General features: G+C 38.2%; 4 protein-coding genes and 1 long non-coding RNA gene across 10 annotated transcripts; 3 read left to right on the top strand and 2 right to left on the bottom strand.

Moving 5' to 3' along the window:
* Positions 1-89,594: 89,594 nt before the first annotated feature.
* Positions 89,595-92,886, top strand: GIMD1 (GIMAP family P-loop NTPase domain containing 1). 2 transcript variants are annotated; one of them, XM_056489149.1, is made up of 3 exons: positions 89,595-89,701; positions 91,021-91,434; positions 92,601-92,886. In XM_056489149.1, exons 2-3 carry the CDS (start codon positions 91,042-91,044, stop codon positions 92,868-92,870), a joined length of 663 nt encoding a protein of 220 aa, XP_056345124.1. In that variant the 5' UTR covers positions 89,595-89,701; positions 91,021-91,041; the 3' UTR covers positions 92,871-92,886. The 2 variants fall into 2 exon arrangements, with proteins under 2 accessions (XP_056345124.1, XP_056345125.1); XM_056489150.1 differs by having other exon boundaries at positions 89,603-89,701; positions 90,915-91,434.
* A 1,875-nt stretch (positions 92,887-94,761) lies between these two features.
* Positions 94,762-127,314, bottom strand: AIMP1 (aminoacyl tRNA synthetase complex interacting multifunctional protein 1). 2 transcript variants are annotated; one of them, XM_056489147.1, is made up of 7 exons: positions 127,245-127,314; positions 110,728-110,861; positions 109,888-110,001; positions 107,535-107,693; positions 104,812-105,023; positions 101,378-101,546; positions 94,762-95,010 (listed from the first exon to the last, which is right to left on the bottom strand). In XM_056489147.1, coding segments are annotated over exons 1-7 (957 nt in total). In that variant the 5' UTR covers positions 127,247-127,314; the 3' UTR covers positions 94,762-94,843. The 2 variants fall into 2 exon arrangements, with proteins under 2 accessions (XP_056345122.1, XP_056345123.1); XM_056489148.1 differs by having other exon boundaries at positions 127,060-127,265.
* Positions 127,315-127,520: 206 nt separating this feature from the next.
* Positions 127,521-215,265, top strand: TBCK (TBC1 domain containing kinase). Its single transcript, XM_056489146.1, has 26 exons — positions 127,521-127,611; positions 131,153-131,387; positions 133,690-133,762; positions 149,338-149,452; positions 150,940-151,013; positions 151,924-152,065; positions 152,538-152,598; positions 153,883-153,944; positions 154,688-154,749; positions 155,112-155,260; positions 156,138-156,276; positions 157,739-157,838; positions 159,718-159,767; positions 160,109-160,238; positions 161,055-161,153; positions 162,238-162,300; positions 163,138-163,264; positions 163,821-163,871; positions 164,584-164,667; positions 166,907-166,992; positions 173,140-173,176; positions 174,563-174,724; positions 188,210-188,376; positions 200,559-200,734; positions 203,635-203,794; positions 214,615-215,265. The coding sequence occupies exons 2-26, from the start codon at positions 131,195-131,197 to the stop codon at positions 214,723-214,725; spliced, it is 2,673 nt and encodes an 890-aa protein (XP_056345121.1). The 5' UTR covers positions 127,521-127,611; positions 131,153-131,194; the 3' UTR covers positions 214,726-215,265.
* Positions 215,266-229,801: 14,536 nt separating this feature from the next.
* Positions 229,802-238,726, top strand: LOC130252731 (uncharacterized). 2 transcript variants are annotated; one of them, XR_008840423.1, is made up of 4 exons: positions 229,802-230,032; positions 231,459-231,574; positions 236,339-236,651; positions 238,063-238,726. It is a non-coding gene; the product is annotated as an uncharacterized LOC130252731 (long non-coding RNA). The 2 variants fall into 2 exon arrangements; XR_008840424.1 differs by lacking the exon at positions 231,459-231,574.
* Positions 238,727-238,981: 255 nt separating this feature from the next.
* On the bottom strand, positions 238,982-288,121 carry NPNT (nephronectin). Of its 3 annotated transcripts, XM_056490599.1 has the most exons (13): positions 287,770-288,121; positions 286,112-286,212; positions 278,833-278,883; positions 270,588-270,680; positions 263,609-263,728; positions 262,706-262,825; positions 258,497-258,631; positions 257,185-257,307; positions 254,905-255,324; positions 246,439-246,534; positions 245,954-246,052; positions 242,206-242,462; positions 238,982-240,724 (listed from the first exon to the last, which is right to left on the bottom strand). In XM_056490599.1, exons 1-13 carry the CDS (start codon positions 287,838-287,840, stop codon positions 240,629-240,631), a joined length of 1,782 nt encoding a protein of 593 aa, XP_056346574.1. In that variant the 5' UTR covers positions 287,841-288,121; the 3' UTR covers positions 238,982-240,628. The 3 variants fall into 3 exon arrangements, with proteins under 3 accessions (XP_056346574.1, XP_056346576.1, XP_056346575.1); XM_056490601.1 differs by lacking the exon at positions 263,609-263,728 and having other exon boundaries at positions 287,770-288,120; XM_056490600.1 differs by lacking the exon at positions 278,833-278,883 and having other exon boundaries at positions 287,770-288,119.
* Between the last annotated feature and the right edge of the window lie 237 nt (positions 288,122-288,358).

Genomic DNA, 288,358 nt, shown 5'->3' with positions numbered 1-288,358 from the left:
AACTAATGTTTTATCAATGGCAGTCACTGACAGCAAAATGCAGGGTCTTAAGCACAAAGCATCCCTTCCATGCTCCCATTGACACCTCCTCTTTTCCCTGTGAGTGCCAGATTGTTGGCATTTGGATCTCACAGTTCCATTAGGTTCACTGAACAGATTTAAAAGTAATCCTTGCTACCTTATGTAAATATCAAGTAAAATCATCTCTTTTCAAAACCTGGGAGAGCAACTGTAGGGTCTTCTAAATTTATTTTTGATTGAAGTCTCTTATGGCAGACAGAGATGAACTGTCTTTCCTTCTTTTTTCTTTTTTCTTTTTTTTTTTTTTTTTTTAATGCAACATGTGTTAAAGGTATTATTTCATAAAATACATGTTTATTATGCAGTTATCTCAGCCTGAAGGCTTATGGCTTTCCAGCATGTATAAAACAGTACATAACTATAATCCATAGAGACTCTGGGTTTATTTAAGTCTCCTGACTCTCAGCAAAAATACCAAAATAGCATAAGTAAATAGAAGGCTGTCTGAATGTAATAATCTTCAAAATAAACAAACACATCTCACAAGTAAGCACAGATCAGCAATATTGTCTAGTTTGAGTTCCAAAGCTTACTGTCTCCATCCAGAAACTGGTAAGAATTATTCACATAGTTGTAAACTTACTAGTTTCAACCATGCTTTCCAAATAAATCATGTAACCATATAAAGATATTTTAATAGCCAGATGTACTTTGGTTCCTCAATCATCTGAGGTAGTAAGAAACATCTGGCAAGGAACCTGTCCAGAGAAGTACAATTTGCCTCCCCATAACAAACATGCATACACATATGCACAAGAAGATACCTTCCAGCCTCAAATATGCAGGTCTTCCTCTAAATATTACATCTGCTCATGTTTAATGGTTCTCTGTGGTTCAATATTTAACTATTTTAGCATTTAGTCATATGGACAAGTGCATGTGCTTTTGTATTCAGCAAACTACCACTAGGAATAAATGATAAAGAATAATATTCTTTACTGATTGTATCTCAACCAAACACTTGGTCAAGCAACCAAAACAGATGTCAGCTTCTGAATCTCAGGAGGTGGATATAGGGGAAACCTTCTGCAAAAGCCAAATAGGTTTTCACACTTAACATGTTTACAATGAGTTTCAATGTTCCCTTTGCTAAAGCTGATGCACACACAGAGTTAAGGGCTGTTTTTGAAAGAATAAATCTATTGCGTCCAGTTTGAGTTTTCTGGGCAAACCATTACTGTTTTCCCATGAAACTGAGAATGTAACTCAAAAAAATGGAAAGTTTTTGGAAAATCTGACAGTCTTTTGAATAGGGATTTGTCAGCTTGAAAAACACTATATCACTTCATCATGGATGGGGAAAAAAAAAGAAAAAAAAAAGAAAGAGATAATCACTGATATCTAATTTATCCAGACTAATTTTCAACAATTTAGAAAACGATTCCATTCTTCTTCAGAAAATCATCACTGGCTCTTGCACATTGGCAGTGTCACAATGGCATCAGCAAGCAAAGGCATTATTATATTTGTGACTGAAAACTGTTTCTAGTCACACAGCTGACTTCAGTTTGTGGGTTTATTGCTGTAAGAGGTAATTTACCTGATAGTCATTTAATTACAGGAATTTTTATTTTGTTCATTTGAAGTATGATAGAATATTTTCTGGGTTTTATTTTTTGTTTTTTTAATTTGGTTTTTTGTTTTTTTTGGTTTTTTTTTTGGTTTTTTTTTTTTTTTTTTTTTTTTTTTTTTTTTTTTTTTTCTTGTTTGTTTTGTTGTTGTTGGGGTTTTTTGTTTTATGTTTGTTTGTTTTGTTTTTTCAGAAAGGATCAATATACTTGCAGTATTTCCTATATTTTCATTACATTACACAGATGTAACTCTGTTCAGACCCATATTTAAAAAGCCCTTGTTTTTCAAGGAGTAGGCAGTATGATATTTGGTTTATTGCTAAGCTGATAATTGCAGGCAGCTATTGAGAATCCCAGATACACAGTGGAAATAAGTTCTTTTAATTTTTCAATGTAAGTTTTCTCTGTTCCTGAGACTTAACAGACTGATATTCCCTGTTAAAATGCTCTGTTAAAAGGCTGAAAGCAAAGACTGTGCCTCTTAATAAACACTTAAGTAATAAATTGTGTGGTATGATGGCTGGACCAGATGAATGAAAAGCTACACTGCAAATCTAATTTTTAGAGAGAGTACCAGAGAAGCTAAACCATGAGACTGGAGCCAAGTGGTATTTACTAGTTATTTTATAGTTCAAGTAATAATAATAAAGACCTTGTCTTACTGCACAGAAAACTAAAAAGCTCTTCTAAACATTTTGCATATTTTTCCTCCATTCAACTAATAGTTACTATCATATTGCCAGTGGATATCCAAATTTAAAAACTCCATGAAAATCAACTCAAGGAGATAACCAATATTAGTAAGGGTAAAATTTCAATAATGTAATAAAAGCAGATTACATGTAATGTTTAGGCAATAGCAACAATGAAAATGCAAAATATTCTACTTGAGCACAGTTCTTTCCCAAAAATCAGAAAGAACTTTCCCAAATCAGTAAGTCGTAATCTCACAGATGGTAGTATAGTCTCTTTAGCTCCTCAGCCAAGCTTATAAACATGTTTCAGACAGCTAGCATACTTCATCTTATCTGATAAGATGATTCCTTTCCTGCACAAAAAAAAAAAGCACAGAAAATGTAATCCTTATGGGAAGTTATTAATTCAGCTGCTAAAAGTGGAGATTAGCAGCAGAACCATAAAAGAGACAGTGGAGTTGGCTGCTAATTGTTGGGAAGTACTGAAATTATTAGGTTAAAAAGAGGTTACCAGTGCAATTCCTCAACAGTTCAGTCTTGGAGATTACTCTCTTCATTTAGTGACATTTTCACAAACAGAAATAATTTGCTAGTGAGACTGCCAATTACATAAGTGTGGTGGAGGGCTGGAATATCCCATGGGAAAAAAACAGTGGTCTTAGGGATATCAAAATAATTAAAATCATGATATCATCATCATCAAAATAATGATATAAAAATAATTAAAAGTTTTTAAAAAAATCAGAAAACCAGGAACAGGATTACTAGATTTCTCTTGGACAGCTCTACCAATGGAAATGGCAGAGGGCAGAATGATTTGAATACATTTTCCAAAGGCAAGGGGACTCTCACATGTTTATGCCATCTAACCCTGGATGTACCTTGACAATTTTCCAGCAGGGACAAATATTTGTGTTTCTGTAGAAGACACCGGCAAGGCCTCTTTTGGAAGACTATGTACACTTATGGTCAGCCAAGCTCATAAAAAATTTATTTAAACCAGAACAGAGCTACCAGAACAAATAAGAGAGCTAGAATGTTAAAAAACAAGGCAGCTTATTTGGCCTCTTAAAAAAAAAAAAAAAAAAAAAAAAAAAAGAAAAGTTTAGCGTTTCCTCTGCAAGCAGACAGAGTGATTAACACTAGCAGGGGAGAAAAGCTTTCCAGGATCTTCTTGCCACAGGCAAATATAAGTGAAAACATTCTTCTCCCAGTGCATATTCCTCTCACTCCATGTGAGCTCCTCTCCTCCAGTTGCAGCAGTGCTGGGACTGGGGCTGTGCTGGCACACTCAGCCCAAGCAGCTGGGTGGGTGCAATGAGGGCCCCATCTACCCACATCACTGAAAAAACTGCTGAGAGCAGCTCTTCAGAGAGAATCAGAGGAAAGACACACATCCAGAGATGCTCTGCCGAGCAGGCTCCTGAAGAGCTGGTTCTTGTACCTCGTGATTACCTGTGCAGTTATCTTGGTGTTCATGGAGCAGCAGTGTCCCATGGACTGGGACACCTTTTACCAGGTCAGCTGGCTCAGAGCCCCATCCAGCCTGATCTTCAACACTTCCAAGGACATGGCACTCAGCTTCTCTGGACCTGTTCCAGTGTTTCACCATCCTCACCAAAAGAGAAAAATGACTGTGCATCACAGCCCAGGCAAAAATTGGTAATTTTTTACCATTTTTTACTATTTTTACCACTACCAGGTAATGTCCTGCTGGGAAGAAAATTGCGCATCTTCAGGAAGCCTGCTGGGATCTCCTCATGTTCTCTTAGTCCTTTTCATATCCAGCTAGCATGGCTAGGGACAAACCCACAACTCAGCCCTCCTCTCATCACTTTTCTGTCATTCCACATCTTCAGCTCAGGGTGGGGGTTTCCTGTCAAGTCATAAGAAAATGTAAGATTTTTTTCCTTTTTTTTGACCATCACATTCTATCCTCATCCATTTTAGTCATACTCTATCTATCTAGCCCAAATACACAGATTTTGGTTTTTCAGTCCTGTGTCATACAATATTCTGCTTAGATGGTAGCTAGTTTAGACGCCCAAAGAGATGAAGAAACTGCTCAAAAACATATCTTGTTTTTCTATATCACATCTGACCAAACTGCTGGATTTTTTTTTTTCTTTATTTTAAAAACAGAACCACAACTATAAAAAAATTATTTCTTGAGATTTTTCCCAAATGCACAAATACATGGTTTCAATATAAACACTGACAATTTAAGCAGTCTCAAGAAAAAAGATTTAGTGAGTCAATGGGCACTAATTTTGAAATGAAGTTATTGGGGGATTTGAGGGATGCCAGTGCAGAATGATGGAAATAAATAGCTAAATAATGCATACTTGAAATCACAAATATGTTCATATATTTTCTTGGTAATCTCAAATAAAGTATGTTTTAACCCAGATCATATATAAATTAGCTTTAAAACAAAATTCCTCCAGATTGCAGTGCCTCTGAGATTAAGAGATTTTGAAATAGTAGAAGTAGATTTGAATCACATTTATTATTAATGAGGTATTCTAGATGAGGTACTTAAAAATCTAAACACCACCTAGAGGGAAGCAAATACTAATTGGTAGTACTTCCAAAAGCCCTGCAATTAAAATCTTTTGTTCCATGTGCTCAGAACTAAATTCACGTTTTAGATTTAACTGCTGAAGAATACCAAGCTTACTTTACTATAACACATTATGGCCTGAAAGATGAGAACAGACACCAACATGGTCATTTCACCAACTAAAACCAACCCCAGATCCCACAATACGATGGCTTTTAAAATGTGGGTGAGATTTACTACTATTATAATTCACCACACCTAATTTAGGGCACTTTGGGAGGAAAAGACAGCCATACACCTCTCAGCTGACCTGGCCATAGCAATGCAAAGAGCTGGTTTCACAACACTGAGCAGCTGCAAGTCAACCATACCATGGTGAAGAATCCAGCCTGACAGCCACACCTGCAGTGATTTATACCTTGACCAAGGGAAAAAGTTTTGCTACTCCAGGAATTTTTATGTAACCATGCAATAAGGAAGATCACCAAAGAAAATATTTAGTCATTGGCTAATTAAGACAGAAGAAATGATTGTATAATCATATTCAGCTCACCCAATGATTTTGTGGAGCATCTGGGTGTCATTAGGTTGGCTTCTTTTATTCTGATTACATTTCCAGCGAAGTGGTTTCCCCATAACTTGAATTAATATAGCTCTTTTGCCAGTTAATTGTTAAAATCCAGAATCAGAGTATCAAAACATGGTAATTGGTCTACTTTTTTGCTCATTACACAAGCCTATTATTGACAAAAACATAAAAGTAAATGATGACGAAGTGCCATGCCTTTATTACTTTCATTACTACTGAGCCCTGTAGCCCCACCACTAGAGAGGACCCCACTGTGCAAGGCATTCTACAAACAGAGCAAAAACGGCTCTGGACAGAAAGCAGAGCTCTGCAGAAAACCAGAGAGGGCTGTGAAACAATAATAATTTACACTGGGATGAAGCAGACCCAAAGAGCAAGGCAAGCTAAAGAAGAACAGTGAAGAGTCTCTAGAAGAAGAGTTCCTCTAGTGAGAGGAGAGCAGGAGAGGTGGTGTAGAAGGAGACCAAGGGAAGTGCAGAAGTAGCACCTAGTCAGGCTTGGAAACATGTCTAGTTTTGTCTATTAGTTCTGATTTACTCTGCAGTTACTAGTTCAGTTCTAGTGCTGTTTCACTTAGACGAGGCAGAGAGTGTTCCCTGTATTTTTGGGTGAGCAGCCCTGCTCTGTAAGGTGGCCTGTAAGGGCCTCTTCAGATCCATGAACCTTCCAGTAGGACACAGTAACCAGTGTGACTAATGCCAATCATATGCAATCCATTCCCTCTCTCATCCTGCTGCCAGGGGAACAAGTGAGTGTGCAGGGAATGTTTTGTGTTAGCAGCATTTGGGTTTTCCCACCCTTGCACACAATGCAGGAGACAAAGGCAGCTGAAGAAATGCATTTTTCCTTTGCAGCAGAAATGCATAGGCTTAAGAAAGTTGTTTGTTCCTGTGAAAGTAAATTTAAAGTTCATGCCTTGACATAAATACAAATGGCTAAAAATTCTGGCTTTGAACATGGCTTTTTTGTTTAATTGGGAGTCACAAGATTATCTCACCCTCTACATTTCTGAGACACAGACCTATAGGGACATCACCATGGCAGACACAATTCAAGAGAAACAGTGAGAAAACAATATTTTCTGTGTGTGCATGTGTGCAAATGATCTATCAAGACAAAAAAGGTCTGAATGCTGTTTCTCATGGAGCCAGTAAAGGAGAGGTGTCACAGAAATGAAACCAGGGCTACAGGCAGACCCTCGAAGCTGGCAGAAACACTGCTGATTGCTTTTAACAGATGAATAAACCTGGTGCATCAACAGGCAAAGCCTGCACTCTCAACAACCCCTGCAGCAGTACAGAGCACACTGTGATGCCTTGCAAGTCTTTCACTTTGCCTGTAGTAAGGCAATTCCATGATGAGCAGAAGCAAAAATGGCATCTGGGCATAAAGGCACAGCAGGCAGCCACGGGCTGTGTTGTATCTCAGTGGTTCAGCAGGTGGGGATACGTGCTCAGGTAACATTTCTTTCATTGTGCAACTCTCTCTCCTAAATCCATTTTTAAATGAGTTTGTAGCTGCCACGTTGCTGCAGCCCTGATGGGCAAGGCAAGACACATATGAAGAGAGGTACCAGCGACACTTTTATTAAACCAGCTGATGCAGCTGAATACCTTATCTTAGCCATTCTTTCATTTCCTGTTGTTTCCCTCTCACAGCCTGTTTTGATTTAAAGCTGTTAGTTCAGGCAGAAGTACTTCACATAGGTAACACAAAGTTTACAAGACACAAAATGCGAGTGTGCGTGCACACACATACACACTTGCCCGTTATTCCCACACCATCCATATCTGTAGTCTAGACAAAGCTACAAGAGCCAGAAGTGGGGAACAGGAAAGGGAAATAAAAGGTGAGGATTGCATCAGTGTCACCAGAGCCTAAGCTGGGAAAAAAGCAGAGTGAAAATGTGCATGTTTCTCAGTGAGCTGGGATATGACCTTCCATCAACCCTGGTCCACGTAGACCCAAAAGATATTAAATCAGCTCTGTGGCAGGAGCAGTAATCAAGCCCCTCAATCCCACAAGAATTAAGTTGATGCACTAATTTGCCTTTGAGCTGCAGAAGGACATACTTTCAACTGCAGGGTCTGAGTAGCAGCTGATGCTGTGCCACAAACAGCTGTGACGAATCTACACAAGAAAGACGGGGTGCTAGCACGAGGAAAAAGGCTTCCAGAGAATGTTTTAAAGTCCACAGAATCCACTGGCCCCAAATTTCTCTGCTCCTTAAAAGTGGGACAGAACAACAAACCACACAGGATGGGATGGAGGGCATAGTATTAGGTCATACTCATTAAATACTTAGACTACAACCTCTGTTATGAAGAATGAAGTTAAAAAAAAAAAAATCACTTATTTTCTATTTATTTCTTTGATTGACCCTGCTGGAAAAATAAAATAGGCAGTACAGTTTCCTAAACCACAAGACTTCACCACAGACCATATCATTTTTCTGCTGGTATCCAAACACAACAGGCATGGGATATACCCCTTCATCTCCTTGGGTGGTAAATTGTTACTCAGTCCACGGAAAATAAAAGGAGCAGATGCACAAAACAAAACCGTGGTCCTCAGTTTTGCAGGTTGCAAGAGGCAGTCCCATCCCCTCGGCAGCGCTGCTCACCCTATGGAGCAAACCCTTGCCAGGAGGGTGTTGGTGTGAATGACTGACAACTGCACTGCGGTAAATTCACATTAACACTTCTGGTCGAAAGCAGCCAGGTTGACAGGGGCTCCATGGTAACAGATGAGTCAGCCTTGAATGGTCCTAATTGAAGCCAGCAGCGTGGCTGGACATTTTGCACCAATGTGCTGGCCACCTGCTCCCAGGGCAGCAGCAATGCTCAGCAAGGCACGGGCTGTGCGTCCTGAAAGGGGAATATTTTTCAGATGCTAAGTAGGGCTGAACAACTTCAACTAAGCACATCTCAGGCACCTTTCAGCAGAATACAAACCGGCATATATACCAGAGTATAAAGGCTGCTGCTGGTATAGAACACTTAATATGTTATGTATGTATTAAGCGAGGGGGATAAGGTTTTCTTGAAGCCAATCTAAAATCAAGCCAATGCATAGCCAAAATCTAGCTATTATTCTGAATTTGTTGGTTGCTTGGTTTTTAGACAGAACTTTAGGAACTGCATAACTTCAGCATTTTGGCCATGGTTCATTTAATGGCAGATGGATTTGGACTAAATTTGACTCAGTGCCTTACTGTCTTGTTCAGCCATTTGTAGTGAGAACGTTATTGGTGATAATTTAGACATGTTCCAGATGTGAGAGAAATGTTCACTCATTTCTAAGATTCTTGTGTTGTGCCAGATACACACAAATAGAATTCATACCAGAGGGTGCATAATTCATTGTTTTCCAGACCAAGAGGCAAGAAAAAAATGAAAGGCATCCAGCACAGATACCACCATATATATTGCTAAGATAAAACACAGTCATTTATGAGACCCCCCACCCCCAGTCCCATAAGAAGACAAATGTAATCTTGATATGTGCACCTAACGTAAGATTCTTTTTTTCCCTATGATTTCAATTATTATTTGTACTGTAAGAGTTCAATTAAGGCATTGTTTTTTAAATTGCATTATCTCTTTGATTTTATTACTTATTTGAGATTTGAGGTGTCTAGTTCATCAGCACTTGTGTGCTCAAAAAACTAGTTTCATGTACAGAAAGAGTAATATTATGAGCAGATAAAAATACAACAGCATATGTTTATCCTCAATTAGACAATCCCATTTAAACAAGGATCCAATAAGCATACTGTACAAAAAAGGGTACCTATTTTCATTAACTGAAATGTTTACAAAAATGTTACAACTGCTAATTTCTTTGTTCACCTCACTCCCCATGCTGAATGAAATGCAGAGCTTAAAAGTCACAGAAGTTTCATAAAGCTTTGCAAATTTCTTCATATGCAAATGACATTTAATATATATTTAAATGATGCAGTTTCTACATAAAAAATTGACCTGCAGATTGCTCTCCCTAGTTCTTTCCTTTACATCTCACCAGAATGTTTTTACATTCATCAGTCATCCACAGAAAAAAAGGCTTCAGATTTGGAATATGTTCAAGATAATGATAACTTGAAATAACTATGGAAGATAAACCCAAAGAAAACTAATTGCAGAACTTTTCACTTACTGTACATAGATTTTTCCAAAATATTGTATTAAAAACTTAAATGAAAAATCAGTGATAGAGAAGGTAGGAGAAGAAACAGAAGGAGAAGGCCATGGGTTTTCACTTAAAGGCTGGGAGTGGAATTTTTAGCTTTTATTTCTTTTACTTGAGGCTAGCAAGTTGAATTAATCAGGTATGGTTTGAATACAGAGGTAATTCACTGGACTAAAGCCACAGTTGCATGCAGATGGTCATTTTGCATGTTAATACTGAAAGACTTGCTCCTGTGCTGAGCTTAAGACCACATGAAATCCCATGTCAAGTCTGGTTTGCCCATGATGGTAACTGGTGAGTCACCTCTCCCTGTCCTTAACTCATAAACTTCTTGCTATATTTTCTCTCCCCTGACCAGTTGAGGAGGGAAGAGAGAGGGAGTAGCTTTGGGGAGCACCTGGCATCCAGCCAGAGTTAACTCATCACAGGGGTTCTACAGAAAAGCTGGAAAGGAACTATTTACAAGGGCGTGGAGTGGTAGGGCACAAAGGGTGAATGGCTTTAAACTGAAAGAAAGTGAATTTAGATTAGCACCCACTTTGAGGGTGGTAAGACATTGGAACAGTGTCCAGAGAAGCTGTGGATGCCTGGCTGGAAGTTTCCAAGGCCAGACTGGACTGAGCTTTGAGCAGCCCAATCTGGTGAAAGGTGTCCATAGCCAGGGCAGGGGTGTTAGAACTTGATGGTCTTTAAAATCCCTCCCAACACAAATCATGATTGTCTAATACTAATGACATTGTCAAGGGATTTATCACAAAGTTGCTTATTGTAATAAGGAGTAGACATTCTCATTACATGAAGCTGATTAAATGCATTAGTTCAGCATCTGACTTCTTTTCCAGTAAGGGGAGGAGAAGTGGAAGGTGCAGAAGGCAAGGCTACAACAACATGCAAACATGCTTTTTTGGATATCCCAGGTATTACAGGAAGGGTGCCCATAAAATCCCTGAAAGAGCTGACAGCAGAGCCTCCAGCCCACCCCCTCTACAGACATCCAGCACAGCATAAGGAAAATGTGTCATGGGCAAAGGTCTCCATGAAAACCAATTCAATCCATTGGCATCCAGTGGGTTCACAGGTCCTACTTACTGCTCCTGAATGAAAAATAATTTTGAGGGGGCTCCAGATCTTCATCTGCTGGCCCCCAATGAGCTGAAGTTGCCCTTCACAAGAAAATGATGTTTGCCCACTTGGACTTTTTAGTGGGTGTTTTTACATCCCAGATATTCTGATACTGTTCTAAGGCAGCTCACCCAGGGAGACATACCTTATCTCTTCCCTGCCTTCACAGACCTTCTCCAGAAGAAAATCTGAGGCAATTCTCCCTGTTCCTTTCTGCCTGATACCAGCAGATCTATAGCTACGTGTGTTTCCATCACTATTTTTCCCAGTTTCTAAAATATTTTTTGTCTCTTTCTATAGCTTACTAGGCCTTGTCCATACTTCCAAATTTATATTCCATTTGAAGCCTTATTAAATGTGACTCTGACAGAGAAATCTCAAATAATGAGTGCCTTTATATTCAAGACCTTATTTTAGAATTGCTGTTCCACTAAACCATAAAAAATCTGACGGAAATTATATATAATTTAAAAAAAAAAAATCTTAATGCCCTGATTGGCAATTGCACAGATATAATCTGAGTAGCAGTACTTACACCAGAACAAAACCATCCTATCAGAATCCACTTGCACAGACTGTATTCTTTAAACTGCTCATTTTCCTCCACTCCAGACACACTGAACTCATTGTTTTAATAATTAGCATTAAAAAGCCTGAACTTAAAAAAAACACAATAAGCATACAAGTAACACAATCCACATAAAAGACAAAAAGCATTTGTTCTTTCATTAGATTGACTTTTGCTTAGATGCACTTAAAATACCACATCATAAAATGTATGTGAGGGAGACCATTTATTGCATGAACAATTAAAAAGTTTTCTCTTTCTTTATTTGTACAGGACTAGCTACCCCACAAACCACTTGGCCAAACAACCTGTTGGAGTACTTCCAGGATGCACTGAGACATCCCCAAAATATCAAAGGCTGTAATTACACTTTCATCATATGTTCCAACTCATCCAAGAATAGTCAAGAAACATTAAAGACAACAATCTCATCTGAAGCTAATTACTGACAACTAGCTCAATACTGCCTATAGAATTCATCATCTTTGATTTTACTCTTTAAAGAGCAGTCTCATCAGTTCCCATGTATTTCAAAGTATTTCTTGAAAGGGTTATAATTTACAGGCGATGAATTCCAGGTCCTGGGTTTCTGAAATTTTTATAACTTTACTGTTGTAATAGGTTCTTCGTAGTTGGTCCAAGTTTGATCATAACTGTAATGATAAAATGATTGGTTGAGGGAGAAAAAAAAAAAAAAAAAAAAAAAAAAAGACTGTTGAGTTAATAAAAAATTGGGTGGGATTTTGTCCCAGAAAAAAAAAAAAATTCCAATCAAATATATTTTATGAATTCTCCTCCCATTGAAATTTTCAGCATATTTATTACTTTTATTTTCACTCACAAAACTTTGGTTATTAAAAAGTACTGTTGCTCACATTGTAGAGACAGGGAAATGAGGCACTTTGGAAAACTGGAAAACTGCAGCAGAACAGGGACTTTTAGCATGGTCTCCTAACTATGAAATTGGTCTTCTAAATACCAAAAAGCCTTTCCTATTGCTGTTCTCAAACAGCAGCTGCAATAACTGCAGATTAACCACATTCTGGCTGAAGCTGTGCTGGAAACCAGATTGATTAAACCAGTGGAAACGCTGCTGAAGAGATTTCTCTAACCAGCATGGTCTGATAATTTTCAGATTTTTCTCCTCAAGAGAGATGGTGGACAAGCTACCTCAAGGAGAAGTTTCTCTATAAATATTAATCAAATTTTCCATGAAATCAGTATTGTGTTCAAAATATAATGAAATTAAAAATAAAATACAGTAATACTGCAGTGCTTTTGAAAGCCTCACTTTTCCCTTGGTGTCCCTTTGGCTAAAGTATTTTACTGAAGTAAAGCACACTTTTTGGTCTAACTAGCAGAACAGGATTTGTGGGAACCACTTTTCTTCCCCAGATGGGAGGAAATCTCTGCAGATCACAGACCTGCTTTTGTCTTCTACAGAAAACACAAAGAGAAGGCACTCTAAGAAGCACTGGGTGGCAGCAAGGCACGCTGAAAACTGTCTTGAAAAACTTCTGAAACTGGCTGTTCTTCAGTATTTGGTCTATCCCCTGCTAAACCACAGTCCTGTAACTGAGACATACCAAACACTGTGTTTTCTAAAACTTCTTGTACCAAAAAACTTTCTGCACTGAGCCTCACAAGCTTTGCTAAACTGCATGGCATGAAGCTCCCTTTGAGGTAGTAAATGGCAGTACCAAGTCCTGCTTGGGATCCTAAACCAAAAGTGTAATGGGGTGGGGGGATAGGACAGAAGCTTAGCCTCGTTGGTGTGGATTGAGGACAGCCCTGCAGGTCCCAGGGGCTATAAGCTGCTGGGCAACCAGTGGTCAGTGACTAGCCAGGAGAGGGGTGAGTCCCTGGGGGCTGGGTGGAACCAGCCAGGGGTAGCCAAGAGAGGAAAGAACAAGTGTCAAACATATGTCAAAACCACCACATAGAATAAATTCATATGCTAAGTGGAACTACAAACCAGTCAAGAATGAGATAGGTGCAGACCGTGTGAAAATGCCTGCAAACAGATCCTAAAGTGAAGGGGAAAGATTTCTCCCGAGGATGTATTTGGAATACTCAGAATGCAGACAACTCACCAGAAGAAATCACTTCTGCCAAGATTGAAAATACTGACCTCCAGACCCAGAGTGCCAGTGGAAAGTATAAGTTAAAAGAAAGAGGTACATAAAATTGATATAATTCTATACATACTAGAAAATGTGTGTATGCCTCATTTTATCTGCATTTACTTTGATGTATAAGTGTCACTATTATTGTAACTGGACAAATAATAACCCTTTGACTGGACAATTAAGATTCTACTTGTACTAATGATAAATTCTTTTCTTTGAATATAAAGTGAGTTCTTTTTGCCTATTGTTAGATCTTGAATGCAACGAATTTGTGGGAATTCGAGGAATCTCTTCTGTAACTGGTATGCAATGATTTCCTAAGAGTAACATGCTCACTGGTTCATCAAATTCAGGTTGATTCTCCCCTGGGGAGGGAGCAGAAGTGTTTCAGAAGAGTCAGAGCATTTAATAGGCATCATTTCAAAGAACACGATACTTACAGGAGTAAAACCATTGACATCAACGTTTTTTCACCCTTGCAGACTCAGAAACGTTTCAAAAGTGATGGATTTCAAATCGATACAGAGCAGCAACTCACACAGCACTCAGACCCCAGGCAGATGACACATATCACAGAGCAGCATTAGCATATGGTGCTCATAAACTGTACTGCTGCCCGCTCATACTTGGAGAGTTCATGGTTATGTTCTACACGGAGTTATCTTGTCTAAAGGTATCACACAGATGGATCACAGCTAGTAGATCTGCACCTAAGGAAAACCACCAGCCTCCTGGCCAGCTTCAGCTGTGATCAATGCCAAAGAAATTATGCTGTTCCCAGCACCCTGAGCTGAAAGGGCTCCATGGGTTCCTCAAGGCTACACATCCATATGAATGTCACAGTCTGAAAGGAGAGGTCAGCCCTACCCCTAGCCATGGCTTTGTGCATTGCCTTTGCTCTGATCATCCATAGTGGGCTTCCTGCCCTCCGAGGCCCCTTCAAGCAGGGTGGGCAGTCATCCCACACAGCACCTGTGAAGTTGCTTCAGCAAGAGAACCTGGCCAGACCTAGCACCTCAAAACTGAGACCCTGCTTGGTAGGTCAAAGGAGGTTTGCCAGGAATTTACACCACACATCAGGTGCTGCCAATTAAAAAGTCTCAAAACAGTGGAATTCATGCAATTATATGGATAATAATACTATAATGTACAAGAATAAAACCTGAATTCATATGTAGTTGTGTTGAATAAATGGAAAAGAGGGATCAACAGTGAAAACTGATATCTAGCATGACCTTCATTAATGATTTTGAAGTAGGAGTTCTAAACTTTGGAGGGGGTTTTTAAAATAAGACTTTATTAACTGAGAATAAAATTCTCTAGAAATTGCTCATTTTTTCTTTTACCCTTTGTTTTATTGTTGGACTAAGGCATAGCAAATTTTGCCAAGAAAGGGTAAGATCCTGTATAATATAGCTGCTCTAGGAAGAGTAAGAGGTTATATAAATCCTCCCAATGGAAAGGATTTGTATTTTTTTGTGGAACTATAAACATAAAGCAAATGGGATCGCTTAAGAGTTGCTATTTGCCCTGTTGGTTCTTGTTCGTCTTGTAAACTAAATGCAATAAAAGTACAAAGACTATTTTCCATTTTTAAGGATTGTTTCTCCATCAGAGCTATTCAGAAACAGTTTGTTTTCCAGTTGGGGAATTCAGATTGAGGAGGTTTCTGTCTCTCCTTCCTGTACTTGGCACAACTACTCAATTTTTGAAAAACAAGGTATCGTGTCAATGCCTTTCACTTTAGTGCAAGATAAAGAACTGAACTTGGACTGCTGAAGAAAATAAACAGTGTTTTAGAAAATTGCTAAAGGAAAATTTGAAATTATTCATATAATCCTTTATGGAAGCTCTTAAGGAAGTATTTTAAGATAGAAAATACGGTGAAGAAATTACAAAACTTATTCCTAATTTACTTGAGCCAGCAAATATTCTTTAAACATAGCAACAACCTACATGACAAATAATTTAGTAGGAGCTGCTGAGGTCTTACTGCCAGGAAAAAAAGAAAGTTATTTATTTATGTACTGATTTGTGGAACAGGATGGGTACTTTAGACAGTGACTAGGGTCCTTTGCAATCAGACTGGGATCATTTCAGATGATCAGATGGAAAAGTTTATTAAGCCTTCATCTACACTTCCTTCTTCTGTATGTGGACAAAGCAAAAGTGAAACTGAGTTAATGAGAATAAATTTATAGTACTTCATTAGTTACTCATGTCAACTGCAAAAAAAAGGGCAGATGTTAATCATGCAGTTCACTCTCCTGGGTTCTCCTGGTTTGTTTTTACTGAGCAAATGTATTGATGGAAATGGAGAGTCTTTAGAGACATGAAAAAAAATGTGCAAGAGTTATCCATCATGCAGAATGGGATGAAAACAAACATTTTTGCTACTTACTTTCTACAGAAAACACGTTTTCCTCCCCACAGGCTGGAACACACAGAACACTCCCTGCTCTTGAGACACAAGTATCAGAGTGAATTTAAAGGAAAATACCCCAAAATTCATCCTCATTGGCATACACTATTAGGCTATTTAAAAAAAATACTGGTGATGATACTTAGCAAAATTATGCCTGTTAAATATAGCTCTGTACTCAACCACTCAGGAAGACTTCTGGCCCTTGCAAGTTCTGCTTTAGCCCTTTGTATCCCTTTATTGGGCTCACACATCAATTCACATCAAGTGCACAGATAAGCCAAGTGAGAAATAGGGAGATTTTCACAAGGCACACTACTGGACACAGCATATTCATCTATTTTTTAAAGCTGAAATGCCACACACCTTTCCCAGATATAGCTTGAGGAAGGAAAATAATTTTTGATTCAATTAGCTGCAGAAACATCTTGCAGCCTTTTTGCAGCAATTTGTTACGACCTTTCATAAATCAGAACAGCGTTGTTTAGCAGCCAATGAAAACATCTGTCAGAAGACAAAGAAATTAGTCCACACTCACATGCAAAGACGATTAAAATCAAATTCAGACATTAATAATTGATCCCAGGTGTCCCTCTATTCTTTGACCCATAGTTGTCAGTTGTCACTGTTGTAGTTAGATGGTTAGAAAGCTTTTTCTTTTTTTCCATGGTGATTTGGCAAGGTTCTAAAAGCTTTTAAGAGTCGAATCTAGGAATTCATGCAATAAATATCATTATTGTAGAAGCCACAACAATTAAAACCTTTTTCCAAGAATTTTAAATCATCTTAATCTGGAGCATTATAGACCATAAAAATAGCAAGTGTTTGAGGATAAGATTGTCTGCACTTTTTCTTTGGAAATTTTGAAGCAGACATTGGAGGTGGGTTGCAAAGTCAGCAGAATATTTTGATCATTCAGATGTGCAGATGTGCAAATACTCAAGATGACATGTTTCGTTTCTTTTCACTAAACACAGGCACTTTAACAGCTGAAAAACATTAATGCCCAAGTTCACCAGCTAAGAAGCACTATGGCTCCATAAAAGACTTAATTCTTGGGCATATTGCCTTTTTTTAACCATTTCTCTTTATCTTTTAGAAAAGAGATCAACCTGGTATACACAGAGGCTACTCATACCTACAGTTTAAATTTCAAAAGGCAGCTCCCATCACCATACATGGAAAGGAGAAGAGTGAAAAAATCTATAAGAAGGCTCTGCTTTTGAGTCAGCAATGAGTAACCACTGCTCTCAGTTCAACGTTTTGTGTGGATAAAGAGTTATAAACCGGTTTCTAAAACAGCAACCAAAATTTACTGGACATTAAATGAAAAATGCATAAATTAGCACTCAGTTAAGAATTGTCTGAATCTTTCTTTTACTATCCACACTGAGATGAAGATTGTTGATATTTAGACACACAAGCCATGGTGCATCAGCACCAGGATACCACCACACTCAGATATAAAGACTCCTGGTACAACAGAGACAGCTAACCCAGCAAGGAGACTGGGCCCACATAGTGACCCTTGTGATGATTCAACTCAGTTTCTTTTTGTAGTGCATCATCTATTCAGGGCATCCTCTCAGTTCATAACTTAATAATATGAGTTTATAGAAATGAGCCTTAAAATGCTCATTTCCCTTTATAAGGAAGTCTCTCCTGAAACACATACACACCAAAAATAAAAATAAAAATAAAAATAAAAATAAAAATAAAAATAAAAATAAAAATAAAAATAAAAATAAAAATAAAAATAAAAAGCCTGGATGTAGAATAAGTCATCCAGGCAGAGAAGAATTTCAGCCCTCAGCACACAGTGGCCCTGTAGTAATCCTTACCATCACATTATGTTTTCTCTTGTTACGTTGCCAGCTGAGGCAATATGTAGTCTTTCCCTACTTTTCCTAGAATTCTTCACAGGAAACCTGCAACTCACTATGTCTGGCAACAGCAGGCTGGACCCAGCCAAAAGAGAAGAGCAATAATACTCCAAATTAACAGCCAAAGGCCACAGAACCCATGCTTCTAAGCCACAGAAAATAACACATCACAGTTGCATCAAGGGTACTTTACATGTCCAGTTAATGCAGAGAGAAAAAGAAAAGTTTTGTGGACAGGTGAACTTCTGACATTTCCTTTTGCCCCAAAGGCCACACACTCACAAAAGCACTCCAGAAAATAGCAGCAGAAAAGGACTTCATGTAGGAAGCATTCTGTTTCATCAGAGGCCACTGTGGCTAATTTGGAAGAAGATATACAGAAATACTTGGTTGCTCTTGCAGTAAAGGAATAAACACAAGGTTACATGAGAATTTAAACTCACTGCCTCCTAACATCACAGTCAGGACTATGCTGGCAGCTTCCAGGCTCTTCTGCTTTTCCATATCCAGCTGGAACTTCATACAAAGAGGCAGATTTCCATGATGTAATTAAAATACTGCTGGAAATGAGATTTTTCACATACTTCATCGAGCTTAAAAGCAGAGGCATTCAAAGAGACTGCATCTTTTTAACTCTTGGATGACATGCAGTCTGTTCTTCTACCAGCTCTCACCATTATCCGTGCAGGAATTCTCTACAATTACCATTACATTAAATTAAATTAAGTCCACAATCTTTCTGCTATGATCAAAGTAGGTGCAGATGTTGAGATTGCATAAGGGATGGTCTGCAAAAAATGGGATGGGGGCTGAAGCAAAATCACACCACCACTATCCAACAAAGCAGATAAATAGCAACAAAGAGGTTACCTGCTCTCAAAATGCTATAAATTCCATCTAACTTAACTTTTTATTATCTTAGAAAAGAAAATATCCTATTGAAAAACATTCCTCACAATTTTTTGCTTTGGGAAAAAGCCCCACAAGCAAATACTTATTTTCAAAAATCATTTTCTTCTGAGTAATATCATCTAAATGAGATCCCTCCACAGCATTTATAGCCCTCTGTGTTGTTATCTATGAGACTCTCATCATGCTTTTCAGTAACCAAGGACAGTATTTTTCCAGAAGCACCACAAGAGCTCATGTTAACCATTTTAAAATTATTTTTATTTTTTTACTTCAGAAAAGGCCTGCAACACAGCATGGAAGTATTTAGCATGCACACAAGAATTAGGTAAGACTATTTCACCCTTTTTTCTTTTTGGTGCCTAATTGTTTTCAAATTCCTGACAGAGTAAATTAGTCAGAAAGAAAATCGAGAAAAAAAAATTGTACTGGCATTTGGTATTCTGAAGGCCCTGTTCCTAATTTCCTCCATTCTTTCATGTAATAATAGCTTTGGTTAAGCCTCCGGATACATGGTAAATTGGACTGAGTTTGAGTTCTTCCTCTTAATAGCTCTTCTTGTAAAAGGGTCCAGTGCAACTAAACACAATTGGTCACATTAATCCATAAGTTTTTTGGAGAGGGGAAATCACAGAGCAAGAACTGATTAAAAGTTTGCAAAAGATTCATAACTTTAGAGAAAAGGTTCATTCAGTTCTCTGCTGATCTCCCCTGTGATGGTGATTGAAACCCACCAAGTGTGCACATGGAGCAAAGCAGAGCTGGCTCTCCTTCCCTGTGACTCCCTGTGTTTGGAAGATAATTAGGACTTGAACAGCTATGACTGGGTAGGGGACAGATGACCTTGCATGCTCTTCTAGAACCTGGGGTGGCTTTGCAGGCCAGGCTAAGATGAGAAACAGCTTCCCACAACCAGCAAGGGGAGCAGGTAGAGAGTGATGAAACTCCTAACCACAGTCAGATGCTGAGAATTCAGTCTGAAAATTGAGTTTTCAGTTGGTGACAGGAGCTAAATCTTATTGCACTTCCAATTAAGTCCTGAAGTGTTTCCAATTTTTATGCTAATATAGACAACATTAGCATATCAACTTTAGAAAAATATGCGTATATATTATGTACACATCTCCAGTGAGTCACAAGACCACCACAATTCTCACAGGCTCAGGAGCTGTCCCTGCAGGGGACACATCAAAATCTTTCACTGTCATAATACGTGTTATTTTCCCTAATTTTAATCATTATTTTCCTCCTGTAATGATTATTTTCTCAGCCACCCCTCTCCTGACCACCTTAGTAACTTCTTACCTATCTCCTTTACTCTGTCTACAAACATGGATGCATTTTTGGTCCAACAAATTGCTTGAATTTTCTTAGTAGCACTGCGCCTGCAGGGTTTACAGTCTCCTGCAGTCTGCTGCTGCTATAAGTTATCCTCCCACTGGTCAGCCTGTAGGAGAATTCTCCAGCTACTTCCAATCAACATGAGACAGATTACCAAAGACATACAATTTGAACTAATTAACCTAGCCTAGATCCTTTTTGCTTAACCAGGTGTGGGGTCATCCCCACGACCAGCTTAGCTGTCAGCTGTGAAAAAGTGAAAGCCTCTGGGAGGAAGGATGTGATGAGCAGCCAGCAACCATCATATTTCCTCTTCCAGCTGCATCCACAGCTCTCCCTCTAAAAAACAGTCCTGATCCCCCTTGCAAAGGGTCACACTTTCCTCAGCAGACCAAGGCAGCACGCAGTCAACACTAGCAGGCTGAAACCTGAGAAGAGCAACTCCAGTACAGCTCTTCCTTATGCTGTCCCAATTACTCTCACCAGTCTCTGAGGACCTCCTCTGGCTCCAACTTGGCATTTATGGGCCATCTGCTTTCTCCTCTGTTTGTGTACCATCAGCACCATCAGATTGCTCCTCTTCTTAATGCTGTGTCCAACCCAAATTTCCATAACTCTGCTCTGATACTCTTACCCCTGCTCCAGCTAAGCAGTGTTGAGTAATAGAGATGTTTTGGGTGTCTTCACCAACAATGTATGGTCACTCCCTGGGACAACCTCGTTCACCTGTTCAATTAGACTGAGAATAACTTAAAACAAAACTTGTGCTGAAGGATCTTGTTTAATACCAGCTGCTCCAAGGTCCATAATTCAGGCATCCCTGAAGGATTACCATGCCTATGTTGGCTGAAATACCTCTGAAAATAAGCTCCCAGCAGGTTTTTTCTGTATTTTGCAATGGGTCACATTATATAATTAAGTGCCTTAGTACTGAAATACAGTACACTTGAAAACAGTAACGCCAAATTTTTAATTAAAAGCCCCTTTTTGTTAATTCTAATTAGGTAGGAGAGCAAAAATCCTTTTCCCTTTTATTGAAACTCTTATTTTTGCCTCTATTTTTACAAGAAATACAGAAACATTGCAAAGTGTGCCCCAAATGTGTCATCATCCAATAAAATCCCACATGTGCAAAAACCATCCCAAAAATAAAGATACTATACTGACCAAGGTATAGCCAGCAGGAGGAAACAAAAGGTAGTGAGGTACAAGTTAAGAATACTGTTACTAGCTATTGAAGGAGAGTCCAGGGTATATTTCAGAAGTTCAAGGATTAAATCTCCTGGCCAATATTATAATAGAATTCCTGAACGTATCCAAATGAGTTTTTTACTTCATCTTGAGGAAGCTCTGTGACTGTGCCTCTCCAGGTCCACTACACCACTTTCAACAACACAAACCTTTTGTTCTGAAAACGAGAGGAGGAAAGAGCTGGAACACATCTAAGCAACATGAGAGCTGGGAGAGACCCAAGCAGGGTGAGCTGCACAGGAAAAGAACACAGTCTTTGATGGGCTTTGAATAAGCACAGGTGTGGTGGCATGAATTCCTAGTAGGATTTATGCATTTGTAGCAAGAAATACCTTGAAGAACCAAATTTAATTGTCTAATAGTCTAGAGGAAGACTCTATTCCTCAAAACACATAATTTCATAACCATATATGATTTACAGATGGTGAAAAAGTACAGCACCTGTCACAGACTTTGCTAAGCCAAAGCCTAAATATGTTTATCCTTCATAACATGTTTCTGACAAATCTTTTTTTAATTCTAGGTCCACTGCCAAATGTGAGGATTAATCCTTTCTCCAGAAAAACAGACTAAAGTGTCTACAACATTGTAATCAAACCAATGTTTACCATCTGAGGAGAAATACAGTGCCCTACAGGGAATTAGTCCAGCTGACAGAAAAAACAGGTAAGGTGTGCTAGAAAAATGTGCTCTGAAGTCAAGTGAACATTGGAGTGCTCTGAAGGTAAACACTGGTATAACAACATGAATTATTTCAGCTAGAAGAACAAGATAAGGGTTAAATGTTTTCCTCCAAGTTTTCTTCAATGTTCAAAGCAACTCTTGAAGGTTTCATAAGGCACCAGCTAGTAGGAATAAAAGTGTAGGTCTAAGCAAGTGGTGTAGCATGGTAGATACATATCCATAAAGAGAAGCAGCTGCTGGTGAAGATGAGATATCCTCACTGTTGGACATTCAGGGACTTCTGGTGCCCAGCAGCCTGGTCCTGAGAGCTGAATGCCCACTAACAGGTTGGAATGTGTTGTTTTGTTTAGTTGCAGACAAAGCAAATCCTCCTGATATGTTGCCAGGCTGCCCCACAGAGCACAGCAATGCACCTTCAGTGTGGATGAGTGGATGATGTGTTTCAAAGCTCACACATGCTATTAAATGTTAAACACAGAGGAGCATAAACCTGAGCCTTGTTTAGGACTTGTGACTCCAGGTCACAAGATGTGCAGCTTTCTTCTTCACTGATTGCTGGCCATAATGGCAGGTTTATGGATTTCAGTGATAACTTCAGGAGTTCCCTTCACTCTGAAATCTAAGCCATGTTTATAGGGTATCTAATGTTAGGACTTTATGCCTCATACTATTTATTTACATGTTTTAAGAAATGGGAAAGTGTAGCTGAGGTGAAGACATGTGGCAAGAGTATTCCAGATGGTCAGAGCTGTAGGGGAAAGAAACTGGATTACACTGGTGTGTTACAGACCCGCTGGGAAGAAATTAAACTGAGCAAGTTAATGATAAATTATGAATGAAGTATGTGCCATGAATATTAACCACACACACTGTGTACTTTCTGAAGCTGTCTGTCTCCAGAAGAATAGTTTTGTAGCCACAAGACAGCACCAGTTTATTTAGGGGACATGGGAACTCTGTAGGGAGTAGGAATCCTACAGAACTAAAGAAATTGTCTGGTGTTGTGAAAAACAGAAAATTATTCCTAACTTATACAGCACATTAAATAACAAAGACATTAAACTTTGATGGCACTTTTATTTAGGGATGGATGGAAGCCCATTTCAATAGCAGATTTAATTCTCCCCAGTTACAAAACATCAAGATTTACATGAACCTGGGGAGGAGGAAAGCCAGGGAGATACAGAAGAAGTACAACATTAATTAATAAATAACAGAAGTGTCTTGAGACTGCAAAAATGTGGGTAGAAGTATTAATGTCAGTAAGAGATATTTTTGGAAAGGATACCTGTGTGACTTCAGAACAATGGGTTTTTTAAGTGTTGGAATGAAACTTCCACATGTCAACCATAAAAATGAAAAATAAGTTGTCACTTTAAATTTTCTTTTCTAGGCAAGCACCTTATTTCAGACTCTATTGAGTGAAGAATCCTTTTTTTGAACTTTTTGAGGATATACAAGTGCACAGGCACTTCTTTAGCCTATAGTTCCCATGCCTTTAAAAGTTTACTCAATAGTATCAGATGTGAAGACTGTGCTGGCACAAAAAACCTGAAAACACAATGCTCCTGACAGCCTTTCTAAAGGCTCAAGTGTTTGTGGTCAGACACCTCCTGGCATAAACATGTAACTTCCCAGATTTTCATTGCTCTGGCATGGGTACATGGTAAACAGGGGAACACAGCCATGGAGTCCTCACTGGCCAAGGAAGAGCAAAGAAGTCACCAGCAACCTCTGCCAGTGCCTGCTCAGGAATAGGCATTAGCTGCTTTTCCTCTGTGTTTTACCATCCCCAAAGGAGCCAGACCAGCACTGGCCAGAGCACAAAGGTGTCCAGATTGTCTGTTGTGAGCAAGCTGATGAGTCAGGTGAGCAAGAGCACCACCAAACCCACGTGCTTTCTGAGAGGGCTAGGCTGAGCCCTGATGGTGACCACACACAGCAGGTAAGAAGTGCCTGAGATGCAACACAGGGCACAGAGCTGGGACTAGTGGCAGACAGACTCCAGCAGGAGAAATCAATCACTTGCTACAGTGCTTAGACCTCACTCAGACAAGAATAAAGAATAAAATTTAGTATGTACTTTGACTTTTTACTTTGGTAACTTGCCTTTCTCTGTATTACATCCTTATTTAAGACATCCAGAAAGTTATGCTCCAGCCCTTTTCCTCTGAAGTCACACATAAAACCTACCATAAACTTCTACTCTGCTCTGTACATGCCAGCAATGACACTTTCAAGACAGAAACTGGAGGACAGGTTTCCAGATACATGGAATACTGTATTACTTATATCATTGGCATAAAGGGATAAAAATACAAAGCATTAGCACTTGCTTTAAGAATTAAAAGCCTGAAAAAGTCAGGCTGTGTGGTTTACAAGGTTGTCAATCATGCAAGAAAAGTCCATATAAACATGGAATATATTGGCAGTAAAAGTCACATGAAGTGTTAATGAAGTGACTTGCCCCTTATTTCTCCTTGAAAAGAAAATCTTTTTTAGGTATACAGGCTAAGTGGACACAAGCCATGTATTTTACTCCACTTTGCAAACACCAAAAATTTTTTACTGGGTTATTTGGGTTTTTCTTTTTCCCTTGCAATTTAGCTTTGGAAACAGCTAGGAGTTCTGGCATCAGTTTATTCAAAATGTCTGCTTCAGCATGGGAAGATAATGGCTGCTTTCTCTTATTGTCTATGCTATGAAAACTACTACAGATATTTCATATCTGCAAAATTCTTTGAAGTTTGTTGAAAACGTTGCAGCTCTTTGAAGAAGGATCTCAAATTTAGAAACAAAATGGCACTAATAACAAGGAAGTAATGTCAAAATCACAAGGTAGCACGCCAGGGTGCAGCAGAGGGGGAGGCTTGGCCTCACTGTGCTGAGTGTCTGGCTGGGGAACCTGCATCTGTGGCCTCTGGGGATGTAAGTAGCTCACAAGGCCACACACAGCTTTTGCTGGATAAAGCTTATGGTGAGCTGTGCTCACTGTCCTGTTTTCAGGGACATCAGTGCTCAATAACTACTTAACTTTTCACCTGCTCACGTCCTGTCACCCTTCAAAAGAAGTCCTAATGCATACTGGGTAGCAGATACAGAGTGTGGGTATCCTGGCAGGGATAAGCTAAGTGAGATGAAACAAATGAGGTGTTACAGTCCATGACACAGGAAAGCAGGCAAATGATTAATAGTCCAATGAAACATTATCCTCATCTGATATTTCCACACTTGAGTGAAATCCATCCCAGCTGCAGTTTAATGTAACTGTTGTCTATTTGGACTTCCCAACAACTCTGCCTCAAGTACTTTTATAATTGTTTGCATTGGTTTTCCAGTCATCTTTAAGAATTAGTATAAAAATACCTTAGAATCCTAAAGATTTTAAGTCAAAGTGTTCAAAATAATTTGTTTTCCAAGTCTAGATACCACAGAATGGTAGCAAAACCCTCTAGCCTGAAAGACAATGAAGTAATCTGCCAAGCCATAGCAAAGAGAAAGGCTGATGCTCAAGTGGCAATCAAGACTTACTTCAAGGCTAAACTCCCTGTAGCTTAAGAAAGCTGCCAATGGCAACAGTGTCAACATCAATCAGACAAGGGAGAGGAGAAAAAAGCCTTTCTTAAGTCTAAACACCAAACACCAGAACTTTTGTAAAGATGGGCCATGTCTCATGTGCAACTTGCTGTTTAGTAGATTAATTATTAAGCATTTTTTTATCTTCCGTGACCAAAGGTTACAGGAAATTTTCTGTCCTTTCTCCATTCCTTTCTCAGTTTCAGCAAGCCTCTGAAAAATATCAGTATCTCTTACTAAACAAAAAAAAAAAAAAAAAAAATATTTTCTGTAGTTCTCTATTCTTATTACAGGGGGAAAGGGAAGAAAATTCACTGTAAGAACCCTTTACCAAAAGGGCTACTGTTGTGATATACATGAAATAATCAGGGGAGAAACTTGTCATTCACAAGTCATCGTTGTTGTAAGATCTATTACCTTTCACCAGTTCTTCCATGCCCATGTCCTTTGATAGAGCAGGAAGAGTTCATTATTTTATGATATGCAAGGAAAAAAAAAGGATAGAAAAGAAGAGATCCACAGGAGAGTGTCAAGATCTGGTGATGTTCAGCTAATACAGGAAGTTTAGAAGGTCAGAGTTTATAGGGACAAATGGTCCCTCTCCTGTAGAAAACCCTGTTTCTACAGAGGGAAATCAGCTGACTGCACCATCAGTTATTCAGGATGGCAGCTCAAATCTTCCTTCATTTCCTTCCTCTTTCCATTCCATTTCGTGTACCTTCTGATATATTGCTATTGCACATAACAGCAGGTGTCCTACCTTACAGTAAACTTCCTAAGGAAAAGCCCCAGGAAAACATCTGACAAACCTGAAGACATAATATTTTTGGTACCTCTGGGGGGGAATCTTAGGGGAACACACTTTCAAGCTGTGCCTCCCACCTCTCACTTGAGTGGAAAGACTCAAGGAGAAAAGACTTAAAGACAAGCTTCTCCAGGGAGCTGGAACACTGCACCTGCAGTGAGTGCAGAGAGAATGCTTTATGTCAGTGAAGTTATTAAGACCTTTGCAAACATTCTCATAACCACAGTCCTGGTGGGTTTTTGTTTCTTTTTGTGGTTTTTTTTTTTTTTGTTGGTTGGTTTGTGGAGGTTTTCTCCTCATTTCCCTTTGTCCTTTATCTTTCAGATTGAGTGGGCAGTAAAATAATGATCTTGGTATTTACTGGATTTAAAGATAAACTATTAATAGATAATGGAGATGAGGCTTAGATTTAAAGATAAGGTATTAATAGAAAATGGGGAGGAGGTTTGGACTAAATACCATACAGGAAGGGAGGCTCCTTTGAAAAGCATTCCATACTAATAATTTCTCTTACAGTTAAGGAAATGGTATGATCCTTCCAGTTAACCTCTGAATATAACCAGCCATCATTCCTATCTCTAATTTCTTTATCCAACCTTTCAGAAACCAAACAATTTTAAGAACAATGATGATGCACTCTGTCAGAGCTGGGAGCAAGAACAATCCCCATGGTCACTACTATTGTATCCACATGCTATTTAGTAAACTTGCCTCTCTGGAAAAAAAAAAACCTTACAATGTCACAAAATTTCCATGGAAATTTTGCAGCATTTTCTTTTCTGAGGTTTTACATTAACTCTCAACAAAGTCAGATGAAAAAAAACAAGTAGAAAACAAAACAGAAGATTTATTCATTATTCCTAGGTTCTGTCTTATGACTGGGTGAGTCTTCAGTTGTTACTTTCACACTGTTTTTTTAAAACAACTTTCTGCAACTGCTTCTGACTTCTTTTAAAAAAATCCAAATTTGCCCTTCATTGTGGAAAACTACTTTTTCGTAGTCAAAAGGATACTCCATTTACCTCAGGTCTTTAAACCTTTCCATCCTCCAAGTCAAGCAGAACTACCAGGTTTCCAGATCTAAATTCAGTGAATCATGGGTTGGGTATTTTCTGAGCAGGGACTTCAACAGGTTGAACACAGCTGAGGAAAGGAAGTTCTGTAGACCAATATTTCAGCTAATGCCTTCTTCATAAGGCATCCAGCCAAAACATTCATCTGCAGAATTTCCTTCCTAGTTGTAGTGAGATTTACCCCTGAGTGTTTGTAGTGATAGATAGAGCTTTCAAGAGACCAACTCACACTCTCAGTCTCAAAGGCAAGGAATGAGAAGTACAAACAATACATAATCCACACCACGAACATCTGCACCCCTGTCCTTGCAAGCTCTCTTCATTTTGTCTGGCTGCTCATCTTTCTCAAGCATTTTTCAGGAACCAGCCACTTTTGCTGGGGAATTCCTCCTCTCCTGTTCTTTGTGAAGATACAGGTGGCAATGACAACATTGCTGCTCACTTAGGATTTGGATAGTGAGTGTTCACTGTTTTATCAAGGAAAATTTATTTCAAAATTTTTACATGTTTGTTATGGGAATAATTATCAATCAAAAAAGTGTGTTTCTGACATTTATGACACAAAACTGACATTTATGATACAATTTTCACTTTTCAATAAAAAGGCAGCACTTGAGCCTTATCTCACCACACATAACTTAGATATATTGCTCCTAAAAAGTATTCTCTGGGTTTGGATGAAATATTTGAATCTTAACAGTTAAGGTTCAGCCTGAGTTTTGTATCAAGTTTACACTGAGTCTGTTCTACTGATTCTGGTGGAATTATTCCATCTTTCAGTAGATATGATATCAGTATCAGAACAGGAAAAATGCTTTTCTTGAGGAATATGGACAAACATCTAGGTATTTTTCCTTTCATATTATTAAACTCTATGTTAATAAACTAATTCCTTTTATTAAAAGTTACTCCACCTAGATTAGACCACAGATGGTGTCTCTGTCTTAAACAGAGTATGCATTTTGTAAGCAAAACTTCTAATACTGTGGATAAGGCAGGATTATGTTGGAGACACTGTTAATTTAAGTGTCAAATGCTTTTAAGAGTTGAAAGCTTTCACTCATAACTGTTATGAATTCAGCATATGTTATAAATTATGTGCATATAATCTAAAAAACAGATGAATTCTGTGTAATGTCTTCTTTCAATTAGGACATTAATTGGCCAACATGTTAAAAAATATAGGGATTAGGATAGGTGAGGCTGCTCTCTGGTTTAAAAAGAAAAAGAATTTTTAGAGGAATCAACCAAATGGTTCCCTGGTAAAATTTGTAACTTTAGTGGGAGAGGCAAGGGTGTCTGTTGTTTGATGCTGCCATGTCATTCATAAATTTACACTTGCATCACCTCCTTGATAGCCTGTAGTAGCTGAAAATTCAGATGGAAAGTCACATTATTTGCTTCATGGAGAGGCTGGACTGCAACTAGATATTTTGTCTTAATACCTCTTACTAACTTGATACTCTACCACATTTTACTGTCCCACATGGACTGTAAAGCAGTCAAAGCCCCTAGAAAAGAGCATTGAATTTATAAGGCCTTCATTCTGCACCCATTTCTTACCAAAAAAAAAATAAAATTAAAAAGCCAAGTAGCTAAGAATTCCAGCTATACCATTTCAAATACTTTTAGTTCCCAAGGAAAACAAGGAAAACTACAACCAAAACTATCCCATGTACACAAAAAATCCCCACCAAGGCTATACCAGAGAGCCCTTCAAGCAGCCCAAGCAGCTCCTCTGCAGCTACCAGGGTTTGGCAAAAGCTGTTCAACAATGACATTTCCTGGCAAAAGAAAAACTGGGCAAGAAAAACTGAACAGTGGCAAGTAGTACTTTATGATTGAGATGCATATAAATTGAATTACAAGTCTGGAACACCAAATAACAAGGAGCTGTAAATAAAGGTCATAAAAGTTTCACGTCAAGATATGCACAAAGAAGCTGTAAAGCAATGTCATGCCTGCTCTCTATCCAAGCATACATTAAACAAACTCTAAGTTTTGTCACAGTGCTTTCCAAGGTATTAAACATAGCAAGTAAATAAAAAAAATTATAGACCCTTCAGCCAATACAAGCATGTAGGATAAAGACTTCTCATCCAGTGACTGAACAAAATCACTCTCTTTCTGCTCCAAAGTAGTTTGTTCATCTTTTCTTCTGTTTCTCTCTCCTCTTTTTCTTTCTTTTCATCTTTTTCATCATTTTCAAGTGTTTGCAAATTACTGGTTTGCCCCAGAAGCTGAAGTATGAAAAGTCACAAAAAAGACTGATGCTTGTGTTATTGTTTGCTTTATGGAAACCAGGAAATGCTGATTTACTCACATTATGGTTTTGTCTCTTATGACTTGGAGCTCCACTAAGCACCTAAAACTATTCCTTTTTGTGGTCTGTCTCCCCTGAATGCAAATTTCAACAACCTTTAACAATGAAACATCTCAGAGCTGAGATTATGCTTTCTAGTCCTAATAAATGCTTTACTAGAATTCAAACCTGAAAAGAGCCAAGTGCCCTTTCCTACGGAGGAGATCACAATAAAAATAAATTATTAGGGAGAAAGAAAAACCCACCAAAACAACGCTTGCTATGATAAGGTTGCCACTTGCAGTGTTTACAGGAGGGAAAACAAAGTTAACTTCTCCCTAAGTCTAAAGGAGGCAGTAAAACCTAAAAGCAAAGCCAAGGTCTTCCAATTCTCACTCCACTAGCCAAGCAACTCAGTCTCAGTTGCCTTAATTTGATGCCTCAAAGAGAGGTCAAGGTACAGACTGCCTTTCAATCTAAAATGAGCTGGAAAAGAGATGAAGCAAATGTCAGCCTGAGCACAAACAATGCAGCCAATTGATGAATGAACTGCAGGGTTTGGACCCACATTTATTGGAGCAGACCAAAAATCCCTTTCAATGGTCTTTGAATGAAATCTTTAGGGAGAAATCCTGGTTCTGCTGGAGAGAGTAGGAGCTTTGAGTTCCTCAAGCGATGAAGTCAACAGTTAAGCAATGAAGCAAGCAGTCCAGAGCTTACCGCAGAAAATATTCAGGGCTTCTCACCTCCAAGTTCAGCTTTCACATTTAAATTCTACTGAGGATAACTACAGTAGTCTGCCAATTCCAATTCACAGAAAGGCAAGCAGAGCCAGCCAGACTCCTTCTGTGCAATCTACTGGAGACAGCATCACAAACTTTCTGTGTCTCACTTCACATCCTCCGAAGTAGCAGACCACCACATCTGACTCACAGGCACAGGAATGGCTCCAGTCACATTAGTGTAGGTGCTCAAACTGCTATGGCAAGGACCACAAATAAACCTTATAAACAGAGAGGAGAAAAAACCTCCACATTTCTCTTGTTTACACAGGAGACACCATCCTGCTCCCCAGGAAGCCAATGATAAAACACTCACTGACGTCAATGGGAGCGCATTCAAGATTCAATTTAGGTTGAAATTGAGTAGTGTTCAAGTAGTAGTTTTTGTCTTCCCCTTTACCCTCTGTGTAAAATTGAACAACTCCATCCTCACTAAATCATTCATGTTTGTCAGCTTCCTGCCTGTCCCTGCATGGTGGGATCCAAGCAGCCAAGCTGTTTATAGATACACATAGACTTACTTGTGTATGATTTTAATTTTCTTTGGCTCTAGAGAAGAGCAAGACTTGCCAGGGGTGGTTTCTGTCACTACGGGATTCACTCATTTTCTTCATTCCCATCATATTTGCAACAGCGGTGGAAACACATTCAAACTAAAACTCCCGTGGGTGTGGCAGGACATAGAGTCCATAAATATTTGTGAGAGTATAAGCCTTCCATAGTTTTAAAACTTAATCCAAAGATTTTCAAAAAACACTAAGATACCAACAGATACAAGAAAAGATCTTGTCAGATCCTCAAAAAGCATAAAGCACCAAGGATATGTAATGCCCCATTTATCTCAAAAGTAATTAGGTGCATAACCTTCTTGGTTAGAATAAATCTAAATCCTGTTTTCATGTATTTGCATCAATAGCTATTAATCATACAGAAAATGCAGATTGCAGATCTCTGCCCTCACTGGCTTTTGCTGAAGCATAGCTGGGCTCTTCAAAAGTTTATGTTGTTGCTCCCAAATGGCCCAAAAGGGGTGATTTGGGAAGAATTGATGCTACTAATACTGAACACTGACATCAGAGTTAAGCATGATTGCTCACCTTCAACATTCCACTTCAGTTTAACAGTCACAACTTCAAAAATTTGTTTCCCAAATGCTTCAGTCCCATGTGCATTCACCTAGAGATTTCCAATCACTCAGCAAGGTTCCTCTGAGCATCTTATTTCCTTTGCTTCGTGAATCTCTTCAATAGGCAAGGATTGAGGAAAAGCCTGAACATCTTGGAGAAAGTCAGAGAAATATTATAAATATATTTACATTTGTTTCAGTATGTGGCAGTTGCTGCTTATTGAGTGAGCAAAAGTTTCAAGGACTATAGTAACTGGAAAAATTAATAAAGGAACCATACAGGGAGGAAAGCAATTAGAAGAATATTGACCAAATATCCCTTCTTCTTTCTCACACATATGCATGTTTGATAATAATCAAAGAAAAAAATAGGTTTTATGCATGAAAGAAAAATTAGCCTCTCTACTCTGTTGCATATTCATCTTTCTGCATGGTGTGACATGACTCTTTCAGAAGTCATTTATTGAAAATTTCAATATTGTTTCAGCTTAATATTGAGACCAAGTTGCCTAAAATATATGACTTCCTGAATAGCTGCACAGAGTTCTTTGACAGCCTTTTTGCCTCACAGAGATATTACAGGGGTGGGCTCTTCCCCCTCGCCTTCCCAAATATTTTCTTTATTGTGATCTGAACTTCAGAGGAAGATCCAGGAGGGTAGCTGTGCATCAGTCAGGCCCCACGCTGGCTCTCCTCAGGGGTGGGGAGCAGGCACTCCAAAGCTATCCTGCATGGCAAGTGGGGTCTGTCCTAATTACTAACAGACTGACATAACAGGCACCAATCTGAAGATGATTAAGTCTCCCCTGACATCTCTCCAAAAGACACTTACTCACCCTCCTCCAGCTTTTCCCTTCCTTTATAGGTGAAGAAAGGCCACAGCTAACATCACTGCTTCTGCAGTAAGGCCAAAAATTAGAGGGGAAAGTGATGGCTAACCACACTGCTCCATGGTATAAACTCTGTTAATGAATATAAACCATTCCTAATGTACAGTTAATAGTTTCTGCTCCTGAAAATGCCAACATCTGCTGATTTATCATTTAGCTTACTTACCACCATTTTAAAGCCTTATCTTCAAGAAAATGGGGCAGATGAGCACGTTGTCCACTGTCTCAGATTAGTACCTAGCTTTGGATGCTTTTAGCTTATTCTCTATTGCAATGAGGTGTGCCATGCTTGCCAAGGTTTCCTGGACACACACACTGCAGAAAGAGAGTGAGCTGGAAGCCTCCAAGCACTGCAGTAGTCTCAGAGAGCCCAGCTGTGTTCACAGTTCAGTGAAATGGATCTGTCTGATATGGGCAGACCATCAGTGAGATGTCTAGGAGAAGACACCTGTACAGCAGAGAAAACTAGCTAAAGCTGAAGACAAAAAATGCTTTGGCACACTGAATAAATTCTGCCCAGTCATCTCAAAGAATATTCTCAGGCAACCCAAAGGAAGTCAGCAGAATATCCAGTAACTTAAAGAGTGGCAGACCACAACATAAGCTGTTGGCATTTACAGAAGTTACAAACATGTATCAAATAAGAAAATAACACTTTTTAAAATAATTTTATTTATTAATAAACCATATTTCCATAATCTAGACCATACACTGTCACAAGCAGAAGCCCATCAATTTTCACTTTCTCATTCAGGACAATTTATGGTGTCAAATAAAAAACCCATGAAATTAAGGTAAGCATCTCCTGAATACAGCATTTTCTTTAGAGAAATATATACCAGCAGACAAGTCTTAATGAAAACAGTTAAGCAGAAGACAATGAAGAGAGGTTTGTCACATGCCCATAATATTGTCAGAGAGTTGCTGGTTCTCAAACTTCACTGAGTATTTTCCAGCAATGTACTTAGCATGTGACCTCTCTGTGGCTCCACAGTTTCCCCAACTGTTTTCATAGCTCATAAAACCTTTAGGAAGTGTTTATAAAAACTGCTTGAGGAAACCATGCCACAAAGAACTTGAGCTCCACGTCTCAGCAGTGCAGCTTTGATTTAGTTCTCTTCGACGGGATTTCATTTTGCAAGTGCCCCACTAACATCTGCATGCAGGCCCTCTTGGGATAGCACCGAGACAGAGTGCAGTTTTATGGATATTACTTGGCCAAGTTCCTCCAGCGTGTGATGGTTGACTTGCCTCCCCCATGAAATCACACATGCAAATGCTCCCCATGCATGCACTTACTGATGGCCACTTTCAGTGATCTGTGCTGGGAAGAAATATTGTGCCATAAACACCACTGCAACATCTGGGACGGGTCCTTGAGGAGCCAGGGAGCGCTCGCATCACGGGTCCACGGCCGGCGGCGCTTGACCCGCTGCCCTGCAGGCTCACCCCGGCTTTTCCATGCCTGCTCCAGCAGCCTGTTTGGAAACACACAGCCAGGGAAGTGTCACAGACAAGCTCTCAGTATACAGCTCTCCAGAGAATGTTTGCACAGTGCAACAGTGAAACACGATCATGCAAGAACAATGAGGTTTAAAACCAACATTTTACTACGCTTAATTAACTAAAACCAACATTCAGAGCGTTCTAGTGGAACTCCAGTCTTCAGCCACAGACTCATGGCTTTCTCTGTCTTGGATATTAATCAGCAATTATCAGTAGCCTTTGAATACATTTAGGATAAGGAGATTCACCCCCGCAGAAAGACTATTCACCAAATTCCTATACTGTAGCTTTCATATCAAATGTCTCCAAGAATTCTACTAAATAAAGAAATCCTTCAGTCACAACATATTTTTTCTTATAAGTTAAGAAGAACATTCTACTGGTAAACAATTAGTAGACAAAGCTCTAGCAGATATATTTCAAATATAGCCATCATTAACCTCTTTTAAGTACAAAGAGAACATCACATGGCAAACTGATGGCCGTGACTACTTGCCTAAATAGTCATATACTCCACCAAGATCATCTTTTAAAAGTTAAGCAAAAAGCTCTTCAATCTTATCCATGTACCTATCTCCACACACCTAAACTGGTTCCTAAGATACCTTGTGAAAAATATACCAATACTATATGCAATAAAGTACCACCAATAACTATGGTAAAGATTTTATTCTCTTACTGGTAGAGAATAAATATCCTTGAGCAAGATCAGCCCTATTGTTAATAAAAATAAATTACAGCAGAGACATAAAACTTTTAGCACATATTTTTGACAATAGAACTTTTCCAGTTCAAGGCTGCTTTATGATACTAAAATATGGTTATGTAAACCCAGGAATTAGTTCTATGATTTTTGAGTGTCTAGTCAAGCATGCACATTCTTACCCCCGTTAATTAATTGTCCACTCCTAAGCAGTAAATAAGCAGCAGTCACTACCCTTGAGGAAAAAGCAGGACACATGTATCAGGTGTTAGACATAAAAACCAGCTTCAACTGTTTATTTGGTTCCCAGGCTTAGCTCAGGCATTCAAATTAATCAGTCAGTGAAAAACAGCTACCCTGTTCCTAGCTCCAAGGATCACAGGACTCTTCAGGAGTTAGCAATGCATCTTTCCTTAGACTTCAAGTTACAATTAAGGTCAAGTCATTCCGATTTTTACTCCATCTAGACAGTCATGAGAGGGATAGGGGAAAAACGAGTGCCCCTTCTATACAGTGTTGACATAATTTCAGAGTAATGAGTAAACTGTGCTTGTGACATTGAGAAGAAACTGTAGCATGGTCTGTGAATCTTGTTTTTTAAAGTCAGTTCCTCTAAAGTTTCCAGAAATGTGTTGTTGGCTCCCTTTAATCAAAAAAGAGCTCTTGTAATGCACATACACTCACTACACCAGCTCCTTTACTTCATAGGTTCTAAAAATTAGGTTTTATGTGGGCTTTGCTGCTGATAAGGTTAACCATGATTGAGGAGGCTCATTTTGCAAACATAGAGGAAAACAAAAAAATATCATACAACAATTATGAAGGAAGGCTTCAGGATATTATCAAGTCCGTGCTTATGAAAACCACTGAAAGAATATAAGAGCTGACACATTAGTATGTATGTAGCTCATGGTCTCCATGTCTAAAATCCCTACTTCACAGTGACCCTGTGACACAAGACTTATTTCTCAATGGACAAAAAACAGGACAAGAATCACATCTGTCTTGTTCAATGGAAGAGATTGGAAAGTCCCCTTTTTTTCCAGTAATTGAAATTCTATTACACAATCCCTTTGGAGCAAAAATGAGTCTAGAAATTTTGGGGGGAAAAACAAAGACCATCAATCAACCAAAGCTGAATTCCCAGAAAAATGACCATCCTTGAAATATCCCATGTCCTGAAAGTCTGTGCTCACCATCTGTCTTGGGAATGAATGCATTTTTTGCTACTTAAAAGTAATGTAATCTGATCATAAGTGAACACAATCTAATACTAGCACTAAAGAGGATACATCAAAGTGTCATTGCCCAATTCCTCATTTCTTAATTAAGAAAATATCTACTGACATTGTTATTTTTCTTCCCATACTATCCACCTCTGTGCTTGTCTGTCAAAGAGGCAGAGTGAACATTAACAATTCTGCATCACCATCCCAATGCTGTATGTTTGTTTGTTTTACTAAGGTCTAAAAAGCCATGATTATATAGAAACAAATATCAACTTCAAGGACCTTCCATTCAAACATGTGTTTGCTTGCAGTAGTTTCTCTAGATAATTGAAATTTACCTTTGTGCTTCCTCAAAATACATGTGGCTTTATCAAAGTGTAAGCCAACATACAACTGCTGGAAAGGATAAGATACATGAAGTACACAATTTAAACTTACTGAGCTCAAGAGGGGTAGTTCCCTCTTTGCTGAGTTAATCTGCAGCCCTTCAATCATCACTGACAAGCAGGGATGAAAGAGGCAATCAGCAAGAAACATTGCTAGATCTGGAGAGAAATTCACAAGAGGAACTGCTCTGGGAAGGCTCTTTGATGTAAGACACTGTGCTTTATAGTCATAGTGAGATTTTTCTTCACCCTGCTTGAAGTTCCTCACCACACTACACATTGCTGATATTTAATTATTTTTTTAATATGAGACAACTCAAGTCTATTTAAGAAATCCCTCTTCAGCTACCTTCCCAACACATTTGCTTTATCACTGAGCAGTTAATGCTGCACACACACTCACACACCTACAAAATTAATTCACTGTCCTTCTGTAGCTACACTAATGGGCTGTAGCTGAATAGTTTTCTTTTAGATGGAAAACAGATGAAATAATATTTCCTTAAAGGAGATGAAGTATTTCTATTATAAGTAAAAACTTCTAAATGGATCTTGTTCTTCAGGGGGTTAAAATAGCAAAGTTAAATGAAGATGGGGGAATGACTATTTGCACAGAACCAAGATTGGAGGATACAACTGACATGTCTGCAAAGCCAGCAGGAAGAACAAGAGCTCTGCTCACAGGACCACATTCTCATTCCATCCTCAGCAATGGGGAACCTGTATCACCCATTAACAACTCCTCCAGAGCACCTATTTCCTCCACAAAACTGAACAAAATTAGTTGCTTGTAATGTGCCAAATTCATGGGCTGTGATTGCAGTAAAAGTGTGTGGTGCCTTAACAAAACCAAAATCATGACACTGTCCTTCCACCCTAGATAACAGGAGTGATGCACACTTGAGCAGAAATCAAAGGGTTTTTTAAAATGTCATTTCTGTCATTAATGATCCATTCTCTCATTTATACTGAGTTACAATCAATTTACACTGAGTTACAGTTTTCTATCCCATGAAAGTGCTACACTTCAACTGATGTAGAATGTCTCTAACTGATGGCTGCCCACTACTTAAAAGGCACCTTTCTTGCTGCCATGGGTATCTTTCTGCCAGCCTTGGAACACAGACAGCCTGGTCTCATGTGGTTTCACTTGTGCATTTGTTTATCCCCTTATTGCAGATTCCACACCTGAATATGTAATCTTCAATAGTGGTGTGTTCTGCTTGGCCAGGACTAAAACATTTTACGCTCCTGCCTTGCATCTTCCAATGCATAGATGAATAGAAGGGATTTGCACAGAGTACTTCTGACCTCTGGCCACCAGCAGTATTTCAACAAGGCAGCTTCTTTTGGAAGAAGTGGGGGAGAAGAGAAAGAGGGAATTCCTACCTTGTTGCAATGGGTCTAGGACCCCAACAATTAAAAGTAGGGTAATCAAATGACAAACAGAAGTGTCCCACACCTAATACTCTTGAAATATCAGATCATTTTATATCAAATGTTCTTTCTATGACTTCCCCACTTCTCATTGCTAATTACCAGCATGGAAGGATATTTAAAAAATGATCATACTTATTTCCTAGGCTCAAAGGTACATATCTAGTGTTAAAGAACAAAACCCCATAACATCAGGGCCACTAGAAGTACTCCATATACTATCAAATCTAATACAGTATATAGTTTCTCATTGTCTGCTTTTTAGAACACATTTTTCACTAAATAATTATTTGCCTTTCTGTTTTATACTGATTTAAAAATTAATGATAAGACAATTCTGGTTCCTGTTCATGTTTACAATAGTACAAAGATCAAACCCACCTTCAGTAATTACTTAGTAATTACAATAACAAAAGCAAAATGCCACTCTTATATCCTCTTTCTACATTCCTCTCAGCTACTTAGTAGGTTACATCATTGTACAATCAAAGAAACATGAAACCAATTTCAGTATTTTAAACCCTAACAATGTATATTTATTTTCTGAGGGTCTATAGGACAAGACAACACTCTGCTCACATTTATTTGCATCCCCATCACTCTATGTGGCAACTCTTAAAGTAGAGCTTCACAGAATTTTATGACCTGACTCTACACAGAGTTCAAGTCACCTTTTATTAGTGCTCAGTCTGTAGAGGGGAAATGCTGAGCAGTACTGGCTTACCTTTGCTGGAGTAAAAGTCATTAACTCAAACCAAATGCCAAACAAACAAAAAGAACTTTGAGAGAAGCTTCCCCCCAGTACAAAGAAGAGTATTCTGATAAGATTAGGTCTTTCTCCAAATAACAGAGCAGTGTTACCCATAGTGATTTACAGCATGAGTTTCAGTGTGAATATGAACAAGAAGTCCCAGTCCTCCAGTTACTAGTAAGTTTTCAAACACATGAGTCAAGAGAATAAACTTGTCCAGGTACAACCAGAAATTTGAGTGGTACACAAAAGCCAGTGCTTTTTACACCTGAGCTTGGCATCCTTGTGCATTCCAAACATAGCAAGTTATTGCTTCCTCCATAATTGATTGCTAATACATCTGTAGGTTTGCAATATGCCTAAGGGCAGTTGCAGGCTTCTAGCAGCATTTTAATAAGGTATTATATGTGTATTTTCTGAATTCTAATAAGAAATTTACCCTACAAGACATTCCCCAGGAAATAACAGAAGCTGGGAGGGGAAGCCTCAAAATCCAAATAAAACAAAAACAACCCCACAAGTGCACCTGAGCCTCCTGTCAGTATAATATTAAGGGTATATCAGACTAGATCCCACTCAGGAAGATGAAACCTGCACCCAGGATAAAGCTGCACCCTGATGACAATTTGGCCACCTTAGAGAGCTTTCTGCTAGAACAAAAGCCCCTTCAAGAGTCAGGAGGTAAGGAAAGCTGACACAATGAAGTAGCTGCATTTCTTTCCCACTAGTTTGGCTGTTCCAAACGGCCCAGTTCACTGTTTTCTAGGGTCAGACATATGATATGGCACCAATATGCTCACTAGGGCTCCATTACTCCTGAATATGAGAGTCCTACTAACCCAAAGGTGTCTGTAGATTACAGTCATGAGACCCTCATTTGCTAGGGAGAATGGTTCTTCTTCAAGAAGATCTGCTCACAGTGCCTCCACTTCAGTGACTTAAGCACCTAATGTGCTTCATGAAAGAAGAAGAGTAAAGAAATACCAGGGATTTATGTATTAAAGGCTGATTATATAACTCTGAAAAATAGACCCTACTACAAGACGTAAGAAATCATTTACTTTCAAAGAAATGTCAGTCCACCAAAGGGTTAAAGACAAAAAGCTATGCAAAAGAAGTGTTGTAGCATTGGTCAGTGCTGTTATGCAATTCCTGCTTATCACCTTATGACAACTGCCTTTGGAGTCAAAAACTGCCCATATTTTGTGTGAGCCAGAAGGAGGAAAATGCAAACCAGACATTTCCAAACTATTCCAGAATTCCATGGATATATCCTCACTTCTACCTCCACCCTGAGCTCACTTGCAGCATGCCAAACACACAGCCACATTTGACATCTTACACATATCAAGCCTGCCAGCCTCACCTGTGAGGCAGTAGGTGAGCACCAGCTGGATGCCCAAAAACTGGCCACAGATTTCTCACCTAAACCTGCTAATTTCCATGTGGATGCAAGTCTTATTAGAGAAGCAGGCAGCTGGTACAGGACTGATATTTTGAGTTTTTTTCTTCTGGTTTCCTTCTCTTCCCAACAATATTTGGTGGTTGGAGTACTAAATTCATTTGGGGCTTTACATAAAGACATTCAACTTGCTAATTAACCAAAGTGCAGGATGCTTTCTTCCTGTATTCAGAACCACTTTCTTGCAGTGACATGTACAGGAGCACAGGGTAGTTAAGAATATGTGTTGATTAAATGGGATCTGATGAGGAAAAGTGCTCTCATTGAGAAGAGACAGCAGTGTTTCTAGATATACAAGTTATTTACGTCTCTTAAATAAAACTTACAGTCTGTAAGTCACATATTCATGCAGAAAATGGCATGTTTATTATTGAGCTCAATTCAGAGTTTCTCCCACTAAAAAGAAAATTTTACTGAGTGAGGGAAAACTGAGCAAAACAGTTTCAAGTTCAAGAGCAATCTATTAATGTTAACAAAAATACCAAAATTCATTCTAGGAATCTAACAATTTGTCTGAGAAGACTGAAATATTTTAAATTTGTTGAGATTTATCGATTCCACAAATTATTTTTTGTTTTTAAACTCTAAATGGTAATGAAGTTATTTCATTTTCCCTAAGGAATTGAAACCATGTTGTTTTTTCCAGGGTCATGTTGAGAGCACACTTCTGAATAGCTCTCCCTTATTGGGCACCAGCCTTGAAGGTAACTAATTTTTTAACCCTTGTTTTCAACACAGACTACAAGACACAAAATGCTTGCTTTTGTACCCTCTTCACCTTCCTGAGGAATTTTGCTGTATTATCTTATTCATGAAAGAATCAAAGTAAAAACTAAGTGTGTAACTGGGCAGTGTACTAGGTAAATCTTTTAATTTTCACAGGTTTCAGGCCCACCCAAGGGTCTGAAGAGAAGGAAACCAGGTGGTCTAACCTAAGTCCCATGGCAGAAATATGCTATATTGCCAAAGCAAAATAAGTGATCCCACAGAATCTGAAACATATCTGTTGACTCTTTGCAAAGAAATGAAAACTGAAATGAATGGAAATTAAATTATCTTCTCCCCCCAGAGACACTCATCTTCCCAGGTCAGAGGTATGCAAAGGAAATATGAGAGTTCCCATTTCATGGCTTGCACCATAGCTAGGACTAGACAGACAATATCTTCTTCTTTTTTTTTTCCTCTCCCTCCCCACCATCCAAATATTCCTCATAACAAAACTATTACAATACAAAGGAGGAAAAAATAATATATGCAGATTTAAACAAAACATTATTTGTGGAAATGTGCCAAAACTGAAAATTGTGTGGTTTCATATGAAGGAAGAACATATTGTCACTGAAATATAAGGTTTGCATTCATTCTCAAAAATTATAAATGAAAGATAGGAAAATAATTATGAAATTTTTTCAGAAATTATTGGTGGGAGTTGGAAAACAAGAGACAGGGCATAAGAAAACAAACTATCAGATCTGCAACTGTAAGCTAGCTGAGAAGAGGTACTTTCAAAAACAAGCTCATGTCTTACAAATACTTAGAGTAGATTAAAAGCCTAAAGGCATTACTTAAAAAAAAAAACCAAAAACAAACAAACAAATAAAAAAAACAAAACAAAACAAAACAAAACAAAAAAAACCAAAACAAAACAAAAAAAACAAACAAATAAAAAAGCCAACAAAAAAAAGTCCCAAAAACATGAAGAAGCACAGTTTCATCATTAAGACCAGCATGAAAATTTCTAAGCTTTAATGAATTCACAAGTCCTGCCTCGACCCCTCACAGTGGTTTAATCAGAATTCAGGTTTGGCATTAACAAAGATGAGTTCCACCACATGTGTAATCTGTAAACATACACATAAACCAACAAATGTAACACACAACCATTTTAATGCTTGCAATATTTTAAAAAGTTGATTATTTTTTTCCAACACTGTGACCAAATTACCTATTGGATGATCAACAATTTGTCTTGAAAATTTATCCTGCTTCATAAGCAATCAGAAATGTGCATGACATATAGTTACTGCTTTAAGGTGTAGAGTTTTAGATCACTAAAACTGCAGAATTAAATATTTGCTCTATGATAGAGCAGCCATGAATCACCAATTAATATTGGGGTTTTTTCCACACTAGCCACAAAATAGATACACAGCCACTGAAAAATACCTGCTGAAAAGTAGTAACTAATGCATGATCAGTAATACAATCACTTCTGATTGTCTACACATGCCCTTCAACCAGCTTGCTCTGTAAAGAAATGTTTTTATCTTAAAGATGCTAGTGATTGTCATGTTTGTTTTGCTGACTTGACCCAGGCAGTTATCCATATAAAACTGACACCAATAATAAGGCAATGTAAATGGACTGAATTCCTCATCTTTTACAATATTTAAGAAACAACCCTATATTTAAGCCATTCAGCTCTATTACAAAGAGATGCAGCAGTGAATCCATTTCCTTGCCTTTTTTGTTGCTTAAATTTTGCCACCCATCTCAAAAATGCAGGGGTCTCAGATGTCCAAGCTCTTCCTGCTTGGACTGCCACAGAGCCGGACCAGCACTCTCTAGCTCTGTCCCATGTATCTGTGCCTTAATTCAGGAGACAAGTTTAGTTTATTCTTATCCAAGATAATTTCCACTGTGCATGCTGAAACTCTGTTTCTAGTTAGTCCAACACTTGACCATATTGTCAAAAATATGTAAGCACATTTTTTGAAGGAACTGAATATTAAATTCTTCTAAGCCAACAGGGAAACAAAAATACTGATATGGTAAAATTTCCAGGGAAAAGGCACACATTTTTCAAAGCTTGTTTCCCTGAATCCTTTATGACATGATTTTGATAGAAGCAGTCAAGTGGAATTGGATTTTACTTTTCCTTCCCCTAAGGAGTGTTGGGGTGAGAAGATGGACGTGCTGCCCATAACAGTGAGCTCATCTGCATGACAAGGTTTGTGATCATGTATACAAACAGAGCTTGAAAAACCACATCTGTCCTGTCTTTGGGGTCTTCTACACAGAGGAGCTGATGACAGCTCAAGCAAATACATGCTATTTGACAATGGACAAATCCCTTTGTGCCACACACTTCAGCTATTATAAAAGTAACAATAACAAAAGTGCTCTATTCAACTACAGCGTGACAAGATAAAAAAAGTAAGTAAACTGGCTCCTCCCACCCAAAACAGCCCCAAAACATGTCCAACAAGTACCTAGATCCTCCACTGTTGCAGCTGTATGGTCATCATGATAGTTGAGCTTATCCATCTTAGCCTGAATTTACTCTCTGGCATGGAACTGTTCATCCCGTGAGACTGGTTTTATGTTCAAAGCATTCTCAAAGCTTTGTTGCCTTTGTGGCACATTTTGTATCCATCAACATCAAGCCACAAGCTCCATTTTTTCCTTGTTAATTATGCTTATGCTGCTCTGCTCTGGCTTTGTTCATTGCAGAGCTTTGATAAATGAGCTTTCTGCCCCCATCATTCTGAGGACACAGAGAGAATTCCCATCCAGTCCAAAATTAAATGATGAAAATAAGGAAATGATTTGGTTTTTATATTAGAAATTGATGAAGTGTGCAAGAGAGGGAGGGAAGAGGAAAAAAAAAAAAAAAAGGGAAAATACTCCAGAATTAACCAGACTTGACCAGCAGCTCTGACTTCCTGGAGCCACTCAGGTCATCCAGCCCTGGATATACTTCCAGCTATAAAACAACCTTTCACTTCATTTTTCCACCTATGGGCTGGGAGCCTCAGCCTCAGCAAAAGCCTGGTTTTATTGCTCTGCCTAGGCTTGGGGTTATGCTTAGGAGTAGGGTTGAAAAACCACAAAGCCCAGAGGTCCAGGGACACTGCAGCTACAAGGGGCAGCACAGCACTGCCCCAGCATTGCTCCCTCCACACTGTGCTCTGTGGCACCTCAGCCTAGGAAAATGCTGATTTTACTGCTCAGCTTAGGGTTAGGCTTGAATAAACCACAGAGCCTAGAGCTCCACTGACACTGCAACTACCAAACTGCAACTTTGCAGTTTGAGAAAATGTAAAGCTCATCTTTCTAAACAACTCTTCTTTTGAGTGCACCCTGTTTCTTCTGTTTAATAACTGCACAAGTGCTGCATGAAACTTCTCAAGTGCCAGAAGACCACTAGGACCTGTCCTGGGTTTGTGACTAAGTGACCCATTCATATTTTAAATTAATTCTGTGCTCAGAACTGTACTTCAAATAATCTAAAATTGCAGCTACTGTATATCAGCTCACTTCTACCTCTGTGGAGCTTAACTCAAAAAAGCACCCAAAGCTAAATTTGGCACAGAGTACAGTGCACTCTCTGTCCAACACCCATTGAGGAGAAAAACAGAAGGGGCTGGTGGGCTAGGGATGAGGAACACAGAGAAAGGGAAAAAACCCAGTCCTAAAAGCACAAGCCCATGACTACTTAGTTATTAACTCATGAAAAGGTCTTTATAAGGATGGCAGCACCTGCTTCTTATGGAGGAAGAAAACTGCATATGGGTTCTAACTAGTAAAATTACTGTGCCTGCACAGATTGATTAGATGACAGGAAAGCAAGAACACCATAAAGAAAAGTGATTTCAAATTGCTTTGCATAACCAGCTAAGATTTCTGGCTTGAGCAGGTATAACACAATGACAGAACATGTTGCAACAGCAGGAGCCACTCAGGCCACTCCAGGCTCCAGGGTCAGGTGTAGGGCAGCTCCCTTCAAGCCAGGACAGAACAGGCTGTTCCAGGTCTCTGCTCACCAGAGGCAGCATTTGTGAAGCTGTTTCCCTGTGCTCTTTGCCTGGGCCAGGCTCAGAACAAGGAGCATCATGAGCAGCAAAACACATCAGAGAGCAGTAGCACAATACCATGGCTAAGAGGGAGAGTGTTTCTTTCACTTATTATGTTAATTCCCTCTTTTTGTCTGTTTTCTGTCAAACAAAACATCCTTCAATTTTTACTTACGCATTACAATGAAATATACCTAGAGGGACATCCAGCTGTGTTTAAATTCACATAATTTCCTTGTTCTCAAAAAACTTTGTGAGTTTCAGGTGTGGTATAAATAAGGAAACATAAGAGACTTGATTCAGAACAAGAATCTTGGTGTTCCCATGAGCTGTCTCCTTTGTTCTTCTCCTGTTACCCTTTGTATATCTGATTTTTCCTAAGCCTCCTAAGCAGGATGGCACAGCTTTTTTATTTTGCTAACTGCAAGTCACCATTGATCTAGATGAAACAAATGAAATTTTCCTCTGTAGCTGATGTTGCCAAGCACTTTTACCTGCTGATTCAGACCTAGATGTCCTTTGCAAACAAGGCAGCAATATCTTGTATGAAACAGATATTTCAGAAATAAACATCACTGGACAAATTCTGCATTGAAATAAATACTGTGCAATGTCCCAAGATTAAATGGGCTAGCATGTAGATGCACAGCACTTAAAATATGATGCAATTTGCTTTGAAATAACTGAGAGGAAGATGCAGATTTCTGGAGCAATCAGAACTGCAACAAATATCATTCCTGCCTGACCAGATGATACCAGCCCTTCTGTGAGTGCCCTCCTTGGGCAGTGGGGCCACACACAGACCTTTTCCAGCCCTTCCTTCGAATCAGCCACCAGAGAAGCAATTCAGATTAAAGGTGGGACAGCCATTGGGTGCCCCTTAAGCACACACATCAATGTCCTCTGCATACATGGATTCCTCTGACCTTATCCCTCCCATCTCTGATGTGTGTTTCTCCCATTCTCATCAAAAGCCCCTCTCACTCTCCATTTTCATGAGCCATCCTTCTGGGATACTCCCATTTCACACCCACTAGTGAGCTTTATTAGTCCAACAATTTCTGTTTCCATGTTGATGACACTTGATCGTTCAGCCACCATGAATGGGATTCCTAAATATCTAACATTACAAAAAATTAATTTAGTTAAACATGCATATGAAAAAAGCAAAACAGATGAAGCTGCTAAGTATGCTGTCAGCTCAGCAATTGCTCAATTGCACAGCATATCACAGTTTTCTTCATTAGCTTAGTAGATGTGCCTTCTGGATGCCTGCATCAGCTTTGTATGCATTTGCATGCACATGAAAAGGATCTTATTTTCTCAGGCCTAAGTTCTCTCACTGGCCTGAAGGAAGCAGGGAAGTAATGCTGAGTAACTCTACCAAGTAGTTACCAGTCCTTATGTGAAGGTCTTTGAATTCTTTATTTTGAGAGGCAGCAGATAACTTTGATTAAGTCATATTTTTTAAAGGTAAACAAACAATACTTATTTGGAGCTGTGGTGTTCCATTTGATTTTTGACTTCCTGATAAGGAGAAAACAGTCAACAGAACACTCAACAGTCCCCGACTGAAATCACTTTCATAGCACTGCAAGGTATAAAACCAGCTAACCAAGCAGTACACTAACCCCAGAAAAATAGGAAGCCACATCAAAGTCTGGGTATTTTGGTGTCTTTCCTGATGCTTATGTCTTCTTTCCATATGCTTACCTCAGGAAAAGCCCTGAATTCACCCTATGCCCAAGAAAAGAGAGTGGAAAAAGCTGAAGGGAGGGTTGCTCCAAAATAAAAATAGAGTTTACAAAGTGTGGTGACTTGTGTAACATGCTTTCTGTTTTACTGACATGCAAGCCAGGCACATCTGATATTCAGCTGGCTTTTTTTCACACAAGATAGTGGGATTATATCAAACACACTGTGGCTCACCACAGCAGAAAGGGAGGTGTGCCACATGACTTTCATTTGACCAACATGAATAAACATGTCACTAAAAGCTTTCTTAGGAAACATTGTCTTCTTGAAATAAAAAACATATTTTGAAAGAGAGCCCACAACAGAAGTCATGGAATCTTTGGTCTTTGCGTAACACGGAATGTTTTCTGGGATAACCATTACGGTGCAAGTCCTCAGGACTGCCTGCTTGCTGGCCTTCAAGTACCAGTGCTCAAGGGTTTCTGTGTCTGGCAGCTGGAAAAGGTACCTTGGAATATCAGGGAAACCTAAGTCCAGCTACAGTGACTAGCTATCAGTTTTGGCAGTGGCCCAAATTGTGTTCCTTGTACTCACAGGAGCCATCCAGCTGAGGTCAGTGTGGTGACTCAGGGGGACCAGAGTGCACAGGACTTGGCACAGAGTATCCCAGGAGTGCAGATGTGGAAACTGCTCTGCAGCCAGAGACAAGCAGGATTCACAAGGCAAGGAAGGTTTTGTTTCTGCTGACCTGCTCTGAGACCCAACCAGACAACTGCAGCTCCCTCATGGTGGAGTTTATTGCTGGTGTGTTATGGCTTTGATAACCTCCATCCCAAGAACTCACCAGCTCAACAGGACCCACTGACATTTTCTGAGCACCTACTGCAAGCTAGGTCCAACTATTAGGCCTTGAAGAGAGAATATAATTCAAGATTCACAGTTCCCACAAGAGCACCTGAACATGTTAGCATTTCCCTACACCCACAGTACAGGAAAGCATTTCTCCCAAGACATTATGTGGAATCTCAGAGAGTCTTGTTACACAGGATTAACCTTCCAATGCTATTCCTGATATATCACCCTCATACCAGAAATGAGATCTCAGAGGTTAAGTTTTAATTATTTGCTTATTTTAAAAAGGCAAGTTGTGGAAACATTGAGCAGCTGCATTATTTTCCAATACACATTTTTTCAAATTCATCAATCTATTCACTTTAAGTAGATACTCTCAGATGTCTCAGCTTCTTCTGTAGTATGAAGGACCTGGATAATTGTGTGGAAAACATCTGAAAAACTGCAATTTTATGAATTTTCATTCCATTTGGAATACATCACAGTCAACAAGTTGGAAACTCCACCAATTTTGACTTGTGGTGTGTTTCTGTGATTTTTCTCTCTCTGAGGGCATTCTTGACTCTCCCCAAAGAAAGCAGAAGTTCCAAGCTACAGCTCCAGATGGATCACTAGAGGCAAAGATCACCTGCAGTGCAGCTTACTACATGTGCTACTCCCATGAGCATGCACTCTGCTTAAGCACTCTATCCAGGTTCTTCCTTGACTGTGTTTTTTTTCAGAACATCCCTTCAAGGGGAACTTCCAAACCACAGAAAGAGGAAACATTATAATCCACTGCTGACTGCGAATTGCACTATCAGCTGGGAGAGAGAATAAAAGACAGACAAAGAGGAAAAAAACAGAATGGGAGGTGAGAATTGGTTAGAGGTCTGTTAGTGATTTCTCCACCACCCAAACTATGGATATAAAATATGGAAGAACAACCTGGGAGCAGACTCGGGGAGATTGAATATGGCATATTTTGTACGAGGGGAAAGTCTATTAACTAAAGAATAATGGGCTGGAAATTAGATCAACCACATCTGTGACATATTCTGACAGCATAAAAGCCAATTAAGAGTTGTTTTATGTTAAGCTTTATGCATATAGACATAATATTGTCCTTCCTTTAGCAAGAGTGTGATTATCAGCTTCAGGATTAACAAAATAAAAATATTTTGGTATGCGATTTAGAATTTCCTTACAACTAGATCAATTCAGTGACATTTCTGAGCTTTTATCTCTCAGTATATAAGTTCTAAACCATTTTGGGAAAGAGACTGGTTGTATTGCTGACTTTTTACATACATCCTTGAGTTTATTATTTTGGCCATTAGTTCTTTGCAGTCATAGTGGAAACATTAGCTGACTTTTATCATTAAGTCACTGACACATCAATGTTCCACTTTAAACCAGTAAACACTGGTTCATCTAAGTGGAAACAAATATTTTTTCAGCAATCCAAGATATATATGCTGTTTCAGCAGGAACAAAGCCAGGTTCCTGGTTTTCCTGCCTGGCTCTTCAAACAGGCTGGTTCTTAGTCTGTTCCTATGCATGCAGCATCCACAGTCAGCTCATGCACAACTCTCTCATACATGCACACATAACATCATCTCACCCTCCTGCTCTTTTGCCTTAGAAATGAGAGGTGACACAGGCAAAGACAGTCCTCACTGGAGACTGCCACTGGTATGTCAAGTCCACCCATCCTGCCCATGCTCTCAGTGGACAGCCTTTATGTAGAAAAAAGCTGTTTGTCAGCTCAGGTGAAATGTCCCCAAGTTTTCTCATTAGCAACTGGCAGTACTAGTAATTTCTTCATGTTCCATCCCACAATGGTGCTGCCCTGCTGTCCTGTCCCTCTCCCACTGGGACTCTAGTCATATATGGCACAGCCCACCTGACTCATTCCATGTACAGGAAGGGGCTACTTTGTGTGCTAACTGAAGTTTAAAGGAGACCAGAGTCCATGCATTAAACACAACTGGAAGTGTTTCTAATTCACCACTTTAAATGTGGATCACAGGTTTCCCACCTCATCTCACTTAACAACAGATACAGGTAGACAAAATCAGAGGGGGAAAGTGCTTACGAGCATTTTCCTGAAAAGAAGAGAGTTAATAAAATATTTCCTGACCACTAAAGAAATATCTATACTTGTACTCAAATTTTAAATAGATGTTAGCCTAAATTAATTTTAAATAGCAGAGTAAGGAAATAATTTTTTTAAAAATAGCAATATACTGCCCCTGTCCACTCAGAGAAATTAGGCATCTCCATCAAGAAACAGCTAACAGAAATTGCTTCAATCTGGCTCTTTAAAAACTGAAAAAATGTTTTATGTCTATGCAATGTTATCAAGACTGAGCTATTAACATTTTCCCATTCATTTACGTTACATTTACAGAAGTTGACCTAGGAAACTATTTGCAGAGTGCATTTGCTTTACCTAGGTAACTCTGGGCAAACCTCAACAGCCCACTTGCTCTGGAATTTCAGAGGATTTCTCAGACAAGTTGAATGAGATCCATACATGCCGAGTTGTTTGGAGCTTTGCATCAGTGGGTGTATCCTCATTACAGGGTAACAGAATGAAACACTAACGCTAGCATCAGGCATCTTGCTTGCTTGATGGTTCAGCTCTTTTCTGCAGATGTAAAACAACTAAAGCGCATCCTACTAGATTTGTTACAGGCCTCCCACTTGCCTGGTGAAGTCTGAGGAAAAGCCTTGAGCTAATCCCAAAGAACACTCCCATAACCTAGCCCTAGGCAAAATTTACACTGATCCTTCACACTGCAATCACCCCTTGTTTAGTTCTGTAGTCCAAGCCTGACAGCATCTGCCTTCTGTCAGCTACAGAAAGCCATATGTGACGCTGGGCACTAGAAAGAAGACAAGTTTTGGATTTTCATATTCAGGACATCACAAATGAAGAGGCAGGTTTGCCTAATGTTAATCAGGGGCAGGATTGTGTTGCAGAACACCAGAAGTTTAGACTTGATTTAAGCCAGCCACTACAAAACTGTCTCTTCACAACAGACACAACTCCTACAGGAACAGTGCTTCTATTCAAGTGCTAATGACAGCAAAGCATATCTTGAACATACACCAGAGTCCACCAAAGTGACTCATGCTTTCACTCTTCTGTCTTAGGCTTTTCTGTGAACCTTGGCTTTCCTCTGTCTTTCCCAATGACAGAAGAAGAGAGCAAACATTTCTGTCACAACAGCAAAATTATTGGTCACTCAGTCATACCTGCCAAGCTGGGAAAGAGCTCATGAAGAAAATAAAGGATTTTGGAAGGCCTGCAGGACCAATGTCCTCACAGTGATCATGTTAAATGTTAACAGCATGAGTGGTTCTGTGTCAGCTCTTGGGTGATCCTGCTTAGCATTTGCTCTTGCCTCTATTTCTCTAGGAAACTGGGATTTTGATAAGACATCTTGTCAGCTTTGCAAGCTAGCTCAAAAATAGTGTAGGGAGAGCATTTCCAGTCTAGTGCAGTGTGCTCAGATCAGCTCTGCATCTTGACATCACTCCCTCACACAGACAGTTCTCCCACCACCATGCAGCTTTAGCTCCAATACCACAATATGTGGGCACACCACCTCCTTATGTGAATGTTGCCCTTTCTTGTGCAGCCATACTTGTAGCACTGTTTTTTCTGATCCAAAATGTGACTGTGTTTGCATTTTTTTATTTGCATGTAAAAAGGCATTTTGGCTTCTTCCGCTAGCAGCTTGGAAAGGATTTTTTTAGCTTGTTTTGTAATATTTTTTTTATTTTTTTTTCCCAGGCATCTCCATTCTCTAAGTAAATTTACAAGAACAAACTCTCGTAAATGTTGCCTCTCATATTTATTGTGATGTCCTAATTGTCCCATTCTTTGCAGTATTTCAAGCACCCTGTATACCTTGCCTAGCAGCTACATGCTGTTGCTGACATCAGCATAATGTCCTTGGTGGGAAATGGTGCTAGTTAGAAGTATAAAACAACAATAATAAATTCAAGGGAAAAAAATGCAAAAATGCTCCATGACCTCCCTGACAAACTGCTGTAATGGTCTGAAAACTGCAGATGTTTTTCCACTAAGTTTTTACAATGTTTGTTTTGAAATGATTCTTTTTTAAATCATGTTGTTTTCCTGTTTTAATTTCTGCAAAGCAGATGTGACATCTTGGGCTTAAGGGCTTTAGGCTGATTTTGATGGCTCGGTCTTGCTGCTATTCAGGCAGCACAGAAAGTTCTCCTGCAGTGGAATGGGATTCACTGTGTAAAAAACAAAGAATCACCTGGGAGGAAAGGGGTTGTCCTCACTGTCAGTGATGGGACTTGGCTGTTGGATTTAGGGAAAAGGTCCATCTACTGCCTAGTCCCATATGGCTAGCTCTCAGAAACTGGAAGAACACAATGGGCTGTATCAACTGCCCTCACACATCTCTATTTCGAGAGCCTAAGGTCACTCATATGCACACAGACTAGTGTTACAGCTAAATTGGGTCTGAGAATGGCAGGAGCATGGACTGCATCCTTGGAAACATTTACAAGACAAATCTTTCTCCTAAAATTAAAAAAATCTGCGGGACAGTTAGGAACTGAATCAAATCGATTACCCTCTTATATAGCCAAGTTACAGTCAGAGCAGAATGAAAGCTTTCTGCCATCATATGTCCTCAGAAGAACTACGAGAAAAGCTGTCAATGTCCAGCTGGTGAGAGTGATCAGCAATCCTAAATGCCTTGTCTCCCTGCCAGTTAAGCTGCAAATGGTTTCAGAGAAGTGCAGAACAAACTTGTGTAGTTTCTTCAATTTACAGTCTTAGGTTTCACCAAAATCTAGAAAACAGGCAGGTTTATACCCATAAAACCAAGTGGTTCTTATGTAGCACTACAGGAATAATAAAGAAGATTATTTTTCTCCCTTCTGCATGGCCCTGCTGCCTTCCTCATCCTCAAGTCCCTCTTACAGACCCCCACCTTTCAGAACAGTCCTCCCTGGGCAGGGAGTTCTACTTGAGGTTGCCATTCAAAGTCTTTTGTGACGAGGTGTTATTCTAGAGTTAGCCAGAGAGGCTGTGGCTTGTATAGTGCAGTGAACTTTAACACACATTAAACACAGCTCCAAGACAGAACAACATACCTTATGGAGGCAAAACAAAAGACAAATAGTGATGGATATCTGTCTTAGGCCCTCAAGTACTCATCATCAGAGCATCTTACCACATCTGAGATAGTCAATAGCACAGAAACATTAAAAATTGGGATTTCAGAGCTGCCTGGATGATTTAGATATTCATTAATTTTCAGATATGCTTGACAGGTCAAATGCTGCCCATAAAATTCCAGTGATGGTTTAAGGGCTATAAAGCTAAGATAGAAAGAAAATTATAGTCATAAGTTGACACTAGGAACTGAAATAAGAAGTTAACCTAGGGTGGCAGACAATAAACCTAGAATGAATGCTTATTTGATTTTTCAGTATAAAAACAGCTAGGCTTTTTCTCTTTATAAACATGCTGAAAAGGAAGCTGCACTGAAGTGAGGTCCAGCCTGCCCCGACCCCAGGATGGTGTTGGCAAAGTGGCTAAATAAGTAATAAAGGGATGGGAATGCCTAAAGGGCTAGAAACTGAAAGATTTAATATAAGGAGAAATAAAAAGGGGCACACAAGGGCGCAACATAAAACATAACCCAAAACTCCTGCTCACAGCTATCTCTAAGGAATGAAGTCCTTGCTCCCTAGAAATCCAGTGTTTGCAGGTCTGTGTGGCTCCTTTAGAGCACCCCAAAATGGGGTTGAGCACACACTTATATAGACTATAAAGGAATGTTGTAGAAAGCTTCCAGCCAATCAGACCATTGTGTAATCTCTATTGGCATGGTCACTCCCAGTTGTTCCCATAATCCTTGTATTCTCCTTCTCACCATAGCTTGACTGGATGCTATCTGTCTTGGCTCCTCAGTGTCCAGGGCACAGCATTGTTATTTACTGTGTGCTCAGCTCACAGCTTGCTCCTTCCAGGACAGATTGCTACACTGCACAATGTGGAACAGTGAGACCATGTTTTCATCAACAAAATACTGTTATTGGTGTTACTCTAATTCAAGTCCTTGTGTTAGTATTTTGTAATTTTTGCACTTTGAATCAGAGACAAGACAGCAAGCAGTGTAGTCCCACAGGGCATAGATAAGGCAGCTCTATAATCAAGCTTAGCCCCCCCATCTCCCTAAAGATTGTGCTTTCCAAGCTGTTCAAATATTGAGTAACTCCGGAATATAATTACCCCTTGTATTTGATTATGTGCCAAAGTTAAACTAACCAAGCATTGTAATACAATACAGTTCCTTGAACCAGCTAAGCTTTCACATTGTTTATCTCTCTGCCATATGTAAAAGGACCACCCAAACAGAACATCAGGTGAGGTTATATCAGTGGAAAGGAAGGTGCTGGAGAAGAGGCTATGGATGACACAGTAGTAAGGTGATTTAGTGACACACAAAAGAGTTGGAAGACTTCTGCTTTTTTCCTGGTTATAGCCACTGACAGCTGTAAGAAAAGCAGTCACATAACTTCTTTGGCCTTACTCAGTACTTTTGTTGTAAATTGGAGGCAACCCCATTGAAATGAATCTGTTGCCTAAAGGCTTTTTGAGCCAGACAAAAAATGCAACTCTTTATTAAAATAAAACTAGATTTTGATTTCAGAAAATTGTGAGGGTTTTTTTCTCAATGTTAAAGATAACAAAAGTAGAAGACACAACTTTCAAGTAATCACAGAAAATTAATTTGTGTAAAATGCAATATTATAATTTGGTTTAAGGTCAAAAAGAATAATATTCTATTCACTAAATATGATGCTAGTAAATATCCTTCTATTTTACATCAATGAATAGAATTTCTAATGAAGAGATGCTATCTGAACCTGGACTATAACCAGCTACTAAAGATATTTTCCTTTCCAGATAAACATCGAACTCTGAGACATGTCAAAGTAAGAAAACACTAAATAATCTGTTGAGAGCAAAAAAGTTACATTCATAGATACTTTTTTGGAGAGTGTTTTAAAGACCATGTGGGGAAAAGCTGATGAATTTAACAGGATATTTTCTTAATGTGGGTCATATTAAAGACTAGGATTCTTTAAAAAAAAATTGTCAGTGCCCACTAAGCTTAGAAAATGTTATTTCCTGTCTGTTTCAGTTCAGATCAGTATCAGAACCCAATTTTCCTGCATTTTCTGCTCTGAAGTCCTTCCACAGCCATTGTCTAGAATACAAGGTAAGACAAAGCATGAAATGGGTTTTCCATCTGCAGTGGAAAATTCACCTTCACTGTTCAGTTTAAACAAGGACTGAGACATTATTATTTATTGTTGATAGACAAGGGTGAACCAGACTCTCCAGCTTCTGATTCTAGTGCTGTATAGCACCATCCTCAGACAGATCACTCACATAGTGAGCCTCAACAAATGTCTGAATGCCAAACTTATAGTGGATTTAAGGGCTCACAGCCCAAAACTGAGAAGCACTGTGTAATATCATGTGGCTTTCTAGAGCAGGATAGCAGGATTTCAACTCATGTTCTTTCCTTTCAGTCTGTAAAAATGGACAGAAAGCTGTAAGAAAAGATCAAAAGAAGTTCCTACGTGATTTGGAATAAGATTTCCCAAAATCTCATGTTGTTAAGTGAAGTACCTGAATACCTTCTTCAGCCTTAGTTTCTCTCAGCCACTTCAGACTTGGTTTCTTTTTCAGCTAATAGAGACAGGACTTCAAATGTGGCTCTGATATACTGTTAGCTTGTTTCATGGCCATTCATACCATACCACTGAAAAACACAATTATGAGGCTTTCTAGAGATATGTGATCTTCCAGGAAGACAACAGAGATCCAAATAGTAAAATAAAATTATGTCAACCAGAAGCAAAAATCACCCTCTAGAAGAAGGGGGTGATGGAGTCTCAACTCAGTTCAAGAACCATAGAATAGTTGAGACTGGCACATGTCAGCAGATCATTCATTTGAAAAGTTATTAAGTGATGTGACAAAACTGAGGGAGAAATGAGGAGAATTTTTGTATCACTGTGTATTATAAAATGGCTTCAACATACTGGTACTACCAGGTAAACCTCAGAAAGACCCTACAAATTCTTATGATTTCAACCTTCTAGAGACAAGAATAAGATGGAAAATAAGAAACATTTGTCAGAACAAGCCTCAGCCCATCTGCAAGCCTGAGCACATCCATGGTGGAGAATGCATTTTGCCTCAGTAAAAAGCCACATCACTAGGACAGCTGATGAAGGTGTACTGGACTGTGTTAAATAAGAGGAAGGATTATCCTACACTTTGCAGGCTTTTAAGCTGCTAAAAGCACTTTATAAATTCCTCTGGCACTGGGAGCTACATAAGGAAAGCATAAGTTGTTCTATATGAACCTAAGAGTTATTAAAGCTTTCAAGGAAAGCTCAAACTCAGTGCTTATAATATCCAATAAAAGAAGAGATAAAAAGAGGAAGAGAGATTTTTGTATTCAGCAATCCTCATTTCAAGCCATCTGTACCCTCTAAAAGGACTTGCTGTACTTACACAGGTTGTTTTCCAAATGCCATGCAACCCAGTTCCAGGTGATGGGATTGTCACTACAATTTTCCATCAGTGCACTAAAGAAAATGCCAAAAACCAGAATTAAGAACTAAAACTAAAAAGGCTCACACCTATCTTTGCCCACTTACTTTGTGGCAACTCAAGCATATGAAAGAATCTCAATTTTTAAACTTACTTTCTATACAGCCCCCACTCAGTTCATTGCACAGTCTTGAATATGCCATCAGAGCTGACATATGCATTTCTGAAGAGAATAAGTTTGTGGGGGAAACCCCCCCCCCCCCCCAAAAATTAACTAGTTTTTTGGGGTTTCTGCAGAACAGTTCTAATCTGACATTTACTTTGCCTGCATTGTGTCATACAAAAAGCCTCAGCTGCAGTCACTGGCTGCATGGAATAAAGAGAGACTGAATTTTGCTCTGTTTGGACACAGTTGCACCAAGCTGCTTTAAGCCACTGTAGAATCTAATGTCAATGTGCCTCTTGGAAACACAATAACACCATAATTAGGGCTGGCAAATCACTTGCTACTCATTAGCTTAAAAAAACAGAAGCAAACTTAAGTTGTATTTAAATTGACTGTTTGTTGTGTATTGAGAGTAAGCCAGGTCTTCTCACCAGTGGAAGAAAAAGTCTACAGATATAAATAAATATGCATTAAAATGTTTATTTATGAACAAATGCATGGACTTTGAAACAAAGATACCTCACAGAACATTGCTGACAGGCACTACATATCCTTCTGACCTTGAAATAATCAAATGCTGTGGCCACATTCGTTTTTTAATTCTTAAAATATAACATTGACCACAATTCATGCATGTGTGTACAGATGTAACTAAAGTTTAAAATTTAAGAAGAAAAAAAAAAAAAAATTAAGGATAAAGATGGGTTTCCATAAGAGTGAGGGCCTAAAATATTCTTAAGCAGGAATTGTAGGTGACCTGAGACATCATGGCTTTTCAAAACAATGGGAAGTGTGTATAAACAGCAGTAACTTAGTAGCAGTGTTACTAACACATCAGTCTCAATTGTTTTGATATAAACATATTCTTCTTAAATAACCGTTTGATTTCTACTTGGAAAATATCTATTTGTGGTACAGAAAGAGCCTTTAGACAATGTGTGATTAAATTAAAATCAACTTCTAAACTGGAAAATCTTCATTAAGCACACAGAAAAAAATAAGATGCAAGTAGGTCACCCTTCACTCTTACAAATTTCTCAAGCTGTCATCCAAGCAGCAGATAATCAGGAGTGCTGTGTTTCAGAACACCAGACTCCAAGAGGGAGGACATCCAAACTTTCAGGAAACTGGCCAAGGCTCACAAATATGGGATTGATTTCTTGCTCTCACAAGGATTTCCAGTGTATCTTGGCTTATGTCACCAAAGGGATTCCAAAAATCTAAAAATCAAACTTGGTAACAAATTTAGCATCAAATATTCATCAAAGAGTATTTGCTTAACTTGGAAGCACCCAAGACCATCAGCAAGCTTCCTAGCTTGCAATTAATAAAACTCCCTGGGTTGGAGTAAGACAATAACAGATGAATACCACAGATGAACAACTATCTGCTGGTGGCACCCACACCCTCAGGGAGCCCTGCAGCAGGTTTCCATCCCCCTGCCCACATGGTGCTCCCATTCCTGCTCCTCTGTGTGCTGGGGGAGGACACACACGGACAGGCTTCCTGCACACGAGCACAGAAGTGAGCTGTACCCAGGCTGGAATTGCAGCTGGCACAGCAGCTCTGCGGGGTCTGTCTCACACTCACACCACTGTCTTTGGGAAAGCAGAAAGGTCCAGGTGAGATGCTCAGGTGCTGCAGGAATAGGGCCACACTATGCACTATCCCCACTTCGGATGGAGCCACAGGGGGAAAGGAGTGGTGAGCCTTGTGCAGCAAGTGCTAAGAAACCTTTCTAGGTCGTGGTCCAAGGGGAGAACAAACCATGGGGATTGCAGCATTTTCTAGCAGAGGAAAATCCATCAGTTATAAGAATGTCCTGGGAGTTGGGCACACCTGTGGTTAAGGACTTTAGTGACTAACACCACTACACAGTAAAATGTGTTTTCTATTGTGTTGCACAAAGCCAATATCTAGATTAATTTCACTTGACATTTTCCACTTCATATCATTACTTTTTTCATCAAAATGGAAAAAAAAAGCAATAAGATGGATTCCCCTGAGTAACATTTTTTCCAGTGTGAAGAATTCATATGAGGGATCCTGGCCAAGGTACGAAGTTTGTATAAAACAATCAAATGCAATTTTACCTGCAGCTTTCTACCCTCTCCACCCTCAGCAAGTTGAAGGTTATCCTGATTTTCTATTTCTTTCTCCTCTGTCCTATTTGAGGTACAAGCATGACCCACTGTGTTATGAAAACAAATGAGTTCTTGGTTTGTTTGGTTTTCTTTTATCTGCCCTTCAGCTCTTGTGAGGTTTTAACTGCAGCTGACATTAACAGAGAACATAAATCCCTATCTCTACCATATTCTATGTTCACAACTAAAGCACAGAATTAATAAACAAGAAGATAAAACACTATAACAAAAAATATATTCTTATCTTCAACTTTCATTTTAGGACTCCCTAGTTTCATTGCAGTCTCTCACCACTTTATTGCCAGATGGACTGTTGGAGCCCCTGTAAGATGGTCAGTAGTCAAAAGTTTTTCCAAAAGAAAATGGCCCTTTCTAATCTTCCTCTGCCTCCTGATAACCATGAAAGATGAAGCAATTTTGCTAGGCCATTTTGAAAATCCTAACATGGACGTGCAAGAATAGTCAGGGATCCTTGCAAGCTGACAGAAATGCTTGTTAGTAACTCACATTTATTTTAACTTTATTATAAAAGTTCAAAACAACTGGCTTTTTAAAATTATTGTTTAGTTATCAATCACACAAATACCACATACTGAAAAAGGAATATTCTTTTTTTTTTCCTGACTAGGCCAAATCTGGATATATTTTGTATATCTGTCCCATATGCCTGGAATTCTTTTGATGCAAAGGAGGGAGAAAGAATTCTACCATGCCCCATTCTAGCCCAAACAGGCTTGAAATCAGCCAGCTAGTGTGACATGGTAGTTTGAAGGCCTTCTAAAGACATGTAGTTTTGACATGCCTTTAGCAATATAGAATTATAATTTCACTGAGGGAGAAACTCCTCAGCCTTAGCCAGATATTCAGGAAAGGCTATGGATGCTACAGGTACACTCCTTCCTCAGCTGTTTGTCCAGGGAGGTGAAAAGACATAGGTAAAAGCTGATAAAATTGTCAACTCAGTGCTTTGACCTTTCAGCTGAAGTGCTGCTGGGAATTCTTCACTTACACAATAAATTCCTGCTGGAAGTTCTGTTCTCTAAGACAAGCTGGTTGAATTTTTCCTTATAAAATGGTGATGCCACTTCATGCAAAATACCAGTATCATATCTTGAAATGATACAATATACTTAGAATAGGTTTCAACAAAAGGACATGCAGTTACTACAGAAATTTGAAACTGCCCTACTTCAACATACACTAAAATGTTGTGCATTTCCTTCTCAGTCCAGTATTAGTCACAAGACAGAATAAAGAGATCCAAGGTCAATTTCTAACCCAGGTGGCCATTTCTAAGTGCTCCTGTGTGACAGCTTTCAACAGAAAAAGGCTGTTGGTCATTGTTTTGTACATACAGAAATAATTTTTACTTGCACTTTATATGTATTAATCAGTCACAAACATCCCCAACTAAAGCCATGATCAGGAACAGAATTCTCACTCTTGAAAAAGAAGTTTCTCCTTTGAGCTATCAGCAACTCAAGGACATACCAGGAAGTGGTTATTTAAAGGGTTTCCTGATCTTTACCAAGAACTTTGCTGCTAAATGAAAAAGAATGTACAAGCACAAAAGCAGCAGTGCTTTGTGTTACAGTTTCTGAGGAAGAACAGACTTTCCTATTCCTCCCTTTTCAGTGAAGCATCTTCTACACTATGTGCAGTCCAGGAACATCTCTGGCACTGACATTTTAATGATCCTATACCACAAATTATTCCCTTAACCGATTAACCTTATTGTTGTAACACTATACTAGTCTAATTTCACCTCTAATTTGGTGGAATTTTTCTGTCTGCCAAGACCACTCGTTACTTTGAAGCACTGTTTGAAGCTCAGCTCCAACTATACAAAGAGAGTTCTTAAAATAGCCCATGAACTGTGTGAGTTAATGCCAGAATGAAATCAGATATTTGCCTGTGCTCTTCCAGCTACTTTATTTGATGTCTCCCGAGAAGAACCCAAAATCTGCATTTATTTACTGTACTTCATATAATGCCTAGCTATGGAGAGATGGGCTTGGGGGGTGTATATATCTGTGTTAATCTCACCTCTGAATTCGTGGAGGACAAGATTATGAGCACTCATTCATGTGAATGTTCCTTTTATGAATTGCTAACCAAGGATTATCCCTCAGGACAGAGCCCTGCACAGTGGGAGAAAGCAAATACACAGCACTGAGTATGAATGAAATAAAATCAGTGATTTAAGGCACTGTGGGAAGAGACACAGGATGAGTCTCTGCTGTTGTAAGTGTAGGTGTGCCAGCTGATGTGCCAGCAGGGAGCTGGAACAGGATTCCTTCTGCTGTGTTCACCCAGAGGAAACAGAAAAAATTAATCCTTTTCACCTGAATGATGTCAGAAACTTTTTTTTGTTTGCCTGGTTGTTTTTTTTTTTAAACTGTGAAGAAGTTCTGAAGCAAAGGATTTGTTAAGAAACTGGAATTTGCTATATATTAATCCACATTTTACTTGAGTAGTCTCAAGCCTATGTTTCAAAGAAGTTTACATGAAAAAAGCTTTAGTAGGGTACATTTTCAGTGTATTACTAGCATTTGGTAACACTGCAGGATGAATAAATAAAATGTAAGCAGAGATATGTCTGATGGGGAAAGTATGATATATGAGCAGTAGGCAGACACTAATCACAAAGAGGTTTTAAAGAGGTCATGCAACCATAAAAAATATTCAGAAAGTGTGAATTTTTGAAAGATGCAACATCTGATAGAATTTTCTGAAGCTGCAAGGCCCTCCTAACCTCTAGAATAATCTGTAAAACAAATAACGCCAAAAAAAGTCTATTAAAAATATTTGTTTAAAAGAAAAAAAGTAACTCTATGTAAAGACATGAGTTCATCTAGTCAAAATCTACATTATTAGATGTTAAGTTGGAACAACTTTTATTTCTGGAAATCTCCTAAAGATACATCTTGGGTAGATAGCAATACTCTATCTCCCCATCATTACACCACTAAATTAAAATAAGATGTGTAATGTCAAGTTGCAGTTAACTATTTTCCCAAAAGTTTGCAAAGCTGCCTTTTGAACTAATGGGGAATTACTTTTAGGGTCTTTACTTGAACCCTTGTTGACTTTTTGATTCTCAAAAGATTTGGGAAAGGGGGCTTTGGGGTAGAAATTGGAGGTAAAACTAATACTGATGCATTTTTTTTCCTGGCTAGGAATGCTGCCTGGTGAATCTTTCAGCAATATAGGAATATAGACAAAAGTTTTTACCATTCCCTGAGAATGTCATCTGGATTACATCCCCTCTAGCACTGGGATTAAACCCTTGTAAAAAAATGAGATCCCCTTTCATTAGTTTTTATAAGAATTATTTATTTATTTATTTAAAGAAAACCACTATGAAACTAAACCCATTAAAAAAAAAAAAAAGGACTTTTGTGTGGATTTCTCAAGACCCAGTCTGAACTTCACAAGCTCTTCAGAAGGAGCAACTCTTTGGTTTGTACTTTCAATGAGTTGCAAGAGTCTCACTTATGCATGGGTCAGATCATGACATTCCTGTGGGGCAAAATTACTAAATGGTGACAACACAACATGGATAATTCTGCGAGTATGAGGATGGGAATAGGGTGTCCAGCATCTACAGACAGAAATCTATAATTTCCTCCTCCCCCCAAAAATTTATTTTGTTGAACTTACTAAGAAAGGGTCTTAGCTGTAAGCAATAATTGCCCACTACAAGAATTTTGAAGACAGATGTTAATATAGTAAGTAAATCACTACTCTTTATTTCTTCAACTCTGACCCTTTAATGGTATCAAGAGAAAGGTTTGGGGTTTTTCCACCTCTGCAGCTCAAACTGAAAAGTGATGATTTTGGCTGCAGCTTAAGCACACCTTTGAGTAGGATTTGGGATGTCTATAACCATGGAAGACAGAAGTTTACAGCTCCAGCTCTGATCTTAATGTTGGCTTTCACAAGGGCCTGGGGGAGATCCTCTGACAGCAAGCAGGTTTGAGAGCAGCTGTGATTGCAGTCACTCTGAGGCTGCCAAACACTGCATGTGGGGTGAGACAATGCTCCATTCAAATTTTCAGCGTGTTTTCTTCCAGCAGAGATTTTACATTCTGATAACAAAAGAGCACAGGGTTAAGACACCACACAGAAGGAGCATGAGGGGAGGAGGAAATCAAGAGAAAAAGCAACCCTTGGTTGTTTTAGCAGCAGCATGGTATGAACCAAAGGCACATTCACTGAACAGCCATATGAAATGATACAAGACACTTTAGGTACAAAAAACAGACCAGTTATGGTGATGTCTGGGAATCTAATAGTAATATGAGTATGCAGATTTGCTGAGTGTTTTAACCTGAGTTTTACAGCAACCTTTTCAGAGGGTTCAAATGCTCCCTCTTTCCAAACTGAGTTTTCACATCACTGGCTTCTCTAGTAGCCAGGTCACAGCACACCCTCTCTGCCACGTGCCATCCACTCTATCTGCCCAGCAATCTGTCCAGATCTCACACACATCACTTAAAACAGAGCCACAGGGGCACTCTGAAATAAACTGAGCTCTTTGCTGTCCACAGAGACAGCTGCAAACTACATTTGGTGCAGCTCTCTGAATACATGCAAACCATCTTCTTCACTCCTCTAGACTGGATCCTGACATTTGATTAATTCATAGCACAAATGCTCTTTATCAATCTGTTATTTAACTATTTTGCAGTCATCACATCCATATGTGATATAGGTGATGCAACACTTTATTGAAAGTTCCTCATTGACTTAATCCAAAATAATAATAATAATAATAATAATTAAATAATAAAAGATTATTTCCTCTCATTTGAGCACATGCTGTTTACTCTTACTAAGGAAAAAATTTTACATCAGTGTCAATGAGTTAACACAGAATGTTCAGCTAGAAGGATAGTTGTTTTGATTTGCTCCTTGTTTATCAAGATTGCTTTTTTTTTGGTCAAATGATGTTGATTTAGTTTGGAAATCCTAAAGTAGTATAGCACATGCACAGTGTTACAAGAACTACAAATTGGCCCCTTTCCTTTAGAATTATTTTAATTTATCTTAAGATGTACAGCTGGCAACATTTTTACCTTAATACTTTTTACTCTTTCTTTGCGATAAATTTAGGGCTACAAATAAAATGGATAAGGTGACAACTCAGAGAGAAAGCTCATTGCTCAACATTGCACCTACCCCACTGTCAGTATAATACTGTAATTCTTGATGATGCCATGTAAGGGAACTGAAGGATACAATCAGGTTATCAAACATAGTTGTTTAAAATTATCATGTGCTGTTTCTCAAACAATGACAAAATACAGTGTGACCTACAAATTAAAAAAGCTGTATTTTAAATGCAACACACTTCAAGTAAAAATAAAATACCCAAGCCATGTTGAACCATGTCACCTAGGCATGTCTTTAATCTAATATTCCTCTGGAACAACAATGAACGTGGATAGCCTTTCATTTTCTACTGTTTGTTTGGCAAAATCCCTCATTCTTTTACCTTAGTCATGAATGCTTTTGACAACAGATACTTGGCTGAGAAGCTGAAAATCAAACTGTAAGTGCTACTGTAAGAGGTAAGAGATAGCATCACAATCTTTCAGCAAAAAAGGATTCCAGCTTTACAGTGCAATAGCAGACCTGTCTCTGAGGTCACTTCTCATCCTTTGTGCTGGTCACTGTATTGTACTGTTTCAGGACTGCTCATTCTTTCCTGAAGTAAAATTAGAATCATGAAATCATTTAGGTTGGAAAAATCTTCAAGATCATCTAGTACAACCATTAACCAAGCACTGCTAAGACCCAAGTGCTGCCTCTGCACATCTTTTAAATAAGTCCAGGGATGGTGACTCCACCACTTCCCTGGGCAGCCATTCCAATGTCTTTTCCCATTTTGGGAAAGAAATTGTTCCTAGTATCCAGGCTAAGCATTCCCTAGTGAAACTTGAGGCAATTTCCTCTCATTCTGTCACTTATTTGCAGAAAGAGGCTGATACCCACCTGGCTACACCCTCCTGCTGGGCAGCTGTACAGAGCAACAAGGTCTCCCCTGAGCCTCCTTTTCTGCAGCCTAAACACCCCCAGCTCCCTCAGCTGCTCCCCACAGGACTTGTGCTCCAGACCCTTCCCAGCCCAGTGCCCTTCTCTGGACACACTGCAGCCCCTCAGTGTCCTTCCTGCAGTGAGGGGCCCAGACCTGGGCACAGCTCTCAGGGTGTGCCCTCACCTGTGCCCAGCACAGGGGACAGTCACTGCCCTGCTCCTGCTGGCCACACTGTCACTGATCCAGGCCAGGAACCCATTGGCCTTGCCTACTGCTACAGTTCTCTACAGATTAAACAAAATTATTGCCTGTAAAGTAAGAACCAGCAGAGGTCTTGGTCCTTTGTCTTTTAGTATAATGAAAGTATCCATTTAAGTCACCTGGACAGACCTTACTTTTCTTCTGCCACTAGAAGACTGCACTCTACTTGGTGGTTAGCTTGCCAACACCCATCTTAGTACACACACATACAAAAGGGAAAAAGAAACTAGAGAAATCATTGATGAGATTTCTACAATTGCCAAATGAAGTTGTATTTTCTACTTGATGTGAAAGCAAGAAGAACAAAACAGTCATCCACCTGATATTCCAAATAATAATTCTGCTAGTCAAATGGCTGCCTTTCTTGCCATTTCACTTCTAAAGTTGGCCCCAGAATACATCCTGTTGTATATAAACAAGTAAATAGATTTTGTAACAATTGCCACTGATTGTCAAGAAGCTGCTTACTGCCATTTTAAGAATGTCAGTTCTCAGGATTTGCAAGAGTTTTTAAAAATGTGGTTAAAAAACCAACATTTTTGTCACTGAAGCAATCAGATCTAAGTACAAAAAAACCCCAAAATCTCTATGATGTGAAAGGAGTGAATTTCAGAAGCCCTGAACTCTGAAAAGATCTGTTGAATTCTGGGACACAGTGACGCCTTTGTCTGTGCTTCCACCTTCAGGCAAGTTGTGAATAAATCTTTCTAAGCACTTCTCAAGACCAGCCCAGGTTTGCAATGGCAGAAAACAGTCTCTGATGGTCAAGTGTCCAAAGCCATCCCAGGATTAGGTGGCTACATAATAAATTCAAGTCGTTCCTACCACCCACTGATGAGTAACTTTGTTAGCAAAACCCTGGTGGAGGCATCCATCACAGCAACATACACCTGAAAGAATCCCTTGAAGTGGTACCAAAACACTTTTGACATTCATTTCATGGCAATCCTCACTTTTTCACTTTGAAAGATGCATTACAGCTCACTGCTGTTCTCCCTTTAATATTTAGGCTGTCTTACAATCTGTATTCACAGAAATTTTGTCGGGTGTCTTATCCAGTTGCTCTTAGATCTAATTACAAGGTTTGCCCACCATGCATAAAACCTGACTTTTATTTATTCTTTGCTATAATCTGAGCACAAAAATGCTAAATGCTTTCTAGACATCACAGGGATGTAACACCTTCTTCAGAAATAAAAAACCCCAAACAGGTCAATTCAAAGTAAACAAACAACACTTTCACAACAATTTTGTTTGAACTTTACAGTTATTCCTGACATATTTAGCTCACTTTTCACTTCATATATATAATACATATTGCTGTTTCAGGCTGTCATGCTGTGTTGGCTCTCTGAGTATTGTATATATTGTATACTGCCAGCTATGAAGTCATGCTAAGATTGTGAAATACATCAAAGCAAGGGCATTCAAAGTTTCTTCAGGCATTCTCATCTAATTTCCTCCTTCTCTGCTTTAGCCACAGTTTATGTTGCACTACACCGAGGCATGAGCCTGAGATTCTGGTAATCCATCAAAAGAACAAGATGCAGACTTTGAGACATTTTTCAGAACTACTGTTAGTGGGTGAACCTCAAAGGCATGACTGGAAACACCCAGTGTACTCACTAAACCTCAAGGCTTTGTGACAGTCTTTTTGGAATCAGCTGGCATCTCACTTTGGCTTCTCCTAAGTAATATGAAAAATTCCATGCCTTTGGAAATCAAAATGTAGTTTTAGTGGTCATTTTGTTTGGTTGGTTTTTGGGTTTGTTTTTTCAAACTCAGATGAAACTCCTAGTGGCTACATCTCCCTTGTTTAACATTTCCTGCAACAAACATTTCTTGAAAAACTTGAATATGAGTAGCTGCAGTAATTTTAAGAATTCACAACAGTGTTTAAGTTGCTACTTCAACTTTTTCACTTACAGGTAATACACTGCTAAAGCAGGTCTTTTGGTCATACCACCAAACAGCTTAAATGAGCTGTGGTTGGCACTGTCCAACCACCACAGTTAAGTTCTATATTAATTTTTAAACCTTTCTCATTATGTTTGTAGGTTTTTTTATAGCAAACATTTAAGCTGGGACCAAGTTGCTTTAATTGCATTATAAATCTCATTGATTTTTCTAATTAACAACTTGTGTTAGCATCAGAGGAAGATGAGAGGTCACAGAGGCATGGATGTCCCTCACAGGCTGTTATCCTATTCTTCTAGGAACTACTCTTCTGTCAAGAAATCCCACCTGTGGCTGGAATGCAGCTGGTGCAAATGAATGGGGTCAATCAGCCTTGAAGCTTTTGAATATTCTAATTTTTATCTCACTATTTTCACAATCAAGGCTTTGTGAAAGCACATGAAGTGACATGAAGAGTTTGCTAGTGGCAATGACCAAGAATTTGGTCATATAGCAACACAACTCTCTTCTGGCTTTTAGATGGATCAAACAGTAACTCTCTATTCCACTGCAGCTCATAACACTGCCATAAAAGACAAATAGTGGAAGAGCTCATGCATTTTCTCTTTTGAGGTTTCCACATGAAAGAGACATTAAAACATTAAAATACTAAGCTATATCTGCACTTATGCTCTGACAAACTGATTCCAATGCCAACCTAGCTAAATGAGCAGTAGCTTTTTGGGATGCTGCTTTCTACTGCCTGCAACTTCCCTGCACAGTTTACTTCCCTAAATGTTGGCTCATTGGCTGCCAGTGCTTTGCTGAGCCAACAAACATCAGTCAACTCCACCTCTTACTTAATAGAAGAAATAAAACTAAACAAAAAAGCATTTTTTACTCTGATAAAATAATCTAGTTAATCTATTCATTATGAAACTATCATTGTACACCAGTTTACAGGAAAAGTTTAAAAGCATCTTTTCCTCAGAAGACACTTGGCAGCCTATTGTATCCGTGCTAAGAACACACTCTTAAAAGGCTCTTCCATTGCTTTTATATATATGTATATAAAGTTATTTAAGATATTTCAGGTTAGCAGCTATACATGTAAGACAACTTTATACTGCAGCTGTCATAGTTTAGAAGCTCTTTTTAGTTTGAAATTCAGCAACTTAAAAGACACAGTGGTGGCCAGACTTTGATTCACCAATCACTCATAAAATTTAAGAATGATCAGCCTCTTTTCCTTTCAATTATATAAAATTCTTCGGGAACTCAACTTTCAGGAGCTGGATGCATGTACATTTCTGGGTGAGATTTGGCTGCTTCAGTAACTCCATAAATAAAATAAAAAGAAAGAAGAGTATATGAGATTGGTGATTTCTCCCCCCCTCTAAATTACTACTAAACAAATGTAATTTGTGGTCTGAGATGGAGGGGATGGACCTGTTACCCACACTCCCATTAGGACAGGCCAACCCTTCTGCTAATGCTAATCTTTGTCTGCCAGGACTTTCAATCTACCACATATTAAACCCCAAAGTGTTCTGGAGCCAGTCTAGCCAGTGAGCAAATCAGAGTCCTTCTCCCACGTGTCTTGTTTGTGGCAGCACCAGCTCTGTAATTCTCAGTCTCACATTGGATTCATGAGGTTGTCACAGTCCTGTTCTACTTCCCAGCTACACAGACCCCTGCTCTTTAGTGAATCCTAAATTTACAGAAATCCCCACTCTCCTGTGCTCAGCAAGTGACTGCATCCATCCTCTGTATTAAGAGCAGACAGATCTTTTGTTTGCTTTCCAAGAGTAACATTGTGTTTCAGGCATTCTTAAGGAATTTCTTAACATGCCCAAAGGCAAATTATCATATTATTCATTGATTGCTTTCCTAATTTCCTATAAAAAGCCAGCATTCTGTTTTTGTTATGCAATACAAACAAAGGCATGGACAGTTCAGAAGAGCATGAGGGTGGTGATGGTTTTGTGTTTTTTACTTACTTCTTACTCCCACCAATTCTTTTTTAATAACTAGACAAATATCTTAAAAATTCTCCTGTGTATATTTAGAAATTAAAAAAGGCTAAAATCTAATAGAATTTGTTACTCTAAAAGAGCATAAGGAAAATGTTATTGTACAGTCTGCTGGAATGCAGAATTATTACAGAGCTGGAACAAAGTTTAAACTCCAGTTTTTTTGAATACTAGAGTCATGTTAAACTTTCCAATTACTTTTTCCCTCTCTAAACACCAAACTATCTATTTGGATCACTGTAAAACAATGTCAAATGGAGACAAAGACAATCCAGTGAACATCAGATTTTGACATAAGGTATTTTTTTCCCAGCATTCTTTAAGCCAATTTAGAGAGCCATTGAAGTTATTTAACTGTTCATAGGGCAGGAAACTGCATAAACTGATGAAGTATTAATTAGCATTTGCACAGACCAGACATTAACAGATAGCTCACAGGAAACTCTTATTTGAACTACTCTACTGTGGTACACCTAAAGTCATAATGGTAGCTATTTCCAAAATTAAGTTGCCATACAAAGCACTTGGTCCCAAACATGTGCAAGAAGAAATATATTCTCTGCCATTTTAAAAAGGCTGTAAGTCACTCTAAATACCAACACATAATAAAAAGTAAAAAAAAACAAAAAAAAAAACAAAAAACAAACAAAAAAAACCAAACAAAAAAAAAAAACCCAAACAACAACAAAAAAAACCTGACACAATTCAGTGTGTTGTAACCTGCAAAAATTTACCTTTAAAGGGTCAAAGACAGCCAAAGCTATAAATTAGCAGCACATTCTTTCAGAAGGAATATATTCTCTGTTGATAAAAACATCCTTCAGCTTGTGTAACAGCTGATATATACATGAAGTATACATGAAGTATCTATATAGATGTGTTTTTGTAAAGACTCAGGATACATTTTGGGATTTACTATGAAAAAGTCTTCAATGCAAGCAAAATAAAACCTTCTGTTGAAAGGGTAACCACTGAGCTAAACTGTCCCCTCCACCACAAGTGACAGCAGTAGGACCATTTGATGTGTCTCACCTAGAGCAAAACATGGGGTTAGAGAGGAAAAGAGGAAGAACAGATCTGGGAAATTAGTTCCAGATCCATTTGCAGAGAGGACCAGAAGTTGATAAATGCACTTTAATAATTACTTTAGAACCACAAAATTGCAGATTTTATCATATCTGGGCCTTCTGTGAAACCTTGAAAGAAGACTACATTGTAATGCTTTTCACTTTTTAATTGAGAAAACTCCTTGAAGGTGTCAGTTTTCCATATGCATTATGTCTTTGGCTAGAGATTTTTTCAGTGGCACGAACTGAGGACTGAAGCTCATAAGCTGCCCTCAATACTACAAGAAAGTAACCAAACAAAAATACCACTTTTTAAAATCCTTTTTCTTGTTTCAAAGAAATTGAGTATGATCAAGAACTGTTTCTCAGGCAAAAGGTTCCTGTAAACAGCTGTGAGCCCTTACCACCTCAGTATTTCTCTGCAGTCATACAAAAAGTAAAAGTTGGAAATCTCCCTGTTTTTTCCTTGAGAATTAGCTTACACCTGTCCCTCAGTATGAAGAGCTAATAAAGAAATACATATTAGAATTTGCATTAAAAATACTCCTAAAAGAGACAGGAAGATAAAATAGCATAGTTTTTGTACTACTTAAAATAAAGTGGAAGAAAGGAAAACCCAAAACTCTTTTCACAATTAGAGCATCACTGCATACATGTGGCAAACAGAAAAATGGAAGTCCACATTTTGATGGCATTTCAACTTCACTTGGTGGGCATCTCATGCAGTACCCTGTAGCAACACAAAGTGTGTAGCTCATCATATATAGTTTAGTAATCTTTATGCATAGAACAGGTCATAGGATATAGTATAACTTTATGTACATATGAGTATATAGAATAACTAGTATATCACTGCTAACCTACATTCTGATCCTAGGATTAATTAATTAAGCTCTTATTTATTTTTTATTCAATGGAAGCACATCTCCTTTCAGGATGAATTTTGATGAGCAATACTGTATTCAAATGAAAATTTTAATTATATTAGTTAAGATGCAGAGAATCCCATAATCATGAGCCTTAGAAAAATTAGGGTAAAATAGAAACATAGAAACAAAAGGTAGGATGAAAAAGTTTCTAAATAAGTTCAAACACTTCAGTGTGATATTACTTTAGCAGGGTTACTCCTGATCAAGAGCTGTTCATTCAAAACTGAGAAGAGTATTTACTACTAAAAGTAGCCCTGGAGACACCAGTCAAATAGACCTTGAATCTAAACTCTTCTTGTTCTTCATTCAGAAAGTTTCAGAGCATTCCACAAGATTATTTGGACTTTATTCATGTTTTGTCAGGTCTAGACTATGCAGACATTGCATCTGACCTAAAACAAATCCTTTAGGTGGTGGACATGGCAACTCTTTAACCAACATGCAGCAGCAATCCTTTACAGCCAATTACACTCACAAGAAGGCAGCAGACTAATAATGCAGATCACAGTTCAACTGGAGGGTCTTCAGTCTCTCAAGCAACCTGGTTCTCTTCTCACAAGGAATCAGCTGTACAGGCCCTGTCAGTGAGCAGCTCCACTGCAAAGTCTCTGGGGTCTTGGTGGATAGGAGCCTAAATTTTAGTGACTTGTGACCAGGCAACAGGCAAAGACTAACAGCATATGTGGCTGCACCAACTGGAGCATCACAAATTTTATAATGAAATTGTAAACTTTCCTTAATTAAGGAACTTCATACTGTATCTGTATTCCTTGTTGGGCAACCTCCTAAGGCCCATTCCAACCTGCATGGTTGTCACCAGATTGTCACCTGATGAATTTGAGTGTCACCAGACTGTCAGGATCAGGATGGTGATCACAGAGATCTCTTCTACCAGCGCAGCATCACACAAAATAAAAAGCGTCTGCTTCTGCAGATTTTTATTGTGTCCAGAAAGTTTCATGTCCAAGATTTAGCCTTGCTTGGCCCTACCTTGCTTTGAGATCAGACAATATCTCTTTATTATCATTAGGTATGTTTCTGAAGAATAGCACCTATCACACTTGCCAAGTCAATCGGTCTTAACAAAATCCATGCCAGCATATTTGAAAGATTGCATGTATGAATCATTCCCTTAAAGCAATTACTGTGATGTTTTTATTGGAAAACTCTTGCATTCCTCACATTCTCGGTGTTGTTCCTTGCAACAAGACCTACGAGCATGGAACATTGTTTCTTTTGTTTCACATCCCCAGAATGAATACAATCAACTGAGTGAGATTTCAAGACTGTTACCGAGAGTCAAGCCAGATTGTCTTGTGAAAGGAAACCATAGCCATGTCTATCATCATAGTTCTGATGGAAGGGGGGAAAAAAGAAAAAGAAGGGAAAAAAAAAAAAAAAAAAAAGAAAAAGAAAAGAAGAGACAAAAATAAAGGAAAAATAATGAAAGAAAAAAGAAAAGGAAGTTATCACCCCTGTAGCTTTTCTTAAAACCAACAGCTGAACTGGGGAGAAAGTTACTCACTCTGTTACTATCCTAGACCATTGATTTATATTGTCTAAACACACACATTCAGTTCAAACATTGTACTCAACCACCATTCACCACCACCATTCACTCAACCACACGTGATGCAGCTGTATCTATGCCAGGGTTGCTGCAGGAAGAGTAACATCCCTGCCCCTGGTGGGATGGGCAGGGAGCAGAACAAGGAGGAAAAGTAAAATATTCAATAGCAGTCAAAAACTTTATTAAGTGAGATTAGTACATCCCAGCTAATAGATTAAAATTACTTCATGCTTCAGGCATCTCAGAATGTTTAAAGGCTTACAATAGGTAAGTATTACTTTAAGGAAGCACCAGATGGGATCACTTATTATGAAATCAGACTTCAAATTAAACACATGGAAAAGAGAAACGCTTTGGTAATTTACTCTGCGCCTACCTCTAGAACTCCCCGTTTCATCTGCTGCGCTGCTGCTCAGTTCTGTGTCAAAGTGTCTCCTAAGTCCTGCCTGCCTCTTGCTACTGCACAGGCGTGTGCCAGGCAGCCAGCCAGCCAGAGGCATGTGTCCTGATGGCTGACTGATCCCAGCTGATCCCCTGCCTCCTGGAGTTAGTGCGATCCACCAAGGCAGCTGAACCACGCTTCGCCTCCGCACCTTCATCCCCAGCACACCTGCATCATGCCAGTTGCAGACACTGGCCTTCAAGCTGGTGCAACTTCATCCAGAATAAAGACTGTTGCAATAGTTAGACAAATTGACTCCAGCCTCAGATTTTCCATACAAACTTCCTTTTTTTCCTTTAAAGTTGGTGGAACTCTTTCTTCTTTGTGAAAAGGAGCAAAAAAATGAAACTATTTATGGGGTTGGTCTATTTGCATAAATTCAAAATGAAGTTAATACAGGAGTTTAAAAATATAGTACTTGAATCATTTCACATTTATATGTGGCATTCTAAGATCAGCATGAACAGACAAGGAGTAATTCTTTGAAAAGCATCAATTTTCCCACACACCAGTAGAGGTTCCTTTTTCGTTTTGAGCTGCATCACCTCAATCACTTGAGATGTCCATGGTGAATAGTGAGGACTATAGAGGCAGACATTAACTACTTTCCTCTTTCCTCAACCACAACATCACTGGCTTTCTCTTCCCTCCACATCAGCAGATATGAAACACACTGCAGAGTTCCACACATCTGTAAACACAAAGCCCTTTCACCTCAGCACCTCCAGGACTGGATTCATCTCAGGCTCAAGGGGAGACATTTAGCTATATTGGGAAGATATTCTGACATATCTTCATATTCTGAAAGGCCAGATACCAAAACACACATGAGCCTTAAAGCCATGCAGCACAAACAACTTTCCTCAGAGTGGAGCTTGAAAAGCAAACCACTGTTCCTCATGCAGGTCTAAACCAATCTCTCTGCCAGGTTTCAGCTCAATATTATGGCAGCCAGGCCCTCACACAACTGGCCTTTCAGGAAAGGCTCAAGAAGCAGTGAGGCTGATGCTTTCCTCTCCTCCAGCTTTCCCCCAGAACATAGAGCACATATACACTGGATCCATACCCAAATGACATCCATCTCTCCATAACAGCCCAACTGAAAACTGAGTCATCAACTGCTTCCCCAGGAAGCTCACAAGTTAGAACAAATCTCTAGAGTCTAAAGCTATTTGGTAGCAATCAGACAGTGGAGGAATTTCTTAGACATGCACAGAAGCAACTTCATTGAAACTCTACCAAGCCTGGACTGAAAAAGCTTTTCTATTGAGATTTAGAGCCTCAGACACTACTGAAAAAGGGAGTGAGCTCTTAAATTTCAATTCATCCAACAGAGAAGCAAAAAGGCACTGACATATTAAAATAAACAAGGACAAGTGCCTCTTCCATAGGCAACAAGCACCATAAAATACCAAGATATTTATGGGGATCCAGACCCTTTTGTGCACATGTAAGCAGCAAACAGGATTTCATTCACATATCCTCCACTTAACCTAAGAAACTCCACCACTTCTCCACAATCTTCTCTTCTTCTCCAGCTTACTTTAGAACACTCCTTCATTCTGTACCTTAATAAATAATTTCCACACCCCGGCAGCAACTTTGCTTCAGCACCCAGCCACTCACCTCCATTATTCAATGCAGAAGACCAGAGGCTGCTCATCAGAAGCCAGCTTGTCTTTTAGTTTTGCAGTGTAAAAGAATTAAAATAACTAACTGTATATCAAGCACTACTGCAGCTCCTTAGAGAAAAACCAACCTGCACAGAGCAGATCCACAGGTCCAACTTCACCCATCCTCAAAAAAGGGAGGAAAAACCTCCTCATGGCATGCCAACAAAAGTGAAGAGAGGGTAACTTCCCTCACAGATTTCTAAACTCTAACATGTTTCCTTGAAACCACTTGGTGTGTAATCTAAAGGAAAACATTGCAAGAAGGCTATAGATTGCCTTTTGGACTTTGGGTTCCTTTCCCTAGCAAATCTTCTCTTCTATTGTCTCTCCACTGTTCAGTCTTACAGATTTGTGCAAGAGAGCAAAGCTATTTAGCCCTCTTCTTCTTGCACTCCAATTTCTACTCAGCTTAGTCTGAGCCACTTTTCTTTTACTCTTCCCTACTTTCTGATGTGGAAAATTATGGTCAGGTAAGAATCTGACATTTCCTTAAAATGCACATTTTGTTGTCAGTAATGCTTTTAACAACAGGGTGAAGATTCCATGTTTTAATATTCTTTGCTGCTGTGTGAAGAACTTGAAAACACTCACAAAGCAGCAGCATTAGAGAAGGGTGTGAGTGCCATGGAGCAAGCAGCATGTGCCCATTTCTCTGCTGTTCCTGTTAGAAAGGCTGGACACTTCTCCTTGCTTACATGTGTTAAGCTTGATGGATATTTTGCTGGATATTGTCTCCTGGAGTGACTGAGAAGGGGCACCTTTAAATGATTTGGAGCAGTCAGTGTTTTACAGTTCCAAAAGAAATGAATCCAGTCCATCAAGAGTCAGCAAAGATATTTCCATTGGCAATCAGGAATGCCATTAATAACATTTCTAAAAGTATAAGTAGAATCCCATCTTCATTACCTCAGTAATCCTGGAAGGAAGTGAAGCCAAAAAACTTGTATGTTTGAAATTTTAGTTACGTGTTTTCCTTCATGTTTCACAAGAGACAAATCTGCCTGCCTTTTTCTGTGTAGTATGAGAGCCAAAGTTTTCCCATGCACTTCATTCCAACTTTGTTCTCTCTCCTATACCTTCATTAGTATATATATAACCTTTGTGGTTATATGTGGTTGTACACTACAGTTCATTGCACTGAACTATGCATTCTCACTTTCAAGAATGTCATATGAAAAAAGGTCTTGGATCAGTCTTAAAATAAATGTTAGAGTAAGCTGTTCATAGAGACACATGCTATGCAGCTTGAATAGCGTGCATACTATGCTTTGTCAGCAAAATTTATCTTTGGTAGCAGCTCTGCTCCTTTAAAACTGAGTTTCTACAGTTACCTCTTAGCATCTGCTTCTCTTTTCTTGCTATCTATATGCTGATGTCATTAATATATAGGTTATGTGGTTGTACATTAATTCTGCTGTTCCTAATTTATTTTTTTTAAGTAAGTTTCTGATATATGATATGGTAGGAAACATGGTGGAAAGTACCTGTGGTTAGACTGAAAAGGAGAGATATTTGGACTGGCTTCACTTTTGTGCACAGTGCCGTGGAAAAGGCACTCAGGAGAATGCCTCTGGAGCTGAAACCTCTGAAGGCCACTTGCAGTGCTGCTCCTTGGAAGATGGGAACAGGCCTGTGTCTGAAGTACAGCCACCTATAGAGGGAACAAGGCCAGCAGCTGGAATGCAGCAATTCCCAGTAGTTAGAAGTTGTTGGAACAAACCCTGCCATATTAGCAGTTTGTACATGTTGAGGTTCAATGAAGGAATAGATTTCATGCAGACAAGTTTCAGTTTTAATTGGTAAGTTATATACTACCTTGACTTTCCACTGACATTACACTCACAATTATTTTGTCCTTCAGCTTCTATGATACTGACTCATACCTTTCTGTTTTACCTTGTTTCCTCTGCTCTTTTCTACCTTCACTGTGCCTTGCTTAACCAATGCCTAATTTGCCAGCAGAGGTCAGGGTCATTTTGCATCTCCTGTGTGTCCATTTGGTTCATATGGCAAGGATTCCTATAACTACATCAGTGTTCTTTAACAAGTAACCTGTTTCTCACTATCTCATGGCTTGTAGTTCTGAAATTTCACATTTTATTTCAGCTAATTGAAATGAGAGAAATTATTCTTCCAATGCCTGTGCCACTTCTTTTTAGAATTCATCTCTCTCTTGAGGAATCTCTTCATTCTCTGAGCAGAAACAGGAACTGGTTCAATTACAAGACATTTCTCTACAATAAAATTAAATGAGAGTTTTCTAGTACCACCAAGTAAAGTATTTACATTCCTTTAAAAACCACTTCATAATGAGCTATGTCCATCCCATTAGTGGCTTCCAGTTGCCCCTGAATTATGGTTCAAGATAATGTATTTACTTTTTGTTTAAAGCACTGCACAAAAACAGGATGTCTGACAAGAACTGGCAGTGAAACCTGTGATCATTAAAAATCCAGCACTACATTTTGCAACATTTTTGATGAATCAGTGGATAAATATTTGGCAAGAGCATGAATTCTGCAAGCTTGAATTGACTTTTCTCACCCTATTTTCTTGTCCCTTGATGCTTTGATCTTGTGTAAAAGGAAGAATGGACAATAAAAACACTTACACAGATATTCTGGTTTCACAGAACATGCTTTTTTAATTTTGACAGTTTTTAATAAGGTTTCTGATTTCTTGAAGAACTGTAAAAGGAGAAACTGTAATTTTCCAGAGAAGAAACTAGAGAATAAAATCCAAAGAAAGATATCCATAAGAGTAATAAAAGAGATTTTAGAATATTCTAGTTAAAGTTCACAAAAAGAAGTATCTCAAGATGTATGTTATGAAATGGATAAAGGTTTTATAAAGAATAGCTATAATTGTACACTGAAAACAAAGGCTTTTTATCCTGCCATAAAACTACATTTAGATAAAAATATCTACAATGAATGCAGAAAGCTTTGCTGAGGGTGGGGAGCAAAAATATGGAACATATTAAACAGATGTTATGTAAGATAAACCCAGAAGTTAATTTTGAAGTTAGAAAAATGAAAAGACAGCTGAACCTGCCAGGTAAGGCACTTCACTACCTACAAAGTGCAGAACTGTTTTTTATTTTTCAAGTTATGTAAGTTTTTTTCTTATTTCTCTCTATAGAATACCAGAATTGTCCTCAGATTTTATTGCTGACTAAGCTATCAAATACAACTTGTTGCTGTACCAACAACTAAATTATCTATTGCACTCTAGGAAGAAAAAAACCAAGAGGAGAAAAATAAACATTGATACATGTAAGAAATGTACATATGCCTTTTTAAAACCCCAAAACTTCTCTACAGATATTCCAAGCTCTCTGATTTCCAAGGTAACAGCTTTGATGGGAACGAGCGAGGCAGTGAAGAAAATGCAGTTCAAGGTTTCCTCAGTTAATTCTTTTCTTCCTGAGATATATGAACACCAACATCATATAAGCCACTCACACATCTGTACACTTTTCCCCAATGTGATTTGATACAGTCATATGGTCATTAGAGTCTTGAAGAAAGTTAATACTCAACTCTTGCAGGCAGTTTTAGTTTTCAGTTTCACAAGCTATGTTTGTCAAAAAGTTTCTAATTCTCCTAATGAAATAGTTTAACCTCCAAGTTGTCTATGGGTCCTGATTTTTAATACCTATCTTTTCAAAAGAATCTTTAGAGAGAAGAATTACACACACATAGTGATTCGTGGTTTTTAAAATGGCAGCTTTTATTTTTTTGGCACCTACATATAACTAAAAACACTGTAAAAGCAGTATAGATACTATCACAAAATGAACAGCATGAGGATAACTCCTCTTATCTAACAACTAATGATCCTGTGTCCTGGCAGGTAAGAATCCATGGATTTCACAGCTGGAACTATGTCAAGCAACCCAGCAGGGCCAGGGATTTTCCCAAGTGCATATCCAAGGTGAAGCCTCTGTGATGTGAACTGTTTTCTTTTGGTCTCAATGTACACCCCCTAAAGTTATTCCGAAAAAAGAGCAAATGGTCATTTGTAGCAGTGAGCAACTCAGCCTCACAAATTGCCTTAGTCTTAATGAGATATGAGGTAGGGATTGGAGGGGTCAGCAGTAGACAGAAGCAACTTCCATTTGCATTGAGAGAAAAAACAGTATTCATCAACACAGAGGTCTCGTGGCATGAACAGCAACACTTGCTTTTGGTCAATATGGAATGCAAATTTCAGACAGGCAAAGTAGGAACATGGCAGAAATCCTTTCCTTGGGACCATCAACCAAAATTAAACCCTTGAGTGGAGGAGACATGTGAAATGAGAACTTAATAAATAAAAGACAAAATGTCATTTCTTTGGTTTAGAAAGGTGTAACATTTATCTTTCTTGTGTGCTATTCTCAGTTACAGGATACCAACACTCCCTTGCTCTTTTGCAGGCAGAATATATGACCTAAGAGAAATGAGAACCAAGGAGGGTGGGAAAGGCACTTAGGGTCTTTTTATGACAAAAGAAGTTAGTTTGTGCAAAATATTTGTCTCCCCTTTCTTGAGAAGTTTAGAAGAGTGCTGCTTTTTATCCTTTCAATAAATATTTTTTTCTCTCTCTTCAGACTATTAAAAATAATAAGAGGAATATAATGCAACTTTAAATGAGAGTTTATATATCACATGCTTTATGACAGCTGCTTTTATTTCGCTTTAGATTAACAAAGCCTTTATGTTGAGGCTTTGGAGCTGACCTTACAAAGAAGCAATACCATTAGCCCTGAAGCACATGTTTCCCATTTAATGTTTCTGAGGTAACATTCTTTGTGAAAGTGGGAGAAATGAGAACACAAACTTGCAGGAAAAATAAAAGTCTGACTGTCCTCCTTTTGAACAGAATTAAAGTCAGTTTGGACACTTGAAAATATGAAGTGAGAGGCCATGGCCTTACAAAGAGCTTCTCAATGTGATCCCAAGAGTTACAATGCTCAGGTTTCCTTCAGTATGCCATAGCTCTTTGTCACTTCCTCTCAAGAGGCTGAACATATTTTGCCATCTCAATTTGAAGTGAAAGGTGTCGCTTACATCAATGTTATTTCAGTTTTAACCATCACTACTCAGATGATTTATAAGCACACACAACCAAGAGAGCATGATAATTGTTAAAGCAAATCAACCCAACAAAGTTATTTGGGGATACAGCAGAAAGGAATTGGATCTGCCACATCTGAAAGAGCCCTAAGTTACTGTTGTGCATGGAAATCAAACGAATCTTAATGGTGTTTTACCATTGTTATGTTCTACTGGTTCAGTGCAAGAGCAATGCACTTTGTTTTTCCTTCAGTAAACTTCACAGACCCTACCCACAAGTCCTCCATCCTTGTGTTCAATGCTTTCATGAATTAAAACCTGTTCTTCAACTACTGTCACAGTCAGAATTTTATGCTTGTAACCCTTCTACAACTCTGTCAGTCAGTGAATGTGAAAACCTGCAGATTAGAATCTACAAGGTTCAAAACAAACTCAAGAGAATCTGAAAAACACAGGAAAGAGGTGAGCAAGGGCACAGTTTTGAAGCCAGTATATGCTCTTTGTATTTGGGCCCTTCCAAAGAAAAGAAAACCCTGTATGGACAAGAAAAGGAAAAAAACTGTGTGTTTTGGAGGAGAAACTGACAATTTCAGCAGTAAAATTGTCACCTATGCCAGTGGAAGCTGGAGCAGAGTTTCTCTAAGCTTATGGCCTTACACTCAAAGAAATACACTTCTGCAAAGCCTTCCAGCAGGAATGCTGCAGGATTTGCTGGAGGTGCATTGAGGTTCCAAGACACCACCCCTGCACAGGTATCAGGGACCAGTTTAAAATGGAGACATTTCCTTTTTGTATTTTTCTTTTTTTTAAAGAAAGAGATAAAATATTTGTTTCTTAAATCCATGTCTAAGCACTTAAATTCAAAATTGAAAACTGCTACTTTTCTCTCTTCCTACAGACACAAGTGAGAATTCTTGGAGGCCGAGCACTACTGAAAACTAGAGACGTTATTTAGCACAAAAGACAATGAAGAAGACTGCTTGGAGCATCCCTGTAATACTCTTGTCCTAAGGGATTTCAGCTGCTTTTCTCCACAGGACCAATATTATTTTCAGAGAGTCCACCATAATCTGCACAATACCTTTTCCTAATCGTGCAGGGAATATGAATTCCTGATGTCAGATACAAACAGACACACAGGTTCTCTGAGGCTTCCAAGAAAGGGATTTTTAACTTGCACTAGGCAAAGCTGTACAAACTCTCTATTTGCTTCACCAAGTCCATTTCCTCACATGTACCTATTCCCTAGATTAAGGTTAGACTCCTCCAACCAGTAAATCAACCAGTGTTCATGAAGCTCCTTCTGCCCTATTTTTGGTGCCTTTTCCTCACCAGTGGAACACTTCACCCTGCACTTGGTGTACTGTATGTCTGAACTCTTCCCCTTCAGTTTGGGCTACCATCCCTTTTTGTTTGTTTGTTTATTTTGGTTTTTGTTTTATGCTGTGTAAACCCAGTATTGGGGAAGAAGAAATAAGAGAAGAGTGCTCACATGACATTTTTGCCATCAAATATCTGGTATACCTTGGCAATATTCCTTGTAAGAAACTACCCTCTGCCTGTACAGTCCTCCAGTTTCCTCTGATATATTTAACTTCTGACTCTAAACTGTAGGTTTCCTGTGTTACACTGATGACATAGCTGCTGTTAAGGGACTCCTATGTCTAAATTTGTTTTTCAGTAAGGTTATATATGTTCAGATACAAGAAATATGAAAGGTGAAACACTAGAAATAAAAATCACTCATGTGCAAGTGCAGACTTAAGTACCCAATATGTCTTACCAAAATGACAGACTGAATTACCACATTATCCTTGTTCTAAGGTCCAAATAGGCTATTTTCACCACATTACAGTCCAAATTACAATTTACTTTTGTCCATGATTAAATATGAACTCTGGGGAAATCTTCCCTTTCTTTTTCCCTTTTTGCTTTCTCTCATAGCTGGTCTTGATATCATTAAATGGCATAGAACAAGCCAATATTTAGATTTCTGCTCAATTTTCTGTGCTTGGTCATTTTGACTTCATTCTCTTTGATGTCTAGAAAATAACTTTTCTTCATGCTCTTTGTATTCAAGGGCAAAAAAAAAAAAAATCTGCAACTCTTTTGGTGTGCTAAGAATAGGCATGGGTATGTTGTGACAGGAAATACATACATGCCACTACAATTAAAATAGACTAATTTGTTAGCAATTCCATAATATCCCCCAAATGCAGAAATTCTAAACAATGTGGAGTCATCTGGGTAACTCCTCTTCTCTTTTCCACTGCCAGGCTCCACAAGCCGAGTCTTCCATAACAGTGAATATCACGGGGAGAGATATCACGCCAAATTTTCTGGAATAATATTGAGCATTGCAGCACCATCCAGCATGATAGAGTGCATATTTCAAGCACTGAACCTCCCACCTACTAAAGCCAACTCCTTTTTTGCAAACTCCTTCCATTTGATGATTTCTCCAGCTTTCTCTGCATGCTCTCACACATGACCGCCTTTCCTGACACAATCCCTGGATAATTTAGCCACTCAATTCCAATAGTATATATGGTAAATAGAGAACTTTCTTACATCGGGCTAGATTTGCCCTCTTGCTAGAATAAGAATTCTCAAAACCAGTCTGAAGTCTCCAGCTCTCCAGAAAATAACAGCCAAAAGATGCTCATGGAAAGCAATTTAAGATGCAGCACTCGGACAGATGTTGAAACCAACACATCTTCTATGCAAATGCAGCAAATTTATATATATAATCATTCTATTATTCAAGTCTAAAACAAGAAAAACAAAACCATGTTTTCTCTTTACACCAAGATTATAAATTAAGACATGAAAATTGGGTCTTGTGAGGTTGCAGAAATGCTAACAGCTGAAAGTTTTTGTTCCCGCATTACAGTTTCCTTTTTTTTTTTAAATGAAGCCTTTCTCTCATTTGAAGCAAATGCCATTTCTGAAGAAAGAAATGTGGGCGTAAAAGATTACTGCTTGTTTTTTTTCTTCATGGCCCTCTGATGATTTTTCGACAATGAACAACCACTATTTGAGCTACAGGGGAAATAATGTAAGAATATAAACTCACTACATAATTTTATTTTTCCAATTGAAAACTGAACTTCACTTGCAGTCCTGAATTATTCTTGCTGGCTCACTTAACTGGGAGACACACTTTGGTCTCTGCTGTACAGCTGTCCCCTGTACACCTCTGTTCTGAGAAAAGGCCTCTGGAACATTGCATGACAGTAATTTACAGCTGGATTTCCACCAGCAGTGCTGCTTTTGCATTGCACTGCAGATGGAATACTCTCATCTCTGCCACAGAAGTTATTCACAGCGTGATGCCACGTTTTAAACTCCTCTCATGGTTTTGTACAGTTTTATTGTAAAATACATCAGAGGCTTAATTATTCAGATAAAAAACAGAGCTGAGAACAGGAAGGGGACACAATACTTTCACTTACTTCATCAGTCCATGAACCTGAGAGCTGGTTAGTGAGGCCATGTAGTCTTCCCTTCTGACCCTTTATCCCACTCTGTACAGGGAGCCCAGGTTTGCATCAGGACTGGAAGCATCAGCAAGAAAACTTTTCCCAGGATGCCAGATTTCTGATAGTGGGGGGGGGGGGGGGGGGGGAGGGGAGGGTGTATGTGCAAAAAAAAGAAAAAAACAAAAAACAAAAGCAAAAAACAACCAACCAACCAAAAAGTTTCTTTTGAGGTGGAGAGTCTGCTGTCAGTTAAAGAATCAAATGCACAAAATTGAACCCATCTCTTTCTGACAGGAAAGACTGTCACATCAAGAAGAAAACAACTAAATCTAGATGTGAAGGGAAGAAGGTGAAAGGAGGAGGTGGCCACAGCAAGACTTTGAGGACCTGAATCCATGTAATTTGTAGTGGCAAACTGGTTTGTAAACCTCAATTAAAACAAACAAACAAAACCCCCGAAATAAAATAAACTATGTAAATTGACTTCAGAAAACTTTCTTCTAGTCCATATTTGCTTCTTTGTGTATCATTATTACCTTTCAAATTTCCAGTATAAGCTTTGGTCACTTTGCCAAAGGTGTATGTCAGAAGGATCTGGGCTCACATTTTCTGTGTGCCATGTGCAGTGCTAGACCTGGGCTACTTTATCTGAGGATACTCAGCAGAAGGCTTCCACTGTGTGCAGATGATGAAGGCTGTCAAGCACTGACATAAAACCATGGAGGATACTCAGGGAGAAGCCCAATAATCCTGCAGCTTCTCAGCCCACTGCTGTATCTGAAGCTCAAGTGTGACTTGCACAGCTCCTAGCTGTGTCAGTGCTGTCTAAGTATTTCAGGTCTGCAGCATTTGCACAGACTCATTTTATTTCTCTCTTCCTACAAAACTTTAATTTCAGGAGAGCAAGCAGCGATGCAGCTCTGTGTTTTCCATCAACAGCAAATTCCAGCCACTGAATAAGGTAATAGTCTGTCACACTTCAAGGACTGAAAGATCCTAGACACATTCCACAATTTATAGAGGTAACACATTCCTGAATGCAGCACATCACAGATGCTACAACACACACAGCATTAAATAGAGGAAGCATTCTGATTTTTATATTCTTTCCACTGTGAAAGGCAGGTAGGAATTTTTGTTCCTTTTGTCCCCTCATGCAGAAAAGGCGTGAAATTTTAAAAATTTGAAGAGCTCCAACTTCATAGTATTTTGTGACAGTTAATATTAGAAAGTTACAAGCATTAATTACCAAGTGTGGTGCTGTCAGTCCCAAACCACATACCAGTTTGGTAACCATATACTTTGTGACCCTTCATGACTAGAATTTTAATAAGCTCTCTACATCAATTTCACTTTCCCAAACAAGTCTGTTGCCAAAGCAAGCCACATTGTCTTTTAAGACAATTTTTACATGGTAATTCTGACATTACAGTTCAGTGGCTTGACAGCATGAAATATATTGAAAGTTGGCCTCAGATTCAGCTTGTTTGAAATGTTTTTAAATAGTAAAAGCATCTGTGCAGGTTTGATGCTCACAAGAATGATGATTATGAAAACCAAGAAGTGTACTATTTTTAATTAATAGTCCACTTACTTAAACTTGTATTTCTAAGAAATGCTCTTTGCCATTCATCATGTGACCACTAAAGGATAGGTATACAAACAGAAGGCAGGAGAGATTTGGATTCAGAATAAAATATTAAAAATATCAAGTTTCTAGCTATTCTGTATTTTAAGAGAAGTCCTCAACATATGTTTTATCTATAGAAATACAACCACCTTACAAAACCTGGAAAATAAGAAAACTAAGGAACTGAGCAATAAATCTGTCCTGAATACACATAGATACCCAGGGTATTGGGTACAAATATGTCATTTTCACACATCCTTGAGATGAAATGGTATAAAATTTGTATTACAAGCACTCTATGAAATATCTCTTATGGATTAGAGTACATCAGATTAACAGTGTGATCAGTTCAACTCTGTACATCAGTGCAACTTCTGTGCATACTAGTGTTACAATGATTATAGCCTTTCCAGGCATCATGGGAGTATTTTTGGAAAGTATGTCTTCAGTCATTTGGGTCCTTTTAGAGCATAGTACAATATGATAAAAACACTTTTTATTTTTAATTCGTGCAATGCTGTTATTGCTGTACAGAAATCTGTTCCCTTCAGCTAAATCACTCCCCCTACACATCTTCAAAAGAGGTGGACACTCCCTGTATTATTTAGATGAGGAAACTGAGAAACTCTGCAGGTTCTCAGAATTAGGAAATGAGTGTTAGAGAAATAACAGCCAGATCTGGGTTTCGTGAGCTTCCAAACACGTTCACCATTCACAGGGGCAAAATGTTTTTACACATGGACACATTTCAAGGCTAAGCACAAGAAAGTGAATGAGTATGGAATCCTGACTCATGTGGTCACAACAGGAGATGTATGATGCAAGTCACAGAATTCCAACTAAGTATGTATAAGGGAAGAAGGAGAAAAAGGATTCTTAATTGGTATTTTCATTCTTTCTGATTATTGCTTCTTTCCCAAATATGTGTCTTTGAAATTAGCCGTTTATTAATTTAGTTTATTGGTGGTGATTTTGTTGTTGTTGCTTTTAAATGTTATTTATATGTGTATAGTCTTCCTCACAATATCACCTTAATTTCTCGGCCTATTTTCCATTTTCACATGAAGCCATGAACAGACACAACAGACACAAGACAAACAGTGTCTTGTGGCCTTGTGGAACAGTCTTATAGCCAGATCTGTGCATTAGTGACTTATGTCCAAACTTTATATTGTGGAAGGCATTTCATGGCAACACAGGTGAAAAAAAAAGTAGTTGAATATCTCTAAGAAATCTGATTGAGAGACAGCATAGCACAATATGGTATATTAAAACATTCCTTGGATACTAAAAAACAAATTTATATGGTCCCAGGGGAAAATCATCACTTAAATGATGGGTAAGGTGGGGGTTAGTAAGAGAATTAAGAAACAGCCTGCAGCAAGTGACATGCCCTACTTTACATTGCATTCCCCCACATTTTGAAAAGCCATGTCACACCACACCATACTAACAAGAAGAGGCTCTGCTCCTGTGACTTGTTACAGTGCTGTTCTAAGCACATGGAGAAGGAGAGTGCTTAAAGGATTATCATTCCTGCACCACTTCCACAGCAGAGTCTTACCAGATGAGCATGGCAAATATTCTGCTTTCTAATGTGAAGTTGCCTATTATCTGCAAAAAAAAGATCAAGATATCTTGTGGATCTTGTGATTCCTTTGGAGAATAGAGAGGGGGAAAAAGTCCAGCTGATGTTTTGCCTGCTCTGACGGTTCTGTTTGATTTTCTTTCAAAACAAAGCAAGTTCTTGATCTGCCTTTCTGCCAGCAGCATTTGTCCTGAACCCTCAGTCCACTGTAAGAAGTACAGTGGGAATGTGAGGAGCTGCTTCCACAGTTGTACAAAATGATAGTGCCCAAAAGCTGTTGCAATCTCAACTTCAGTCTGTAGCTACATCCCACCTATTTCCCCTCAGTGATGCCAATACAGTGGCACACAATCTACATAGCAACCTATACTGCAAAAAGAAACATGGTCTTGCAGACTGCTGATAATTGATTACTTATGTTTAAAAATACTAAAGATACTAAGGACTGCATTTAGCAAGGAGAAAATAAAATCTGTTTTAAGGAAACTTTACTGTACTTAGTATGTGTGTTCCTTTGGAATCAGATTTTTGTGTGAATGAAATCTAACAGGAGAAGGTCACTGCTAAATCTGTCCTATTTCTCTCTCAGCAGTGACGTGCCTGCTGTTTCTTAGAAATTACACATCTAACAGAACCTTAGCCACACTGACTACATGGACTGCATACCTTCCTGGCTTTCTCATGCTGTTTGGGCAGGCAAAGAGCCTGTCTTTGTGTGTGGCAATCCATAAAATGGCCTCACTGGGTTCCCTCTAAGTAAGAGAAATTCATCAAAGCACATCTTAAATTACTTATTATGGCATCATCTTGGGCTAAAATGAGAGCCCACATCAGGAAAGAAGCTGTAAGGGATGGGAAGGCGTGGGAACTGAAAGATGACACATGGTAAGAGATACCATGTGCCTGAAGAGAAACTGCTATTTCAGTTTTACAAGATCTAGCCTGCTTGGTATACCCTAACAAGCATCACTGAGAGCTTGTTTAGGGTGTGTGCAAACCAACTGGGTGATCACAGGGACTACTATAGAACAGCAGCTGACACACTAATGGAACTAAAATGCAACACTAGTTAGCTCCATAGATAGATACAAAACTAATGGCTGCTTGCAAAGTATTTTAGCCTTGTTTTATTCAAAGACAAATAAAAATGCTAGATACAAAAATTATCTTTATATTCAATTAGATTAAGGATTTTACTTACTTAGATTCCTGAAAATTCCTTACTAGACTTGCTTGGTATTTCCGTGGGAGCAGTACAAGGCTTCCTTTATCAGTTACAAGAACCCTTTCTGCCTCAGTGATGGACTCAGTTTGATTTTCTCTTTGCCATTTCAAAAATAAAGAAATACAAAACCAAAGCAAATAAAAAAGACAGGTCACCCACTGGAAGCAAGAGATGCTTAAAAGCATCCTAGGCAACTTTACTCCACTCTGTACAAGATGATATTCAGACAGTAGATTTAAAGACCTTGTATCTAAAGCCTCATAATAATTGTCACTGACTCAATTTAATGAAAACTCAATTTAGTGAAAACAAAAGACCTTAATTTTCAAGAGTCATGGAAGGAACAGTGAATAACACTTCAGTTTCTTAACTGCTACCTTTCCATTACTGATGCTCAAATTCATTAATTAAGGGGATACTGTTTGTATTTTAAATGTAAAGTAAAAATGTTTCTTGTGACAGAAGACAGACAAATTGTTTTTTCATTTCTTATCTCAGGAGATGCTTGAAGAGTCCTGTAATTATCCTGTGTTTTCTAGTGCTGTATTTCATTTCTGATCTGGTATTTTATTTCAGCATAGGACTGCAGAGCAAGGGGACCCCAGCTGAGTTTTACAACACCTGTGGAGTAGGCTGATACTGCCACCTTGGGGAGACTTTTTCCACGTTTGAGGAGCCCATGCAAGTGTCATATAAATCAGTTTGAATTTTCCCCCTGTCATATCCTCCCAGGAAGACAACTTTTTAAAATCCTCTGCCCGTGCAGCTGTAAGATCTTCCAGATGTGTTCCAACTTAGATTGTATTCCATTCACAATAGTACTGGAAAGAAATGCTTTTTTAAAATTTGTTTGTTTAGCCAAATTTTAGAGCTCATTTAGGTAGTGCCTTAATTTTACAGCCATCTTGCTATTATAAAAGCCCTGCTCTGCATCCAGCTGGGCAAGCTGTATTTTGCATACAACATTCTCCTACTTCTAGCATTCTAGTTTTTTTGGTAGTCTAAATCCTTGTCCATGCCACATTAAATTATCTAGTTGGATGTGACTGCTAGGACACATATGACCTCAGATGTCATAAGGGGCATTACTATGCAAAGAAACAGCCTAATGAAAAACACAGATCTAGACTGGCAATTTAACCAAAGTCAAGAGACTGACTTACCCTTCTGCTGTGCAATTGAGTGACTCCTCATCCAGTCTCCTTTGAGTTTGTATTCACCAGCACATGAGGGACCTTGCCATACACTTTATATATAAATGTGCCTTGAGACTCAAAGGCTGTGCACTGCAAAGAGTTCTAAGGCAGTGGGAACTATGAGAAGTTGCCTCAGGTACACACACAATGCAGGGAAAGATTTCATGTCTGACTTCTCACTGGAAGAGGCAGGCACAAGAGCACTTGTCTGTGTGCTCTTAAAAACATTCATTATCAAAATTTTTTACACAGCCACCTTCAGCCAAGTAACACAAGCAATCAACTCATTCATGAATGATGTGAATTTACACACGGAGCTCCAGCCTTCTGCCAGAGCACTGGCTGTGCTTGTGGCTTCACAGGAGACAACGAGCTTCTAGAGAACTGCAATCCCCCTTCACTGCTGTGGATGGCACGAGCAGCCCTGGTTCTATGGTAAGCCAACACTTTCAGGCTCCCACATAGAGCTACACCTCTGATGGCAATGTCCCCAGCAGGACTAGGCACTGGAACCTGCCACCACATACAGCTTATATACCAAATTCATTCTCTGACAAGTATCTTAATACCCTTGGAGTAAACTTGTGGCTGCACCCCCTGGCATTTACAGAGAGATAGCTGATGCTTGTGAACAGACAGGACAAGCTCATCCACTCTTCCATTCTATAAATACAACCTGGTCATTACAGCACAAATTTGCATTTATTTTCTACCTGGTTACTTTCCCACTTGTGGAAAATTGTCAAAAAAGCAAGTGATAAGTTCTTTCTGGACAATCTTCTATCTCTGGTTTTAATGCTACTACAGCATGGCAAATAATAATGCTTGCATGAGAAATGTATTAGGCTAACAACCACCACATCGGCAGTTCTGCAAGCAGCCTTCAGTTTTCTTCCTGGTCACAAATAATTTCTGTAATTTAATATATTTGTTATTATTTTAATCCACCTTTGTTAAACAAACATCTTTATATCTGCAAATGATTTACACTGTGCTATGAAAATGCTGCAATTAATAATTCACTGCAATAATAGGAGTGCATTTCCTATTCACATGCACATGTGAAGAAATGACTTCAAAACCAGTATATGCAGCTAAGTTACAAAAATTCAACAGTTTCAATTACTGACCAAATGTGCAATTGAATGAGGATCTATCAGTAATTGATTAACCAGATTAATGTGTACGTAACAGTCTCAGCGTGGTACGGTGCTGCTGTTAGTTTCAAAGTTCACATATTAACTTCTTTCTACACTGCATATGTCGTTTATGAATGAAGCCTGAATGAAAGAAGAAATTAAGGGAAAATAAGGTAAGTCACCCAAAATGAAACTAATCTAAGCATTTAAGCGTTGATTGCTTACAGGGAAAAACCCCCAAATCTTTGATTATGGTTTTAAAAAGAAATGGTCTAATCCATGTCCACTACTTCCTATTATTGTGCTACAAAGTGCACAACGCATATCTAGACTGATGAATAACTGAAGACAAACATTTCAAAAGATGTCTTTCTTAAAAGGAAATTGACTATTGAAAAATCCACAAAAACTTCCCTGTGAATTTAGTAAGGAAGATTATCATGTACATATTCAATGCTGCCTATAAATTATATAAAAGTATATTACTAGCTCTTGCATCTTTGGTGTTGTATTGAAGTTATTTCAAAAGACTGATTTAAGCGTGGAAATAATATGAGAGAGAAAGCTTAAACTGCTCAGCAGGAATCTAAATAAATTAATCACAGGAAATGCCAGTCTAAAATTATCTGTGATCTCTCTATGAGTACCTAAACATAGACTCTTAAAATAAAATAAAATCTTTTTGAAGTTCACATACCACACACAGAAACTTAAAATCCTCTATTTGCCACTATGGTTTTACCTTCTGAAACAGATCTCAATTTATTTAAATCAAAAGTTTTCCTATTAGATGATCAGCACACACCAAAACTCCTTCAGATACCGGGTTACAGAAAAGTACAAAGAGAATGAGAGGTCTTGTTTATGAACAAGTAAGAGCAAGTGGAAATGATACCAAGCCAACTCCCTCACTCTATTCATCTATGCTTTTCTTTTCCACTTACTGCGCTAATAATTTGGTTTTAATTTCTAAAGTCTCATTTTCCTAATTGTCTATTTCAGCTCCTTTTTGTAAATTGAGATATTTATCTGCATCAGAAAGCCTCTTCAGACTACTGCCTATTTCAAGGTCAGTGGTAGCTGATGAAAGATGTATTTTAAGCTGCTCTCTGCTGTAAAAAAGTGCTCCCTTAAAATCCACTTCTGCTTGATTATTCTTTTTCTTAAAACAAGGAAGTATTTACATCTTGAAACATTATCACTTAAAACAGCAGCACCTATTTGCCACCATTCTCTTCTTCTGTCCCTAGTTTGCCTCCTTTTCCTAATCTACTACTCTCCCAGAATGGCAGCAGCATTTCCCACGACTGTTCCCAACTCCTGCCTTCTCTGTTGACTCTCCACAATGCTATTTTGCCTCTTCCTAAAACCCTTTTCACATTTCAGGTAGGGAAAACCACTTAAAAGACATTGAATAGTGGAAATTCTTGCCTCTCTCTCCCCCGCCATGAAGTCATCTGAAGCATCATATGTTATTTGTACTTATTGACAGATTTGTGGATAAAAGCAGACAATGGCAGACAGCCATGAGATGACCATCAACCTAGTAGTCCTTGGAAAAGCTCAGACTGGCAAAAGTGCAGCTGGGAACAGCCTGCTGGGCAGCTCAGACTTTGAGAGCCGTCTCTCGCCCAGCTGCGTGACCACGCGCTGCAGCCTCGGACGCAGCGGCCACATGTTGGGGCTCATACGGAGAAACGGCTGCGAGTCAGCTCTCCGTGTCCGAGTTCTGGACACTCCAAGCTATCCTCACAGTGCTCTGAGCAAAGAGCAAGTGAGAGACACGGTGAGAGCAGCCCTGGCTCAGCACTTCGGGGAGGAAGGCCTGCACTTGGCTCTCTTGGTCCTGAGGGCTGACCTGCCTCTGTGTCCTGATGAAAGCAATGACACACTTCAGCTCATCCAGGTAACCAAAAATTAATAGAAGTCTCTGCCCTAATGGCAACTTTTTCATCTTCAGGCGACAATAGCTACAGAAGAGTTGACTGGAAAAGTGAAATATTTTTTTTTCCAACAACAGCCTAATGAATTGCGAGTGGCAGATATTAATTTCTGAAAAAAAATTATAAGTGATTTTGAGTCCTTAGCAAATCAAAGCTCTATTCTCTCTCTCTGAAACTGGTAACTCAAGACTTCCTTGAGCAGCCTAGGGGAGAATTTTGTATGCATTCGTTATTTTTCATCCCTACTGTCTAGAACAGAATAATCACTATCAATACACTAGGTCTTTTTAGCAGCCCACTTACCTTGGAAGTACACAGACATCTGTTAAATTAGTTTTACATACCTTAGCATTTAGGTTACAGAGTCAAAGATCCCTGCAGTGTCCTTTATCACCAAGGTACGCTTCTTGTCATATATGGGAGTTAGCAGGATTGCACCAAAGTTGTAATTTCATTTACACCTGTAAATTAAAGCCCAACCTCTCTTATTCCTACTAAATTTTTCTGTACTTAATGAAAGAAAAGCAGCTTGTTCTCTCTGTTCTCCTCCATCAGATAAATCACTGAAGTTGAAGACAAATTCGCTAGCCCATTATTTAAGGTGTTGCATTTGATTTGTGTTTTTCCAGAACTGCTGAGAATAGTTCAGTTTTATGGATCTCAGCTGGAACTGTGCTGGTGTTACATAGAAATTCATCATTTATTTTTTCAGCAAAAGGTGACTTGGTGTTTTTAAAAAAAAATTTTTTTGAAGAGCTGTAAACAGCATAGCAATATGGATTTGTGGTAACTACTGATTTCAAACTAATGTGTGAATGGATAAGTAACCATTTTTCCTTATTTTTATGAACATTTGTTAACTGGAGACATTTTGTTAACATCTGTAGCCAGGGAACAGAGAACTGCTAGTTCTGCATGACCACATATTTCCAGTGGAAGTGGATGTCAATGTCTCGGAAAGGTGAAAAAAGACCCAGAACTTTCAGCAACTCGGACAGCATGAAATGGATTACTGCCAGGAAAAAAAAAACCTATACATGTAACTGTTCTGTTAATGTACTAAGTGTATGAAATAGGAGTGAGGAAAAGAAATAAGAGACAACTAGTTAAGATTTGCTTTTCATTACAGGAACTTCTGGGGCCCACATGGAAGGATTTCACTGCAGTTCTACTTACTCATGCGGACAAGGCAGAAGAGGCTGGGTACAACGAGGAAACATACTTGCACAGTGCCTCAAGTACCCTGTTGTCACTTTTGAGCTCACTCCAGCATAAATACATTTTCCTAGACAACCACAACAGCTTCATTAAAGAGGAAAGAAATATTGTCTTAAGAAAGCTCTTAAATTTTATACAAAAAAATAATTATCAAGTACTACTTAAACACAGCAAGGAATAAAATTAGCATTAAGGTGCTTACTTGTCTATTTTTTACAGTTGGTAACATCTAATAGAAATAAAAAAGCCATCAACTAGAGAACTCCACAACCATACCAAACACCTTCAAACACACAATTAGAAATATCTCTTTAGCTTATCAAACAAGTTGCCTTACACAGAGTAACTCCCACTACTGCATTCCAAATCCTAAGTTCAGCCACAAAATCAGAGTAAGCTAGCGCTCCAAAATCATGCTCCTAATATGTGTGTAGTTACAAATGAGATTTTGCACTACACCAGACTGTATATTCCAGTTTACACAGAATACAGATTTGGAAGAATAAAATAAACTTTTAAAGGAGAGAAAAAAAAAAAATTTAGAAAGGGAAGAAAAGGTAAAAAATGCATGAGTTCAGACCCAGGGGGCCTCTTTGCTTAATTCTTTGAGCTTTCAGAACTTTCCCTGAACTTCCGTTTCTAAAAAGAGCTCTCAGGTACTAAAAGCGAAGACTTATTTATTGCAAAAGTATTCCCCTACCGTGATTCAAGATTAGTTATAACTGAGTTGTTTAACTACAAGGATTTTATTTAGTAAGACATTATTGGATATAAAGTTTACAAGGCAGATAAAATGGCTTCCATGTGCTTAATGCTATTCAGCACATTTAAAAGAACTAATTACTCTTGCTTATAGCCAGATGAATGAAAAACTAGCAGTTTACAGGCACAAACTAAACTCATTCAAAAAGAAAATTTGTTCATCTCCTTTTTACGCATATGCCTTTTAATTTTGTACTATTGTCATTTTGTTTTCTTTCCACTTACTGGATGAAGTTCAAAGCCTGCGAAATTTAGAAAGGCCCAAGTTTGTTTTTAATTTCAGTAGTTTAAATAGTATTTACTGTTTCAATGGTTATACAGCAACAATTTAATATTATGCACAAAAATATATGAAGTATTTCAAAATAGCTACTTAAAAGGGTTATCGTAAATTGATCCAAAATATTTATTTTCTTATTACCGAAAGTAAGGAATTAAAAGAACTAATTTAAGGCTAATAGCCTAGCAACAGGACTATTTGTAGAACATTACTATGAAACATTTCTAACTGCAAAAATTGAAGAAGCTATCTCTGTTAAAACCAAAGCACTTTTTGTACAAAACATCATTGCATAAAAGCACATTAAAACAAAACCCAAAAAAAATTTAATTTTATACCTGTTTGAGCACTGGAAACACATTTTTTTTTGTTTGGTTGCTTTTTGGTTTTTTGGGGGGTTTGAGGTTTTTTTCAGTTTTTGATTAGTTCCAGGAATCTGATATTAATTATTTCTTAGTTCTACCTATCAGTTTGGAAGGATATACCTAGGTAGAGTAAATAAAGAACTATTCTAGCATAATGGCTGCTTTGATCTTAATGAAATTATAATGGCTTAGTTGTGGGGACACGAAAGTGTGTCCACTTGTACATCCTAGGGCATAAACCACCATAGTTTAATCTTCCACTTACAACTCACTGCAGACTATAGAGAGAACACAGGCAAGAACAAAGGTGCAGAGGCTTATAATACATCTGAAAACTGATTGGAAGAAGAGGAGAAAAACTATTACAAAGTTACTAGAACTGCTAGTCCTGCAATCAGCACACAAGGAACACAGCACATTATTTTCCTTTATTTCCTTCAGCTATTGCTAAATAGAAGCTCTACACCTTCAAGCTGTCTGGAAAATTTACTTGCCTGCATGTGGTTCCACCACAAACAAGCCTTTGCAATTAAGTTATGAGCACTGAGTGATTAATAACTGCTGACAACACACAACCTCAGGGATGACAGGTCTAGTGAATGAGTGAATTGCCAAACTGTTGGAGATGTAACATATTCTGGAAAAGAAGTCAAACAAAACAGGTCTTAGCCATGCATTTCATGTTTTTTATTGTGCTTGCATCATTTTCCATTTCAACATCTGTAAAAGTTTCTAATAACCATTTATTTATTTAATTCCGCTGTTTGCCATGGTCTCTGCCCTGCACACTCCTTTCCCTTTCACTTCAAATGGAACTCCTTTGTATGTAGCAACACACTGGTCATTGGTATGAAGATCAGGTTGGATTTGCTCCCAAATCTTCTTCTTTGGATTAAGTTCCTTCTCAGGATCTCCTGTTTTAAAACAAAGAATAACCTCATAGCACACAGAGCAAGAGTTCTATGTACTTACACATCTATGTCAGCCCACACAGCACCATTGCACACACTTCCAACAGAAAAAGACCCCAACATTCCTTTTGATTCTCAAAATGAAAACTCTGATTGGACTTAGGAATTGTCCAGGAAATGTCTCGAGAAATGAGGATCTTTCAAGGGGAAAAGGTTGTATCAGACATCGAGCACTGTCAAAAGGAAGAAATTAAACCATTGCTGTTAGTTTACACTACAGATGAAAAGAGTTCCCAAGAATTAAGTACATACGGACCACAGAAGTACACTGCTCATCCAGACAGGTTTGTCAGCATCTTAAGTTTAGAAATCAAAGATGTTTTTATAAGCAATTACGTGCATTTAGCAGATGCTGTTACAGTTGAGGAATACTGAACTTAGACAAGAATAGTTCAGAGGTAGAATACTGACATAATTTTAACCCCGAGTTCCAACACTGTTCTGCTATGCTTCATATTGTTTGATGACATGCTCTGGTGCCCAAAACAACAGAAGCAGTAGAGATTAGCTAGAATTTCAGCAATTATGGCTTCAGTCTCAATAAGCCTCAGTTTCCTGTTTCCAGGGATACATTGTGATAAGATACTGACACCCTAGAGGTATTGACAGTAACTACACTAGCAAATCTGATTATTTAGGGATCTCTACTGACCACAAAATGAAGGCTTTTTCTATTAATGTTTTGAAATATTGTCAACAAATCAGCTAGCACAGTGAAGGATATTTTTCCTATTTTTAAATAAACATAAAATGCAAAGTACAGACACAAAGCAAGCTAATAAGCTTGCTGCAAAGATTAACTGCTGCTTACTGACATAATCTAGATAAAACAAGACAGCCAATTCACTGTACTGTTATTTTCTGTTCTGTCCAAAGGTAAAGTAAGTTTAATATCTTAATTCTAATACAATACAGATTCTATTAAAAATTCATTAAAATAATTTAATCGTAAGATTTCTGGGTGCTTTTGACTTCTTGTGTGCCACACAGCCAAGACAAATGAAAAATCCCACAAGGACTGCACATTTAAATGCTCAAGGAATCTCATGCTATTTCATTGTTGTTACACTATATATTTTTATTTGCTTGTAGTGCCATATTGACACCATTCTGCCCAAACTGTCATCATCAAAAGTTTCAGAACAAGCAAGAATCAAAAACCAAATCCTAGGAGAATCATATCCTCTCTGAGATCCCCTCAGAGGAGGAGCTTTCCAAGCAAGCAAAACATCAAGTACTGTTGTGTTGCACTAACAAAGTGTTCCCAAAGGTTCAGGAAGAAAAACTGTAAGACTACAAGTGTTTAAACATACCTTTTTCTAGTAGTTGGTTGAAATTCAACACTGCTTGGTAAGTCCTGGCTGACTGACCAACCAGTGGTTAAATCAACTACTCTCACTCTAGCCTGCTTTATGCCTTATTGGTACTCTCCTTTAAATGTTTTCCATAGTCCAGATTACTCACATTCTTAAAGCCTGCAAACCTGGGCCATTTCTGTCTGTAGATGGGTCTAATTCTGTAGTTTCTACATATGCAAGAGAAGCAGACTAGGTAGATTTCTCTGTGAAGTAAGATAGCCTTACCAGAGCAGTATTTGATAATACAGTCAAGTTATTTCACAACCAGAGTGCATTTAGTAGTTCAAAGAAAAATCAGTTGTAACTGATTAATTAATAATTATCTTTATATAATATTTATAATTAATATTAAACAGAAGAAAAAATTTAAATACTTTAGTTATTTAAACAATTACACTATTAAATAAAAATTATTAAATGTTTAGATCTAATTGTACATTTTCACAAAAATAAATTAGCTTAATGCTCAGGTTCATGAACAAAGGCAAACCTGGATTTAGACCACAGTGAATGCATACAAACTAATAAAATCATTAAAAAGAATGTTAAGTGATCCATTGTACATTTTCCTTCCCCTCCTCAAATATAAAAAGCACATGATTTTTTTTTTTTCAGCAAGAAAACCTCCTGACTTTTATTATAAAAAACACACTTTGGATGTTAATAACTTTCTTTGGAATCCTGCATCAAAATCCCTTGGGATGTGTGGTGAGCTCATATTAGATTAGTATAGGCACCAGTTTTAAATACTACCAGAGTTTTAGACTGTGCATTTTCCTATGCCTTTCTCCTTACTGCATTCCTTCTTCCCAGAAAATATTCTTTAGAAGAGTTTCTATAAATAAAATAAATTGAAGCTTTTAATGGTTTAATCAGCTTTCCATTTTCTTTAACAAAAATGGGCCAAATAAGAGGCCCAAATAATTCTGTTAAATATGTCATTCCATCTTACAGCTTAAATATTACAAAACCATTTTTGTTATGAGCAAGAAACTTCTCCTCTTTGTAACAGCTCAACAAGTACTGAAGGAATGTATCTCAACCCAGCAAGTGGCAAAAGGACACAGTGATGTGTGACTACTTAATGCCACTTACCCCACAGTGGATTGTAACTATGCAGCAGAAGGAAAGCATCCATACACTCAAGCTTTGATTAAAGATATCTGCTAACTGCAGACCAACCACTGCACTCCAGCTTTAGCACTTTTTATTCTTTTAAAGCGATAGTAATTTAAATTGCTAGTGATTCTTAGACCCAAATGGTAATTTAATTATATAATGTAAGTAACAGAGTTTTAGTTCCTGTGGCATCAAAGCATCTGATACTGCTATCAGAAAAGAGATCTCATAGCTAGCTATAAATCTTCAAGTATTAGTGCCGTCTTAAGGCAATTACTGTGTAGGAGGTTATAGAATTTACATGCTCAAGATAGAACAATTCTTCTACAGTTTAAAAATCAGACCTTTTCCAGTGAAAATGGATAAAAATTTGATAAAGTTCTTAATGCAAAAAAGGCACAAGAGACCTTGAAGATTCATACACTGGAGTATAAAACAGTTTTAAAAATTCCACTGAGGGCAAAGACATCAAATAAATAAACAAAACAGAACAGTACTCCAGGCAACAGCATTCCTTATCAAATCATGCCTCTGTAATACTCAAGATGGTTATAGGTAAACATTCCAGTTGCAACAGAATAAAATTTAATTGGTTTGAGACAAGATACCATTTGTTTACTTTGTCTAAAATGGCCAAAGAAAATTAGTCTGTATCTCATGAATACTTTGCATAATGGAGAGAGAAGATTTAAAAACAGCTCGATTCCAAGCTGCTTGATAGGCAGCTGTGTGCATTTTAGAATTGCTTTATTGTTGCTGGTGGTGCTTCTGTTGCTTCACAGACTTTCGTACTTCAAACTTAAACAAGACCCAGCTGTCCTTTCTATTTTAACTTCAGGACTCCAAATGAATCTTTATGCTTTACAATTACATTTTAAAACAAAAAACTGATCAGAATATAAACGGTTACAATTAAGCAGTGAAATTAAATGACATGTGACACAACAAGGAGTCTATCCTCCTGGTAACAGAATCAGGCAAGTAGCAGACGGTCCTTGAGGAGACAGCAGCTGCTAAGAAGTGGAAGGTTTCAACACAAAAAAGGTGAGTAGAAGATAGATGTTCAACCCCATGAGTTTCTCCCTTAGTTGACAACAGCAACACTGAAAAGACGAGTACCCAAGAAATAAATTTACAGAAGCAGATGTCACCATGATTTCGTAGGTCTCCATCTACAAATGCTTTTTTTTTTTCATCTTCCTACTCAAGATAATAAAATCACAAGTCTGAGGATCTTTGAAATAAGCTTTATGAAAGAAGATAGATGACTCCATACTATTAAGCATTAGTTAAATTTTCAAAGGTGAAGATTAAATCTCATACCTACAAAATTTTCCAAGCAGCTTTTTATGAAGCATTAGAAAACAGTGCCACATTTCAGATTACAATCTATAGCCCTGGATATATACACCTTGCAAATGGGTTGTAAAAACCTTCATTTGGCACTTATCAGAGCCCCATGTCTTTGGCTCTCCACCAGAAGGAAACTGGTATAATCCACACAAAACCTTGTCTCTCTGGTTGCAAGTCATAACTTCAGAATGAAAACGCTTACACACCACCTTTAGCTTATTCTGTATCTTTTAAGGATCAAAATGTAAACACGGTGTCTGCATACCGTAACACACGGGAATAATTTTAGAACAAATATTTCTATAACTGATTTTCTCTAGGAAAACCTTTTTGCCACTGTAAAAAAGCCAAACAACTGGAGTCAAATAGTTCAATTATTTTGACAGAAGTCACTTCATTAGTCATGTGCAAGAACAGATATGCTGGTGAATAGAAAACAGCGCTACTACCAGTTCTCACATTTTCAAATGCCAGGTATATGAAGCTACTCGAGATAATAATTTGGAGGAAGGCTGTATCTCAGACAAAAGGAAACCAAAAAAACCCCTAAACTCGGGCACAGGCCATTTTTGAGGAGTGAACACCTACACCATTTTCCAGGGCTTATGCACTAGAAGTATTTCTTCTACAACTTGATGCTCTCTTGCATATCCATTTCCACAGCAACAGAAAGCAATATGAGTGTATTTGTTAAAAAAGGTCCAACATTTAATCCACCTTTACTCACTATATAATAATGACTAGAAGCCATGAATGAGTATTCCCACAAATTAGACAATGCAATTGTTGAAGCACTTAAGATTTCAGTATAGCTAATGAATTCTGCATCTCAACTAGCAAGCTTGGTATATTTTCAATACAGGAAACTAAAACTGAAAAAAACAAAATGTTGTCAGACTGATTTCCTTCTAAAACACAATGTTATTTTAAAGTATTTTCAATTGGAGCATTAAATCACAGCAAGCTGAACTATTTTTCTGTTTCATAAAGCACCTAGGTAGAGCATTACTTCCTTTATCATATTCTAACCAAAATATATCTTTCTTTTAAAGCATCACAATTTCACTCTTAAGAAGTATATAAATATATATATATACACATATGTATCTCTGAAAGATATTGTCAGAAATGCAATAGTTTAAAAAGGTTCATATGGCTCTATGCAGAAAATAGAAGTTAACACCATTTTCTCGTATGTGAAAGCCAACTTCTGAACCGTAAATTCATCCTGAAGATGGATACTACTGATTAATACACACAACACATACACTTTCACCCAGTGTGGGAAATACTGGGAGTTGGACCATGTTTTTTCAAGCAATGGAGTTATCCTGACCAGAACAGCACTCTGTGGTCCATTTAAGAGCTGACCTGAGTAGATGTGGCTTGGGCTGTGCTGCACAAATTCCTAAATTTCTAGGGTGCAGGGTAAACCTAGGCAGCTGATTGTAAGAGAGGAGACTACATGTGGCAGCAGCAATTGAGCCTGTGTGTGGCTCAGGGCACCACCAAGTTCTCACAACAAACTTCCTTTATGATTGACAGCCACAATGAGTAAAAAAACATAAAGCAATAACTCAAACAATAGACAGGGAAGAAACTCTCCTTATGGACAAGGAGTGCACAGCATGCTGCAGGTGCACTCCCATCATCTGTGCCATGTAAGATTACTCATACTAGTCTCTCTTTTCAGACTCAGCTCCAATAAACAGCACTTTAGAGTATGAGTGCCTTTTTTACTGGGATCATAATGAACCAGCACTTCCTCATGAAAACACTCATAACCACTATAAAAATAACAAAATAACAGTGCCAACAAATACAGCAACAGAAGAAGGTGATCTGACTGTATCCCTTTCAGACTGAGAATAATGAACTGGCATTTGACTGACTGACTGACTCTGGAAACCTAAAAAGACATTTTGTCCCAGACAAACAAACAAAAAAACCCTGGTGTTTTGAATCATATGGGATCCTCTCATGAATAGGGGACTTCCAACCCCTTCTACCCGGTCTATTTCTTCTCCCTCAAAAAATTCCAACTACCTAAAGTTCTGACACATTAATTAAAGGGAAGAGCTTGAATTAGGAATTTAATTCTTCACCACTTACACTGATACACTGTGAAAGATGCTTTACATTTGCTTGCTGTAATTTGCCAAGTACAAATATGTTTATCCATATATTTCAAAACTGAAATACTTACTGAGACTTAATGGGGTATTTCACATGAAATTTCTATACTTGTATATACTTCTATATTTGTAACTTTATCAAGTTACAAATTTTTGACAGATGATAAAGTATTGTCAATCCTTTATTTACACAATACTATCATGGTAATACAAAATATAATAGAATTAATTCAGAAAAAATCAGCAAAAAACGCAGTCAACCTTAAAAAAAGCTGTTTTATGTGCTTCAACACTGAAGTAACCTTGGCATACCTGTTCCTACCATTTTCCCAAATACCTACTTACCAGGGAAACCTTCAAAAGTGATTCTGTCCCCAGGTACTGCTCCAGGTGGAGGAGCCAGAATTTCCACTTTTTCTGGGGAGCTGGCACACATCACCATTGCTTGAGATACTACTCCTCTCATCTTTGCAGGTTTCAAGTTACAGAGTAGTATTGCCATCCGATTCTGCATCTTGTGGGAGAAAAACAGAAGGATGTGAGTACTTAAAATGCCATCTGGTTTGGGGGACTCCCATTATTTCATTCTAATGAAAGAATTACAGTGATGAGATCTTACCACGACAAGTGAAGCGTAAGAGAAGCACATAGCAAAAGATTCTTAATTTTAATGCCTGGACACCAGTAAAATAACATTTAAACCAGGTAAGAGCTGGCCAGTGAATAAGGGATTAAATGCTGAAATGTGACATATTTATCATGGAAATATAAAATACGCAATTTAGAAAATTAAAAACCAGGTGAGGCATTTCACTTGCATTCCATCTTTATTCATTACAGACCATCACTGTAGCCCACTTTTAATATAGCACTATTTATTGGTGATAATAATTTAATGTGATAATACTAAAAGCAACAACATAAAACAGCCTACAAATTAAGCCCACAGGTAAAAAACTTCAAACTGTATCGTGAAAGCTTAGAGGTTGTTTACACGAGCTGACTTGAATCTTAAATTCAATCTTAGTTAACCTAAATGCCATGAGTTTTTTTTTAAACAAGTGAAAATGACTGTATATACTGTATACTTAATCTGTTAGCATAAACCTGTAAAACTGTTTCTCCATTTATTGCTTTATTTTAATAATTACAATAGTAAACCAGAGAAAATATTCTTTGTTCAGAAAAACTGCCACACTATAGACTCTAAAATAAACTACATTTTCAAACTGAATGAAAATTAAACCCTGAACATTCTTAAGAGACAAAGTAAAGACACCTTAATTCCCATGCTACTAAGTACATATTATATATATAAGTGTTTCATATTTCTACATTTTGGTCTTTGTACATGACAATACAAACTTGGAACAAAACCTGTAGGTTTAATAATTAATAAAACTCATATGATCAACTATATCAAACACTACATATTTTCCAAGGAGAACATCTTAAAAAGCAAAAATATAAATAGCCAAAATGAAGCAGTTGATAAGAAAAAGTTATGTTGCGTAAGTTTCAAACCATCCCACAGACTGAAAATTTCTCAAGTTATTGCTACAGAAATAAGTAGAGCAAAACACAAAATATGGTTGTAACATGTCAGTGACTAAAATGCAAGTCGTACCATTATCTATAGCACTGAAAAACAATTAATGAATGGAATGCTAATTATTGGGTAGACATCACAACAATCTAAAAAGAAAAGATTTCAACGCATCTAAGAGGACGAGAAAGTTTCTGCTACAAAAGTCAGAGTATATAATTTATAACAGATGTAATTGTAATGTATTCTCTTCCAATGAACGGTTGTAGAATAGCATTTCTGGAGGATGATGGTGGCCTTTTCTTGTAAAGTTTAAGATACATTCCTTGCATTCCTGTTCTTCACTTCTGATCACTGACATAAGGTTTTCTTACGTTAAAGAGGAGGAGGTGACAAAAAGTGACACTGGAGAATTGCTTGAATTTCAAGAACAGGTACTGAACTGCGTGATACAGGTATTCATGCTAGGAACACAGAGATCCACTTCAAAAAGTCAAATGCAGTGACAGAAAAGCTGTCAATTCCTTCTAAGATTTCAGAAATTTCCCCAATTGTCCCCAGCTGCCAAAAGAGCTCAGCAATGGCATGGTCTACCACATGCCAAGATCCTTCCATATCCCTGTTACTTGTGACACAACTGCTCACGACAAAAAAGGGTGCAACTTCTGACGTGGCCCCACCACCAAGTGAAAAAAACCACAGCATTTCACGTGTAAAGTGGGCATGCCAGAAGTTTTCACACCCATAAATAACTTGCACTACATACTGAAATGTTAGTGAAGATACATACTGTGCTTCCTAACCAAAAGTAAAATCAGATGATACAAATGCTACAGCCTCAAACACTGCTAAATTACCACATCAAACACCAAAATCATGAACAGCTGAAATTTTTTGTGAATAAATTTATGGCTATGGTCCTTGATCTGATGTATATATTTTTATTTCAATATATGGCAGTAGACACATGCCAGGCCTTCACATTTTTGAACACTTCAAAAAACACAAAGATGGAAGCTTGCCCCTAAGAATTTACTGTCTTAATAGAGACTTGCCAAAATCGAAAACAGACACGCAAACAAAACTGTTCTTAAAGAACGTGCAAGGATGATCCCTAATTCTCTGTTAATGAATACTTCAGATTATTTTTCCACTCAGAAAGAAGGATAAAGAGAAAAGACTCTGCTGCCATTTCATTCTATACACTTCATGTTTGCAAGCCTATTTAGAACGGCTTTTAAGATGTTTTGTTCTACATGCTTCTTGAAAGCAGACGATTAAAAGCAAGCAACTTGAGATTTTGCCCAGTGCAAATCCAATAAATGGACACCATCAGGTGATGTGACCAGTGCAGAATAGTTACTGTATTCAGTTTGCTTTTTTTGGTTCAGTAACAGTCTGTAGCACAAAAACAACAATTACAATTTAAATTGTTTCCTATGCTTGCAGTCATACCATGGGGACAGTGTGCAAATAAAGATTGAAAAGACATTTAAGAAAGTGGAACTTTTTCTGGACTAAGATCAATTCCTTCATGATCTATTTTGCAGTTGCTCTACACAGCACTGTTTTAAATGCCAAGCTTGCACTTGAATTTAGGAGCAGCCTTCAGTCAGTTCCTCTCACCCTCTAGAAGAGGTGTGAAAGGAAAACGAAATCTTTAAGTCTTAGGTTGTTCAAAGGCACCCATAAGCCGTCTGTGTCAAATACCAAAGTGTATCAAATAAAAAAGCATTCTATTCTGCACAAGGAAGTAAAAATATGCATTTTGTATTCCACTGTTGTTTAAGCTATTCATTGCCAACTAAGTTTAATTTACATGCTCTCTGCTTTACTCCATGCCAAATATTTCAACAAGCTATAAAAGAGAATTGGAAGGCAAAGGTTTCAAAAGCTTGGATCATACCAAAAAAGTTACTATGATTTCTCTACTACATATTAGGAAACCTAAAGAAGATTAACATCTGTTTAGTTTAGGAGCCCAGTGTACTGATGGCAGAGGAATTGGAATAAAATCTCAGGATAGAAGCACTGCAATCAGAAACTGATTTGGGGTAAGGGTACTTCTCTGGTTTCTGGCAAATGGTGTTAAGCATTACTTCCATCTGTGTTTTACTTTTGTTTTCATGCCTGTACAAATCTTTTAGTTGAATAAAAATACATCTATAAACAGATTAATGCCTTAAGATACTTTAGGAAAGGAAAAGCTATCAGTAAATAATTTTGTCAATACCTTATCCAGTGGAACATGTTTCACTAAACCACTGACAACAGTCCTTGGGCTTGCTTCACCAACATCCACTTGTTCCACATACAGAGTGTCTGCATCTGGATGCTTTTCAGCAGTAATAATGCAGCCAACACGAAGATCCAGACGAGAAACATCTACAGGTTTTGCATCACTACTTCCAGCAGCTGGCTGCTGTTTCTTCTCCTTCTTTTCACCTATTAAGAGAACATTTTGTTCATGAAATAAACATCCAAAAAAAAGCACAACTAATGCATATGACTACTGCAAGGGAAAAGTGAGCTACAGTCTCAGAAATAAGCATAAATTCTGTGCAAAACACAAAAGACGAGTAAAGAGTTAGCATCTCTGTTACCAGTGATGAATCATCACACACACTTCAATTTACAACATTACCTCAACTAATTACCACCTCCTGTTTGTAAAGTCACCCTGAATTTAAGTGCAGCTAACGTGTGTGACACACATACTCTGACAAAGGCCACAACAATAAGCCTGATCATCCCATTTGAATAATTAGCAATTACCAGTAAGCCTTGCCATGGTGTTCACCAGCAAGAGGAAACTAGGGAATCACAGTCCACCAGGTTACAAGTGTTTATCAGCACTGTACACAGTCAGGAGCTGTGAAGTCACTGCAGCTGCACTGTCACAGCTGCAATGCTGCACTGCAACCCTTCAAGATGACCTTAGCCAACATTCTGCACTTCTCAAACACAACAGTGCATGAAAATGCTCATGGTTTACAAAATTTCCCCTGGTGTGGTGTCTTTATCCCATGATCATCACTTATACAGACTGTATAGTACAAAACAACAGTGAAGCAACACTCCTCACACTCAACTGCTTATTTAAATCATAGAATCATAAAATATGCAATGTTCCTTTCAAGATGAACAAGTTACATCCAGTTTGTAGATAAGACTGTGCTTTTTAGAAGACATTCAAGACTTGTTTAGCAGCTATAATCTCTGAGAGATTAACAAAGTCTAAGATATGCTTACTTTAAATAAGCACATTCTGCTATTCTTTCATCCAAGATAACTTACATATTAATGTAAACTTAATGTAAACTCCCTTCTTAAGGGAGCCAAAAACAAAAACATGCAATTTTATTTCATTTACCATTGTTCTAGTACAGGCCTGAAATTAAATGGTACATTCAATAATAAATAAGCAGCACGTTTTTAACATAAGCAAAAGCTCTTCAAAAATATTTGTTCATTTATGACGAATGAAAAGCTCTAGTGATTATGACTGGGGTTTTTTAATGTAATTGAAAATTTGATTAATAAAATCAGTCATATATACAATAATATAAGAGAAACTGGAAAAAACTCCCAATCAAAATAGCTAACATATAATATCTAAGATCATTTGAAAGACCTGCTAAATTTATCCTTGGTGTAATTCCATACTGTTCTCCATGACATTCCTGTACAAGAGAAATAAAGTCTTTCTTCAAAAGAAAACATAGCAAATGTACACATGATGTGTATATATACAGATACATAGAAAATACCCATTTAAATGCCACAAGCTAAGGAGAAAAATGCACTCCTCTGGCCAGTGTCAGAGTCAGTCCAGAATCAATATCCAGAGAAATCCCACAGATGAGGTTTGCAAGAAGTAAAACAAAGAATATGAGAATAAACAGAGAGGAAAGAGATTACATAGGTGACAGAAAGCAAAGGGATTTGAGATAGTCCATAATCAATTACTTCATCAATTTCTAGAGTTAAAACCAAATTTTACATATTGGTTACTTCAACTGCTAAATGCAATACTTTCAACAGATGCTGAACTCCACAGAAATCGCCTGTGCAGAGCTACTATTTAATGCTGGTGCACTATTTCAGCAGAAGGCAAAAGTCTAACACTGTTCTCCATGTGAGATGAGCTGAGCTGTTCAGAGCATGGTGCTAATAATACCAAACTTGTGGGTTTAACTCCTGTATGGGCCTCTCCCTTAAGAAGTGGAATTGATGATCCTGGTGGGTCCCTTTCAACTCAGAATATTCTGTGATCTGTGTTTGTTTGACTGTATTTAAGCTACTTGTATGGTACTTCCCCTCATCATATATAGAAAGCTTTTATTTTTTCTTACCAACTGAATACTTGTTCTGTAGTCACTGAATACTTGAGGGAAAAAAATAATTGCCTGATATGACACATGGCCTCTACTTTTGTATTTACATGTGGAATATTAATGAGTCAAAGGCTGAAATACATAAAAAAATTTAAAACAGCTTATAAGTCTCTGTACAGCTCACCAGAAAAATAAGAGAGACAGTGCACCATCATAATATCCAAATTCTGAAAACCTGTACAAACCAAATCACAGCAAATTAATAATAATCTACATAAGAAAATGATTGCAAAACACATGTTTAAGTTACAAAATACACTTGCACAAAAGTAGAGGTGTCTAACAGACATGCCTTGTTTTTGGTTGGTGGTGGTTTTTTAAATGAGGAAGTGCAGTCACATTTTAATAGAATTTGGCATGTATTACACACAAGGAAGAATCTGGAGCTTACCTGACAGCCTTCATTAGCTTCAAGTACTTTCAAGATTTAAGAGCTAGCACATGACTCCTCCGACTGTAGCTGTGCAAAAACTTTTTTTTTGGTGCTCAAAATCATGCAAAAGCACTTGCATAAATTAAATTCCTCAATTGTCTCTCAGAGATAAGAAAAGTGAACTACCTTTTTTTTCTACTTTTTCCTTCTTTTTCTTTTCTTCACCTTCACCTTTAATTTGATCTTTGGAACCAGAAGATGCTGTAACTGCCGTAGGTTGTGGAACATCTTCTGAAAATGAAGCTGTTGAAAGGGCTGCACCAGGAGGAACTGCAACCTGCTTTACTAAAATCAAAACCACAAAAGTTAGGGGTAGTACCAGAACTTTGACACTGACATTTTTAAGTCTACAACATAAATGAAAAAGCAGAGAGAAATGAAAATTTTGCTTAATACTCTAATTCCCAACTGCTGAGGAGTGAACCACCTTACAAAACATGTTTCAGAACTCAATCTATATATGATCATCATGATCAATTAAAAAAAAAGTGTTTGACTACACATTTTTTAAATGTGAGAAAGTGCTAAATACAAGAAAATATATAAGTCAACAATAGCTTTTTTTATATTTCAATATCTACTTATTTCTTCTACCAATTCCCTATTTCCCACTTGTTTAGTTTCAGTTTATAGCTACTATCTCCTGTCATACTGGAGACTATTCTATAAATTAGTTATAATTTAAAATCACTTTTATAGTGTATTCAGGTCATGCCTTAACTCTTATGATTAACTTAAGAAACTGAGCCTGAATAAAACAAAATTACCTGCAGTCCTAACATGATCTGCTGATTTCTCATTTCCCTTCCCTTCCCTAAATTTTCCACATCACCTTCAACAGCTCTTTTTAAACTGCTGATACAGAATTCTGGACATTGCACTATCAATCTTACCAAATGAAAGTGTAAGAATCACCTCTCTTCTACATTCTGCTCTTCAAGAATCTCCTCAAGGCTTTTAACCCAATAACTGCACTGGGCAAGCATCATCAGTGCACTATACAGTATCATCAAGGCTCCCTTTCCCAAGAAAGGATAGATGAGATGATCTGAAGTTCCTTTCAATCCAGGCAGTTTTACCATTAATGAGTGATAAATCCTTCTGGTGTCACCATTATAGAATTCTCCATTCTGCACTTCAGATATTTACTAACTTTCCTGAAGAAAGTTATTTGATGCCTTTGTTAGTTGATGCCTGTCCTCTTCAACACAGAACTGATTTGCACAAATTATATTCTTATAAACAACTTTCTGAAATAATTTGAATATAAGATTTGTTGTACCAACAATCGCTTGCTAGCTGGGGAAAGTCTGTTTCTCAGGTTTTTGAAAAAATATCTTGTGATATTTTTGATCTTCTGTGTCCATCTAATTTCTGTGCTCAACTACTTAGTCCTTTCAAAGCTAAAAAACATCTATTTCCTGTGAAAGAAAAGATCTGAATTTAGTCCTAATACCATATAGATGAACTAGCTAACTAAAGGAAGATGCACATCAAGCATTTCCTTTGCCATCTTGGACCAATATATCCTGAGACCTCTCTCAAGCACAACTGATTCTGTGAAATATCCTACACTTGTCAAGAACTGCTGCAGACTAACAGACAACAGAAAAATATAGCTAATGGTTTGGTTAAGTACATGAAAAGGCTTCGTTGGTGTCCAAAGGAGAAAAAGAATTCTCAGTATTCACAACATGTTTATCTTTTTGAAGACTGAATTTGCTTTTATATCAGTAGAACATTCAGTACAGTTAAATGCTATCATCGAGATACACTGGATACTATCTTAAACAATCTACAATACTGATAGCATGAATTAATAGCAATAACTGTTGAGGCAATAATTTTAAAAGACAACATAGTGTATCTGAAACACTTGAGATCTGGGGTTTATTTTCTCTTTTTTTTTTTAATATAAGTATATAATGATGGTACAAGCAGAATAGAACTACACAGAGAAGAGCAAAGAAAGAAGAAGTCTGGGGAAAGGCGGGTCTAAAGCATGGAATCATAAATTCAGAACACATTGTTTCTAAACTTACATTACCACAGCTTTCCTAGTAAGTCCCTGTTTGCACCATGGCTTGATTTTTCCATAGTGATTTTACAGTCATGCTAGTTAAAATACTCAAAGCAGCAAGAAGAGTTACTCTTCTTGAACAACATTCATCAATTCTACAGCATTACAAGGAGTCATTGTCATCAGTGAGCTTATGGCTTATTACAAAAGACACTGAACAAAAAAATACAAAGAACTAGTCCCATGTCTGATTAAGTTTAGTATATGGATCTGTCAGGCCTGCAGCTTATTAAAATGTTGGAATCAAGTAACTTGTCACAGGCATGGAACCAGGGAAAATCCAGAATTTGTACGAAATACCACAGCATCACATACAGAATGATTAAAATCAAGAAGAATTAAGATAATTTTGTACTAACTACATCTATGTTGTATGAGAATAGCACTTTTTTTCCCCACCTCCATTTCGAATTTCAGCCTGAATCAGCTCCTGTTTCAGCCCTTCAATTTCTTTCTTCAGTTTAGCATTTTCTACACGGAGCTTCTTCTCTTCTCGGAGAGATGCTTGCAAGACTAGAGCAGACACATTTAAAAAGCCAGGTTTGAGGAACTAGCATTCATCACTTTGGACAAAGAGGTTTGTTTTTAATGGAAAGTGAAACATGGTGAGCCAAACAGCACAGAAATGAAAACTTTCAAGGAGTATATAATCAGAAATACTTAGGAATTATTTTCTTTATTATTGAAATAGCCATTCTTACAATACTTATATAATCAAATTGTTTTTCAATATACTATCTTCTCAGTCCCCTAAACAGAATCACAAGAAAAAAAAAGAAACCTACAGAAAAATTTTGACAATGTCTGAAATACCAAGCATCTTTATTCACTGATACAGTTAAGTACAAAATATCAAAGTTAAGTACAAAATACCAAAGTTGAAGGTATGACACTCTTGAGAGAATGCCATAGCTGTGAAAAAACAGTAATAAATTCAGGATAAGACATAGTCTCGCATTCTTTCCAACTTCCTTACTCCCTTCAAATGGAATAATGTCCTATCATATTTCCATAATTTGTGTATTAATTCTTCCTCATCCATACCTCTCCTATTTCAGAATAAGCAGCTTAAAAAAAACCCAAAAACATACCAAACCAAAGCCCCCAGAAACCACAGGACAGTGAAGTGGTGCTACTATTACAAGGTCTGGCACCACGAAATATTCTCAATTTCTCCTATGTGCTTTTACTGTTAGCCATCTGGTTAATAGGTTTAGCATAAGATAGGTAAATCCTTACTGGCTTTTTCCTTGAGCAGGGCAACTTGTTGCTTGAGGTACTCAATAACTTGGTCGGCCTCTGCACCCTTCTGCTCCAGTCTGTTCAGCACTGCATTGTTGGCTGCCATCTTTACCAGAAAACGGGATAAAAACCTAGACAAAACCAGCCTAAAATTAATGACTTCTTAATCCAATAACACTATTATCTCTTACCATGTCAAGCAGTTCTCAAACCAGTTCCTGAATAAGAAAATTTGCTAAGTGAAAAGCTGGGCTCCCACCTCCTAACACAAAGCCCAAACAAAAAGCAATGTTAAACAGAATCTGATGTTTGACAGCTGCTTTCAAGCATTTTGGAAGAAAAGCTATTTTTCTTCCCAGCAGCAGAAAACATATTCCTCCTTCATGAAAGAGAAAAAAAAAAAATCCACCTTCTCAGAAAGAAAGGTGTGAATACATAGTGGGGAGCAGGAGGTACATGGAAGGAAATAAAAGGGAAAAGATTGGACCGGAAAACACTGTATCCTGGGCTTAACTAAAAAAAAAAAAAAAAAAAATATATATATATATATATATATATATATATATATATATATATATATATATATATATAATGTATATCAAATGCTATTGAGACTAAGAAAATGGTTCACCCCACAAAAATTTCCAAACTTTAAAAATAAATTTATTCAGAATATACTGAATACTTCATACATTGTGCTTGTGCATATAATAAGAATTTACTGTTGTTTTACTTTTAGTACTCATAATTCACAAGTATTTTTACTTATCTCATATAAAAACAACTTTTACTATAGGTTTACATCTTCAGAGTTATTTTAGGACCAATTTTGATTGTTTGATTTTGCACCCACTGAAACGGAAGGGCCAGCACACAGATAACAAAGAAGCAGGGAACACAAAAGACCAGCAAAGAGCATAAATAAATGCTGTCTAACATTCTTTTACGAAATTCACCATTTACTAATGTTTCACTAATGTTCCAAAAAGTAGCATTGCCTTGTGTACAGCCTTTATTTTTTGAAACCTACCAAATCTGGCCTGCCTATCTTCCTTCTCAGCAACTTTTGTGTCTAAACACAAGAGCACAAATAGTAGCAACAGAATGATGAAAAGCATTTACAATCATTCATATCTGCAGCAGACTGTATCTAAATGAGGAAAGAATCTGTACTAACAGCTGCCTCATCTGTAAATCAAGAAAACTGGAAACAGGTGGGAAGAAAAGATCTTTACATGTAATGTGATTTAATTCCTGTGAGGTGATTTAATTCCTGTGAATCTGTCCATAAATTGCAACAAATGAAAGAATTGGTAAGAAAATGGCAATCCAGGTACATGTATTGGCTCCTAAACTTTATCAAAATCTAAAAATGCCTTTTCTCATATCAAACTGGCAGTAAACTTCTTATTTTATTCTAAGACTATTGTAACAGTATGATCTGGTTTTAACATACAAATATTCCCCGTTGAAATTTGCAACTGAAGTCATGCTGAAGACAAGAGAGATTAGAAATAACTGAAACGTGAACAGCTACAATCACACTTATGCCAGGATTAACATACTGCCTCTGGTGCACTGTAAAAATCAACACACATTTTATTTCTGATCTCATGTTATAAATAACTCAAATCTCCACAGGAATATATTTAGTAATACTTTTAATATAGTAAAAAAACCCAGAAAACTAACTACAATTATTCAGGAATAGTGTATTTAAAATGAATAGTACTTAAAAGTATTTAAAAGTTCCTAAAGTAAAATTCACAAAGCCAGAGAGAGGCATAATAATCTGATGATGCATGGGGTATCTTGCAAATGGGATGCCTGAACCAACATCCTGCCTTCTTTGCAATGCAATACAATCACAGTCTGTTTTACACACACTGTTTCACTTAAAGATGTGAGAGTATTATGGCAATCACACCTTCCACTCATCCACAATAGATTTTTCTTTCAAAAGAAAAAAACTCTCTTGGAGGAAAGAGCAGAAAAATCTTTCCAGGACAACTAAATTAATTTTTATATTTAAATTAATGTCTGCTAACAAGAAAATGATTTTGTTTTCATGGGCAGACTGAAAATAGAGTTTCAAAAAGGAAAACAGTGATTCCAATAAGCTACTAATTGAGATGTCAAATGGAAACAGACATAAAACTATTATGGCACAACACAGCATAAAACAAAGCCTGGGATATTACTGTCTGCATACCAGTAAGATTTCTTGCAAGCTACAAATTCTCTTAGGGGAACACAATACTAACAGTGGAAACTTCGCCAACAAAAACAGAAATGCTACTAAAACTTCAAAGTGAATAGAATTGGTACATTTTATAGATTTTAGCCAAGTTGGCTAATGAACTGAAGATCTGGAAATGAAGTTACATGATTACAATTTTCCCACTTGTCAAATAAATTTGTGTAAAGCTAGTATTGTAACAATAACACAAAGGAATAGGTATTTCCGATGCGAATGTAAAAGGCAACAGGCTGAAGGGGAACTGCTGTAGGAACAAGCACAGGAACCCATACAGCAGAGTGATAAAACTGTATCCAAAAAGGGCACATTAAGAAAAAAAAGATCCACCCTTTATTAAAAAATACAAAATACATTAAAAATATGAGAACTGCAATCAAAGGTTACAGTCAATTTTCTTTTTAAAAATTTTTTAACCTTTATGCTCTTTTCTTTGCCCTCCACTATCCTGTCAGCCTAACACAAAAAAAAATCTAAAACAAACAACTCTTATTGGATACACAAATGAAAAACTGGAAAGAAAACCAGAAATAATATAGCTTAAAAACCAGATCATAGCTCATTGCAGATACATTCTGACCTGCTTAAGAGAAAATGTACCAAAGAGCAACTGAAAACAAAGTCACTTCATCCAGCTGCCTAATGAGCTCTTTCCCTTGTTTTGAAAAACAGGTATGCTGTAGTTACATTCAGACATCGTGGAAAAGTCCTCCTGAAGTTACCTGCTTGCTTAGCTAAAGGGAAACTGTTTTATCTCAGACCTCCAGGGACTGCCATGTTACTTGCAAGATACTCAGAACCACTCCAAAACCCACTTCCTCTACTCAGTGGAACTGAATCTTGAAATAAAAGGCTCAAGCTATACAGTTATTCATTACATTACATATCAACACATGAGAGCTGTTTATTTACCTGCTGGTTAAGATAGTTGCCCATCTTTTTTTAAATGAAAGCAATGCCTGCTGATGTCTTTGAAGTAGCTACAGTAACCTCACAGGAGAAAACAGATATTATCCCACTTTGTTGCTCAAAAACAAGTAGTGTAGAAGTGTCCCCAAAGTGGCAAACTATAATAAATCAAGACTTCTCATACAGTACAAATTACCTCCAAATTTTACCATGTTTTACAAGTACTTTATCAACATCGGCCCCAACCTTAGAACATACCCAAATCAAACACTGAACACACAAAAGAAGCTAAAAACATAAACCTGGTTATGGCTTTCTCTTCAATATTGTCTATTGCTAAAATCAAGAAAAAGCCAAAATCCCCATAAAATTTATGACAAAATTAAAACCATCGAAAATTAGTTTTGGAATCTATCCATAGTACAAACATGGAACCAATTACTTTCTGCTATTGGAAAAGCATCCATTAAACAGAAAAAACCAAAACAACAAGCAAAATAAAAAGCAACACCTGAAATTGAAAAAAAAAAAAATGGCTCCTAAAGCCTAAAACAATTAGCTCTGAGCACTCCTTTTTCCACCTGGAAGTTTTAAAAAGCTCAGCTGTTTGAAGCTCCCAGCTTTTTCTTGCAATGCTTTGCTAATATCAACACACAAACTAAGATTACAACTGCAGGAGATTCAACCACAAGGGCCTCCTCCTCTTCTCTTCCTCTCCCATGTACACGTTAATTCCTTCACAGTAAGAGGGTAAACTTTAACAGCCCACCACACCTGGACATCATCCTCCTCTGCATGGAGCTTTGCTCTCACCCACTGTTGCTCTTTGCTTGCCATGGAGAGACCAGGTATTCCTACATCAAAACTAATTCTATTAATCTTTAACAAAGAGCAGGTAACAACCACACAATGGCCCCGGTGGCATTCTCTGTGAGGCATATGTTTATGGTATGTTAATGAGTGGCTGCCAATCAAGACCTAAGATTTCATTTTCTCAGAAGAGGAAAAAAAATAAAGACCTGAAAAAAGACATGTTGGTTTTTCAATTTTGATGTTATGTTCAAATTAAACAGAACCAGTGGCTTATTCTAAATGTTATCAAAACCACAAAGGTAATTTCTCTCAAAAGTACTTAATGTTAATTACTCTTCCTAAGCTTTTGGTCTTAAATCCTAAGCAGATCTCAAATTAAACTCTTTTCTTCCTTTGCTGGATTGTGGCCAACTTGTATAGCAAAGTATTCTACTTTCTAAAAGACCAAGTACCAACAATCACTTTGTTTCTGCAAGAAGTGTGTTCAAAGCCTTCTATCTGAGCACCTTTTCTTGAGTATAGACCTTTCTGGCAGACAATCTTACAAAAACCCATAAACATAATAGAATGTGCCAGCTGTTTGCCAGATTCTGCTATCCTGTGCTTTGTACTTCTATGAACTGTGAGGATACAGTGAACCAGATTTGAGAATCTCACATCACACCTTTTTATTCTGCAAGGTAAGGAACAACAGCAGATCAAAACAGAAGAAAGCAGACCGGAAGCATGTTTTCTTTGGCTGAACTAAAGTATCACTGCAACCAGGCAACTGTTTGTAACTCATTCCACCTTTTCTCATCCTGGAGAATAGAGATCCAGGCTTTATAAATCAATTTCTTCTTAAAGGTTTCAAACTTCTAATAAAATATTCTAGGCCTGATGCTATCAGCATCTTTGGCTTAGAATACCTGATTTGATGATTTCATGCTTTTGGTAAAAAAACTTAAGGTCTAGTTTTCAAACCTCTGAAAATCTAAACTATATAAAAAAACCAAACCAAAACACAGGAGAGCTACTAATTAGTTTTGAGATCAAATCTTAGTTTTGTCTTGATCATCTCCATGCTTCACTTTGAGTAATACAAAGAAAATCAGCAGCAGTTCCCCATTAGTCTTAGAGCAGCAATGGCCTGAAACACTTTGTAACAAATTTTCAATTAAACAGTTCTGTTACTAAGACATTTTGGAAACCCATATATCCCTTCTCAGGAAATGAATTTCCAAAAGATTATATGATTCCAAAATTCAACAGACAGAAAATAATCAGATTTATTTACTGGAAATGCAGGTTTTCCACAGTTTTATGTGTGGAAAAATATAACTCCTTAATAAAAAATTCCTCAATTAAAAAATATAATTCCTCAATCAAAAAAAGGTAAAATATGGAACTGTTCACAAATAGTTTCAAAAATGTACCTTTTAAACCCATATACAAATAGGCAAAGGTATCAATAATGAACAATATAATGCTGAGAAAGAAAACAGAAGAATTTTAAGTATCAGGGACTTCTGCATTGCAGTACTATCAAACCCATAATTTCTTTCCTATAATGGAGCAAAAAAAGACATAGTGCACTGCCATTGGTTTGGCATTGGCCAAATTGCCAGTGCACTCACTAGAATTATTTACTCATTTCCTGCTGTGAGATAGGATTAGGAGGAAGGCAAAACAGGCTCAAACTTTAAAGGGTAAAAAGAAAAATTACTAGAAATTATAAGAAAAAATAATAAGAATAAAACTTTAACCGCACTTCTCCTCCCCCCATAACTTTTTTCTTTCACACTGACAACATACAGAAACAAATCAGTCAGTTCACCATTTCTAAAAATAGTCTTTCACCAGTTTACGTAGGAGAGGAGACTTCTCTTCAGTCTATGAAGGTTTCTCCACAAGGAACAGTTTTCTCCTGGCCTCGATGTCACAGTGATCAGTCGCCCAGGAGAATGGAAATGGGATCTGTATAAAAATCCCTTCCACGACTAACAGTTTTCCCAAATCATTACTGAGGACCATGTCAACTTATGGGCACACTTTAAGGGTTATAACAGTTCAAACAAAATCTCTCTTCATCTTTGAAAACAGAGGTCTTTCTTCTCCTTCCCTGTGGGGCAGCAGGGATCTTCATCTCTCCTCTTTATTCAAACTTCTCATAAGATCACAGCCACTTCAACATCTGCTTACTTTAGCCCAAATGCCTCTGCTCATGTCTACAGCTGGAACATCTCATCCACTCCATAATGCATTCCATAAAGAGTCTGATATAGCAATCATATCTTCTTCATAGTCCTTACATAGGACTTCAGCCCAAGAGTGAGGCATCTCCATCAATCCCTTCAATCTGGGACCTGACTTCACTGACCTTGGTGAATTCATGTTGTTTTTCTGCATGTCTATCACTTTCCTTTTCTTTTACTCAGGAGATAGAACAAAGTGTCTGCCAGTGTCATTCTGGGCAGTGAAAAAGTTAGTATCTTGCCCGGGCCTGTGATCTCTCAGTGGTTTAGTAAGTTGTCAGTTCTCAAAACCAATCACTGATCGTCAGACATACAGGAAACTCCAGCTGCTCCTCTCACAAAAAAAAACCAAACACTAAAGTGGGCTGTCTTTAGTGTACCAGCACATGCACTAACAAGCACACTTGAGGAATGCACATATCAGTGAAGTTTTAACTATCAGCTCATCTCTCTTTCAGAATTAAGTCTATTGCTAGCTCTGTACAGGAAGATTCACACAACTAAAAATACAATCTAAAGCCTTAAGCAAGTATGTGTAAGTATTCAAAGTGTAAATGCTCACCCAGGTCTTTCTCCACATACAGCAAAGGAGACCTATCAACACATTTTTGGCAGAACAATGACAAACACTTGAAAAACAACAGCAAAATTAAGAAAAAAAATACCCTGCCAAACAAAAAACTCACAAAATTAAACGACCCCCACAAAACATACAAACAAAAATCACCCCCAAAGGAAACAAAACCCACAAAAAATTAAAAAGGTTAAAAAAAAAAAATTAACAAAATAAACAAAACAAAACAACCCCTAAATCCTCAACTCCAAACCACAATTGGTTTGTTTTTTGGTTTTTTTTTTCAAAATTTGACCAGTATTGGTAGAGTGCAGTATAAAAAGTCAAAACCTAAAAATTATCAAATGAATCATCATGGAACCTGATTTCTGACTCTCAGTACCAGACCAGTGATTCCCTGCCAGGTACTAGAGATTTGGGCACTACTACACTGGTATTTAAAACAAACAAACAAAAAAGTAATGGTCTTTGTAATATGAACAAAATGAAATTACAAATGTTAATGTTAAAAAATGTTAAATGTTAAAATGTTAATACCATGTTACAAAGTATGGCAGCACAGCTTTAGAGATTCATAATTGCAGAAAGACATCAGATCTCGTGTCTTCCTTTCTCCCCAAACTGTGATTGCTCCAACTGAGGCTTTAAACAGTCAAACAACCCATTTCTGCTTTTTTTTTCCTTTAGCTCTTAAATACAATTTATTATGTATTCCCTGTCCATAAGCCTCCATGTTGTCAGTATTGAAAGGAATTTGCCAAACAACAAATTAATAGGCAAAGTTGCACATTTTTGCTGTATGCTTTTTCAACTCACATCTTTGGCACTGACAAAGTCAGAATAACTGCTTTGCAGATTTTCAAACACCTAAAATGTCTAACACAGTCCATCCAAGTAGGAATGTCAGCTCTGTGGAATGATATGCTGGCTCTGGAGACTACAGTCTAACCCTTCTGGCTGCCAGATAAATCAGGCTCAAACCCAGCTGCAGACAGGTCCTTTTAGTAGTCCTAAGAGCCTACCCCTCCCCATTTTAAAGTGCTGTAAATAGTAAAAACACAGAAAACTGAACTTTTTCATATTGAAAAACACTGCAGCATGGAAGAGATTTTTTAAACATACGATGGAACATCACACAACAAAAGGCCCATCCACTGTTACCAATTTTGAGGCAACAGAAATTACTTAGTAATGACTATTTTTAAATGTGAAGACAAGTCTGCCTTGAAAGAGAATGATGCACCAAAGTTACAAGCAAATTGTAGCATTATGAGACAGGCAAAAACCAAATCTATGAGAAACAATAAATGAGGGAGTAAGGCATACATTAAAACATATAGGGTAGAAGCTTGAAATTGACTGTCCTAATTTTCACTAAAACAGATGTCTTGGATTGATACGGTAGAGATCATTAGAACAGTCAGAAGTAAAAATCATTTTAGTATTTAGTTCAATTTGCATTTCAAGACTGTAGTTGATGCCACATTGTATTAATTAACTGCATCATACCTTAACATGCTACAGCTGCACCACTCAACAGGTTAAGAATACTTGCATCCCTAATGTAAAATTGTGCTAAAAGTCTATTCAGGGAGAAGTTTCTACTAATGCTTGCCTCAGTCCAATTCCGAATCAACTTTGTGTTCTTTCCCACCTCTGAGAAGACACTCCAAGGACTAAACAAAGCAGAGACATGATCACCCTTAAGGAGTTCTGTCCAGGTTAAGACAGCAGTCAAGCATTTGGATGTGGTCTGCAACAAAATTTACACTTTAATTTATTAACCTGAGCACTCTGCCCAGTAATTCAACAGCCAAGGATGGCTCACAACACAGCTCAAGGAAAGCAATTTCTTTGCGCCGCTTGACTGAAGTCTCACCAGGTTCCACACCCACTGCATCTGCCAGGTCCCTGCAAGTGCCCTAGAGATTCATCTGGCTGTGCTTTGTAGTGCAGGCTGCAGTTTAAGTAGCAGCTCATATGCCAAAACAGTTGGACAGCCTTATGTATTTTTCAACAATGTTTATCTTTGAATCCCACAGCATTAATATTTTATTAATGCTATCAAAATCTTTCAGTAAATGATCACCACATGCACAAGAAATTCCCACAATAAATCCCATCGTGGAAAGGATGCAACACCCACAACACACTGCCTTCACTTCTATGACTGTAATCACCAATTTTCAAACCCAAAATACATCCAGGTCTTTGGAACAGAAAGTTCACATCAAAAACTGAAAAGGGCTTTTGTTCATTTTGTTTTTCTTTTGTTGGGTTTTTTGTGGTTACATATAGATGTGTGTGCACAAACAAATAAATAAATATATGTTAAAAAGTATTTGCTATTCATGTCTCAAAGTATCCTCATAAAACTTCCCTGACAGGTGATGAACTTTATAATTACAGACACACATATATGCCTATAAATTCAGAAACTTAAGAGGACTCAGCTACATCTGGACAAGCCTGCAAGGTCAGCATATACCACAGGAACTCAAAGAATCTGTACTGTGGTTCACCCTCTAGGGTTTTACTGGGAAAGTAAAGTGAAAGCTTTAGATTACCGTTGTAACTACAGAGTAAACGACTCGTAAATCAGAGAGAAAAATCAGAACTGCACTGAAATCTACCTGTTAATGCCAAGTAGAACAGTTTCTTAGTCATTTTATTGATTTTTGCAACTTTATCCTAAAAACAGTGAATATTAACACTACCTCCTTAGAACAAGTACAGCAGTTACAGAAAGGAAAAGAAAGGAAGAACTGTTTACACTCTCTTCCTCAGAGAAGTCTCAGTTGAGAACGAAGATACATTTTTAAAATATCTCTCAAAATCTGGTATTTTTCTGTAGAGTCTGTCACAGCAATAAGGATAAAAATCCTTGTCAAAAACTCTAGCTGCTAAGAAGACACTCCAAAAATATTTTTCCCTTAGAAACTTGATGTTTGGAAATATAATTAAACAATGTATTTCATGTCTGCACATTAGTCAGCAAAGTAATGGTATTGGTTAGGTAGTTCACAGGAACATTGATCCCCCTGCTCCAATTTAGCTCCTAATGCCCTTAGTATCTGAAACCTGCCTGCTAGTTATCTTACATACTCCAAGTGTGTTAAAAAAGAATATTGAAATGTACTACTTTTACATTAATATCAGCTTTTCTACACATAAAAGTAGTATCTTGTAGCACAGCTAAAGAAAAACAAATTTAACCATTCAATTAAAACAAGTGTTCAGGTTAAAAATAACCATTATTTACTCACAAAAGCACAGAGCAGACCTCATGCAGATGTATTTCGAAAGAATCAGTGTCCTCTAACTTTAGACACATTAGTAGCTGCTGGTATTTACTGAAGCAGAAAGTTTAGGCATTTTATACAGGCGAAATAAAACCTGAAGAAAAAACTGAAAACATGCATGTTTGGGTGCATGTCTGTATTTAATCAATGCAAGAATAATGGCAAACATCTTTTAATAGGGAGCAACAAAGCTGTCAAACAAAATTTTCAGGGTAAGAGCTGTCCTTGATGAACTTTGAGCCTGGAGCTGCAGCACCTTATTTACACAGAAAAAAACCCATCCCCCACACATCACAAAGAATTGTACTTTCCAATGCTGAATTTACTCACATACATGAATAGGATGATATTTTAATGTAAACCGATAAAGATACTAACTAACCCTGTGCAGAGAAAATTATTTATTCAGCTATGGAATGAAAAGTCTAAATTAACGTTTGTATCTAAAGTGGGCTGACAACTAATCCTCAGAAGCCAGAAGCCATGTGCCATCAGTACCTAATATTCTTTGAAGTTGTATTCAGTGAGAAGCACTTGGCGTTCACAACTTTTAAAACTTCTAGGATGGAAATTATCTCCCCTCTTTTAATGCTGAACTATGCAGCAGGAAAAAAAAAAATCACAAAAGCAAACAAACCCCCTGCACACTCATCTTGGATTTTGAGAGGGCTGATGTCAGCTAGTCTCTGACAGAAGACTACTCCAAGCAGCTTTTGGGGAATAGCCATTTTTCATTTATGGATTAAAACTATACAAGCAAAAGAAGTTTTAAGACAAGTTAGCTAAATTCTAAATTTGCTGTGTTCCAAATTCTTCTTTTAAAAATCCAGGAATTTTTAAAGTTATTTTCAATTGACATATGTTGGTTCAACATCTTCAAAAGTGGTAATTTGCAGTTAAGTTTGCAAAGTAAAATGCAAAGGAAAAGACGTGTGTGCTGAGTTCTTATCACGAGAATTATTTTATAGAGGGTCACTTGGATGTGAAATTACTTACACACTGTGATGCAGCAAGGGTAACTGAACCCCTAAGAAAAGATTAATTTCCCTGGAGTACAATTTAGTGTCATATCCTAGTTGGCAACAGTGACTTCCTTAGTGTGTGACTGTTACCAATTACTAGAGCCCTTGACACAGAATGTTTCAAACCTTACAGAGTAGGACTAACAGATGTGTTCACAGTTGTGAACTTAGGGCCTTGCCTCCGGAGCAGCTGCCAGTAAGCCAAATGCAATGCCTCTCACATGCCATGCACCAGCCCCTGCACTCATGGGGGAACAGCAGCCCCCAGGTGCCCCAGACAAATGAGCTGCTGAAATGATCTGCCCACTTATCTTGAGAGTCTGAAATAAGATGCCACTACAAAGCTGTATATTAAACTGTAACTGAGAAACACTCTGGGATAGAAATCAGATCCAATAGCCATGGATAGTTTCTGAGAGAGGGTCCTGAAGTCACAGATCAAGCTTTACACTATTAATTTGTACTCAGCTATGTTGGGAAAGCTCCTGATGAGAAGGAAATGGATATATAAGTCTTCTATAATAGGTAGTTTTATGCCAAAAGATTGAAGCAAATGACCTTAAGAAGACATGTGCTAACTTGAGGCAATTTTTGATGATGTTTAATACATTATCAGCTGCCAGGAATTCAATTTTCCCCTAATCCAGAATAGAATCACTGTCAGCATTTCAGAATTCTGAGGAAAGAATGAGTTCTACATGAATTTTTTCTAACAGATGATGATTAAATACAGTACATGATGCTTTCTAATATTAATGCTAGTTTAATCTTGCCTCTCTACAGTTCTGGAAGTCAAAGAACAGTTTCTAGACTGTTAATTTATATTAAGTGTCATAAGAACTCAAGAACTGACAACGGTGAGGCACTGGTTGAGGTTGCCTAGAGATTGCATCATCAGCAACTGTACCCTAGAAAGAACAGGAATCTGGCATACTGAACTTTGTAATCAAGACTGACAGCGATTGTCAAGCCTAAAACCAGTTATAATTGCCCAGAAATTCTAACAATACTGAACTTAAAAGCATTTGCTAGAAGCACAGACCATGCTCAGGCAAGGAAGTTTTCCTATTTAAATGTAAACATGAATGTTTGGAAAGTTTCAGAATACTCAAATGGACATGGTGACAATCTCAAAACACCTGGAGCCACCACACTGCACAAAGCAAACTAGCACAATTTACTATGCACAAAAAACCACTTTCTCTTGTTCCATCCATCAAGTCTATTCTTCTGACTGGAACCACAGGGACTGTATTTTCAGGAGAAAAATGTGTCCTTGCAATATCTTTCACGCTTGTTGCGGACTTCACCATTAGAAAACTTTATGGCTCAGAAAGCATAAAGGCAAGTAACGACTCAATCAACTAACACACTACACCACAAAAACTGCAGAGAACAACTTCTCACCTGGGAGTCTATTGTCCTGCCACACCTGTCCGCTCCAGTTCAAAGAACAAAAAAAGTTCAAACTTTTAATTGCTCTAGAAAGCAAGTGTGAGGGACACAGGGTGGAATAAGGGAGAAGCAAATTAGGAAAGGCCTGACCAGTCACATTTTATTACAGGCAAATTGCCTCAGCTGCTCAAGAGGCTGCCCAAGCAATACTCATGTTGAACTCATATATACTCAAGACCCCCTACAACTGGCACAGAGATTTGCCTTTGTTCAGATTCCCCTTTCCTGTCTCTCAACTTTTTCAAGACACTTCAAAGAAGATCAAAAAGCTTGAAAGAAGTGCAGTTGTTTAGTCTACAGAAGAGAAGATAAATTGGAGACCTGGTCCTGTTCTTCAAAGACAAAGCAAGTTGGTACGAGAATGGGACTAAACTGTTCACCAGGTCTGATGCAGACATGAAAAAGAAAGCAAGATTTAAGTTTTGGAAAACTTTCAAGTAAGAGTAATAGACTGAACAGGCTGCCTTTGGAGGCTGTGGAATATCCATCACTGGAAGGTTTTAAAAACAGGCTAGGCAAACATCTGTCAGAAGTGATTAAGTTACAGTAGACGAGAAGATCTTTTGCTCCTCTTCTGCTAAGGTCTTTTTGTTACACCCAGTGTTACAAACCCAATCACGTTTCTGTCTTTTACATGTCTGTGTTTTATTTAGCTTTAAAAACCATGCAGCAAAACCTGCCCTTCTGTGATATTTCCACATATTCAAGTGTGTTTATTTGGGACAAAATAATAGACATCAAAGATTTATTAAGTGTGAAAGCAGGATAAAAAAAAATCACCAGTGAAGTAAAATACCAATGTATTAAATTTACACTCACTCTGAATAAACTGACCTCTAACATTATAATGCAGACAGCACTGCATTTTTTTGTCCTCCAAGAGAAAAATTGTTCAACTGATGACTTACTGATCTGCAGTCATTTTAAGATTTTCCTTAAACGATATTTTTTTTTTAAAGAAAGCATTTTCCCCAAGCACAAAAAAAAAAAAAATTAAATATCAAAAAATATTAATAAAAAAAGCAGAAGGCTGCTTTAAGAGTATCCAAATCTTTTTAAAACTATATTAAATATTAAATAATACGGCTTCTATCACATTGGAGGAAAAAAAAGCCATCAGAGACCTTTTTCCTGTCCCTGCTGTTTAATGTAACCATGGAAATGAAAAATAAACATTGATTTCCCCTCACCCCCAGCATGACAGGAAATCTTAACAATGGAAACATTTCTCGGTAAAGGTAAGAACCATTCAGGTAACTGTTCAGAAGAACACATGGAATTTCTGGGGGTCTCTGCTGGACTGACATCATATAACTCATGCCACTCATTCCAAAGCTGTTTTGCTTTGCTGACATCTAATGTTCATATCAGCTACCCTCTGGGCTGACTCCTCATTTTTTTCTATGTTGGCTAGCATTTGACCTTCTTTTGGTTTTAGGTAACACTCCCTTTAGAAGAGACAAACATGAATTAATAGCTGTGACATAAAGCAATCAGATCATAATCAGAAAAGTTAAAAAATATTATGGTCAATACCAGATTTGTCTTTCTGCACATCTGACCAATCCTTCTAATGACAACTGTTTTATGTTATTTTTATTATATAGGTATTTCCCATGTATGTTCATGGGGACTTGCAAAGTATGTGAAATTTATAGGCACACAAGAACCCAATTCTTCTTTTCATTCTTGGTGTAGACAGGTCTTGGATAACATTTCTCTCTTATTTTGCATCTCAGTATGTGTTTTTTCTTGTCAATTCAAAATCTGCCCTTCAGTCTGATGTCAAGCTTTTTCAGAGTAACAAGACACCCGTAAAATTATTTATTCTACTTTAATAGGAAAATGTCAGGGAAGCTGAGAAACTGATAGGATTAAGAAAAATCCATAGACTGTTTAGCTCCCCATTGAGAAAGAGGTCTTAGGTTAACTTGCCACTATTAAGTTCATACTAAATTAGAGTTACAACAATATCAAAGCTATATCATCATATCTTTGTGTGTTAAACTTATTTTTCAAATTGTTTTTCTACTCATTATAAGAAACATCAAGTCTTCAAGGCTGTAGGCAACTGCAGCCCTATTATTCCAACCTGATGGACTCTTTTAAGACTTGCACAAATTCTTTTAGCAAATATCCTTTTTCTTTTGGTACTATTTTCTCCATGCAATCCACTGCTTTCAGTCTGGAGAATGAGAATGCATTTCCTGCTCTATTCACATTTAAAGGTGTAAAAGAAACAAAGACATCTACAGAGGTGTATGGCAAATATTCATATAGCTACAAGAGGAAAGAGATGTTCCAGAGCACAAATTTGCTGAACACAATTTTAAGCATAATTTCTGCCTTCAACATCTTGCACCTTCAGGATTCAGTGCTGCTAAAACATCAAAGCAACTAAGGTTTTTTTTGCTTAAAGTTCTCACAAGTCAAAATTACTGCAACAAGAATATATTGTTAACAAGTGACAGGGTGGAGAGAATATATGATGATGAAGTTGTATAGATAAGCAAAGATGCTTGAGGCTGCCTAAAAACATACGACACTCCCTCTCTGCTAAAATAAAGTAAAAAACCCCCAAAACTAAAACACCCACTTTACTGACCATTTGCCAAAATTCTTTTTGTTACTCATTTCTAAGGCCTTATACCTTTTAGCAACAACCAGTATTTAAAACTCAGGTTTAAGACTTTGGTTTTGCTTAATTTTATAGAATTCGGGCTTCCTTTCCAACAGGTCTGCCAAAGGATGCAATAAAATTTAAACATAACTGGAGGATAATATAAGTGAATGGTAAGGGGATTCCAAACCAGGAGGCTGTATTTAATCCCTGCTGCCTCACCTTACTGCTGATTTCATGTAAGTATCCTGAATTCCAGAACTATTTGTGAAAACCAATGACTACACTTAAATGAAATAAAAAAAACCTCTGAGTTAAAGAAACAGAAAGAGCAAGAAATGCAAGTACTTCTCAGTTTGCAACAGTGTTCCCTTTATTTTGCCAGCTGCTAAACCCAGCTCAAAACCACTTATTGATGAGCCTCAGGTATATACAGTCCTGATATATATTGATTTAATACCGATAAATACTTAATATATACAGTGCTTCAGGAATGTTGCCACATGCTGGGGGGGCTGTGGATTGGCAACATAACCATAAGCTCATTCCTGTCGATCCAATGCACACATTCCTGCACAGAACAAGTGCTATAGGTTAAACATTGTATCTCTGCTGAGATGGACCAAATACTGGGTTATACTCTATTCTTCACTCAAGGCTATGCAAAAGTATAACGAACGTTATACAATTAACCAAAACTGAGGCAACATCAATGTTTCCTTTAGTAAAAGCAATTGTCAGTGGAAACTCCGCGCGTGTATTTTCCAGGCTAATGCAACATCTTCCTGAACAGCCCACCACCCTACGCCGCTTCCAAACCCCTCATTCCAGGGCCAGGACCACAACCGCTTTGAAAAGAACCACTTCACGTGCGGCCGCGCCCTGCGCGCAAAGCGCGGGATCTGAATTTGCACCGCCGCCCTACAGCTGGAGCGCACGCCGAGCTCTGCCATAAAACCCCTGGTATGAACTGAACCACGGCCGTAACGCCGCTTCCTGCGGCTCGCGGCTCTGATCCTGCTCCTCACAAGGGCACGACCACCGCCACGGGGCGCCCCCGCCCCACCCGACCCAAGCTGCGCTGGCGGCTCGCAGGGAGTCAGCGGGAGCAAATGAGCGGGGCCCCGCCCGGCTGCCACCCACCCCAGGGAGCTCGGCCCGGCAGGCCCGCGGGGCAGCCCCAGGGCACCCACGGCGCCGCTCCCCAGCGGCTGGAGGCAGCACCGAGGCGAGGCCCGGCGGGGCACTGGAGCGCGGAGAGGGGCACCGAGAGCGCGGTGAGGGCAGAGCCCGGCGGGCCGAGCCCGCGGCCCCGCCGCGACACTCACATGAACCGAGAGGAGCCGCCGCCGCTGCCCGCCCAGGGAAGAAGGACCCGCTCCCGAGGCTGCCCAGCGAGCGCCTGACGTTTGCAAGCAGGCGCCCGGGAAAGCCTCGCTTCCCCCCAGCAAGCACAGGGCTTGGGAGCAGCGGAAGAACACGCACACACACGAGAACAAGGGTGTTAAACTCTCTTTTTGGTTTATGTTGTTTTTTTTTTTTGTTTTTTAAATAACCCTAAAAAAAAAAAAAAAAAGGAAGCTCAGGCACTGTGCTGGTCGCCCCTAAGGCCCTATAGCGAGCTGCTGGCGGAGAGGAGTGACGTCACTGTGGCGGGGCGGGGCCGTGCGCGGCGGGGCGGCGGCGCTCGCGCAGGTACCACCGGAGCTTTGCCTTTGCTCTTTCCCGTTCCTTTGCCTGTCCCTCCATCCTTATCCTCACCCGCAAACCCTTCCGCCATCCTGCTCCTCGTTCCCATCCCTGTTGCCCCTTTCCCATCTCCTTACTCCTTCCCCATGCCCTTTCCCATTCCCACCCTCTTCCACCATCCCCTCTCCTTCCCCAGGGAGTCTCTGGCCAGCGAGTCTGTAGCAGCTCAGGGATGATCAGGGTGCCCTGTGAGTCATTTAGAGACCCGGGTAAAAGGGGTTTCTCTTGTGCCAGGTTTAGTTCCTGAACAGACGTGTGTTGGATAAATCAAATGTTGACAAACCCCATTTTAGGTCTTTATGAGGACGCTAATGCAGCAGAATTCAACTTTTCTTCAAAACGTATTCTGCATTTAAATAAACTTTGTGAAATCACTCAGTTTCAGGGTTTTTTGTAAGTAGTGACACTAGTTAGAACTGTATGTTCCATTTCAGTTATTTTATCAAATTTATAATTCTTATAGTTGTAGCAGGAATATTTTAAGACTTAAGAACCAAGTTATTTTGTGAAAGAATTTCTTCCTATGAAATAGCCCACTTTGTTTAACATACTGTGATTTAATGAAAAAATATAAGTATGGGATGTTTAGGCTGCCTCCTCTCCTGGAATTGCTCTCAATTGCTTTAAAAGTAATTTAATAGCAGTACAGTTATGTTTTAATTCAGAAAAGCTGCTTTCACTAGGTAAAGGATATTTACTCCTGAGTACTCAGGAGTCATTTAACTAAGTAGCCATTCCAAGTTACTAGTGGGGCTATTTGCCATTATTTCTGCAGGTGGATGCTTTAGGAACTTATAGATATGTTTCACTGGATGGACTCATTCAGGTTTGTCTCTTTGAATGTGCAATATTTGCTTCTGAGAATCAGATTTATTACATTTTGGCTTTTTTTTCCCTAAGTGCCCCTTAATCACCTTAGCACTGCTGAAGTGAAGAAGTTGTAAATGATGGTTCTAGAAAAGCCTGACTTCTGAAGAAAAAAACCATTTGTTCTCTGAGAGCAGTAGATATTCTGAGGACCAAATAAATTGTTCAGTTGATGGAATTATACTTTGTATTTTGTTTCTCATTTTTGGACATCAAAAAGCTGCCTAGTGGAAGATTTTCAGAATAATCCTCATCTGAATATTGAACAGGAATTTCTGAAGGTAGTTGTTGGGTAATTTTTCTGATTTTTCTGAGAATGTTGGTGATTGTGTTTGTGTACTGTAAAGGTTTCTAAGAGGGTTTGGATAAGGTAGGGAGCTAGGGAAGGTTTTTCAGAGGTGGGATGCAACAAATCCATTTCTGGACATGTTTCACAGATGTGATAGACTGTCTCTTGTATATGGAATAATTGTTGCTTTGGAAACACTGACTTGGTAATTTTAGATAACTCTAGTAAGATGAGTCTTTGCTTCCTCTTCTATCCTTGCTGCTTTGGATTGTCAGAATTGAATTTCCAGAATTCAGTCCCAAAATTGAATTTACGTTAAATGGTTCTGGAGACAGTTTAAAATAACAAACCTTTCTTCTTCTCTTCCTGTTTTTATTTCAAAGTGACAGGGAAGTTGTATAGAATATAATTAATTCCTTCAAACCATAAAATTAATGCATTATGTGTCTTTTCTGTGTAGTAAAAGTGAGTTTGAGTTGTAAAATTGTGTGCATTGAAATAAAGTCAATGTGTAGCACTCTTCTGTGTTTATAGTTCTGCCAGACTTTGATGTGGAGTTAAAACAGAAACCGAAAACAAACAAACCTCCTCAGTGTAAAAGATAGTAAGAGAAGTGCTTTCTTCAGATGAACTTTTAAAATATCTATAACTGTTTTTTTGAATTTAGAGATGTCAGTAAGTTACTAGAGAAATGTTGAGATTGAAAAACATTTGTTAAAAAAACCCCTTTCATTTATGCTGTAACATGTGTCCCTTTCTGAAGGTGGCAGGAGGCTTAAGTTTGGGGTTACTTATTTGATTTTTCAATTCAATCTCTGGAGTTTATGTAAATTGAGGATTAAGGAGAGATCAGGATTTGACTGTGAAGGTAGCAATTGACAGAACTGGGTGCTTTCTGTCATCAGAGAAAACTTCTTTCATTGCTTTCATGGATTCTCTGTAATTAACTCTGTAGTAAGAGAGCATGTTTTATTGCAAACCTTTTAAAATTCTTTATTGATTCCACTAGGTAGGTGACAGGAAAGGTTGTTTGCTTATTTCATGTCTTGCTTTTTGCCCATTTGGTTTCCAGCCAAAGGAGGTGAGTGATAAGTGTGCAGTTGCCTACCTGAACACATTGCAGGTGCTGTAATTTCTCATTGTAAGCCAAGTGATCTAGAGTGCAAGGAAAGTTTAATCACTTGTTTATTGAATTGATGGTATTTAACAATTCTTTTTATTAAACTTCCTTTCTAAGTGTCAGCTGAATGCAGCTACAATGTATTAGAGAAGTAGTATCTAATAATATATTTCTACAGTAAAAATGAGAACATTTAGCCTCTGTAAATATATTGTACACTACATATTTACCTTCTTAGAGACATAATGCATCTTGCTGCTAGGCATAATCTTACTCCCCTCCACTGTGATCAAAATAACTTGGTTTTCTTTTATTTTAGAACAAGCATTAGAGGACCATTGTGCCAAGCAAGATGATTATTGCTTCTGTAAACTAAGGTTTTTTTCCTAAATGTTTAATATATATTTTCTTTCTGATGTTGAGTATTTTATTTGGCAGACTCGATGTTTTTACAGGAATGATCTTATTAAAAATACTCAGTTAAAGGTTTCCAATTGGAACCTGCTGCATGCCAGTAAATCTTTGTGCTTGCTCTCTGTCCAATTGATGGCTTTCCAGTGGAAAATTCTAACTGTAATGTGCATTGTTCTCATCCTAAAATAAATCATCTGCAAAAAAGTATGAAATATTCATGAGATATGAAAGCATTGTATCTTTACAAAGAAGACTTTTATATTCTAATGCTCAAAGCTGTTTTGGATTTTTCTTCCTTTTTTAGGTTTGACTCTTTAAAACTATACTATTCATATTCAATATGACTATATTTATTAGAATGTAGAAGTACATATCCCATGTCTGTGTTTCTTCAGGGAAAAAAAATATAAATGAGATCAGTGTTTTATGTTTGCTTTGTATCCTAAGTTGGACTGTATTAGTTGAAGCAGGTGTCTTTCATAATATCCATTTGTATAGTAAAAACATATTTAGTAAATATGTTTAGTATATAAAGATCTTTGTGCAACCTGTATGGAGCTGCTCTCAGTTGGGTTCCCAAATAAATTTAGTAGTAGTTTTACTGAGAATTTTGTGCTCTGAACAAGATTATTCCCTTAAAGAAAACAATTTGATGTCTCAAAATTATTCTGTCTTCTGTTTCTCCTGTGTGAATTCCTGAGGAAAACAAAATCTTAATTGCATTATTTAGTAAACAACTAGTTACCTGAGTCTGTGTCTTTTGCTGATGAATTTTTACTCTGTGTTCTCTGTTTAAGGAACACGAATTGCTCTGAAGGGCTTAAGATTGTGTGAAAAAGATGTTTCCTCTAAAAGACACTGTGATGGGTGCCTCCACCTTCTTTGCCTCAGCTCTGCCACATGATGTCTGTGGAAGTAATGGGCTTCCTTTAACACCTAACTCCATAAAAATTCTGGGGAGATTTCAAATCCTTAAAACAATCACCCATCCCAGACTTTGCCAGTACGTTGACATTACCAGAGGTAAACATGGTGAGTATCTATTTAATAAGCAAATTTTTCGTATGATTACAGTTTTGGGTTGGGATTTTCTTGGTGACAATAGATTTTAAGGTGACTGAGCACAGTACTGCCTCCATAGCACCAGAAAGTGGCCAGTTTTCAGTCTAAGAATTACTGAATGCCTTGGCTATGACCAGCGGTATTGGCTCTTTTCTTTCTTCTCTGTAGACTCAAAGCAGAGATTAGCTGTCTGTTCTGTCTTGTGTTACACTAACAAATAAAAGCTAAGAACTTTCTTCTTTTTGTACCTTGCTTAAATTCCTGGAGTAAATTGTTCTGCCATATCTTTGTGTGGGATATGCAAACACATGCATTTTTGATTGTGAGCTCCTAAGCCTGTGTTCCAATCTTGTTTTCATTCAGCGGTTAGGTTTCTTGTACTTAATTTGCAGCTGATGTCATCTTGTGTCCTGGCTGCAAGCTTCCTGTATTATTATCTTTTGATTTCTTTAAGATTTCTCCCATGAGTGGTTACTTTGTTCTAGTACAGATTTGGAAGTTTTTCTCAGTACCTGTTATCATACTTATTGTTAGTTCAAATAAAACTTCAGTTGTTTCTTTCTGCACTAGATATTCTGTTGCAAGCTCAGCAGGACTACAACGTTTAATTTCCACAAAAATGCTGCAACACCTGTGACAATTTAAGTCTTTGACACCTTTAACTTTTAATTCAACAGTGTTCTCATACAAAAATGCATTGCATGTATTTGATTAGCTACAGAGTCTCATAAAGTAGGGCAAGTAATTTTTTTCCCCTTTAGAATGCATTATGATGGAATGTTTTAAATTTTTACAAAATTAGGATATTGCCAACTCCACTTACAGAAGTATTCTGTGGGTCAGGGTGTTCTTTATGTATTTTTTTCCCCCTCAAACATGTAGTTTTTCTCTTATGCAGTCAGGAGGTCTAGTAAATTTAATAGTTTTCCTTTTTATTTACTTGTACTGCTTTAAACAAAACCTGGGATTTTCTTACAATATTGTTTGGGATGAAAGGATAGGAATTATTAACTAACATAAGGTTGAATAAATAAAAAAAATTAGTAGAACATGGCCTTTTTCATTACAAAGAGTAAATTACATGGAGGTTTATGTGTGTATATAAAAATGAAGAAAAGAATACCTTCTTATAGTTGAAGTAACTTGAAGGATAGTAAATAAAATGTCTAACCATGAAGTCAGGAGAGTGTTCTGTTTTAACAATGGCAGCTAATAATTTTGATATAATATGGGAAATTTGGTGGCAAATGTTATCATTTTGGTACTGGCAGAACTTTCCATGTGTCAGTTCTATGCCTAATGAATTAATGTTTGTGGACTTCTGCTTGCAAATGTCAGTTTCTACTTCTACAGAAAAATAAAAAGAAAATATTCAAATGGATTTTTATTGTAAAATTAAACTTTTTAAAAGCTATGCTAGCATTGTAGAAGGCAATCTGAATTTTTTTTCTTCCAAAGCAAGCTTAAATGGTCATTTGAATGGAAAAAGGAGAAACAGTTGAGTAACAAGCATTCCAGCTATAATGTGGTGACTTGTGTTCCTCAGTTTCCATCTTTATCTTACTGAGACAGTCATGTTACAAAAATATTTGTAATAATTTAGTTTGCATTTATTTTGAATGTGAACACTGCTACGTTACTGGAAGTAGCAAAGGTTTTTTGGGAGTTTCGTCACATGCCCTTGTAATATCTTACACCTTTGTCTTTTGCTACTGCATAGTTGCCTTCAGTGCAACAATTTTAGTTTTCCCACCATATTCAGAGACAGCCCATCCATCTTCAGAACATGTGGGATCCCTCCAGCTCCATGCTGGGCAAGAGGTGCTAGCAATGTGCTCATTGATCCATTGGGACTGAAGCTCCAGTGCTCACCCTGAGTCCCTTTTCTCAAAGCGGGGCTTACTCTGAGTCTCTTTCATCAACCCAGCCATGTATTTCTGCAAATTTAGATATACTTATCTTTGAGACATCTGTTCTTCAGTCAAATCTGACTGACATTGGCTGAGGGCTTTGATGTTTTTTAGGAGATTACTGGATGGGTGGCTGGATTGACAGTGCTTTGCATGATGAAACTGGAAGGATAATTTGCTATATCTCATAAACAAAAAATAATGGTGTTATCCATAAGCTGTACATCTTGTAATATTTGTCATTTTCTGTACAATGTATGTCAAAATACTTCAACATCTACCTAATAGGTAAAACGAGTAGTCTCTTCTCTCAGAGTTTCATTTGGATTCTAGTCCTCTTATACTTCTTTTTTTTGAATTAGAGAGACTGGTTGTGGCGGCTGAACACTGTGAAAGGAGTCTGGAAGATTTGCTACGAGAAAGAAAGCCTGTCAGGTGAGGTGTCAAGCTAACTCAAATCCACTCATCATTATTTCACATATCACCTGTGGCAAAATCCTGGACTATCTTTTAACTTTACTGGTTTATCTAAATTTTACTCTATCAAAATTTAACTTAAAAACATTGTTTAGCAGATAAAAATATGCAGACAAAGAGGGAGTACTCATTTCTGTGAAACTTTATTATGGGGAACTTGCTTACAATTGAAATACTTTGTAACTCATAAAATGCTGTAGTTTTAGGGTTTCCTTTTAAAAATAAAATCAGACCAATAATAGGATATGGAAGTTTCTAAGAATTAATGTGAAGGTTATGTCTGCTAGGTGATGAAATACAGCTTTCACTAGAATAGATAGAATTTGGTGTGTGTTTTGTATTTGTAGAAATCTATTAATTTATCATCTAGAAAGTGAACAAGATGTCAAGTAACACACCCTTTATGTTAGCATTCTGTGAACTAATACTTGTATGACTGTGTTTCAGAGGGATGTAGTTGAGGAACGTTAGGGAAATACAGCTTTCATTTTTTCTTAAGATAAAGAGGTATTAAGTGTAAAGGGTTTTTCATGCATGATATATGTTATAGTTCCAGAAGTTCCAGAAACAGCATCAGAAGCTCTTTTCATTCTTTTTTAATTCAGTTCTCACACTGTTCTTTGAGCATGTGTGTCTTGGTGTCACATGAGAAGCAGCCGAGACTGCCTGCTTCCCTCTAGACTGTTTTGGAAAAAGCTTCCATGTACCTGTTTTAATTTCCTTTGAATTGCTTAATGGAGTATACTTAAGTAGATTCTTTGACAAAACTTCCTCAGATAGCAGATGTGGTCTATGTGTACATCCATTATGCCATTTTATGCTAGCATGTCTTTTGTGGCCTCCAGAAGGATTTTTTACATCTTTTTAGATAGGTTGGAAAGATAGGCAACTTTGGGTTTTGGTGTGCTGAAAGAAGTTATTTAATTTGTGATGTTACTCAGCTCTTTGGGCTGTGGCTCTGTTAAAGTTGCACAAAGCCTGGCCTTATTTTTTCCCTCTTTTCTTTGAACGAGTTTTTACTGTAGTAAATTTTTCTACTATTTGATCTTTCTTTTAATGAGCCAGTTGGGATTTCTTCTGGAAGTTGTAACACTTGAGGATAAGGGCTAAAATATAGTCTGTATGTATATCCATAGTTTTAAGAGACATTAGTGATTCATCTACTGTAAATTACAGTTTTTGCAGTAGTAGCTAAAGGATAAAATTATGTTTCTCACAAGACTGGTATTTTCCTTTTCCTTTTTAATGAAAACAGAATTTTTTATTCCTATGGAGACCCAGTCCAGAAATAAGTTGGGTGGACCAATTCCCAGTTACTGGTTATGTGATCTGTCTATATCAATTACCTTTGGAGGAAATATTTGGCTTTTTTATGAATTCTGATTGCATTGTTCAGTGATAGCATAGCAGGCTACACATCCAGAGCTGATGTGTGTGCTATTGCAATTAATTTTTTTAACTGTTTATGGAATGTGAGAAACTGCTCTTCTGGTTTTTAGATTAATTTTCCTTATGCTTGCCAGTAACCTAAGTCCTTTGCACCTGTACCACAAGCTGATGTAAAATCAGCAGGAAATCTTCTATTATGTTAGTGCTGAAATTCAAGACATTGTATTATGTGCAGTCTATCTTTCTGTACATTTTGGAAAACAGGCCATACAGCTGTTTGGTAGTTATTTGCAGTTAATCTTTGCTGAAGTCATGCATCAGGTGTAGCATATATTCCTTAATATATGAATTATATTTTTTAAAAAAGAAACGTAATAATGTTCTTTCTTCAATTAACTTCAGACTCTCCCCACTTTTTCTAATTCTAATAAATCAGTTGCATGTAGGGGCCAAGTACTGGAAGTTAGAGCTTCATTCTATCACAGTGGAGAAAGTAATTTTACTGAGCATACCACAAAACATTTGCTAGAAATTGGAGTTGTGACATATTCAAGAATTTATTCGTTATCTACCAATACTGTGTCAGCAGTCCCCAGGAATTGCAGAGATTGTTTGTCATTGTCCTCAAAGTTAACATGCTCAACTTCATTTTCAAAGATTAATGCAAATAAGTGTTTGGTAATTTATGGCCAGATTAGTTTCTGCTCTGAGTGTTGCATATTTGGGATCCTGGAATAAGCGTCTTCTGCTGTAAGAACTCTTATCAGGTGAATTTCAAGCACTCTGAGGGAGGAAATGAGTGTCAGCTTTTCACAATTTCTACCACAGGTAAGCAGGAACTGAAAAGGATTTATTACAGCTGTTTAGTGGTTTTGGGCTATTTTTCAGAGGATAGCTATGTGGACATCGTAACTGCAGTTATTGCTTTAAAAGTGACATTAATCCCAGTTTTCTTTACTGTCCTTCCATTGGGCATCACAACAGCAAGGGTGCTCTTTTGGAGCTGTGTGCCACAGGAAATTCAGGCTGCAGCCATGGATAAGGGGGTGTGATAAGGGTAGGATTAGAATTTTAGTCATTGATATAGTATAAGAATTTTAGGCACTGATACCCCATTTTTACCGCATTGCTGTTTGCTATCCTCTCTGCGACAGATTGTAGTCTGGGTCATTGTTCCCTGTTTGCATATTCTCAGTTTAGTGTCCTGTTTGTTGTTGTTCTCACTGAAAGGATGCATTTAATTTCAGTTTATAACAGTCACACTAGTGCAAAATCAGCTCTCTGAAGTATGTTCAGGAGTCAGTTAAATGTTTAAAAGGCTGGGAATTTATGTACAGTCGCACAAAAATAGTAAATACCTGATTTAAGCTCACAATGGTTTATTGCTGTTCAGAGATTTGAAAATGTCTTGGTCTAGCGGGTTTCCTCTGTCTTCCTGCACATACAAGGATTTTTTTTTTTGTGAGGGATTTGGAAATAAGTCACAAAGAATTGTGGTGGGTAGATGTTTTATACTTTAACAGTCTCACTAAAGTGACAATCAAAATTTTAGTTTTTCCAAGTTGCTAGTTGCTACCAAAGACCAGAATGTACATTTATCTTTAAGGTTCTCCATCTTTTAAACACATTTCCAACTACTCCTTTGAGATACCTTTTCCAGACAGTGTTAAAGGAGTTATTTTCTCTGCTCCTGTGCTGTTATAAAAGGAGTTGTGAGCATTTCCTTTTCTGTCATGCTTCAAGTGTGTTTCTTCTTTGAAGAAGTTGGTCTGCACTTGTATTCATAACAATAAAAATGCCAGCAAATACTGACATTCAGCAGACTTTTGGCACCTACAGTACAGTTTCTGGATTGGTCTTCAATTTGTGGCTTGGATAGTCTAAGTCCATTCCTTTCTTCAATAAAATATAGATGTCATATGTTTTGAAAGTCATGGTATTGAAATATTACTAGTGAACCATCAGATTCAAGGTATAGTTTGTTATACATGGAACACTTGATGGGAAGCAGACTGTGTCTGCAGCTGTTTACTAGTTTGGAGAAAACATGCTCTGGATGGATTCGGATGAGTACATTTTATTTGGCTACATTAAACAGTTGTCTGTTCACTGATTGGACTAGAGTTCTTCATGCCATCATTGCTGTTAGTGTGCTTTTGGCAAATTTGAAGTGAGACTGGTACAGAAGTTATTAGATGGGGAGGAAAACAATTGCATGAGTAGCCATGCATTCTTCAAAAATATTTGTAAAACAGGTGCAAGTCATCAAAAGGCCGAAGGTTTTTGCATGATTTGACTTGAAGAGCTACATATGAGCAGAGCTTCATAGGCTGAGTGCATTCTGCTTTGAATCAAGTCTGTGTTGGAATTTCACATGAGAAATCAATATATCACAACAAGGCTGAATTTGGCAAGGAAAAATTACATAATGGTAAAATGAAGTAGCATTAATAAACAAGGGGCTTTTCTTCCCTAAGCATGTGTGAAGTTCTGTAATTTGGGCATTTAGTGTCTATAGACTTTTCCTTTACTTTCTTGATAATGCTTTACTTGCAAAGGTATGATGAAAGATTCTTTTAGTCTGGACTTGTTTATCTATTGTCCAATTATGCTTTTCTTTGTATAGAAGTACTGGTTTATTTCTGTAAGTAGTTTTTTGCCTGCAGGTCTTCCTGTAGCATTTCTTTTAGCATAGGTTGTCTCTTGTGATTTCCTTTACTCTCACAAGAAAACAGTTCTTTGGAATGGAAAAGGGGTGCAGCTTGCATGCAGCATTAGAGGTGAACATTGTTGCTCGATATGTTTGGGTCATCTTTTTAGGTATGGAACCAAATTCTTTGCTTGCATGGTTGGCTGCACTGTTTGATGGCAGCACAAAGACATTTCAGAACACATATGTGTTTCCTCCTTTTATGTGAAACATAACAGTGAGTGTATGCTTGTTACTTCTCTTCCAGGAAGAAAAAAAAAAGATAAGAATCCTACTCTTTGAGATTATGATAGTATCTGCCTCTTGCTATCAAAATGTGGATATGATAGCCATATGTAATTCTCCTGGTTTCAACTAGGGTAGAGTTATTTTCCTTTCAGTAGCTGTTACAGTGCCATGTTTTGGATTTGGAATGAGCATGGTGTTGATAACACCCTGATGTTTCGGGTTTTTGCTATGTCATGTTTATCCTGAGTTAAGGACATTTTTCCTTGGCTCGTGCTGTGCCAGTGAGGAGGTACACAAAAGAAACTGGGAGGGAGCAGAGCTGGGGCAGATGACCCAAACTGACCAGTGGAAGGATATTCCACAGCACATCATGCCCAGCATCAGCTGAAGGGAATTACCTGGAAGGGCAGCCCAGTGTGGGTCTGGAAAGGGGGTCTGGCATCAGTCAGTGGGTGGTGAGCAGTTGCATTTTGCATCACTGCTTTTTCCCATTTTATTGCTATTTACCATTATTACTGTATTTTACTTTATTGTCAATTATGACACTAATCCTATCTCAAGCTACAAGTTTTACTTTGATTCTTCTTCCCAGTCCACTGAGGAAGGGGAAGAGAGGAAGTTAGAGTGAGTGGGTGCATGGTGCTTAATTTCTAGATGGGCTTAGACCATGACAATATGAAGTCTGTGGATGGGGAAAAAGTGTGTGATTATTTCAACCTTTTGTTCTACAGTGCTTTTTCTATAGTTCCTTGTAGACACTTCATACAGATTTCCGTGCTAAAAGCAGTATTAAAGATATTGGACAGAGGATGAGTTATGCTGAGTTAATTGAGAACAAAAGTACTGGAGAGTTTTGAGTCTACAGTTTCTAGTGAAAGAGGATGTTGAGTTTCAAACAGACAAAACACTATTCTCAGCAGGAGGGTGGCTTCATCCTGCAAAGATATTTCTGCAAGGAATTGTGTAAGGATCATGTTAAAATTCCATTCTGCATTAATGAGCAAATTACTACTAATGAGCTAATGGCTGAAACCCCAAATGTCAAATTTGTAATATGCAAATCTTAGGGGATTTAAAGCACATTATTAATCCTAATATTGATTTATGATAGTTGTGTTTAGCATAAAAATTGCTGTAGACTGTGAGAACAAGATGTGGTTAGTATATGATTATTCTAACAAAATGCAGTGTTTGACACTTCATCTGTGGTTCATCTCCCTGCTTCTAGAAAGGAAAAAAAACAGGAAGAATGAGCACTTGTTAAACTTGCTTTATAGTGTGTCCTTCCAGAAAGGGATTTTATTTTCTTAAATGCAAGTTCTTGCTTTTGGATTAGTGAGCAATGTCTTCAAGGGAGTGTTTGTCACTACTTAGGGATCAGACAAGTGGTTTATGTAGATACATTGATATGCTTGCAAATATCTCTAATGTCATTGTGGTTTGAGATTTGTTTCTTCTGTGCAGATGGATATTCTCTTGTTGGGTGTATAACTAAATAGGTACCAGGGCATTAGACATTGTTGTGATGGGAGTGTTAAGAAGGCTGGCAGATCAGACTAGTTTTAAGGTTTCATTCATTCATTAGCATTATACATCTTGCTAAAGGTTAGCTCATTCATGTTGTTACTCATCACTCTGTACACAGAACTGATATTTAAATTAGCTGTGACTGTCCAATATCCAGGAGCTGGTGCTGCACAGTCACCAGTGGCAGCTGTGGCTCTTGGTGATTCTTAGAAGTCAAGGTGGTAAAGCTCGAGGGCTCTTCAAGTGAAGCACCAACCAGTCTTTCTTCTACTGTTATCTAATGCCTGATTCTTGTATGTAATCAGCACTATCCAACCCCTGCAAAGTATGATTTCTTGTACTTCCAGTAGTGCTTATTTCACAATTTGCCAGTCATCCTTTGTATGTATTTGGGAATATGTCCTGCATATTTAGAGTTGGTTCTGCTTCTCTTGCACTTTAGTCTTGCAAATTTTGTTGTGTGGATTTCTCCTACATGCAGCTGCAGCTCTCTCTATTTCCCCCTTTGGTGATCACATTTCTCTTATCACTTTCAAGAAAATTTAGTATAAATTGTATGATGATTGACAAATTTCTAATTTATAGTCACAGGCATCTGCTTTGTCTTTACATAAGTTTATGGTTACCTCTCCAGATAGGTGTTTCCTGCCTGTTGCGATGATGTATACTGGTTTATAGATCAAAGTGATGTACTTTCTAGCAGCTTTTGCAGGATTAGTTGTTAGCTATGAAATTCCTAGCAGCACCACTGCTTATTGGCCTAGTTGTAAAGTCCCTTTGATCACTTGAATTTGCAGGCTGTTCTTCTCTTGAAACTTCCCGTTCTGCTTCATTTTTTAGCAGTGTCTGTACCATTGATATAGGGATCCAGATTTTTTGAGTTAAACACTAAAACATACCTAGGTAGGTTTTTCATATTAGCTATTTAGATTTTTTTTTTAAATATGTTATGGCCAAGTTATTTGTTAAAGTAGCACTAATTGCAACATCTAATTTATGTAGAGTGCCTGTCTTTAGAAGATCTGTGCAGTATTGCAAGATTTACTCATACCTTTAAAAGTTGCATTGAAATTTTTTTTAAATGGGGGAGAAGGGGTTTGGTTAGGAAAGTGACTTGTTAATCATGCTTAATACTCTTATAGAGATGGCTGCAGAAATTAATTTTTAAAAACCAATCCTGTCTGACTGCAAGGACAGCATTATTTACTGATAGCAAGTCATGATTTCTAGAGCTGTCAGTTCAGTTTATACTGCCACACAGCTGCAACAACGGTCACTGCAGGAATAATTACCCTTCATTTTCAGCTTCTCTTTTAAAATTTTTCATTGATCAGGTTTTTCTGATCCACTTAAGGCACCACAGAAGAGAGAATGAGGGAATCTTCTCCTTGTATGATGAGGTTAGGGACCTGTCACTTCTCTTGCAGTGTGGAGGAGAAAGTTGGTATGACCGACTTTAAGTAAAACTCTATTCTCATGCCATAGATATAGGTCTTCCTTAAAAATAAAGTAAAATATGCAGTTGTGCATTATAGCCTCAAATGGGAGAAAGTGCTCCTATGATCTTAAAGTGTCTGATTAATACTTTGTCCTCAGTTGCACCAGGAGGAGTTGATGGAGTATCAATCACAACATATGGCCTTTTAGAGGTACATGCATTTATTCAGAGGAGTCCAAAAGAAAGCAAAAGATTTTTGGAGATCTGACTTCAGTTTTACTTTTTAAGAGATCACTCTTTTTGGAGAAGGAGAGCAGAATGTGAGATGTGTTGTTTCCTTCAATGAAATTTGGGCCTGTGACATATGGTACATGCATATAATGCTATTGAAGCTATTTCTTTATTGTATGTTTTGAGGTAATTGTCTTATTTTTTCCCTCAATTAGGTATTGTTCTTCTATTGTCACCTATGCATCTAGTTCTGTTGTGTTGTTCAGAGTGTAAGTGGTAAAAATGCTGAGTCTTACCAGGTTTTAAACCAGAGCTACTTTACCTAATTTTTATATCTAGTGATTGAAATAATTCATTTCATTGCACTTTTTGGTCCAATGTGAAGTGTTACTATTACATGTTTTACATATGAGCCAGCTGAGTCTAAGATGCAAGAAAAAACTTCTTAGAAGGTAATCAAGGGCAAGATCAAAAACTGGGAATGTGGATTGTCTTTCCTATTCTGTGCATTAAACAGGATGGCACAAGAAGTTTCATTAAAATAGTGCTTTACAAGGTGTATTTACTTTTCAAAACTACTTTTTTCATTTGCTCTCCCATTTTTTGGGATGGATTCTGGATGTCCAAAAGAAATTAAGGTCCAATGTTGGAAAATTTTTGGTTTATGACTTAAATCATTCAAAGTGATAATGATCTGAAAAATCACCTGTCTGATAAAAAAATGTTGTGTTCAATCTGCTTTATATATAGAGTTGTTCTTTATCTGTGCTTTCATCTATTGTTTTATGAACTTTTATCATACATTACAAGTTGAGACCTTCATAAAAGTGTAACATCATCTGTGTTGCTTTTAAAGTCATGCTTGCAGCTTAGAACTTTAAAAAAGGAATGAAAGGACTTTGAGTTTCCTCAGGTGAGCAATGAACTTGTTGAAGATATCCTGTGTGAAATAACCTTGTGCATGAGTTAGAGACTTCTGAGGACTCTGTCTATAAAATTCTTTTTTGTGTGTGTGTCTTATTCTCTGTTTGTTGCATTCCTTTCCAGTTCACTTCATTCTGGTAATGTGAATGCATTTTCCAAGTAAATTGGCAGTGTTTACAATCTTGGTCCCCAGTGCCATTTTTTAATCAAACACATAATAAAGTGCTAAATAAACCATTCCCACCTGCATCAAACTCTTTATGTTCTGCATAGGGTATTTTGTAATTTATTTACCCAGGAAGACCCAATTTATCTGCACATCTGTTTTTCAGCCCAGTTCTGCTTTTTATCCAGTTTTCCAGCTAGTTGATTGAGGAATAAGGAGGTCAGGTGGCTTTCTTGAGGTCAGCATAGTGATTGTCTCAGCTGGGATTACACCCAAACTTTATCCTTTGCTGAACCATTTGGCCACACCACTTCTGACCAGTCTGACCACATTGTTGGCAGTAATGGAGCTAACTGCAAATGTCATTTTCTTTGTTTTATAGTTTTGCTTGTACTGAAATATTGTCACTTTTACGAGTTCAGAAACATTACATCTGTTCACAACCTGGTTCCCTTTCACTTTGAACAGACACAATTTTTTTGTGATGAATCTCCTTCCTGGATTCCAAATGTGTATTAGTTTCACAAGTTGGGGGATAGTGATTGATGACGTTGCTGGTTTGTGTTGCTCTGGTGTGCTTCCTCAGGGGAGACCCTGTCTGACACTCTGCTTTGGAAGAGTAACCTGTGTTTTCACTCCTGTGTATCAGTGCTGTAAGCTTCTTAAGACTCCTGCTTGTTGCTGTTCTCTTCCTTTGGAGTTTACTTCTTACAGGAATACTGCAATGTTAGAAGAAGATGCACAGATTTAATAAAGAACTTACTTAAGCATGCATTGCAGTGTATGTGCCTGTGAACTGTAAGTCTGAGGAAAGAGAAACTCAGAAACATGGTATCATCAGAATAATCTTACTCTGTTTGGTCTTGCTCTGCCGTCCTAAGAGAAGTCAAAATTATTCTGGTTCCAGTTTTTATTGATTTCTGCTTTTTTTAAATTGCCATTCACTGAAGAAACATGATTTAGTACTAATCCACATATACATCTCTGGAACCTGCAAAACTACAGGACTCTGTGCAATTAAATAGGTGATGAGGAGGCTTGCTTTCTGGTACCAGTCCTGCTTTGTTTTCAGATTCTGGTAGGGCCCCTGTTCACTTCACCTGATGAAACATTCATATTCAAAATAGTCCATTAAGTACTGAAAGCACTGTCAGTACTTTCCAGGCACAGCTTTTTTCCGTCTAAAAACTGGATTGGGAGCTCTGTGTTGACTGATAGAAGAGCATAAAAGGAAATTAAATTTACAACTGGCCATAGCCAGTTAAAAATACCTCAAGCATGTTTGTAATAGCCAGAAAGATTTCCACTTTCCCCAAGATTTTACTCCTGCCTTCACTTTGCTTCCAGCCTGTTGTTTTTGCTCCTGCCCTGCTGTACAGGTACATAAATGTAATGGGTTGGCACTGGCCAGAGGCCAGTGCACCTGTGAGAGGTAGCATTGTGGGATTGATGCCCACATTCTTCACCAAAAATTAATTATTGCAAAACCAGCACAATCACTATGTACTGATACACTGCAGCTGCCTCTGCATCAAAAGGGGAGATGATGTAGTCTAGAAGGTAGGTCTGGACATAGTAGGGAGACAGGAAGATCTTTTGAGATATCAAATTACTCTTTCATTATAAACTATTTTACTGTAGCACTGAAGAAAGAGGGAGAACATGTATTTCCAGTTAATGCCATGAATGTGCTTCTCTTAAACGTAATGGAATGAATTTGTGTGCAGATTGGCAGTGATTTTCCTTTAAACTGGAGGGAAATAAACCTGTTATTTCCATGATATGTCAATGAATATCAATTGTCAAATTAATGCTGAAAATTCATCTCTTCATTGTTTCTTTTCTCACGTTGTAATTTTTTGATTAGTTTAATAAGTCAAGCCTCCTGACTCCACCTGATTTCCAACTGTGTGATCTGCAGTCCTCTTGTTCTTTAGTATTCAATATATCATGCATGAAGTACCTTCTATTGTCCCTTCAGCAATCTGTGATACATGTAGCAACTACCACGCTGCTGGCTGCCAAATGCATTTTTCCACAGTTGCTTTTCCTGCTCCAGGGTCAAGCAATGATAAAATAGCAGGGAGATTTTACCTAAAGAATTCTTGGTGGCTGTGGAGTGCCACAGGAACTAGTAGGTGATATTATCAGACATGGTGGTTAGGAGGCAAACTTTTGTTTGACCCAGAAGAAATCTTGGATTAGAGGAAGTTGAAAGCCAGGAAAATACCAAAGAAAATTTAGTATGTTCTTTCTCTGTATTCCCTTTCTCCTAGACATCTGCCTGCCTTTGTTTTTTGGAAAAAAAGGATAGTGGTCTGAAATAATTTTTGGTCTGAGCTAATGTGATTATTTTTAGAATTTGGAATACCAGTAATTTTGTCTAAAATGGAAGTAATTAGTTGCAAGAAATTTTGTTCCTAGAGCATCCTATCTTGGAGTCCAGTTCCCACTTTTACAAGCAGCTGCATTAGCATTCCCATTAATCATAAATAATAAGTTAATAAATAGCCACTTAAACTGAATAATAAATAGGTAACATTGTTGAGGTTATTTTGGCAGGAATTCAGCATACCACATTTTTATCATAAGCCTGTTGATTTTTAAATAAAGCAAATTTTTTTGTTGTATCTTGTGTTTATGTTGACCTATGGCTTGGGCAGTTCTTGGATGTTTCTTCCCAGGTACTGCTCAGTGTCTACTGGATGAGTATGATCATTCTTAGCTCTCCAATCCTCCAATTGTTTTCAGGGCTTGTTGTCTTTTCTTGGTTCCTGATAATCCATCTTTCTCACTCTCTCTGCTAAAATCTGATCCTTTTGAAAAAGGTATGACTCTGGGTATGCCAACTTCTAGTACTTTCTCTTTCACACTGACTCAGAAGGCGTTGTAATTCGGATCAGGGAGTGCAGTGGGTGGTGCTAAGAAGCTTTTCTTCCCCACCCCACCTGTCTGAATCCAAAAAGTCACAACAGTCTCCTAAGCAATCAGATTATTTCATCAGTGGGTTTGCAGAACCACAAGAGATTGAAACTCTTCTAAAACATCTGTTTCCTGACAGGTTAGGTTTATTCTTCCTGAAGTTAACTTCCAGAAAATGTTTTTGTGTCCTTAACAGTAAGAATTCAACAGACTGGAGATCAGGCTGGCTGTTAAGTGGAAAATGTTTTTTGTGAAGGCACAATGCAGCCACCTGTGTACTATTACAGTGTGGAAATTAGTCATTGGTCTGGTGTAGTTTTTGGTCTGACAAGTTCTGGAGGTAAAAAAACAATCCTCCTTTTTGTGGGTTTTTAAGTCGACTTCCCTTTTCTCTCCACCCACAAATGCCATGCACATGCCTCTCTTAGCCATGCTGGGTTCTGCAGTGTTGGCTGAACTTGCTCATATCAACTTATAATGAGGTTTTTTTTTTTTCATCATCCTGCTTAAAGGATGGATCTGAGGGAGGGGTACAGTTTTCCTTAGTGCTTCCTTTTCTAAGAATTCAAGTTACAGCCCCAAGCCTGGTATTGGTTTTAATTCTTACAGTCTTTTAATTAATGATTTATACTATGAAGGTACTCAAAATTGACCTCTTTGCATGGCTATGTTTCTTCTCCAAACCAGGGCAATCATTAAAATTAATGTTTGATTTTATACCCATATGCAATCCTTTCTCTTGAAGAGAACCCCTGTTGAGGAGCCTAGCTGACTAGGCTACAGCTACATAGATTTTTTGGTATCCAGGCTGAGGATTAACATGCAGACAGCTTCTTGAATGTGTGTTCCTTTTGCAAAGAAATTTCTGGTTTTTTTCTTGCTGGTGGAGAGGAAAATAACGTTGTAAAACAAGTCTTTTTGGAAGAGCTAGGGAGCTCCATTGCATCTCACACTTTTGCTTTTACTTGCTGCATCCTACAGTATTGCCTTAAGCAGGGGATTGTGATTTGTTTTACTGTAATGTGAGGTCTCAACCATGATCATCAGCTGCTGAGATGAAAAGGCTGCTTCATACCACACAGCTGTCATTATGGCCCTCCCTAGGTCCATGGTGTGGCATGATTGGTGTCAAACCTGCCACACTTACATTTGGCCACTTCACCTGCTGTCCTGTTTCTAGTGCTTTTGCTGCTGGTTTTTTTCCTCCACCTCCTGCTAGAGGGAGGTGCTGATACCTCTGCAGTCCAAAAGGCCCAGTAGTTAAACAGGGCTACACCTATTGGAGCTCAACAGTAGCTAGTCCATTGAAAAACAGACTCCCAGCTAACTGGCATAAAAGTTTCTGAATCTGCTCAGAGCTTGCCACCAACATTGGATTTTTAAGTGTCCTCCTCATCTAGAGCAATGTTTTCCTTTTTATTTATGGGTTTTTTTAAAAAGTCAAGTTACACTGAAGCCTGGAAGCAGCTTTATGAGTGTACCTTTTCCATATGCCAAAGGCTGATGCAATGCTAGCTGTGTTGATAGTGGCTGTAGAGACTGAGCTGAGACCCACTGAAGCAAGGGGACAGCCTTGGTAGTGATCTCTAGTGAGAAACATCTGCTAAACTTGGCCTTGGGGAGTTTAAAGGAGAGAAATCTCTTGGGCTTGATAACAGCAGTAAGTGCAGTTGTCAGGCCCTTTGGAATTAAATGCAAATCTCATGGGTTGTAACCACACAGTGTATTTTCCCTAATAAATAAGAGCTACACCAGGTGCAGCAGCACAACGCAGAGCTAATTATACAGAGTTCCCTCTGCTGAAGGACCAGCCTGAGGTACTTGGCTCAATGCTTCTGCCCAGCAGGGTGGCATCAAGAGTTTAAGAGCACTGGGCATTAAATGCACATTGAAAAATAGTTACCACTTGTGTGTTCCTGATCACTGTAATGAGATGGAGGGTTTATGTTAAAGAGCAAGGAATCCCAAGGCTCTATTTTCATGTATTTGCCTGGGTTCTGGAGTGGTTTTTTAATGTATTGCAAGAGAACATGGAGAATAAATGGGTGGCTGAGGCCCCCTGCCGTCAGCAGAGCACACTGCCTGCCTCCAGCAAATGGTCACCAAATTTCACTTTTATTAATAGTTACTTTTAGTTTTTTAATATGCCAATTTTAATTTTTAACACAGAGGAACAATGTTTAGGCTAGAATACTTCATGATGTACTAATTGTTCACATGCAATTGTTTCCCTACTTGAAACATGAGGACTCCATCATTTAGATTTCATGTTTTTATTTTGCAAAACTGAGTAGAAAATGAGAGAGGAGATTCTGCTTGCCACATTATCACTAGTCTTTGCATTGCAGGCAACAAAATATACAAGAAAGCTGAAGACTTTAAGGTAATTTTTTTTACAACATCCGTATGTCTGCCCAGGAATGACCAAGAGGAAAGGTACACAGCTGCTAATGTCTGATGCTGTGGTTTAGTATTTAACTTGTGGGTGGGATGTGCTAGGGAGGGAGGAGCTAGATGGTTGTGGAATTTTGGTTTGCTTTTGTGGTTATTAGCTACGAAGTTTTGGTCAAATTGCTAAGACCTTGAGAATCAGTTTCAAATACTATGACCTAAGATACAGCAGTATGGACATATGTTAAAATAGATTCCCTTTGTGCTTAAAATTTATCTTAAAAGTACATATTCACAACTATTGTGAATTAGTACAGAGCTCTTCTAGGAAAAAAAGTGAGGATCTAGAGGGTAGCTCCATGCAGGGTAACTTAGTCATGGCTTTTTTCCATATTTCTGTGTTGCACTAGTCTCAGAATTTGTTGTAAGTGTGGCTTTTGTCGAAATCTAGCTATTTACTCTTCTGACAAATTTTTTGTCATTCCATCAGGTATGAATAGCAGCTGATGAATAAAGAAATTAATTTTGGTGTGTAGTCAGATAGTTGGCTTGTCTGTGTCATCAGTCTGAAATATTCCTCCTCATTTTGCTATTGCACAAGTTTGTAACAAGCAAGAGAGGGTGGTGAATATCCTCCAGAATGCTATTGTATGTTATTCTTTAACAAGGAAATCCAAAAATAATTGGGATGTAAAGTTAGGTCTTTATAAGTAGATATGCTTTGATTTTTGGACTTTCTGTAAACCAGTCTTCTGCCTGCAGAGGAAAAGTTACCAAAAAGACCTGAAGTGGCTGATGGACAGATTAAGGAAGAGTAGAAAGTTAAATGGAATCTCTCTAGGTGACATGAGATCTGTGCCTTTTGTTTTTACTTAGAGTGCACTTTGGAAGCCTGTTATGGTTATCTGTACAAATCCCTGATCAGTTATTCACAGAAACTCCTCTTCAAGGCTATCAGTCTTCAGAGGAAATGGTAACTTCTGCCAAAATACATAGTTATGTCAAAATGTTTTGGGTGGTAAGCTTTTTTGTTTCTTTACAAAGATGGTAAGTTTGATACTTGCAAGGCTGTAAAACAAATGTGTTGAAAATGCAGTTTCTGCCCTTTTTTTCCCCTCTTTTAGATTTTGTGATGACTGAAGACTATAGGTACGATCCAGTCAGGCCTCTGCTATCTATAAGCTCTAATAAGCTCTAGTTACTATGTGAGATTTTAAAACCTTTTGTTCAGGTGAACTTCTTAATGACTGTCAGTAGGAGACTTAAGAACAAATAAAAATAAGGGAGGGTTGAGATTTTTTTCTTTATTTCCTGATGAAGTAAGTTTCTATTGAAGAGAGTATTTTATACTTAGTCAGCATTTTCTACTCTTCCTAAGGACCAGTTCAGGGTGAAGGAACCTAGTTGTGGGATTTTGAGGAAATTGTGTGTGCACTGAATGTGCTCCACCATATTCAATGCTGATCCTTTAAACTGTTCTGGAATTGTAAATGTCTCACTTTTGTTTGGAATAGCTGTGGAACACTACATTTTTACAGATTAAAAAGGAAAATATTTACTATCTTTACTATAACATGTTGGTTTATTTGTTTTGTTTTTTTTTTCAGTTCTTCAAGGATCTTATGCATAGCATATGAGGTTTTGCAAGGTTTACAATATATGAATAAGCATGGAATGGTCCACCGAGCACTCTCCCCTTGCAATATTCTTTTGGATCGAAAGGTACAGCTACAGGAATAGATCTATGGGTTTGTTTGCTATTAACAAGTGCAATGCTGTGTCATAGATGGAAACTGGACAGTCACAATTGTTATGGTGGGGAAAAAAAGTTGCAGATCTGGAAAGTTGTTTGTTATGGTTTTGTTGTTGTTGTTTTTTTTTTTTAACTACTATTTTACATCATTTCTTGAGTTTCAAATGTATTACTGAATTTGTTTTTCTGTTCTGTCCCAAGCCACGCTTTTTTCTCCCTTCTCCAAGTGGTAATATAAGTGTACTTGTCATCATTGTAATTAGTCACAAGACCTTCCTAGCTATTTGAAAAGAAGATGACTTCTTATGTCACTAATATTTCTTGTGTTCTGTGGTGATATGATACTTTCGCCTTCTAAGATACCAAGATATTTTTTCCTTCATGTTAAATTATTCAAATTTAAGTATCTGTCAATTCTGTTACCACAGACTGTTGACAGAGAGGAATACGATTTCTGCTTATAAAAGTTTAATTTGAGAGAAATTAATAGCTATGGTTGTCTTCAGAGCAGTTTCTTCATCAGAACCAAATGCTAAAGAGTTTAACCTGTCTGCATAACTCCTCTCTCAATCCTTTTTTACTCACTTTTGGTAGAATAACTAGATCCTCCCCTTGGAAGGCAAAGAAAAGAGAGGACAAAAATAAGGAACACCAAAAATAAGGAACACATATATTTTTATATGCTTGTAAACAAAATCATAATAATGCTCTACCATACAAAAGTACTCTAGGATTTTAAGATACTCCTAAAATCAATGAAAGAACAGAAGAGGGCTGTGAGACAAACTTCTAAGCTCTGCCCTGCCCTTTAAAAGCTTTCTGATACAGCCTTCTCTGTTGCACCATCTGGAGGCTGGCTGAGTGTAATTCAAAACCCAGCAGAAAAAAGGCCTCAGTTTAGCTTCTGTACCTACTTTTTTGTTGTTTTGGTGTTAGCTTTCTGTCTTCACAAATAGAAAGGAAGACCTTTTTTACCTTGAAAAACTGTTTGAAATATGTGTTGGTACTGTTAAGGAGAGCAAGATAGTAATGATTTGATGGGAGGTCTTCAGAAGCCAGGCTCGGTAAATGAAAGATTTGAGAGAATATTGGTCATGTTTAGGGAGTTCTAGGAGTCAAACAGGATTTTGTACAGTTTTCAAAGTAAAAAATGTATAATGTAGTATTTAAGCCTTTTTACTGAAAATAATACTGTAACTTTAAAATTTCTGATGTGTTCCAAGCAAAGTGATTTAATTAATGCTCTTGAGAAGTAAAAGCATTAGAAATAAGCACTTCTTTAACTTGCAGTACATTTCTGCATAATAGGTGAGGTGCTTTTTATAGATTTCTGTCCTCTGACAGCTGAAGCAGTTTGAAATTATTTTTAATTTTGTTTTTAACTTTTTTAACTTAAACATAAATTCTTCTGATGTTGGATTCTGCTGCTCTTGATCATTTATTTTTCCCTTTTCAGGGACACGTGAAGTTGGCTAAATTTGGACTCTACCATATGACTGCTCAAGGTGTTGATGTTGATTTTCCTATAGGGTAAGGATGTAACAAATATATAAGAGATTTATTTTTCAGGAAATAAATTATGTTTAGAGCACCCCTTATTCAGAAGCTTCTGATAATGATGAAGTTGTCATCTGACTAGGTGAGATGAACAAAAAATAGAGAGTGGGTACCATTCCAGCATGTTACCATAACTCTGTGATGTCACTATTTGCCTTCAGATACTTATATTTCCTTATGACTTGGATTCCTCATTTCAAATGTAGGAAAATGCACAATCAGTACCTTGCTATTACTCACCAGTGTAGGCTTTCTTTCTCTTTATAAGTTTATGATTTGTTTTCAAGTGATCATCCACAGCTTTGTTGAAGTAAGGTTTTTGACAATTTTGGGTTTTTTGAGGTGCCATTTTTTTTCCAAATTAAATACTGAGTTTATTCTTAAAGACATGGTCAGAAGAAACTGATGTTTCCTTTCTGATGGTTGCAGATTTTTTAGGTACTATAGTGAATTATTTTAAAATCGTCTAGTAGAAGGTAATATATGTCTTTAATACTTTTTGTTACATTTTTTTTGCAAATTCAAAAGTTACTTGATGGGAATACACTATCAATGGAAAAGATTACTGCAACCATCCCAAAGTGTGAGTCTAAGATACACTTAATATCCTAAAGGCTGAAACTCAGTCTCTGTTTTCCTGAAGCTATGTAAATATACCACTTTGAAAGTTGATGTTTCCTTTCACAAAGCAACAGGGCTAATGACTGGGGTTTGACCTTTTATGTAGTAAACACTATGCTGGGGTGAAACTTTGCTGCATTGTGTAGATTTTGATTGAATAAAATAGGCAGTATTCTGGTTCCTCAGAATGCCAAATTATTCTGATTATGTAATGGGAAGTCACACTTTTTGGACAGTGTCTAATGTTGCTCCATCTTTCTAGGTACCCATCGTATCTGGCACCTGAAGTAATTGCACAGGGAATAGGCAAACCAAGTGATCACACTCAGTGTGAGAAGCCTCTGCCCTCTGGCCCTAAATCAGATCTGTGGTCTCTTGGTATAATATTATTTGAGCTTTGCATGGTATGTGAAAGTATAATTCTCTTGATTTTGACTCTGGGGGAATAGTTTCATTAACTTGATTGCTCTCTGCCCATCACCCAAGCCCATATATCAGAATATGTTAGCATTCCTACTTGGACAGTACTGGTTGTTTAAGGAATAGGATGCATTTTGGTATGTAGGTTGCTTGGTATATGTGTTAACCATGAAGGATAGTTACCCGTGGAGCCACAAGAATTTGACTGCAAGACAGTTTCATTTAAGGGAAGGTATCAATGGTACATTTTTGCTATATTGTGATGTGAAACTGCTTCTGCCATAGTTGGGGTAAGGTTTTTTTGTTCCAATGATAGTTTTGATATGTCTAAAATTCACATGTAGAAGCTTATTTCACTGTTTTTTTATAAAGATGGGATACAGTGATATCTAAATATGTTTATGTAGTTGCTGTTTCTTACAAATTCAAGTGTAATTTGACTTTGTTATTTTTTAGGGGAGAAAATTATTTCAGAGTTTGGAGATAGCAGAAAGATTGAAATTTATACTTATGTTAGGTAAGTAGCACAAAATCAATTTTTCAAATTTCCAAGCAGCTCTGTGGTTAGAGCTTTACAGACTAATCAGCTTGTGATGCTCAGACATAAGGCACTTTACCTTTTGTAAAGTGTAATCCTCTACAGATTTAAATTGGCATTTGTAGTGTGCTACTCCTCTAGGGAAAGTATGGAGCTGGATGCCAGGGAAAAAAAACTTGGGAAGAGCTGGCTGTATATTGGAGTAAGGGCAAACTATTTTAAAAAAAATAAAAGACAAGAAAACATCCTCAAGAATGGTCATTTTCATGGTTATTTGTTGGTTTGTGTTGCAGAAGGTTTCTGAAATGAGTTAGGAATTGATGATTGTGAAGAAAACTATCCCTACAGTGCCTGTGTAGTAATGGCCAAGCAGGGAGAAGCAGGACTCAAATAGGAAGACAGAAAGAAAAAGATGAGAAGTGTTTTAGTGAACTCAGGCTTTTGTATCTAGTTTCACCTTCAAACTATAAAACATCACTGCACTAGTGGAACTTTGGCTTAATGTAGATGAGTCAGGAAGTGGGACTATCCTTGTAGCTTTTAAACCTTGATTTCTGGTGGTGTTTATGTATAAATCATGGGAAGGGGAAAGGCATGAGCTTGCAATTTGAAGCCTTAACAGTAAGTTACTATCCAGAGCAAACAGCAAACTGCTAAAATTAATTGCTGTCAGGAGAAATATCTTTTTCATTTAGCAGCTGGTGCTTAAGTGCTGAGGTTCTGACTGTTTTGGGGATTTGGTAAGAAGGCTTTCTGAAGCATCTCCATACACTTCAATCTGAATTCAAGTTGTTTGTTTATCCACTGAAAAGCATTTGTGTCCTGGCTTGGGAATTATTTATTCAATAAATTAGTGACAAGAAGTGCTAAAATACTGCTAGTATTATCTGCAAGGAACAACAGGGGCAAAAATTACTTCAAGATCCATATAGGTACCCTTAAGTTCTTCCAAGGATTTAAAAAAAAAAAAATATTTAAAAGTTGAAAGACTCTCTTACTTTATTTGTCAGACTGACACTCTGGACTAGGCCTATAAATTCACTGTTACCTTAGATGTGCTACTTAACATTCCTAGGCTTCTGTCTGCATAGGTTATAATAATTTTCATTTCTTATTTTGATAATTCACTTTTGAGTGATGTGGTAGTAAAAAAGCCAAAATTAAGTGATTTTGAGTGGACATTTATCTGATATCCTGTTTAATTGCTTTCACTTTATTTATTAATAATCCTTTATTTTTTATTGTTCTGTTTGTTTTTCAAAGGCTGTGTAGATGATATTGTAACTGTATTGGCTGAAGAACATGGTTGCCTTGATATAATTAAGGTTTGTGGAACTCATTTACTCTTCCGTGCTGCCTTACCCAGAACATTTTATTGCTGCATAGTATTTTGCATGTTTATTTTTTTATTTTGTTTGGTCACTTGTTGTATTGCAGTATGATGAAAAAATTTGAAGTCCAAACTACATACATGAGATGTTTTCAAATAGCCAGCACTATTCTTTTTTAAAATTGCTATCAGTCTTAGTAAATGTTAATGCTCTCTGAGTAGTTTAATAAGCTATAAATTTTCTTCAAAGTTTTAGTGATGAAGAATTTTTCTTCCAGAAATTAAGTCTTCTATCTGGTCCACCTTACACATTCTGATAGTGTAGGTTTATATAGTTCAACTTTTCCCCACCCACAAAAATTATCACTGAATTTTAGTGTCTCTATATTTTGGGACATTATATGAAAGATTTCTGATTGTTAGCAGAAGGAAGTTCCCAGGTACTGCATTGTTTCCATTAAGGTACAGAATATCTAAATTAAAAAGTAAGTAAAAGGCTGCATATATTGCAAATTTTTCAGATTTTTTTTTCCCTTAAACCAAATGCAGGATTGGGAGGTGAGAAGAATTACTTCCCCAGAATTTTGCTCTCACACAGCCAACCTCATGTGCGTAGGTGTGAAATTTTATTGCCCTCAAAGGAATAGCCTGTGTGTTAAAAGTTAAGTATGAGCCGAGTGACTTGCTGAATTAAGACAGTAATAAAAAGACCTCCTCCATGTTTTTCTTATGTTCCAGGACCTTTCTGAAAACATCATTGTTCTTCTGAAGAAATGCCTTACATTCCAGCCTTCTAAGAGGCAAGTATTCAGTCCAAGGGCCTGATAAATTCTGTGGGTTACTATGAAATTAGAAAAACTGTTGCTGAACCTTTGTTTGAAATACTGACATTTGGGCTACCTATAAGAAATTCTCAGTTTTGTGCTTTTCAGTATTCAAAAGAGAAGAATTAGAGGTCTGAACTTGGGCTGTAAACAGACTAGTTTGTTGTGATGCATGAATTGAAAAATGTTGGTAGACATTTTTGCTATTAAAATTTCTGAGATCCAATATGATTTAAAATAACTCGCTAATATTCATTACTGGGGACCTTTTTTTCCAAAATGCACCATTTTTGGGAGCACTCTGCTCTAATTGTTTTATCCTCTTCTCTTAATTTAAGGCCAACTCCAGAGGAATTGCTACATGACAGTTTGTTCAGTGAAGTATCCTCACTATATCCTCCCTTCCACAAACCTGCTGGTCTGTTCTCATCTTCTCCAAGGTGTGCCAATTTAACACTACCTGAAGACATAAGTCAATTATGTAAAGGTAAAAGCAGGTAGTGGGATGTCATTGGAGGGGGAAGGAAAATAAAATGTTACTGCATTTTCTCTCCGACAAATTATTCACAGAGACTGTTGAATGTTACAACACTTGTTAATGCAATAAGTTGCAAAGCCGAAGGAGTCAAATCTTAATTTTATGCTTCAACCTCAGGGGGAAATAATAACAATAGTATTCAAGTCCATGTTGCAAAAGCAGTGTCATCTTTTGCCTTTAGAATTTGGACGTGTGCATGTATAAGGTCATTTTTTTCTGCTTATTTGTTATTGAATTCTGCTAGATCATAACATTAAATGATTTTTGGAAGTACTGGGAAGAGGTCACATTCTGGACTAAAAGATTAAACTTCTAAGTTTTAAACTACAGTATGTTGTTATCTCTCTTAAATCCTGATTTGTTTTTCTCATGAACTTGGAGATGTTTAAAAAAATCTCATCTAGACGAAGATGTTTTTGCCTTATTAGAATGAGTATGGTATGTGAAGGGAAGAGGAATTGTAACTACTCAGTAGGAAGCACTTGTTTCTTATTTTAAGTTTTAGTGCTATGTAGCAAACACTGTTTTGTTTTGTTTAAAAACATACAGGAGGCAAAAGTTCACACTCAATGTGTGGACTCTGTATTCATGTGAGGGGTTTATGGCAAACTGCAGAAATACCTCCTTTGTTAATGACTTCTTTCCTTAAATCTCCTTAAACAGAATTTGCAAAGGAAGGATCAATTTTCCTCTAACTTCAGATTAAGGTTATGACCTCTCAAGCAAAATAATTTTTTTTTTCAACATTATGTGTTTAAGAGTTGTAGAAAGAAATACAAACTACGTAAAAGGTTTTAATTTATTTTTGTGTCATTTCTCCCAACAGATGAAGATAATGATTACCTAGCAGAAAGATCAATTGAAGAGGTTTATTATCTCTGGTGTTTGGCTGGAGGAGACTTGGAGAAAGAACTTGTCAACAAGGAAATCATTCGATCAAAGCCACCTGTCTGCACACTTCCCAAGTAAGGATGGAGAAGCACTTTAAGGAAAAGGATGGATGGATGGATGGATGGATGGATGGATGGATGGATGGATGGATGGAGAACACTAGTGATTGCAAGAGAACATACTTAGTTTAAAATCCTTTACATGTGGGAAACACTGAAAATGGCATTCATAAACAGAAGGAAATTGTCAATTCCCCCCTTATCCAGTTTAAGGCATTATTTGGATGCCTTGTATCTGTCATCTACCTATTGCTTTCTGAAATTTGAAAAGATGCTGGTGAAGTGGAAAATACTGATGAAATGGGAGTCCCTAAATTTTGCACACTTTCCAACAGAATTAAGTTTTAGTATTAATGGCTCACTGTGCTTCAGTGAGAAATTTGTGCTTCAAATTTGTAATTTAATTTAGTATGTTATGTAGCAAATTATCATGTTCTGAATTCCCTTTCACAGAGCAGCAGTACTGAATGGAGAACCCAGTTATTCAGCAGATCAGCTAATTATTTTTGTTCACAATGCTTTGTTTTATGACTTAAAACTCTGTAACAGCATTTTAGCGATTGCTACTTTTATCTTACTGTTGCACATGTTGCAATTTTATGTATAACACTGATGTTTTAATCCTATGATCTGATCTTAATAGTATAATTATGTGCCCATATATATAAATTTACCGTTTCTGTGTTTAAAAAACAGATGAGGTATGTGTACTGCCAAAATGCAATGTCTTTTTAAAGAAAAATGGTGGAAATAGATTTTAAGTGTTATTTTAGTATCAAAATTAGTGTGAGATTTTTGAGGCATTTCTTATTTTTTTTCCCATAGGTGTATGCAGGTGCTTTTAAATTATGAGGGACAAATATTTTCCACCATACTGTCTATCTTGAAGATGAGGAGTTAATTTCAAAAATGTAATCTAATGCATCTAAATGCAATCTAATCACTGAGAATGCTAGGTTAAATTCTGAAAATCAGTTTCATGTGGTCTACTTTAAAAATATCATAGTAATGGAAAATTTCTTTGCACTCTGTCATGGATACATTTGTATCCTTAGATGGACTGCAGCAGAAAAGGTCAGACTTTCACTTAGGGATTTTTGTCTTGGTGGGAACTGCCTTTCATATGTTAATAATATTTTATTTTTGCTTTTCACAATGCATGACAGGCCTGGTCTATGTGAGATCAAGGAATAAAAGGGAATATTAATCCCATATCTCATAACTCTTTCTTTATGTTATAGAGCAAAGTTATAGAAAATCTGAAATGTGCCATTTTACAGAAAAGGCTGTCTGAATAACTTTGTGATTGCACAATCCCTTGATAGTAGATTTCATGCCATGTAGAGTCAATACAGTACACTTCTAAGACCTAATACTTTGTTTTAAAGAGGAAACTTCTTGGTGTAAGAAATTTTTTCCTAGCTCTAGTCCTGTGTTATAAAGTGACCTGATTCTTTTTGTGTTCTCATTTTTGAAGCTTTTTATTAGAAGATGGTGAGAGCTTTGGGCAAGGACGAGATAGAAGTTCCCTTCTAGACGACACAACTGTGACTTTGTCTCTGTGCCAGCTTCGAAATGTAAGAGTGATATTGTGCAGAAACATTTGTTTAAAGAGAATATGTAACAGCAGCTCCTACTATGTAACAGCAGCTCCTACTGCTGTTTCTACCAACGGAAGTGTCACTGATTCCAAGAGAACACTTCTTAGTGTCCAAGTCAGATTCTGTACTATTAAATTTCTTTGCCTACAAAAGCTTAGTAAATTGGAGTTGTCTTCGGTCCCTCTTTCCTTTTGCTGTTACCTGCTTTGTGCCGGTGTAGTGCAAATAGTTCTCTACCACCTGGTATTCTCCACGATTGCTACAACTATTTGCTTATGGAGTGTCTTCTTTGTATGCTTTACTGTCTATCAATGGCTCACATTATCCAGAAGTAGACCAATTAATTTCAGTTTCAGCTCCTCAAAAGCTTTACTTAACATTGGACACCGATTTTCCACTAGTTGATTATTAAGTTTTGGAATATGTAGCATGAAATAGCTAGTTCAAAAAATCTCTTCAAAGCATTTTGCAAAAATGCTGTAATGCAGTTTTCTTCCATCTTCATTGGGAAAATCAGCGTATGATAACTCATTATTTGGCTTGATGTGATGATCAGTTACAAGATGTACTGCATATATCACTGAAATGTTTTAATTGTTTACATGTCTTTTCTCATGTAGAGCTGTATTGCTGTTGGATTAGGAAACTATGCTGTGCTATCTGCAGCTTGCTTTTTAGAGTGGCAAATGCAAGTCTGTCAGTTTTTTTGAAAAAACCCTTTCCATATGATTACAGGGGTTAGTATGCACAGAAGAAGGTGACTCCTGCCTCTGCCACCTTAATATTGGAGTAGTGTGTCAAACACTGTGTAAACACATTTTTTCAGTAGAACTCTGCACTGCTTCACACAAATGCATCAAGGCAGACCAATGAACTGGGTTATTTTCTTCACTTGATCAGTGGGGCTTGTGGGGCAGGAGGAAGATTAAAATTTGCAACATCTATTTTATATATAATACACACTGAAGTTTCTACTGTTGTTCTCACTAGAAGGCATTTTTTAAAGACTATTTTAAAACACTTTGATCTGTAATTTTTTTCTATTGCTGCCTACTTCTATAAATACAGCAGAAAATAATTATGTACTGAAGTTTTATTTTGTGGAAGATGCTACACTGAACCTTGCAGTGTTAGCTGAAATAAGTTTTTGAACTAGTACAATTTTTCAAACATCTTTTATAGAGCAGAGCATGATGCTTATAATAAAAAGAGGAGCAGTACTGAATGAACTGAGAATGAACTCTTCTGTCAGCCCCAAGAGGAACAGGCTGTGTGCTGTGTGCGTTCAGGTTAAGGGCTGAACTGCAAAACAGAGCACTGCAGAGAATATGGCATTAAACATTAATCATAAACCATGAGATGTCTGAAAACTTCAGTCAAAAATTCAGCTATGTTTGTCTGTCACCTTTGCTGAATATATTTCCTAAAAGGAATTCAAGTTTACATACTCTTGAACCGATTAGAACCATAAAAACAAGTTGTGCAGTTGCTTTGCAGCTACTTGGATAGGAAGTCCATGAAGAAAAATGAGGAAACAAAGAATAACTATGTAATACTATTTATCTATTAATCCATGGTGCATATAAACTATTCTTGTGTTGAAATAGGTTTATGGGTATCTTTAGGCAGGAGAACTTGCATCAACTCCAAAAGCCTCTATTACCAAAAGGTTTTAATGTTGAAGGCTATATGCTTCATTGCTATTGAAGGACTAAGCTGATGCTTAGGTCTCAAGGCAAGTTACTGAATTTGGCAAATGAATTGCTATTTAATATTTTTTTTGTATTCCACTAAGATTTCCACTTGAATTCTGAGTGGTGTTATGATAACTAATTATTTTTCTTCCTCTTTTCAGAGACTAAAGGATGTTGGTGGAGAAGCATTTTATCCATTGCTTGAAGATGAGTAAGTGTGTGTGTAAATTTGTGTATCTGCACTGAATTTTGATTTATTAGTTTTATTTGAGTGGCACATTGCACAGCTGGACACAACTGCCTCCCAAAAGCAAAACTAACATGTCTTTGTTTGGCTCTGAAAGTCAAGAGCTGATAATCACACTGCACTTAAGGCCTGATGCCAAACTGAGGATTTTAGCCTCTACCCTGGAAATCAGTTGTTTCTGCTGAATATTCAAAATTACCCATTTATCCTTGTTTCTGGCTTAGAAATGCTTGAAGCGGTATTAATTATTCTCAGTGATTTTTTTTTCTTGCTATTCACTATTACTATCCCTTTTTTTTTTTCAGCCAGCCAGCTTTACCTCATTCCAACAGCAGCAATGAGCTCTCTGCAGCTGCTACTCTTCCTCTGATCATCCGGGAGAGGGACACAGAGTACCAGCTAAATAGAATTGTCCTGTTTGACAGGCTGTTGAAGGTAGGGAGTTCTGGTGATGCTGGATAATTGGATTTGGTCTCCTAATTGGAAGATTTTGAAAGACCAAGTAATTGTAAAAGGAAGCAGAGGTACAAGAGACCACAGTAGGAAAGGAGGAAGAAAAAACCCCTTCATAAGTATAAGAAGATTGAAAATAAAAATAGAACAAATTATTCTCAGTACTGTTGAATATAAAAGTAGATTTTAAAGCATGCACATGGAAGTAGAGCTGCTGCTGATACTGGTTATTTACTGATGAAAATAATTTTACATCCTTTATTTTGTAACAGACTAAGCTATTATAGGTATGAATATGCCTGTAGCATTTCTGCATTTCAAAGCAGTAAAGTATTTGAAAACATGGCAACACCATGTTATGAATGTGAGGTTTATACTGGGTAAAGGAATAGCAGCCCCTAATTTACATGTATGCAGAGAGATGGATTCCTGTTTAAGAATGAAAGAGCTGATGCACATTATCAAGGATAAACTAGAAATGTTTAATAAAACTAAGATGGATACATAGTATGAAAAGAAAGATATAATAAATAAAAAATTCATAGAACAGTTTTGGATTAGTAGATCTATCCAGTATGTGCCAAAGCACATGAATACATTTATGAGAAAGAGCGGATGTTTTAACATCAAACCATAGTCCTTTATCTGGGCCTTCCAGTTAGGAATTAAATTCACTTCTTGTGAAACTTGTATTCGCTGTTCAGGCTTTTTCATTTGAAAATACTGTCCCAGGTTTGGAATTTGAATTGTTTCAGTTACATGATAACATTTTTTGCAGTTAATTTCTTCTCTTTGAAGGCCTACCCATACAAGAAAAACCAAATTTGGAAAGAAGCCAGGATTGACATCCCTCCTCTTCTGAGAGGCATAACCTGGGCAGCCTTGTTGGGTGTTGAGGTAAGGGCATTTGGGGAAGTTCCAGTACTGGGAATGGGGTTGACAAGGAAGCTGTAATGGGTTTAAAGATTTAACAGGTAGGTTACTGGAATTTCAAACAAAATGAGTCATGAAAATGTGCAAATAAAGATGATGTTCTTACAAACTTGCTTCTTTCTGTAAAGTTATTTAATTTCAGAAAGCTGAAGATGTAAGCTTGACTGCCTTTAATTTCAGTTATTTTTTTCAGTGGTAAATAATACCCCCTCATTTGGTAGTTGACAGAGGTTTATTTATTTTGATTTCTAATATTTTGACAAATGCAGTTGACAGTCCTTCTGCTCCAGTCAGCAGTACTTGGACAAAATATGAGAAAACACATGGAATGTATTTTTCTCTCCTACCAATCAATACACTTCCCAGAAAGAATGGAGAATACATCAATCAAATACAGTCCTTTTGGACTATGGAATGTCCCAGAAATTAGGGCTGCTCACAGCGTTGCTGGACTACCCAGGACTTACCTTGCTTGCAATCCTGCGGCAGTGGATCATAAAGATTCTTAGAGATAACACATCCTAGGCTATTCAGGAGATTTAGCTTAGGATGTGATCTGAGTATTGGGGTGTTTTCCTGTTCCTTAACATTAAAATGAGCTTGTTAATATTCGTGCCTTGGGATTTATACAAGGACAGGCTACTTAAGTAATCTATATTGGCAGTATCAATTAACAGGCAGCTAGATTCAGTGCCTTTAGAGATGATGCTGAAAGCCCCTTGCTGGCGGCTGAGGTAAGCATTGTATTTAAACTGAGAGCATCTCTTGACTTGAAAATGGGAAAATACAAAGTACATAGCTTTCTGCATAAACAACTGAAAATCACTGAAAATCACGCTGGGGAGTTCTATAGAAAGGACTGTATGTCTTGAGTTGGTAACAGAATAAAGATGGTTTTGTTAAAATTAAGCTGTCAGAATTTCTGTTCTTCTGCTAACTAAAGTTCTTAACAAAAACAGTCAACTTCAGCGTATCACCATGTACATTGTCATATGCATTTATGTTGGTGAGGGCTTTTTAAATTCAAATATTCTTCTTCCACATTTAGGGTGCCATAGAAGCAAAATATGATGCCATTGATAAAGACACACCAATTCCTACAGACAGACAAGTAAGACTTGTTATCAGTGTTATCAGATACTGTCACTTGAAGGTCTTTCCCACCCATCACTTACCTATTATGGCACATGTGTGGATAGCAATATGGGTTCCCTTGCCCTCTAGCCTTCCATTGCAGCAAGAATCTTGCAAAACATATTGACACAAGTACTTTAACTCAACTTACAACATGAGAAAGCTGAAATCTTTTTTACTTTATAATCACTGTTTCTGTAGCAGCAGCAGTGTAGTAAACAATATTAATGATTTATTGTTAAAATTCTGGATTTACCAAATGTTGTTGTGCCTGTTGGACTTTGTAGTAGATAATGTTGAGTACCTGAGGTCCCTCTGCTTCCCAGAAATGGGGGTTTGAGCAATTTGGTTCTCCAAAATCTTCTCAAATGTTCTCTTACCAAACATTAAAAGACATTACAAACAACAATTGTTCCTTCCAGCTGGGTGAAGAAATATATTCCATCAAATTGGTTGCAATATTGAGAACTCTGATTTGGTTACCTTTTAGAGCAAAGCAATATTACCACCTAAAATGAATCCAGGAGTAAAAAAACTGTAACTGTCATCTGTTTTCTGCCTTTTTCATGGGCTGGAGCCCTTTAAAAATATGAGTGCAGAAAAGGAGAAAAAAAAAAATCTCTGTTTTTAAACTTCAACAGATCTGTTAGGTTCCCTGTCAGTTTTGGTTTGGAGAGTGATGGAAGAGGCAGATAATGTATGATGGTGGTCTGACCTACATATTTTGGCTGACTTCCACCTCTAGTGTTGCAAGATTGCTGTAGAGCTGCCCCACTCATCCCAATTTCTCTTTGTATGCTTGGCTGTGGTGCAGATTGAAGTTGATATTCCTCGTTGCCATCAGTATGATGAACTGCTGTCATCACCAGAGGGTCATGCAAAGTTCAGGCGTGTATTGAAGGCCTGGGTTGTTTCCCATCCTAATTTGGTGTACTGGCAAGGTGAGTTTAACTAGTTGGTAAGGGCAGATAATTGAATGGAAAGCTTAGATTGACTTAAAAGTACCTCATGCTTTTCACCCCCATAATATAAGCCTTTTTTTGGGTGCTTTCCTTTCTATTTCCTTTGAAGAATGAATTCGTGGGTTATTACAAATTTAAATCCTAGTAATTTATATTTAATTTATAATAAAAATTGCTCCACTCTTTGTTATATATTCAGTCTTCAAGTTTCAGTCACTTTATTTTAAAAAGAAAAGTTATTTGCTTGCTAAGCTCCAAGATAATACTACAAAAGTTATTGAGTTCTTGGGACGGTAATTGGCGTTTCTTGGATGCCTTGGCAAAATAATCAATTTGGCATTATAGCTGAACAATTTGAAATCCTTACTGTTTTCATGCATAGATTTCACAGTTGTTCTCACCATTGCTTGTGAAGGCCTGATAATCCAGAACCAATGTCTAGTGTGCATATTTTCATTATAAGTTAATGTCTTTATCTTGTGCATTAAAATAAATGAGCTCTTTGTGCTGCTTCTTCATGGCTTTCTCTCTTTAGGTCTTGACTCTCTCTGTGCACCATTTCTGTACTTGAATTTTAACAATGAAGGTGAGTACCTTTTTCTGCAGTGAGTGAAGAAAAGCATAGTCTCTCATCTGTATCCATGTGCAGACAGATGTGTGAATCCATTTAGAGATGGAAAGTTTCTTTACCTACAAAGGAATTTTAAAGCTCTTGTTACCACAGGTCAAAAGAAATGGTTGGGATTTTGAAAACTGTGTGTGGTGTACTGCTCTTCAAGCAGGGGTTCAAGTACTGTTTATTGCCAAGTACAGTAATGATATATAATAAAAAGCACAAGTAATCTCAAATAGAAAAGAGAAGAAATGCTGCTGAAGCACTTGTATTTTTCAGTGAAGCTGTAGTTCATCCTTGTTTAAGGTGGATGTATTATTTGGTGACCTAAGTGCTAAGCTGTCAGACCAGTTTTGTTCAGAAAAGCTGATGGTGCTTTTAAATGCCTGAAAGTTTCAGATCAGCTTTAGATATATGACCTTTATCTTCTTAGAATGTGATTTGTTCATAACAGATGTAGTCCAAGCTTTTATTATCTTGTACTTGGCATTCTTTATATAAGGTCTCTGTGTGAGAAAACTACTTTCTTAGGACAATGACTCCTATTATACCTACAGAGCATGCAATCATTTTTGTGTATGGATTGATTTAAGTATTTATGCTTATTATCTCATCAATAATGTCCTTTTTTAGGTGGAGTTATATTCTGCCTCTGTCATTGTGTCTTTTTTTCTAATTCTTGCAGCTCTGGCATATGCCTGTATGTCTGCTTTTATTCCAAAGTATTTGTATAACTTCTTTCTGAAGGATAATTCTCATGTTATTCAAGGTAAGTCCCTTTATTTGGTGTCATTCTAAGAGAAGTAGAATTGTTTCTGGATATGTAAATACACTTTTTTCAAGGGGTTGCAAAATTGGGATGCAGTTAAAATCGTATAACTGTGCAAGAAAATTTGGAGCAAAATAAGTGATTAAGGATTCAGACAGAAGAAGAAATCCAGATGTGCACACACACAAAAGTGTTGTATGTAATATCCAAGGTAAGAGTCAGTCCATCCTGCAAAGTTGTGAAAGCAGTAAATAGTCTTTCTAGTATTGCATTGTAAAGGCTTACCCTTCAAGTGATCAAAGTAATGGTGTTAGAGGAGCTGTTTGGACAATAAGGAAAAATGAAGAGGAGCAGTACAAACTAGGGATTCCTCAGAAAATGAAAGTTATGGTATTCAGGAAAATAGGAACTTTAGGGGAATTTCTTATTGAACAGGTTGATGTTTTTCAGTACAGGACAGGAGCTGAAAAACCCTGAGGAATAATGTTCCATAGTTCAGCCTTCAACAAGTATATAGGTAACTTAGAGAAATTAAAATGGTAGCTAGGAATGTCTGTTCTAATTGAAAAGTATTTTTAAATTTCATGGAAACATGAAAAAGGAATTGTCTCCACTTAGAAAGTCACCTTGGAAGTCTGTGTTGGGAAGATTTGTCTTCTAGTCTTTAAAAAACAAAAGAAGCTGCTTCAAAAGCCATTTAGTAATTAAAAAAAACAGGTGTAATTAATGTTTTTAATTGCAAGCAGTTATGAATGTTTATTGAATACTAAATGTAAGCATGACTTGCTGTCCTTGTATCTCTTTTAAGGAAATTCTTTTGTGTATTTCTTGTGAAACTTGTCAGCTTTAAAGTGTCTGTAATTTTTTGTCTTCAAGGAAGGTAATTAAGAACTGATAAACAAAACTTATTAGACGTAGAAGCATTTGCATATTAGATAATTGGGAGAGAGCTAACATAAGGAGAGAATGCCAGGATTGGAGAGTTTATGTATGGAAGACAATGGGTAAGAGGTGTCATGAGCTGAATAAAATAATAGTAAAAATTATTCCAGAGCACATGATTGCATCCTTTTGTCTGTAAAAGAAGATTGCTTGCAGTAAAGGTCTAAAGATGAAGAGAATAAATGTGTTCCGCTGGAGACAACTACTTTAGACTTCAAGATTAGTAGCTTGGTAAAGACTTTTCTCAAGTGGTTATACTGTTCCATAAAATAATACTTTTGCTCTCTGGAGTTTTCTGATGTTATTTCTAAGGAGCTTTGCAAAAATATGTATCAGGCAAAGTTAGAATACAGGTCAGTAGGATTCTGTGAACCAAAGCAGTGTAGGCATTCCTGAGTTCCTGTTTTACATCTGTCATCATCAAGGACTCAGGGAGATTGGACCCTTTAGGGCTATTTCAGTGTTCTCATTAATCCTTTCCAGGGTTGTATGTCAAAAAACAATGTATAAATACAGGTTTAAAGAAAGATGCTGTGTCATTTCCCTGCTTTTTTAAGGTAGAGGAAAGGTTTAAGGATGTGTCATTTAACTACCCACTGCAATTTTAGCTACTTTGTGTCTTCTATGTAGGTATAAACTGTGTGGAGCATTGAGATGCCACATGTTTTGGAAACAGAGTTCGTGTTCTCTGTCTGTTGTTCCCCTCGACTGGTCCACACCCTAATTATTCTGTTCTTGGGAACTTGGAGGAAAAGGGATTACCATCTGTTACAAAATTGCAATGTTATTGCCTACTCAGTTTTCTTCTAACAGAGTATGTGACAGTGTGGACAAAACTGGGAGAGAGCCAGAGCAGAGAGAACTCTGTCACTGTTCTGTGTTCTCCGGTGTGATTCTCTTCCAGTTAAAAGCAAGGGTTATTTAGACACCTTAATGAAATTGTACCCATCAATCTAATAGGCCAGGTTGATAGTGTAATCAGTTTTATCTTTTATCGTGGGTATTTGTCCTTGCTGGTTGCTAAACAGTCTTTAACTTTGCATGTCAAGCATACATCACAACCGAAGTATGTCCTAAGTTAAACCATTGTTTAAAATCCAAACTGAGAAGTACTAAAGAAGAAAAATTAAATGTTTCTTCCTTTGTATTGAATGTAATTATAACAAGCAGTACAGTGGTGGTATTCACTTGCTGTTTATTGTAGGTTTAAAATGAATGGCTTTCCTACAGCTCTCTTGTGAGCTAGTGGGCTAGTGGGCTTGTGTTTTTGACAATAGTCTTGGATTTGTCATTTCAGAGTACCTGACGGTGTTTTCCCAGATGATTGCATTCCATGATCCAGAGCTCAGTAACCACCTCAATGAAATTGGGTTTATTCCAGATGTAAGTGTTAAGGGTCCTTAAAACTTTATCCAAAGGAATTAAAAAATGGAATAAGAGGGAAACTGGGATGAGATGCCTTTCTGAACTGCTCCAGTAGCACTTTGACAAAAGCGAAACTTCCATATTAATAGGCCTTCCTGAATATGCTGATAAAATGGTAAAGTTTTGATTCTTGTTTTATGTGCTTTAGTCCTTCCTGTTCTGCTGGGATGGTAAATACAATAAAAATACTACTAGCCAGTTATTATAATTTAGATTCATCTTAAAAGGTATTTATATGCTTATTTTTGAAATGTGGGTTAATATACAAAAATTAGTGCACCCATAAAGTGCTAATAGCAAAATTACTGCAGCTAATTGAATGCTGTTGATTAATGCAAATTTTGCAAGTAATAGAAAAAATACATGATCATTCATCTTGTAGATGTGTCAGACCTTGGAAAATGCTAAACAGTCATTTGCTGGAGTGTATCTCAAATATGGGACAAGTGTATAAAATAGACACAAGTTTTATGCTTCTATTGGAAAAAAAAAAATCTCTAAGATGGAGGAAAATGAAAACTGAGAACACAGCCAAAACATAGTAGAGAGGATGGGCTTTGTTGGAAAAAACAAAACAAGGCCTTCTTCAGAGCCTCCCTTCTAGCTATCATTGCAAATAGTAAAGCTTTGCTCCTTTTTTAGAGAGGTGTGTAAAATCAAGAAAGCCAAAATAAAAATGTTTATCTGCCCACAAATACTGATGTTTCTAAAAAGTAGATTTAGGCAAGGCCGTAGAGATAATGTTAATTGATATGGTGTGTATCGTTCTATATTTGGCATTTAGAAATTCAGTAATTATGAGTTGGTCATAAGAACAGATGAAGATTGAGAGATCAAAATGGAAGAAGATAGCTGAACTCAGGAGATACTGATGTAGAAATACAAATTTCATAAGGGAGAAATTTATATGCATTGCTTCTATAAGAAATACAGTTTAGTTTATCAGAAAAGCCTTATGCTTATTAGGAAATATTTTAAGTTGGAGCAGCAAGGCCAAGCCTCTGAAAGTCATTTGTTTTACACTATTCCTGAAAGAATTTGTGGAAGTTTGGGACTGGCCGATTCTCATGATCACTGTTTCCAAATATTGTAATTAAAAAAAAGTATATACCTTCATTCATAGAGGGTATCTTTAATGTAATAATGAAAGGAAAATAAGAATAAGATGAGAATAAGAATAATAGTAATAAATAATAAGAAGAGAAAGCCAGTGTATTGCCTTATAAAGAGAGGAGTTTGAGAAAGCCACATGTATTTCAAATGGCGCAAATCTGAAGAGGACAGGTGGGAGAAAGATGAAAGGAAAGTGAGGATAAGGAGGAATATCTATCTGTAGAAAGCCTAAATATTTGGGTAGATGAAGTGCAAGGATTAACAGCAAGATTTAAGTTCCTGAGGGAGAATCAACTTTGCAGTATCACTATATAAATGTATTTTAATACTTATTTTTTAAAGGCTGCAGATGACCAGAACAATTCTTCCGTGTATTTTGTCCAGGATGTTAGTTCCCACTCAAGAGTTAGAGATGCACTTTCTCTGACCCCCTTACAGGTCCTTGTGTGGGCTACTATTCTACTAATCAGAGCCAGAGCTCTGTAGCAACCTATCTTGGGTCTTACCTGATATTTCAGTAGCTCCTTAGGTCTGCTTACACAGTTATAATTCTCCACTGAAGACTTCCAAGGTACAAGTCAGATGGAATGGTTTGAAATCACATTTTGCTATATTTTAGTTCCTGTTGTGCTGGTCATTGGACAGTGCATAGTCATACATGAGCCTTGTCTCGAACTCTGACAGTCTCTAGATGATTAGGTAATATAGTAAACAATTGCAAAAGAGGAATATTTTTTTAAAACTCTTGCATTGAATAAAAATGCAAGTTCTAAACTTAACACTAACCTCTGAAGAGAGGTTGTCCTTTCTGAATTAACTGTCAGGGTTCAGGGTTTTTTTAATAAGTAAAAGTTCTTCTTCTGCCTTTTAGATTAGTCAGAGAGGTGATTTTTTGTAACTGTAATAAGGCAGCACAGGATCCATCAAGGTGAAGGATATGCACTGTAGTAATGAGATCTGAACCAGAGTTTTGTGCTTGAGTACTAATCCTATCAAAGTAAGCCCTGATTAATCTTTCATCATTGAAAAGCAGGCTGTGCTGCAGGGAAGATTGTGTTCCTTGGCACCCTTCTCATTTGCTTCAGGTCACGTAGCTCTCAGAATATTGAACACTGCTGAAGCTTGAGTTGTTGTGAATATTATTAGCTGATGTGGTGCCTGGATTAAGTACATTGCTGTGGCTATGTGATTTACATATAAATAGAGGGATGATATATACAGTGAATCTTGTAGTTCTTCTTTGCTCACTCTCCCAAAGTTTATAATCTTCCCCACCCTACATAATGCTTTATAACACATTCCTTATTTTACTGACTGATTCTGACCCTAAACAGTAGACCAGGTTAAACTGAAGAAAAACAAGAAAGTGTACAATGTTGCTAAAAGCACATTGATTGCCATAAATTACTCTGAAGCACTTCTGCCTGTGAATTATGGAAGGTAGACACAGTTGTCATCTATCCACTAATACAGAAGGCAAACTCATTGCAGTTCCTTAATATCATTGTGCTGAAGCTGCTGGCCCCAAACCTCAGCTTGGTTTTGGTGATATGCATGAGGTATCAGTAATAGGGCTTCATCTTAAAAATCCTGCCCTTGAACTACTTTCTCTGTTTGACGTGTTACACAGTTACCTGAAGATGAATCCGGAGAAGTTTCTTGCTGATATTTTTATCTTGTGAAGAAAGTGATCATTGTTGAAATTTTATTTGTGTAGATTCATATAGATGGGTAGAATCTCATGTGATTCAATTTGCCTTATCTTTTGCACCTTTCTGTAGCCTTTAAATATATGATTGTCTAGGCACTGTATAGGATTGAAGCTAAATATGTGTGTGTGTATTTCAAATGTGGAACAGGAAGGTGAAAGATCAGGAGTTTGTAGAATAGACAATTTCCTTTGGAAGGGACCTACAAGACTCATGTAGTCCAACTGCCTGACCACCTCAGGGCTGACTTAGAGTGTGCTGTTACAGGCATTCTCCAAACTCCTCCTAAACACTGACGGCCTTGGGGTATCAACCACCTCTCTAGGAAGCTTCTTCCAGTGTTTGACCACCTTCTTGGTAAAGGAAGGCTTCCTAATGTCCAATCTAAATCTCCCCTGGTGCAGCTTTGAACTATTTCACCATATCCTGTCACTGGATCCAGGGAGAACTCAGCCTTTTCCTCTCCACCTCCCCCCTTCAAGAACATGTAGAAAGCAAAAAAATGTTTTTTATTAACAACTGAAAATTAAAGCAAAAAGCAGATGTTGGGACACTTGTTAGAATAACTCAGCAAAATAAAATTCCACTTATTAACAACATTATTTCACATGTACATCAAACAGGAAAAAAAAAAAAGAAACAGACTTTTAATAGACAGGGGAAAAAATACCAAACCTCTTTATCTTTAGATTTGGCTCCTCATATAAACTGCATGTGGTACAGCTAAAGTATATGCAGAAGAAAAAGTTATACTTTTTTCTGGATAACTTATTATTGAAGGTAGTTTTTCCTCTGATTTTAACAAATGTAATGCTTTGAGACGAGGAGGTGTTTGTAAGCCTGAAGAGGTTATGGATGCTATTAGTAAGCAAGGAAAGGAAAGGCAGAAGATAGTTGGCATTACTCCCTGATGGAAAGCAAAATTATAATTATGGCACTGCTTCTCTCAAGGTCTCTCTAAAACATGGTGTGTTGGTTTTACAGGCTCTTTTTTTAATGTGGCTTATTCTCAGGCTGTTCCAGAAGTTCAGATCCATTTTGATTACACTTCGGGTATACTTCCCAGCTCCGGAGAGTCAAGTGTTAAGTAAAACCACAGCCCTTAGGTTTCGTGGTTGAGCACTGAAGGGTTGAGATCCTCTTTTCCTGGCGCCGGTTGTTGAGGCGCGGTGCTGTGGCGGGCGGCGGCCGCTGGAGGGCACCATTCCCCAGCGCTGTGCGCATCCCTGCTCCCGGCGCATCCCGCATCCTGGCCGCAGTCGCAGCAGCTCCTCCTTCCCTTCACTGGCGTCGGGGAGCGATGCCACCCGTGTTGTGCCTTCCCTGTCCTTGTTGCTAATAGCATCCATCGCCTCTTCAGGCGTACCAGCATCTCCTTGTCTTAAAGCATTACTTTTGTTAAAGTCAGAAGAAAAGCTCCCGTCAGTAAAAGCTCACCTGACACCTTCTACTTAGATTGTTTGACCTATTTTTCATGTCACTGTTGGTAGGTTTGGTGAGGATGATTTAGAGCAAAGCAGTGATTTTCCTTGTGATTACCTTTTCATAATCTTCAAAGCTTCACATTTCATGTATTTTCTTGTATATTTCTGTGTAAATGCATGCATGATAGAGGTGTTTGTGAAATTAGGAGAGAATGAGGATCTACTTTGGTAAAACACTTAAATCATATATATGAAAAGGAGGAAATAATTGCTTTTAAATACCAATGAATAATGTGGTTTACATAATATGTATCTCCAAGCAAAGAGGAGCCTCTGGACACTAGGCTTGTTTTCCTGCTGCATGGTAAGCAAGATATTGCATACAAACAAGCAGATAAATGGGTATTAGCTGATCACAACCACTGCAGGGGATATTTCAGGGAGCAGGATATGTTATTATTACTAGAATTCCTTCTATTTAAAATATGACATAAATATACTCAGGGAAATAGTATGATGGTATTATAAAATTAAAATGGTGATAGAAAATTATTTGGTTTGGATTTTGAATGCTTAAAATCAATTGGTGAGTTGGAAGTCAAGCTTCATAAAAGCCTGCTGAATATTAAAAGTGATGAACAGGTCATTGAGCCTTCTTTAGTATAGAGACAGTATGGTTCAGATCTCAGATGAAGGCACAGGAATAAATTTTAGAGAGCTGTGCTAAGAAGGTTTTCAGCAAGTGTGTACATAATTTAGTCAGAGCCATAACCCAGTTCAGAGTTTATGGTATAAGAAGTAATTTATTAACATAATATTAATTATTTTTTCAGCTCCTCATTTGTTTACTTCCAGGAAAAGCTCAATAGGACAATTAATTTGCAGTTGTTATGAGTTAAAAAGTAATATATTAAGCTTTATGTTTAACTGTAAATCTTCATAGCACATGAGCTATGCAGCTGAGTAAAATTTAACAATGATGGTCTCACTCTTGCATTCCTAATTTATGGAAGCTTTCTGCACAGTTTGATGTTTTAAGAAAATAGATTCTGTTGCCTTTGTCTTGCTTCATTAAAAAAATTGGTAAAAATACTTCATTGAAAAATTAGAAATTCTTAGGGTATCATAAATGCTTAGCTCTTCTTTCTCTGTATGGTGTCATGGGTATGAAAGTTTGCAGACATTAAGCACAATTCTCGTGGAGGTGTAAGTGCTGAAGCAGGACACCTTCAGATGACATTGCCCTAAAATTGTCACAGTAGAACTGCACAAATGCTTGGGTGTTACTAAACATTTACTGAGAATGAAACTTTCCTTAATTTCTTCACTGACAAGTATTTATTTTAATAAATACCAGCATTGCAGAAAAAAGCAGAGCTGGTTATTTTTCCTCTTGAAAATTATTATTTGTACCTTTAGTTACTTCTATAAAAACATTTCCTTCCATAGTCAAAAAAAATACATTAAATCAAGTTGCTTTTTCAGGCATCCTTAGCTAATTTTTAATTTTTGCTTAGATTATTGCGAATTACAACAGTTTAGTAGAGCAGGTCTTTGAGTTCTTTAGGACTTTGGAGGTTATATTTTGCAAACCAGCCTAGTAAAGGTGGTGATTATTTTTTTTTTTTTATTGTTTTCAGTACAGTATCACACACTAATAAATTTAAAAATTTGGAGATGAAAAAAGTTTCCGAGGGGATGAAAGTTGTGTGATAGAAGACCTGCCACTGCAGTTATTTTCCTTTCTAAATGAATTCATGCAAAATAGGCAATTTTTAATGTAGTTGACAGTTATCACAGACAACTTGAATTCTCAAAACTTTTTTTTGTCTTCTTCCCCCCATCACTACCTTTTGCAGCTTTATGCAATTCCTTGGTTTCTTACAATGTTTACACGTGAGTATTTTTTTTTCCCTTTGATTAAATGTTCTTGTATTTCTTTAGCTTAATTTTTCTCACTTTTCCAGCTAAAGCCTTTCTTAATTGGTATGTTAGGTCATTTAGTATTATAATTTGCAAGGATGTGTTGTGGAAAACTTAACAGTGGAAAACTCAAGAGTGCCTGTCACTTATTTTCTGCCCTGATATGGTAATAATTAGTATTTCTTCTGCTTTTTTGAGTTGTTATTGTTAGATTATTATATAGTTATTCTGTTGTCATTGTTATTATTATCTGGATTATTTTAAACATGCAGTATTTAGGGTGTATTCAGAGGAAGTTATCTACTGGAAAAAAAGTGTGATAATAGTTAAAAAGCAAAACTGACCACACCACTATCCCCTGCTGTCACTCAAATAATGCAGAAAGAGAGTGACTTTGTTTTTGAAGATAATCATATTTTTGTTGCACATTGACACACTGTTATTCTAGTAGCACTAGTTTGCTGTATTTGTGCATGTATATTAGGAAAAAAAAGAAAGATTTCTAATTTGGTGAGTTTTAATTAAAGAGAACAAAATTAATAAATCAAGTGTAGAAAGCAATTTAAAAACTTATTTTATCAAAAATTTTAAATTTTTTTCTTGTCATGTCAACCTTGGCAGATGTTGAATTTAAATTTTTTTAAAAGTGGCAGAATGAAAAGAGCTGATCGATTATTTCTCTGTTGAAATATCAAAGAACTTAATGTGAGATTCTTGATTGCATTTTCTAAAGATTTTGATTGTAAAACACTGGTTCTTGCAGTTGTCTCTTTTTCTGTACCCTTCATGAGAATCTCCACATTTGGAATACCAAGGAGGTAGTTTCCTTAAGCAATCAAGTGCAATAAAGTCTTAGTTCTAAATAGTGTATTTTAAGAGAGCCACCTTCAGCTTTATATATAAAAATCTTGCTATTTTTAATAGGCCTTTTTCCTTGTCTTTCTTTTATTCTGCCAATTTTTTCTTTATTCTGTTACATTTTTTGTCTAATTCTGAGAAGTTATCTTACTGATTAACTCGTTAATGTCTTCTTATTTTGAAAAACTGATATGCATGCCTTAATACATAATTGTACTGTACCAAAAGAGCAATAAATTGCCTAATTCTTGACATACTTGAAATGTGAAAACCCACATTCTTCCAAGTATTAATTGAGAAAAGAACACTGTGATTTCCAGCATAATCAAACTGGATGTGAAGACAAACATGATACTAAACAAGTTGAGTCTTTTTTGCTCCCAAGTAAAAAAGAAATCCCTCCAGATGGGAGAGGAAAGAAGTACCTAGGCAACTCATTAACCCTGTTAATGTGTGCATATGCTTATAGAGTTTTATTTATTGTGCTTATTCATTATGCAGATGTCTTTCCTTTGCACAAAATTTTTCACTTGTGGGATACATTACTGCTTGGAAATTCCTCCTTCCCCTTCTGTATTGGAGTTGCCATACTTCAACAGCTGAGGGATCGTCTTCTGGCTAATGGATTCAATGAGTGCATTCTCCTTTTTTCAGACTTGCCAGGTACAGAAAATACTGTTTCTTCCTTTTTGCTCTGTCTTCCCCAGTATGTTTCTAAATATATGTATAGAACTCATGGTACACTTAGGCAAACTCACTGCCAGAGTGTGTGTATCTTAACTACAATTTACTGTGGTTAGTTGAAGTCTTTTTTTGCTGTCAGCAGGCAAGAATGCAGTAGAATTGTTATTTCCAGGTGAAGATTGGATTATTTTGTTGAGAAATTTAAAACAATTTTAAATAATTCAGAAGCAGCTGTTCGTAGTCATTCAGGATATAGACACGATCAGTGGATATGAATTTTTTTTAAAATAAATTAAGTACAATTCTTAATAGTCCTTTTCCTCTTTGGTGTTGGAAGTAGTGTGTTTTCTAACATAATTAAAATTTTACTGTGGAAGTAATTGATGTAAAAGGATTAGGGAAAGCAGTACAGGAAGCCATTGGAATTACTCCAAAATTTAAATATTAAATATTTAAAAGTTAAATATTTCCATTTGAGACTTAAAGCTATCAGAATAACTCAAAATTCTATCAGAGTCTGCGTGATCATTGTGCAGACATGCTGTGTCTTTGCTCAGTGGAAGGTGATTAACATATCCATACAAACTTACAAAAATACATTGCAATTAACCATGAAGCTTGGATCTTCCTTCTGAGCAAGTACCTAGTAAGACAGTGAATGCATTTGAACTGAATAAGCCATGTCACCTAAAAGATGTGTTTTAGTTTGTAGTAACACGAGTAGGAAGGCTGGTGCACTCAGAACATGCTTGTCCGTGTATTAATTGCCTCTCTCCTGATCAGGATCTTACTAATGTAGTACAGGTCTTAGGTAAGAGGTTGGCACTGTTTTAAATGTGTGGCTTTTCTGTAGATAACTCTATCTTTGGGGTAATTCCTGGGCTAATTATGGGCTCAGTGAGCTTTATTTGAACACCGTGTGTGCAATTCAGTAATTCATAATTCATTTAAACAGAAGCTGTTCTTCAGAAGAGCTGAAGGAGAGAATGAATTTTGGAGGAGAATTTAAGTGTTGCAGTCTCCACAACTGCAGAGTTTACAGAGGTCAGCAGTAGTCTAGGATATGGTAGAAAGCAGATGAGGTTGAGTTCACTGTTGCATAAGTCAGTGAGTTATCATAAATGAAGCTCTGTGATTTCTTTAAATACTGTTGTCACCAATTTTCTCTCACTATATTCCCTTCTATACAGGTCTGGATTTCAGTTTGTCTCCTACTTATTAGTTTAGTATTTGCTATGTATTTGCTACTGTATTTTTCAATTTATAAAAAAATTAATTAGGCCTTTCCTTATAGTGAGGAATTTTAATTTTCACTCTGTTTAGTCATTTCAAATGCTCATGGTAAATTTAATGGGATATCTACAGATGGCTGAAATGTGAGTGCTAAACTAAAAGATTGATTCTCTCCCCATCCTCTCCTCCCACATGTGTTAGCTGTATGTCCTAGTTAAGTACAGATCCATTAATATTTAACTCATTTTCTTGCCTAAGGTCATTTCTCCATATTTTTCTTTTTCTTTAAGGGTGCTAAATTATAGATTCCAATTTATCTTAAATCACCTGACTTACTGATAGTGGAAGTGCTTTATGCTGAGGTCATGTATAAGAACACATTAGTTCTTGTAATATGTGTGTGTTCATATAATAAAATTAAACACTAATATCTGCAGTGATATAATGTACAAGCATTTTGCTGGTTTTGGTTGATGATAGTTTTGCTGATACTCTGGTAGGAAATGCAGGTTTCTGAAAAGATTTTTTTTTCTTGAATTGATGGTGTCTGTGATATTTAGGATGTCAACAGTGGCACAATTGAATATTTTGAGATTAATCTAAAGCATACCATTAAATACTGCTAATAAAACCACTAGGAGAAAAAAGAATAAGGGTGAAAGACAATCCTAGTGTGTCTTAAAAGTTAAATGTTGTTGGTCTAGCTTAATCAGTAACTTTTTCAACATAAAATTCTCATAGCCTTGTGCCTTTTATTTCTGATGTGAGTCTTATTTCTGATTAAAAAGTGTTGACTCATTATGCATTTTGTCACCTGTGTCTTCCAAACAAGACTTCTGTTATTTTGGTTACGATAAATTGTGTGCCAAGGCTGAAAATTTCCTGAAAGTAATTTAGAAATAATCTTCATCTGAAGGTACATCACTTCCAGGAAGAGGTTATGTTGTTCAAAACATCTGTGATAATTTTAAACTAAAATCACTTGCTGCTCAGCAGAAGCTCCTGTGACTTTTAGGCTTTGTGTGCACTGAAATGGCTGCCAGTGAAAGCAACTTCCTTTCCAAACTGATTGAGGTATTTTACTGCAGTCTTGAAACTTCATAGAACACTTTAAATATTTATTGTTTTTACAAAACAAAAACCCTACTGCCTAATTTCCAGTGCACTGTATATAACACAATTGGAATTATTTTTTTTAAATAATAGTGATGTGAGGGAAATGAAGGGATGTTGTGTCATCATTGATTACTTGGTTCTGAAAATCCTTTCTAATACTTTTTTCAAATCCTTTCTAATACTTTTTTTGTCTGTAAAGCAAATACAATTGGGTAATTGCTGTTTTTGGCAAAATTTTCCTGTTGGAAATTTTAATTTATTTTTATGTTGTTCAAACAATGTCCTAGCAGATTAGGAAATTTATTTTGAAGATTTTGACAAAATAATTGGCTAATTAAGAATACTGGAAAATCCTTTTGCAATAAATGTCCTAGTTCATTCCTCACAGAGCTGTATGAAAGGGCAAGCAACTGCTAAAACTTAAATAGCATTAGATTGTTTAGGAAATTACTGCCCCAAAGTTCTGGGGTTTTTTAATTTAAATTCTCTTTCATTTATTCTTTCATGTTTTTTGTTTTTTAAGGAGCTCTGTTAAGTACAAATTTTATTCAAACAATATAAATACCAGAGAATATTTAGGAATATTGACACAGACACACAAACCAACTCTGGAATTGTTGCTAGTTTTTTCACTTGTAGTTTTGAGACAGTAAATTTTGTCTTATTCAGGTGATGCAGAGAGAGCAAAGACATTAACATTACCTTTGGCTTTCCTCTAAGTCTGACATGTGGCAGAATGTGTCAGGAAAATGAAAACAATAAGGGTGACACTACTATGTTGGATTCCTGAGGTAGCAGCAGCAGAGACAGGACCCTGCTCTCCAAGCAGCGCTGATTTGTACAGTCTGGATATCCCTTAACCTCATGTATCAGCAGATGTACCCTCAGCAGATCAACCAGGAAGGATTTTCATGCCCTGAGAAACAAATGTATGAGTTTACTTTAAAACATGCAGTGTTGCTTGTAGCTTAATCTTTAGAATCTTGCTGTAAGTTTGTGTGACAATGTCCATTATTCAACTCAAAAATTGTGGTTATTGTAGTTTGACTTGATTACCAAGTTCATTACCTGCTGTACCAGTAGTACAAAGTCTAGGGCAGCTTTTGTTAGGAAGCATCCAGACACATACAGCTCTTTGCAAACAGTTGAAGGATCCTTAGACCAATCCACTCCCACCTGGAATGGGTGCAGTATAGAGCCTGGCAAACAGATCATCCTCCAGTGGTTACTGCCAGTATCAGCCCTGACATACACAGATGAGTTGTGGGCTATGAGAACTGATGAAAAGATGGGGACAAATGTTGTTAGACAATAGGGAAATACCAAGCCTAAGCATGAGATAAAACATACTCAAATAAACCTTTTAGGTTAGTTCAATATGTTCACCTTCTGTAATTTTGGAGCAAGAGGAGGATTCATTCTTTTAATGCTGTGCACCTTAGGAAGGTAGGTGTCTTTTTGCTGACTCCAGGTGCTTCCAAAGGAGAAACCTTCAGCTCATATGGGAAGTTCATAAAGACAGGCTGTAGAAAAGCAATCCAATGCCATGAGGAGCTACAGTAAAATGGTTGAAGTGGAAAGCTTTGTGAGACACAGGCATGTAGCTTTAAGATGCAAGATCTGGTTTTCATCAAACCACAGACATAAATGATTCTCCAGGGAATGGGTTTTCTCTAATGTGGGGGAAATTATTGTGTCCATTGCCATTCTAGTGATGTGCCAAAATACTGAATCCCATGATGGTGGAAGCCATATGAATGCTTAGAAGGATTGCATCCTGCTTATAAATGGACTAAAGAGTAAAAATAATGAAAAATTATCTACTAAGATTGTATGGAGCAGTTTTGAATGATGCATTTTTGTTGACAGCAGCAAAAATAGACACATATCAAAAGGCTCTACTTCAGATATGTTTCTGACCCTGGGTTGCTACCATTTTGCTTTCTGCTGTTTTGCTTCATAAAAATCATTTGTCTGCCCACATCTGTGATCCATATGCTTTTATTGTGTGGGAATTTTGGGTGGTTCAGCATTTAGTTTATATAGATCTGATAAGAGGAAAAAATGACAGTTGGCCACCAAGTCCACACTGAGTTTGTGGGTGTTTAGTGCATGTTCCCATTTGTTTCACCACTCCTCCAAGGAAAATGTAACCTCAGAGATTAAAACACCACCTTTGAAGGGACTTACAGAGGTACAGTGGTTTTTCATATTCCAGTGAGCTTAGGGGGAAAAAAAAAAGATAATACAATGTTTTGATTAGGGTTTGACTTTTTTATCTTACTGTTTAGATTAAGGCTCTGAGGAACAGAAGCCATAACAGCTCTTCTAAAAGGAAACATTTTACCTTCAGTTACAAAATTTTGACATTGCTCTGTTGTCATTCATGGAAGATGGCTCTGTAAAGTATTTTGCTGTGGAGCTAGTGAAGCTGACTTCTTTTTCAAGTAACAGTGTAGCTGAAGAAAAACAGCCCTTTGGTCTCTCTCACGATACACGTGATAATGGTGTTATAACTGTCAAAAAATATTGATTGGAAATATCAAAAGACGTCATAGTTTAAAAGGAAGTCACTTTTCCTAGTTTTCTTTTCTTGAAATATGTAGGTCAGGCTGATATTTATGGAAGAATCTTTTTCTGAGCATGGTGCTCATCTTTGCTATATTAGATGGCTCTTTGGAGATGCACATGTATTTCATGATGCAATTCCTCAAGACTGTTGCCTTTGGGACAGAAGCAGGGAGATTTGTTAGGGCACACCTGCTCATCAAGGTTGTCCTGGTAGGGTCAGACTGCAAGACTGATGTTGTTTTACCTGAAGCTGTGAATTCTTTAATTGTTCACCTTTTTCTACTCATTGTGACACCAAGAAAACCGTTCTAGATTATAAATTCTACCCTCTTGAGGCTAAAGAGAAGTGCTGGACTGGCTGCAGACTAAGGAAAAAATTACTGAAATCCTTTATTGTAGTCTGTAGTTGTCACTGGCAGAAGAAAATCAAAAGTGTATCCTTTAGCAAAGGGCTGTCTGCCACAAGAGATGGTACTTCATAAAAAGGGTGAAAAGTGAGTTCCTCAGTAGAACTTTCCCAGTCCATGTCTGACACACAGCTTATGCCCCCTGTTTCTTGAAATAACCCTGATAGTGCTCTCCATAGTGAAAAGAAAATAGAATAATCTGTCTGTTAGTCACATAGGATTTTGTACATCTTTACACTGGAATAAAATGAAAGTGGAGGTATAAGAAGGTAGACTGTCAAACATAGTAATGTTTGTAGAATTTCTAGGCATGAACTGACAAAATTCAGGCTGTTTTTACCTGAGCTTCATTACTAGATGTAGTGAACTTTTTTTCCTCATTACAAAGGTATCTTGGAAAAATATTCCTTTTTTTTCCCATTAAAACTATAAGCATAGCAACTGATTCAGGATTAGAGTAATGCTTAGAAAGTAATAGTGTCCACTATACTTTTTTCCTTTTAAAATTGTGCAGAACATTGCAAACAGAGCAAGGTGCCTCAGATAGTGTCTGTTTATAATTTTGTTATGCTGAGTATTTTTTTTTACCTGCACAGGTAAATGTTCTGCACAATAATCTTTAGTTCTCTAACTTAACTGAGAAGAATTTTTAAATGATCTACACAGATAATGTAGTATTAAAAATTCTTGTTTGAAATGTACATTAGGAGCACATTTCTATATGATTGTAGATATATTTGGGGAGTGTATATAGTGTAATAGACATACACATTACTTAAATACAGATTGGAGTGGCAGTGTAGGCTGAGAGCTAGAAAAATCTTTCTGTCAAAATAAGGACTTTGAAATGAGGTTAAGTGAACTCTCAGTGCTCTTATACTTTGGGATAGCTGTCAATTCCCCTTGATTTACTTTCACATAATATTTCATTTAAACTCTTGGCTTTATAAAGCTGCATGAGGCATTTGCTTCTCTCTATCCAAATTTCTTCATTCTTAGTGTCCTAAGTGTATACTAGAGTTTAGTAGAAATCAACAGGAAGACCAAAACTAAACATGGAGAACTAGAGCAGGGTTTGTACCTAAAGGTAAGACTTTGTTGATACTGCAAGCTTGGAATAAATTTCAGGACTGCTTTGTTAATATTGAAGGGCAAAACTTGTTCAGGAAGGAGAGGTATCCCAAATGGGAAGAACTCACATTGTATGTGAGCAATGTTGCCTGCATTCTGAAAATGCTGATAAATAGTCTGAGTAACCAGCAAGAGTGTGTCATACGACATCTCTGTCACTTCAAAAATTTAAGAAGTCTAGACAAGCCTCTGTAAGGGATAGGAGGGATAGACTGGACACATTGCATTTGGCTTTAGAGCAAGGCAAGAAGTTGGACAGTCTCTTGCTAGTTCTTCAGTCTTCATGCTAAAAAAAAGCATAGCATCATTCTAAGGACACAAATCATATAAGCAGTCATGTACGCTGATAAACCACAAACTTGTCTACTTTTGATGACAAACTTTTATGTCTTAAATGTACTTTAGTGCTTTCATGTGTAAATTCAAGTGAGGGTGTTAACTTAGCTCTTGCACAGAGTAAGGGAACCTTTTCCCATGGCTTATGAGTATGTTAATTATGCTTCAAGCTTTAAATTACTTAGAAAATGTATACTGACAAGGTTGGACTGCTGTTAGTTATTTAAAGCTAATAGTTTTGCTATGTGAAACACTAACACAGATTTAACTAATGATAAACACTGGAAGTTTTGGATCTCAATAAGTTATCTAATGCAGTGCCAAATGACTAGAGCATTTTTTAGAAATGAAGGCAGTTTTAAGTATGGGTACATAAGCAAGATGGTTTTCCTTCCTGTTTACAGTTGCTGTATTTTTGGGAAATAACATTTCAATCCTGAGTAAGATGTTGCTTGCTCTAGCAGTTTGAGAGTATTATGTGGTTCAGGATACTCATTAGGCAGATCTAAGTACTCTATTTGTGTTTATCTTAACCCAGAATTTTTCCATCTTTGGTATGGGAATGAACAGGCCAGATTAGGAGCTTTCATCCTTTTCTCATGGCAACAGGTACTCCTTTTCAGGATTACCTGCATTTTTGTCTTATTTTAACAGCAGAAAATCTGAGTTACTTCATGTTGTTTTCTTACGAATATCCTGGAGGCTGATGGGAGAGCTAATGCAAAGGTCTTCTACTTATGGCTCTTAAGAGAATCATCACTTTTTTAAGCATTTGGCCTGGTCAGAGTTTCTGACTGTAGAGGTTCTTACAGATTTATACCTGTCACTACAGGGAAATAACTGTAGTAGCTCAATAGCTACCACCCAGAAAGAAACCTATTACAGCACGATCTCTATTTTTGCATGTTGAGTTTCAGTACTTGCGTATTATTTCTGTGAAGCACTAATTTAGGATGAAGAAGGTGAGTTTTACTAATATTTTAAATTCTAAAACTGACTTAACAGATATTTAGAAAATATTATAACAGAAAGAATACAGAAAAGCCACAAAAGAGTTATTTGTTCAAAAATTGATTCTTGTTGGATGCTGTGTTGGTGGCATAAATTCCTCATCTCCATTGCTTTCTCACAAGTTTCTCCTCTGAGCTGATCCCTGCAGTTTTGTAAACTTGTCTTTTTATGCATCTTCTGGTTATTACCTACATATGAAGTAATGTTCATTTTTCTGCTGAGCTGCTTTATTTCTAGTGTGTATTTCTGAAATTTTGCATAGTAGCTTCCCTCTGACTATTTCTGTTATATATTGGAAATTCCTGTGCTTCTGTCATTGGCCAGTGTCCTACCCTGTGTTAGGACTGCTCCAGATGTCTGTAACATTTTGTTAGTTTGTACGAATGTCTGCTGTTCAACTGCACTGGAACACCTCTTAAAAATGTTTAAAAAGCACTTTCTTGTTGGACCTTAGCTACAGTCTTTATGTAATCTATTTCTGTCTCCTTTCTCAATAAGACATAGCATGTGGCATTTGGTGATTGACTTAGAGTAAAACTTTACTCTTTGTACCATCACTTGGTGTTCTGTGTCTTCCCTGCTTGTGTCAGTCCTGACACCATCATGTTTCCATACTGGGAAGGCATTCTTTAGTAAACCTTTCCAGTGGCTGCTGAGTTAGAGCAATTTTTGCAGTCAGAAGTGAGAAAATAATTCATGTTTGCCCTTTATGCAGTCTAATGTCTAAGGAATAATTCATAATGTTTACTGCTGCTTCTCTCTACTGCTGTCCACAAAGAAAAATAAAGTCACACAACCATCCTGCAATGTATGAAATAAATAATGTAAAGAGAATAGTTCTGCATTGACCTTTTCATTTATGATAACCTTACAGTAATAGATACAGAGATGTTGTATAGAAATGTCACTTCTCTTCCTAGATTTGCTCTTTTAAATATGCACACTCAGTGTGTGTTTTTGTATGTCAGCAGGAAAAAGAGTTTATGGCCTTTCACCTCTATTTCTTCTAAGATCAGGAATCAGGAGGTTGAACAGACTGACCTATTTAGTACCAGAGCATTCATAGCACAGAGATTTTCTGGCCTATTTATGTGGCTGTGTGGTGAAAGCTGAGGTTGCCTGGCAGGGTAGTAATAAAGTATTTGTGATGGAGATGTCAAACCAAGCTCATAATTTTGGTCTATTCCCAAAATGCAGAAGCAGTTTATTTTGGCTGAGTTTCTTAACTAGTATCCTGTTACCCAAGGAAAAGGCTCTGGAATTGATTAACTGCACACAAAGACTTGGTCTGTGTAGATTTCCACTAGGAAAGAATAATTTGTCTTACGTTTTTCTCCATTACTTGCCTTCACTTGCTGTGAACAGCATATGCACACCTGGTTTTGCTGTAAAAATAAAAAATTCTGTCTTCTTTTGTCACAAGTGTATTGCATTTAAACTGATGCTTTTTTCAGCATCTGTTTCAAGTGCAATCTACTTCTCTGCTGTATCTATAAAAACAAGCCTTAAACTTACATAGTTTAAAAAGCATCTATGTCAGGCTGAGCCATCCTTTTTAGTTGAGGCTGTAAATAGAGGCAGGCAGCAGCTTGGTAAGAAGTTGTAGTGTGGCATGAAAAAAACAAAAACATCATAGAATAAACAGTAAGTTTAGTTCAGAAAAGGAGCAAAACATTTCAGTAGGCTTAATGTTAGGATGGGGCCATGGAAAAACCAAGATGCTACTGTTAGATCACTTTTCTTTCCCTTCTTTTCTCCTGCCTTTGTCAACTGCTGAATTATTTGCATATTTAGAAATGTCAGAGAAAGCTTTTTGATGCTAAGCAATTAGCTGCTGCTATAGAATTGTTTCCTGTAAGGCTTGATTGCTGCTTGACTGTGAAATTCTTGAGCTCATTTGAGCCAGAATTCCTAAATATAATGTTTGAAAATGAAATTGTGACTTTGGTTCCTAAGAAACTTGAGTTCCAGCTTTGACTTTTTGAAATACAGGCGCTCTGCAATTTTTCAAAAACAGTTTGAATATGTACTAAGTTTTGAAATTATAGCTTATTTTTATAGTATTTTTATTATATTTTAAGTCAGGCTTACATTTTTTCACACTTCATGTTCATTGACACCATGTTATTCAGCATGTTTTCTTTACAGATTTTTCAATGAAATAATTTCTCTTAATAAAAACAGAAGGCACATCATTTTTAAACTACAACATACCCCAGTGGTGGGATCTTGGAGAGCACCAAGATGTTTCATGTACATCTCCATGAGTGAGCATGCCCTCTTCACCATTCTAAATGTTACTTTCACTTGTTGCTCACCCCTGGAGATTTGTGCAGACCCTGCTCGCAGAATAATGTTCTTCTAAGCTGTGTGCTCATGTCAAGTCCTGTGGCATTCTGCTGAGGTAGTGTCTGTTCATTTGTTCATAGTCCTGTTCAAGAGTCTAGGTTCTGATTTGATATATTTGTGCTTCTGACACATCAGTGCTATGTTTCTAATAGTGTGGAAGCTCTAATATTTTCTGGCTTGTAATGCAGTGACTTGGAAGCAGAAAGAGTGCAGGCAGGATTAATACTGTGAAAATGCAAAGTCCTGGGGAGATAACAAAAAATGGACATTTCACCAGAGACTGACTCATTTGTCATATATTTGAAAGGGCATGGGAAGAAATTGGGATTGAAGTAGCACAGCAGACCCTTACTTATTAGCCAAAAAGAGGAGAAAAGATCTTATCCAGCAAGGGTGCACGAGATTGCATTGTATTTTAGTTACTGACAGGAAGTGATTTTTCTTAAGCTGAAATTGCAAACAAATGATGAAGAAGGGCTTGTAGGTTGCTCAAGTGTGAAGCCTGGTCATGCAGTGTGACTAATGAATATTCTGTAAATATTTATACCAGTTTAATGTAGTCTTAAACTCCAGTATCCTGGAAGTAATTGTTTTTTTGAAAAGAATGTAAGTAAATTCTTTGACTAAATTTTTTCACCACCCATCTTGTCTCCCTTGTGGATACTAGATGTTGACTGTTCCCATATTATATGCATGCACATGCCTATAGTTTGCACATTGTTGGGAGGCATTTTGTGGTTGTGGAGCTTTTTTATTGTTACTTGTGGAAACCACAATTGCCTTGTTGTAGTTTTTATTTTGCATTATTGAGAAGCAGATCAATTAATCGACTGACTGTAAATTTGTTTTAGGCTTTTAATTGACAGCCTGTAAATTTGTTACAGGCTTCTGATGGTTTCCCCCAAAATAATTAAAAATTCTCTCTTGTTCTGTGGAGTTTCATTTTCAGCCATGCCCACTGTCTTCCTGAAATGCTGCTTAGAGGAAATGAGAAACCAAGCATTCCAAAATCACAGAACAACAGGCAACATTTTTACTTACACCCTTATGTGTGAGAACTGGTTATGTTTTTTGCAAACATGCACAAAGTTGGAAGGGATCACAAGGATCATTGAGTCCATCTCCTGGCCCTGCATAGGATATCCCAAGAGTCACACCATGTGCCTGAGAGCATTGTCCAAATACTTCTTGAACTCTGTCAACTTTGGTGCTGTGTCCATTCCCCTGGGAAGCCTGTTCCAGTGCCCAAGCCTATTTTCCAGTTCTCTGAAATGTATTTCTTTTGGAATTACAGAGCTTGTTTCTAGGAAAATATTTTGACCTGTTTCAGTGTTTAACACTGTCAGTCTTGATTTCTGCTTTCAGCTTTTTCATAGCTTTACTGCAGTGTTCCTATTCCATCCCCCAGTTCTAAGTTTTCAATTTCAGATATATGTTGGTTATTATGCCCTCTCACAGCCAAATGCTTCTCATGCTATTAATTAGTTGTTCAGATTTTTTTTTTTACTAGCTAAATTCTACATTCATATAATTTATTATAGAAGTACTACTAATGTTTCCTTAGCTAAGAATCTCAGGAAATGGGGCTTATAACTCAATTACAGCAGTCTCTTTACAAAAAAAAAAAAAAAAAAAAAAAAGAAGTGAAAGGCATCTCATCTCTTTACCTGGATTTAGAAATTGTGTGAAATTGTCCAGTTGTATGGTTTTTCCTTGGGAATAATGCTGAATACCAGCCTTCTATTGCAGTATAGTGGAAATGAAGAATTGTTAGCTACTGTTGAGACATCACGTGGTCCATTTATCTTCAACACCTGTTATTCCAAGCAGCTAGGAAAATTGTCAAGGAAAATCGTGATTTATTTTCACACATCCACAAAAAGGTTTTTAGAGCTAGATTTAAAATTGTGCAAGCCACAGCTTTACTGTCAGACTTTTCAGAATTTAAGAAGCAAGATAACACATACGCACGTTGTCATCGATGGAATTAAAGTGTCTGCTGCAGATTGTGTCCTGCCTGAATACAGACAGCTTTTTCAATGGGAGAGTAATAGATCACATCTTCCAGATATTAAACAGTCAATAATCTCATCCAACTAGATTATTCTGCCCCAAGCTTCAATTTCAGCTGCTTTTGCTCACCACCCTGCTAATGACTGAGGTTGCTGGAGTAGCTCCCAGATTGATGGCAAGGCATCAAATCTGCTGATAGCAATGAGTGATTGATGGCAGTGCATCAAATCTGTTTTGAGATACACAGATAAAGCTCTTCATATAAGCTGATGTTTTAATCTAAATTTTGACTGTTGTAATGAATCATGCAAGATCTTGAGACAGACACAAGAAGTGTCGATATTTCTGCTGTTTGTCTGTCGCACTAAACCAGTTTTGTTGTTAAATGCAAGCTAGGATCATTTTATCTCTTCATGAGACCACATACAGGAGGTGCAAAACTAGCTAGTCCTTTTATGGTGGTAAAAGAGTAAATGGCTTTTATGTTGTGTCTTGTTAGAAGATGAATACATGTTGCAAAAGATGTATTTCCAATAGGTTTACTTTTTTGCTTTTACATATGTATTTCATTGTACTTTTTAATTGACCACATCTTATTTTAGAATGCTTCTCATTTGATAGGTGTCAGCCTCCCTTTCAAGTTGAGTTATTATCACAATGGCACTTCACTCTTTCAGCCAGGATGTTTCTCTGGAAGTGTCTGGTTGGACTTCAAACTGTATTGTTTGTTTGTTAGTTTAAAAATTCTCTAAAATCTCTAAAAAAATCCATTATGTTTCCCATCAAGCAAAAATTAATGTTGAAAACTCCTATTTTCCAGGAAACAGATAACATGTATGTTTGTCAAAATGGCAGATCATGCAAAATTCAATAGCTAAAAGCTTTCAGTCTGAGTGTTAGTAGGATTTGACTGACAAATAAAGACAGTTGATCCAAAAAATCCTGATGTCTGTACACTATATGAAATCTACTTTTGATGAACTGTACAAATTTACATAGAGTAGGTTTCTGAAGACTTTACATGCCTTATGATGAGAGGTTTCAGTTATTGTCCTGACTTTGCATTGGTTAAGGCTCTGATACACTTCCCTTAAACGGATCAAATTAATTCTTAAAATGTCTTTAGTAGTTTTTTAATTAAAAAAAAAACTCTTGGATGCTTTTCTTTTTGAAGGGGAAAACGTTTGAGCACGGGACAGAGAGAGGGACAAGGATATAGATGGGTATATGTTATTTAGCAATGTCACGGCTGGGTTAGTTGGCTTTGCCGTTGCATTGCTGTTTATCAATCTTGCAGAGATCGATATCGAGCGCTGCGTTCGCGAGTCCATCAGCCTGTTCCGCTGGAGCCCGAAGAGCGCCACGTACCGGCAGTACGCGCAGCCGCCCCGCCCGGACAGCAGCGGCGCCCGGAGCCCCCTGTCCTGCCTGTCCGACTACCAGGAGGCTCCTCGGGGAGACCTGGTAAGCGCCCTGCGAGCTGCAGCGGGCACACTTGCTCAGATTATTCACATATGATGCTGCTCCTGTCTCTCCCAGCTCCTGCTGCTTCAGTTCTCTTACAGCAGCCACCCATGTCCGCAGCTTGCCTGCAGAGCTGCAAACAGGCTTTATCATGGGATAAAAGCTGTGAAAAAGAACAGTGTGCCAGTGAGAAATAGGTGATTGCAAAGTGATGCAGGTGGCTCTGGCTGCTTTTTCCATCTTGGCATATCAGGTAAAGCATATGCCACAAGTTACTCTTAGAGTTTAGTAGGTGAGTTATGCCTGTGTTTATCTTGGCAAAGCGTGACTAATAACTAAAAGAATGTCTGCATTAAATAGATACCCAGATTAGCAAAAAGATTTTTCTCTTCCCTAGTAGAATCTAATGGCTGTTTTTCTTTGCACTGTCTGAATACTGGTGATTTAAAATTATTCCTTTCCTTCCTCTCAATAGTATAAATCTAGTTAGCCTCTTAAAAATTCAGATTTATTTTGTTGGAGTTTTTTTCTTTTCCACTTTCTGCTACAATCATTTCATTCATGAGCACATTCCAATAATATGGGAAGTATATATAGACTTGCTCTATCTATTTGGTGAATTGCATTAGGTTTTAGTCTTTCCATTTGTTTTTCCTAACTGCTAGGAAACTAAAACGTGTTGTCACTCAAGTGAATCTTTACTTTTTAATCCTTAAACTGGAGCTCGATATTCAGTCATTTTCTTGTTTTGTACTTTAGTTTTTCATTTTATTTCTGTTGTAATTTCTGGAAGCCTTAGCTACAAATCCAGGACTGCAAGTGCAGACATGCAAATGAAGAACAAAAGGAAACTTGAAAGATCCTACAGGATTTAAGAAACAGTGGATCTAGAAAAGCAATGGGGAAGAAAAAATGAAATTATAGGGAAATGATGATTGTTGTCATCCAGGAATTGTAGCCAGTACAATTGCTGCTGTGCTGCTCTGGAGATACATAGAGAGGTTTTCTGAAGGAGCCAAAGGCTGCACTTTCATAGAGTAATTCAGGAAGGACCTCCTAAGGTCATCTGGTAGGAATTCCTGCTGAAAACATGTCCAGCGTATTCAGATGGGGTTGCTCAGGGCTTTGATCTGTCAAGTCAAGAAAACTTCCAAGGAATGTATTATGTGTAAAAGCAAGAGTCAAAGCACTTGGATATAGCAAAGAGGGAGACAGGAGAAAGCAGCCCTGGTCTACCAAACTAATAAATAGTAAAAGATTTGTATTTGTAACAGAGGGAAAAAACCTTACTTCAGATCAAGCAAGGTTCTTCCAGTATTCTTCTGTTTCCTGAGAAATGTTTTGAGTGGTTTTTTTCCTGATAGTGTTTTTATTTTCATACCAGAAGTTGTGTTTATTTATAAAGGTGGTAATAAGGCTCATCCATCCCACAAGTTCCAAGAAATTAAGCAAATGGTTTTGATATGTTAAAGAGAAGATAAATACTAGAACTTCTATTGCCTTCTCTTTCATTTCTAGTTCTGCCTGCCTAACAGCAAAGACCTCTTCATTTACTGCAGTGCAGCTGAAGGCTTAACATCTTTTGAAGCACAAGTATATTGGATCTTTTGGTTACTCCTGTATTTTGGTTTTTTAGCTCATCATGTGAAAGAGAGCTGGATAAATTCCGGTATCTATACAGAAATGTGTAAGCAAAGAAGAAACTAATCTCTTGGACACAAAAAAAGACTATTCAGATCTTAAATTATAGTCTGTAAATGTTGTTTGCTCTCATGTGCTGTATTTTTGTGTGTCAGGTTTGAGACGGATATAAGTCAAGTATGTTATGATTTAGTCAGGAGCCATAATTCAGACTTGGAAAATCCTGTGTAACGTGAATCCATAATGAGCTACCTCTCACTTGTGACCAATTCTCTACTTTTGGATGTTTTTCTTCATAAAATAAAAAATAAATTGAAATTATTGATGAAATACTGTTTACACACAGAGGTGGTGTGGTTTGTTTGTTTGTTTGTTTTTTTAACCTTAATCCTGGAATTATCTATATCTTTCTTTAAACATGTCCTCTACTGGTGTTTGCTGCCATGGGGAAACTTTTTATCTACTTGAAAGGGTTGAAATCTAAGTTCAATCTTTAGTACACACAGTACCCTTCAATGGATTTTGTAAAACACCATTGTGTCCTTGCTCTGCAGTTTAACTCTTAAAAAATAACTTTGCTGTTTCCTTACCTATGTAGTTGGTCATTTTTTGGATAAGTACTTTATATTTCTATCTCCAGTCTTATATTTGTTGGTCACCTCTCTATTTGAAAATGGATAGGGTACAAAACAATTCTTTGTGAAAAAAGTTGGAGGTTTGCTTCTGAAGGTAATTTATGACTTCTTGAAGTATTAAATGTTTAGAGTTTTTAATTGTAAACACCAGATGTGTCTTACTTCTATATTTGTATTTTCTTTCTATGCTGCCTCAGTTTGTTTCTTAAGTGCTTTGTATTGGCTAGTGAAATATTTGTGCGTATCTGCATGTTGCTGTGCTTTGGTTAATAACAGCAGGATAAGTATTTCCCCTCTGGGTGTGCATTTTTCTCCCTAAATCAGCAGTCACTGAAACAAAACTGCTTTTTATCACTAGCATTGCTTAGTTTTTATTTTAGTGACATCTATTTTCAACTTCATAAATAGGCTTGGGTGCTCTGTTTTTTCCTCCTGGACTTGTGTGTTGCTTAATCTTTTACTCTGTCAGCCAGTAAGCATATTTCTACTGAGATAAAATCTCAAGGAGGAAATAGTTTCAGAGAGAATGAATGTGCATCTTAAGTGGGTTTGCATTGTTTATTTTGAGAAAGATAAAACGTCAAAAGTAACAACAGCAAAAGCCTTTTAAATTCCGTACTGAATTTACACTACAGTCTACTCAGTTTTGTGTCTGTAACTTTTCTTTACCAGTATATGGTTGATTTTTTTTTTTTTTTTTTTTTTCCTTACTCTTCCTGAAACTTGGTTTCATACCCTGGAAATTCCTGAAGCATTTTTCCTGAATGTCCAGGAGTCACAGAGACAAATAATACTGTAATACAACAATTGTCTGCTGTATCTGTGTCTTTGTTACTATATGTATATATAGACATACACTTTCTCTAGCTACCTCCATAATTCTATATAGAAAGGAGAAAATGTTGCAGCTTCTCTATCAATATCTGCTCAGATGTGGCAGGTGAACTCACAGAGGTCCAGAGACTGATCCAATTACAGCTTTGCCTTGTTCTTCTACTCCCAGTTCTCTTTCCAAGAGTGGGAGTTCCTGAGTGATGTTGAGGAATGAAAGCATTCAACTGGAGAAAAGTCTACCAGATGATTTGATCCTTGCACTGATTTAAATGCCAACAGTCCAGTTCAGCTTTTTGTTTTTGATGAAGTAGTAGAGATACCTAAGGAGCAACATGACTTAATGGCTTGATCAAACAGCGAAAATATGAAAAACATGTTTTTATCAGAAATAGCATGAGGAAAGTTTCCTAATGATAACTTTCCTTTTTAAATAATTAAGGATAGCTTGTGTGATAGACTTCCTACAGATGGGGTCATATAACAGCACTCAGTTGCTTTTGCGTTCCTGTGTGCACCTAGGAAGTATTTGTCCATATAAAATATATTTCCTAGGTTTATATTAAGCTGTTCAATAACTGGTGTGTAAATCCATGTATTCTTCAGAAAGAAGCATGGTCAGTAGTGTATATCAACACTTCTGTTTCAGTGTAAAAGCTAAGAAATATTTGTGTGATGCTCATGCTGTTCATAATGGCTGTTACTTATATTCTGCCTAAAGGGTCCTCTGACTGCCTTGACCCATTTCAGCTTACTTTTCTGTTTTTGTATAGATCTTGGTTTTGTTCCTCTTCCATTGTTCTTACACTTAATAGGAAGCTCTTACTTAAATTTGTCTTTAGCTCAAATTGTGTAAAGCATTAACTGATCAGGATCTCAGTTAATGCTTCTAATTTATTTTATATTTGCCTTTGATGCTTTAGTTTTCTGGCTGTAGCTGCCAACAGCCTGAGTGAGAAGCTGAGGTTTTCTGTCATTTTTTTAGATGAGTTGGTTAAAATGCACTTTTTATGTCACTCTCTTGTGAGTGAATAAACAAATCTCTGTTTAATTAGGCATGTCATAAGCCCGTCACATTCTGGCAAATACTTTAGGAATTGTTGCAAACGTTCTCTTTTTATTGGTTAGCTTTTCAAAATTTTTTTGATACTCATAAGCCAGGCAGCCAGCTACCAGGAAGGGGGGTTGGAAGGTAGGGAAACCTCTATTTCCAGATTAAATTATTTAAAGGAAGCCTTATTTAGCACCTTGTCTACTCTGACTGGTTTTGAAAATCTATATTTATTTTCTATAGTTTTAGGACTTTTTATGGTAGAAGATGAGGTATTAAATTACCAGAGTGGATAGAATACAAAATATAAGGCTCAGGAAATAATTAATGTTAAATGTTAATTTAAAAGTTTCTAATGAATGTTGTGGGTGTTTTTAAGTTGTAATAAAAATTGCAATTATTTAAATTGAATGTAAACTCATTGAAACACATGTACTGCTTAGTTCAGACAGAATTTAAGGAGCATATTTGTAATGTTTGTGATGATCTAAATACTATTTATATGAGACTGTAATAGTTTGTGAGACACTGACTCTAGATCATATTTAAGGACTGTAAGCTTGTTTTGCACACTCTTGCTTTTTGGGTCTCCCTGGGGTGTGCTCATCTGCTTTGAATTTAAATGGGGCAGTTGGAGCAGACAGAGCACTCTCTGCTGCAGCCTTAGGCTCAGGTTCTGGATTCACTGATTGTCCACTAGTCCTTCCTCACAAGCCTTTGTGGTTATACCCACTTTGAAGTTGAGATCTGGGTGTATTTGACCTTTTAGACCTCCCACAATTGGGATTCCGTGACTGATTAACAAATGTGCAGAGGGGGAAAGGGTAATTGTACCAGTAAAATTAATTATTAAAAAAAAATCTAGCTGGTTCATTCTCTCTGCATCTTGTAAGAATGTTCTTTTTATTTTTTTTCCCCAAATTGGAAATTGTTTTAAAATCAGATTCTAGGAGAATATTAGGAAATAATTACACACCTCCATGTTTTAGTAATTTTTCAGGCTCTAGTGGTCCTGATTTGCAGTCTGGTTGGCTGACTGAAGACACAGTTGTTATTTTGTTTATTTTCATGTATTTTGTGATTGACTCAGTTTCTCTTTGTGAGGGAGAGCTATAGTGGAAATAAGTCTTTTTGGCAACCAGAGCCAAACTAAAGTTTCCTTATTGACAGTTTTATTTCATACCTTGTTAAACAATCCATATTTTATTAAAAAAATAGTGGCCTGCATCTAAAAAAGGGAAAATGAAAGAGCAGTGCAGTGTTAATGTAAACTTACTTTAGGAGAGAAGTAACAGTCAGAATAACCCACTGAGTATGTTAAAATATGCTTTAGGACCACCTCAGATCTAAATAGCTTAATGCTTCATTCAGCTTCTGATAAGCACAGTTAGATACTGCAGTCAGGAATTACCCACTTGGTGTTACTTTCTATTTGTGTGCTTGTAGCATTAGAAGCAATGGAGTTTGGGAGAAATTTTTGAAGTCAAGTTTTGGAGGAGAAGTAGACTGGAGGATCTTAATGGCTTGTCTCTCACACAAACATGCCCAGGTACACAGCTTTAGCTACATCCTGCCAGTCACAGCACCTCTAGTTCCAGCTTGCAGCAGCTCCTGTGTGTGCCATTCACTGCTGCTGTGAAAGTTAGGTCTTAGAGCACTGTGCTGTGTAACTGTGTTATTAACACAGTTTTCATGATGTGGAGAGGGGATGTATTATGTCAGCCTAAGGTGCTTTCTCCTTCTACTCCTCAGTCTTCTGTCCTACCGTATTTGTTTTCTCAGTATAAGTCTCTATAGGAGCCTGCCTTAGGCTAGTCTTGAATTTAGGATTCCTCACATTCCTTAGTGCACCTCAGGCCAAGCTAGGTGCTGTATATTTTCTCCATTGAGTCAGAATGCAGTGTCATCATGATCTAACTTTATTAGGAAAGTGCACTTGGAGGATAGAGAACTTTCTGGATGTAGCTCTCTTGCCTGGTGCTGTCACTGTCTTCTTGCAGATCATAGCCTTGTACAAATTGTCTGGTGGCCTGTGTGATGTTGTCAACACCATCTTAATCTACTAGTAAAAGCATTACAGGTCTGTATATGTATTTTCTCTTCTGACATTATTAGGAGTGGAAAATCTGATTATCAAATGTGTGTGACAGCATCCAAAGAAGGAATCCATACAGATTTTAAAGTTGAGCCTGGACCAAACTTTAGTCATGGAGCCCATCCTGCAAATATGAATGAATATATTTTAGGCTTATGGGAATAAATGTTTCTGTTGATGATTTTCAAAAAGCTCAGCAAAGCTTGGGCACAGGTCTCCAGAATGGGTGGAATGGTGCAGAAATCCAAGATTTATATGAAAAGCACATACAGCTTAGAGGGTAATTGTCTGGCTGACCATATTCTCAAAACTTTTGTCAATTACTCAAATTCAGTACTCATCTTAATAGTCACCAGATAAGGGAAAACCTGAATAGCATGTTTTGACAGGCTTCACAGTGGTAAATGACTTAAAATGTCCTAGAGCAGTTCTGCTATTGTTAATGCCAGTTCAGAAAACAGGAATGTGAATAAATGGCAACTACAGATGAAAGAAGGTAGATTGTCTAAATCCAAGGTCTTTGACCAAGTGAGATATGTGATCACGTTATGAAGGAAATTCCTCTAGCTGTTGCAGTTTGTGTTATGTGTTATTAAATTCTGATTGTTGTTTGGTTGTTTTTTTTAAGAGGGCAGAGTAATCTCTAAGGATTCTCTAATAATTTTTCTCAAAGGAATACAATTTCTTGTCAAGGACAGAGGATCTATCAAGAGGGAAAAAAAGAGGTGCTGATGGAAAGCATTCAAGGCTGGCAAGATCATTCTTGCTTTTACTTCAAGTTTTATTGCACATTAAGCTATCCTATGAGTATTTTCAGGCACGACTGGGTTATGCTTCAGCTTTGTGTTTTGAAATGGTTTCATGCAATGATGGGCAGCTTTTACCTTTTTTTAATCATATCAGGAGCAATAACTGAGTTTGCAGCATGTCTGCCATGCTGCATGCAGGGGAATATTGTGTCTTTCAACCCTGCTGACTCAGTTTATTCACTCAGTTATGTTATTCCATTGAGAGAGGTTTCCTTAATAATGAGCTGCTTTGGCAAGCAGAGCTCACTTCTGTTTTTTGTAGCCATCCTACAAAGTTGTGTGCAGATGTTTGGAGGATGTTTATGATTGACATTTGGCTTGAAGTTGCTTTTTGCACTTCCCAAGATGTGAGTTCTGAAGTAGGGGGCTTTGTGGGAGAGTCAGGATGGTATAGGGGGTGGAAGAGTACAGCTTGCAAAATGAAAATGGAGCAAACTTGACTAGGAAGTAGAGAGAGAAAGGGAGCATAGGGAAGGTAGACACCAGTGTCTTGACTAGGAAATCTGAGAAGCAGAGTATGATGGCTACAGAAGAGTGAATCTAAGTGTAAGAATCAGTTTGCTGGAGAGGTTGTGTAGAGAACACTGGCACTCAGACGTTGAAGAATTGTAGAAAAGAGTTCTTAAAATCTGAAATTTTGGCTCTTTCCTCCTTTATAAACAGTTCACAATTTAACATCACGAAACATTGAAGCCTTTTTGTATGACCCTTTGCTAGTAATTGTACTAAAAATGGTGGGGAGGGGGGACTGGAGAACTTAAACCATTATCTTATAAGCTTTAAAAAATGTTTTTGTAGTCTTATTTCTGTGTACATGCATACACTGATTTCAGAAATATGTTTGCAAAATGTGAAATGACATCTTTCATGAAACATGTTCCTTCATGAAGGACCCTCATAGTTTGAATAGAGCATTTTACTTGAACCCCAGATTTTAATTATACTGACTTCCAGGCTGAAGTTCCTAGTATATTAAATAAACTGCACTAAGTTTTGCTAGCTTCAAAGACAAAGGGGAGAAACTTTGCATCTACTCAGATAAAACTATCTTTTCCATGGATAGAAAGTTCCTTTATAGCTTCTGTGTTTATCAGATGGGACTGTTAATTTTGGGTTCAGCAGTACTAAAGATCCTTGTCTATTTTCTCAAAAAAAAAGAAGAAAAAAAAAGTGTATATCTTCATTTAATAGCCATGATGAAATGCCTGTAAGAGATTACAAGCTAATGGGAAAAGAGATAGGAGCTGTGATTGTACCAGCCTCGTGTTCTAGAGTGCTTTAATCTTTCTGAAACCTGACTTCCAAATTGAGAATGATTAAGCAGCTTTAATTCCTAATATTATAAAAAAAAAATTCTTAATGCCTATTTTTTCCTATTAAGAGCAGTAAATGCATATGGATTAGAAATTCCCAGGCCTATTTGAAAATTAATGGGGTGAGAAGAATAAGTACTTTGAAAGTAAAGAGTGTAGGGTGTTGTCAGAGAAAATTCTGGGCGACAAGGAGACGTCAGACTTCAGCTTAGGTCTTTACTCTTTCTGCTATTCCCATCATGCTGATTTAAGCAGTCTTCCCTGACAAACAGTTGCTTATAGCTGAATAGTCTAAAGCAAGATTCATGCATGTAGTTAGAATATGCCAAAATAAGTTTTCCTTCACAGGAAATCAGATCAAGTGACTTAAGTAGTAAGCTCAGTGTCTTAGCACTTGTAGACTTGTGCATACATGGATGTGTGCAAATGTGTCTTTCTGATAATTTTTATTTTTTCTAGATAATGACAGCAAGTATATGAGTATGCTCTGTATATGACCAGTTCTCAATTTCAGTATTGTTATCAGTATGCAGTTTCTTACACAATCACTAAAACACAAGTTCATAACTGGACTTTTAACTACCTTCTGGTACTGTGCTTAAAGTAGAGCTTTTGCATTTTTTAAGAAAGAGTGTGGGTTTTTTTTAGAAAGTATGTACCATGTGTGCCTTGGAAGGGAGTAAATAGATCACAGCAGGAAGATAATTGAAAGGAAGAAACAAGCCTTTTATAAATGTGATAAGCTTTTAAGGTTTTTTTAAGCTTTTCCCAGTGGCTATCCTGGCTTTTTTTTTTTTTTTCCATTTGTCCAGTTTGTACTCCCTATAGAGTAATACTAGCATGGGAGTTTTAAGGTTGTGAAATAATCATTATGCTCCCTTCATTGTTTAAAACAACAACAACAAAAAATTGCAGATGATAAATTCAGCAGGATATTGCAAGTAGCTGTCCTGAAATGTGCCTGCCTGGCACCTAATGTACCTGAAATCAAAATTTCATTTGCATCACCTTGTTCGTGACTTGTTGGATATTTGTAAATAATTACTAAGAGACTATCAGTGAACCCTCTTTCTTCCTTCACCTACTTTTCTTTCTGGTTCTTCACAGCTGTCCCAACTCAAGTCCAGTTTCTGTAGTAGTTTCTTGCAAACTATCTGTAGCAGGATGGTGGTTATGAAGACAAGGTGTGAGGATGGGGTAGAAGGATCAACAGCTTGATGTTAGCCATGTGTAGTTTGTGCAGACCAACAGTTCATTTGAAAATTCCTGTGGGAAAAGGCCTGAGATGAAATATAATTGTTACCAGATACAGCAGATGAAGTAATTTTTTTTAGTAATTAGCAAAATTATCTTATAAGCACATGCATATATTTCACTTTGCAATTTGAAGGAAATAAATTAGTCTGATAAGAACATTGTTAGAGAAAGAATTGCTGAATCAGTTCTATTTCCAGCAAGTATTTTGAGAAGCTTCAATTTTGTTCAAAGTTTATATAGAGATGTTGTATCTCTGAATCTACCATTAAGGCAGATCTGGACATAGTAGGTCAAAGCAAAGATGACTGTAAAATCCTTAGCTGAATGTATTTCTCCTTAATTTCAACCCAGTTAAAGGGCAAGAATGCTTGTCCTGGTTATTAAGACCTACTAGCAGGACAGATAGTGTGTACCTGTAAAACACTTTTTAGATAAAGAGAAAATGTTTTTATATCAGTTTAGGTGAATTTTGGTTGTTTTGTTTTCTGCTGTAGATTTCATACCATCTTCTTAAGGTATCATTCTTTCCTGAGGCATTCATCCCATCAACAGAATGGGGCAACTGAACAGACAAGGTTATATAAATAAAAGTAGGAAGTGGTTTCCTAATTAGAGTCCAACATAATGTAATGGTTTCTCCAGAAGACAATTTGGGTCATCTCAGCCAATTTCACTGACCTCATTATCTGAGTTCTTCTCGTTACCTGTAATCATGTGAACCTGCTCCAAGGACTGAACTCTCTGCTGCAGACTTGCTTTCCTTCCCTCCTTGGTGTTGTTCCTCAAACATGCTCCTGATGCAGAAGCTATTGTCTGAGGAGAGCATAGCAATGTCTACCATTTTGTCATCGGGCTAATTAAGCTGTATCAGCCAAGTGTGTATTTATGTAATCAGTATTTTTTCTACATTACTGCCTTTCTTGGATCTCACAAATGTGTCTGTGGATTCCCTAGACATGGGACTGCTGAATTCCTTTGGCAAGTCTGAAATTTGTGAGAAGAGCTAGACTTTTTTCTTCCTCCTCCTTTTACTGCAATTAATTTCCTTGGACTCTTCAAAATTCAGCTATTCAGCTGGAAGGTGGCTTTAGACAGCAACTGGGAGTTGGCTGTGGTCTGTCATGCTGGTTCTTTTATGGATACAGCTGTTCTTTGAGTATTGACTATTCTGTTGGAACAAATCATACATTATCCAGAAATTATGTATTTTTCTGATTATAAAGCATCTTCACTCTTTTTTTCTGAACTTGGAAGGAGAGTGCTGAGACTGGCAATTTGTAACTTCTTCTGTTTTGAATATTATTGTATGGAAAAGGCAGTTCAGTGAGGTAATATTCTTTGAAGTAGAATTATTGATTTTGTTTGTAATTTTGAGGACTTTTGGATAGCTAGAGGTATTTCTAAGTGCTGGACTGTCTTAAAAAGCCTTTTCTGGGACATAACTCAAAAACCGGGTCTATGTCTCTCTGTTTTGTCTAGCATATTCCCTAAATTTGGAATAGTCCTCAGGTTAAATGAGGAACCAGTATATTTAAAAACCAAAACAAAAGCTAAGCCTACAAAGAGTCAGTTGGACTGATAACAATTAGTAATGCTTCCATTTTCTTCAGTGCTACTTCTGTTCTCTTAAATCATGGGCTTTAAGCAAATAATGTATTGGTGTGATTACTGCAATCTAAAACAAGATAACAGAAGTAGAATATTTTTTAGAAGCAGAAAAATTGTTACTGTGATACTCTTTGAGAACGTGGAGCATAGAAATTCTAGTACTTGTGAGTATTTCTGAGATCATTCACAACGAATGTTATGTTATGAAAAATAATTTCAGGTGTTACCATGCAGCTGTTTGAGTACTACCAGGGGTGTGGTGTTGTGTGCTGTGTCATAATCTGTCGCATTCCCCAAAATAAATATTTAAATTTAATATATAATTTTCCATCCCACAAAACTAAGGACAAATTTTCTGGATTATGAAAAAAATATATACTTTATTTCTAGATCGAATATAAATCTTGTATTTCTGATGTTCTGATTTGTGTTCAGTCTTTGGGCTGAGGTAATAACTGGTGTTTAAGTAGCTGTGTGTCTTTCAGAGACATCCCTGCAGTTTCTGTTGCAAGCTGCCAGTTGCTAGCCATCTTTTCTGCTCCAGTCATGAGCCCTTTCAGTTTCTCTTTTCAGAGAGTGTTTTCTTACCAATTTGCTTAATTTCTGATGCTAAGAAATATTCTGTAGATGTTGTGAGCCCATCAGCCGCTGTGTATAGTTCATTAACAAATCACAAACTGAAATTGTTTGCATGAATTGTCAAACAATTTTTCTGTTTTAACAACTTCTAACAGAAGATAGAGCTGTAGTTGTCAGGCATTTGTCACTGTTCTGCAGCTTTTATGTGTGGATAGTTGAATTCTGACTAGTTCAGAGTTATAAGAAAAAGATGTGTTTCCATCTAACTAGGTTGTTACACTTGAAGTTTTTCAAGTAAGTATAAGTTTATAAAAACCCCTTATCTCTAATTCTTTCACCTCGGGTTTTTTTTTTCTTTTAAAGTCTAGGGACTCCATCAAGTTGGATGATCTGAAGGCAGAGGTGTCCCCACGAATTTCAGCAGAAGATCTGATTGACCTGTGTGAGTTGACAGGACCTAGTCATTCCAAAACACCTGTGAAGAAAACAAAGCCTAGCAAGCCAAAGCTGCTGGTGGTGGACATCCGTAACAGCGAAGAGTATCCTTCACATCTGAGTGCTGGCCTTGCTAAGTCCTGCTTGTGTGAACTGCTTCCTCATGTCTGCAGACTGATGTGTTGCAGTGGTACATAGTGGAAAGAGGGATCTGATAGAGGTGGAGTGGAAGAGTTGAAGGCTGAGGGGGTTTCAGCATGGAGAGGTCTGGTTTGCACAGCAGAGCACTAATGTATTTTTCCCTTCCCATTTTAAGTTGTGGGTTTAGTGAAATCTCTGTACCAGCAGCACAAGTTCTTTAATATGCTGCATTTTTCTTTATAACAGGTGTTATTGGCAGACCTTCCCCATTTAATATAACCAATATTTTGGAAAGGTGTGAGGCTATGGAAGGGTGATAGAGAAGTGTTGATAGCTCATGTGCTTTGCCAGTCCCTCAGTGGAAAATTGAGTCCTGTTGAGTGCCTCCTAGCTATGTCAGGTAATGCAACCATGTAACCATCCTAACTTAAGTCCTCTAGTAGCTGATAATCAGAAAAGACTTAAAGGTGTTTTAGAGCTATATTTTTACCAGGGTTACTACCCTGTCTGCACTTTACTCATGTGTTCCTTTTCAAGTATACAGTTCTTTGTATAAAGAGTATATTTTTAATTCTTTGGGTTTGTTTTTTTCCTAAAATAGTGTAGTTGCATGACTGGGATTGTTTGCATTTGGGAAGGGGTAGTACTTCTTAAAGATATTTTGGTATGTTTGAAATTTATACTAGACTAAAATGTGCTGCCCTTTAAATAATAGATGGACTGATATCCTAACATCCATCTGGTATTAACAGGTAGAAAGTGCCATTAAAAAGGCAGTCTGGTAGTAAAATTGCCCTTGAATGTACTGGTTAGTATATCATTTGCAAAAGAAAATATCTGATATGTAGAAAGTTATCAAACTGTCAGCAGTGCAGGGGAAACCATAAGAATACTGTGTTCATTCTCCTGTTCATTCATAAGGAAACAGGCTTTGTGTTTGTCACAAAATTTCAACAAACTAAGATAGGATCAGACTGTGTTTCTGTGGTGTGTGTTTTAATATGTGTGACAGACCACTGTGAGGTGTTTCAAAATTATGATCATTTTCTATATTTTGGTTTTAGTCTTTTTCACTATGTATGTCTGTCATGCTAAACACTGCTTTCACTTTGTTTTCTTAGTGCTATGAGAAAAGCATGAGAGGATCTCCAACAAGTATGAGACATGCTTCATATTTCATAATATGACCCACATGAAAGCTGAAGGATTGTTTTGTAGTGAATCTCATGTTGCAAGGCCAAGAGCTAGCAGCCCTCTTTCCCAGTAGACAGCTTTCTAAGAGAAGGCTTTCGAATGAAAAGCTGTTATACACAAAGCACTGTTTCAGTTGGCCAGCAATCCTTCTAAGGCTTATTTCATTAAGCATGTTAGCAGATACATTGGCAGCCTTCCATTCATGTTTTGAAAGTTATAGCTGCATATTTATGGTCTCTCAGTCTGTAGCACAAAATCCTGGCCTTTTTGTTAATTGTCTTAGCAATTAGAACTTTTTTTAAAGACTAGGTCATGTTTCTCTAAGTGTACTCAGTAGTTTAAGTAAGTAAATTTGTCCAAAGTTATTTTCTGTCTAAATGATGATCATTTCAGAACCTGATCAATAACAGTGGGAGTTATGTGGTTATAAATGGGGTTGGGGAAATGGGATTGGCACAGAGGAGTGAAGGAGGGATATAGTTTTCCCATTCAAAATAAAAACAAATTGAAAACATTAATGAATGGGGCATGATCCTCTTTTGTTCATTCAAATGTTTTTATATAGCCATGCCTTTCCCACACTGCAACAATTATGATCATAAAACTACAACTATTACATAAATAATGAGAAACAAATGCTATTATTACTCTAAGTCAGTTAAATCTTACCCTCATTAAAGGCAGCTCCTTTATTTAGTAGGATTCTGGGATTTAATTATAAATTTAACTAGCTTTCTGCAAGTTCAGTAATAGAGTGACTAATCTCTGGATTTGACATTGTGTATATTTTTGCAGAACTTCTCTGTTTCCCACCTCTTCAGAGCTGTTTTAGCTTATAGCTGGGGAAGGGGAATGTTCCAGGCATGTGTGTACAGTTTATGAAAGTTATTCAGAGTTTTGTCATGGTCATGGTGCGTTTTCAAATTCATAAAAAGCTAGGTAGTAGTAGTCCAATTTAATTTTTATTTAAGAGACCTTCACATTCAATATTGGTTTGTAAAATCTCATTGAAGGATCATCCTCTGAAACTGAAGGACAGCTAACTATGATATATCATAGTTGTTTGCTTTTTACTACCCATTGTAACACTTGCTTTTAGTGGGACTGCAGATAATATACATGGTGCTCATTGTCTGGGAATCTGAGGTCATATACATTAGAATTTCAATTTGGATCAAAATAGTAGAGGCCTTATGGGGGTTGACAGGAAGTTTAAGGACATTTCCTGATAATCCTTGTTTAATTTTGGTTCTCATTTTAAGTACTTCATTCTTTTTGCATAAAATGCCTCTAGAAGAGGTGCTGCAGCTGCTTATTGGTATTTGGCTCCTCTTAATACACTAGAGTTGAAGTGAAATCCACAAAATTGGGTATACTGGGGATAGTGGATCTTTAGCAGTATTTAATTTAGCAGATCATTTTCTGCAGTGCTGTGCTCTGTCCTTTTTGAACTAGACAGCTCTTCATTCTGTGCTTGCTTTCATATGTAGTATCAGAAGATTTTTCTCTTTATGAGTAAACAGTAAAAGAGGTTTGTCAAAATACTGTATCATGAAAGACCAATGGTGGTGTACCATGGCAGCCAGGATGAGGAGAAGGTTCGTCCTACAGTTATTCATGTACCACAGGTTTCTCTGCCTTTCAGACCTCCTTAACTGATCCTCCTAAGCTTTAACCGTGGCCACATTTCTGGCAGCATCAATGTCCCTTTTGCATCAGCATTTACTGCAGAAGGGGATCTCATCCAGTGCCCAGCAACTGCCACACTGCAGAGCTTTAAGGGAAGAGTTGTGGTGATTGTAGGAAATGCAGTGAAGAACACAGCTGCTGTAAGTATATTGCTGTAATGTCTGTTTTTATCCTTAGAGATACATCAATAGCATGCATATGGCAGTAGTAAAATGAATGCTAGAGTCTGGAAAATTTAGATTAGAATTTTGTGTATGATGACAGGATTTGGGGTGGTGTTTTTGTTGTTGCTGATTTCTGCTTCTAGACAAAGACATTTTCCTTCAGGTGGTCCACATCCGAGAGGGTTGATGGTTTGAAATGAAATTGCTTAACATTATCTTCTTGAGCTTTAAAATCTTTATTTTTATCATGTCAGAGAAATGACATCAGCACTTCTAGTGTGCATCAGTAAGAGCTTTCAAAATTGGCTTCCATTTACTTTTTGTGAGTTGGATGGGGCCAGATATGTTATGAAGTACAAAGGAAATAAGATAAAATTCATATTCCTACTAGTAAGAAACAGTGTATTGTCCAATTTTTTCAGAATCACTTGTTCCTGCAGTGCTTAGTGAAGAGGGGAATGATCCTTACTGGTAACTTTTGTATGATATATTTATTGTCAGTGCCTTTAGCTAGACAGGAAGGACATTCAAACTTGCCTATTCCTTTCTGTAATTAAATATTTGATGGTTCTGAGAACTGCTAGAGTAACAAGTAACATGAACATTTCTTTCACTATACTTCTCTCAAATGAAGAAAGTTATCATTTTTTGTCAGACACCCTCTTAATTATGGTTTACCTTTATTTCACTCATTTCTTAAGCCTGTTTACACAAAGGATGTGAACTGTAACCCTGATATGACAAGGAGGGCTGTGAATCATTAAAAGGTCTTCATGTCAGAAACAGCAGACACATCATCCCAGCACATGATGTTCATTTAATACCTCTAGGGAGTTGTAAGTGAATGGAGAAATCCCTTTTATTCACCTGCATTTCATCATTTAGAAAATTAACTTGTGATATATATCAGATTTCGTAAATAGTAACAGAGATGGCATGAAACAGACTGTAAACCATCTCTCACATAGTTTCAGTAATGAGTATCTAAGTTTGTGTGTGAATCCAGGTTAGTTCACTTTTTTTAGTGTTTCAAAATTTTTGGAATTAACATGAAATGTTTCCTTTGCTGTGTAGCTAAAGAAATCTTGCAGTGTGCTTAGTAAGGGCAAGTACTTCAGTCATGTGGGAGGTGCTGTCTTATCCTGTAAACCCAGATTTTCTGCAGCAGAGGTGCAGTTGACCCAGAATTGTCAATATTATAGCTTTCCATAAAGTAGAAATGCTGCTTTGCCTCTTGATTTGCTTTTAGCATTCTTGAAATCCTAACTAAAGAGTATTGAGCTTTAAATAGCAACAAAATACTGGATTGACCAGTTTGACCACAAATGAATTCAATACTAAAGCCTAAATACTGGTTGGGACTCACCACCTCTATCACACCCTTAAAGTACATATAAAACCAGCCTCAATTTGACTGTGTAGATAAAACCTTTTCTTTTGTAGATAATTTTTAAGGCCAGTTTCAGTTTTACTCTGCACAATTGCATAGAACTGTCTGCTACTCTTTATGCCCAAGATATGTAGCTCAAGGCTTGACAAGTGCAATAGTTATTACCTTTTAAATTTTACTAGGTAGTCCAATCATAGGGAAAAAATAAAAAGTGAATGCATGGGAAAAAAAAAAACAACTTTTGTCCATGTTGCAGCATGCTCAACTTTAATTGTATATTTCCAGATGAAATGAGATGAGCCAAAAATTGTACCTTCTGCCATAAAGGAGAATTTTTCAGAAGTGTTCATTGCTATTTACTCCACTAAAAATTTGGATATTGGCACTGTCATATGTTTATTTTAAATTTATATACAACTGAGAGGTAGGGGTAAGTGGAAAAAACATTAATTGTTTATGGGGCTGTTTAGAATTAGCATATTGAATCTTCCAATTGTGAACAGCTTACTTAGCATCACTTAAAAATAATTTAAAAAGCAAAGTGAAGTATACTGAACAGACCTGTAGAAAAAGTCTTTTTGCACATCATTTCTGTTTCTATTTTTTTTCATTTGATTAAGTGCCAGATGATAAAAAATTGAAATTGGAAAGAAAATGCTGTCTAGAATATGAGATGTGAGAGGGAAAACTGAAAACTTCACTACAGCACCATTCCAGCAAGAGCATAAGGAAGCCAGCAGTGTCTCATAGTGCATCTTGTCTGACAGCTCTGGCTCCAGTCAAACACTTCCTTAGTACACAACTAAAACAGGGTAATCCTGCATGGTAAGCCATTGATGCTACTAACCCTAAAAGTTAAATTAATTTACTGGCTAATGTACCAGAGCCTTACTGAATGCACCATTAGCAGCATAAAGGTGTTGAAAAAGAGGTATTGTGTGATGGTGTTTGGCTCACACTTCTCTGGAGAATATTCCTTCCTTTAGGTGCTTCTCACTTGGTGCCAGCCTTTCATCTAGGTATTTCTGGGCACTTGTTAACAAAGCAGATATCTGTTTGTCTCTGAAAACAGCAGGAAACCTCCCCATAAAGGGCATTATTTTGGATTTCATCAATCAGATTCTATTTTGATATTTAACTTTTGGATATGATACATGGCAGCATATCCTGAGTTGAATTCCCCTTTCCCACCTCCATAGACAGATGAGCACCTTGTAAATTCTATTATAGACAAGGGATCATTACAGTTGGGAATATAATAGTTAAATGGGCAATAAATGTTCAACTGTAGCTTCTTTTTTGGTCTAGGACAAGTAACATGTCTCCTGATTTTTGTCACTTTTGAAGTCAGAGCAAGTAAAAAGGTGGATTATAGTTATGCATATGTAGGACAGGGATTATTCTGCATCTTGTTATGAAAGGGTGACATTACTTCATCTTCCCTCTTTCAGTCAGCTTTGAGGTGCTAAGCCATTACCTGTTTCCATTTCAAACTTTTGTCTGTGTTACTGCAATGTTGACTGAATTTAGAACAGGAGAAATACCTTACCTGACACTAAATCATTCTCTAGCAATTCAATTTTGACAGTGACACACTTCTACTTCTGTCATATGGTTGTTTAATAAATGTGTTTCCCCCAGTGGTTTAATATATATGCTTTATTGACAGCTAAATGCTGTAACAGAATAAAATATACAGGATGCTTTAATCTGTCTAATAATTAGCAACTTATTTATGTTTTGCTTGGAAGAAGACAGATAAGCTGTAAGTCAGAGCTTAAAAAAGATCTGTCTTTATAGCTGGGAAATAAATTCTAAATTGTAAATTCTAATTGTTACATTGATTACTTTTTGTCTAGATAAGTGATGCTGCTATAAATATGTTGTCTAGACAACTTCTGTAAGTTATTGAAGCAAAGCAGTCATTCTTACTGCATTGCAATAGCTAATAGATAAAATACATTAATTATCTCCAAAACAAAGACAAGAAGTTCTGATTTTCCATGAGAAAGGAAGGGGGCAAGAGGAAGGGGGTCAAATTCAAAATTCTTTTTGTATAACATATTTTTTGTTTGGAAAAAAAGAATATTTTTTTTTCTATGTGAAAATAGCATGTAGCATTTTCTCTCTCCCAGCACACTGTCAGAAATGCATTTCTTCTTGTATGAAGACTGAGACACATAGGTGTAAGTGTCTGTTTGCTACTGAATTTGTGTGATTTTATTGTCATCTTCCCTCAGGCCTTTTTAAAGGCCTTTGCCAGAGAAGCAAGTCCTTGCACGATTTCTTTGGTTATTAACTTGTCTTAAAAACATAAATGGATACCTATGAAGCTTCACAGGGTGATCTAAAGATTAGGTATTGCATAGAATACTAAAGGACAAGTGCTTCTAAAAACAAATATATTTGTTTGGAAGAGGCTAATGAAATTTCAGAAACAGAAATTAGGCAATAAACTTCTGGAGATGTTTCCACTATGCATCTTTTAGACTCTGTCTACCTATAAATAGTTTCTGCAGAAAAGTGGCTGAACAATTGCAGTGAAAATTCTTCTCTTTGCAGGGATGGAGGGGCCCCTTATGATTCCCAGAATGGTTCTTTCATGTTTGTTTTCTTAAGGCTCCATTCTCCCATCTGCATGCAGACTCAGAGCCTACCGGGATCATCAGAGCCTCCTTGTTGCCTTTAAAGAGGAGGAGATTAAGCTTGTATTTTGGAAAGTTTGAAACATTTTAGTTAATCAGCAACAATCCTTCTGGTTGTAACTCACCCCAGTACATGGTTAAGTCTTATTTTATTCCATAAATGTAGCCCTTTTTATTATTGTAACGTGTAATGTATGCATGCTTTCCTTCATGGAGAGAAAGCAGCCCTGCTGTTGCTGCCAGTACATGCTCTCCACACAGCCTGAGAGAGACTTGGGCTGCCAGCCAGGACTGTTGTGCTGTTGTAACTCTGCCCCTGACCCTGGCTTTGGTTAGTGTGCCCTGAATGCCTCAGGTGTGGCAGTGATGACCGAAATCTCTCACTGTTCCAGCCAGGTTTGAAAGAGGAAGCAGGAAAATGCAAGATCTTAGGAGCAGAATTTGAGTGTTCCTTTTCCTCTGGAGAAAGTGCCAAGGAAAACAGGCTAATTCTAGAACTCCAAAATAGGTTCTCTTTTTAAATTTTTTTACTGATACCAGTGGTAGCAGTCATTGGAAATTTTTGTTGTTATTTGATGTAGGAGTTTGGCCTGTCTGTTCAGAGGTTTGGATGCTTCTGGAATGAGGAATCATGGAGTCCTTGGCTTTACCTATGAAAATAGGTCTGAGAGATGCTAGCAAGCAGGATGTCAGCTCTTTTAAATCATCTTGGAAATCTCTGAGGACAGGAAAGGTGGGAGAATGGTGAACCTGAATCTTGGAATGGTGCTGTCAAGCTCCAGATTTTCTCCAGACACCTGGATTGGCTGTGGTAACAGTCTTTGTGGACTGCATCTCTGAAAGAGTACTCTTGTCTTTGATGGAGCTTGCATGGATTTGGTTGTATCCATGTTGCTTAGAGCTACTGCATTGTAACATAGAATTTTCACATTCTGGGGCTGTTTGTCAGCTCTGAGACAGAGTTTTGTGTTTCCTGGTATTCCAGTTCAGAGAATCTGAAATAGTGATAACTGAAATAGAGATAGTAATGAAGTATATGAAATTTATTATAGGTTCAGGACCTTGTGTAAGGATATACCAGCCACAATGGTGCTGGTGAATTTGGCAATTACAATAGCCATGCTGCTTGTCTGGAGCAATGTTTTGCTTGTTTTTTAAACTGTATCTGAACCAGCCTTTGAATAGGATGGACTGACTGACTGATTGCTATAGGAGGGTTTGAGTAGAAACTGGAACAAAACTTGCAGTTTGAGTTGTGTTAGGAAGAAGTACTACAAATCACAAAGAAATGTTTTTTATTATCAAGTACTTTTTTGACCATTTTTCAAGATCTAGGGCAACCTTGAGGTGGGGGGGGGGGTAAGGTAGAATCTTTCACAAAGATTCATACTTCCTTTTTTAATATCTAAGCCAGCTGTTATGCCTCTTTTCAAAACTACATATTTCTGTTCCCTAATAGCTTTTTTCTGTTGAGTGGAGTAAAAAAAGTTTTCTTTTTGTATTTTCATTTTACCTTCTGTTCATCTATAATGTATATGCTGCATTTATTTTACTCAGTATAAATTAGCTGTGTTACAACAGCTGAATGTCTGCAACTGACTTTAATTTTCAAGTGCCCACTTTAAGATTGGGTTTTTTAATGTATATAATTTCTAGGTGGAAACTTTTCAATACAAGTGTTTAAAAATCACTTGAAGAAATTTGAGTGTTTACTCTTACTTTCAGTCTCAGTAAAACTTACTCTGAAACCAGCTATTAAATACCTGGTTCTTTAGGCTTATTTTTACATCTGCATGCAAGTTCTCTAAGTTGGTTTTTTTTCTGTGTTTTTGTCCTGAAGGAATTAAAAGTGTTCCCTTTTGGCCAGGTCTACATATAGAGAATTTTCCCTTGATCTTGTTAGAGCAGTTGTTTCTATGTTCCACCCCTCCCACCCCCTAGTATGTGTTTGCACTAAGTTGTCCTCTCTGTGTTTTTTTTTAACTTCCATTCAGTTCATGACAATACTACAACCAACAACTAGGCACTGTATTCTTTATATGGGAGGTTTTAGGTTCCTGTCTTATCCATGGTGTTAAAGTGTTGTTTCGTTTATCTGGAACCCTTTAATATAAGAAGTAGCTGACTAAAAATAATCTTGTGTTCTGGATATGTGTTGTGGAATATAGAGAGTGTTGTTTAGAAAGTTGCAGACTGATCACTTTGACTGTTGAGCTTTCAGAGAGGTGTAGGTGAGCTCTTGGACTGAAATCACACAGCAAAATAGACTGCAGTTCCTGAGAGGTTTGTGTAGCATGCATTTACAAGTGAAATCTAGAAATAATCTTGTGGAAATGAATGAATACTACAGAATTTGGTTGATATTTTTACTTCAACTTCTGTTTTCCTTCTGAACTCTTTCAGAGTATGCTGTTAATATTTATACCATGGTAACACTTGTCACAGCAATCTGTTTTGGTATTCTGGTGCAGTATGTTACTCCTCCTTCCCTCCCAGCGTGCCCTTTAATTACAGCCTGTCACAAGAATGCCTGAGAAAGTGAATAATGTGTACATAGCAACCCTTGTGACTGGCCTGAAGGGTGCTGGGAGTGGGGCTGCTCAAGCTGTTGTGCTCTTACACTCTGTGCTGCAGACAGTCTGAAAACGTGACGTGCCTGGCATAAGACATGCAGCACTTGCAAGCTGTTATTTTGCTGCTTGGAACAGGGTAGTAGAAACATTTTGATAAATTCTCCAATGTGCAGATCATTAAGGTGCTTAAAGGAGCAGTCCTGTTCTGCTGTTTAGATTGAGAGCATCACCAAGGCAAGGTAAAATGTTTAATAGTTGCCCAAATTTTGGTATGAATTTGCTGTCATCTTGTCTGTGTTTAAAAGCCTGACTTTTTGTATCTGCATGAAGAGTCTTAACTGACTACTTTCAAATGTAAATTGCAACTTTCTGGCTCGGTTATACTCACCAAGAAGTATGTTTTATGTGGAATTGATGGATGCATTAGTTAACAGAGGAACTGTGTTTCCAGAGTTTTCAGCAAAGTCATCATACAGTAGTCATTAAACAAGTTTCTCACATATTCATCCTTTCATATGTAATACTTGCTTTGAATGCAGCAAGAAGAATTTCAATTTGGAAGTTCAGTTTAAATGTTAAATGCTACCAGGGAAAACACAGTAACCAAACTTGGGAATCTCATTTTGAGGAAAGGCCACCTGAAGCTTAAAGTCTTGTATTATCTCTTGAAGCCTTTCCTCAGATAGGCACAACTCCCATTTCCCCCAACTAGTCTTCTTGTCTAAATGAAATCAGAAGCATTACAAAGGAGTGTGATCATTTGATGGTATGGAGAAAGATGTATTTCAGAAGTTATGTCAACACAAACATTTGATAAATTTGAGAAAGTTTAATCATATAATACAGGACAGTTTATTTCTATTTACAGAAATATATTTCTGTATAATGGAATTTAATTATAGACTACCTATATATATTTCAATACATCTCTCTTTAACATGTAGGTGCTTTACAGTTTCCTAAGGATGATGATGTAGCCCGTGGGTTTATCTCTTCACCATGTTATTTTCAGTCTTAGCAGTACCTTTGTAAATTGGATTATTTAGTAAACTATAAATTACATATTCAGGTGCATGTTAGTAAACTTCTAGTTGACACTTTATGATTGCATTTATAAAGGAAATAGAGTCCCTGTATGCATTCCAGGAGATGGCAGTTTCTGCTGTAGAGAGTCTGGGGCATTCATTCAGAAGAGCACCTTGGTATTTTTTGAATGCATGAGATTTTGCTCTTTTTGGATCACTGATTTTTTTTTTCCAGCTTTTTAGGAAGCATTAATTTTTTTATCTCTATTTCTTGGGTTCAGCTACTGATATTTGGCATAACTGAGGGTCAAATTGGGGAGAAAAATCTATGTAACTATTTCAAATAGTCCTTCCTCTTGTGCCCCTCCATCAGTGCATGCACCAGAAATAGCACTCCCCTGTATTTTGAAAATAGTGGCTTCATAGAGTGTATTTTGGCAAGGCAAGGTACCAGGTGGTGTTGGAACATTTCAGAAACATGGTGAACAAGTTCCTGTTCATGTCTGCAACAGATGGGCTCCTCTGTCTGGGACAGGGTGGCACAGACATGTACAGAGCAACAGAACTATAAAAATCTTTAAAAAAGAAGACTGCAGTGCCAGAAAGATAGTATTTCTAAGTCTATGCTTTACCAAAAGTTACTATTTCTACTTTGAGTGAGAAAATGGGGGAAGGCAGAAGGTAAAACTAAGAATGTCTTTAATCAGCTCAAGTCCTACTGCCATGTGACTTAAACCTGGAGTTTTCTATGCAGTGCCTGGGCAGATGTGTGTGCAGAGCTCTTGGAGGCTGATAATGGGCATTGGTGGCAACTCTCAGCTTATGTCAATGTGCCTCTAGGCCCCTGACATGCAGCTAATTCCCACAGTTGTGAGATACTGATAATTGTACATTTCCTGCTCAGTGGTTTTTCCCTGGCAGGATGTTCACCTGTGATATTTTGAACTGTATTTGCAGCATTTCTCACTGAAACTAGGCAGACAACAGCTAAAAGTTATGAAACAGCTTTAAAAAAACAAAACAAAAAAAACCCCAAACATTCATCTTCTGGTATATCATCTTGTACTTTCTGCCATCATTGCTATCAGCCCCAGATTTTGGAGTGCTTGCTTCCCAGAGGACCTGCAAGAAGTGACAAATTCCTCACTATAAGGTTTCAAAGTAACCTTGTCATTTGCAGTGAAGAAAATTTATTTTTAGACATACCATGGTTACTAAAGCAGCTCTAAAATACAGTGAGACATGGGCCTTAATGCTCAAACCCCAAGTACAAGGCATTTGTGTATTTTCTTTTAAGATTACATTGAATGGTAGTTATAATAGGGTTGAGGCATTCAAAACACTTGGAGCAGGGTTTACAGTTTATTATCAGCATTTTCAAATTATCAGCAGTCAGAGAGTGGAACATCTCTGTTGGCACATGGGACATTGTACTCAGGAAATAACATGGTGCTTCCTGGCAGCCTGGAGGCTTGTTGCCATTTTTCATTTCTGCTGGCTCTGAGCAGCGTTGGTGTCCAAGACACAGCACTGTCCATTAGTCACAGGTGGAGAGCACTGTGAGGTGACAGATGTGTGCATGTGAAGCAGAGATATCTGGTAGGAGTGTTTCACTGGGAATATAAACTATTTTTATAGCTCATGGTATGCACAGCTGAGTGCTATCTTTGTCTCCACTTTACTGTGCACCACATCTTTATGGACTGGGATTACAGCAAGAGGAATTTTGGACTCTCCTAGTGCTGTCTCTGTGCACATTACACCCCCTGTGTGGCCAAGAACCTTTCCAAAAGCATAGCATTTACTTTGCTCATGAAAGCTAACATCCACATATGGTGTAAGTTTACTGTCAGCTGCTTTGATTGCTTGATTGCAGGTATTTTCTTATTTGATTCTTTGACTCCTGTACTGAATAACCCAAACTGATAGGGAAAGAGATGATTGAACTTTGAGTCTTCCCCAGGCAACTACCTGAAGCAAAATGAATAGCCAAAATGTTTACAGGTGATGGTGTAGTACATCTAGTTCTAACACTGTAACAGGTTATTAGGAGGAAAGTAAATGAAAAAAGAAATCCCATGTATTGAGTTTGTTTGGGGTGCCCACAGCTGTTCCTGAGTAGGTAATTTAGTTGTTTGTGCAAAGTTAGTGACCTGGGCATCATATTTGCACATATTCTTAAATGGCATCACTAATTTAAAGAGTCAAAAAGGAAATTGCAAATCTTTTACACAGCCCACTGGAATCACTCAATGATTTTACAAATGGTACTGATTTGACAACCAAGTTTAAAAAACAGTCTCAAAAGACTTGGATGGCAGAACAATTTCTCACAGCTATTGTAAATGAGGTGAAACTATCAGTTTTTTACTGACTAGTCCATTTTGGTGCTTGCTTTTTAATGCATTGTAGTCAGTATATAGAAGGCAAGTTTGACATATAATGCACAAAATATTGTTTGGATTTTGGTATTCTGAAACATAATTTTGATTTTTTTACTCAATTATTTGGATATGCAAAATATCTTTGTCAGTGTAATAATGTTTCACAGAGTTACTATGTAGAAAGTGGCAATTGCTTATGTTTGGTTTATGGCATGAACTAATTGAGAAGAGAGGCTTTCAATGATTGGGGGATACCTGCTCATACTATTTAACCTGTCTGTGGGCAGATTGGGGGGAGCAGGGAAGGTTAGAGATGTGAGACCCCAAATTCATATCTGACATCTGTGAGATCAAGTCACATCAGACAGGTTTGACAGGTAAGCAAATGACTGTACCCCCAAACTGTGAAGCTTGTACACTTGGGGACCTACAGAAAGGAGCTGGGAGTTAGATTAATGCACAGAAAAATAGCAGTTCATGCTTTGAGAAAACCTCCAGTGATGTCCCTGAGATTAAACACTCATTTTAGAATGAGGTAAAATCCTGCCTAAGCAGAGATAAATGAAGTTCATTATTATTAGTGTGGCAGTGTTTCAGGACCACAAAATTCATCCCAGCTGTTTTAACACACTGGCCTGGGCTCCTGTGTTGGACTAGTTGGTGCAAAAAAAGAACTTCCTAGAGTCTGATATTTTTTGTTTAATTTGCCTTACACAACAGAAAGTTATTGTCACTTAATGACTATGATATGCAGTGGGCTAATGATATATCTGTTTCAGTTTGCAGCTCATCTGGTGAAAAACAAATACCCAAGGGTCTGTATCCTTGATGGAGGAATCAACAAGATCAAGCCAACTGGTCTCCTCACTGTTCCTTCTCCACAAATCTAAGTGACTGTAAACATTCAGGACAATCTGTCTTAAAAGAAAGTCCTACCTACAACACAGATATTCTGAACCCAAAGGGCATTATGGCATCTTCACAAGCTATCCTGATGATCAGTGTCTTATCCTGCAGCTGTAGAGCCCAGAAGTTTTGTGTTTGTTCTTTTGTGTAGAACTTCAGTTGGAACTGATCCAAACTGAAGCTTTAAGCTTTCCAAGAAACCTCTTTCAGCATTGATACAGTGCAGAAGAGCTTGGGCAAGTCTGAACACAGAGAGAGGAGCTCATCTGGCTTTTGGTATCTTGTATTTCTGTGGAACATAATTAACTGGCACTTGATGGCTCCAAGGTGCACTTAGGTTATTTGAAAAAGTATTTTACTGTGAATATTGAAAGTAGCAAAATGAAACTGTACCATGTATATTGTGTGAAAAAGTGTGCTCTCTAATATTTGAAAAGTAATTGCTGTACCTTCTGACCTGCTTTATTTCTGAGAAAGTGTGTTTTTCATCTGGTTTGTAAATAAAGATGTGTCCTAAATTGAAAGTCACTGTAAGAGCAGCTGCTGATTCAATCCAAAATCTACCACAAGATGGAAAATTTCTTTTGCTCTGTGGTGAATTTAACAATCTATTTCTATAATCATGTTAAATGTAACAATATATAGAACAATTACTGTTACCAGAAAATTGGGCTTTCAACAATACTGTGTCTTAGGAATATAAATAATTTTTTCTTAAAATAATAGAGTGCTTCCATTTTAGAAGCTCATGCCTTGGAAGGAAACGTTGCCATTTTAATTTTCATGTGAAAACATTCTAGAATTATCACTCTTGTATGAATTGGAAGTTGAGAGTTTTCTTTGGCCCTCTACTCTTTCAGCTAGTGGTGTCAATTTTCCTGGGGATTTTTAAAGTCTTTAAACATGAACTTCAAAACTGACAGATTGGAACAGCAACCTGTTTTTGAACTAGACTGGATGCAAGTGCTGCAGATGTGTGAAAGCAGGCTCCCACAAAGGGCACAAGGTGGCTGTGCAGTAAAGATGTGGGAATTGCTTTGCAATGAGAAGCCAAAAGCATTTAAAGCAGTCATAGAAACAGGAATTGGCATATCTCTTGCTGAGAAGTAAGCTTGATTCAAACAACTACCACCTTTCAAGAGGTGTGCGGGGGGGGGAAAAACCCAACACCCTAATTCCTCCCCATCAAAATCCCATGTCAGGTTTGCTATCTTGTCAGGTCCATTATTCTAAAAATAATGCTGGAGATGGGAGGAAGACTAGGAAAATAGAAGAATCTATCTTCAAGAATGCTTCTTGAAAATATTGCATTTAATCCAGGAAAACCATTTATGATAATTTAAGACTGTCAGTATGGCACTGAAATTAAATGGGAATGTGGAAGAAAGACAAGAAAGCATTAGATTTATCTTTTTACATTTTTAAAGCTGGAAAAAAGTGATGTGACATGAGGCTTAATAATCACTGAAGTTTGAAGATTAAAATGTGTTTTTTTAAATTAACAAAATTACTCCAAAGACCTGTTCACCTGGTTGCAGTCACATATTAGCTTGCATAATGAACTTGACACCCTGCTCTTTTATTAGAGCATCATCTGAAACATGGCAGTTTCCACAATACAAGCTCACTGTAGGGTAATGAGGATTTGCTCTGGAGATGGGATTATTGTATGCCTTTTTTTGAGGATTTTATATCAGGAATAGGGAATAGTTTTAGTTTAGCAAACAGAACATTGCAGCAGCTAACTTTGTTTGTCTTCTGTCATGACAGTTTTCCAAAATGGACAGTTCTGAGAGAGTGGTGGTCAGTGAAAGCCTGGGAACAGTGTCCATAAATCAGAGGCAACCTGATCACTTGTTCTGTGGAGTTTTTCAGTGTTGGTGGTTGTGGGTTTGGGAGTTTGTTGTTTTGGGAGGGGTTTTTTGAACTGAAACTGCAGAAGATGACACTTTGGGAGAGATGCTAAAGGAGGAAGTCTTAATTCTCTTGGTGGGCCAAGCAGAAGATTTTGTAGAGCTCTTGAAAGATTTCTGGAGGCTGAGTTTTCCAAATGTGTGCATTTCTAGGAGCATGGTTTGTCCAGCTGTACCATTCTCTGTTTTAGACTGCAACTGCAGCAACATAAAGATCTAGTAGGAGAGAAAAAAAACAATATTAATGTTCCATGTTACTCTTTTCTGCTACTAGCATAAAAATATCCTGACTAAATATTTCCCACTGTTGGGCCTGGAAAATGCAGCCTCTCTTAGTCTGTTTTTTCCTGCCATTTTAAAAATATCCTCAATCTGCCCCAGCCACCTGGGCCTATAGCTTCCTGCCAGGACAGCCATATTCCCAGAGACTTCTAAAGAATGTAAAGGAATTAATTTTCTTCTGGCAGCCTTAGAAGTATTGATCATTGCAGACTATGAAACAATTGCTGCTGACACTGGAGTGTCTTTCAGACAACATACAGTTCTTTGAGCTTTTTATTGCTGTTTGCATCCAAGTTCCTGGGGATTTATTTTGTTTGTACAAGTGGATAGTTGTCCTGTTTGGTCCACTTTTTTGGAGCAAAGACTAAATCTATTTGTTCTTATCCTAGGAACCTCCCTTCCTGCACCCATTTTGTTTCCCTTTGTCATCCTGGTTTCTCCATGCCTAGGTTCTCTGTGACCACGGTACCTTCCCAGTTCAGGATAGGAACAGCTCACCTCATCTAGCAGAAAGGAGGAAAGTTACAGTGTTTACTTCACTCTAACTTTCACTAATTGGTTTGCTTAAGTTATTTCTGGTTTGTTGATTTTGGGGAGGTTTTGTTGATTTTTGAGATGTTTTGTTGTTGTTTCAATTTAGCATGAGTCTTCCCTTTGGTCTTTTTTGGTAGAGTCTTTTGGTAGACCCTTCCTGGTATTTCTGAACTAGAAAAGTCACCATGGCAGCTGAGCAGACACTGGTATGTATTCTTTCATTTAGGTAATTTATTTTTCTGATTTCAGATCACTAGATTTATGAAGATCTGTGATTCTTTCCTTGCTTCTTTTTCCCAGTTTTAATCCATCCTTAGGCTTGCTGACCAGACCACTGCATTTCAATGTGTTGCCTGTGCCTTTGTTCATTCGTAATCTGTGTAGGCATCACACAGTGGCATGATCTAATTTCTGTGACCTTCTGGGTATCAGTATCTAGACTTCCTTTGATATTTTAACCAGCTGAGGAAGATGTTTATTAGAGTATCTCTTAGCTGGACTTCAGAGCTACATCACACAGAACTCAACAAAACAAAAAACCCCAAATGACACGACTTAGTTCTTCAGCAGCTGCATCACTCATTATTATTGAAGGAGGTATTGTGAGAGCCTGTTAGTTCTGTGGCCTGAGACATACTTGCTGCTCTTATTTACAGCCTGTGAATGTTGTACAGAATATCACTTTTTGAGATTTAACTTATGTTTGTATTTCTAGTAGCTTATCAAGTTCCTTCAGTTGATATGAAAAATTAGATATGTCTTTATTTAGCTTTCACTGTGTTCAGATAGAGTTACTAAGAGGTCTGGGAATTGTGTGGGACTGAGTATGGCCTTTTAATCTCCCATTTCCAGTTATCTTTTCTTTGCTGATGAGTCAGACTGGCCTCTCCTATTGTTATGTTAGAACCTTTACTGTCATCAGTCTTATCTTGCTATTTTTAATTCTTTTTGTTGGGCCCAGCTTGTGAAAATTGACTGAAAGAATTATTATTCTTTCCAAAAGTGTTTCTTTCCAGGAGAAGTAGTGAAACTTGATCTGTGCTGACTTAGCTAACATCAGATTTGTATATTTGACTAGCAAAATTGCACATTTTCCTTTCTCTTTGAACACTAAGCTATAATGCTGGTATTGTCAATCTTTTAGGTTTCCAGACTTAGTAGAAAGCTGATGCCAGAAACTGCAGGTTTGTTTGGGAGTAGTGTTTCATTTGCTTTTCAAGTAACCATGAAGCTTTAAGTTTTCTACTGCTAGTGTCTTTTAAATAATAGCATCAAAATACCTGTTTTACAACCGTCTCTGTTCTATGACAAGAGAGTCTGTATCCCACTTATTTAGGTTTAAAAATTCTTCTTGCACTGCCATAAGCATGTGTGAATGAAGATAATTCAATATTGTTGTATGTCTCTTATCATATCAGCATTTAATAAACCAATGTTATACAGAATTTAAAGAAATTTAAAAAACAGAAGCAGTAGAGTGTTATTTCCACTGAATCAATTTGTAAGTATTTTTTGTAAAACCTTTTCCCAAAATTTGTTTAATCATAACGTAAATCCATATTCAGCTTAATCTCTAATAGTGATCTTGCATGTAAAGGTAGAGAGACCCTGGTGCATGCACTCCTATAATTCATGTATTTTCCTTCCATGGTGATAGGTTCTTATGTGCTTTAGGAGCAGAGACACCAGGTTTCCTCACACAGTAATCTGTCTAAAAGAGCAGGTAAAGCAATGTGGTAATCATTGGCTTCAATGGGAACAATCCAGGGAAAAGTTGCAGATCACTGGTTTAATTAATATTTCCTAACTAAAGCAGTATTAAATATCTCCTCTTTTTCTATCTAAAATTATCTGTCATTACCTCATTTTAGAGAGAAATAGTGTCTGGTGGTATCGACTTCTTTCAGCTGAGCTGGCCAAAAAGAGTAAAACTGAGAGTACAGAACAGGTACATGTACTAACTATGGGGTGACATTCTTGCCATTTTATCAGTTAACTTGATTTGACTGGATTCAGTTGCTACCCTAAATGTGTTTTATTTCGAGTCCTTTGAAATTTGAACGAGCTAATATCTCTGATTTTAAATCTTTGTATTTTTTCTCCACCTCAAAGGAAAAGGCAACATTACATACAGGATGTTGTCCTCAAGAGAGGAACTTGTTGGCTTTTAAGTTTTACATGTCCTCAATGTGGAAGCAGTTCCATGGCAGCTCTTCAGCCACTGGAATGCCCATACTCCAGCTCTGGAGAGATGCCCCATGTACAATAAGTGCCTGGAGGAAGGGGCATGGAGAACTTGCTTTAGTATAAAACTTTATGGGCATATATGTAGCTATGTGTATTAATATAGTTAATGTGTACAGCTTACTTGAAATTGACAAGATTGTTAAAAACTGCCAGCTCCTTTTGGAGGATACTTAGAATAGCTCAAAGAGGTTGAAATAATTAAAATTTCTCCTTTGCAGTAATTATATAGGTGTGCATGCATGGACATACATGTTAAGCCAAGGATTTTACTAAACCAGATAAGTCCTCTTGTCTCTTCAGAGAGAAACTTTGCACTTTTCAAGGAGAAACTAGCAAAATGGGCAGTTATAACCCAGTTGCAATACACCTGAGCTCAGTTTTTCTAATTCTTTTGAAGTGTTTTGTGCCTCTTGGTCTTGTATGTGCAAATATACACTTACCCTACATTTCTTCTTAAAGCCCTGGAGATAAACCATTATTTACATGGGCTTCTTTGCTGTCATCCTGTCTGATAGTGCTTTTACTGTGCACTTTACAGGCCCTCCCTCTCTCCCTCTAGGATTTCATTCTGCTTTTCATAGGGCCTTACCTTTAGCTCACCTTCATTTTTGGAAACATGTGATGAGTTTTCTTTCTCAGAGGAGATTTTTAATGCACTCATTGTGTTTCCTGTTCCTGGAACCTACTTGTTCCTTATTAGCAAAAGCCTGAAGCCTCTGACATTGGAATCCTGGGCTGGTAATGAAATGAAATTGCTGCTGTGCACAGTGGATGGAAGGGAGGGAGAAGTGGAAAATTCCTCTCAGTACCTCCCTTGGAAAGGCATCCTTCATATGATGATGAATCACTGAGAGAAGTCTGATGTGATGGATGCAAACCAGTGGGGTTAGCAGGAGAGAGTTGAAGGCATCAGGGAGTTATTCTCTAATTACTCTTTCCTGGCAAGGTAGAATAATTTACACATAGAGCTTTTGCTTCAAACTACAGCCTCTTGCTCACTGCTCCTTACAGGAGCACCAATCATGGATGTGGCTGCTCTTGGGTGAGCACATCCTGAGACTGTCACTTCCTCTTCTGGCAAAGACAAGGTGCCTGCCTTCTTTTTTTTTTTTCCTTTTTTTTCTTCTATTTTTACTTTTTGTTTTCTTTTTGTTTTTTAACTAGTAGGAAAAGACAGGCACTGGAAAAATTCAAGCAGCTCTACTATATGTGCTGCCCATTAAAGTTGTGCAATAAATGGTCACAGTAGCAATAATCTAAACACATGGATATTAGGGATCTCCATTTACACCTGTTCACTTGCTGCAATGTCATGTTGAGCATTGTTGCTGTTGCAGAGCCTCACCTGTTCACAATTTACAACACCTTCACAGGTTACTACTGCAATGCTACAGCATTTTGCAGTTTTGTGCAGAAGCATCAGACTTATGTCTGTGGCACAAGGGGTTAAGTAAAGGTTATTTCATACAACAGAAGCAGCTGCTTGTAACTCCTGGCCAGTTTTCAGAAGTCTTCAATTACTTATATAGTGGTCTTGCAAAAGTCTGAACCCTTTGTGAAGTGTCTAGATGGGACCCAAGTTCCTGACAATCAGGCCTCCACACCCAGGGCTAAACATTTGAAAATTTGAGCTTGAGATTGGAAAATTTGTCCACAAAAGGATCAGGATTTACATACACTGTCTGTAAATGGTTTCAGTGAGAAATTCTGACAGAGCCATCCCTTTAGTGTTGCTAACCTGTTTTGCAGACCACCCATTCTGCCTGTGTAATAGGATAAGCCTAAGTGGGGCATTTATTGATGGTGTTTGTCCTTACTGTTCTCATTTAGTTGATTAAAAGAAAAGAAAAGAAAATCTCCAGGACCCGTTTTCCTTGTGAAATCTTAGACTGACTACAAAATCCTCTTCAAGTCTCTGCTGACCCTGTTTCAGATTTCATTTTCAGGGGAATGATTTTTAATAAGAACCCTTAAGAAGTTCAAATATTAGCAGGCATGAAGATTGCTTTCTTCACCATTTTAGTGATTCAGCAAGATACAAAGATGATCTGAGGCAGCTTCAGGTTGAAAATAATGTCATGACTCCTTGCCTTAAGTTAGATGTAGGCTTAAGTTCCTTAAATGCTTTATTCTGATTTGTCTATAAACATTTAGCAGGGATGATCAAAACTTAAGCTTTTCCTGAATCCACTCAAAGACCTGAGGGATTTCTGCTACATTGTTTTATTAAGCCAAAAGTAAAAATACCTCCTGTAGCCAGAGAGCCTTAATCACATGAAGGAATAGTTGTTAGAACAATAAAAATGATGGTACTTCAAGGGAAAGAGAAGGGGGTAGAACCAATAAAAATCAAAATGGAGAAAGGCCACCCACCAAAGACATATTGAAGGGATGAAAACACACCAGTCCTGGAACTTCTGGTTAAGTAGCACATCCCATTTGCAATCAGTTACTGTCAGAGGTCGGAGGAGCCTTTCTTGCCTGTAGTGATGGAGCTGCAGTCTACATTTAGGCAATGTTTTGTTTCAGGGACCTGCTCTAGGGGAGATTCTGCTTGTGTGAAGGCTGCCTTTTCTCAGGTTGAAGTGGCATAGCTTGCAAGGAGAAAAATCTTCTCATTAACTCTTGGCGTGGATGTGCAGCCAGAATGCTCTACCAGTGCTCAGCATGGCCTTTGTCACATTCTACAACTTGTAATTGCTGATTATTTTTGGCTGATGTTGAAAGCCTGCCCAGAGTGCAAAACAGTAAGTAATCATCCTCCCCCATCTCCAGTCTAGTTCAGTGGGAGCTTCACAGAAGAGACAGACAAGTCTGGCTGAAAAATACGCTTGTAACCTTTGGTCATAGCAAACTCTCCCAAACTATAAATTCAATTCCAGAAGAATCATGCTGTAAGTAGGTTTTGTATATGAATGCACATGTACTTAATACATTTTAGAAGTAGTGTTTCCTCCTCCCTCTTCTATTTTTTTAACCAGCTATGTGGGTGCCTGGGCTTTGGGGGATTATTTTGTGTGTTTTTTTAATATTCACCATGGAGCTTGGGAAACCATGGCACTTCTCATACATAAGTGCATCCACTATTGTTCCTGTTTGCAGTCAAGAAGTAACAATTATCCAAGCATATTTTTTGAATATTTAGAAGAAAAACAGTATTTGTACCAAAAGCCATTATTTATTGTAGCTTTTGAAACTGACATACTAAAGAAGTTGAAGTTACCTTGTTGTCATCAAGGTCATTGAATTTTGGAAAGCTCATGTCACTGAAAACAAAGGAGTGTGCAGAAGACAGAGATGCTGAATAGAATAGGTGTTCTACTCAAATTTGCCATTGCTCAATCAAACTCATTCAGCAAATGCTCAGTCTCTAACCCTAGCTCTTTCTTAGGCCTGTCCTGCACTCTCCCAGTTTAATTTGTGTGTGAACATAGGCTGTTGTTGCCTGCCTACTTCCCCTGCCTCATTTTCCAGGTACATGGAAGACAGCCTTCATTTTAATAGGTAAGAACAGGAATTTAGGGAACAGTTTCCCAAACAGGGCAGGTCTGGGAAACTAGACTGCCTAGTCACCAGCTCATACAGGTGCTTCCTGGGTTGCTGACAAATGTGAAACACCAGAGCTGTGAAGGGAGAGAGCCTTGCTGATGCTGACAGACTGGCTCTCATTGGAGCATCTTGTGGCAGGATTTGTTTTGCTGGAGGCTGGAACTCACATGTGTGCTGTATGTGGCATATATATTCTGGTTTTGACAGAATCAGTGCATAGGAAGCTCTTTGTACTTGCAGGCTGCATCACTAAAGTACAGTGATTTATGATGATACATGGAGGGATCATTTGGACTGTAAAGTTTGCTCTGGGGAAATCTAAGATAGCAAGGTAAATTAATGCTTTCTGTAGAGATCAATTATACAAAATTATACTTAATTAAGAGGAATATTTTACTGTAGCTGAGTCTTCAGTCTCCAAGTGGGGCTCTTTAGGTATCAGTAGGGCTGGAGAATACTGGCAGTGCAGGTGGGACTTACAGTCAGGTATTACTGGCAGAGTTTGAACTTCAGACCCATTCAGAAGGGAAAGAAGGAAAACTAGGAGACCTGCAAAGTCAAATAAAATGTTTGAGTAGGCGTTTAGAATGTACTGTTGACAGAAGGGTTTTTTACCATTAAAGAAAAGTAGAAAATTCTATATTAGTATTCAGAGTACTTCCAGGTAACAGACAACTCCCCATATTCTGTAGCCCACAGACAACGTGGGAGCAACTTAATATGTACAGAGAACAAAGGGATTAATGTCAAGTGTTGCTGAACTAATTTGTTATCCAGCAACTCTCAACCAGTGCGAGTCTGGAATGCATCCGTTCTCCCAGTACTGCTCTTGTGTAATTATTTGTTTAAGAGGTATTCTTGTGTTTACTGCCTTTCCTGGAGCTGGTGTTTGCTTTGCAGAGCCCCTCAGGTAGGTCTGGCCTCTTTGGGAAGCCTAAGGCCCAGTCATGCATAAATGAGGGACACGTCTCATTAGTGAGCCAACAGTTCAGATTCTCCGAAGGCATCCAAAGCCATGCAGAACATTTCATGCCAAAGAAAAGATGATCAGATATACATTTATGTCTTTGGGCAGTTGTTTAACGTGACAAGTGTCCTGTGGCACACTCATGACATAAGGGTATCCTGAGAAATGAGCACTTTATATTATAGAATGTTGCAGATTCTCTCTTTGGATTTCTTTGCCCCCATGTTTCAACTCTCAGCTATGTCAATTGTTATTCACCAGAAGTAGCACTGATGCTGATTTTCTTGGTTTTTCATGCCCAGGGTGTTTGGTTTTAGCCAACTGTTATTCCTACTGTTTCCCTTAATGTCTTTAAGATTTGTGTACAACTATGGAGCAAGACTTCAGTGTCTTCCAATGGCAATCATTCATCTTAGAGCTGAAAGGCTGGGTGTTAACTAGAATCTTAAAGAATGCAAGCATCCATTTTTCCCCTGTGATACAGATTCTGTTTCATGCCAGCCAGATATTGTCTTTCTCTTTATACCACCTCTAGGGGTATAAGTGTTTTTCTCACTCAGCCTGTGATCAGGCCCATTTCTTTACAGTTAGAATTGCACACAGGAAATCTGACATTAATGCAGCAAGCTGAATATCATGCTTAGAGTAGTAGCTTAGACAGCTGCTCAAACAGTGGAGTAAATCTGATGGTCCTACTCAGCAGAGACCATAATGCATCCTTAGCTGGGGGCCAAGCTGGGCACTCTTCTTGTTAAAAGCAACAAGGTATATTTGGACACAGAAGAGGAAAAGTAAAATTAAGTAATCCAGGCTGGGTATTTGCTGGATGTGTCTCATACCCTGTATCTTTTATTAGCATTCGTGGTGAGTAAGAAACAGTCACTTTTAGGAAAGAAAGCTTTGGGTCAGATCTGCCCCTGAATGAATACTGAGGTAATAGTAAATAACATTGTTTTGGCCAGAAACCTCCATACTGCACTGTAGGATTAAACTTGACTATGTGCTCCAATGTTTGATTTGTCTGTCATTCCAGACCCTTAATACAGTGATAGAAGTCATGCTTGTTCTGCATGTCTTCTCTGTGCTGTTAGGGCTTGATTTTCTGTCATTGCTCTGATATGCTGCTGTTCCTGCAATGAATTCTCCTATTGTTACCTCCCTTTTTTGTTTTCTGGGGTTATTATTTTTGCCATTTCTAGGTGCATGCTTTTATGGCATTTCTTGGATGTGTTTCAGGGAGCATACCTCAGTGCAACTCAGTGGGATGATATGATAATCTGGCATTTGGTAGCACATAATACTGCCAGAGCTATCTGAGTGTGAAGTTTTACCAGACTGGGCATTAAAGAGCAATGTCATTGCAGATTGCTGGCTTTAGTGTGTTTAGCCTGGCTGACTCAAGGGCTGTTTCAGCTCTCAGATGTCCATGTGCAATTTCAGACAGGTATCCCCTAGACCAGGGGTCCCCCTGGAGCACCTTCCCTCAAGGCTCAGGGATGAAAGCTCCAGACAAAGCATAGCCCTTCAAGTAACAATGCTAACTGCTGTTGACCTGAATTTATGGGAGGAAGAGTTCACTTGTGCACCAAGTGTCCAAGGAGTTAACTCTCTTCCCTTTTCATGCTGCAGAAGGAATCCTCTGGGTGTATTTTTTTTTAAAAAAACATATCTGAAGTCTGTTGGACAGGGGTTTTTTTGTAAGGCAATTTCAGAAAGCAACCACCTTTTTAAAGTATTTTGGAGGATGAGACTGCCACTGAGTGAGTAGATGTGAGGTAGAGAGGGTGTTCATTGTGTGCTACAGGCCCTGTGCCATGGGGAGGACTGATGGCCACATGGTGTATCAGTGGCAGCTTTGTACTGAGCTCATGTATTCAAAGAACAGAAATTAAGAAACTGCATACAATGACTGACAGGCTTTTTAATCACCTTTTGTCTGTGTCAAAATATTCTTAATTAAATTAAGGTTGTCCTAATGAGAGTCTGCATCAGTGTCAAATGAGGGCTGGGTGGGAGACAGCTGGTGCTGGCCACCTGATTTACCAAAAAAAACACAACTGATTTGCTCAGCTTTTGTTTCAGTTGGGCATTAGGGTGGGAGCATGATGATAAGTACATTTCCTTTGCCCTTTTGCCACTACTTTCTTACAGAAAAATAAACACACTCTGCTTTTAGCAAGGAGACTGCATAGAACTATGTTAAAGCAAAACTGAGTTTAATTTGACTGAAGGACAGGATGTAGTGGTTTAATCAAATGGAGAGCTTTTCTGTCAGAGATTGAGTTACTCCACACCAGAAAATATCTTGACTCATTTTCTAATCTTTGACATAGATGGTCAAGAAGTGGAGCTCTATCCAGCTGTATCACTGCTGTGTCAGATACATAGATTCTGTTTCCTTTAAGAATTGCCTCTTGCTTCTTTAAAAACATGCTTGTTTTCAGTTTTGTTTTTTTCTGGGTTGTTTTCTCTCAAAAATGGAATTGTCAAAAGTGACAACTTTTCATCATGTATGAAATATTTTTTGTGTAGGGTTGAACTTCCCCATTAAATGTTTTTTTACTTCCCCATGAAATGTTTTTTAGGAAATAGCCTTCATCAATTACAGCAGAATAAGAAAAACTGCATCTCTCTTTAAACTGAAAGAGTCAAAGTGGACACCAGCTCTATGAACTCAGGGAACAGCTCCCTTATAACTGAAAAAACTTATCTGGTTTATCTTTTTCCAGAAATCTATTCAGAAGTTTGCCAAGTGCACATACTGAAGGCAGGGGAAGTGCTGTAACCTCCTCTGTGGTGTTAGGTTAGCAACCTGATGCCCTTCCATTGCACTGCCATTGTCTGCTGGAGGTGTGAAATAACTGAGCAGAAGAAGGGAAATTAATAGGAGATAAATTTATTTTGATACAGATGAGTTGTGTTATTCAGAGGAAGAAAACTGCAGGCATAAAGCATTTAGGAAATGTAGTGAAGCAGTCAAAACTCAGAAGTTTGTGAAGCATATTTAGATGTCAGCATCTCTGACAAGTCTCAATTGCTCATACTGTTGCTGGAAATTGAAAAGGGCAAGTTTTTCCTTAACTGTCTGGAGGTTTGTTGGACACATTGGGGTCAGGACTCAGAGTTAACTAGATTTAATTAGTCTGTTCTGGCTTGGTAGTGCAGACAGCAGTAGCTGTCCTGACAGTGAAAAGCTGGAGATTGACACTAACTGTACAGATAGAGTCCAACCAAGATAAACTCACATCATCTTTTCAGTGTTGGTGTGTGTCCTCAGGTGTAAAGTTCCTGCTTTGGGTTAACAGTTATTCCTGTGAATGACTCCTCTTTCATTATGAACTTAATTGAATAACCAGTATGTTTTGAGGAATATGCAGACCTCTGAATTATGAACATCTTTTTGCCAAATGAAATGTACAATTGTTACATTTCAGAGAATCAGGACACATATTCATTCTAGGCTAAACACTGTGGAAACTGTGAAAACTTATGGGTTCCTTTGGAGAAAAGATGATTCAAATATTGATAATATTGCTATTAAAGATTTATCAATTTTTAAGGGGAGGAAAGTGATTTTTAAGGAAGATATTCTGGGAGAGAGAATTCTTAAAATGGATCTCTTTCTGTTTTGGGGGGTGAGTGACTGATGGTGTTTCTCTCACCTTCCCCAATCTCCCTTCTGCTCAGTTCCAGGCACTCAACTTTTCATGGTGGAGGTTGGTGTGGCAGCTCTTGTTCAGCTAAACCTTTGCTCACAGCAATTCCTGTAAGAAACATTGATTTCTTTTTTTCTACTGCAGTGAGTCAAAGTATCTCAGATTTAGAGAGGATCTCTTCTGTATCAGAGAGGGTGAGAACAGAGTAGCTGAAGAAAAATCATGCTTGCATTCTGAAATCTGACATAATTTAGCATGTGAAATGTTGGATATTGTGTTTCCCCACGTATTGTATGGCAAACCTGAGGTGCTTAAGAGACCTCCCACTAGGCCATGAAGGGGGAGAGTATTTATCTTGCATATTGACCTTGGCAGGGCCTGAAGTGAAACTCTGACACTCAGGAGTCAAACAATTTTATAATGCTGAGCAGAAAGAGCTTCAGGTGCTGTTAGCAGGCTGTGCTGAATTCATCTGTGAGGTTTCCTTTGGATGATGGCACTGTAGCAGTCAGGAGGGTATTGCAAGAGTCAAGTCTTTTTTTTTTTTTTTTTTTTTTAATGGTCTTTTCATATAAAAAATTCCCTAAAGAAGAGATGAGAAGACTGCTTGGGGGCTTTTGTCTGTTAAAGCAATAGGTTAAAGCATAATAGGTGACATCCCCCTGAAAAAAGCCCTCCTTGTTCATACAGCGTCTAGTGTAAGATCTCTCATGGATCACAAGGGCACAGCATAAAATTTTTAATTAATTATTGTAGCATCACCTATTTATATTATTATCACCTATCTGTATTTATTATAGAAATGCACTACTGATTTTCCAAAAGCAGTCTTTTTCTTAAGAGTGGCGCAGGATTCTGTCAATCAATTCTTTAGATGTTTTCTAGTCTGAGATCCCAATGCCTTCTCTCCTGCCACTTTGTGGCATCACTTGTGCATCAGCAGAAAGGTGGTGTGAAATACACCCTGACCCAGAGCTTGACACTTGGCATTCAGAGCATGCTGATGTTAACAGCAGAACATGAATTGCATGGTAGAAGAGCAGCCTGGAGGCATTGCTGGCAGGCAGTAATCCAGGGTTCTGTCAGGCTCTGGGATGGTATCAAAATATCCCAGCACTGTCATGCAGGAAGCCTGGTTGCCTGGCTACTCTTTGCACAGTCTGAACCTTCTGTTATTTTATACAGTAGGGGTGGTGATACAGTTTTATTTTTTTTTTTTTTTAATATAAAATGAGACTGTGTAATGGAAATCTGAGACATGTAGAATTTTCCCAGCAAAGAGACAGAATACTGGTGCTGGTGGTTTACCATTATATGAATGTTATTTATCATTTATTTCTTGATAATTTTTTCTTCTATTCGTAGCAGTGCCTGCATCTGAGAATGGCATCAACAGTGGCAAAGTGGGAGAGAAGTTTGCTTAACATGAGAGATCAAAAGAGCCACAGGACTCAAGTTTGGCCTCAAGTCAGGTGATTAAGACACAGCCTGAACTGTACAAAGACATTTTGGGCAGTCTCCAAGAGGAGGAGCTTCAAATTAGGCAAAACAAACCTTCTGGCTGAAGGTCAGGAGGAGTTCTGCAGGTGATCCCTCCATGCTCTGTTTATATCAGGTACCCCTGGAGGTGCCAGCTCTGTGTGCCAGGCACAGCCTGGCTGTGCCCAGGGCACTGCCTCTGTGCCTGCTGAGAGGAGCAGGTCACTGGGCTCTCAGGGCACTCCAGGCAAGGCAGCAGGGCAGATGCTGTTCTGGAGGAGTTCTGCAGGAGAGGGGGGTAGGTAGGATGTGCTACTAGGCCATACAAACTTTGCTCTCCGTGATTTTTGGCTCAGAGCAGGGTGGGTGTGTGTACACACTCCACATGGTATTTTTAACTACCTCATGTTATGTTTCATTTTTAGATGCCAGGAGACTGAAGGCTTTTGTTGTAACCAGCAGAGCCTGAGCAAAGTGCTGAGGATTTGCACCTGTGAAATGGGGAGAACCTGGCACTGGGGAGGTATTCCCTTTTCAGGTAGTGCCTGCTGCCCCAGAAACCCCTAGGGAGGGGTTTGGGATGTCCTGCTTTCCAGCACTGACCAGCCTTGGCAATCCTTCTCAGGTGACCCTTCTTACATGTGTTACCTGGATGCATAAATAGGTATATATTTTTTCATATGTATATATAAAATATAAGCCTTGTTCTTTCTATATAAATAAATGTGTATTATTGGAATTGATTGCCTAGAGGCATGTTCAACTTGTTATTTGTTGCACTTCATTGTAGCTTCTTCAGAAGAGATTGAAAGGTGATTTTTATTTCTAATTTCCAGTGTCTTTGACAACAAATAAAGAGTCTAGAAATGAAGATAAATCACTAGAATTATTGCAAGAAATATTGGCTGGAAATAAAAAAATTTATACCTTTTTTTTAATGGAATTTGGCTCTTTTTTGTTGAAATCTTTTTCCTGCTTGCCTTCTGAAACTAGGTAGAAATTGTTGATATGTTGGCATGTTTGTTGTTTTCTAGGTAGAAGTTGTTGATAACTTTTTGTTTCTTGTTTTCTCATCCAGCAATTATTAGCATTTGGCTTTAGGGAGCTCTGCAACTCACCACCTTTTTTTTTGACATGTTAGAAACAAAGTACATTTTGTGATTCTGACATACATGAGAATTGAATACAATTTCTGACTAAATGAATGATGCTGGAATTCATGGGCCAGAATATCAGCTGATGACAAAACAGCATGGTTTGAACTCAAAGCTTTATTGCTGATTTGCTGCCAGCTGAATAGATGTGACTGTACTTTCCCAGCACAGCAGTAACACTCAGCTGTGCTGTCCCTGCAGTGTGAGCTCCAGGAGGGAGGTGACACAGCTGGGCTGGACTGATGGGTGAAGCTCTGACCTGCCAGTATCCCACAGTGTCTTGTGTTCATCACCTCCTTAGGACAGAGGTGGACACACTGAGTAGAGGGAAAAGAGCATTAACATGCAGGGGGAAAATTCTGTATTTCAAAAACTGCTGTTACCAGTTGTGGGACACAGTGAGTGTCAGTAAGTTGGGTTTTGATTTGAAAGAGACATTTGTTTAAGGGTGTGCTGGCAGTAGCAGGGGGAGTGTGACAAGATGCAAACCAGAGCTGTGAGGGGCTGCTCCAGAGCTTGCACTTCTTGTGGCCTCACAAACATTGCCTCAGGCAGCAGCAAGGGTGACACGTGGCTGCAGACCTGCTCTGGCAGGTAGAGAACATGGCAAGAGGCAATCCTTTCCTCATAAGGGTATGTTGTGCTGCCCTTTCTCTTGCCTCAGGCAGCAAAAAGCTGATTTCAGTGTTAGGAGATGGCCAGAAGGCTGGAACATGTTAAAGGATGGAATAAAAGTAATGGGGTCAGGAGCTGGGAGTAAAAGGTTGATTGCTTGGGAGTGCTCTCCCCCAGCATGGATCATGGGCAAGCAGAAATAAATTGTGGTTATGAGTAGAAAATAGATGCTTACTGAGAAGTTTAATTGAGGGTCCAGACTATGAAATCAGGAAAAAGAGATATTTTTCCTAATTTTAATCTTTGTTTATATTTACATAGAGTTAGAAAAAATGTTCTGCATTTTATACCAGAGAACAAATACAGAGGAGAGAGAACAACTAAGTGCTCTGTGTGTCTGCCTGCTATTTTAACAAGAGGTCCTCACGCTGATATGGGTTTGTATCATCATTGGCTAAGGATTCTGTGCTTTTTAAAAAGTTACTAGCTAGGTCACAAACTCATTTTCCTGTCATCTCCTGGATGAAGGAAACAGTATGATTGCTGTAATAGTTGTTAATTGGCTGATATTAGTGCCCCTTGGTCAATTTAAAATACTAATCTTACTTTTTCAGAGTATTGAGAGTGTTATTACATGGATGGGCACAGTTCTTCACTTGGGTTTGGTTCACTGCTTTGTTTCTTGAAACACTGGCAAAAGATACAAGTGTTTTGTTTTCTATTTTTAGTATGCAGAAGGCCCAAGTTGCAACATTCAGGACATGGACTTTTTGAAAATATGATGGAGTCTTAGGGCAGGAACTAAGTTGGTTTCCTGCCAGATTTGAGCTGCTGCCTGGGGAAAGCAAGCAATAGAGGAAAGGCTACTAAGATAATTTTTTTTTTCCTTTTGACAGCTGGCTAATCTATCTGAATTTGGAGGGTCAAAGTCAGAAGGCATAGAAGGAGTAATAACAGCAAAGTGTGTTTTAGAGAATGCCCTGCTGCTTTATGGCTATTAGGAAAATACCACAGGAATTAATTTTTAAAAATAGCTCAGCGTTACAGGCACAAGGGGTGTGACTGTGGCTGCAGGAAAATGTTCTAGTTTCTTTTTTCCTAAAGTCAAAAAATTCTTGTTTGCTTAATATTTATCTCGAGAAGTAAATTGGCCTCTTGTGCCAGAGAAAACAATGTTTGGGTTCAGCAAGTCCTGAGGCAAAGAAACTTTATTATTGTTTGGGCAGGATCTGGAAAATGCTGCCAGGTGCAGTGCTTGATACCTCACTTGAATGTTCCTTGTAGATGGGGAGGCCTAAACTTGAAAGTATGCAGTGAGAAGAAAGGCTTTGATAGCCTGTTTTTCATCAAAAGCTCAAGACCACAGCAGCAGCAGAGAGCTAGAAGGTGGAGAGAAAATAGTTGAGATCTTGGAACAAACTGGGGGGTAAAATGCTTTTGGAGAAACTCTGAAAGCTTTGTGAGGAGGAGGAGGAGGAAGAGGAAAAGGAAGTGTGGGGGGGTGAGAGATGCAGAAGGTGGGAAGCTGTACCCCACATGGTGAGTGGTGAGCACACACACTTACCTCAGGCAAGGTAAGAAACACTCCAGTTCTGAGTTTGCAGCCCTGGCTGCTTACTGCTTACTGAAAGGCAGCACCAGTGCCCAGTCTCCTGCTGTCAGTATCCTCAGCATGCCAGCTCCTGGGGCTGCCCTGGCACTGTGGGTGGCTGTGTGAATTCAGGTGGTTGTGCTACACGGACTGCCCAGCTGGGAAGGCTCAGAGGCAAATGGGAATTCTTCCAGTTTGATTTGTAGAGACTTGGTTTGAATCTGTTCACACCTGGAGGCTCCAGCCCTTGGTGAACTGGGAGAGTACAAGAGTCAGCCTCAGCTGGGGCTGGTAGCAAGCAGCACAACCTCTCCACCAGCCCAAAGGGTTCCTGGCTGGAACTAGAGGAGGCAGCTTGAGAAGGCATTTTACAGGTGAGAGTATTTAAAGTGTAGTGTTTATGCAATTGCTGGCAGCTCTGTTGAAGAGCTTTTGACAGGTTGATTTCACTGTGGGCTAGACTGCAAGTTCTGCAGCAAAGTAGAAGTGTCCTGAAATGTGAGGCTGTAAGAGCTCTCCCTGCCTGTCCTCATGCTGCCCTGGTTTGTGTTGGTGCCAATGCAGTGTTTAAAAGTCTTTGAATGTTGGTAGCTTTGTTTATTTGAAGAATCTACTCTGGAGCCCTTACAGTGGTCTGCATATGAGATAGGAATGACATGTTGTACCTAGCTAGCAAGAAAAACAGCTGTGGTGCATGGTAGAATGTGATAGAGAAGGGAGGGATGTTGCAGTTCAATTCTTTGATGTGGGCAAAAGAGATTGTACATTTTCAGAGACAGGGGAAATAGGATTTTAAACAATATTTCTTACTTTGAGTAAAAACTCCATTTACAGTATCCACTTTGAGCTGCTGCTTGGATGTTTGTTTCTGGAGAATATGCTGTGAGTTTCCCAACTGCTTGGCAAGGGACAGGGGCCTGTTAAAAATTAACTAGAAGCTGAGATAAATCACATATAAATAGCTCAGGGAGCATGGTGAATTCATCAGTGTCTGATGGACTTGCTTGTCTCACAGCTGCCCAAGCTCCTTTGTAATGTGTTCCGTGTTTCTTAGCTTTGAGATGCCCTGTCCAGCAGCTCCTTCAGGAGAGAATGTCAGATGCATTTCTTTGAGCAGTATTTCAATGTCTCACCTGACTCTGGTGGTGAAAAAGGGATGAGTGAAAAAGGTCCAGGCTTCTGGAAGTCAAAGACCTGTTAATAAAGTTTCTCCCCTGCAATAATGCTGGATAATGGAAGCTTTTAATTTGTTACTGCTTTGAACTCGCTGCTGCTGCAGGTTAGGCTGGTTGACCTGAGTCTCTGTGGCTGTGTCAACAGGACAGTGTGCAGTCCTGCTGCAGCTCTGTGACATTCCCTTCTGTGCACGATGTTTCTCTTCCCCAAAGGGAGCTGCTGCCACTGAAACATAGGAAGCAGGGGTTGTCTGTATTGAGTGTCAGGACAGAGCCACCTTTCCAAGGATATTTTTAATAGCAAGGTTTGAAAATCCCCCTCACATAATATTTTGCATGCGGCAGGATTACCTTGTAGTTGCTGTTGGCAGCCTCATGTGGTCTGGAGATGCTGTGTTCCCAGGCTGTTCCAGTCAGACTGGCTGTTGGAAAACTCACAACTCTTTGTCAATTCAGGGCCAGAAATGGAGCCTGGTTGTTTTGTAGTTGTGTACTGCTGAGTGCAAATTGCAGGATTTCTTGCATTCCCCATTTGTGCCTCCTGTAGTTTCACGTGTAGCTGTTTCTTGAAGTGTCCCAGTTCCAATCTGCCTGCTGCATGCTGAGGATATTGCTTTATTTGGGGTTTGTGAGGTTTGTCACCTGCAGACTCAGAGCCATTTGCAGTACACAGGATTTCAGTTGGAGCAGCAAGTGCAGAGGATGGTACAGAATGGGGCTCCACTGCTGGGGGTCTCTCTTTAGGGAGAAGCAGACTTCCCTATCAGGGAAGTAAAAGCTCCCCACCTTCATCAGGGCACATGGAAGTTTGAATTTGCCCAGTGTCTATTTAGTAGCCTAGCTGACACCTCTGGCAAAACCTGAGAGAAAAATGAAGAGAGTTCCCTGCATTAGGTACCACCTGGTCACAGCCAGCCACAGAGGGGTAGTCAACGTTTGTGTTTGCTGCAATGCCAAGCACACTGTTTGGATGAACTGGTACCCTGGGAGGGGATGGCTGAATGAAAGATGAACAGTGTTATGAAGAACTTGTGTGACAGGCTGTGGGCTGGAGCTCTGTGGCCAAGCTGTAGTTGAATCCTTGCAATTCCTGTCCAGCTCTCTAACTGCCAGTGTAATCTGATCAAAGGCCATACGGTGATGAAAGCATTCCTTGATGTACCATGTACTTTCTCTGTTTTTTGTATTAATGTAGTATTTTTTGAAGCCTGTCACATATCTTTATTTGGCAAGCAAATTACTCTGAAAATACCTGGCAGAGCAGTTCACAGTGAATTTCACGGAGTGTGCCAGAGCTGTTTGCTAATACACAGATGAGCTGTCAGAATGCTGAGGTCTCCTAACCCCCCACAAAACTGCCTGATGTACCTTGTGAGTAATTAAACATCACTCAGTTCTAAGAGGCCACCCTCAGCAATAGAGTTCACCCAACTATAATATCTTTAAAATCAGGATAGAACCAGTGGCATGTGGCAGTAGAGTGGCTGAATTGCTCACAGTTTAATGACCCCTCTAACTATGCAGTAGGGTTCCTGGTTCCTATGCAAACTGATGTGCACCACAGAGGTGCAGACTTTATTATTAGTGAGCAGTTCCAATGGCTTCAAACTCTATGTATTCACAAATGGCTAAAGCAATCCCCTAGACTATTAGCAAGAATCATGCACGTTTGAGAGAGAACACTCAGCATTGGCACATGGAAACTCTAAAAAGCTCCAGAAGCTTTGGTCCTTCAACTGATCCAGGAAACTGAGGTAAGATGGCAACATTCTTTGAGCCAACTCAACTTCAGAGGGGTGGAAATCAAAGTGTCTCTCTTGGGCACCCCTCTGAATTCCTCTTAATCAAATTTCTTGCAGTTACTTTCCTAATTTAAAACATAACTGGCACTGCTCACTACTTAGTTGTGCTTAGTTCTCTACTCACGTTGTGCTGGATGTCAGGATGGTCTTTGCTGAGGATTCTGGTGGGGCCATCACCAGCTGAGGTGGCATGCACTGCATGAGCTCCCAAATGAGGAGCTCTTGCTTTTGTGCTAGGCTTGAACCCAGGGGTGTGAGAATAACGTCAATTTTCATTGGTAGGCATTTTTTCTGTTCTTTGCAGTTCAAAGATGCTGGTACTGAACTGGAGTGTATGCATGCCACAGTAATCCTGCTTCACACATAAGGGAATTCTGTCTTGAGCCATTCTGATAGAGGAAAAAATCTGCTGAGTCCACTTCTATCATTTTTTTACCTAAAATGGGGGCAGCACAAAAGGCAAGCAAAAAGGTGATGTGGCTCCCTGTTTCTGCTGGGGCACAGTGGTATCAAAATAGCAATGGGGTCTTCCTGAAATTCCTTGAGAGTGTCAATCTCAAATTTTAGCACTGGTGTTTCATACAAATGCAGTAAAATCATTCTCTGAGTACACACTGTACTTTTTCTTTCCAGGTGTTTGCCAAACTCAAAATGAATATAATATCAAGAGTATTCAGGATAAGTCTGAAATGAGAACATGGGCTGTTGAAATGCATGGCAAGATAAATACTGGGAAAAAAGTGTGACAGGACTATTCCTGGCCTGAAGAGAAGGTAAAAATTCAAAGTATTAAGTTAAAAAATTACTGGGAAAGTGATGTAGTAATTCATGGTCAGAGGAAAGCAGGATTTGGCTGTATTACAGAGAGAAGCATCTTTATCCTGTGTGCCAGATGGATCTTGGCTTCCTTGCTCAAACACTGAATACAAGTGCACAGGGAGAATTGGTAAGAGCAGAGCCACTAGAATGTGATTTGATTCATTTTGGACTCACAATCCTGAAAACCTAAGTGGGGCTGATTTCTGAAATCTAGAGGTAGTTCAGTCTGTATTGTTGGAAACTTGTCTTTATGCTCCTTGACAGTCTTTGGTCTGTTGGCATTTTAAACAAATGGAGCATTACAGACATTCCAAATGCATTTCCTCGTGTATCACCAGGTCTGCTTGATGCAGTAGGTGGGGTTTGAGAAAGGAATCTCCTCAAGCTTTGAAAGTAAATGCAGTGATCTCTCAAATCATTGCTGCAACTTACCACTAAAATGTTTTGCATTTCTTTCTAAAGTTGCAGGTTTAGAGCAATGCATTGTTCAACTGCTTTTGTTGTTTTTAATTGATGTGGAAAATCTGAAGTCATAAAATGCTGTGTGACTACAGAATGTCAGGATAAAACAGCAGGCAAGAAAGCATTTTAAATACAAAAATTCTATAATTTGGTGATTGAGAGATAAATCTATGTAAGAAAAAATTTGCATTATATTTAACTGGACCTCACTTGCTAATTAATAACTCTGTATGTGTAACATTCACAGTTAAAGACAGCTATAGTTTCTTGTTGCAAACTTTTAAAGGCAGATTGAACAGCTTCCAAGGTGAGTGCCCCAATGCATTGCTGAAATTAAGAGACTTTGGATCAAGCTATCTTTCTGATAAATACTGTGCTTCATTTGAAAAGAGAAATAATTTCTAATGGGGTGGATATAGAGACCCCTGGCACATGGGTTGGAGCCTGTTGCTACTGTGGCAGCTTTTCTCCATCAGAACCGAGCAGGATGATGGAGGCTGCTGTTATAAATATTGTTATAAATGTTCAGGGTTGTCTTTTTATTATCTGAGTCTTATGAGGGCAGTTATTGTAATCTCCAACCATGGTAAAACCAAGTCTCAGGTAATTTATTGAAGGAAACCTAGGGAAGCTTTTCTTCAGAATGAACTGGCTTCACTAAAAGCACTCCAGTAGTGATTTAGTGACATGGCTCTGGTGAGAGATGAGGGCACTGTACAGAATGGAATCTAGAACCAAAAGTCTTGTCTTGGTCACTTCCATTCTGCTGATTTTGATGTCAGCAAATTCATAAATGCACACAGCCACTGGTCCCCATACCTGTTATTTATAAAGAATCTTATTTTCAATGTCTTTGTTTCTCTTTCTGTTTCTTTTTCAACATGTCTTTTAAGAACATTCCATTATGAACTGGCAAGGGATTAAACATTTAATAAATATTTTCATGTTAATTTAGTGTAATTTCTTCTGCTTGCTTAAGTATCTAAGCAGGAATTTCTATTACCTGTTTACTAAATCCAAAACTATAATTTACTTCATAGAAAAAACTCAGGCTATATTTTCATCCCTTTCTTGAGGCTCACATGGAAAGGGCAGTCCTGGCTGAGGTGTGTGGCTGGAGGGAGCTGCCTGAAAAACACCTGGAGAGCAAGAACTGGAGAAGGATCCTCACAACAGAACCTCTTAGTGACCTCATCTTGTCTATTCAAAAGATGGAGAAAAGGCAACAGAGTCACAGCACAACCAGCTTTGGAGTGACCTACAGCCACAACAGCTCCCCCAGAGCTCAAAACACTGCTGAACTCCTGTCTTGTCACCTGTCACAAGGCTTTACAATACCATGTTTTATTGTAGCAAGGAAATGCACTGATAAAACAAAGACCTGAATCCTCCACCTGGCACCTGAGCACTTATTGCTGTCTACCTTCAGATTCTGGGTTCTAGGTACTATTTGTAAAAATGGCAAATAACTCCTGACAGTCTTGCATTAATAGGGGTTCTATTTTAACCAGGAACTCTTAATCTCAGAAAGCTGTAGTAATATGATGAACAAGACTAAAATCTTACAGTCCTTGGCATCTAACAGCAGTTTGTGCCAGTTGAATCAGAGTGAGGAACTATGGTAGCTGGTCCTTCCTGTAAAATGGACATCTAATATTGCAGCAGCTTTTAAATTACTTGTGAAACTTCTCTTAACACTGAAAATTGTCATTCTTCCTTTTGAATAATATAGTGCTCTCTTAATATTATAGTGAAATCTATTTTGATTTTTAAAACTGGTAATAAGACCTATTTCTTTCTGGGATTGTCTCTTTTGTTTCATTTCACTGCAATGAAAATTGAGACTTTCAATCTAGAAATGAAGATTCCCAATTAGTAGCAAGTAACAGTCTCTTTTACTGATTACTTTAAAATAAGGACAAGGTATTTCAACTATTCACAGACAATTCTGACATATCACAAAGTAACATGAGAGAAAAAGATCATAATCATATTTGAAGCAAAATAGTTTAAAATTTAATGTTTACAAACACATTGTTTTTTCCTTTTCAAAATGTTTGCTGCTGCAGTTGTACAGGAGACTCTCTGTTTGGTCACATACATTTCTGCTCTACAGACCATGTTTTGTCCTAGGGGATGAATGGGGAAAAGTATTTTCAGACTGGTACTTTGTCAGGAACAGGGATTTGGAATATAACCTCTCTAAAGGTCTTCCAAATCTGTGTCTGTGAACTTTGTACAAGACTGAACACGCTATGCAGCTGACATTTATTTTACACTGTATTTATATTCAAAGAAACTGAGATTTTTTTTTTTAAGCTTAAGGCTGCACCACTAACAATATTTTACCAATCTCATCATTTTCTTAAATGTTAAAATTACTTTGTCAATTTTAGAATTGCTAGCAATGATGATGATACCCACTTTAAAAATTCCAAACCAAACAGAAGAATTCCCTGGGAAACTGCACAGCACACACATGATACATAACTAGAAAATTAGTCCAAAGTTTTGATAAATACTCATTTCCCACTAGAGCTAATAGTTTTTCTAGTTCTAAAGAATAAAATGCTTATTATATACAGAAGGTTGGGCGGAGTATGGACATTTGACAAAGACCACTCAAGGAATTTCATGGTCTGAATTGCTTGTACAGTGTTAATGCAGCTGCCCTTTTTCCTCATGCTTGTGCCACCTGTGGGAAGGAATCATTCCTGGCAGTGTCAACCTTATATGATCCAAGTTCATCTCCTGGCTGCTCAGTCTTCAGCTGAACCAGGAGCTTCTGGCTGGACCTTGTGAGCTCGATGCAAACTTGTACAGCATTTTCAGATGCCAGCTTCCATCAGGTGAGCATTTAGTCTTTTGCCTTCAGGATGTTACAACGTGAAAAACTGCACCAGCATTTTTCAATGAGCACCATTAACTGACTTTGAAAATTTGGCATGACCAGCAGTATTGAAGATGCTAAACTCCTGTCTTGTACAAAAAGAAAGTACAGCTGCCAATTACCCTGCAACTAGAGCTTGTAAATACGAAAAACATAAATATGTTAACCATACACATATACACAAAACACAGCAGTAGCAACATTACAGGATGCAATGCCTAATCTCTATAACTGGTTTTGGTTAATGCAGATGCAACAGCAAAATAAATGCTATTTCATATATGAAAAAACCTTTCTTCAAAGGTCAGTGGCAGTAAGCCAAAGTTCAGGTCCAGGCTTTCACTAATCCAATGTAACTCACACAAATTAATCAAAGACAGCACTATGGGATGATAATGGCTGCCAGTTAACACTGAAACTTTGAGATGGAGCTTCCTTTTGCTACCACTTGTAATTAATTCTCCCTTTTTCAAAAGTGCTCTTTCTGTGAGTACTCACCAGACTTAACAGGGGACAAAGTTATTTCATACAAAATATGATTTAGGGTAAGGATTAATAGAAAGAACCAGCCTGAGACTGGATTTCTTCCATCCTGGGAGGTGCTCTCCATGTATTTAAGTGACATTTCCATGAGATTGCACTTAGCAGACCACTAAGAAGTTGCTGCTCTCCCACTTATTCTTCTTTTCCACGTAGTTCTGTTTCAAAGTTTGGTAGGGCAAGAGAGAATGACTGCTGGTCCATTGTTTTGGCTAATGCTCTTCAGAGCAGCGTCCTCTCCTCAAGACCACATCATCTAGTCCAATATCCCCAGTTCTTCCTTTCCCCTTCTCACCTCTGAAAATAACCTAAAAAGAAAAACAGAACAATTTGAGTGGAGGATAAAAAAGACAATTGCTCAGAGATAATTCTTTAAAAAGAGTGATGAAGGATTCTGCTCTTAATTCAAATTCTCCTTAGGTTTCCAGTATGCCTCTCCAAAATCACTATGATTTAGTTGCTTTTGGGTTTTAATTAGCTAGAAAATAAAACTTCCACATTTCTTCCTGATTTGTCTTTGCCTGAGGTGTTCCCTGCAAGTTTTCCCTCACTCCCTGATATTTGGATAAGTGTCCCAGTGGTTCAGGTCAGCACCCCTGGCTGCCCATGCTGGCTGGGAAAGATCCCAAACTCAAGTGTGGCATGAGGCAGCTCCTGGCTGTGGTGCAATGGGTGGCAGCCCATGCTGACAGCTACTGCCAGGGGGTCAGGAGAGGCAGGGGACAGTGCAAAGGGAGACTGCCAGAAGTGATAAATTCAGGGGGGAAAAAAAAGTAAGAATATAGCAGTGTACTGTTCACCTGTTACAAATGTCCTCATTCTCAGTCCAACATTCATTTACAGCTAACAAAGTCAGGTGTCTTTGCTACTGTTGCTGAAGTAAATCTTCTAGAATATTACCTGTTGTAATTGCAACCCAACTATTCATTGCAGAGCCAGATACTGTGTATGTCTTGTAGCCTGCTCTCATCATGAACATTACTCTGTGATTCTGATGTGTGAGCTTTTCAGAGCACCTGATATTTAAGTCAAATAGTCCCTGAAATACCCAAGGCACTTCTTCAGATCTGAAATTAAAACTACCTTCAGAGGTTGAAGAATGACATTGAGCTTTTGATACCAGTTGATCACACACTGTTTCTAAAATTTCCAGGTATTAAAAGATTCCCCAATGCACTTCAGGCAGCTTCTTTTGATTGCACTAAACCATTTTGTGTTATGGGCATTGTTAGGTCATTATTCACCTCCTTGGCCCGATCAGCTGCAGGGATGCTAAAGGTCATAAAACCACATGTGATTGCACATGTAATCTCCCTGCATTACCAAAAATTACTTAATTTCAGTATCTTTGCCCTGGTTTAGCCTGCTGCTAATCCACAGGGGATGATTCTTTTTATTTCATGGCACTGTATTATTCAAAGCATTACTCATGAGGAATCTTGATCCAGGCTTTTTTTTGAAACCTCTGTAGAGTATGCCTCTGTCCATGAGGCTGTTCTTTCCTAGCTGTGATCCCTTAAAATGGGCTGTACCAGATAGCTCAGGAAATGACACAGTAGCCTGTACTATGAGTCTATTTCTGTAGCTGGGATTTCTGGGTTTTTTTGTGCATAAAACTTTTTTTTTAAATGCACAATAACTCTCATCTGTGAGAGTTGTGATTCCATTGGCAGAGTAGTAAAACAAAGTCAAACTGAACCCAGAAGATGAACAAGCAGTGCTGCACCATTTAAGTGTCTTCAGCTTTTCATGCAAAACCCCAAAAAGCAGCACAATCATCAGTACTTACACTCTTGATGCCCAGTCCTTGTAAACTTAGGTGTGTCTGTCTCCAGCCATGGCCACCATTTCTTCCCCAAAGAGCTGGGCCGTGAGCACCGTTTTTCCTTACAAAGACTTGGAGGGAACCAGAATGCAATCCAGGCACCTTATGCCTAAAGGACAGGCACAAATCTCCAGCCTGAGCCACGTGCCCCAATGGCAGGATAAGATGTGCTACTCCTCCTTCTTTGCCCTTGGGATCAGAGATGCTAAGGTACTGTCCCCCTGCAGTGGAAAAAGCAATTAGTTGGGGGGTTTTTTGGTTTCCTTAAAACTACTAGGTTGCAGGATCAAATGAACAAGAGTTATTAAAAATAAATAAAGGGGTCCACAAGGTCCAGAGAGTGTAAAATAAGGCATACAGAACCAGAACTAGTGCATCTGCCTCCTAGAGGGTAAGATTTATAGTGCTGCTCTTCTCTATATGTTAGTACCAGGCTGGGTGTTGCCCATCTAATTTCTTTCTGACAAAGTTAGCAATACCCCTCTCAAAAACTAAAACCTCATGTATTCTGCCATTTCTGACAATCCCTTGGCCACTGCATGATTTTAAACCCACAGTGATGTTAAAGCTACTGTGCAAATTTAGGTACCTTCCAAGCTGCAATGTTTTGCTATTGGATAGATAATAGAGACCAGAATAAATGCTATCATGTAATTGAGCTATGGCTCTGTCCCTTTCCTTTTGTTTGGGAACTGTGTTAACAGGGTAAGTCTCAAAGCATATCTATTTGCAAACCTGATAGCCTCTTTTATTTAAACCTTTAATCTGGATTAGACAGGAGAAGCAAGAAGCAGTAATGATTTTCACATGGCTGTTAACCCTAAATTCCAACAGCAGGAAGTTGTCAGTGAACATACATACTCAATTCACAACCCTATTATTATCTCTTATCATATATGAAGTAAAAGTGCCTTCCAGAAAACACTCTGAACATGAGAAGCTAAGGATCTCAGGTATGGCAACATCCATTAAACCTAGAAAGAAAAAAGGCACCTTTCACACCGACACTCAGAACTACACTAAATGAGATTTCACACCTTGGAGAAAACCCAGACCTGTATGGGGGTTGTTTGTACTTCTCATTAAAACTTTTTCAAGGGGGGTAAAATTTTCAATATCTGAAATTACCAATGGAAAAAAAAAGGTTAAAAAAAAAAAAAAAACCAAAACGAAAACCTAATCTTACACTGAATCTAAAAATATTTTTTCTTTATGTGATCAGATTTTTCATATTTTTTCAAATTAAAAAATGCCACCTCTACCTTAAGTGCATTAAGAAGGTGGCATTTTTAGGCTCCATAGTTAAAACCAAAGATTTAGGAATATTTGTTTGCAATATTGTTGACATACACAGTTAAACAGGATAGAAAATTTTTTTTTTGTCTCTGTGCTATTACTCAAACAGAGCATTATTTTTTAAAAGCTTCTCTTTGAAAGTCACAATTATTTCCCTCAAAAGCTGTAAGATTCAATTACAAATGTACCAGGGCTTGTCACACACTTAAAAGGAAAGCCAACCTTGTTTCCAACTCACTACTTTTACATAATTTTTAAATTCTTTGGTCTGAATGAGGTTTAACAAAGCAAAGTATTATGCTGCTGTCTGGGCCCCTAGATCACCATTTAGCCATGAAGTGGGATCCAGCTGTCCAAGGATCTTTTAAAGCCTCTTGGTGGGTATTTGCTCAGAGAGTTGGGTTGTTTTGGTTTTTTGTTTTTTTTTTTTTTTTAATACATTGCTTTTGCAGCAAGGTCACTAATTGCTAAAAAAAGCGTAAGAGTTTAAATAACTATACCTGTTTGCTGAAGATACAATCATGCCACTATAAAAGTACTGACCTATTAAGTGCACCCTTTTCAGATAGTTACTGTGGCTGAATCCAATCAATAGGAAACAGATTTAGGTAAGCACAAAGCAAACATATCTGTAGGCAAGTCCCTGCAGGAAAAGGTCCCCTCAAATCAGCATTTTCTTCATGCAAGATAAGCTTATACTGCTTTAGCACAGCACCTTTCAAAATGCAGATTCAGATAAACCAATACATAGCAAACTTTGCAAGGTGAAAGCAAGCAGTCAGGAACAAGCTGTGAAAATAAATCCCTCCAACAAGGTATTTCAAAACGGAGGGGGTGGGTGGGTGGGTGACTTCAAGGGTCTAGTTTTAACAGGTTATGTCAACAGCAGCAGAACATACACAGGAAATCAAAAGCTGAGCTTGTCCCTGACTACTGGGCAGCAATGCAGGGAAAGAGTCTGACAAAAAAAACTAGTTAAAAATCATAGTTCTTCATTCTTAAAAAACCATAATTCTTGAATTTAATATGTATTAACAACAATTTTTGAGTACAGATAATGAATATGCTTTGAGTGACTGACTTAGAAAAAATGGATTTTTAAATCCGTTGTTTCAAAAAAGATAGGAATTATGTGTAATTTCTTTTATTTTAATTTTTGTTAAGTGCCACTCTGCAGGCAGGAGACAGCTGCCTGTTTTGTCATCTGCAGGAGCAAGGAGCTCCGCCCTCCCAGTCATTCCCAAGGCTTTTCAAGTGTCACAAGGAGCTCCTGAAGTACTAGAGCAGCCTGTCTGGGGGAACCCCTGCCCAGGCAGTGAAGACAGCACTTCACAGAGCCAGGCAAACAGCCTGGAAAAGGTGCCAGGTCACCTGCTGCGGTGGCAAATGACTGCCCCACCAGTGGCAGCACCAGGGCAGACAGCTCTGACAGGGTGGTGCATGAGGAAAATGGCTCTCAGTGCCCTCACCCTTCCTCTTCTTAACCTGCACCATTGTCCTGCCCCAGAGCGCTCACTTCCACAGGCTGCCATCCCTACATAATGTGAGCTTTGTGCACTTCAAAGGCTGCTCCTTGGGGATGAAGTAATCCCATCATTACAGGGAGCCAGGGATGTGTGTCTAATCCCCAGCACTGTGGGGCAGGCACTGCTGGGGGAAGGGTGGGCAGGCAAGGGCAGCAACCTCCCAGTGCCACGCCAAAATCAATACATCCCACTTCCTGGGACAGCAGAGGTGGGAAACAGGGAAGGGCTGTTCCTGTGGCTGACCACCAGCACTGATGCCAGTCTCCTGTCCTGAAAGCAGCTACCACACACTCCTCTCTATTGCCTGGCGTAGTGTCATCTTTTATTATCCCAAATAATCCCATTTTCGAAGCCTCCGTGTTTCAGCATTTAACTTGTCTGCCTTCCAGTTACTTGAGATTTTTCCCATATACAGACTGATTTTATCAAATTCTACTCTAAGCTACAGCAATCTGAGAGGTTAAACTAGAACATTATACCTGGCAGGAAATCAAAGACTATTTCCAGCGCTTTTTATAATTTTGCTAGTGATAGGGAAAAAACTATGTTTACATGCTAGTTTGAAAAATAAGCTTTGTTTCACCATAAATAAAAGTTTTTCCCTAGTCCATTTTTTTGTCCCGATTCCTTTATGACAAACCTGGTGACTACATTTACTATTCGTATTTTAAAGATGTCAACTATGATAAGAGAGTAAATTTTCAATTGCTCTCTCACATTGGGAATTCTCAATTTTACTTTTTATACACAAAAGAGGCATCGGCGTGAAATATATCCCAGAACTAAAGGGAACAGAAGCTGTGGAATTTGTGCTCAAGCAGGAACTGTCATCAGCCTCAAGCCTGGGTGGTTCTTCAACTGCAGGATGTGATTGTACACAGATCACTTACCTGATGCATCTCTCACTGGCTCCCAGTGCAAGTCATCATCTTTGTCCTTGATCCATCCACACAGTCCACTGTCAAAATCGCAGCTGTGCACCAGAACGCCTGGCAGAATAGAGCAGAAGGTCACAAAAAAACCCAGAAATTAATCAGATTGCTTTGGTTTTCAATTTCCCATGTGGCTGACACTAGCAAGTAAGTATGAAAATTAAATGCAGAAGAAGGGAGTCCTAGGAAAAGAATCTGCAAAAATACTAAACAATAAAAAGGACCCCTTGTACTGTTAACAATTCATGCTATTTTTGTGCTGAATTTTTTAGGAAATAAAATTGAAAGGTTCACACAGGCAAAGAATTGGTTTTACATGGTTTTTATAAAACATAGTTTTAAAGAGGGGCATAAGATATATGAGTCCTGAAAAATCTATAAAACCCCAAGAAATCTCAAAAAATCATAAACCCTACATCCTGAATAGGAGACATGGTGTTTACCTGGGTCATCATTTGCTTCAAATTCATCAGCTGTAATGCCTCTTTCAATTTCAAGTATTTCAAACAGATTATTGCTGACTCCAGGCTGGCGTGGAACTGTGAGAAAAATGAATGAGATAAGGAAGCAGGTCACTAACTAGTTTTATCTCTAACAACAACCAGCAGAGCAGCTCTGGGCATTGTGCTTTTCTTGGAGATTTCAATACATTTAATTATACTTGACACAAAGACTTATAAATTTTATGCCTACGTGATTTACGGTTTGTGTTGTAACATTTACCTAAGCACTATAAAAGGTGATTCCAAATCTCCTGAAGGCCCTTGGAATGAAAGCTCCTTTTTAACCAGGGGGGAAAGCTTTAACCTTGAAGCACACTATTCCTCTCCAAGTGCATTTTCAGAGATAGTGGTTTCTCAATAAAATAAAGCCACATGAAAGTTCTCACTCAAACCTTCCACAGATGTTTATAAGAGAGCCCCGACAGGAGGCAGCAGTTCTTGGAAGAGGCCCCACATACACTTAACCTTTGAAATACAGCTGCAGGTACATCCATCTATCTGCAAAGGATTAGAGCTCCCAAAACAATTATCAGGGTTGTACTGGGAGTTGAGAAGGAGCAGCTCTAGTGGAAGCTGGAATTCGACTGTAATTACACTTTTTGCGTTCCAGCACAGGCTGTCCTTCAACTGCTCTTCCCAGCTGCAAGCAGAAGGAGCAGCTCTCAGTGATTAACAGGCCCAGAGGTTATTAGACATTCAGCATCCAGGACAACCTGAAGTTTATGAGATCTTTGTGGGAGTGATGGCTGCCAAAGTCAGGTGGCTACAAAGACTCCCATGTATTTTTGAAGATGCTGTGCCATCTGTGTAAGTTTCACGCAGATTTCTTGCCTGATGGACAGCTGTCAGCTAGAGACAAACACACTGCACTGAATAGAGCTGTCCTGGAAAATTCCTCTTTTAGAGGCAGGTCTAATGCATAATTCGGAACAGTAGTAATGTGTTTCAGACAGGTCCTCAGATTTTATAGGCACCTCTGACACCTAAGGTATTTGTAAGGGTCTTACTATTAAAAACTTGACATGTTTTCCATTTGCAGTGCTAAAGTAACTATTAATATCTCTATAGAACAAGTGAGAACAAGAAGAATTAAGATAACTGAAAGGACTTCTGTTTTCAGAAAATCAAAGGTTAACAAGGAACTTTTTTTGTACTAGGTCAACATGAAAACAGCACTGCTGAAAGAGCTACTCTAAAGCCAAAATACAAAAAAGAAAAAAAACCAGTTGAAATTAGTACAAAATAAGCAAACTCCAATGTATTTTTAAAGTACTATTCTAGGCTAGAGGTCTTGAATAAAAATTTTATACAACAAAAACAGTTAAAAAGCTCAAAATATGTAGGAAAGCGATGAAATCTTAAATATATTAAGTCTCCCTCTTTCTGTTTTCTTTTTAATCCTTTGTAGATTTTAGATTATGTCTATTTGCAGTCTAGGATATTAATGCTCAAAACAGCTTCAGACTTAAGGCTGACTTGAGTATTAGAGGACTGTTAATTTTTAAAGACTCTTGTTTGTAAGTAGTATTTTTGCTGCTTCATTTCACCTGGGCTGTTTTGCTTATGTGATTAAAAACCTTGAGATTTAGCATGAAGGAAACCTTGCAAAGGTGCACAGTCCACACAACCTAGGCCAGTAATTGCCTTGCAGTACATCTACACACAAATATCATATTCAGGCACGTAACTCCACTGTTCACCTGAATTATGCAGGTGGGGCAGTAGAACAAGCCCATCTATGCTGCACAACATGGGAGCACCATCTTGCCTTTCCTCACCTCACACTGTGCCAAGGAAAGAAGACACTGTTTGCTTTCTATGCCATGGAGAACAAGCCAGCAATTTGCTCCAGAACCACTGAACACAGCACAGCAGGCACCAAAGGCTCACAGCACAGACAGGCTCACAGGTAGATAATGATACAGTTCTAAATGAGCACAGTAGCAAAGAGCTCTGCCATGCTCTAAGGTTTGTAGGATACTCAGGGGCACATGTCCTGTGCACCCTCTTCCCAGTCTGTCATAGTCCTTGTTTATGGAAAATACTGCAAAAAATATTAGGAACTTACCCTGTAAACTACTTCAGTTTACTTCTTCAAGTACCATTTCTAATGCACTGATGTTTTCTACAAACATGGGTTACATCTGTGCACACATACAAGAATTCTTCAAATTCTGTCTATAGTCAAAGCCCTGCAAAAATATTATCTTTCAAAAAATTCCCTCGGAGTCCTTTCCAAACTCTTTTTTTATGAACTTCTAGAAGAACGTGTTGTAGTGCTTTAATACAGTCACTTCAGTGCTTGGACCTAATTACAGGAATGTGCACTCAATTTGAAAGAAGGGTTACTGTAAGAGATGCAGGACTTTAAATATGACCCACATGGACACTTCGTTTTGCCACGACAACCAGTATGTTGAGTGGCAATCGTGGGAGAAAGTATTTGGTACAATTATTTTATGCAAGCTTTCCAAGCCCTTTCTGTGTACTTTATATAGTGTATCAGTGTGCTTTTCACTTAACTTCAATGGTTTGATAAAGCTTGTTAAATAGAAACTTGGTTTCCTTTACTTGGAGAATTTTATAAGCTCTGAGTGAGTGAATACATCAACACTACCATATTCCCAAAGTTCATGAGCTAACTTCTTCACATACACAGATGTGGGGAAATATTAAATAACTTTGATTACTAAATGTTAAATAAGAGTGATTTCTTTTCAGCTTTTTTAACCTTTGGGAAAACAACAGAGTTTTTTTTTTTTATTTACTTGCTAATTGGTGAGATTGGGAGTATGAGAAAGTACATGTATATATATCAGCTTGTTTGCAATAAACTGAGTAATTGCTGTTTTGGTGTCACAAAACCAAAACATGGAGTGCAACTTCATGTTATTAGTAATTGTTATTACTATTAATAATGCAGTTCTCTGGCTTACAAAAAAAACCTGGTTTTGCACTGCAAGTACAATTCCACTCCATACAGTAATCACGACTAAGCTTCCCATTCGCTAAAAACAACAAAAAAGAACAAAGACTTTTTTACTAAATTTTTACAACTGAAAGCTGCTAAATCCCACTTGCAAAAAAAAAATCCTGCAAGTGATGAGATCTCACGTGCAACTAATAGAAAACAGCTAAAATTAAGGGTAGTCCAGAGGTCAGTCAGACTGAGAAAACAAGAATAAGTCCTGTTTTCCTCCAGGGAGATTTTGATATATGCTGAGCTAAAAAAGAAGAGGCAACAGAGAGGTCCACTTCATCCTTTTGTTCAGACACCCACAGTGTCCAGGATATGTTTCTTAAAACTCTACAGATTCAAATTCTGCAGTAAGAAATATTTCAGGAAGTGCTTTCATGGACTGTGCCACTCTCTCCAGCACCATTTACGTATGAGAGGGGACACCAGTGTCAGCATGACACCACTCTGAAGTTCAGTCTTGAATTTCTCAGCCATTTACAAAGTTCATTAAGTTTTACCAAAATCAAGCATCTTGGTATTTATCTTTCCAGAAGGTTTTCTTCAAAGTGACCTGTCTGCTTTTGTATGAACATCCATTCAGGAGGTGAGAGTTTCAGGAAAACACAGCTAAAACAAGGAGTCTACAGAAGCTCGCATATCAGATCTGGGACAAAACTTGCTGGAAGATTAACTGAGGGTGAGACTTGTAAGACTCCTAGATTTCATGACTGAACTCCAGAGTACCAACAGGAACAAAGTACCTAATATAAATGCTTAAATATAAAGACAAATACATTTTAAAAGGTGCCAGAATAGTGAAGACAAATGAAATGCTATTGTAAAATAATGGTACTCTAATGACATCAAGGAATAACAAACCCTCTATTCTTTGCTTCTATTATTTCCCTTTTTTCAACAGCCTCAAGGATCACAAAACTGCACTTACAGAACTAAGGACTTTTTAGCCACTGAAAATAAGAGAAGGAAGAATTCAGTTTTAAACCAATCTTTACATTTTTAATAGCTGTTATGAGAAACATTTCCCAACTCCAATCTTTTCTGCTCCACTAAGGGCTAAGAAGGAAAACTGCTGAACTGTCTTTTAATACAGATAAGGGGATTTGTTCTTGGTATGCTGATATCTACTATTATGCTTTAAGTTTATGCTTTTAGTGCTTATCATCCAGATCCCAATGGTAGCAGAAATTCATAGTTTTATTGAGAAATTTGTTAGAGACTTATAACCAGACAAGATTCCACTGTACTTCGCTGTAGTTTGTATCAGTCCTGAAATAGTTAAATATTAAGCTATCACTGCATTCCTCTCTCATTGCCATTCCCCCCATATCCATATCAGAAGATTATCCTTGGTGCCAGATTCCACTGTCTGCATCTGACTAAGTGGTTCAAAGGCCAAGTGTAGGAATTCCATGTTAAAAAATACAAATTTTTTGTTCTCTAAAAAAAGCAGCTCCCCAAAATCACTACAGGTTTTTTTAGAAAAGGGGCAAAGCATCTAAAGAAAAGAAACAATCCAATACCTTTCAAAAACTGCAAAGGCATTTAAATAACATTATCAGCATTTTAATCATTTGTGCTCTTTGTCACTGCTGAACAGAGCAATTTCTCTGGTCCTCAGCTTATTTCAAGTTGAGCAGCACATTCAAGAGAGCTCTGAAGTGAAACCCTAAGTCAAGTTTACTCAGTGTGTGGAACAGCAGATCAAGTAACAACAAAGGGAGAAAACAGGGAGCAAGGAGCCACCAAGGGTACCCCAGGAAAATGTTAACTAACAAAAAACTAGAATTTGAGAGATGCTTGCAGAAAAAAGTACATTTGCTCCAGCATGTTTCCTCTCCTGATGTGTAACAATCCTAGAGCACCAAGATTTGCAGAATTTGGTCTAGGACATCTGTGCAGCAGCCAATGGCCCCTTTGCCTGACAGAAGTACCACCCATTCCATGGCAGAGCAAAGCAGCACTGCTTCCTTCAAGTCTGGCTAAGGCTGCAGAGCCAAAAAAAAAAAAAAAGGAAGGGAAATGTCCATGCATCACAAGATAACCTAGCTGAAAACACAACTTTTAGGTCTTCAGCAGATCCTAATGGCTGGGAGCAGAGAACTGCCAGTGGTTGCTGGGTACAGTGCTCTCTATGCTGGGTTTTGCCCATCCCTCTGTGATAAAACACTACCTTCTGTGACTCTTTGGAATACAACAACCCTTGGAGACACAGGAGGAAGCAGCCACCTAAGATGACACAAACTCTTCTGAAGATTTATAAAACTGAAGTTAAATCCTACTTCATGACCTGAGTGGATCCAACATCGATTTTCTCCTCTGTTTTCCAAAAAAATAAGAGTTACAAGACTACTAATTGCTGCCTGTATTCTCTAGTGGGAAATAAAAGCAGCAAGAGCAAGGCTTCTTCTTCTCCTTCCAGGCAGGCATATGGGGACCACAGTGAAAATAAAGTTTTGAGAACTGGCTTCTTTGCTGCCTCAACTGGAGAGCAGTTGATGTGGGGAAACAAACCTAAAGAAGCTCAGGACAAGCAAAACAAAATTAGCTCATATCCACAACCCAGGAATACTGCAAAAATGCCTCATGTATGTGAGACTAAAACAGAAACAGATTTTAAGCAGCTGAAGGAAATAGTTCAAAACTCCCCTTCCCTGAGGAAATACAGAGGCAAGTGAAAAATCCAGAAATGTTTTTGGAGGTGGGCAGGGTTTGGCACATCCATATAGCAGTTAAGAAGCAAGTCGAAGGTTAGCTAAATGTTACTAGTAATTTCAGTTTGAAATCCTTAATTGTCTTAGCACCATGGTTGTTAACATTGTGTCTGGCTACAAGGAATTATTTTGGAGAGGCGCTGGCTTACACTGGGTGGGAGCGCTGCCATCCTGAGCTCGCAGTGCCCCACACTGAGCAGCTGCAGCCAAACAGAGCCAGGCACTGCTCTCCCACACACCTGGAGGAGGGGCACGACTGGCCAGCAGGAACCTGAAGCTCAACCCACCCTGCACACACATCTGTAAGCTCATGTGAAAGGCATTTCAGCTAATGCACCTCACCTCACCCTTGCCATGGGCCAAGAGCACTTGTGCAGCCAGGTCTGCAGCCCAGCTAATGCCCAGGAATCCAGCACCTGGCATAATGCTCCCATGCTGCTGAACCCCTGGTGTGATGGCATCTGGGGATGATCAAGTATCTCTGTGTTATCCTTACAAGGGCAGTCCTGAGGAGAGGCCGACCCCCACTCTGTGCATGCCACTTGAGTCATGTATGCGGGCTGTAACTTTTCTACCTGCTTTTCACGCATGAGGAAATGTAACTTCTGCTCCTCCCCACAAACTCCTGCAGTAACAGGATTCAACAGGTAAACACCTTACTCTACAAGCAGTGCTTTCTTTGAGAAACCAGCACATTCTTCTGAAACAGAACTGTTTTGCACTCAACTGTAGGTTTCAAATCCTTAACAAATGCTTTTGTGCACTCCCAATACAAATGCTTCTAGTCAGAAAGAAAGTAGGAGAGGATTCCAGTAATCATTACCTAGATGATACTTTCAAAGTGTCCAGAAGAGAAAAGAGAGAAAAACAAAGCAGAAACCAGAGTGGAAAGGAGAGAAAAAGATGAGAGAGAGGAGAAAAAAAGACACCAGCTTCATTAAAGATCACACTACTAGCATCATCAGGAGCATGCTTTCAGTCACACAGTTATGTCACATGCATATGTGTATCAAGTATGTCTCTAGCAGGGAATTAAAATAAGTTATATGGGATTGAAGACAGCCATCTGTTGACTTGGTCTGAGGACTCTCTGTCACTGTATTACCTGCTGAGGCCGGGAACAGCTGGTGCTTGACCTGTTTCAGTCCTGAAGCCTTTGAAGCTGTGTATGTACATCACAAACCTCAGACTGTGCAGCTGACCTAAACCAATAGCTGATAAACACTCTGCAAAGGTCCTGTGTTTTTTATATGTACCATAATGTAAGCTGCAGACAGACCAAGCCAAACCTAAAAGGCTTTTACTTTCCTATTTTCCAAACTGAAGCACATGTATTAAAAGCATTATCTTCAAAATCCCTCTAGGGACAATACAGAAAAACTAATTGTAAATCATAAGCTTTATACAGAGGATTGTTATGACTTCATGAAAATAGTTGATAACTATCCCTCTGCTTTAGTATTCCAGAGAACAATTGCAACATGAGAGAGAGACCTGGGAGCCACAATGCTGGAGTCTACAATAATTTCCACATAACTACATTTTTAACTGTTGGCTCCCATTACATTAAGCTTTGTAAATCTTTATTATATTTCCTTTTAGAATTTCACTTAAATGTATCTCTACATTTTAAACTGAATATAAAGCCAAAAGTACACTCTACTAAGCAGTACCAGGATCTGTCTTCTAGCTTTTGTCAGCTTCACTTTCCATTTTCTATCTACAACACCTAAAATGTCACAGGGCAAACTCTTTTACAAGGAACAAAATATTTCACTGAGTAATGACCTAGAACAACAAAGCCCAAGAAATTACCACAGATGCCAAAGCAACAGAAGAAAACTCCCACATTGCTTGTGCACCTGCTCTGAGACAGCAAACTTTTCCTCCTACTGCATTGCTTCAGCAGCTTTATTGTACAACAAGCTGAAGAGCTGATCCAACACACCCGCCCCGTCTCTAAAATTAGCTGCAAGAACTAAAGATGAAATCGGGTGTTGAGTATTTCTTGGCAGAAACACACAGCTCTCTAAGTGCCAGTAATATCTCCTGTGGTATGCACTAAAGCTGGCACAATGGTGCTGTAGACTTCAGAGGAGCTCTTAAAGTTACATGTGTTCATGCTATGAGAATCTTTACTATCTTCAGCTTTTCGTGTATCCCTTTACACAGACACGGTCCATAAAATTACTATCTATGCTATTTTTATGCATTTTTCCCATTGTTTAGTCATGAACATCTGAGACTATTTGAACCCATACAAAATAGGTCACATAGAAGTCTTTAGGTAATCAGGCATGATTTCTTTACCATTCTTAAAGCTATGGTAATACTTGTTTAGGAGGGACTCCCAACTCTCTGAATTTAAACCCACTGACTGACTACTTCAGGAGTTATGTTGCACTTCAACACTTTTCAATAAAACATCTTTAATTTCTTTAAAACCTGCATATGAAAGCATAATTAAGCACTTCTACAGGACAGTATGTTCAGTAATTTCAAGGGAGAAAAATAAACACTTTTTTGATTAATTGATTCAAAACTTCAGTCCCAAATTTTTGTTAGGCAATAAAATCAACTACTTGCACAGCTTTACCATATAACCATTTTTAGTTTCATTTCTCAGTGGTACAGTGTTCCAAAAAACCCAAACAGTATAGTGCATGCCTGCATCTAAAGATACAGATAAATGAAGGCATAGGGAAAATTACTTACTGAACACGTCTCCTCGGGGCTTCTGAGGATCTGGCTGGATCCTGTTGTCATCGATAACTCCTTGGGAAGATGTAGTTTCAATGGGAACATGTGAAGGCTCTTCAGTTGTTACCAGAGGAGTTCTTTGTGGTGGTAGTGTAGGTCTTACTGTCGTAGGCTGAGGAGTTGTTGTAGGTGGAGGCTTCGTCACTGATGTAGTGACCAGGCTTGTTGTCACTGGCACATATCTCGTGGTTGGCCTGGGTGTCAGTCTAGTCGTTGTTCTGGGTGCAGGCTGAGTTGGCCCAGGTGTTGGATGAGTTGTTGGCCCAGGTGTTGGATGAGTTGTTGGCCCAGGTGTTGGATGAGTTGTTGGCCCAGGTGTTGGACGAGTTGCTGGCCCAGGCGTTGGACGAACTGTCGGCCTGGTCACTGGCCTTTCTGTAACAAAAGCAAGTACATGCACTGGTCTGAGGAGCTGTGCCTTCAGCATCAACAATTCTAGTCATTATATCACTGCCTCCCTCAGGGAGAGTGCAATTGGCCTTGAATATGTGATACGGACCAGGTGGTTCAATGATAACAAGAGGAATAACTGCAAAGAGAATCAAAATGGGACCAAATGGGCATCTCAGCCTCTCACTCCAGAACCTTAATATATTTCATTCTGATGCGGAGACTTGGATGAAATAATTTTTCTTCCTCCAAAGGTTTCCATTAGCATTAGCACTGCTAAATTATCACATCCCCTTAGGTCGTACTTGGCACTGCAGCAGTTCAGAGATAATTTAGAATGACTGAAGGTCAAGACACTTCCATCCCACCTCCTCTCAAAGATCAAGTCTCTTTCAGAGTTGGCAAAACATACACAAAAGCACTCCTGGTTAAAAAAGCATGGGCAGGAAGCTATGGGTTAAGCAGCCCTCTAAACTGGACAATCAGGAGTGGAAGCAAGTTTATTAAGACCCCCGATGTTACAGCCATTTTAATCACACATGGCCAGATAGCTTTGGCTTAAGAAAAATTCTTACAGACCTTTCCTTCTAAACATTTCTCTTTGCCAATAAGCAGTAATCATTTTAGAGATAGAACCAAGCCAGCCTTCTTTTAGATTCTTCCCTTTGCTAAACACCAGGAAACTAAGTAAATTACATTTTTCCTTCAGAACCTTCAGAAAAATGAGGTGCTGGACTGAGCACCACTTTCAACTCAGTGACAGTGCCCACAGTACCATCCCCTCCTATGTTTCATAAAGAAAGGACAACAAATTTTAACTTAGTTTCACAAGAGGAGTTTTTCAAAAATATGTTTTGTTGTTTTCTATTGGTTAATAAGCCTTTTATATCTCACTGGAGATCTTAAAAGGCTCAGTAAGAACTCTAGTCACATATTTTGTGTACAAGCGTTTCAAGTATAATACACAGTTAAAATGAACTACTGTTTGTTAAACAATGAATTGTTTGATGATAGCAGGTAAAATGTTTTCCTTCTGGCCACTTGCTTATTACTATCCCTTTGAATACCCTGCAGTTTTGACATTTATAGTATATTAAAATATAAAACACCCCTTAGGACCACATCCCATTAACACACGTAAAATTTGCCCACATATACTTGGAAGCACTTAAGATGTGATAGAACACCTTTTACCATTACAGCTACAGCCAAAGGGAAAAAATGGTGCTGCTCTTTAAAGAGATCAGTGAGTCACCAAAGACCAGATCCACAAAGGAATGCAGGATCAAAAAGATCCAGCAGATGTCACAGAGCTACACAGTCGTGTGGGACATCAAATATGGGAGAGCTCCAACACCTTATTCTGTACCAAGGGGGTGGCTGCTTCTCCCAGGAGAAAGGTGGCCAAGGGAATTTTCCAACAGCAAATCCTTCCAGAGAAATCCTCCTTCCTGGCTCTTCTCACATCTGGGAAGCAGCAGGGAGTGGATGGGGTGAGTTGCTGAAACAGGCCAGTTGTGGAGTGTACATAACAACAGGGTATGAGTAATATTCACTGTTTGATCAGACCTACCCTGCTTACTCAGTTGTTCTCATCCTGAAGCAATCTCTAAAATCAAGCTGTGAATAGGGAGAGGTGAATTTATTTCTAATTATGAAAATGTCTCAGGGAAAGATATTTTTATCAAGGCATGCTAAGACCTAGAAAACTCCAACTACATTCCCTGGCTGCTTATTTAGTATCAAAAATAGGTAAGAGAAACAGCCTGATAGTGCTGTACCTTAAAGTTTACAAAATGGGACATAAGCTTTCAGAATCTCTGTTCTAAAAGGAGCATTACATACGTATGCAGTTTGTTCCATTGTCTCTGTACCCTTCTTTACATTTGCATTTGTAGGATCCTGGAGTGTTGTAGCAGTGAGAAAAACTACCACACTGATGGTGGCCAAGGGAACATTCATCTATATCTGCAACAGAAAATTTGCATTAAAAAATCATTTACTTCAAAGCAACCTGACTTTCTGCTTATCCCTGCAAAAAACTCCAAACATGAATACAGTTTTGATTATTTAAAAAAAAAAAAAAAGGATAAAATTTTGCCAGTTGGAAAAGAAAAATAGCCACAAACATGGTGATGCAAACATCAGGGAAAAAAGGGATTACTGGACACTTTGGTATTGCTCAGCTTTTACCTTAGCATCAGCTTCAGACATGCCATAGATAGACTTGCAGTGGAGATCATTGCTGATTGCAATTTTAACACCCACTTCTTACAGGTGACAGAATAAGAAAAAAACCAGAGTGTAGGAATATGCACGTTCTTAATCACAGAGATATTAAACCATTTTTTCTTCATAAAATTCTTCCTATATTATACATCTGTATAGGTGTTTCTACATGAAGTAGAAACTGCTGGAAATGTTTCATATGGCATATCCACATTTATTGTCAGTGATGCAAGAAAAATCCCCATATTCCAGCTCTCTGAATACAAATTTCTCTGAAAAAAAATACTGAAGCAAACAAAAAGCAATGCCTCATTACCTCCACATGATCTTTTTTCAGTAGAAGAATTATAACCACTTGAGACCCTGTGAAACTAAGGTAGAGACCTAGGAATATCTTTGTTGAAGGGCATATACCAGCTGCATTCCAGTCTCATGTCCAGACAAAAATAGGTTATTTCTCAACTCCTGCCTCTTCCCCACCTGTCTTCAGGGGAAGGAAAACTGGGCAGTCTGGGCTGGGAGGAGCCAGGGTGTGCACATGTTCTTATCTTGGATCTTGGGACATGCTATGGAGCACACCAGTGTTACAGCTCAGACACAGCCTAAGCTCATACACTGCTCCAAGCCTACAACTGCCAGTGACAGTGAACCCAGAGGAAAAAACAGATTTGGAAAGGAATTCCTTGGGTCATCAGCTCTGTTCTCCCCAGTAGCTTCCACACAGGAACCAGTTACAAGACTGCAAGCCAAATATATGCCTTGTCTTTCACAGTTTATTTCTATAATCCACCCTTTCTTAAAATACCGATGGAGTGTAAAACAACCTGCCTCCACATTTCAGCCATAATAAATAAACATTCCTTTTTGAGCCATTAATTTAATTTTTGAAATGCAGCTCTATTACATGTGAGAAATAGCTTGTAATTACCATGGCACTGGTATTTGCCTCCGATGTACATCAGATCAAAGCCTTTATGACACCTGCAAATGTAGCTCCCGAAAGTATTGACACAGTGCCTAAATCGGGGGCAGAGAACCCTCCCAGTAGCACATTCATCAATATCTGTGGAAACAAAGGAACTGCATTATTCTTAGGTAAAATACAGTGTACAATGTATAAATGAAACTGGCTTCACATAATGGGAAGCTAAAGAACAGCCAAAGTATTTTTCACAAGGCCCTTGGTCAGACAGTAGCAATACCTGAGCACTTCTGCTGGCTGTGCCCTCTAGTTCAGCTCTGGGTCACAGGCAGATGCCCAGGGAGCAGCTGAGCTCCCCCACTGCTGCTCTCCCTGCCTGAGGAACTCTCAGACGAGGTCAGGCTGACACACAAGAGCTGCCTGCGCTACCACTCGCTCTGTAGTCCTTGGACACCGAGCTGAGGCTGCCGAGTGCTCAAACAATAATTCTCCACTGCGGTAGAGACCTGCCATGCACGGCTGCTTCTGACGCACGCAGCCCCTCGTGTTTGCTGGTTATCTACAGGGCACAGTTCATGCCTTTGCTCTGCAGCTCTATCAGGCTCTTGATCTATGGGAAAGCAAGATTTTGCTCTCTGTGCAGGTCTTTTCCCAAAAGGAGCACTTCAGCTGATGATGTCAAGAGTGCAAAACAAAGCCGAGTGATTGATGCCCTGCTGCGCTTGTGAAAGCGGCCTGAACAAGGCAGAGTCTCTTCCACTGCTGGTTAGTTAGGGCAGCTACCGAGGCAGGGGAGATGGAACTTCAGCTTCTCTCCAAGCTGTGTTCCCACAGTGAAAGAAGTGACTTAAAGCCACGAATTACTGGCCAGATGGGTTGTCACAGGTAGCTCCTGCTGGCACTGTCCCACTCTGCACGAAGAACTAGTGAGGACAGCAGGGATCCAAGCCCTGAGCTCCCACACTCCTGGACCACCTAGCTCATCTCTCTCCATCAAGAGCATTGCTGGAATGGTGCAGTAAAGGCCTCAATGAGAAAGAAAACAAGACCAGTACTGGGCACCTCTCCACATGCCTGAATCTTCCTATAAATCTGTCTCTTGATTTGAATTTATTAACATTTTAGGCTTTGAATATGCTACGAAGTTTTACAAACTCTACCATGTTTCTTATTATCGTTTAATCAACAAGTCACAAATTTCTACCCTTTATTAAAATATTATTTTAAGACTGCAATTTTAAGATTCTTGATTACTAAGAGCTAATTGTGTTGTTTGTTGGTTTTTGGTTGGGTTTTTTAATCTTTAAACCATAGCTTCAAAAACCTCAGTAAGAACAAGATTAGCCACTGAATATACTTCATCATGGCATGGATTATGATCTTTAAAAACCTAATGTAGCATGTCCTGCTTTTTCCTCCATACAGATTCCTATTAATTCACATTTTTGCAAATTCACATAAGGCAAAAATTATGTTAAATTATGGCAGCAGTGTCATGCTAGGCAATTTCATGTTCTAGAGATACAGGACAGAACTGTTAATCACTGTTCAAAATTGATGCAAAAATATGGAAAAATGTAACAGCCCTCCACTTGCATATAAAGAGAGGTGGATGCTCATTGCTGACGGGAAACCCACTTTTGATCAGCAGCCACAGATGATATAAAAGTGCTTGTGATTAGTTTCCTGCAGCTCTCAAACAGTAGTGACTGCAGCTTCTGTCAAGTCAATCCACACCTGGATCAAAAGGTGTAGAGCTGTTTCCCTTTGCCTGCTGCAACATGCTGTGGTTCATACCAGCTTCTTGTGAAAAGCAGGGCATAGAGGGGTGATTTGGAGTCTCATCTCACCACCAGGGAGCTGCTCCAAAGGCACATGAGGAACTGTGATGGTCAGCACCTAATGAGTGTGATGGTGTCCACCAAAGAAGCAGAATTGCTTCTTTCTCTTGCTGTAAAAGTATGACCGTATTTCCAACTCAAGCACAAAATAACTTGAGACTAATTTAAAAATATTATGATTTTTAAGTTTACAAGGCTGTTTTTTCAATTTTCTAAACACACATGCAAAAAGGAAAGAATTAATTTTATAGTGAAAATACATTATTTTCAGCCCTCAAATACTTTCAGAACATTTGAAGCGGAAATGTGTATATGGCTCATTTCATTAAATGAAAATCCCAATCCAAAAACCTGGCAAGACTGATTTATTGATTCAAGAGTCATTAATCAATTAATCAGCTGTTCTAGTCTACATTTTCACTGAATACTTTGCTGAATTTTTTTTCATTTTGTTGTCATTTAGTTTATATGATTTACCTTTATAGCCAAACTGGTGTCTCTTTACTGATTGTCTGAAAGGAACATTTTAAACAAGAGAATGATCAGCAAGTGTTAAACTAAGAATAGAATAATGCCCAGAGGAATTTCCACCTGTGCTAAAAATAGGCATTGCATTCCCAGCTGCCTTTCAAACTCTCCTCAAATAAGGATTTCATGAGCTGTAGCCAATGCACACTTCAATTTTGTTACCACCACCTACACTTCTATTTGTACTGCAGCATTATCCAGACCCTTCCTGGAGCCAACAACTTTCCCAACAGTGACAAGCTTGTACAAATACGAGGTAAAAGCATAGCCTTAGTCCCAGGTAGCTTCAATTCTTTGAGGTATTTACTGCAACTCAAACTTGATAGAGAAATAACACAGAAGGGGTGCATGTCAGAATCACTTCTTACCAAAAAAGGGGAGAACATTATGTTACAATGCGGGAAGAACAGACATCTCTTGCTGCAACTATTTTCTTTGTATTGTACAAGGCTGCTCTGAAATTCTTGTGGAAATTTTAGAAATAGATTATGAGGTCATTCTGAATGATGCACACCCAACTAAAACGTGGGTACACAGTTCTTTGCCTCTCTGGGGAAAAAGAAATGGAAACTGCACTGAAGAACTCAAAGAGCTTCATAGGACTGGTTTGAGTGTTAGTCTTTGGCATTAAAGTACACTTCATTTATTTCAAAGTATGAAGTTTCCCTGAATAGAAAAATGCACACTAGGAAAACATTGCAACCATTTTTTCAACTGAATTTCTCTACTTGGTGTACCTTTCTTGAATTTGTACTTAAAATCATTCAGCTCATTACGACATGGCACAAGTGCCTTCCAAAGATCTCTCTGCCATAATATGCACAATGGGATTTATCACAAATTAATCCCTTCAGTATGTAACAACCACAGGTTTTTTTTTCCTGTTTTTTTCATTTTTTTTCCATACACGGATGTGTCAATCATGCACTTTAGAAAACTACTGACTTGGTGTGGAGCCTGCTTCTCATCAGAAAATCTAGTCTGTCCCCTTCTCTGCCAACAAATTCTTGGTCAGCATGGGTCAGGCACTTGGAGAACCAACTACCCTGTGGACAGGCAAGATACCCTAAGGGATTATTAGGACATCCCCATTTTCTTACATTCTTTCAGTGTTACTGGCTATGGAATTGCAGCACTTCATAGAATATAAATAATAAAGTCACTGAAGCATCATATCCCACTCAGGATGTATAGTTAATGACTGATGAAATCACATGCCACACTGTTCTTCAGACCATAGTAGAGTCTGATTAACCATAAGCACCTTTTCCATGTTCACAAATGTGGGAACAAAACATTTCACTTTTATGCTCTCGAAGTTGCGGACTTTAACCTGGAGTTTTCAGAATATGGAAGAAAGACAGCACATTCAAAATCCCACTTATACTGGGAACATGTACAGATTTTCACCTTGCCCCACTATAATATCAATGATTTTTACAAATTATCCCTCTACCCACTGAGCTAGGCACTACCTTGCTGAATATGAGGGAAAGGTGATCTCCCCATTCCTTCTGTTATGCAAACATGTATTCTGGAGTTAGCAGTAGTTTAAAATGATCCAATAGTGGGAGTGGCAAGGGCCAAGGGCATGGAGACCAAGGAGTCTGTAATGGGATTTAGGCAGACAATGAAACTTGAAGGATGGGAGGAGAACACTGGCAATCTCTGCCAAGGGGGCACCTGAGCGACAGCCCTACTACTGTGCTCATTATTACCAACTTTAAACTGCCTGTTCTATGCATTCTAAGTACATCTGGTAAACTCTCTTGAACTGCATTCTGTGTAAGGATTAAAGCATTCTGGAGAAAAAAAGATAAAATGAGATCACCATCTGACCACCTACCGACACAAGTCCTGCCATCAGGCCCAAGCTGCAGCCCAGGAGAAGGACAGCGGCAGCGCACCTCCCCTTTCAGTATGTCACAGCCATACTGACAGTTTGCCATCAGGCAAGAAAGGGCATCTGGAGAAAAACAATTTAACATATCTAGATAAAGACTATGATCAGCACTAGAAAACGACAAAAAACTTTGGAGAATCAGACATCACATATTTATGATAAAAGTGGGGAAATGCTTGTTGAGTTTCATAGGTATCCTTCAAGGAGGAAATACATCTGCTAGCAAAATTTTTCTTTCCACAAACTACATCTCTAAGAAAATAAAAAATAAAAGAGAAAGCCACAATTGTAGTAAGTAAAGCCTAATAAATAACAGACTCTCCTGGACAGTATTGCCATTTAAAAATGGGGCATCTCTAATTGAAGGTAACTTCTCTCCCCTTCTCTCTGTCCAGACATTCAAAGTAACTGTTTTTATGGGAGCAAGTAGGAACCTGATCTCCAGAGAGATGGCAGTACAATCTTTATACCAGTCAAACAACCAACATCTGCAGTGTTAAAGATTTTATGTTCATAAGGCCATAAGGCAGCAGAAATGCAGGTATCTTGCTGCAATGAAAACTGCAAGCACTTGTCCTCAAAGGCCAACTTGCAATGATTTACAGCACTGAAGAATGCTTTGGGGAAAACTTTCAATAAAACTAATAAAATCAAAACAATTGCTCTTGTTTTTTTCAGCCTAATTTAACTAGGAAAAAAAGGAGCTCATCCTGCTCAGCTGCCTAATTTCCAGCAAGATTAATCTTTCACTTTGGGACTTATCCTCATTTCATATAAGTTTTCTGGGGAAGCTCAAGCAGGGATTTTGAGAAGCTGGAAAAGAGCAGGCACCAAGGCTGGCCATACTTGAGCAGGTTCCATCTGGCATAAGCATGTAGCCGTTCAGACAGTAGCACTTGTAGCTGCCGTAGGTATTCATACACCGGTGCTTGCACGGCCGCGGCTTTAGTCCGCACTCATTCAGATCTGAAATGAAGGGCACAGGGAAGAGGGTGGGAACAGAAAAGAAAACACACTAGGCATGCATGGCAAAAATACCAGTTCAAGCTGCTGGAGAAGGAAGGAAAAATATGGCAATTAGCTTTTTATATGCAGTTCAGCTGACAGCAAGCGTCCAAAACATCCTGCATGAAGCGCCGTTCATCCCTCCAGACAAGCAGCTTATTTGGCTTGGTTTCACAGATAGCTTTTCAAAAATGACAATATTAGCATTAAATGAAGTGCCAACTGTTTCATTAGGCAACACACAAGCTCAGGCTGCCCTCATCTTGCCACTATTCATGTTGATGCCATATCCAGGACCAGGCAGCACTTGGAAGAAGGAGGAAGAGAGAGAAAGCAAACATCACTCTGCAATCACTATCAGTGATTCCGATAGCAATTCAGTGATTCACTATCATGCTGCAAAATTAGTGGCAGAGGAAGACAGGAAAGTTGATGCCAACTTACTTTAAACAATCTCACAGAGAAAATGTATTCATTATCATCTAAAAAATACTAAAAGAAAGTATCTGACATCAGCTATATTTGTCAAGGACTATCCATGACGGCTAGCATTTCAGATTTACAATTTAATATAGAATTCATGGGTTGAGCTGAAAGTATTTAGCCTACAATTTCCATATTAGTAGACAGAACTTCAAACAAGAAGATGATTTCCTTCAGAATTCTCTTCAAAGAATGTGTGTTAATTTTGTCTGAGTAAACCAGAATAATTTGTTACTCGTTGTTGTTAGTTATTTGTATAGCGATGAACAAAGATGACAACAAAGATGAAAATAATAAATATATTGAAATATAAATAAAATATAAATAAATAAATATATACAAATCCAGCCACCGAGAACTTAAAAAATGAATTATCAACTGTCGCCTCTGATAATGCACCATGCTGTCTGGAGGTCTTTTGCAGACAGAGAATTGCCATTTTTTCCAGAAGTTTTCAAAGAGCCAGCTCCCAGTACTAAGCACCATCTTATCAAGTGTCACTCAATCCATGGAGCAGAAAAGTAAGCCCTGAGGCTCCCATCACACATACACACACACACACACACACAGAATAGCCATTTCATCAAATGCCAGCTGAGGAGCTGACAGATGCCTGCTGTGGACTAGAGGTAAAGGCTCAGTTACGGTGCTGAACCAGAAAGATAAATACACCTCTGTTACAATGAAGTCAGTAATTCATTGATTGCTTTTCAAAGCAGAAAACTTAACTGGATCTACGTAGTAAATGGAATGAAAGAAGTTACATTCACTGCAGAGGTGAAGTTAGAGAAAACATTGATTCTAGACAATTATACCTGGAATTTTAGAAGTTGTTAATGATTGGATTTTGAATTTGTCCTGAAACTCTGTAATCCCTTAGTTTTTGAGAGTAACATTCTGCACCTTACTCTTTTCAGGCAAAATATTTTTAAACAGCATTCTAAAACTGAGAAATATACTCCTTTTCAATTTGACTGGTAAAATGCAGAGCCATGAAGAGAAAAATACATGGATCACACAACAAGTCACTGATATAATCCAAACTCAGTTGCAAGGATGTTGCCTGTTATGCCACTACTGTTCCTGAGAGCTTTTAACAGTCTTTATGTGTATCACAAAACCTACTGTCTTCTGAACTACTTTGTTTCCATCTTCATGGAGTCAAGGAATAGCGAGCATCATGCAGACATGGCACTCCCCAGAACCCTTCCCCTTACTTCATCTTCCAAGGTCTTGGGAAGAAAAGCATGTTTAAGGACAAGAATACTTCCTGCTCCCTTCTTCTGCAAGAGAGTAGTGGTAATGGATGTAATTTTCCATTTCTTCTTGTGCAAGACTGAACAAGATGTTTCCAGCAAGCCTAAAGGGGAATACTTTCTCCTCAAGGAAGATCAGGTGAGCCTAAGCAGGACTTTGGTGAGGAAAGATTGCCAAAATTAGGGCTGGACCTGTGCATGATAAAGAAGGACTGAAGACCACCTCCACAGTCTTCCTGAGGATAATGTGCTGCAGAGGCAGCACCCCTTTACAGCTCTCACTTTTTGGGAGTTGGAAAAAGTTTCAGCCTTGCAAGGAGAATATAATTCTCACTTCAGGCACCAATGTCACACTCACAAGAAAGTACTTGGTGGGTTTGAGAGAAACAGCTGTAGAAGAAGGTACATTTTGTCCCGGGAAATCAGGATTGTCTGCTATGACTTGTGACTGTAAGTATCTGCTTAGGCCAAATGGAAGTGCAGTAGATGCTTATGCTAGAGGACAAGGACAAGTCTTCACTGTAAAAACCTTTGTGTGAAAAAAGCTTTACATAAAAATCTCCAAAAATAAGCAGATGAAAGCTCACATTTTGAAAGGCAAACTTCTCTTGCCAGCACGAAAAAAAAAAAAAAGTTGCTTTTTCTCTTTTCTGTAAAATATACCACAAGTAGGCAGTTCCTGAAAGACATTATAACTGTATTAACATATTTATTACACATGCAATGTATTTGTTAAAAAAAGTAATTTTTACATTCAAAAACTCTGTTAGCATTTGATTTCAATTCATAAACGTGTCCCCAAAGAACCCAGAGTATTGAATATAATGAGGTTTGATGACAACCATTATTTTGAAGTAGGAGAAAAAAAGAAGTTCTCTTAGTCAAAAATATCTGTTATTCTTCCTCTTTTCTACAAAAAGCACCACTTGGCAAAATAAAGGCATAACAGAGCTAAGTATAAAACCTTAACTAGAAGTAGGGACAGAATATGGAAAAGTAACACTGAAATTAAGTTGACAGGGCAGGATTTTAACAGTGCCTTAAGTTCTAGTGTTTAAATTCCACTGCACTTCAGCTCCTAAGTTTAGATACTCCTGACAACTTAAAAACTCTCGTGCACTTATTTCTAGAGTTATGACCACAGACTCAAAGCTGAAAATAAGAATTTATGACTATTCTGAGTATATCATCCTGCTCAGAGTATAGATTACATTATGAGCCTTAAAATACTGGATCCTTCTACAGGACTCTGAATTTACACCACCTCTTGATACAAAGTATTCTTAGTACAGAAATAAATGCTTTGGTACTGACAAATAGACAGCTATAAGTAACATACTATGAGAATAGTATAAAGTGCAACTCTGTTTAAAAGTTTAATTTCATTGTGGGAATGCCCACTCACTGTCCTGCATTTGAGAATTTCATTGCTCAGCCTTTTAATTTCCCACTTTGCCTACAATTGCACAGCCAATGCAAAACCAGCATTCTTGATTTCAAAGTGATACAAGGCAGCAGAGTACATAAAAGCAGACTGACTGTTTTGGCCACTATGGAAAGTAGGTTTATAACAAACATAAACTGCTGTACTTTATATCTAAAGAAATGAAACGAAATGTGAGTGCAAGGGAAGGACAAGAGCATTATGCTGGCAAACCCGGATGTGACTCCTTTGAGTGCTGGTCTGCACCACACGTGATCTTGGACTGACTTCAATGCACACCCAACAATGAACCACTCATTTCTAGGCAGATTCAATACTCTGCTATTTTCTTTTCATTAGCTTCTGCAGACTTAAACACTCCAGAATTTTTCTACCTTTTTTTGCCTATCATCTAACTCGGATCAGGCAACACTGAAGTTAAATATTCAATACCACATTTACCCAGCTCTGAAAATAGAAAGTCAAGGACCAGAAATCACGTAGAAAAATTAAACTATCACCAGTAGATCAGCTTTCATTTCCAGCAATTGCAATCACACTACCATGACAACCTCATAAGAGATTTGTATCACCTGAAGAGCTTTGTTCACTTATTTTGATTAATCAACAGCTGCCAAATTCTGAAGTTTTTCAACCCTCATTTTCTACAACTTCCTACTTTATCTAAATCACAGTTTTGTCTTTATCTAACTTGATAAACAATTTCCATCACTGTCACTTAACAAAGGAACTCAGAAAAGAAAAAAAAAGCAGCCTCTGAAAGAAGAGCAGATGAAAGAAACAAACGCAAGTCACAACCATGAGTATGGAAGAGTCAAAACTTTTCAGAATACACACAGCAGCACCAAGGAAATACAACCAATTATTTGCTCTGCATGCTAAGGGAGCTGTAGGTTCAGCCATTGAGGGGTCTATCAGCCTCCACCCCCTTTGCAAGAAATTGCACTCCTGTTTGAAGCCGTGCAGAAAGGAGGAGCAGAACACCTGAAACACAGGACACCTGGACTGCCTCACCCCTTGCTGCTACATTTCTTGCATGATGATCCAGGGGATGGAACACAAAAGCTTCACTGCTCTGACCAAATGGACTTCTGTACAGCTGCACATCTTCACAGGATAGGGAGAAGGCATAATAAAAATATGGCAATATGCATTACTTCATTTATAAATTAATAAATATATGTATGTATCAAGTGCTGACCAAGAATTTCAAGCACTGAACTTTGCATCATTTTCCTAGATCAAACAGAGTAAGAGAATAGGAAGTTACAGAAAAGCAGCCTTAGAATTTTTTTAATAAAGACAACCTTTTCCAGCCAAAGAAAGTTAGCCTGTATGTGCTTTAGATTGCTAGCAAAAATTACAGCTATTTGTATTTGTCTTACAGAATATTATTTGTATTTTCTTCAAGAGCAGCTACCAATTTTCTGATGAACAGTATGAGCTATACTTCTGAAAGTATGAGCTCTGTTATTATCAGTGTAAATTAAGAGAAGTGGCAGAGTGTATTTTCTCTGAAGTTGCTCTGTTTGTTTCTTCACTGCTTACAGCTGTAAAGCTGGGATCAAGAAGCCGGAAGGGAAACACTAAAGCCATTCAGGAGGTATGAATGCTGTAGGGAGAACACACAGCTAGCTCTTGTGCAGTCACTGCAATTTGATGGCTGATGATAGCAACATAATTTAAAAACTATCAGGTAGTCTTAACTTCTGAGGGATCTAAAGCAAGGTATGGATTGTCACAGCAGCTGCAATACCACTGAAAAACGACAAGCATCCAGCATCATCACACAGTCAGGGCTAAACAGTTCTGCTTTGAGGCTGGGTTGAGCTCTTGGATCAGTCCCAGGAACATAGCCTGATCCATGGGGCACATGGACAGATGAGATATAAAGCCTGTTTATCAGAGCCTGTACTCAAAAGAACGCCTTTCACCAAGAACATGAGCATACATAAAGCCCCAAACCATTCACACATCATAGAAAGAATCCTATCTCTGCAGGGAACTCCAACATTTCCTCTGCCAACATTATTGCTTCTGTTTCTATTCTAGAAAAGGATTGAGAAGATGGGCCACAGACTGAACAGGGCAGGTGCTGTATTAAGGTATAATAACACAGGTCACATATACCTGTGCCATTTGAATCTCCTCTCAGCAAAAGCAGACTCTGCATTCACTGTGCACTTTCAAGTCTCGTCCAAAAACTGAATTAGCACACGGCAAAACACAAATCCTGACCCCAGGAACAACTCCAGGGTCTCACCATGCAGTAGAGCAGCAGCAGCAGCCACCTGAATTGGTGCACATTTGGGGCACCACAGTCAGCTGGCATCTCAGAAACCTCATCTACATCTGCCAGGGCAGCTTTGTCACCAACACCATACAAGAATATTTCATCAGTACTGCCCAAAATGTGTCCTGTGATAACCTATCACCTTTTTTCCTTCCTTAGCATAAACAGTAAGTAAATAGTAAAGTAAATAATAAAGCAAATAATAAAGTAAATAGTTTAGTTCAAGACTGAAGCCTCCAGCAATTTGCAAAGCATTCTTTCGATACTGTTAAAGTATTTACTACATATAAAAACTGCTACACAAACTATATCTGTTAGTTCACTGCACTGTTTTCTAAAAATGTTTTGGACTGACTAAAATGTGTAGAATAAAATTGTAACAACACATCCTTTAAAATATCAGCCCCGAGTAAGGAGGGAAAAAAAAGACAGGATAATATAAGAGAAGACAAAAACTTTTAAGAAAACTTAAAAATACAACACACAATTTCCACACCAGTTTGGGAAGGATTAGTAAATCTGAAAATAAATATGTGTCTATTTTTATAGAAAATAAATCAGTCTAAAAATCAACATGTAATAGGAAACTTAGCAACATCAGAGTACATCCTTGAAGAAGAAAATCATTCTAAATATCACACTTTTCTACCATACTTCCTCAGCACTCAGAAAAAGCCTGAATTTTCCTGTAGGCTGAGACAACTGCAAAAGAGATATAATTGATATATCTTTGTATGTGAACATGTCTTACCTATCAAAGCCTAAAAAACACATATAAACAATTCTCTTATTGTTTGTACTCTAGATCTTTATATCATTACATGCTTTGCATATAACTTTTGAGGGAAAAAAACTCAAAACAATGCAACCTGATAATCCAGTAAGAGAAACTTCATCTTTATACCAACCCTTTTGTAGTTTAATGCAACCTAGCAAGTTCAGGATTAGAAACACTAAAATGAGAATGTGTGAATTATGAGGTTTTTAATTAAACAAATATTATTTCACTATTCAAACCTGAGAATTTTGATTTTATAAAAAAGAACAATCCTGACCATAAGGTTTAAATAATTTTTTTTCCAATTAAGGAGAGCAGGTAACTACATCCTATATATTAATCTCATTGACTTCTTCTGAATGAAAGCCATTTTTCTCCTGTGTCATCCCACTGCAGATATCAATCTCTCTACAAATGTCAGTCCAAAAATAAGACTTGCTGCAGCAGTAACAGACCTGGTATATGAGTTCATTACTCTACAAACACAGGGGAAACACACAGCATTTGTGGGGTAGTGGAGAGAGATAACAGCACTTCCACCATTTCAGAAATAAATTCTTTCTTACCCTGGTTGCAGGTTTTTCCAGTGTATCCTGGGTGGCACTTACACTTGTTTGGCCCAATGCATTCACCGTGTTTGCATCCTGGCTGGCATATAGCTGCAAACAGAGAAATACTCATTTTTCCACTCCAGTCCCAGATGACAGTGCTTTACTTTAAAATAAACAGCAATTACCTAACTAATAGTAGTACTGTCTATGTTATATTCAGAAAATAAATACAGAACTCCAAGAAATAATAGAAAGCCATTTTTTGGTACCTCTCTCAGTACCACACAAACAAAATTAATAAAAAAAACTTTCAAAGCTTCAATAACAACTAAAAAAAGCATTGCTTTTGAAGAGGTATATGCATTCATGCACAAATATATTTTTGCTGGTGTAGGATTAGCCAACAGGAATATTCTCCTGTGTAACAAAAAACACTTGACAGATTAAAATTTTAAACAGCAATTCTAAGTCTTTTTCATTAGAAATGCTTTTCTAGTATTGAACCTACTTTCTAAACCTACTGAAAAATGCAGTATTTACTATGCTCTAAGATGTTGTTTCTCATTATATGACAAAATGCAGATAGACAATCCTGCTGAGCTCTCTCCTAAAGCAACATAGACACAAAATAGACAGAAATCAGATGGCAGCATAACTTGAATATCCTGTAACCAGGATTTATCTATCTACCCTAGCTTAAAGTTCATTTTATAAAGTAACATTTGGAATTTTCGAGTAACTAACTAGATCCAGCTGCAATATTAATCTGACAACAAGGGGCTGTATTGTAAAACTGGATGCATCAAGGTCGTAATTTAACTGAAATCTGCCAGAACACACAGGAAAATGAAATCTGCCTTCCAGCCAAGCTCTTCAACAGGGTTGAATTAAACAAAATTTAAGAAGAAACAAGATATTTGTTTTGGTTGTGGAAGAACTATCCAAATACATCTTTGGTGTTCTGGAAATCTTCTCCATAAGAGTCAAAGCATCCAGAATTGGCAATTCCTATAAATATATTCAGAGAAGTAACTGTTAGGATAGAAGGAGTCTGCTCCAGTTTTAGGACTGCCTTTATTTAGGACTGTTTTAGCACTGCCTTTATGGTCAGGCATGTTTTTTGTTAAGTGCAGTGTATACAAATAATCAGTGATAGATCCTGAGACCATAAAACCTTGTTTAAAATCTACAGTTCTGCTCCTGATGGATCTTCCTAGTATGATGGCAAACTCTCCTTCCAAACAGTTGTTACGGAATATCTTAAAAGACAATAGAAATGAAAGATTTTGTTTTTCCCCCAGCAAAGATTGTCTGGAAACAAAGAAATGAGATTCATATTTAGAAACACCTCTCAACGGAAGTGTAAGGGAAAGGAGCTTCCCAGACTACTAAAAGGGTATGTTTCAGGAGGTATACCCTTGGGAAATGGACAGGTCTGACTGAAGAGCAACTAATCCATCATGAGACACTTCTAGAACATTGTACTTGGAAACACTGCTTTTTTAGTCACTATGGCCATAAAGAGGAAAAAAGGATCTCCTTTGTTAGGAGTTCATTTAGATGCTGAGATCCTTATCTTCCTTCAAATCCAGGTCTAATCAGAGGTGATGGTGGCAAACTGAGAACTATGAAGACCAACTTAATGACTTCAAAGTAACCAGGGAAAAACAAAAGTTGTTATCTGAACTACATTAGAGAAAAAGAAAGTACTATAAATATGTTTTTGAAAACTTGTCTGAATTTTCAACTGCACTTTAGAGTAGATCTGTATTGCAAAGTGGGATACACTTATTTAAATCAGTTATTTTTAAGAAACAAGAAGTGCCATGGGATCAATTTGGTGTAAAGTGTAACAGTTCTGTAGCTGAACCTGTGGCAACTTCAGTTTAGCCGAATTTTTTAAAGCTTTCGTCCCTCCCTCAATTGCACAGAGTGTACATTAGCAGCAGCTCAGAGAAAAAAAAAAAAACCATACTTGAAGACAAAAATCTCTATTACTCCAAGGGAGGCTTCCTAATGAGTAGCAAACCACTATCCATAAAGTCAAAGTCATCATAAAATGCTGGGGGTTTTGCACATTACATGGGTATTTGTAAACCTTTGTTTGCTGCCAAACTCTGTTCTTCAAGAAAACCTGTTTATTAGAGTATGTTCTATGAACATACTCAGCATTATCAATCTTACTTAGACACAGCTGAAATTCAATACAATATCACAGCTGAAGAATTTCTACATACAGGAGAAAAACTCTGCAGTAGGCTTGACAACATCTGTAGTTCAGCCAGCTCCACAGATAAATCTGATGGCATTTCCTATGAGGAATCAAGCCACCCGCAGGATAAAACTTGTGAATCTTCCTATCAACTTTATTGAGGGTTTGCAGGGTGCTCAGGACTAAAGAATCAGACGGTTCAGCCGGGTCTGCATGCCTGGTTGGGGTCCCCACTGACCCCTACCAGGTGACCAGGCCCAGAGGGGTGGGTCAGCTCCAGCTCTGCTGTCTCCAGCACGAAAATCCTCCAAAAGTAAACCTGCCCATAGAAGGCAGTAAATCCACTCACTGACTCCCAATGAGCTCTATCTGAACACTGGCAACAACCAGATGCAGGTACAAAAATAAGCTTAAGCCAGACTTTCAGCATTTCTTTTAATAGCAGACAACTATTTCAGCTGTTTGGCACGAGTCTGAGCATACACTCAAGTGCTGATGCGACTGGCAGTTTAAATTCTCCACTCTACTTGTTTTCTTGCAAAGCTCCAGACACAACAGAACAGAATATTGCAGTCACCCCATTCACACATAGACAAATAGAGTTTCTGCATTTTTTTGAAAACAAGTAGACTCACAAGTAACGAAGAAAAAGAAGTCCCCCAATTACTATTTTGCCTCTTGAAAATGTAAAGATTTCTCCACAACCAATAAGCCATCATTTCCTTCTGAGTGAACCACAATTACAATGACTGAAATAACCCACGTCCCTGGATTTCAGCCTGTTATGTAACACTTGCTTCCCTACTAGGGAAGAAGGAAATGTAGACACCAGGCTAAGAAAGTCACTCTCTTAAGGTAGTGAAATCCAGAAGAGTCCAAAAGAGGGCTGCCAAATATCAGTAAAAACTTTCTATTCTTTATAATAGTAATTGTAGTAAACAAAAGTTAAAACTATACTTGCATAGACAAATGCCACTCAAAATCAGACACTAATTTACTGTTGAATCAGTACCAAAACAGACCTACCACATCTCCAAGGATTACTCTGAAAGCTGTTTAGCTGCACTCCCATTGGGTAGTAATGTGGACTGACACAGGCAGAAAAAAAATTCTAAGCACAGGAATTTTCATCTTTCAGTCAAGTCTTGCATTTTTATCTCTGCCATAGAATAAACTATAACTAAACTTTCCTTTTCACTTTACTGACCAATTCATTCAAGAGATAATCAGTAAACAAATCTCTGGTCTCAGGACTATTCATTTCAGTAGGATCATTTTAAATGTTTTTTTTGGGGTCAGATGTGTAGATCTGCTCTCAGTTCCCATTAATTTCAAGGAGATATCCTAGAAACTTTTATTTGGCCACAAATCTAACTGAGTACCTATTTTTAAGGTTGGCAAGAACTACCTTTTTCCTCCAAAATAAGGTGACAAATACCACAATTTTAAGTCTCACTTAAACTTAAAGACAAATTAAACTTCCTGTAAAAATAACACAAGGAATTGAAATGTGAATGGGTGGTTTTGGTTTATGATTGGTTGTTTGTTTTTTCTTTTTTACAAGTGTGGGAGAGTGGAAGAAAGAATTTCTGGTGAAATGCACATGCTGTTAGCACACATTATGCTTGTGCAAAAGCCAGAAGCCACCCATCTTCTGAGCCACTGCTTACTGTTGGTGGTATTCAAGCATGACTCAATCATTCTGAATTATTGTTTCTTAATTGTTGCATAAATATAACAAATGAAAAACACATTCAACAAATTTATTATGGGTCTATAAGCTGGGGTTTTTTTTTCATTTCATCTGTATTTTCTCTCTGCACACAGTTCCCTCAGAACTGCTTTGGAAGTACCCCTCAGACTCAGCTCCTCTGCACTAAGCTGCCCACTTTTGAGGGCAGGGGTGACTACCACGTGCTGTCCCCTCTATTCCTTCTCTTCTAGAATTTTAACATTAATGATCTATTTCTTTACCACAAAACACTGTTTGGTGGAGTCCTAGTTAGGAGATTGCTCTGCCTGAATTGGTCCTACCTGACCAATTCTTCACTTGTGGCCAGCAACAGAAATTCCTGAGCTTTCTTAGTGGACTTTCTCCAGCAATTAAAATCTCTTTGGTTTTCCAACACTCCTAGCTATGTTTTTCATTAAAACAGTACTGAGTGCAATAGTTACATTATTTTTCTCTGCTTTGCCTCCCAATTTCTGAACTTTTTTTCATTTCCCTGAAGTCTAAAATTATGCACAGAAATACCTGCATCTGAAACAAACTACGCTAACCATCTGCCTGAATAGCCTTACTTCTGCCTTCTCTTCCCAAGTAACATACAGCCCCCTATTTATTCTGATTCCAGATGCCAGCTCCTTAAAATTCAATTTGCTCCAGCACAGCAAGTAATTTGTGCAGCAGCCCAGAAATGATTACATAATGTATTCAGCTTCACAAATCTTTATTAGATCCTCTTACACTGCTGATTGCAGAATACATTTCCCATCTTCAGATCATTTCTTACGTTCCCCCAGTGCCAGCTTTCTAACAAGACTTGCATGTTGGTGAAAGAATCTTTCCTCTATGCTGCCTCCTTCACCTGAACCTGCCTGCCTTTCTCCTGTGGTGCTCACAGACCACACCACCAAGTTCCATAATACTCCCCTCCCTCAGAGTCAGCTGCAGCTCACATCCCTCTCTCTGTTTCCTTTTTGCCATTCTTTGTAAATTATGCAATCACATAAACATGCTCAGGAAAATGATAATGCCTTATTCAAAATAATTTTGATCTAGGATCCCAAAGGTATGAGCTAATTTGTAAAATAAATCATTGCAGATCTTTCAGAGCTGTATATTTCTTTTTTGTTCAACTACATACTTCAATTATTCAAAATGGCAAGAGAATGCCTAAAGCTTACCCTGCCTCAAATTTACTAGAAGGTGGTAAAAACACATCGTACCCATAACTCACATTAGAGAATTACTTCTGAAAAAGTGAGTTTGCTTCCCAAATAAGTGTATATATCACAGAATATATCTCTGCAGAGATAATTAATAAGCCTGACCAGGGCAACCGGGTGCTAATTTTCAGATAATTTCATCTGCACAACACTATTTACTCTATTTTTCTTTTCTTTGGAAGATAATAAATGCCCTTGACCAACTTCTGTAACTAGAAACTGACAAAAACATCAGGCAAAATGGTAGTATCTAATGCCTGAATATTTTTTCACAAATTACTTGCCCTTATTTGTGACATTCTTGTTGTCAAAATGCATGCTTAAGTTTTTATCTGAAACACACATTCCATTAAGTAAGCGGCCCCTTATTTTTCATGCACAGCTCCAACACTTGCCTGAGTAAATCAGTTACTCAGCTTGCACATGCGATTCTGGTAACTGCACATTAACATGACAAACTGCAACCAGTGTGGACCGTTCACTGCACTGAATTCTTGGCTTGGCTATGACTGCTGCCAAATGTGTTTCTAAACCACAGAGACAAATCCAGACTCTGGTTTATGAATGCCTTGCTATTTAGAACAGCACTACACAGCATGCATAACTTAAGCGTGGGTAACACTGAAATGAACAGGATTTAATGAAGTCAGTAGAAGTTAATCTAATGCTTATATGCTTAAATATTCTTTATTAAAAATCAGCAAAAATCTCATCTAACACATGCAAAATTAGAAAAGCAAGAAATATTTCATGCTTTGTCCAGCTTTATGTTTGCATTTCAAGTGCTTCACTAAAACTGCTTAAAGAATGGTGCTTATCATCTCAAATGCCTTTTTGTTACCTGAATTTTTCTATGTCTGCGAAATTTCAACAGGTAGAAAAAGGAGAGCATGAGTGTCTCTGTGTGGTGACAGAACCCAAACTGGGTCCTACTGATATTTTTATTCGAATATAAAACATCCACTGTAACTTCTGTACCACAATAACAAAGCTGATCTCACAGACAGATGAATGGCTGAGTGCTTTGCTCCTCCCTATCTGAGACTCGTGCCTCTGCCACAGAGATATGCAAACAGAATCACCAGGCTGGCAGGGACCTCCAAGATCATTGAGTTCAACCCCTGCCCTAACACCCCAACTAAACCATGGCACCGAGTGCCACATCCAGTCTTTTTTTAAACACACCCAGGGATGGTGACTCCACCACCTCCCCAGACAGACCATTCCAGTACTTTATCACTCTTTCCATAAAAAACTTTTTCGTAATATCCAGCCTGTATTTCCCTTGGTGCAGCTTGAGACTGTGTCCTCTGGTTCTGTTGGCTGCTGTCTGGGGAAAGAGACTGACTCCCACCTGACTACAAACATCTTTCAGGGAGTTGTAAAGAGTGATAAGGTCACTCCTGAGTCCCTTTTTCTCCAGGCTAAACAACTCCAGCTCCCTTAGTCATTCCTCATAGGGCTTGTGTTCCAAGCCCCTCACCAGCCTTGCTGCCTCCTCTGGATGCACTCAAATGTCCCAACATCCTTCCTAAACTGAGGGGCCAGAACTGGACACAGCACTCAAGGTGTGACCTCACCAGTGCTGAGTACAGGGGAAGAATGACCTCCCTGCTCCTGCTGGCCACGCTGTTCCTGACCCAGGCCAGGGGCCATTGGCCTTCTTGGCCACCAGGGCACACTGCTGGCTCATGTTCAGCTGGCAGTCGATCAGTACCCCAGGTCCCTTCCTGCCTGGGCACTGTCCAGCCACACCATCCACAGCCTGTAATGTTGCAGGGGGTTACTGTGGCCAAAATGCAGGACCCGGCACTTGGACTTACTAAACCTCATCCCACTGGACCCTGCCCATCCATCCAACGTTCCAGGTCTCTCTGCAGAGCCCTCCTACCTTCCAACAGATCAACACATGCTCCCAGCTTAGTGTCATCTACAAATTTACCAGTGAAAGTCTCAATACCCTCATCCATGTCATCAGTAAAAATATTGAACAGGACTGGCCCCAGCACAGACCCCAGGGGACACCACTGGTGGCTGATCCCCAGCTGGATGCAGCTCCATTCACCAGCACTCTCTGGGCCCGGCCATCCAGCCAGTTCTTAACTCAGCACAGAGTGCCCCTGTCCAAGCATGGGCTGCCAGCTTTTCCAGGAGTGTGCTGTGGCAGACAGTGTGAAAAGCCCGGCTGGAGTCCAGGTACACAACATCCACAGCCTTTCCTGCATCTACCAGGTGGGTCACTTGGTCATAAAAGGAGATCAGGTTGGTCAAACACAACTTTCCCCTCCTTAACCCACGACTGGATCTGATCCCCTGGCCATCCTGTAAGTTCTGTGTGGTGACATTCAATATAAACTCTTCCATTAACTTACCTGGTACTGAGGTCAGGCTAACTGGCCTGTAAGTACCAGGACCCTACTTCCTACCCTTTTTGTGAATGGGTGTCACATTGGCCAGCTTCCAAGCATCTGGAATCTCCCCAGCGAGCCAGGAACAAACAAGACACATCAATTCCTAAGCAGCAGCAGCAGACTACAGCCCTGAGTAGCAAAGTAAACTATGTTGATTTCATTTTATTCTAACATGCCAGGTTCTACACTGCTGGAGACCAAGGGCTGTAAAGTTTCCCTGTTCTGAGAAGAACAGCCTGTAGTGAAACTGCAAATCAGACAGCGGGGGGCAATAAGTGCCTCAGCCATCCCAAAATAACCTCCTATTGCACATGATTCAATGCCATGAAAGCAAATTAGGCTCCTAAGTCTGACAGCTTGTAAATGCATTGCTGGTAATACAAAAAATTTGCAGAAAGGGAAAAATAGTGCACAGGGCTTGAGGGTAAAATAAAGAAAAGGAGTGAAAAGGGAAAAGCACTATATTTTAGAAAAGTAAGTATCACTGTATAGGCATCTGGGGTAAAATAGACCTGTTAATTTCTCTCCCCCCTCATCTTCCCCAAATCAAATGCTTAAAAAAATTAAAAACAACAAAAAATTATCTTCTTGTCACATGTTATAATTTCCATGTAAACTTATGACTTCAAGGTCATAACTCCAAGTCAAAACCTTGCCAAAATTATTTCAAGAAATACGTTCAGCTAACCTTTGGGCTGGCACCTTAGGCTGGCTATTCTCTGCCTTAAGACGTAGAATGCTGCAAAACAAATATCCAAAAGAGAAATTCCAGATTTTTTTTTTCTCCATAAGGAGGATGGACTTGGCTGTGGTTTTTATCAACTTGTTACATTCCTGGAGAATTACATACATTCAACATTCAGAGCTTCTCTGCAATAAAAAAAAATTCTGGTACACATTTAAAATTGGAAATGCATGAGTATTTCATTAGGAAATTTAACAAACACATTGTGATACATAAGAGTAATTAAATATAATGATGTGATGCTATTCTTATTCAATCAGCTAAATACCTACACTTTGTCAAGTTTCATACAGTAAGCTGTTATAAAAAATCTCATGTTTCACAGTTCAGGTTCAACATTTCCATCAACAGAACACAAATGCTTTTCTTAAAGACACAGTATCCTTCCATTTAAGTATGGGTATATATTTTTAACTTAATGCTGTGTCTCCACAGCTCAAATACAAACGCTTAGCATCTGGATGCTAATTTGAGAGCAATTAAAATTACACCCATTTATATATCTGAACATCTGCAACCAATAAACATGTTGGCATACAAATTTACTGGTCATTTTTATAATGTTCAAAAATGTAATGTCACCTAAATTAAAAGCAATACTTGTTCTTGCTACCACATGAAACAAGATATGCTACAAAACTTAAATAAGATGAAAACAGATATAGGTTTCAGGCTATTTGAAATTAATTTATTTGCCAACAAATTTAATGTTACCAGCATGGCTTGTGACACAGCCTTGTGATAGCAGGCTGGGACTTGAGCAACTTCAGCTCTTTGTTTTTAAGTAGTGTGTAACCAAAACTTGAAGGGCTTTCTATGATTGCAACTCAGAGTAGGTTAAATTAGTTTTTTACCATGGAGCATACAGCAAAAGGAAGCTCCTCAGGTTGCTGCTGGGCTTTCAGAGAGGATGCAATTATGAATATACTACAGTTGTTACTGGTCAAATCATGTTACTGATGACATTTCCTTAGAAAAAAGTGGGCTGCAAAACAACTAATCTACATATGCAGTGCATGAGGAATGCAGTAAGGAAATGGAAAAGGATACTGTATCTTTAACACAGTAAAGTCATCCTTTAAAAGCATAAAGGTTATAAACTGAAAAAAAATGAATAAAAATAGCAAAACCTCATTTTTATTCTTGATTGCAATTCTGTATAAAATACCTTTTCTTTGAAAAGTGACAGGGATGATGCACAAAAATATCAGTCATTTTGTAAGAAGCAGACATGCTTCATATCAGTATTTATTAAACACTGCCAACACAATGCATTAATTCAGACTGTGATCTTGTAACCACAAATTCAGTAGTAAAACTCTTACTGACTTTAGGGATGCTTCTGCTAGTGGATCAGCCTCCTAGGAACCAGCATTTTCACAGCTCATTATTGACACAATCACGGTTTTATTTTTGTGCATCGTGGGCTATACAGAATTGCCATTTCCACTGAAAGCAATGGTATGTGCAGGAAACAGAAGTCCCAAGCAGCCCATGGCCTCTTCTCCCATTGATGTGTCGGATGATTTATATGGGAAAACTCCCAACAACTTTATTGTTAGGTATACAAAACCTCCTTCTGTGCATCAATGAGAGAAGAGCCACTGCTTCCTCCCCTCCCACCACCTCACACCCCTGTAAGAGATTGCACAGAACAGGTACACAGCCTTTGAGCTCATTAGGACAGGAGCAGCAGCACAGACACTGCAAGAGCCTTCCCAAGGGCCACGAGAAGGCAGCAGCATGCACAGTTCCCAGCAAAGCACTCAGTCATGCCTGCATCTGCTATACATCAACTTGTACACGCTCCTCTCTCTTGCAAGTCCTCTTTAGAACATCCTGATATCATACGCTTTCTACTGTTTGGCTAAATCTAAATATTAGCCTGACACCCTTCAATTAACACTTTTTAAATGATGTAAAGCTAAGGGCAGGTGTAAACTGATTGTTTGACTTTATATATTCTTGACTGTTCTGTCCCTAGGCCTTTAAGCCAATCGTGGTGGGAAATTATTTTGTTGACCTATTCTGGGTTTGTTTCCTAGGTGAAACACAAACCTCAGCACGAGGAGATAAGCAGACGGAGTTATAACCAATGGGCTCTCTGAAAGAGCATGCTCATCTTTATCACCCCTTCTTGAGACAGACTGCATAGATTTTCTTACTGTTTAAGGAGAACTGCACATAAAAATGTGTGAAGTCATCAAATATCACTGCTTATCAAATCAATTTTCAGTTAAATTTTTTTCCTGTTAAGCATGTTCCATTGGTCAAATTTTCTATCCATCAGACAAAATCTGCTGACTCCAACATCACAGACTCCAGTCAGCAGAGGATCTGACAGTAGCCCTGCATTTGTTTATAGAAGCTGAAGATCTAGTCGTCTCTTCAGTACCCATGTTAACCCAGCAAAAGGAACCATTTTTGCCATCACCTCTAGCAAAGGAGTTGTCCAAACTGTAATGCAGAATGAGAATTCAAGCCACTTCATATTGTTTTTCTTTTAAAAATCCTGCTTAACCTTTAAAATCTATGTTAAAGTATTATCTCTTTTTACAGTTTTTTTGCTGTTAAACTGCAGCTAAAATTTTGAAACAATTTTTACATCTGTAGTGCACTTTGACTACAAGTAACTGGTGTACAAATCAATTACAAACAGACATACAGCCAGGTTCAAAGCAGGAATATTTTGTTTATAAAAGACACACACAGGCGGAAACCATTTTTATAGCTTTTGAAAGAACTACAGAGATATTTGTGAGCCAGCTGAAAAAGAGGCAGACAGACCATTAGTTTTAAGAACAGTTTTGAGGGAACCTGGATAGATGAGTGGCAAAAATACCCACAAATAATTATTTTTTGCATTTGTGCAAGATGCGTTCAAGGACACGTGCCCTGACTTGGTTTTCCCTGTGTCCTTTAAAACCACTTGAATGGGCTCTGGGTTAGGACAATACATTCAGTACCACAGATGCAGTTGCCTTACAATGCAAAAGCACTTTAGAATTAAAAATGCACTACTGATACCTGCTTTCACCAAAAATACTGTCATAGGAAGGCACTTCCCCTGTTCTGAGAAAAGAAATCCAGAAGAAACTCCTTCTACCCTCACTTTTGCTCTGGGTTATAGTTCAGCTGCATGCACAACAGTAAGACATAAAGCAAGACAACAACCCTATTTTTAAACATATTTCATCAGGTACTTTATCAACATACCATCTTTCACAGAGGTAGGCTTTTGTGTGATCACTCCCACTTACTGCTATTACTCCCACTCCTACTAATTAAAGTGTGAGTAAATCCCACAGGCTGGGCAACACGAGATTTTTGGACTAATTTCAAGTGGCATATTTAATATCTAACTTTAGAGTATTGATGCTGTGAGTCTCTCAGTGTAAAGGATCAACTCTATCAACGATGAGGGCACTTCATGGGACCTAATAGTTGGTGCTTAAACATCATTTCTGCTGCCTTCAAATTAGCCTTTTAATACACTAGGTTTAACTAATTAATATGATTTACATACCAAATCAAAATCTAAGAAAAGCTACTTAGTTATGTTCATGATGGAAGACAGGCACAGTTCTAAATCTAAGCCACTAAATAAGTGTGGATGGCTTTTCAATTTACAAGGACTAAGAAATGTCAGTGAATTTGAGTTATGTTTGGTCAGCCCTTTGAAAATATGTCTATATTATCAATCTCTAAATGCATTTAGCTGCCTAAACATAGTTCTCATTGGGTGTTCAAAACCTGCAAGAAAGAAAAAACATCCAACTTGTTTCAAAGTTCTTGATTATTTCAGTTTGAAGGGCACCTAAGCGCATTTACTGGAATTTGAAAGGGCATTTGGGCAGGGGATTTCATGTCACTGCAGAGCAAATATTTCTACTGGCTGAGATGTTACAGCTGACACTGACAGCAAGTTTACAGACAGATCAGAGGTGTGTGCACAATTCTTGATTGGTGTAAAGAGGAGACAGAAGACATTGTAAAGAAAGAAGCCCTATTTCAACTCTTCCTACATGTTTATAAGAGCAGAAGACAGCTGAGTTATGCTGAGTGGTGTAGCTAAGTAGCACTAAGCACGATTATGCTCCATGTGCACTCCTTTGCCAGTCAAAGGGACATAAAAGGAATAACCTCACTAAAGCAAGTTTAGCTAACACGGTTCAGTTTCCATTTGCAACTCTTTGGATGGATTATGGATGGAAGATCAGGAGCACAGAGTCACCAAGGCTTAAGGCCCTAATGACACTCGTCAGCTGTGCCACACTCCTGCTCTGTTAGAGCTGACATATCCAGGCTTAAGCGTGTCACAATTAAACTTTAAATCACACAGCTGGTTGAAACAAACACATTTTTTTCTCAACAGCTGTGGGCAGAGGGCATGCCCACATGAGCTTGGTGGAGCAGGTCAGCTGGACAGCAGAAAACATATCCAGGAATATTAGTGACCACTTGCCCTTAGCTCATTACAGTTCAGAGGTCTCTGCAAACTGGGACCACCCTGTCACGTATCTGTGTGTCTGTTCCACTCAGGCTCCAGCATGGCTCTCACCCTACATTTGTTGTCAGAAGGATAAATTCAGAGATAATTAGTGCTTGCATGGTAAATTATGCGTGAGTAAGCAGGTGAGAGTCCAAAGGTGCTGCAGCAGTTGCAGGCATACCAAGGATGGCTCAAGTTGGTTTGAAAAACAGCAGTTCCAGCTCACTATATAAAGAGCTCAGCATTATTACATAAATATTTGAAGCTTCTTTCTTGGAGAAAATTATAAATTTGGTCTCGATACTAATTTTTAAGCCTGATTCTATACTTGTTTTCCTTGTGCAAACAGAACTTATAGTATAACACCAAAGAAAATGCACATCTAGAAGAGAAAGTCTGACATCTATTCATGCCACTCATTTTGGGGACAGAGCTAAGAGTTTTACCTTTGACCAGAGAGAAAGCAGAAGTAATAATCATGTTCTTGGCTTTTTGGAAGATTTTCAGCGATATTCCTTTGTACAGTAAAATACCCAGGTTTTCCTTTGAGGCCAGGAATGTTGCCTTCTGTGCCAGGTTAATCCTTCATACTGGGTGCTACATTCCCAAGGCAGAGAGTTGACTTACAGATTTTCTATTTGGCTGTAAGCACTAGAGAGATTCACTTTCATTTAGTGTAATCTCCTGCTTTGTGATACGTCTGGAATTTTCACCACCCACAACTGGGGCAGATTTTCATGTTTGATTTTGCCAATAGTTTGTCTCCCATTTAAAACAGAGAAGGAACTGCTGATGGCTTTAGTATAACTTTCACCTAAACATCTGATAGTCTTCTGACCCAGCAATTCAAAAATTATCAGTATGTAAAGAAAAAAAAGGGGGGATTATACAGGGGATATTATCACTTAAGTGATAATTGTACACTTTTGGAAGTCTGGTCCCAATTACTGGAGATGATCCTAGAAAATACCTATCCACACCATCCTCTAAGCGTGCATGGAGACAAATTTGTGAATAATGGACTAAAATGCAGTGGAAGGAGGTGATAATACACCTACCTTTAGCCTTAAGGAAATGAAAAAAAAGCATTTATAGTATCTGGAGAAGCTAGCGCTAAAAACTACCTTACTGAAAAATTTCAAAATACAAAAAATAAATTATCACTTTTGTCTCATTTCCAATTTTTAATTATGAATCTTTTGATAGTATCACTGTATGCTATTCCTGTCTTCCAAGATCATAAAAATGCAAACACAAATCAGATTTGGCAATAATGAGAAACTGACTTCCACCTAAACATGAGCTGTAGTTTATTGTCACAGCATGGGAGACAACTTCTCTAAGAAAAGGGCCACAGTGACACAGCAGTCTGGCTTCTTTTGGTTTGTGTTTTGGTTTTTTAAAACAATGCAAATTATTGATATTTGCCTTGATAGCCTCAAACATTTAAACACACAATGATTTTTAAATAAAACTGCATCAGGAAAAGTGGACATCGATCCTATTGCCTCTGGAGTAGCCTCAATCAGCCTACTGCTGATTCTTCTTCCTTCTTCATAAATATTCATACCAAGGAAAGAGCTACTTGTTACCAATTAGAGCCCTAAAAATCAAAATTATTCATGGCATAGCCTGAGAGGTATCAATCTGAGAACTCTGTGTCAAAGAAGCAGCATCAGGGATGTTGCATTCCAGATGTATTTTCCACAATTTTTTACTAGACATCCTATGTATATATTAAACCTTGTGGGCTTCTAACATACTTGGGAAGTGAGAAACCAGTCTTGCTGCTTACGAATTTGAACAAAACCTTTGCTGAGAGTTGCATTTCCAAGGCTTTTCCTGTCTTTAGCCAAATATTTGCCTTGCAGACTATGAAATTTACAGCATTTAATACCTGTTTTATTTTGAAAGTGGCTTGGCAGAAAATTATATATGTTTGTGTCTAAATAAAAAAGAAAAAAAAAAGCTAAATGTTTATAGGCTTATTCCTGCAAAAACTTCAGGATGTCTCTCATGTATGTTAAACACTTGAGCACACATCCCCCAGATCAAAGGCTGTAATTTTAACAAGCTGGGTTCTCTATATCACTCCTGACAATTCTAACTTCTGCACAGTACTAGCTGCCTCCACAGAATTCTTACTGAAGGTGCAGTCAATGATGAATACTTATCTACTGGCTTATCCTGCAGTCGTATCAGAGTCTAGGTAGATGTGAGAATCTCAGAGATGTTTCTCTTCACGTGTGACCCCGTAAAAGGATGCTGTCAGGCAGATTTATTTAAACCCTTAGTTTAGGGTTACTGAAAGAATGCTTGAGCTTAATACTAAATTGGAACATTTCCATCAATTTTCTAAGGGAAATATCAGTAATTTTGGTTTTCATCTTTGATGCAAATATTATTGCCCTGCAGTGCCTGTAACGTGACACAGTGCAGTTAAACCAGGTTGTAAGATCAGAGCACGAAATGAAGCAGAAATCAAACAGAAATTTCCAAATTCTCATTGCCCTAACTCGATTTTACCTTACTTGACTGCAATCATTTTTAGCACTGCTAAAAGCAGAGGGAATGTCAACATGACAGCATCCTTCTAAGTCAATCAGGCTCACACGTGCAAAAGCCTAGCCCTGCAGTGCCAGGATGTGTGTGAACACATGAAAGACGTGACTAGGTGTGTACAAGCTTTCCCTACAAGTGACTAGAAGCCCCAGCAGCAGTGATACTCACGTTGGCACTGTCCCCAGGCCACTCTGGCCCAGCCCCAGCAGCAGTCAATTCTGCTTCCAAACCGACATAGTCCTGCAGATGAGACCATTTGTCTGGGCCACCTGTACAACACAGTTCAACAAAGTCTGGTGAAACTTTCTGAAAGTAGCTAAAATAATCCTAGAGTAAAAGAAAAAATCTACCAACCAACCGAAACACCCTAAAAGAAAAACAACAGTAAAAAACCCTCCTGCATAGAGATTTTTTTTTTTTACTTTTATTGAAGAGAGTAACTGCTCTAAGCTGAGACTAGGACATCTCCATCGTTAATACTTTGTTTACTTCAAAAAATAAAAAATGACAATAGGTGAAGAGGGGAAAAGATAATTAGGATAACTGAGCAACGCCTGAAAAAGCTGACATGCTTTGCAGCATGCTCACTGCTGCCACTCCCAGGCTGGCACTGAACAGAAGTTCAGAAGTCTGAAACAGAATTTATAGTATGGAATAAACGCCATCATAAAGTTTAGGCATTGTTTCAGTTCACAAGATATGGCAAAATTTTCTCACTGATACGGCCAACCTTTCTCACTGAAACATTAATGGAAAAAAAAGAATGAAAACAAAAGCTTCTTGGACTGTTAAGCAGAACTTAAATATAAAAGGAGAGCTGTACTCTTCCCTCATTCCAAGGAAAAGATACCACGGCCTCACGCAGTTATAAACTAGTGACACGAATCAGCAATGTTTTAATGTTTTTTAACGACAGGCTGGAATCCCGTGAGCGCTGCGTTTGAGCAAATACTTATTTATTTAAAAAAAAAAAAAAAAAAAAAAAAAAAAAAAAGAAAACCCTGGGGAGGGCGGGGGTCGCGCTGGCCGCGGTGCAGTGCCCGCTCCCTGCAGCGCCGCCAGTCGCGACACCGACAGGACACGAGACCCGGCAGGACACGACACGACACGACACGGCCCGCGGGCACACGCGCCCCGAGCTTCGTGTCAGGACTTGTGTCGCGATCCCCGCCGCCGTCTGTTCGCAGCGCCTCCGGGCGCCAATAAACTAATTTTATCTCTACAGCACGCGATGCGCTTTGTTTATAATTCCTGCGGGACGCGGCCCCGCGAGAGCAATGAACTTATCTTACACCTAAGCCCGCGCTGAGGCTGCCGAGCCGGGAGCGGCACTTAGGAGGGCTCCGTGCCGGGGGCTCCGGGAGCGGCACTCGGAGAGCGGGAGGCTGAGGGCTCCGTGCCGGGGACTCCCGGGAGCGGCACTCGGAGAGCGGGAGGCTGAGGGCTCCGTGCCGGGGGCTCCGGGAGCGGCACTCGGAGAGCGGGAGGCTGAGGGCTCCGTGCCGGGGGCTCCCGGGAGCGGCACTCGGAGAGCGGGAGGCTGAGGGCTCCGTGCCGGGGGCTCCGGGAGCGGCCCCGCGCCTCCACCTGCGGCCCCCGCCCGGCACCGCTGCCCGCACAGGGAGCGCCACACGCGTCCCGCCGACGGCTCCGGCCGCCCCGCCTCGCAGGGACCCAGCCCCGGTGCCAGGCAGGAGCCCGGGGGCCACCACAGCGCCCCGCGTCAGAAAGGAGAGAGCCCGGGCTCCCTCCGCTCTCCCTGAGGGAACGGAGACTTCGCCCGGCCCGGCCGGTCCGGCCTCCGTCCCCGCTCTCCCCGCGCCTACCTTCTGTCAAATTCCGCGGCCGCCCCCAGCGAGAGGCAGGACGCCAGGAGCAGCCGCAGGGAGAGCTCCATGGCCGGCGGGGGCTCCGCTGGCCGCCGCGGCGGCCCCGGGCGGGCGGCGGTGGCGGAGGCGCTCCCGCTGCCGGGCGGGCGGGCCGGGGTCCGGCTGCCGCCCAGGCCGGCCGCGCTGCCACGGCTCCGGGGCGGCGGCGAGCTGGGCGCCCTCCCTTTCCCTCTCGTTCTCCCTCTCCCGGTGCCTGCCCGCCCGGCTGCCAGGCGGAGGAGGCGGGGAGCGGCAGCGCCGCCCGAGCCCGGCAGAGGCGCCCTCGGCCCGCCCGGGGCCGCCCCTGCCACGGGCACCTGGCGTGCGAGGGACACCCGGGGCGGGAGGGCGGCAGCGGGAGCCGCCGCTGTGACAGCCAGGCGCACACCGCGCTCCGGGGCACCGAGAAGGGTGGGCTTCCTTGTCAGGAGCTTTTGTGTCTTGAACTTCCTGAAGGAAGATGGTTACGCCCTCCTCTCTGCAAGGCGCCCGTCTAAAGCCGAGAGCGTTGCGATTTGGCCTTCTTTTATCAAGCAAGCCTCTCCAA

Source organism: Oenanthe melanoleuca, chromosome 4 (assembly GCF_029582105.1).
Source record: "Oenanthe melanoleuca isolate GR-GAL-2019-014 chromosome 4, OMel1.0, whole genome shotgun sequence".
Lineage (NCBI taxonomy): Eukaryota > Metazoa > Chordata > Aves > Passeriformes > Muscicapidae > Oenanthe > Oenanthe melanoleuca.
This window is presented reverse-complemented; position numbering and strand designations above follow the sequence as displayed.

Excerpts from the sequence above, each read along its gene's own strand:
- GIMD1 (XM_056489149.1), top strand. The coding sequence starts at position 91,042 with ATGGCAGACAGCCATGAGATGACCATCAACCTAGTAGTCCTTGGAAAA. Across the intron at positions 91,435-92,600 it reads ACACACTTCAGCTCATCCAG|GAACTTCTGGGGCCCACATG; the intron begins GTAACCAAAAAT and ends TTTTCATTACAG.
- AIMP1 (XM_056489147.1), bottom strand. Across the intron at positions 101,547-104,811 it reads AACATGTTCCACTGGATAAG|ATGCAGAATCGGATGGCAAT; the intron begins GTATTGACAAAA and ends TTCTCCCACAAG. Across the intron at positions 95,011-101,377 it reads CACTTTTGAAGGTTTCCCTG|GAGATCCTGAGAAGGAACTT; the intron begins GTAAGTAGGTAT and ends GTTTTAAAACAG.
- TBCK (XM_056489146.1), top strand. The coding sequence starts at position 131,195 with ATGTTTCCTCTAAAAGACACTGTGATGGGTGCCTCCACCTTCTTTGCC. Across the intron at positions 188,377-200,558 it reads AGGCTCCTCGGGGAGACCTG|TCTAGGGACTCCATCAAGTT; the intron begins GTAAGCGCCCTG and ends TTTCTTTTAAAG. Across the intron at positions 203,795-214,614 it reads CAGTGAAGAACACAGCTGCT|TTTGCAGCTCATCTGGTGAA; the intron begins GTAAGTATATTG and ends TATCTGTTTCAG.
- NPNT (XM_056490599.1), bottom strand. The coding sequence starts at position 287,840 with ATGGAGCTCTCCCTGCGGCTGCTCCTGGCGTCCTGCCTCTCGCTGGGG. Across the intron at positions 278,884-286,111 it reads GGCCTGGGGACAGTGCCAAC|CATTCTACGTCTTAAGGCAG; the intron begins GTGAGTATCACT and ends TTTGTTTTGCAG. Across the intron at positions 240,725-242,205 it reads AAGGACTGGGCATCAAGAGT|GTTATTTTCAGAGGTGAGAA; the intron begins GTAAGTACTGAT and ends TTTTCTTTTTAG.